This window comes from Giraffa tippelskirchi, chromosome 2 (assembly GCF_054371585.1).
Source record: "Giraffa tippelskirchi isolate mGirTip1 chromosome 2, T2T-mGirTip1v1.2.pri, whole genome shotgun sequence".
Taxonomy (NCBI): domain Eukaryota; kingdom Metazoa; phylum Chordata; class Mammalia; order Artiodactyla; family Giraffidae; genus Giraffa; species Giraffa tippelskirchi.
In genome coordinates, this window is record NC_137276.1 from 158,437,008 (window position 1) to 158,725,365 (window position 288,358).

The 288,358-nt window shown below is 37.7% G+C and overlaps 1 protein-coding gene and 1 long non-coding RNA gene across 4 annotated transcripts; both read left to right on the forward strand.

The window, feature by feature from the left end:
• Positions 1-24,882: 24,882 nt before the first annotated feature.
• IL1RAP (interleukin 1 receptor accessory protein) lies at positions 24,883-162,061 on the forward strand. Of its 3 annotated transcripts, XM_081537265.1 has the most exons (12): positions 24,883-25,019; positions 40,628-40,751; positions 77,307-77,371; positions 115,958-116,243; positions 120,574-120,760; positions 134,207-134,372; positions 136,236-136,307; positions 138,285-138,411; positions 140,806-140,954; positions 154,420-154,563; positions 155,885-156,028; positions 158,744-162,061. In XM_081537265.1, the coding sequence occupies exons 3-12, from the start codon at positions 77,308-77,310 to the stop codon at positions 159,109-159,111; spliced, it is 1,707 nt and encodes a 568-aa protein (XP_081393391.1). In that variant the 5' UTR covers positions 24,883-25,019; positions 40,628-40,751; position 77,307; the 3' UTR covers positions 159,112-162,061. The 3 variants fall into 3 exon arrangements, with proteins under 3 accessions (XP_081393391.1, XP_081393373.1, XP_081393382.1); XM_081537247.1 differs by lacking the exon at positions 40,628-40,751; XM_081537256.1 differs by lacking the exon at positions 24,883-25,019 and having other exon boundaries at positions 40,395-41,102.
• LOC145539424 (uncharacterized) lies at positions 68,141-72,741 on the forward strand. Its single transcript, XR_014077787.1, has 2 exons — positions 68,141-68,267; positions 70,587-72,741. It is a non-coding gene; the product is annotated as an uncharacterized LOC145539424 (long non-coding RNA).
• Positions 162,062-288,358: the final 126,297 nt, after the last annotated feature.

The following is a 288,358-nucleotide window of genomic DNA, read 5'->3' on the forward strand; positions in this document are numbered from 1 at the left end:
GTTGACCTTGATCATCTGGTTGATCAAGGTTTCTCTACTATACTCTTACCTTCCCCCCACAATTTCCATATTGTAATGTTTGGAAGGAAGTCATTATGCAGTCCTCAGTGAATCATTGTACACAGTACACAGTGAGTCCACACAGTCCAACTCCTTGAGGGCAGAGTATCTATGAAAATTATTTGGAATTTCTCTGCATGAGAGATTTGTTTCTTCTCCCTCATTTATTAATTTATTCAATCATTTATCAGTATAAATGTATACTGATTTTATTTTATATTTTCAGTTACAGTCCAGTACTCTTATTTTGTTGCTCAAGTTGCCCCATGTTTGGTCATTAGAAGTGCTTTCTGTTGCTCCTATACCCATTTGACCTAGTCCCATCAATTGTTTTCAGCACTTTCTTAATTTCTGGCATTATGAGATGGTCCAGGATTATCTTTATAGTTCCTGTTTCTGTCTTAGAATCAGTCATTTTTTTCAAGGAAAGAAGGTGAATCTTTGTCAATTTGGTTGTTTCTATATCCCCAGCACCCGGAACAGTAACTAGCACAGAGGAGTTGCTCCATATTTGTTGAGCAAATGAATGAGTGAATTGAAAGCAGGATTAAGGGATAGGGCAGTTATGGTCAGAATCCCCTCACCGTATCAGACTCTTACATCATCAAGTCTAGTGGAATCTAACACTTTGGCATAAAACCTTCTTTAGCAGAATTGCAGAACCTAGATTTGCTCTCTTCTCAAAATTTCTAAGGAAAATATTTTAAGAAAACAGTCATCCTGAGAAAAATGTCTGGAAGTATGCAATTTATTACTTTAAATTACTAAGCATTGCTTCCTTCCGTCAGAATTAAGTACCCGCCCCTCAATGGTGCCATCTTCTCATGCCCTAATTAGAGAACAGACTTTATCTTCCTTAATTGTCTTGTCTCACTTGCAGACATTCCCTGCACTGTGAACAGCTTGATGACAGGAACTGTGTCTTATTCTGTGCAGTGCATATAGTACCAAGCTGACACACAGGAAAGTGGTTAGAATGGATGTGTTGCACAAAGAGAGAATATGAGAATAAGTTAACCGTCATTGTTGAATAACAATTCAAATTACAAAGCAAGCATAATCAAAGTTTCTTTAGCAGTGGGACAATTGTTTACAAAAGGGAGTACTTCGGTTTTGAACACTTACAGGACAGGGGAACATTCAAAAGAATGTATCGACTCTTCGATAGGCTAAATAACTGTCTTTTCCCCCTTCTATCTCTGTCATTTCCCATAAATTCCAGTAATCAAGAATCTTTTTATGCATGCAGAATCACAGAACTCTTAGGATAACCCTCAGATATAGTATACCTTCCTCATTTTTAAGCTAAAGAAACTACAACCCAGAGAATGGAGAAATGATTTTTCCATGGTCACATAGGCTTGATATATGGATCTCAGTCTCCAAACCACCATGGTAGCCTTATCAAGAGGTCTCCATGGTAGCTTTAACAAGAGGTCTCCACCAACATTGTTATCTGCATACGAGTATCCTTCAGTTACTTACTACACTAGAAGATACACATCTGCTCAATAAAGCAACAGATAATGTAACTGAACTAATTCAAAGGTCTAATATTTTTACTCATTTAATGATCTCGAAGTGGGAAAAAAGAGTGCACATTTAAAATCCACAAAAGACAAAGTTATTATTTCCAAATATTAAAAACAGCTAAAATTTGGTCAAAATAGAAAAGGGGAAAGAAAGCAACATATATTGAGTACTTAGCATGTAAAAGTTGCCTCTACAGATTATTTGATTTGACGCTTCAAACAAGGTCAGTAATGTTATGAGATATTAAATAAATTACCTCCAGTCACACAGCTATTAAGAACAGAGCTGAAATTCACACCTGGGTTCTGTAAGTCCTGTGTCTGGATATGCCCTTTTTCTACATCATACTTCAGAACTCCAAGACTTGAACAATTCTGATTATAGAATTTTAATCAGAATGGGAATAATCTCATTATGTCTATGCTATATATCATATTAAAGTTGTATTGATTTAATTGATTATTTGTAGTGTTCACCATTCAATCTAATTTAGTTCAAACAATATTTACTAAGTGTGTTCTGTGTTTTGGGCACTATATACCGTGTTCAGGACAAATAAAAAGATGGATTCACCTGATCCTAAATAGGAAACACATGCTCATACTTAACTGCAATTGAAAAGACTATATTGAAATTCCTCAAACAGATGGACAAAGTACTAAATAAAGTGTTGCATATGTGTGTTTGTGTGTACACATACATATATAGCAAGGGTACTGCCTGGTGTGTGTGGGATGTGTGTGTGTGTCTTTGGGCATATATGCATATGAAAAATCAGCACCATAAATTTATACTTGCCCTATATACATATCATATATATGTAAGTAGGTGCAAAAATGCTACAGTTTAGTTTCAGTTGGTTCTTTATTTTACCTTCCTGGGGCTTAAAGTACAGTTTAAGGTGTTTATTTGCTAGTTTGTACATAACCCAGATAAAATTCACACCCACTTTATATGTATTTTTTTCATGGTGATGATAGTGGTGATGATGTAATCATGGCTCAACATTTAGAAACACAATAAAAACAGGAATAACAACATCAGAGGAAAAAATAGAAAAAAGTTCTGACTGGCAAAAAATTTTTAAGAAAAGAAACTACTTTACAAGGACTTGGGATTTTCTAATAAGTTCATTTTTTATTTCAGATTTGGCACATTGTATAGCATGCCATATTTGTCAAATTCCGAATTTATAACTCTCCTTTTCTATTCTCTAGTCTCAAATTAATTTTCTCTGTCATACCTCAAAGAAATTCAGGAAAAAAATGCTCTTATGCTGCTCCATTTGTCCTGGCATATATAAACGGTGAGTTTATAATAGTCATTTCATCCAGCTAATCTCTTCAGAACATTTGTTCTTTAGTCATTGTGAAATTCACATATAAGAACAGGTCACTTGCAGTCTGACCTTTAAAACTCTCAGTAATGGGCTGCACGTTTTGCCTGTCAGATGTTGTCTCTCCTCCATTGCCCTTTGCAAAAGATGGTCCTACGTCAGAAGTCATGAGCTTGAGTACAGACAACTGGGGAAATTCTCTTCTGTCTCCTTTGAAATTTTAGCTATATGAATGTCAAGACTTCCATAATCAGAAAATAAAACATAATATTTAAAACCAATTAATGAGCAGAACCCAAACTAAAGCCAGGATTGGAAATAGGAGTGGCAAGAAGAGATCTTTAATTTTCTATGGTGATTAATTCAAGAAGAACCAGCATAGGATATAAAGTGAGAATGTGAAATGTTAGGTTTTAACAGAATTGTTTAAAACCAAGGAATACACATGAAGGAGACTATTTTCCAGATGGAATCTACTGGAGGGATTTTTTTAAAAAGCTTCTCTGAACTCCTTTGTACTCTATAATTGTGTATAGCTCTCATCTCATCTTCCTTCTGTGATATCTATTTGTGTAGTCTTACCTCCTCTGAGGGGCTTCCCAAGTGGCTCAGGGGTAAAGAATCCATCTGCCAATGCAGGAGCTGCAGGAGACTCAAGTTCAATCCCTGGGTTGGGAAGATTCCCTGGAGGAGGAAATGGTAACCCACCGACTCCATATTCTGAGCAGGATAATCCCATGGACGAGGAGTCTGGCGGGCTATAGTCCATGGAGTCTCAAAAGAATCAGATATGGCTGAGTAGCTAAGCATGCATACACTCACATTCTCTGAGAATCCAAAGTTTTGTTTAAGGCAGAAAATGAGTCTGATTCAGAATATCCTTCTCCATAATGCCTTTCAAGGTGCTTTGTACATAGTAGGTGCATGGCAAACAATGACTGATAGGCTGCAGGCATGAGAAAAAAATGCAAGGATAATATTAAGACAATGTAGATTAAAAGTTGTGATTTCTGTACCCCTGAATTGTATCATCAATCAGTTCCAGAGAATCAGTTTTGCTCCCTATACCTTAGAATAAGACATGCCAATGAAATGAGAAATGGAATGATTCAATATTGGCTAATACATTTGGGCTTCTTATGTGATAAGACATTGTCTTGTTAAATCAGGAGGGCTGACTGGATGAAACCAAATCACCTGGCATCTGTGGTCATGTCAGGCAGCTGTCATCAAATGCCTGGGAAAGATGCTGGCAGTCTCCCTCTTGAGATGCCAACTTCATTTAATTAGTTTGCAGACTATGCGATTTTACCTACTAATTTTACACTGAAGTTCTTTTCAAAATCTCAGCTTTGAGTTTTTGATTTTCCAAGGTAAAGAACTCCAAAGGGTGATGATTATTGAATATGAATGGAGTATGGAAAGCATTTACTGAGTAGACCATATGAAACAATAATGATGATTACCATAATTTTAATAAAATTGTCTTCTTGTGTCTTTCTCATGGGAAAGTCAAACCACAATGCAATATAGATTGTCAGTACTAGAGTCTCAGAGTTAAGACTGAATCCTAGTGATGAAGAGACCAACTAGCCTTGTGTTCCATGGGCATAGACAAATAATAAAACCAGGACTTTAAGGCTGTTTGGGGGCTTGTGATTGAGTAAGACTGTACCAAAGAAGCATCATAAAGACAACACAGTGGCAGGCCTATATTCAGGTCCCTTTGCTGATATTTACTACATATTTAAAATCACATCAACCAATCTGAGCCCCTTGTTAAAACGGGAATAACAATTCCTGCTTCTTAACTTTCTTACATAATGGTTTTGTGGATCAGGTTACAGATGATCATTCCTTGTAAGGTATATAAAGTACACAAACATAAAGAATTATAATTATTACAATTCCACAGAAGGGTCTCTCCCTTTTCTTAAATTAAGTAGGAGGTGATTCTCCAACTACTCTCCATTTGGTAGCTTTGAATTCTCACAATATATCAGGAAAGCATTTTAAAAACATATCTCTTTTTGCAATGATGATTGAGCAAAAAGTGTTTATTGAATGTTTGTGTTAATCAATAAATATATATCAAGTACCTATCACGTGTAAGGAATTGTATTAGACTTTGGGGAGAATAAGAATTAGTGTCAGCTATGGTTCCCTTAGAATATATGTGGTCTCTAAGAAACAGGAGACAAGTTATTAATTCATCTTAAGTCAAGCAGTGGGGCAAGAACTCCCATTTTCTGTGCACCACAATGCACCAGAGACTGTAGTAGACACTTTAAAAGCATTACCACATTTAATCCTCACAGTTATTTACCTTTTGAGGTGCAGGGATTTCTAATCTGCATTTTTTTTATGTGTAAACACTGAGGCTTTATGACTTTATGTCAGATAACTTAAGAATCTGCTATCAATCAGTCAGAAAGTTGGAAATTCAACCCAAACTGGGGCCAGGGCAAATAATAGGAAACCTTGGCCAAGTATGGTAGGGCCTGACGGGAGTGTCTTCTCCTCTCTTGTTTACTATGGTTTCACCTGCATGTGATCACATTTTTGGAAAACTTACATCTCTCTAGCTCTCACACACTCTTTCTCTCTCCAGGAGTCTGTTCCACAATGAACTCTTTCAGTTCAGTTCAGTCACTCAGTCATGTCCAACCATTTGTGACCCCATGAATCGCAGCACGCCAGGCCTCCCTGTCCATCACCAACTCTCGGAGTTTACCCAAACTCATGTCCATTGAGTCGGTGATGCCATCCAGCCATCTCATCCTCTGTGGTCCCCTTTTCCTCCTGCTGCCAATCCTTCCAAGAACCAGGGTCTTTTCCAATGAGTCAGCTTTTCTCATGAGGTGGCCAAAGTATTGGAGTTTTAGCTTCAACATCAGTCCTTTCAATGAACATCCAGGACTCATCTTCTTTAGGATGGACTGGTTGGATCTCCTTGCAGTTCCAGGGATTCCCAAGAGTCTTCTGCAACACCACTCTTCAAAAGCACCAATTGTTTGGCGCTCAGATTTCTTCACCGTCCAACTCTCACATCCACTCATGATTACTGGAAAAACCATAGCCTTGACTAGACGGATCTTTGTTGGCAAAGTAATGTCTCTGCTTTTTAATATACTGTCTAGGTTGGTCATAACTTTCCTTACAAGGAGTAAGCATCTTTTAATTTCATGGCTGCAATCACCATCTGCAGTGAATTTGGAGCCCCCCAAAATAAAGTCTGACACTGTTTTCACTGTTTCCCCAACTATTTCCCATGAAGTGATGGGATCAGATGCCATGATCTTAGTTTTCTGAATGTTGAGCCTTAAGCCACTTTTAAACTCTCCTCTTTTACTTTCATCAAGAGGCTCTTTAGTTCCTCTTCACTTTCTGCCATAAGTGTGGTGTCATCTGTATATCTGAGGTTATTGATATTTCTCCCGGCAATCTTGATTCCAGCTTGTGCTTCCTCCAGCCCAGCGTTTCTCATGATGTGCTCTGCATATAAGTTAAATAAGCAGGGTGACAATATATACCCTTGACATACTCCTTTTCCTATTTGGAACCAGTCTGTTGTTCCATGTCCAGTTCTAACTGTTGCTTCCTGACCTGCATACAGGTTTCTCAAGAGACAGGTCAAGTGGTCTGGTATCCCCATCTCTTTCAGAATTTTTCACAGTTTATTGTGATCCACACAGTCAAAGGTTTTGGCATAGTCAATAAAGCAGAAATAGATGTTTTTCTGGAACTCTCTTGCTTTTTCAATGATCCAGCAAATGCTGGCAATTTGATCTCTGGTTCCTCTGCCTTTTCAAAAACCAGCTTGAACATCTAGAAGTTCATGGTTTACATATTGCTGAAGCCTGGCTTGGAGAATTTTGAGCATTACTTTGCTAGTGTGTGAGATGAGTGCAATTGTGCAGTAGTTTGAGCAATCGTTGTCTTTGCCTTTCTTTGAGAATGGAATGAAAACTGACCTTTTCCAGTCCAGTGGCCACTGATGAGTTTTCCAAATTTGCTGGCATATTGAGTGCAGCACTTTCACAGCATCATCTTTCAGGATTTGAAATAGCTCAACTGGAATTCCATCACCTCCACTAGCTTTGCTGGTAGTCATGCTTCCTAAGGCCCACTTGACTTCACATTCCAGGATGTCTGGCTCTTGGTGAGTGATCACAACACCGTGATTATCTGGGTCGTGAAGATCGTTTTTGTACAAATATTTTGTGTATTCTTGCCACCTCTTCTTATTATCTTCAGCTTATGTCAGGTCCATACCATTTCTGTCCTTTATTGTGCCCATCTTTGCATGAAATGTTCCCTTGGTATCTCTAATTTTCTTGAAGAGATCTCTTGTCTTTCCCATTCTGTTGTTTTCCTCTATTTCTTTGCATTGATTGCTGAGAAGGCCTCCTCAGACAGCCATCTTGCGATTTTTCATTTCTTTTCCATGGGGATGGTCTTGATCCCTGTCTCCTGTACAATATCACGAACCTCCATCCATAGTTCATCAGGCACTCTGTCTTTCAGATCTAGCCCCTTAAATCTACTTCTCACTTCCACTGTATAATCATAAGGGATTTGATTTAGGTCATACCTGAATGGTCTAGTGGTTTTCCCTACTTTCTTCAATTTACATCTGAATTTGGCAATAAGGAGTTCATGGTCTGAGCCACAGTCTGCTCCCGGTCTTGTTTTTGCTGACTGTATAGAGCTTCTTCATCTTTGGCTGCAAAGAATATAATCAATCTGATTTCGATGTTGACCATCTGGTGATGTCCATGTGTAGAGTCTTCTCTTGTGTTGTTGGAAGAGGGTGTTTGCTATGACCAGTGGGTTCTCTTGGCAAAATTCTATTAGCCTTTGCCCTGCTTTATTCTGTACTCCAAGGCCAAATTTGCCTGTTACTCCAGGTTTGTCTTACTTCCTACTTTTGCATTCCATTCCCCCATAATGAAAAGGACATCTTTTTTGGGAGTTAGTTCTAGAGGGTCTTATAGGTCTTCATAGAATCGTTCAACTTCAGCTTCTTCCATGTTACTGGTCGGGGCATAGGCTTGGGTTACCATGATATTGAATGGTATGCCTTGGAAACGAACAGAGATCATTGTGTCGTTTTTGAGATTGCATCCAAGTACTGCATTTCGAACTCTTTTGTTGACCATGATGGCTACTCCATTTCTTCTAAGGGATTCCTGCCCACAGTAGTAGATATAATGGTCATCTGAGTTACATTCACCCATTCCAGTCCAAATTAGTGCACTGATTCCTAGAATGTCAACGTTCACTCTTGTCATCTCCTGTTTGACCACTTCCAATTTGCCTTGATTCATGGACCTAACATTCCAGGTTCCTATGCAATATTGCTCTTTACAGCATTGGACCTTTCTTCTATCTCCAAGGCCAAAGCACGGCCAAGAGGAGCTACCCCACCTCTGCGGTCAGGGGCGGTGGCCGAGAGGAGCAACCCCATGTCCAAGGAGCAGCGGCTCCACGGGTGCAGGAGGGCCGAGAGGAGCTACTCCATGTTCAATATCAGGAGGGGCAGCCATGAGGAGATACCTCTCATCCATAGTAAGGAGCAGCGGCTGTGCTTTGCTGGAGCAGCTGTGAATATATACCCCAAGTCCAAGATAAGAGAAGTCCAAGTAAGACAGTAGGTGTTGCGAGAGGGCATCAGAGGGCAGACATACTGAAACCATAATCACAGAAAGCTAGCCAATCTGAGCACATGGACCACAGCCTTGTCTAACTCAGTGAAACCAAGCCATGCTGTGTGGGGCCACTCAAGACGGACAGATCATGGTGGAGAGGTCTGACAGAATGTGGTCCATTGGAGAAGGGAATGGCAAACCACTTCAGTATTTTTGCCTTGAGAACCCCATGAATAGTATGAAAAGGCAAAATGATAGGATATTGAAAGAGGAACTCCCCAGGTCGGTAGGTGCCCAACATGCTACTGGAGATCAGTAGAGAAATAACTCCAGAAAGAATGAAGGGATGGAGCCAAAGCAAAAACAATACCCAGTTGTGGATGTGAACTCTTTATTTAAAGGTTAATTATTTCATATGATGTCATTTATCTTCACAAAATATTTGATTATTACAAAGAGATGAGGCTTCTGACCTCATTTTTAAGGCAGGAAAATTATGGCATGTTAAACAGCATCTCAGAAACATCTGACATATTTTGTAAATATCTGACTTCAGTATCAGCTATCACAGATCATTTGGTGAAGAAAAGAACAAGTGTGCAGTTACTGAATGAATAAACACTTAAAGCTAGCATTGCCATCTCTAAATAGTATTTATTACAAAGAATGTATACCAAATCATATTTTTTTGCCACATTGTTGTTAGTCAGTCCCTAAGTCATATCCAACCCTTTGTGACCTCATGGACTGCAGCACACCAGGTTTTCCTGTCCATCCCTGTCCAGGAGTTTGCTCAAACTCATGTCCATTGAGTCAGTGATGCCATCCAACCGTCTCATCCTCTGCCACCCCCTTCTCCTCTTGCTCTCAGCATTAGGCATGAACAAATACAAAGAAAGATTACTAAACTCATACAACTATATATCTAAAGGAAAAAAATCTTTTAAGTAAAATAATATCCAAAATTAATCACAAGTTAGATATGCTAAAACCTAAAATGTTAAATACTATTCTCAATTTACTTGTATCTTTGGAATTTTCTGTAGTTCATGATTTAAATTTCAGGGGTTTGTTTGTTTTCTGTTTTTTGTTTTTATCCCAAACTGAATACTGTGTTTTGATTTTTCCTTCCAAAGGGGTTCATCTATGTCCAAATTACTTATATGTTTACTTCTTTCTGGGGAGAAAGAATATTTATTTTTAATTGTTTTCCATAAAGGAAAATATATTACACCCCTGCCGGGAGCCAGCTCACAAGATCCCACTCATAACAGAGTCATGAGGAAAAGGACTGATCGAGCAGAGCTACTCAGGCCTCAGGGATTCTCGGAAGGCTGCCTCAGCGCTCACCTTAAAGATGATATCTGTCTTTCTGATGTTTGCTATAATAAACCTCTTCTTATTTTTTGTGACTTGGGCAAAAAGCTTTTCCTGATTCTCTTCTAAAATAGATCTATCTGAAACCTCAATCGATAAGGCCCCTGAATGGTAGCACCCTAACAAAATTATCTAGGATATAGAGTATGCTAATCTAAATTCCTCTTGCTAGCATATTAGTTTGTTTAATAAATGTACCTGTGCCTTTGGAGCTAGTGTTCATGACTGCTCCTTAACAATAAACAATACTGAGAACCTCTACACAGAAAGCCCCAATGGGCACAGAGCCCTTCGTAGGAAAAAGGCTTATTAGAAAATATAAGAAATATTGCTTTATGAAACTGTTACTTAGTCTATATTTACTCACTATGTTTTTGCTCTTAATGTATTTAGCCTATATAATGAAAGCATAATAGTTAGAGATTTATATAAATAGAAGTTTAGCTTTAATACAAATAATAAGATGATTGTTAATTCAGCTGGTGATTTTGCTAAGCACTGACCTCAGCGCTACATTTTTTTCCGCTTGCTGTGCCATGACTTTATGGGACCACATTCTTCTCTGTTAGGCTCAAGGCATAAGATAGAGTACAGAAAACAGGTTTTACCTTGAAACTCTGAGTTTGTGAATTCTTTCTTTGTCATAATCTGCTGTGCCTGTTTTCTTTAAAAAATGTAACCCTGGTACTTTCTGTGCCTGATGCAAAAGTGTCCTGGCTGATCAACCCTTATCAATAAAAGAGTCACCAGATGTTAGCAGGCCTCCAGGCCAGAAGATGATGTAAACAACTTTAAACTTTTTGTAACTAAAAACACAAACAGTGTCCTGGTTCCGATAAGGGTCAAAAACTGCTGACCCATTGATTTGATTTGGCATGACTTTACACTTTACATCTGTCTCTATGTACAACTAAAAATACAAAAGCTGTCCTGAAAACAATAGTCAGAAGACACTTGGAAACACCGAGACTCGCTGTGTCTTCTCATTCATATCACCGACGCCGTCCATCCTGAGGGAACCTGGACCAGCTGGAGCAGGACTCCGGCACACCCCCTTTTTAGAGGAGTAGTACCAATTTTATTTCTTTCACAAATAACATTTTAGAATAATTTAAATAGACCATCATTAAGCTTAAATACAATTCTATCATCTTAAAACTTCCAATTCTTTTCATTTTTATATTAGACTGTATGCATGCTCTGTCATTAGGCTACAAGCCTATAAATATGAATTTTGAATTCTCTGTTTTAAAATTTAAATATCATGAGAATTTTTATACTGTGTGTAATTATAATGTCTAATGAATACCTAATACTCTATCACATGACAGTTTAAAATTGATTAAGCCATTTTCCTACTTTTTTTCTAACATAGCAAAGTTATCATTTTTTAAAATTTTGATAAGAATACATGCAGCATAAAATTTATCATCTTAAGCATTTTTAACTTCACAGTTTGGAAGTGTTAAGTATATTTGTATTCTTGTGCATCCAATCTCCAGAACTATCTCTTGCAGAATAGAAATTTTGTACCCATTAAACAATGACTACTCCTCCCCACATACCCCCAGCCTCAGCTAACTACCATTCTCCTTTTTGTCTCTATGAATTTGACTACCCTAGGTAACACATGTAAATGGAATTACAGTATTTGGTTTCTTGTGACTAGCTTATTTCACTTAGCATAATATCTTGAATGTTCATTCACATTGTATTATGTACCAGAATGTTCATAATGTTTAAGGGTGGATAATATTTCATTGTATGAATATACCACATTTATTTATCCATCTGTCAGTCAGTGAGCATGGGTCGCCTCTACATTTTGACTGTTGTAAATAATGCTGCTATGAACATGGGTGTACAAATATCTGTTCAAGATCCTGCTTTTGGTTATTTTGTGTATATAATGAGAAGTAGAATTAATGGATTATATGGAATTATATTTTTAATTTTTTTGAGGAATTATCATACCATTTTCCAAAGAGCCTGCACCATTTAAATTCTACCAACAGTGCACATTTCCCAAATTCTACATATCCTCACCCACACTTCATTTCTGAGGTTTGGGGGGCTTTTCTTTGTTCTTATAGTAGCCATCTTAATGGAAACAAGGTGGTATCTCGTAGTGGTTTTGATTGACATTTCTCTGATAATCAGTGATTCTTAGCATCTTGTCATGTGCTTATTGGCCTATATATCTTCTTTGCACAAATATCTATTCAAAGTTTTTGCCTATTTCTTAGTTGGACTATTTGTTTTTGTTCCTGAGTCATAGGAATTATTTATTTCTGAATGGTAACTTCAGGTTACCATTCAGTTTTACTATGAATACCTATGTAGATATATTTTTCTCTTTGATTAAACTATTTTTTAGGTAAATTTTCAGGATTAAAATTTTGTCTGGAAGAGTATAACATTTTCAGGATCTTGACTTTAATTGCCAAATTACTTCTTCAAAGAGTTGCACTTATTAAGCTTAGAATCATGGACATTCAGCACTCCACCAGCAATGCCAACATTTCTATAGCAAAATTAGCTTCTTTTTTCAATAGTAAGGGTAAAAATGTTCCTCATTGTCTACATTTGCATTTCTTTGATTTTTAGTAAAGTTGAATACTGTTCCATATTTTACATTCCCTTGTTAATTAATAGTTTGATCACATATTTGCTGATTTAACTATTGGAATTTGGATGTTTATCTCATGACTTTTCAAATATTCTTCAATATTGTCTCTAAATACATTTTTTATTTTTTTCATGCTTTAGTTTTCATTATTAAAAAGTTATGTGTATGCATAATAGTTAACTAAATCTGCGCTTTGAAATGTGATACTAGATTCTACTTCCTGCTTTATTTTTGATTGTGTATTTTCTATGATTCTTTCTTTAAAGCAAGATCAACCTGTACAAAATTTTTTCAAGGTATCTCACAACTGACAGGCTAGAGCTGTGGAATTTACACAATCTGAGGCTCTCCTGAGTGGTGACCAAAATGTCAGGCTATGCTATTATGTGGCCAGCTGAACATATTTGTGAAAGGAAATGCATCTTTTGGAAACATAGCACCAAGAAATAAAATGGCCTTCAGGGGCAATGAAAGTATCTTGGTGTCAATAGCAGCAATCAAAGCCATATCGGAAGCACTGTGGTCAAGAAAAGAAAATAAAGAGTCCTCGTCTGGGTGATGGGAGAAGGCTGAGAAATACTGTCCAACGAATTTTGCAGGAACAGTAAAATTAAGGCTCTGACCACAGAGGGTCTTTCAAGGGTCTAGGATGAGTTCAGTTCAGTTCAGTCGCTCAGTCGTGTCCGACTCTTTGTGACCCCATGAATCGCAGCACACCAGGCCTCCCTGTCCATCACCAACTCCCAGAGTTTACCCAAACCCATGTGCATCGAGTCGGTGATGCCATCCAACCATCTCATCCTCTGTTTTCCCCTTCTCCTCCTGCCCCCAATCCTTCCCAGCATTAGGGTCTTTTCCAATGAGTCAACACTTTGCATGAGGTGGCCAAAGTATTGGAGTTTCAGCTTCAACATCGGTCCTTTCAATGAACACCCAGGGCTCATCTCATTTAGGATGGACTGGTTGGATCTCCCTGCAGTCCAAGGGACTCTCAAGAGTCTTCTCCAACACCACAGTTCAAAAGCATCAATTCTGTGGTGCTCAGCTTTCTTCACCGTCCAACTCTCACACCCATACATGACCACTGGAAAAACCGTAGCCTTGACTAGACGGACCTTTGTCGGCAAAGTAATGTCTCTGCTTTTAAATATGCTATCTAGGTTGGTCATAACCTTCCTTCCAAGGAGTAAGCGTCTTTTAATTTCATGGCTGCAATCACCATCTGAAGTGATTTTGGAGCCCAAAAAAATAAAGTCTGACACTGTTTCCCCATCTATTTCCCATGAAGTGATGGGACCAGATGCCATGATCTTAGTTTTCTGAACGTTGAGCTTTAAGCCAACTTTTTCACTCTCCTCTTTCACTTTCATCAAGAGGCTCTTTAGTTCTTCACTTTCTGCCATAAGGGTGGTGTCATCTGCATATCTGAGGTTATTGATATTTCTCCCAGCAATTTTGATTCCAGCTTGTGCTTCCTCCAGCCCAGCATTTCTCATGATGTACTCTGCATACAAGTTAAATAAGCAGGGTGACAATATACAGCCTTGACATACTCCTTTTCCTATTTGGAACCAGTCTGTTGTTCCATGTCCAGTTCTAACTGTTGCTTACTTACCTGCATACAGGTTTCTCAAGAGACAGGTCAGAGGGTCTGGTATGCCCATCTCTTTCAGAATTTTCCACAGTTTATTGTGATCCACACAGTCAAAGGCTTTGGCATAGTCAATAAAGCAGAAATAGATGTTTTTCTGGAGCTCTCTTGCTTTTTCGATGATCCAGCAGATGTTGGCAATTTGATCTCTGGTTCCTCTGCCTTTTCTAAAACCAGCTTGAACATCTGGAAGTTCCTGGTTCACGTATTGCTGAAGCCTGGCTTGGAGAATTCTGAGCATTACTTTACTAGCGTGTGAGATGAGTGCAATTGTGCGGTAGTTTGAGCATTCTTTGGCATTGCCTTTCTTTGGGATTGGAATGAAAACTGACCTTTTTCAGCCCTGTGGCCATTGCTGAGTTTTCCAGATTTGCTGGCATATCGAGTGCAGCACTTTCACAGCATCATCTTTGAGGATTTGAAATAGCTCGACTGGAATTCCATCACCTAAGATGAGTAGCGATGTTAAATTTTGAGACCTTGGCCAAATTCCAACTTGGGTAATTGTATTCACTCAATTTTAAATTCCCTCTGCACTTTCTAATGCAATGTCCTTCTGGGCTTCCTGGTGCTAAACACTGTATGCTGCTGCTCTGCATGTATAAGTAACTGGTACCCTCCATCCTGGGGTAGGCCTTGAAGCCACCAGGGAAACAGTCATTAAACATATCATTCTAGTCTTTTACTTCTGAAGAATCACACTTCCAAACATTTAGGCTGTTATAGAAAAATCTAGAGGTCTTTAAGTGTGATGTTTTTGGCATGGGTATTCTCCCACAACCCTAGCAATCCATTTCAATAGATGGAGTCAGTCAAAAAGATTTTGAGACTTCAGATCTGACAATTTGAATTCCAGTTTAACTCCTCTGCTCTTATTACATGTTTGACCATAGGCAACTCACTCCCTAACTCATCAACTTTCCCAAGGTTGCAGAAAACAATGCCTGAACATGGCCAGGCCTGCCATGACTAGTCTCTAACTAACCTTTCCTATTGTAGCTCTTACTTCTAGAGACAGAGATTATAGATAGGGAAACTGGGCCATTTCTTTTCTCCTTTCTGTGCACGTCCATGTCACCAGGCCTCTGCCCTTGCTGTTTCTCTTGCCTAAATGCCCCCAACCTTCCTCTTTTCTTGACAAATCCTATCCATCTTTTGGCTTCCCAAGTAGTGCAGTGGTGAAGCATACACCTGCCAATGCAAGAGATGTAGGAGACTCGGGTTTGATCCCTGGGTCAGAAAGATCCTCTAGAGTAGGAAATGGCAACTCACTGCAGTATTCTTGCCTGGAAATTTCCATGGGCAAAAGAGCCTGGCAGGCTTCATCCATGGGGTTGCAGAGAGTCAGACATGACTGAGTGGCCACAAACACATACACACACACACACAGCCATCATTCAGGAAGAATTCAAATATTATCTAAGTACTGTATACTTACTGTGGAACCCAATATTGGGTTTCGCATTTACTAATTGTTTAAAATCTCTGAGCTGTTTTAACCTTTCTTTTCATATGATAACCTTTCTGAATAACAAAGCAGATCTCAAATAAGAAAACAATATTATAGTTTATTCCAGGTTAGTAAGCATACACAACCAAATAATCTCTTAATTTGTTCTTCTTTCCTATGGACTTTATGGTTAATCACTAGAAATGTGCAAATTTACCAAACATATTTTAAATTTAATTACTTCTTGTGATAAAAATTGTGGTGTCATTCTCTCAGATGAATACAATTTAAATCTAAGGTTTTTCAGTGTTGTTTCTTTTGGAGTCAGGTTAAGTGAACGTTTATTATTTTTTTTCAAATTAATATTTGAACTAATGTATAATCTTGGAAATGTAGCTCTTGAAGATAATCACTGAAGAATCATTATACCTAGTTGTTCTCTATATCAAATTTTAATTTTTAAAGTCCCTTCTGGAGTAAGGTGATTCATCTCACACAATGACCACAACCCACAGGCTAGCATAAGAACTGAGCATCTCTAATTATTTGCAAAAACATTCAGAAAATTATAAAACAAAAAAGCCCCAGGTGATTCACCTGCTTAGTGATAAGGGCTAATGACTGTTCTAGTACAATATTGCCAAGCCCATGACCATCTTAAAGGAAAGGAGTGAGACACTCAGAAAAAAGAAGGGACTGTGTCCAGATAACACATAAAATGAGAAGCCACATCTAGGCTGGAGCTCAGGCCACCCAGCATCAGTCAGATGCACGATTCTGCCTCTACTCTCTGACAGCTTCACTCTTCCTTATCTTTTTCAGGGTTTTCTGTATCCAGGCTAACTCTCTGACTAGATTTTACAGGTTACAATTATAGCAATACAACAGACCAGCATGTTAATCACTGCTCATTTTCAAAATTTGATGCAGTAGTCTCACTCTTGCTTCTTTCTGCTCTTTGGGATGCAGAGCCAGTCAGATTTGTCCCAGGTCCGACAATGCCTCTAGTGCTATTGCTTAATGGAGATAACCTCTGACTTGAAGGAAAAAACATGCTCCCCAAAGAGAAGCTATCATTCACTGATTAACTCATTCTCCAGGCAGGTAATGACTCTGTAGCACTTGAGCTCCCATGAAGAGTGTGTGCCTGAATAAAACTACAAAGGAAGTATTTTACCCCAACAGAAATGAAGATATTGACACCGTATTAAGTCAAACTCTATCACCTGTGGTAATGTCATTTTCTTGGTTGTGTTTACTTTGTAAAAATTGATCATGCTATACACATATGATTAGTGCAAATTTATGTATTCTTGTTACTCTTCCATAAAGTGTTTATCGTAAATAATGACAATACTAATAAAATAAGTAACTCCCTAGCCAGGCAGTTAGAACAGAGCAGAGAATGCGAAAAACTACAAGTTCTAGAGCCAAAGTAAAACACAGCTTTATATATTCCTAGCTCTGTGATATTGGGCAAATCTTGACCTCTCTGAGCCTCAGATTTTGCCATATCTCTTAAATAAGAAAAATACATGCCTGCCTTGTGGAGATGCTGTGATGATAATATAATATTTGTAAGAAGCACCAGGCTTAGAGAGTACCTGGCCCTCAGCAGATGTCAGTAATTCATTCATTTGTTCAAAAACTTTGTATGTCAAGAACCATTCTGGGATTTAAAAGCCAGTAAGTCATAGTTCTTGCTCTTTAATGAGTAATTTCAGTAATAGTTTACCCATTTTTATTCCCTTTTCCCACCTCTCAGGGGCCACATGCAAACACCTTCCTATGGGCTCATATGGAAGACTGTACTCTCTTTCCAAAGTCACATACCCCATCATGTTGTAGTTATTTTATTTGTATATAAACAATAGTTAGATGGATGGATGAATGAATGAATGCATTTCCTTTGTCCTGTAGTATCTTATTTCTTCCTTCCTTATTACCATACATCTTAATTTCACCTCTCCTTCCAATCCCTACTACCACACTGTTTTGTTCCTTGATCTGCTCCAAACAGAAGCAATGTTCCTTCCTCAATACTCCAATAATACTTTTATCTGAACTTTTTGGGAGATCTCAGTGTAGTATGGGAAAGTGTGACTTTGAGAATCTGTTAAACCTGGAGTTTGCTACAGGGTTCAGCCTTAACTGACTGTGTGTTCTTAGGTAAGTAAGCTTCTCTGGCTCTATTATCTCACCAGTAAAAGTAGGGAAAACTATGCCTACCTCTGAAGGTTGTTGTAAAGTTTGAAAATGATGCAGTTCAAAGGACATGCCACAGAACATTTGTTCATTGGAAAGGAGATATTATTTCAACCTTGTTTTGTATAACCTGTGTAGACATTGTGTCTTTTTCTATAATGAAAGATCGACATCAACCCTATTTCAGCACTGTTCACAGTGCTCGTAAAGAGCAAATGTTCAACACGTTTGAATAAATGAATGAATAAAGGATAAAACAAATTCCCCAATGCTGGTGGTTGAGAAAGCAACCCATACACAGTTCCCAAATCCCAGATAACTAGTTGAAAATCTCTCTCTGGAGATGGATAATATAACAAGTGCCTGCCTGCTAGGGGATCATTCAGGCTTCCTACTGCTGCACACACACACACACACGCACACACACACACACACACACACGCACAAGAGCTGAATGGCATAGCCCTTTCATATTACTGTGAGAACAGGCAATGTTAGCATGATTTTAACTGGCACCAACTGGCTGTTATTCACCAGATGGTGACCAATTTAGACTGAGTCTGCCCTAAAGAATATTGCAGAGTTTTGACTTATGGGATAATACAGGTGATGGTATCTATGTGAAGAGCCTGTCTTCCACTTTGATTAGATTTTTGGAGGCTGGAAGCTGGCAAATGTGCTGTTAACTACTTATAAGGCTAAGTTAGAACCATAAAGATAAGTTTCCTCTGTTTGCGTGCAAAGCTCTTGTCTTTAAATTTCCTGCTGTAGTGAAGTGTCAACATTGCATAATAACCATCCTCCAAGACTTTATTAAAATCCTGACCTTTGCTTTAAAGCTTCTGTTTGGAAGGAGAAAAGTAAGGAGAGAAAATTAGGTCTTTTCTAACAGTCTCCAGGAGCTTTAGGCCATAGGCCAAGAAGACTCAGGCTGTCTCTTGGAAAACATGTCTTTGCCTGTCACCCTGTCACTCACCTAGACTGGATCCCTTGGAGGTCCTGGGGGAGCACCACCATGAAGACAGCCTTCCAAGGGAGGAGAAGCCAGTCTTAGGAGAATCAATGGGGAGGTTGGGGTGCTGATTCTCTCACTAGGGCTATCCTGTGAGGGGAACAACAGACCTCTAAGAACTGCAGAACTCTTAGCACATAACAACTCTGTCCAAACCCCTGCACTGACTTGACCAGTCTCAAGCATGACTTCTAGCTGTGTGAGCTCCTGTAATGACTGCAGCTTCCCATTAAAATATCTGCCTGAGAAAACTCAAAGCTGCCAGGAAAATTCACTGTTTGTTCCATCCAACATCTGATGATGGATCTCTGACTTCTCTTTCTTAGAGCATTTACAGTGATTGACTATATGTCTGTTACAATTCAGATGTGTCTTTCTTGAGGACTTCAGAGCTACTTCTTTGAAATGTAGGCATCAGGAAGAATAGGGCCTCTGACCCCAGGTCTCTGTGGGAAGACCAAATCCTAACTTCAATAACTTCCAGTCACCAGTGACAGCTGACCTAATTGGATTTACATTGACCACTCCTCTGTAATTTTTCACTTCTCTGACTCTGTTGAGCCCCTACCCTTTCCCCACCTTCTTTCTCTCTTTACAATACCCAGATCTCCTCTGCACAAACTGGAATGGAGCTCAGGCCTTTCCCTTCCTGTCAGGAGTTCCTGAATCTAATCTATTTCCACTGGTTTAACTAATGTGAACTGTGTTTATCTTTGACATCTCCATACGGACGAACCCCCATTTACGGGGTTCACCTCTGTGCAAAGAGAGTTCTGGAGGGGATCCAGAGTTTACCTTTCACCTTTCTTTCACGGCTATAGTTAACATAGCCTGCTAGGTTGAAGATATGAATGAAGAAAGTTCCCCACTGTATAGCCCAATTTCTTCTTTCAAAATACTTGAGCTTCAATAGCTTGATATGTGTGTTTGGGCACATGAGCATGGACCTCTGATAAGACAGGGCTGAACAGTTAGGAATCGCCACCTTAATGACTTGGTTTCATCTACCATTTTTCCTATACTCAGTGAACCAAACTGAGGGAACAGAGGCAATAAGCAAGAAGAGAGAGAGATTACTTGTAAACACAGGGAACTCAGGGAGTGAGGAAAAGCATAATTGAGGCCTATAAGAGGGCTGTGGACAGCTAGAGAACACCTATAGGAATTGGATTTGGATGGAAGCAAACTGGGCAGAGAAGTATAAAGAAAAAAATTTGAGAACTTAAAAGGATATGGAAGGTGACATAATTACTTTTTTCCCTTTTCACATTTTTCTTTTTGGCTCTTCACCTTCCTTCCAAAAACTTAAAGTAAAATGTCTCTGTACAGTACTTTCTTTACCCTGCTCCCAGCCAAGAAAATTTATTTATTGTTTTTCTTCCTCTCTTCCAATTATTCTGGCCTGGCCCCACCCCCTACCAAAAAAAAAGAATCAAAATTGGGGGCAAGAAATTTGTGACTTCATATCTTTGGGTCTCAGCTTAGCAATGAGAGTTTTGAACTAGATATGTAGTTCAGCCATAGATTATTAAATGAGTACTGTATTAAAATACTATTTCTTTACTAGGGAAACATCATTTTATCCTCTTGGAGCTTACACTCTACTGAAATAAATAGTCAGCAAACAAACAAAGAGTGACATAATAAGATAGAGAATTTAAAATATATTTGATATGATTGTCAGAAAAGGCTTTGATGAGAAGGTAACAGTTGAGCAGCAATATAAATGAAGCTAGGGAGCAAGCCATGGGGAAGAGCATCCCAGGAACAGGGAAGAGCAAGTGCAAAGGCCCCATGATGGGACCATGTCACTGTGCTTGGGCAACAGTGAGAAGCACACGGTGAGAGATTTGAGGAAGTAACTCAGTGTCAAGTCATGTATGGCCTTGTCTGGAAAATTTTCTAATCATGATGACAAGCCATTAACTATTTGAGAGCAGAGTATGATATAGTATTACCAGTAAAAATAACAACTAATATTTGCATAGCACTTCATTTGCACTTCACATGTGCCAATCTCTGTTCCCAGTGTTTTACTCATGTTCTGTGCTTAGTCACTCAGTTGTGTCCAACTCTTTGTGATCCCATGGACAGTAGTCCACCAGGCTCCTCTGTCCATAGGGATTCTCCAGGCAAGAATACTGGAGTGGGTTGCCATGCCCTCCTCCAGGGGATCTTCCCAATCCAGGGATAGAACCCAGGTGTCCCACATTCCAGGCAGATTGTTTACCATCTGAGCCACCAGGGAAGCATTTTACTCTTATTAACTCATTTAACTTTGCAACCCTATATTGTAGATATTATTATCATCTTTATTATTTTACAGATAATGAAACTGAAGCAAAAAATGTTAACTAACATGAATGTTTTTTGTTAATATGTTATAGAATTTGAATTTGAACCCAGCAATCTGGCTCTGACCTCAACCACTAGCCTGTATTTATTCTGATTTCCATTTATAAAGATCACTCTGAAGTCTGAGGAAAGACTTTGGAGGGCAAGAGTTTAAGCAGGGGGGCCATTGAGGAGGAAAGGAATGACTTGGACTCTGGTGGTTGCGGTGAGGAGAGAAATAGTGGTCAGATTTAAGATGTATTTTGAGGACAGAGAAAACAGATTTGTTGATAGATTCTATATGAGCTCTAAAAGAAAGAGAGGGATCAATGATGAATCCAACTTTTTGGCTTAAGCAACTGGGAAAAAGTAGAGTTTTTTTACAAAGCTGGGCTTCCTTGGTGGCTCAGATGGTAAAGAATCCACCTGCAATGAAGGAGACCAAAGTTTAATCCCTGGGTCAGGAAGATCCCCTGCAGAAGGAAATGGCTACCCACTCCTGTATTCTTGCCTGGAGAATTCCATGAACAGAAGGGCCTGGTGGACTACAGTCTGTGGGGTCGCAAATAGTTGGACATGACTGAACAACTAACACTTTCAATTTTTTCACTTTTCTTAGAATTCTAGAAAAACTGGAGGAGGAGGCATACATAAAGAGCTTGTTTTGAACATGTGAAGTTTCAAATGTGTATGCCACATCTAAGAAGAGATAAGAAGGAGGCAATAGGGGAAACAGAGTTTGTGATTCCTATGGTATATTTAAATGTGAAAGTTTTTTATCACATAAATGCCTGAGATGAGATGTCCTAGGGAAGGACTATACGCATGCTAAAGACTGGATGAAAAACAAGGAATCAAGTAAAAAAGAGTTTGAAGGAGAAACAACTGTATCTGATGCTTCTAAACAGTTAAAGTAAGAAGGCCAAGAATTGACCATTGAAGTTGGCAAAGTGAAAGTCATTAGATACATTGCCTATGAAGTGTTAGGGACAAAAGTCAGATTGTACTAGGTTCAAGAGAAAAGCAAATTCTGAGGACCTCTTACAACTATTTGCAAAATAATTTAAAATAACTTGAAAAAAGAAGTAGAAGCAAGCAGCAGAGGGAAGAAGCAAATAATGATGCTTTCCCAATAGTCAGTCAATTTCAAAATATTTTTCTGAGCATTTCTAATGCACCCAACACTGTTAGGCACTGACATAAGTGAGTTTGCAAGCTCAATCATTCATCCACAGTTGTACACTGAATGCCTAGAATGTGAGGTTTTCAAACATTTTCTAATTGTACAGTAATATTTTGTCATTAAGCAAATTAAAAAAGGAAAATATTTTCATAATTCTGACACATGAACATTTTCCACAGTCCTTTCAATCACTGTCCATGTTTTCATACCTTTTACACAACCTTTTTAATGATGTCTTTTCCTTTGTAGACATAGTTTTAATCTGTTAATTGTGACAGCAAATACTTTATTGTGTGAGTATACAGCACTGGTTATTTAACCATTTTCATTCTCAGTCACTTGTTTGTCTTAAAATTGCAATATTAACATTGTGATGACTTGTCTATACGATAGCATCCTCATCAAACTAGGAATATCTCCTCAAAGTCCAAGAGTACATCTGGTTAAATTCTGAATCACCAACATGTGCCTGGCACAGAGTCAGGACTTCTAGAAAGCACATGAGACTATCTCGTGGGGTGGTTAAGAGCAAGAAGACAGCATCAGTTCTCTTTTTACAGTCTCATCTTGTAGGCTTGGGGCCTTGGGCAAGACATGACTTCTCCGTCAAGTCTTCATGTTGGAGACAATAAAAGTAACTTACAAATGATTGTGAAAATTAAATTAACTGATATATACAAAGTGCCTGCTACATTGTAAGCATATATTATAAAAGTGTTCAATGAGTGTATTATATCAGAAAAAATATTCGATGCCCTGAAATGTATTTCATAAGTGAATAATAAATCAAAGAACAGTTTTGCTAGTACTTCATAAAATAAACTTTTAAAATTTTAGATTGTTTCCTTTTTGGTACAATGTTATGAACAGGTACTGTGTGCCAGGTATCCAGAGACAAAGGCTTTCTCAGGATTGATTTCCATAAACGATAGCAATAAGTGAAACAACACGAACATGACTATAGCTGTAGTAATACTGTTATTTTACCTTAGGGAGTTCAACCATTTGAGGCAGCAGTGTCTGAATTTTGCATTGCTATTCATCTCCAGCTGGTACCTAGAGACTGGCACCTCCTAGTTCCACTTACTAATCCATGAGGACCTTTTTCCTTCATGTCTTTTTTCTCCTCCTCTTTAATTTCTTTCTTTGGATCTCAATTTCTTGGATAAATAAATAAACAAGATTCAATTAGGTAACTCTAAGAACAGAAAGAAAAGTGAAAGTGAAGTCACTCAGTTATGTCCGACTGTTTGCGACCCCATGGACTATAGCTCCTCCATACCAGGCTCCTCCATCCTTGGGATTTTCCAGGCAAGAATACTGGATTGGGTTGCCATTTCCTTCTCCAGGAGATCTTCTCGACCCAGGGATTGAACCCTGGGTCTCCCGCATTGTAGGCAGAAGCTTTACCGTCTGAGCCACCAGGGAAGTCCTAAGGACAGAAGGTAAGTCATAAATGTGGAACAGTAGAGCATGTGTGAAGAGACAAGTCAACTTGGCTTTTGTTGGGAGTCTCAGAAATGAGGAAAGGTGTTGAAGCGCCTTGCCAGCCAGGAAGGAATGGTGATGGACTAGCAATAGAGAACAACAGAAGGTTTTTGAACAAAGAAGTCGACGGTCATTGTAAAGCTCAGGATGACTACACAGACTACCATCTAGAGTGGGAGAAGTTGGCTGAGGGCTCTTTCAGAAATCTGGAGAAAAGGGAGTGAATGAAAAGGAGTGATTCTTTTGAGATCGCTTGATTCTATATCGATTATTTAATTCATTCACTAATTCAGTATACTTGTACTGAGTGCCAACTTTGCACCAGGCGCCTTGCTAGGCACACCAGTACACGCCAGTGGAAAATACAGATTTCATTTTGCTGTCATGAGCAATAGTTTGTTCCCATGACTGTTACTTGCAGCGGAGCAGGGGCTCCGGACTACCAAGGTCGAGTATGTTTCTTCCTGTAGCGCTCTGGCTTTGGCACACGATGGGGGCGCAAATTCTGCACAGATTCATGGCTTTGGTGCAGCAGAGAGTTAAATACACAGAGCCGGGAAGAGGCAGGGTGACAGCGTTCTCGACCATGAGACCAGGATCTTGCAATGAGCGCAAGTGTACGTCTCTGTGTGGAGCAGAGTCACATCTACCCGAAGCGCCTGGCGTCGTGCCAAGCTGCGGGACCCACGCTCTCCTTCTCTGCGCGCTCCAGTCTGCCCAGGGGTGGCCGGGCGCCAAAGGGCCTAGCGCAGCCTCGGGTTGGCGGGCCGCGCGCCCGTCGCCGCTCCTCCTCGCCGCGGGCGGGGCTGCCCTCGGTGCCGCCCCGCGGCCTCAGCTCTTGGAAGGCCAGAGCGCGGGTGGCTGGCGAGTCGAGGCGGCGGGTGGAGCCGGAGCCGCGCGGCGGCGGCCAATCGCGCAGCGGCAGGGGAGGAGCCCCAAAGGGGGAAAAAAGAAAGTGCGGCGGAAAGTAAGAGGCTCATTGCGGGAAGACTGGCCGGATCGGGGTCCCCGGGGCTGGGCTTTGGCCAAGCGCACCGAAAGATTCGGTGCTCGGCGATCCTGCACTCATTCCCGCCGCCTTCACCACGTCCGCTCTTCCTCCCAAGAAAGGTGAGTCTGGTGCGGTGATGAGGGCTTGTGGTATCACCGACCTGCTGAATCTCAGGGTGGACGGATTCTGACAGATCTCCTTCAAGCCCGTTTTACAGAAGGGAAAACGGAGGCTTAGAGCGAGGCAGCGGCTGGGATAGGTCGCACAGCTAGTTAGTTAGTGCTGTGGTCAGGACTCGAACCCACTGTCCCGAGTCCCACCCTTGCTTTGTAAACATTTAAGTAACGCAGTTACAGGAGGGCTGCGCGTCGCTGCACCCTTCTCCCAGCTCTGAGGGATCTACCCTGGTATACCCCCCGCCTTGATTTCTCCGGAGTGCTGCTGTGAACCATGAGGATAGATGGGGGCAGTGTATCCCAGCGTTGCCACTGGGTTTCACGTCGCTTCCAGCTTGGACCTGTGACAGCCTGGGTAAAGGCTGCTTACAGCTTTTCTCCCACTCTCCCGACCTGTTTTCTCAGAAAGGTGCCCCGCCGAGGGCGGTCTGTCAGACTCCTGGTGGGGTCAGTGGAGAGGTGAGGGACGTCCCAGCACCAGTCACCCTGTTTGGTACCCTGCTCTCTTCAGCCACAGGGGAAGCGGGGGCAGTGGTCCTGTGGGAAATACGTTGCTTCTCATATAGGATTAGCTGACCTCACAGAACCACTGCTAAGTCCTGGGAAGGAAGGAGGCAGCTGAGTTGAACAGAAAAATCACAAACATAAAAGCAAACTTCTGCCGTTTCCTTTAAGAGCCAGTCCCCAGCCTGTCTTGCCTCCACCCCCTGGTTGTGAAATCCCGAAACACTGCCCTGCTCCACGGATCTCAGGTTAGCTACCAGCTGAGGAGGAGGATTTACCTGGCTCTCTCTCCAGCTCTGCCGCGTTTTAACTGTGTGAACTTGGGCAAGTTATCCAGTCTTTTTGATATTCAGTTTTGTTTTGTTTTTTATTTTGTGTGTGTGTGTGTGTGTGTTTGGTCCAGCCGTAAAGTGGAGATTTTAATGGTCACAAAGAGTCCTTAGGTCACTGGGAGGATGAAACGGGGTAATTCAGACAGCATGGTTATCACAGTGCCTGACTTGGCACCTGGTCAATTTGACATTGATGGCAGCAATTGTAAATATTGTTTCATGTTAACCTCGGAGACAGTGGGTTTTTTAGGAAGCTGATTTTTCAGATAGAGTGACTTTTTTTTTTTTTTTAATCTGGATGTTGTGGTGTTTCCTTCTTTGAACAGCTCTTTTATAGTGTTTTCTGAATGCCCTCTACATGTGACTTTGATCATAGATGCTTGACTTGAAATACAAAATGTTTCTCAGTGATGCCAATTCCCTGCTAGTTTTTAGGTCAAACCTCAGTTCTGTGAAACTTTGATCTGAAGCTGCCTCTATTGGCAAAGAGGGTCTTGAATTTGATGAGAGGTAGAAAGACAAGAGGAGAAGTTACAAGTTTCATCTATGTTGCAGACTATTCTAAGCCTTTTATTCCTGCTGTCTCAAGTCAGACAAGCAGCTTTATACTTTTCAGCTAGTATAAGAAAACAAGAAGATTTACATGCATTTCTTTTGGATTATACAGTGATGCTCCTAAATTCAGTCCCTCTGGACACAAACATCTCATATAAACAGAAACATCCATATGTGCCCGCTCTCTCTAGTCATCCTTTATTATTGGCATTATTGATACTTTAAAATGAAGTAGTGTCCTTTATATACCCCCACCTGGAATGTAACAGTTGATTTTATTTTGATTTGACTTCATATAGTTATTTACTATTATCTCCTGGCTGTGCTATAAGTCCCTGAACTGAGCATCCAGTATTTATAGTTGGCTGCTTGCTTCACGGTCCATTGCATATGCCTGTAGTACTGAAGTATGCAGGGTGAGGGTGTGATACACCTGGAGGAGAGGAAAGAGTTTGGTGGTACCCCTTAGGTAGCTCCCACACCAGGAATTAGCAGAGGTTGGGAGTGCTTGCTTCCGTCAGCCTGTTCCGTGTGCATGCATTGTGATGAGCTGGCCGGGATACATCTGAATGCGTGCCTGAGAGACTGGGGACTTGTAGGGAAAAGGAAAATGTTCAAAATAAGGTCAGAACAAGGGGATGGGAGATTGAAAGCTGACTCCTTTTAGTTCTGGTTTTTCAAAGAAAGGTTATTCAGTTATACCTTTTCTCCTTATCTAGACTATTTGTTACATATATATATGTATATATATATATATGCCTTTACAATTCCCAGTGTATTCCATATGTATTATCTTCATTGCTACTTTCAATAGCCTTGAGAGAAGGACATAATGGGCATAGTAATAGTGGAAGAATAATATGATGATATGATAAAGTATGAAAAAAGCCGGTCTTCTGATCAAATTCAAATTCTATCTCTAATTCCTATGTAGCTGGGTAATACTAAGCAACTTATCTCACTGTTTAGAGTTTCTGTTTTACCCCATTCTAAAGTGAAAAAAAATGCTTACCCCAAGGATTCGTATGAAGAGTAAGTTAAGTTAAATGTGTGTAGTGAGTAGGTGCTCATTAAATGATATCTCTTCTTAGCTGATCTCAATTTATTGAGAAGAAAATTAAAAGAGAGTCAGAGAAAGGAGAAGTTGTCAAGGGTCAAGTGGTTAGTAAATCTCAGTCTTAGAAATACAGTTCACATCTTTTGACTTCTAGTGGAGGGCTTTTCCCATCACTTCCTGTCATCTCTCCAGTGATATCGTTAGCAATTTACTTCAGTTGTTAGGGTGACCTTACTTATTTGGTGATTTCAAGGTATCCATTTTGTTCTGAAGAGGAGAGTTCTTTGCTACGAGAACTACGCTCAGTAGAGTTTGGTGGGGCAGCTGTCAGGAGAAGAAGTTTCAGAGTGATGAATCTCTAGGGCAGCCTGTCTGCTCACATGTGTTTGATGTAGTACACCTTCAGTTCCTAGGCAGAAGGGCGCCATGAAGACATAAAGTGCAGAGTTATGTCATGGCTTTCTTCCTGTCCTGGGTGGTTTCTTCTTGCTGCCATCCTCGTGCTAATACTCAGGGTCTTAAGAAGATTGAGGGACAAATGCCATGAGTGACCACTGCATTTTTCTCTTCTTTTGTCCAGTTCCAAGGCTGGAAAGGGTGGAAGATAGTGAACAGTATGCAGAGGCAGCATTTATAGGAAAGACCACTGCTGGCTGGCAATGCTGATCACCGGTCTGGGGTTTCAGTCTTCCCAGTGGAAACTGATGGCTGCAGGCTTATGTAGGAAAATGAACAGATCTGTTTCTGGCCCAGACAGTGGGGCCATTTATCTGTTGAGACTCCCCACAGGCCTTCAAGTTTCTTTGCTTTGCAGCAAGCAGACCGGCTGGCAAATACATTTAGGGGAGAAACACTGTGCTTCTTGCTTTTGGCATCTGGAAGCATATGTTTGCTTTTGCCAAAAGGTAGGCAGTAAGCGTCATCTTACCTGGCACAGTTAGAAAAGCAGAAAGGAGTTGGAGAAAATCAGAGGAAGAAGCAGAAGAAAAAGCTAAAGGTTATCTCTGACATACACACAGTTTCATTTGTTGCTAAACTTTGTCTGGCTTTTGCTGGTGACACAGATGTAGGATCTGGTGAGTCACTATTGCCTTGCCTGTGAAATATTAAAGAGAGCCACCTACTGTGCTCTCTACCCATTTTGGAAATTGTTCTGTGGGAGAAATAGAAACCCCAAAGAACAGGAAGGTTACAGAACATTTAGTATCTGGTATTTGGGGGGATTAAATCAGGTTAGCTACTCATTTCCTTTTTTTTATTGAAAGTGAGCATGCATGGCTTACATTGACAAGGTTGTTAGGAGACCTCCTTCTGGTCTGCCCATGTTCTGACTAGCTCTAGCAACTGTGGCAGTGTGGAGTCTTAGCGTCTGGAGGGTTCCTGAGGCAAGTTATTATGCTGAGATGTGCCTCAGTCTCCTCAGCTAGAAAACAGGAACACTGACATCTACCTAGAAGCTTGAGTCTGTCTCAGCACCTCATTCATGAGAGGTATTTACTATACAGTAATTCTTTCTTCTGCCATCAGTTCTTTTAATTTATTAATTTGTTCATTGTGAAAATCAAAATTGAATGATTTTTGATTAAATCGTTTAGTGATCCGCTTTTAGTGATCCCCATATGGCTTGTACTAAGTGTTTTACCAGCATCATATCATTCAACCTTATAGTCATCCTGTGTATTTTTGAGACAACCGAGACTCAGAGAGGTTACATAGCAGGACATTGTCACGTAGCACAAAGCAGGCACCACTGCTGAGACCCATCTTTGCCTTTCACTTTAGAGCTAGGAAAGATCTGAAATTCTGCAGCCTCTGGACTAGAACTGAGGACCTGAATTGAGACCCAGGACCCACCCTGCCCCACCCTACTTCTGATTCTGGTATTATCTTGCCTGTGCTGGGGGAAGCCGCATTACCTTTGGGCGTAAAGTGTGAGAGAGCTGGTCTAGTGAATCTCTAAGTCTCTTCTGCTGCAATGCATTGTTATTTTTCTCTAAGATTCCTTTCAACTCTGAAATTCTATCACCACATCTCTTTGTAAAAGTCAAGGCTAAAGATTAAAAGGGGAATGAAGAGAAAATACCCTGATTGTTTTATGCCAAGAAACCTATTATCTGGTTAAACAGAGGAGGGCAAAGGAAATTAGCATTCATCAGTGCATGTACTTCTGTCATTTCATTTAAGCATAAAAATAACTCTCAGATCTATATTATTGTCTGCCTTTTACAGATGAAAGAACTGAGGCTCTGAGAGACTTAGAGAATTGCCCACAGTTATCCAATTAGTGAGGATTAGAACCTGTGTGCCTGAGCACACAGCTCTTTGGTCAACTCTCCAGTGTTTATTAGACACTATACCATAAGACCTGAGGACTCACATAGCTAGATTCATCAATGTCTCCTCCTGTATGCTCACACCACACCACCTTAAACTACTATCTCCTTTCCCCTACTTTTTTTTCCAAACCTGCTACTCAAATTTTTCTTGATTTTTCCAAGTTTTGGAGACCCTTTTAAATGCTTGTAACATATTCTATCTGTCTCTATGATAATTGTAAGTTTTTTTAAAAAAATTCTTTTTATTACTGTTGGCCAGTAATTTGTCCCTTAGTATTCTTGCACAAGTCCCTGATGAATTCCTAAACAGCTGAGGGCATGGTTTCTCCTGCCCCATACCTAGTACAGGGTCCTGTACTCAAAATGTGCAGAGTTTAATGAATGATGGATTCATGCTATGTTATGTACTGTAGCATTGGCTTTCTAGTTTTCTCATACTTTATCACATGTGTTCAGTCACTCAGTCATGTCCAACTCTTTGCGACCCCATGGACTGTAGTTTGCCAGGGTCCTCTGTCCATGGTATTTCCCAGGCAAGAATACTGGAGTGGGTTGCCATTTCCTCCTCCAGGGGTTCTGCCCAACCCAGCGATTGAACCTGCATCTCCCGGGTGTCCTTCATTGCAGGCAGATTCTTTACTGCTGAGCCACACCAGTGAAGCCCATACTTTGTCATATCATTCATTATTGCAAAGGCTGTCTCTACAAACTAATAAAGTAACTTTATTATTTTTTTTAATTTTGTGGTTACAAAATCACACAAAGGATGAGGAGTCACAAATTTTAATAAGGTTGAATATCACTGGCTCAATCATGGAAAAAAACGTTTTTATCCCAATAATACAGGGCATTTTGCAGCAAACACAGTGAACGATGACACTGAAGTTCATGCTTGCATATATTGACAGTAAGGCCAGTGTCAAGTGACATAAATGAATTACCTGCAAGAAAGTAGGAAGTTTCCAGGGAAGTGGGCTGCAGTGAACTTCGATCTTGATTTCTAAGAGCAGTGAAAAAATCCAGCTCTTACTTGATATAATTGGATGACCTTTTATGACTGGTTTATATGTAGGAGATGCCTGTGGTTTTTTCCTGTCCAGCATGTAAGCCCTTATGATTACACAGGCTTCTTCTTTTCCCAATCAATGCTAAAAGCAACAGAAAAGAGAATCAGTCATTTTATAAACTCTGATATCTGAAAATGTTCTTTTCATAGATAACACAGTTCCTTCTTTAAGCTAGTTATGGTTAAGTGCTATGGTGACCTAAAATTGTGGTTGTGTAAGATTGTGGGCTTTACCATCAGACTGTCTTCCCTGGGTTTGACCTTGAACAACTTATGTGGTCTGTCTCTACTTTATTCTCATCATCTGTGAAAGGGATAATAAACACATTTTATCCAACTTTTGGTGGGTGTCAGTCAGATGCTAAAACATTTGTTAAGATCCTGGTATGTAGGAATTTTAACCTTTATTAAATTAACAACTGCAATGATATTCACGTGCATTCCCAAATTTATACTGTATTAGAAACTAGAAGGCCTAAGTTGAAATTAACAGGTTTTGGTTTTTATAGAATTTTAAGCCCTCAAAATGCTTGTTATTATATACAATGCAGACAATTTTTTTTTTTCTTTCTTACAATAATCTGAGGCAACCAAAGTAAATGTTTTCAGCATCATTTAACCTTCTGAGTTTGAGAGGCTGAATATTTGCAGAGGTCACACAGCCAGTGAATAGTGGAGCTGGGACTTGGACTCTAGCTTTCTAACTCCACGTTTGTGTTTTTTCTCCCTTTGATCATTCAATCCACCAAACCTGGTACTGGTCAGTGGCTTTTCCTTCTCTGAGAGTCCTTTTTCTCATCTCTACAATGAGGAATTTGGATGAGGTGCTCTCCAAGGTATGGTGTTCTATGAGTCTGTGCCTGTAGAGTGATGACTTAGAGACACCATGGGAAGCTAAGAGTAGAACCATACTCTTAGTTCCATGGAGGCATCCACACACATGTCATGGCACGAGGAATGTCATAAAATCCAGATACCTGGCAGCCTTCTTGACCTCAATGAGAAACACAAGTGAGCACAGGACTAGGAGGCAGATCCATAAAGACACCTTCTGTGTCCTTACGGATGTGATTTTGCCACATTCTCACAACCTGCAACTGTTTTCCCCTTCTGGATCCATGTTTTGGGGTGGGAGGAGTAAACAGACCCTTGGATTAGGCATATTGACATTTACTGTTTGGTAAATGAAAAAAGAGATTTTATATATATATATATATATATATATATATATATAAAGGAAGGAAGCTCTGCAGCACCACTAATCACCATAGTAGTATGTGTTAGTTGCTCATTCGTATCTGACTCTTTGTGACTCCATGAACTAGTCTGCCAGACTCCTCTGTCCATGGGATTCTCCAGACAAGAATACTGGAGTGGGTAGCCATTCCCTTCTACAGAGGATCTTCCTGACCCAGGGCTCAAACCTGGGTCTCCTGCTTTGCAGGCAGATTCTTTACCATCTGAACGACAGGGAAGTCCCTGTTAACCACCATAATCTTCTACAAAGAAATAAAGGACTAAAATATGTAGCTTGAATTTGGATTGTCACATTATGAGTGCATATTTTCTGCTTTCTTCTTTTGAACTAATTTAGTGCCCATGGAAGAAGCTTGGCTGTCACTGAAATAGATATAGGAGTTCATTCAGCTTATAGAAATGATGGACACTTGTGAGTGTAATACATACTAAAGAGCACTTTTCTAGAAGATTATACTTCCGTTCTCCAATTCCAGTGTAAGACAATGGCAGGGTTGGGCTTTGAATGGATAAAGTGGGTAATGAAGAGCTGGCTGGCTTTGAAGTCAGAGTTGGATCTGAATCCTAAATACTGATTGTTTAGCCTGCCCAGACTTAGTTTTGTCATCTGTGAAATGGTAAAAAAAAAGTCTGTTCTAGCCATCTCCTGGTTAGACACACATCTATACTTGTATCTACATTTATATCTATATATTTGCTTATATTATAGAGGTTAAAGTAAGATTAAATATATTAAGTCCATGGCTCTTAATATCTGGATCCTGAAAGGCCTTCTTTATCTATTCCTCCCTCTTAACTCAGCACTACTGTTACTCCAAAACCTTTCCCCCATCTTTTTTAAAAGGCTCTATTGAATTTGCTACAATATTGTTTCTGTTTTGTGTTTTGGGAGACATGTGAGATTCTTAGCTCCCCTACCAGGGATCAAAGCTGCACCCCCTGGGCTGGAAAGTGAAGTCTTAACCAATGGATCACCAGGCAAGTCCCAGCCTCTCCCCTTTGATGAAACTCAGATAAAACCATGCTGAAGCTGAAGCTCCAATACTTTGGCCACCTGATGCAAGGAGCTCACTCGTTGGAAAATACCCTAATGCTGGGGAAGATTGAAGGTGGGAGGAGAAGGGGACAACAGAGGATGAGATGGTTGGATGGCATTACTGACTCAACGGACATGAGTTTGAGCAAACTCCAGGAGACAGTGAAGGACAGGAAAGCCTGGCGTGCTGCAATCCATGGGGTCACAAAGAGTCGGACACAACTGAGCAACTGAACAACAACTAAAACTACAACAGATAAAACCAGATAAAAAGTGGGAATATATCAAGTAGGTGCTTCAGCCGGTCTGAAAAAATCTTTCCCAGTTTGGCCATCAGTGGAGATGGTAAATGCCAGGAAGTAAATGTGATAATTTACTTTAAAACATTTAGAAAGTTTTCAGATGGAGGAGGAATTAGATCAGTGATAAATTGTGGAGCGTGGACCATCTACATCTGAATCATCTGGATAGTTTGTTAAAGTAGCAGGTAACTAGGACCTCTGTACTGAAGTCTGGGAATTGCTAGATTAAACTTTTCTATACTGAGAAGCAGTGTATTCTAAGAGTCCACAGTCATTTTACATAGGTTAAAATTCTGGCTCCATCTGTGTAATAGAGGACAAGTTATATAACTTCTCCATATAAAATGCGATAAACGAAGTAGATTACTCATTGGGTTGTTGTGAATACTGAATAAGTTAATACCTAAGAAGTACCCAGAAGACAGACCAGCATAAGTAACCACCCTTTATTTTTCTCAGTGTATAAGCCAGTCTTTAAGATACCTTGCAAGGCCTCCTATGATTTCCATTCTGTTTCCTCTCTGACTCAGGGTCCCAGATAACTACATGGCTAGCTCCTTCATCTCCTGAAGCCTTTGCTCAGTATCTGGTCAGTGAAGGATATTTTGACTGTTTTACTTTTTGTTTTTAAAATATTTATCTTATTTATTTATTTGGCTGCTCTGGGCCTTAGTTGCAACACTCGAACTCATAGTTGCGTCATGTGGGATCTAGTTCCCTGATCAGGGATTGAACCCAGGCCCCATGTATTGGGAATCCTACCCACTAGACCATCAGGGAAGCTCAATGACTTCTTTTATATCATTATAAAATTGCCCCTCACCCTGCTTCCTGTCCCCACTCCTGGCATTCCTGATCTTACTTACCCTGCTCAACTTTTTCTTTAGTCCATAATAGTTATCAGCTTATTGGCTTCCACATGCTGTTTAATATATTGTCTATTGGTTTAGTGATTAGTGTACTTCCACGAGAGTAAAATCCACAAGGGCAAGGACCTTTATTTTTCTTACTGCTGTATCCTGGGTACCTAGCAAATAGCATCTGCCTAAATGATGCAAATACCATCATGAGTAAATGATGAATTAATAAATGTATAGATTTTAGTATTATTTATCCCCATAGAGTAAAAAGAAATAGATGGAAATGGATAAGTAAATGAATTACAAACTCAGGTTCAATCCCTGGATCGAGAAGGACACTTGAAGAAGGAAATGGCAGCCCACTCCAGTATTCTTGCCTGAACAGCCCCTTGGACAGAGAAGTTATAGTCTATGTGGTCATAAAGAGTCGGCCATGACTGAGTGACTAAACAACAACAACAAAACAAATATAAAATAATGAAATAACCAATTCATTATATATACATATACTTATACACATATATGCCTATGTATGTGTACATGTATATTAGGATATCGACTATATATTTAGAATATTGAAATATAAATTTATATGTGTGCAATGTATGTGTGTATATATAAGTGTGTATATACATACATTTAGAAATTATCCAAAATTGCCTTGGAAAGCAGAGGTGATTGAGGTGATTCCTTGATGTTAGCATTACTATGAATAGTTTGAGAGAGATACCAAAGGAAAAATATAGATGTATATATATATATGTGTATACATGTGTGTATACACATAAACAGATAACAAGTAAACAGAAAAAATACAAATAATTTCAGGATAAGAAATAAGGGAAAATAGGGGTAGAGATGAAAATAATAACAACAACAACTATGTTGGAGGCTGTTGGGAAGGGGCAGTTTTGTTTTTTTTTTCAAATAATATTTGCGTTTATTTCAAAGTTCCATTGCGATTAGTACAAGCATACTGTGGCAACTAAAGAGAAAGAGCTTTGGTGAGAAATCAGATTTTTCAGAAAATTTAACCCCTCTGGAAGGTGTTTCTGAAGAAAACTCCCTGCTTAGAAACACAGGATTTATAAAAACATCTCCTCTGTGTGTGTGTGGGCTCCTCTTTATCCCTGTCTCTCAGTCCGGGTTTTATTTATTTATTTATTATTATTAATTTTTTAAAAATAAATTTATTTATTTTAGTTGAGGGCTAATTACTTTACAATATTGTAATAGTTTTTGCCATACAATGACACGAATCAGCCATGGGTTTACATGTGTTCCGGAAGGGGCAGTTTTAAGTAGAGTAGTCAGGGAGAAAGTGGAAACATCTCTGAGAAAGTGACGTTTGAGCTAGAAAAAAGACTGAGAAGGAGCCAGGATCATTCTGGTCATGGCTGAAGTGGCCGGGCCTGGTGAGAGGGAAAGAAGGGCTGGGAATGAGGTCCTAAGATAAGTAGGGACTAGATCAGAGTGGCCTTAAAAGCCGAGGTAAGGGGTTTGGATTGTATGCCAAATGCAGAAAGAAGTTACTGAAAGGGCTAAGGTAGAATGATGACCAGGTTTGACATATTTGGAACCTCAAACAGAGAATGAAGGAAAATGGAAGAATTTATTTCTAAGGTGAAGAAACAAATTGTTCTGATCTCATGTAGGTTCCTAGAACAAATGAGGATATAATTTAGTTTTACTGATGAGTCATTCACAGCCTTTCTTTTTCATTGTAATGTCCAGCAAAACCTCAAAAGAGTCAGGTTAAATAGGCAAAACCAGTTTCCTTTTCTTTTTCTCAAATGGTATCATTATTTTTTCCAAATACATTAAGTAATCAATGGATATGTATGCACTGTTGCTCAATTCAATTCAGCTGGAAATTTTACGGTTCTTGTGTAGGTGTTTTATGCAATCAGTCCCCCAAGACACTGGACCTAGAGCTCTTTCTTTATGAGATTTTAGATACCATTTTCTGAAATCTGCTCTCCTAAAGGGTGAGCATGTGAAAGGCAAATTTAATTCTACATGAGATCAATTTCTTCTTGCTGGTCTAAAAGTCTAAATGGCACATAACTCTTCTCTCAAAAGGTAGAACTTCTTCATGAAGTCTTTACTGACACATGCATAGGTAGGCTCATACATGCCTCCTGATAATGTAAACTTTGATAAGTTAATACTTATCAAAGCCTCAGAATAAGTTTGAGAGGTAGGTGCTGTTATAATCACCATTTTACAGAAAAGAAAACTGAGGCCAAGGTCACGGAGTTAGTCAGCTGTATAGTCAAGTTTGAGCTTGGGCAAGCTTAACCATTGTTCCATATTGCTTGCTCTTTGATTGTAAGAAGTGACCCTCAATATTTTATTTATCTCTGCTTGTCCCACTTCACGGTGCTTCCTCTGAAGGAATAGTTCAATAAATGTATTGAATCAGTGAACAAATGTGTGACCTTCTAAATTGTATTATTTTATTAGCATAGAGTAATAAACATGCCGGTTTTAGACTGCAAACCTGGGCAGGGTAATGTACTTAATCTCCCTGAAATATGGTAAAATGACTTCACATCTCTAACCTTGTTTCCTCATTTGTGTTATTGGCATAAGGATGTAGAACTTTTTTAGGATAAAATACATTTATAAAGTTTTAGAAAAGACAGAGGAACCAGAGATCAAATTGCCAACATCTGCTGGATCATCGAAAAAGCAAAAGAGTTCCAGAAAAACATCTATTTCTGCTTTATTGACTATGCCAAAGTCTTTGACTGTGTGGATCACAATAAACTGTGGAAAATTCTGAAAGAGATGGGCATACCAGACCACCTGACCTGCCTGTTGAGAAACCTGTATGCAGGTCAGGAAGCAACAGTTAGAACTGGACATGCAACAACAGACTGGTTCCAAATAGGAAAAGAAGTATGTCAAGGCTGTATATTGTCACCCTGCTTATTTAACTTATATGCAGAGTACATCATGAGAAATGCTGGGCTGGAGGAAACACAAGCTGGAATCAAGATTGCCAGGAGAAATATCAATAACCTCAGATATGCAGATGACACCACCCTTATGGCAGAAAGTGAAGAAGACCTAAAGAGCCTCTTGATGAAAGTGAAAGAGGATAGTGAAAAAGTTGGCTTAAAGCTCAACATTCAGAAAACTAAGATCATGGCATCTGGTCCCATCACTTCATGGGAAATAGATGGGAAAACAGTGGAAACAGTGTCAGACATTATTTTTGGGGGCTCCAAAATCACTGCAGATGGTGATTGCAACCATGAAATTAAAAGACACTTACTCCTTGGAAGGAAAGTTATGACCAACCTAGATAGCATATTTAAAAGCAGAGACATTACTTTGCCAACAAAGGTCCGTCTAGTCAAGGCTATGGTTTTTCCAGTGGTCATGTATGGATGTGAGAGTTGGATGGTGAAGAAAGCTGAGCGCAGAAGAATTGATGCTTTTGAACTGTGGTGTTGGAGAAGACTCTTGAGAGTCCCTTGGACTGCAAGAAGATCCAACCAGTCCATCCTAAAGGAGATCAGTCCTGGGTGTTCATTGGAAGGACTGATGTTGAAGCTGAAACTCCAATACTTTGGCCACCTCATGTGAAGAGTTGACTCATTTGAAAAGACCCTGATGCTGGGAAGGATTGGGGGCAGGAGGAGAAGGGGAAAACAGAGGATGAGATGGTTGGATGGCATCACCGACTCGATGGACATGGGTTTGGATAGACTCTGGGAGTTGGTGCTGGACAGGGAGGCCTGGTGTGCTGCGGTTCATGGGGTCTCAAAGAGTCGGACACGACTGAGCGACTGAACTGAACTGAACTAAACTAGCAGAGTACCTGCAACATAATTAGTACTTAGTCCACTTAAGCTGCTTTTATTATTTTTTGAACTAAAACAACCTCTCCAAACATGCTTACACATACCATTTAGTTTTTCAGTTACACTAGTTTTATTAAATTCCTTTAAAAATCAAAGCCCCAAATCCAATCAAATAATCAGTGTATAATTTTGTTCCAGGACCCATTCTGGTACCTTGCCCTCAGCAGGACACATCAGTAGGTAGAAGGCCCAGTCATGAGGAACAATATGGGGTAAAGGTGCTGTAGGTCTGCCTTGATTCTATCCTCCAAACATCCCTGCAGGCAGCACTTCTAATCCTGCCCGTCTCCAGCCAAACCTGGCTTGATGTAAAATTATTTTATCTTCTAGTGATGGTCCCAGAGTGTTCTAGGTGACTAAGGAAAAACAGCCAAAGACTCAAATTTTGCCCTAGATAACACTTAATGAGGCTAATTTATACAACTTGCCAGGCATTTAGGACCTCTTGCTAATCATTATCACTAATATTGATCCAATGCTTCTTGTGTGCCAGGAGCTGTGCTGAGTGGTTTATTTCCATGATCTCATTCAATCCTTTCTCAAACGCATGTGAGTTTTAAATTTTAGTTGTGAACTATGGGAAAAAATTTTAAAGTGCCGCACTTGCCTCCTTGTGTGTATTGGGGGCTGTGATGATAAAAACAAATATTTCTTACAAATGTTTTTTGCCACACTTTTCTTCCAAGGCAAACTGAGCAGGGTTGTAACACCTTTAGAGTCTCCTGGGACCTTCCCTGCAGTGAAGTGGTGTTTGGCAGAGAAATGAGGCAACAGTTGTGGGGAAAGGCGAGAAGCTTCATCCTGGTTGACAGTTTATTTCGCCCTGAAAGAAGCTGGCAACAATGAACTCCGTCCTATTTTGTTGGCTGCCTTTACTTGCTTCTTGGTAGGAAACCAATGTGGTACTGATTTATAATGACTTTGTTTTCTGCTGTCTTTATGAGATATTTAAAAAGGTGTGATTTTTATGGTCCCACTTCTCCCAAATTTGATGATTTCCATGGAGCAAAGGTACACAAACACTAGAGAACAGTACCTAAATCATAGTTGACACTCGTTACACATTTGTTGAATAAATGCATGACAAAATAAAAACAACAAATCCTTTTTTTCTGTGAATGAGTGCTACTATGGGATTTTTAAATGGTGTAATCTCAATAGATTTTACTTTTTGTTTGTTTGTTTTAAAAGTAATTTCAAAAGAAGATTATTCTCAAATATGTAACATTACTTAATATTGGTGATTCAGGACAGTTTATTGGATGGACTGTAATTCCTTTAGAATTTATTGAGGTGAGATCATTTACTTATATACTAAATGGCCTCAAACTGGTATCCTTTCAATTTGTGTAATCTGATTTTCATAAATTTTCTCTTTCATTGTCTGCTATTATTTCTTGTTTTTAGCATGTCTTACTCTACCAGTTATCTCTCTATGCTCTGTACAGTTAGCTCTTTCTGCTTTTCTATAGGCTAGGGAGCCAACTAATGAGTTTTACTAGAACCATGTATAAGGGAAGAATAAATAGTGCTGGGTTCAGACTGGAGAGGCTCTTCTTTAAGGGAAAGAATGGAAAGGTAAGGTGGCTTAGAAATAATCTCCATATAAGTGAGAGAATGCCATGCACAGTAGCATTAGTTTTTCCTTACCCATGTTATTAAAAAGGGATTGGTGGTATGGATAATTCATTTACTCTTTTGAATACTAAGCAGTTTTTGAGATCCTTCTGTAGTTAAAACCTTGATGAGATTTGGAGATTCATTTGCAACTACATAAGCACAACTTCAGAAGAATAAGAATTTATAGATCATTATGAAAGAAAGATGCACCAGAGGTTGTATTGATAATACAACTTGTATAATAGTTTAGCCTGAGAGTCTATAATGTAACTTTTAAAAGATATGTGGTAAAATATTTTGATGTTTTGAAGGAAGAAGCAGCTGTGTCACTCAGGAAGGGGTTTATGAGGAAGTGGTATTTGAAGTGAATCTTGAAGTGATGGACAGGCAGATTTTGGACACAGAGAGATTGGTGAGGAGGAATGAAGAATGACGAATGCATTAGGGACTGACCAAGGAAGCAGAAATGATATGGATGAATGGTATGGAATGTGGAATTTATCGTAAGAATTAGCCTCACAATGGTGGGAGAAGCGGGGCAAAGAAAGCTCCCAAAGATGATTGGGCGGTCACTAGGGAGCCTGAGAAGGAACAAGTAAAGAAATCCGTTGCCTCTGCCTGTGGTAGGCAGGCAGTCAGGAAGAAATGCTGTGAAATGGAAGAAAGCCACCTGGAGCCCATGGGACAAACTACACTGCCCCCCTTAACTGTCTTGCTGTGTATCTAACTATACTGTATGGGTGCCCTGCAGATGGACATGATACTCTTATCCATGGAGCTTTATAAATACCTGGCCTTGGGCAGGAAGAAATTGAAGGAGGGATCTGGCAGGAGCTGAGGGAGCAGTGGACCTATCTTCAGCGCCCACCTAGGAGGTGAGCCACCAAATCAGCAGTAACTTGCATGAGATGCAGTAGTACCCAGGTACCTAGACAGAGCTTCCCAAAGCAACTTCTGCTGCTTTGCTTCTCCCCTGCAAATCCCATGCACATTTCCTTTTGGCCAGCCCTAACTCACAACCATACAGAGAAGATGATTCTGGAAAACTTAATTCCAGTTGAACTAATCTGATGAAATTAAGAACCACAAATGATACTACAGATAAATGAAACAGGATGAAAACATAAAGCAATGGAGGGAATTGGACGCCTTACTGGTCAGAGCCCAGTTTGACCAGGAGATAGGTATATGCACATTGGCGTCACTGGAGATCAGGCTTAAAAAAGGTGAGTAGAGGCTATATTTTGAGGACTTTACATACTCAGTTGAGGAATTTGTGTTTAATCCTGTGAGGCAGGGAGAAGCACTGAATATTCTTGAGCAAGAGAGGGAAATAATCAGACCTGTGTTTTAGATTGGTCTGGCAATTAGTGTCAAAGCATTGGACGTTAGAAAGGGAATAGATGGGCAATGAATGAACATTCTCTTATAATAATCCAAGCGAGAAAATTTACAGTCCCAGAGCTCTCTTCTGTTCTCACCGAGAGAGGTGACTCAGAGTCATCATAAGAGGTTGTTCAGGACCATCCTGAGAATAAAAAGTCTTTGTGTACATTGCAAGCCAAGCCAGTTCGATCTATGGCTAATATTGTCAACTATAATGTCCTTGTGGCATACAAGATAACTGTCCTTTAAAACTCCCTAATGCTTCTGTTATGGTGTGTGAAGAGCAAGAGAACGTGTGTATATAGTTGGAAATGAAATTGGCTTATGCAACCACATCAGTATCATTTTGAGAGGAAGATTCTATAATTTATTTATTTTCACTTAGTAAAATAATGCTTTTTGGTTTTACTGAGTGGTAATAGGAGTGTTCCCATATGTCGGTCCAGTGCCTAACAATTTGCAAACCACTTACATGTCCATTATCTCATTTGATTTGACAACAACTCTGCAAGGTCAATTTGGTCTGAATTAGTGTAAGTGAGAAAACTGAAGCTCAGAGGTAGTGATGACCATCGAGTGACCTCTTAGCCCTTGATGATTCAAGAGCACTCACTGCAGTTCCATAGATTCAATGGACACCTTTCTGTCGCTCATCCTTTCATTTCACTCTGTGCACCGCTGCCTGCTAATCTTCTTGGGACACATCCCTGGTTTGACTGTGTCTCTGTTCTAAATCTGTCCATGGTTTTTGCACTTCATTGCCTTCAAGGTCTGTTTCCATCTGAAGAGCAGGCTCCTTATAACCCAGGTGTTACAGTTCCAGCTGTCTGACACCTCACCCTCCTGCAGGATTTTTACTGTCTTCCCCTCAAAGCACAGAACACCAAACATAGAGCGAAGAGGAAAGCCTCTTTTACAAAAATATACCTGAGCAGGTACCTTAACATCCTGAGGAGATGCATACAATCTGAATTAGGCCATTCCATAAATCTTCCCTAACAGTGGTTCCAAGCACATACTCCTGCATGTTTAACAATCATATCTCCTGGCTTTTTACTTGTCAAAACACAGCAGAACTCAGTCACTCATCTTGACATTTAAAACACACACTACACTCAGTACTGTATGACTGAGATTTCAACTGTGAACAGCAAGTGCATACAAAAGCTATAACCTCCCTTCAGTGCACCTCTGCGGTGTTCTGTTCTCCTCGAGGGGTCCCTATGGCATAGCAAGTTAGGGTGACAACTTCAGGTCCTATACTTCAGGTAATCTAGGGTTGTTGCTATTATTAATGCATGGCACAAGGGAGCAGGAGGACGTGTATAGAAATCAAGCTTTCTAGCTGCCAGTAAAAGGAATACTTGCAGGAGTTCTCTGAGAAAACTGAATCATAGAATCAGAGAGACTAAACCTCTGGCTTTGCAAATAGGCTTTGGAAAAGGATGTCCCTGGTTTAGAGTCGGTCAAACCTGTCTATACCTGGCTTTCCAAGTTCTAGTCCAGTGTACTTTCTGCTCTAATGTACTGCTTCTCCTGCTTTGGTTCTCCCACGTGAGCATTGCCCTCATTTCTCTCTACCCAACAGGTGAGTTTTCTGCTTCCTGAATTTGCTACAGTATATAGGGGAACATTTAGGAGAATTGAAAGCTAGACTCTTAGTAATGAGAAAAAATAATTGTAGCTAAGGAATTGGAATGTTTACTATGTGCTGGGTGCCTTATAAAATTATCTCATGTGATCCTCATACCTCTAATTCCATGAGATGTCTCACTGACCCCGCCCACAGATAAGAAAATTGAGACTCAGTCTGGCTAAGAAGCTTATACAGCCGTTGGGGATTGAAGGCCTGGTCTCTGGGATTCCAAAGCCCATGCTGAAGCTAGATGCTTTGTCCCACTGTGATGCAGTGTCCCCTCTATCCTGGGACCTCATCCCATTGCTTACGCACACATGAGCATCTTGTAAATGATGTTTAATTGCTACACTGATCAGTCTGACAATTTGCTAGATACCCAGCTTGGGTGAGCTAGTTCACTGGTCATTTCTGGCCTCTTATTGCTTTCCATTCTTCTTTTTCAATTTCTTTTCAAGTCCAGGTAGCATAGAAGGTGCCTTAATGAGTTGATGCCACTTCTTCCTGTTTTAATGGCATTTTCATTTCCTTAGTATGCTTTTCTCACTTTGAGGTTTGGAGAGGTGAGTAGGGGAATAAGAACTTTCCAAAAGCCCTAGTCTCCCACCTTTGGGAGCCCTGTGGAGACTTGAAAATGATGCTTTCAGATACTGGAACTACTGGGTTAAATGTCCAAAGGTTTCTATCGAAGAGAGAGGCACGTTCCTGACATGGCTCCAGAGACCTCAACCAGGACAGGTAGGCAGAAATTCCAGGGGATCAGAGTCTTGCTTGACATAACGAGATGCGTACACCATTCAGGTCACATGAAAAGTGAACTAGTGATAATGTCACCATCACTAGAGATATTTAACCACCACTCCCCACCCCCCACCCCCACATTCACTTGGCAAGGATATTACAGGGAGAATTGAATATCGGAAAAAGAAGTTTGAATTGAAATGACATTTGAGGGCCTTTCCGGCTTTGAGATTCTGTCTTGAATTCACTTAGAAACTTTATCTTGGGAATAAAGGTTTGTCCTTGTTATAATGAACACCATCTAGTGATATCGCCTCCCCTTCCCCCAACTGTGCTTCCCCCTGTCTGAACAACTACTCGATTTAAGAAGGGGACTCAGGCTGAGGAAGGATGTGGTTTCCTCCCGCTTGGCAGCACTTTGTGTCAGAATGGAAGCTTGTGTCTGTGCCTGGCACGGATCCGTGGGGCCCTCTTACCAGCCCAGTCGTGTCTATGACCAGAACACGTGGGAGGTGCACTTCCGTGTAGAAAAATCTCCCCCTGGCTGCCAGCTCTGGATTTTTGTTTTTCAATTACTAATGAATCCGGTCTTGCCTAGGGCAGACCTCTTGGAAGAACTGAGACACACCCTGAAACAAGTCTGAATCAGATCAGACAAGCTTCCCCTGCAAAAGAATCCCTCTGCAGTTGGCAGCATGTGACAAAGTGTCTTTGAGAGCCTTTTCTTCTTGCCATTTCAAAGGAGAGCCGCTTGCAGGCCAGGATGACAGGAGTGCAAGTCTCCTGCCCCCACCCTCATTTTCTTTTATTTAAATTTTTTTAATTGGCTTACTACTAATCTGAAAGTTGTGCTGTTCAGAATTGATAATTGATTTAATGTCAGAATTGAGACAGTACCTCTGTTCCTGAAAGGAGTGTTAGAATGATAGAAAGTGTCCGCTGCTGCTGCTGCTAAGTCGCTTCAGTCGTGTCCGACTCTGTGCGACCCCATAGACGGCAGCCCACCAGGCTCTCCCGTCCCTGGGATTCTCCAGGCAAGAACACTGGAGTGGGTTGCCATTTCCTTCTCCAATGCATGAAAGTGAAGTCGCTCAGTCGTGTCCAACTCTTAGGGACCCCATGGACTGCAGCCTCCCAGGCTCCTCCATCCATGGGATTTTCTAGGCAAGAGTACCAGAGTGGGGTGCCATTGCCTTCTCCGAGAAAATGTCCAGGAGTTGATTAACAGATTGGATTTGAAAGAATAAGAAGAGAGTTACCCAAACTGGCAGTGGGTCCTTCAGACGGGTACTGCGTGTAAGAATGGACAGCGCTTTTCAATTAAATGAGATGATCTTTCCCTTCAAGACTTAAAAGATTTTACCAATGTCCAACCCAGTTCAGCTTTTTTTTTCCTCAAAGAAATGCTATAGCTAAGTATGCTTGGAGCTTCCCTGGTGGCTCAGATGGTAAAGAATACACCTGCAAGGCAGGAAACCCAGGTTCAATCCCAGGTCAGGAGGATCCCCTGGAGAAGGGCATGGCTACCCACTCTAGTATTCTTGCCTGGAGAATTTCATGGACAGAGGAGCCTGGCGAGCTACAGTCCATTGTGTCACAGAGTCGGACACAGCTTAGATAGTAACACTGTTTTCAAGTATGCTTTGCTGAAATCTATTATAATTGGGTAACTCAAACTATGAAGTCATATCCCTTAAAGGGACGCTTCAGGAACTCACAGCTGTCTGGTCAGGCCAACCCCGCTGTCCATAAGAAATAAACACATTGAAAATGTCATAGCTGCAAGAGTGTCTTGGGACCTGGTCCAACACTGCCTGAGGGTAGCTTGGCCAAGATTCACGCATACACCATACATCTTTACAAAGTTGTGGGAAGAAAACACAACTTAAGCTCCCCTGGCAGCCGGCTCACGGCTCCTGGGCCCAAGTAGCTGTCGTCCTTTGACATAGGACCATTGCTTGATTAGAAATGACACTTTCCTGGAGTATAAATGGGATATTATTTTATGGGATGGTTATGTTTCTTAGTAATTTTTCAGAGTTGGAAGGCAGCATGGCTTCACCAGAGAAAAGCTTGAACTGGGAATCAAAAGCCATCTTTTCACATTTCACAAGTGAACTATTAACCTCAGGAAGGTCACCTCTCCTTTCTGGGCTTCTGCTTCCTGAATAGTATCCCAAATAAAATTATTTGACTTCCAAGGCCGTTTCTAACTTTCTAGAGGTCACCTTGATAAGAAGGTAGATAAGGAGGGGGGTAATTAAAAAAGAAACAAGAATAGAGTAAGGCTTAGGAAAATCTGTCCTCTATTTGAAATAGAGGAACTCTGTTGCAACAAGCATTTACTGCAAATACATGAAACTTCATCTGTACAGGTATTGGATAATACAGGGTATTCGGATTTCCCCTTTGCTAAGACCTGACTAGAAATATGAATCATAGCCACGGGAAAGCTTAGAAATCATCAAGTTTAAGTCATTCGTTTTACGCGTAAATAACCCCAAGGCCCTTATCCAGAGTTACAGGGAGACCTGAACTATTGCCTTTTTGGGCAATTTCCTTTCAAATGCATTGCCTATTCAGTTTATTTAGCAATGATGAGTCTTTAGAAAAAGAATCAGGCCAGATTCTCAAAGCTGATTTCTTCCAAACAATAGTTTGGCGACTGGAAGAACATGCTGACAAGGAGATTTGATTTATGTGTATGACTTATTTCTCCCATGATGAACATCTTGTACATAAGTTCCCTTTTGTGCAGCTCCCTTTCTGGCCGACATATAACACCTTTCTTTCTTAGGTTTAGAAGGTCTATTTTCCTTGGAAAACAACACCTTATAATTCATATTCAGTTCCCTACAAGGGCCATTCACCTTGACAATTCTGATTATAGTGTTTCTTGAGGTAGAACCTCAGCTCTCTGAAAAAACTCAGTTTTTTCTAGGATGTGGAGCATTATGAAAAGTTAAGTTTCAAGTCCTAATTACCAATTTTTTAATCATGAGATAGCCACAAACATGGGGTAAGATTCAATCTATCCTGGATTACTTTGGCCACCTGATGCAAAGAGTGACTCTTTGGGAAAGACCCTGATGCTGGGAAAGATTGAAGGTAAACGGAGAAGGGAATGGCAGAGGATGAGATGGTTAGATAGCATCACTGATTCAATGGACGTGTGTGTGTGTGTGCTTAGCCCCTCAGTCGTATCTGACTCTTTGTGACCCCATGGACAGTAGCCTGCAAGGCTCCTCTGTCCATAGGGATTCTCCAGACAAGAATACTGGAGTGGGTTTGAGCAAACTCTGGGAGATAGTGAAGGACAGGGAAGCCTGGCTTGCTGCAGTCCATGGCGTCGCAAGGAGTTGTACACAACTTAGCAACTGAACACACACACATTCTGGAATATAGATCTGATTATCTAACAACAAGCTGACCTTGGATCAGTCATGTTATCTTTGTATTTTTGTTTTTATGCCTGTCACTTGAGATGGTTGCCCCAAGGTCTTCCACAGGTCTTCTAGGATCAAAGATTTTATAACTTTTAATATTAATGGTATGTTTTTCTAAAGTGTATTCCATACGACACAGCTAGCTGTCTTATAGCAAGTATCCTGAGAAATTACACTTCTAATTAATAAGTCAAGGCCATCATTTGAGCATCAATTATTTTTTACCATGCATAATGATGTCCCTAGCACCTACTGAAATATTTAAGGCTCCAATACTATGTGGCCTCAGACTTCCATAACACTGTTTTTTATATTTCTTTTTGCTGTTTAGTTCTCTTGTTTGCATTATTTGTAATCCTCTGGTAACTTAATGGTAACATTTTGAAGGAAAACTGTATTTATTTATTTTGGCTGCACCTTCTGGCTTGCAGGATTTCAGTTCCCTAGCCACGGACTGAACATGCACTGCCTCAGCAGTGAAAGATCGGAGTTCTAACCACTGGACGGCCAGGGAATTCCTCCTTTGCTTTTAATACTTCAACTTTCCCACGGCCATTAACATGCCTACTTATAAAAAGATTTGCCTTCCATCCAAATTTGCTACTCTTCTGTGCTTTGACCTAAAGACTCAGGTAACCAAGTTGTTAAGAGTGAAGATAAGAGGAATGTACTATAAGCGAAGTTGACTGATTATTTTTTGGTTGATGCAGAACTGTTTCTGGTTGCTGTCTAGAGCACCGTTACTGGCTCTGGAGTGTTTCCTTGGTGGCTGACACTGTGTAGTAACTGAGTTACCAACTGTTGAGGTTGCAGAGAGTCAGACACAAGTGAGCGACTGAGTAAAAACACACATCCATTTATATATTTATGGGTGATATTTATGTGTTCCAGTATGTTCAGACTTATTTAAGGAGTTGACCTCTTACTAAATGAGATTCATAGTCTATCCCACAGAGCCATAATGACATATTCACAGATTTTACTGATTTGGACAGACACAGAAACAAATGCTGATAGAGGATTTATTAGACACCCTTACCTTAGGTACCTTTATCTTCTTTTTTTATTAGTAATAGTGTTGGGAGAGGAGGCAAGGAATTTGCCCATTAGGGTTAGGCAACTTGCTTGAATACCCTGCATCCTGTGGATTCCCTTGCCCCGAGTGACCATGCATTGACTCTGTGCTATGCCTTTCCATGTAGGCATCTGTGCAAACCCTACCCATTCTTCTAGCCCCATTTAGTTTCTTTTTACAGCACATTATATTATGAAATATTTCTGGAAATTGTCAGTTTTAAAAAAATAAGTACAGATTATTTGTGATTCCACTGAACCACTGCTTAATTTTATAGTTCTGAATGCCTGTCCCATAAGAAACTTGGGGCAGATCACATTTAGTTTTGGTTCTACACAAACTCATTTGACGAAAGGGCATTCAGCTGCTGATGGGCTATGATTTGCAGAAGGCAGTTACATTAAAAAATGATTTAGGTACTTAGTTATAAAAATATGGAATATGAATAACATTAGACCAGACCTAATTCTAGAATGTATCATTCTATGTGCTTTATTTTAACAGCACCAATTGCCTTATGGGTGATTAAATGTATGCACCCTATCCAAAAAATGGGCTTCCCGGGTGACTCAGTGGTAAAGAATCTGCCTACATGCAGGAGACCTGGGTTCAATCCCTGGGTCAGGAAGATCCCCTGGAGGAGGAAATGGCAACTTGCTCTAGTATTCTTGCCTGGAAAATTCTATGGACAGAGGAGCCTGGCAGGCTACCCTCCACGGGGTCTTGAAAGAGTCAGATACGATCTAGCGACTAAACAACAAAAAACACCCTAAAGGGGGTCAAATCCATATAAGAACTCCATCATTTTTCCCTGGCTTGTCATAAATGGCCCACTTCCCATAATTCCTTGTCTGCTCTCCTTCAGATTACCCTCTAGTCTTATAGATATCTTGTATTGTTCCAAATAACTCATGCACTTTTTGCTTTCAGAACTTTGCCCAGCTTATTTTCTCCTTTTACAATTCCTTCTCCTCTTTCCTTTTGTCCCTTCCTCTCCACTCTCCCACTCTCCTCTGTGTGATCTCTCTGGTCCTCACCACCTACAAAGACACATCTGTTCCCTCTGCCTCTCCACCTGTTTCAGTGCAGGGTCTTCTGTATGAAACTTCTCTAACCTATGAGCTAGAAGGAATCACATCTAACTTCAGGTTCACGTAGTTCTTTATTTACAATTACATTTTATGCCTTAGGCTGTTGCTTCTCAATATACATGTGGTTCGGGGAGCAGCAGCACCAGCAACTTCTGGGGGTGAACCAGAAAGAGAATCTGGGGTCCTACCTACCCTAAACTTGCTGATTCAGAGTCTCTATTTTACCAAGATCTGCAGATCATCTTTATACACATTACTATTTGAGAAATTGCATCTCCAAACATATATCTAGCTCTGCTTTTCACTTAATTGCTTTCAAGTCATAGATTCTGAAAGACTGAGTCTTGGGATCAGGGACTGTGTCTTCCTCCTCTTTCATCTGCAGGAAACGAGGGATGGCTTTGCATGCAGGAGTGCCCCTTCAGTGTGGGTTGTTGAATGAAAGCCTGTGATTTCAATGAGGAGGGTATGTGAGGGAAATATGTATGCAAATGCAGGGTATTTTCATGATTCTTGTCAGTGAGATATCTTTCAAACTGTCTCATTCTTGTCATTGCCACGGTTGGATTTTACAACCCTTGGTCCAAAGGGGCTTACCCCATTATCAAACCTGTTTCCTCCTTTCACTTCTTTCAAAACTGCCACAGTGACATCCTGTATTGGAGCTTTCAGAAGCTCATGGGAATTCACCGTTCAAGGAATTACTTTTAAGGCACAGAGAAACACTTTGTATCTGTATTTTATTAATAGAATTGTATCTGTACAACTGACATAATTGTGTATTTGTTTCAAGAATTGGAAGCCTGATCACAGGTTAGAGTAAGGTTCAGAATCAGATTTTGGTGTATCTGGTCTCAGGAAAATAATGTGTCAGTTGATTATACTTTTTGAAAATTTAGAAAAGGAGAAGCTTCATAATTTCAAAAGGGCTTTTTCCACCTCCTGTTATAGATTCTCTTCAGATTTTTCTCCCACCATCACCATCCTTCCCACTTTGCCTAGAGTTATTATTTTTCTTCTTGTCTGTCACTTCTGTCTTCTCTTCTAGTCACAATGGATTTGTTTTGTGGTTCTCTCATTCATTCTGCTCATTATTCCCATACTGAAAACTTCCGAATTATATAACTCTGATGAAGTCTCTGGTCCTTCATGAAAATTTAATTAATAAAATTATAATAAATATAAACATATAAAATAAATAAAAATATAAAAAATAAACCAAATAAAAATATTAATTATTTAGTAATAATTTTTTGTAATTTTGTAATAACAAAATTAAATGAAATACTATAGTAAAATAAGTACAAATAACATAATTATAACTAATATAAATATAAATAATATTACTGTAAATTAAATAAGATAAAGTAAAAATAAAATAAATTACTGAATAGTACATTTTTTTTGATTCATATAAGAACAAACCCAGTGAAAATTTGCCTTTTTTCTCCTGCTATTAAAAAAAATCTTGAATATGTCTGCCTGTTAAATCATTTTTTTATATTATTAAGATGAAATTGTTTGAATACTTCTTTTGACTTATAGTCATTAATTTATTTAGGGGATATTTTCTAGGTCTGTGCTCTCTATATGGCATTGTAATTAATGAAAAATGAATTATAAAAGAGAAAACAAAATTTTCTTTTCCTTCAAGTCTTTAAAGTGCTCATGATAAATAGAAATGAGAAGTGTTTAAGAATAACCATAATACAATGTACAATAAGATAGATATTAACAAATGTTTAACAAAATTGTCATAGAACTTTTATTTAGAGAAATCCAGAAGGTACTAGATGTGGATAAATGGCAGAAAGTTTTTTAGACCAATGAGGGACTAATTTCTATGAATTATGATTATTATTATTCACATTCATATTCTCATTCTTCCTCTTTCTCTCTTTTCTTTCTATCTCACTGTCTCCTTCCAACTCTCCCTTACTTCTTCCCTCCTTCCCAATGTCTCTTTTTGCCTTTCTTAACTTTTGTCTTTACAGTTTTTTGTCTTTGATGGACCAGTGTCTGTATGATATCTGTTATGAAGTTGAAAGCCTCAAAAATCACAGAATTCCTATTTTGGAAATCATTCCACAAGCCTTTTCACGAGCTGGTCTACAAGGAAATTCCTACTTGTCTTGGATGTATAATTAATCATTTATTTGTTTTCACAGATATGAATGTGTGTGTGTGTTAATCTGTGACCCCATAGACAGTAGCCTGTCAGGCTCCTCTGTCCATGGGATTCTCCAGGCAAGAATACTGGATTGGGTTGTCATTCCCTTCTCCAGGGGATCTTCCTGACCCAGGGATCAAACCCAGGTCTCTGGCATTGCAGGCTTCCCTGAGCCACCAGGGAAGCCCATAGATATGAATATTCTTTTGTTATTTTAAAATCTGCTTGCCTTTTCTTCCAGAAGTCCAATTGGCCCTTTCTTCAGGTTTTCCTGCCAGTTTGTAATAATAAAAATTAGTCTCTATTTTTTATGTCTGTGTTTTAGGGTTTCTTCCTTATTTTAGTGAAAATTATGCTATTGGTTTAGGAGATGTTGGGAGAATATAATTAAAAACAAAGTCTCTCAACTCAGAAATCCTCTCCACAAAGGTAAGAAAGAAAGAAAAAAAACACTCTTATAACTGAATCAGCATTAAAAATAGATGAATCTCATGCTATCCACTAAGAGATTGCAAAAACAGAAAGAAATCTCAAACATTTATATAATCAAGTGGCTTATTGTGTGTATGTTTTCAGGATAAACAATACCTTGTTCTCAAGTAAGAGGACTTCATAGTATCATTTGTTATGCATAGTTCATCCTGACATTAGTTGGTAATGGGACTGATTGTTAGTTAATTGGCTTTATTCAAAGAAAAACATTCTCATATCTTTAATTTTTAAATTATTATTTATTGTGGTAAGAAGACTTAACATAAGATCTATACCCTTGATGAAAATTTAAGTCTGCAATACATTACTGTTGACTATAGGTCAATAATATACAGCTGGTCTCTAGAACCGATGCATCTCTCTCTTACCTGAAACGATATGCCCATTGATTATGGACTCCCATTTCCCCATCCCCCAAGGCCATGGCTACTACCATTCCACTCTTTGGTTCTATGAATTTAACTATTTTAGATAACTCACATAAGCGGAGTCATACAGTATTTGTCTTTCTATGACTGGGTTATTTCACTTAGCATAATGTCCTCAAAGTTCATCCAAGTTATTGTCTATTGCAGAATCGTCTTCTTTTTTTAAGGCTGAATAGGATTCCATTGTTTGTATTTGTACAACAATTTTCTTTATCCATTCATCTTTGGATGGACATTTAGTTGTTGTTGTTGTTTTTTTTTTCCCCACATTGTGGCTATTGTGAATCCTGTTGCAGTGAGTATGAGAGTGAGCTGACTTCAATTTGTTTGGATCAATATCCAGAAGTGGGATTGCTGGGTCTGACAAGGATGGTTTTGCAACCCTAGTGCAGCTGACAAGGGATTAATCTCCAAATCTACAAACAGCTTTCTATAGTGTTAGTTGCTCAGTTGTGTCTGACTCTTTGCCACCCCATGGACTTTAGCCCACCAGGTTCCTCTGTCCATGGAATTCTCCAAGCAAGAATACTGGAGTGGGTGGCCATTCCCTTCTCCAGGGAATCTTCCTGACCCAGGGATCAGACTTAGGGATGGAACCCATGTCTCCTGCAGATTGAAGGCAGATTCTTTACTGTCTGAGCCATCAAGGAAGCTCCACGTACAGCTTATGTAGTACAATAAAATAAGGTTCCTTAAAAGACTAAAAAATAGAGCTACCATATGATTCAGCAGTCCCACTCTGGGGCATATGTTCTGAGAAAATCATGGTTCAGAGTACACATACATCTTAATGTTCATTGCAGCACTGTTTACCACAGCTAAGGCTTGGAAACAACCTAAATGTCAATCAGCAGTGGAATGGATAAAAAGAGAAATGCTACATATAAACCATGGAATATGGCTCATCCATTCAAAGGAATTAAATAAGGCCATTTGCAACAACATGGATGGGTCTGGAGATTATCATACCAAGTTAAGTAAGCCAGACAAAGACAAATATCGTATATCTCTTATATATAGAATCTAAATAAAATGATACAAATGAACTCATTTATAAAATAGAAACAGACTCACAGACTTAGAAAACAATCTTATGATTACCAAAGGGGAAAGGTGGGAGGGAAGGGATAAATTGGGAGTGTGAGATTGGCATATACACACTACTGTATTTAAAATAGATAATCAGAATGGATCAACTGTATAGCACAGGGCTGCTCAATACTCTGTAGTAACCTAAATGGGGAAAGAATTTGGAAAAAAATAGCTATATGTATCAACTGAATCACTTTGCTGTACACCTGAAACTAACACAACATTGTTAATCAAATATACCCCAATTTAAAATTAAACTTAATTAAAATTAAACCGTGAACTTCCAGCTGTTCAAAATGGTTTTAGAAAAGGCAGAGGAACCAGAGATCAAATTGCCAACATCCGCTGGATCATCAAAACAGCAAGAGAGTTCCAGAAAAACATCTATTTCTGCTTTATTGACTATGCCAAAGTCTTTGATTGTGTGGATCACAATAAACTGTGGAAAATTCTGAAAGAGATGGGCATACCAGACCACCTAACCTGCCTCTTGAGAAACTTGTATGCAGGTCAGGAAGCAACAGTTAGAACTGGACGTGAAACAACAGACTGGTTCCAAATAGGAAAAAGAGTACGTCAAGGCTGTATATTGTCCCCCTGCTTATTTAACTTATATGCAGAGTACATCATGAGAAACGCTGTGCTGGAGGAAGCACAGCTGGAATCAAGATTGCTGGGAGAAATAGCAAAAACGTCAGATATGCAGATGACACCACCCTTATGGCAGAAAGTGAAAAAGAACTAAAGAGCCTCTTGATGAAAGTGAAAGATGAGAGTGAAAAAGTTGGCTTAAAGCTCAACATTCAGAAAACTAAGATCATGGCATCTGGTCCCATCACTTCATGGGAAATAGATGGGGAAACAGTGGAAACAGTGGCTGACTTTATTTTTTAGGGGGCTCCAAAATCACTGCAGATGGTGATTGCAGCCATGAAATTAAAAGACACTTACTCCTTGGAAGGAAAGTTATGACCAACCTAGATAGCATATTAAAAAGCAGAGACATTACTTGGTCAGCAGAGGTCCATCTAGTCAAGGCTATGGTTTTTCCAGTAGTCATGTATGGATGTGAGAGTTGGACTATAAAGAAAGCTGAGTGCAGAAGAATTGATGCTTTTGAACTGTGGTGTTGGAGAAGAATCTTGAGAGTCCCTTGGACTGCAAGGAGATCCAACCAGTCCATCCTAAAGAAGATCAGTCCTGGGTCTTCATTGGAAGGACTGATGTTGAAGCTGAAACTCGAATACTTTGGCCACCTGACGTGAAGAGCTGACTCATTGGAAAAGACCCTGATGCTGGGAAAATTGAGGGCAGGAGGAGAAGGGGACGACAGAGGATGAGATGGTTGAATGGCATCACCAACTCAATGGACATGAGTTTGGGTGGACTCTGGGAGTTGGTGATGGACAGGGAGGCCTGGTGTGCTGCGGTTCATGGGGTTGCAAAGGGTCGGACACAACTGAGTGACTGAATTGAACTGAACTGATAAAATTAAAATTAATAAAGGAAATAAATCTCCTTCCTTATTCTCAGCAAGGAGAATAAACCTTCTTATCTTGAATTTGTATTTGTTCTTACAGAGGCTAGGACATTGTTAGTATGTTTAGTTAATTCAGTTTAGAATTAAAGTCATATTTTCTGAGTTTGTGATCAACTAGAGAGGTGAAGTTTGTCTTTACCCTTGTGTAACAAATTATATCATTTCACAATGGAATCTGATTTGAAAATTCATTAGCATTTTTAACTTTTAAATTTTTTTCTATTATGGTAAAATACACATAAAACTTAGAATTTACCATTTTAATCATTTTGAAAGCGTACATTTTGAAAGTGAAATGTTAACTACATTTACATTGTTGTGTAGTCATCACCACTATCCACCTCCAGAACTTTTTCATCTTCCTCAACATAGATTGTACCCTTTAAACACTGACTTCCTATTCCCTCCTCCTCTAGCCCCTGGCAACCACCATTATTAGCATTTTCACCTGTGTATTAAAAACTGCCTGTGAAATTTCAATAACCTGGCCCTGGGTGATAAGTGGAGTTCTGTTTGGCCTGGATTTGAAACACAAAGGTATTTCCTTGGGAAACTGACTAGAAAAACAACTTTAAAACCTTTGAATGTGGGGCCCTCATTTATACAAGTGATGCTACACTAATTACAAATACTCTAAGTCTGTGCAGTTCCCAGAAACATCTCATTTGTGCCACTCCATTACTTTCAAAGTAATAAAAATCACTTTCCCAATGAAAATATTTTTTGCTTGTAACTCAAGGATTTTGCTAATGTAGATTAGCATTTTTCACAACCTTTGCTCCAGTGAATCTTTATGTTTTCTAAGTTGATATTTTGGGTTATTTTGTGAAATATAGCAAACTAAATATTGACTACTTCCTTTGTCTCTTTTATTTGTAGCCTGCCATGGGCATTGGGTGGGGGGATGATGTTAAAGAACCAGAAGAGAGACTCTGCTGCAATCAGAGGTCCCTATTTAAAACCAAACTCTGGTATTTGATTGCTGTGAGATCTTGAGTAAGACACTTCACTTTTTTGCACCTAACTTATTCATCTGTAAAACAGAAATGTATATTCCTTTCTGAATAAGGGTTGCAAATGTCAAATAAAATAAGACTGGAAAGAAATGTTGTGTATACTGTTAAAGCATGGATTATTTCAGTGGTGTAAGGTACCTAGCATATATAAGGATTTGGAAGATATTTGTTGAATGAATGAAAGGTTACAATGTTCTCAAAGTTAAATTTCCTCCCTCTTAAAACTCCCTCCCATCTCCCACCCCACCATGTTGATGTATAGCAGAGACCAACACAATATTGTAAAGCAAATATCTTGCAATTAAAAAAAACAAGTTAAAATTTCTAGGTTTACCTTCTCTTCACATGTACTCTTGGCTCGGCTTTGAAGTGAAGTGAAGTGGTTCAGTCATGTCTGATTCTTTGCGACCCCATTGACTGTAGCCTACCAGGCTCTTCCATCCACGGGATTTTCCAGCCAAGAGTACTGGAGTGGGGTGCCACTGCCTTATCCAGAAGATCTTCCCCACCCAGGGATCAAACCCAGGTCTCCAGCAGTGTAGGCAGACACTTGACCGTCTGAGCCACCAGGGAAGTCTTGGCTTATTACTGCTCAACTCTGCTTTCTTCTGGTTCCTGATCATGAGACAAGCCTGGGACCTCGGACCTTTGGCTGCAATACTGCAATGCTTGCACTTGGGCACACATCTCCTCAAGCAACAAAGTACCAAGAAACTGTATGAGACTAAAGACAACTGTGTGCATGCACAGTTGGGGCAAATTTGGACCTAAAAGCTACAAAGAGACCAAAAAACCCAATAGCTGCTTCTGAGATGCCTAGAGCAATAGCAGAGTACTGCACATGTCCCACACAACACCGCCCAAGGGGTGGGCAAAACACATCAGTCACTCCCTCAGTCTGACCCCTGGACACATCTCTACCCTCACCCCATATAAGGAACAAGCTTACCCTTCTTGGGGAGCAAGCAAGCAAGGGAACCTATTGTTTGGTTTCACTCTCTCATGCTGCAGCAGGGGCCCCAACGAAGCCATGTCTGAATTTGTTGTCTGGCCTCTAGTCAATTTCTGTTGATTGGGGGAAGTTTAAGAACCCTGGTTGGTAAGAGTCACATCCTTCTCTCCTGACAGAAATCAGGGGAGTGATACAAAGGGGTCAAGGAAAGCTTGTTACATCCTTCTATCAGCTTGTCCTTTCTAAGTCTAGATACTACCTCAAAGCTTTTGAGGTATTAGAAATGGCAGGTAGAAACACATTCATCCACTGGAACACATACAGTTAGGAAGAAGGGAATTTTCTTCTTGCCCAGCACCAGCACACTCAAGGGGTTTCACCCTGGCCAAAAAATAATGAGCTGTAGTATCATTGAACCAGACACTGTAAATCCAAATTAAGCAGTATTCCAGGGTTAGTCCCAGGAGTTCCCTATATGGACACGTGGGCAGGAGCTCACTCTGGGTCTTTCTTAGTGTAAATTATGCACAAAATAAATGCAAGTGTGTGTCTTATAAGGCATAACCAGGTCTTACACTGCTGAGACAGATGACAGTCTCAGGGTATTCATGTAAACTATCTCTAGATTTTAGTAAGGAAACACCCCTCTAAAGATGACCTGGAGAAAGAAACGACTGTTGAGAGGCCAGAGGTGTGGAAAACAAATAAAAGAGTTTTAGTATTTTTCTGGACTAAGAAACAGCTTGTAAAATCACTGTGTTCAGACGGTGGCAATCATTCATTCTGCAGGATGGAGCCATTTTGTGTGCTAGGCTTCCTGTGAAGCCCTGTGAGACAGACATTCATCAGAGGTAGACCCTGTTCTCAAGAGAGAAGACATGTGTACCTAACTATAGTACAAGGCAAAGGATTGCATTACTGCAACCAGATGGGAAGGTTGTAAGGAGAAGGAATACATTCGGGGGGGGAGTTCCATTAAGGAAAGGTTTTTGGAAATAGATCTTGAAGGATGAGCATTGTTTGTACATGCGAAGGGCGGAAGGCAGGGCATTCCAGGCAGAATGGATGATTAAAAGGGAAGGGAGGAGTGGGGCTGATTTATATCCCTGTCCGTGTGGGTACCTGTGGCCGGAGTCTCGGTTGTATGAAGAGTGATGTAGAAAAGTATTTTGCTGCCAGATGCTAGAGGAACCAGAATGTCATATGAAGGACATCAGGAAAATAGAATTAAGATGTGTTGTGTGGGAAAATTGATTTGGTCCTTGTCATTAGTCAGCCTTTACAGGTGTCCTCATAGCACCCAAAACTTACCTAAGGCTTTTATATCCTTCTTGTTTGTGATGTGGTAAATATCTCTTCTTTTGACTTTGGAGAACAAGATTTCAGTCTGTTTTTTTTTTAAGCATTGGTGGATAGAAAGAATATTTACATGCAAAAAGGCACTGGTTTTTAGATCAGCCTAATGAATACACATTTTCTCATCTTTCTCTTGTTCAGAGTAGGGCAGCCCAATTAAAAATAATAGCACTTTTAATGTTTCTAGCATATTTTAATGTTGCAGAGGTGAAAGGGTTATATTCCTGGTCTCTTCATGTATGCTGACTCCTTTTATAATTGGAGAAATAAGAGCCTCCCCCCCGCCCCCTCTCCTCGTTTTCTGACACTTTCTCTATGGTATCTTATGTTCTGATTTGGCAACAGCATCAAAAATGCAGAATTGAAATCATAATCAACTCCAATTAGCTATACCGGCCAAGCATAGCATTATTGTACTTAAATCCACTAGCATGTCCTATGTCTCACTTTAGCTAGCTACTATGCTCCTGTTTCTGCATTCTTGCTTGCCACAGGGATGGCTTCCCAAATTAGAAAATTGATTTGAATTTCCCACTTTTTTTTCCAGTTAAGAATTCATGACCCTTACCTTACTAAGAGTTTTCTCTAACACACCTCCTGGGAGAATTAGCAGGAATTTCTCAAAACTTGTTCTATTACTGGGATGCCTTATACAGATGAAACCCCTGTTTTTCTGAAAGAACTTCAATCAGCATTTATAAACTGTGCCCAGAATCCTCCTGCTTATAGAGATATGAGATATTTAAAACAAGGATCCTAAAGTCAATTGAGTTTGAGGAGCACTGTTAATGATTCCTAAGTAATTTGATTTCACATTGTGCATTCTAAAGGCCCAGAGAAATCATGTAGAAAAAAGATAACTTTTTAACTTAATATTTCACCTAATATTAACAACCTCATGTTTCTCTAAAATGTGGGCACAATACCAAAAATGTTATTTCTTGAAATCACTTTGTAGAAGCCCAAGCTGGACAATGTGGATCAATATGTGGTCTTTAGAGGCTCCAAGTTAATCTGAGAAGAAAATATAAATATGTATCAAGAACCTTGAATTTAGTAGGTATATTAGGCCCATGTGTCGAATTTATTCTGTCTACCTACCAGGATTTATGTGAGGGTTTTTTTTTTTTTAATGATTTGGTGATCTTTTAAAACCCTGTGTCAACAGAGATGCTGCATCTGATATTATTTTCCTGAATCCAAAGAAACACCAAAGGGACTAAAATAATGAAACATTAATTTCAGCTGTAGAATGCCAATGTTGCTGACCCTGCCGGGTTATTGCAGAGCGAGATTAATTATGCAGATGTGCCCCCCTAGGCTTTGGAGTTGAAGTGCCCTGTTGTAATTCACTGCAAGATCATTCATGTCGCCAGCATATTGATATGATTATTATTCCACCAAGGTTTTATCCGCCCCTAGACAGTTACAGAACCACTTACCAGCATCTCTCATTGACTTCTTATTTAAAATTCCCAGGGCCACAGCAGGCATTCAGATCCTTTTGTTGGAGACAGTTACAGATCAATGGCATGAAGCAACATGGGATTTTCTTTAGGACATGAAGAATGCTGAGACTTTTTGCTAAGCGGACGGTAGACATTCAGACTATAGCAGAAAATGGTGCTTCTGTGGCCCCGTGTCTCTAACACACATTTTTAAAATAATGACAAGAGCAGAGAGGGAGCATGTAGTGGAAAGATCCTGAGATTTGGTATCATGGTATCTCAGTTTGAATACTGGGATCACATTTATTGGCTTCCCTAGTGGTTCAGATGGTAAAGTATCTGCCTGCAATGTGGAAGATCTGGGTTCAGTCCCTGGATGGGGAAGATGCCTGGAGAAGAGAATGGCTACCCACTCCAGTATTCTTGCCTGGAGAATTCTATGGACAAAAGAGCCTGGCAAGCTGTAGTCTGTGGGGTTGCACAAAGTCAGAAATGGCTGAGTGACTAACACTTTCACATTTATTATCTGTGGAACTTTGGAAAAATCACTACTTCTGTAGAATGGGATTGACATTACCTGCCATACTCTACACAGCCTTCAGAGGTTTAAATGAATATATATGTGGGGGAAAAAAAATACAAAAAACTTTTTGAATGGCAAAGTGTTTTAAGAATATTTTTTGTGCTGATGAGAAAGGCTTCCATTCTTCAACTGGCGGTGTCGGCATAATTGAACATGCGTTTTATGGCCCCAGTGCTTGGGTAATGTCCTATTAACTCCTATTATCACCAGTACTGCTACCTAGGGCAGAATGTGGTAACCATGCATTGATACAATTAGTGGCTCCAAGGAGTATATGGCCTTGAAATGATGTGCAGAATAAAATTCTTATTCTGAATCACTGTTCTCTAGTACATGGTTTTAGGGACTTAATAACTGCAAGATAATATTCATCTAATTAGAATCTTTCAACAAGTTTTCCTTCCTGTTCTATGCTTGGTGGTAAAAAGTAAGTCTTGTTTTAATTTTGCCCTAAATGCCCATCTTTCTATGCATGGTTGCATTTCAGAGTGTTACCTGTCTTCAGAATCCAGCTGTAAGGCCATCCAGTTCAACCACCCTCACCCAACTTACTCCCAACATTAAAGCACAAGGAATCAAGTAATACCTTCCTTAGAGCATGTTCTTTGGTGATTAATAATAGCATGGATATACACAGCTAAACTTTTGTACAGTTAAAGACATAATGGTGGTTTAGTCGCTAAGTCTTGTTCGATTCTTGTGACCCCATGGACTGTAGCCCGCCAGGCTCCTCTGTCCATAGGATTTTCCAGGCATTTCCTTCTCCAGGGGATCTTCCTGACCCAGGGATTGAACCCAGGTCTGCTTCACTGTAGGCAGATTCTTTACTGACTGAGCTGCTGTTATTCTCCCCATTTTACAGTTGAGAAAACTAAGGCACAGACAGATTAAGTAAGTAACTTGACCAATATTCCATGAGTACTAAGTGGCAGAGCCAAGGATTGGAACTTTTGACTAAACGTGTAAGCTTTTAACTACAACGTTAAATTAGCAAAGTGTATACTGGAGATCACTGCTAGGTTGTGATTTTCCTGATGTCTGAGATATATCATTAGTAAAATCTGTTTCATCCTTTAGCATTTAGTACAGAAGGTCCACATAGTGAATATTCAGGTACTGTTTATTAGCTTTGCATTGGAAAAGAACACCCCTAAAAGGCGCAGCTATGAAACGCCCCTCTTGTACTTGGTCAATATTTTTTTTAGTATATGTTCTGCCGCCCTGCTCTATTTTCTTGTCAAAGCATTTTAAAATCTCATGTTAAGTACTGCCCGAGCACCTCTCTGTGAAGACACATTTTTTTTTCCCCTAAGTAGCTGTATAGTGAAGATAAGGCATACTTGTTGAAATTAGGGTCACTTGAGTCTTTAGTGGTTTATAGATCTGTGCATAATAGCCCTATAAAATTCCAGCTTACTCTCATTCTGATGAAAGGGGGATTGCATGGTCTTACTTTATTTGCAATAAAGTCACCAAATGTCAAATGCACATATAAAGAATTACTGCCAGAACTCCCCTACCTTTTCCCTCCATCCAGAGTGATCTGGTTGACTGAGGTCACATCCCAGACTATGGGACTGGTGGGTACACATTACCATCTGTCAGGATGATCCTGGTGTCCAAAAATCAGTGAAAGAAGCCATAGAATTTTCTCAACAGGGACACAGACTCACACAGACCTCCTCAGTGTTAGTTCATAAGGGGATTCTCTTTAACACTTTAGATACAGAGAGAGAAGATTTTCTTCAGTGCTGTCTAGTTTTGGCTTTATGTGGGTTCCCAGGAAGACTTGGAACATTATCCTTGTGTTTCAGGGACAAGGTTGAGGATGGGGAAGGAGTGGATGCCTGGTGGGCTGTGTGCCTCAGTAGACAGAATGCTTGAAGCTAGAGGCTGTCCTGAAGCCCCTGTGCTTTGGCACAGTGTCAGTCTGGTACGTGGGGAGTCTTCTGTGAATGTTCTGCTTTAGCTTTTGATTTTAACTCTTCTTAACAAAGCCAGCTGTGGAAACTGAGGCAACAAGACAGCTTAGTGCATAGACAAAGTCACACAACTCATTCATGCCAAAGCAGGATTTGGGACTTATCCCACATGTATCTCTGTGTAAATGAGATTGAAGAGCCCCCGAGTGCTGCAGGGTCTGTTTTAGTAGCTGAAGCTACTGAAACGTCCAGGGCCCTGAACACAGGAGCAAGTGAAGATTCATTCTGATGTGTGATCTCTAGGAAGCCAATCTTTTTTTTTTCTCTAATGGGAGCAGGGGAGTGACACAGGGACAAGCTCTTGTGAAAGGACAACTAACTTGATGGGGGATCGCTTAGACCCATTCAAGTCTAATTACCGAAACGTGTTTCTTGATAGGAGTCACAGAACTCACAGTGACATCTATGTATACCCACTCCTGGAGGAGACTTCATTCTCTGCATGACCTTTAGCCTTACTGAAGAACTCAACATTCATGTGAATATGTGTGACAAATAAAAACATTGGCACTTCTTATTTGCATCATAATTCACCATTTATGGCTTCCCTGATAGCTCAGTTGGTGAAGAATCTGTCTGCAATGGAGGAGACCCTGGCTCAATTCTTGGGTCAGGAAGATCCCCTGGAGAAGAAATAGGTTATCCACTCCAGTATTCTTGGACTTCACTTATTTCTCAGCTTGTAAAGAATCTGCCTGCAATGCAGGAGACCTGGGTTCAATCCCTGGGTTGGGAAGATCCTCTGGAGAAGGGAAAGGCTACTCATTCCAGTATTCTAGTCTGGAGAATTCCAGAGGCCAAATAGTCCATGGGGTTGCAAAGAGACAGGATTGAGTGACTTTCACTTCACTCACCATTTATAAGACTTTTCATAAATATTATCTAGTTTGATCCTTATAAGAGCCTATGAAGTAAGTATTTGTTATGCTATTTTATTAAAAAGAATATCTGGGTCCACAGGGATTAAGTAAAGTATCCAAGGGAGCACAGTTAAAAAGTGACCAACAGCAAACTAGAGGTTGACTGTATCCTGGGGGATGGTCTTTCTACCACCTAGGAGTTGCCTTATGACTATGTATGTTCATTATGTAACAGCATTGAACTATTATATAGTGGGCACAAACTTGGAGTCCTAGCCCCAAAAGAGAGGTAAAAAGAGAAAAACCTAAATAAAACAGATTAGGATAAAAATTTCTCAGAGCTCTAAGGGAGATAGATATCTGAACTGAGTTTTCAGAGAAAGCATACGTAGTTTAATCTCAACCAGTGGCAAGAAAAGAGAGAACCCAGAAGGGCTACAGAGGTGAGGTGGAGCTTTAGAAAAGCTAGGATTCATTTCTTTCCCTGGTTTAGTTTCAAGTGGAGTTAGATGATTTTGAAACACAACTGCATCTTGTGGACTGAAGATTAATATGGGAGTTAAGACTGGGGCTCTCCTTCTTCTAATTAGAACTTTCACTATGTATTTCATTATTTTCAGTGGAGCCCTAAGAGTTTTAATGCATCATAAAGGAGCTCATGGTGAGATAACTTTGGTTAATGCTGGGTTAAAACAACTCAATCACAATATTTGCTTGGTAAATGACCTGAGCCTTTAAAATGTTAATGTATATTGTGAATCTCCAAGAAAGAGATACATGACATATTACTTTTTAAAATCATATGGTCACATGATCCTTTGGCAGAATGTTCACCTTGATAGTTTTCATCATGCATTTTGGTGTGCTTGTATTGTATTTGATCACTTACTTGTTCTTTTCTTTACTTTTCTGTTTATTCTGTGTTTAGAAGTCTGACTTTGCTCTCAAACTATGAGACCCATGATTATAAGAGCTGTGTGTTTATTTCTGTGTACTGCACAGTTCCTATTAAAGTGTATGAAATGGGAGTTCAATGAACACTTCTGGGTTTGAACAAAATTCAATCCTGTATACTCAGAAGCTGGAGCTTGCGGTCTTTATGGAGAAATCTATGAAAACTTGACTGCAGTTTTGTTCGCTGTGGCCTCTCTAACAGTGTGTAGATGAGGTCAGTCTCTAGATAGCCTCCCAGACAGGATCGTGATCTTCAGACCACCCCTTTGAATTAGAGAGGTTATTAGTGGTAATGAAATTTAAGGGGAGAAAAACCTCAGATGGTTAAGAAGTTTTTCTATACAGAGAAAATTAATGAATTTCCTAACCTGGAGGTGACTAGATCTTAGCCTATAAGGTGATGTGACTGTTTTTTGTCGGTGGTGGTTTAAATTTCACCTAATTCTGTACTTGAACTTCAAAAAACATCACCTTTCCCCAGTGAGCTGCTCCCTCCTCTAGACTTTTGCTTGCTATGAAATGCTTCTACTGCAGCCCTGTTCTTTAGACTCCAGCAGTTTATATGCCTCAGAACTTCAGGCTCCGCATAAGCACAGGGGACATTTTCGTTCTTTCTTCTCCTTCAGACTGTGTCCAGAGCTTGATAAATATTTGCCAAGTGAATTAGCACAAATGTTAGGTTCATCATAAATATTTCCCTCCTCTCTGTGGCTTTGGGGTTCCCTGAGATGTCTCTCTGTCATATTCTGTGTTGGATTTTAAGCTGCTTTGTTGATTTAAAAAGTTATATTGTTATCCTATGCCTTTCTCTAACCTCTTCCTGTTGTTATAAATTGCACCTTTAACTTCAATCAAGTGAAGATTTTTTTCCATATGCATAATATATTAACAGTAAAGTACAGAAATATTAAACGTACAAATTGCTGAATTTTTATAAATAAATGTACAAATTGCTGAATTTTTACAAATCCCATTCTCCAGAGAATCTTCCCAACCTAGGGATTGAACCCAGGTCTCCCACATTGCAGGAAGATTCTTTACCAGCTGAGCGACAAGGGAAGCTCAAGAGTACTGGAGTGGGTATCCTATCCCTTCTTTAGCGGATCTTCCCGACCCAGGAATTGAACTAGGGTCACCTGCATTGCAGGTGGATTCTTTACCAAGTAAGCTCTCAGGGAAGCCCTAACACTAAAGTACATAAATATTAAATGTGCAAATTGTTGAATTTTTACAAATGCATCATCATGTAACTGGGATTCCCTGGTGGCTCAGTGGTAAAGAATCCACCTGCCAATGCAAGAGACATGAGTTAAATCCTTGAGTCAGGAAGATCCCCTGGAGAAGGAAATGGCAACCCACTCCAGTATCCTTGCCTGAGAAATCCCTTGGATGAAGGAGACTGGCGGGCTACAGCCCATGGGGTCACAAAAGAGTTGGACATGACTTAGTTACTAAACAACAACAGCATCATGTAACCATCACCTGACTAAGGAATAAAATATTACCAGACCTTGGAAGCCTCACTGTTTCTCCTCCCTGTTAATATAGCCAAAGGCTATCCATTTGAATTAAGTCATTTGATTTTGATTTGAATTAAGTCATTTAATAGACATTTAGACTTTAAGATCTCCACTCCTTCAAATTCTTTAAAATCTAAACAAAACAAAAATCCCATCTTATCATAATAAAAACCAATGTTGGTACACTTTTATAACAGTATGAAGTAAAGTAAAGTGAAAATAACTCAGTCATGTCCAACTCTTTGCAATCCCATGGACCGTAGTCTGCCAGGCTCCTCTGTCTATGGAATTCTCCAGGCAAGAATACCAGAGTGGGTAGCCATTCCCTTCTCCAGGGATCTTCCTGACCCAGGGATCAAACCTGGGTCTCCTACATTGCAGGTGGACTCTTTACTGTCTGAGCCACCCCAGAAGCCCCTTATAATAGTATGCTGCTGCTACTGCTAAGTCGCTTCAGTCGTGTCCGACTCTGTGCGACCCCATAGACGGCAGCCCACCAGGCTCCGCCGTCCCTGGGATTCTCCAGGCAAGAATACTGGAGTGGGTTGCCATTTCCTTCTCCAGTGCATGAAAGGGAAAAGTGAAAGTGAAGTCGCTCAGTCGTCCGACTCTTAGCCACCCCACGGACTGCAGCCCACCAGGCTCCTCCATCCATGGGATTCTCCAGGCAAGAGTACTGGAGTGGGGTACCATTGCCTTCTCCTATAATAGTATAATACTTTGCAATTAAAGTTTTCCACTTGTCACATCATTTGATCCTCTACAGCTGCCCTATGAGATACCAAGGCAGAGGTTTTTACTTCATTTTGAAAATGAGAGATTTGAGGTCTAGAGAAGGTAACCATCTGAACTATGATTTTTTTCAAGTTCAAGTCTTTTGTGGAGTGAATCATTACAATCGTGGCTTATCTGTATATTACACAGGCCTGACTTGCAATCACAACTGTCTTTTCTGAAATATTTTGGAAACTAAACTTGCACCAGGTATGTGCAAAAAGTAGGACATGGCACATTTTGCCTAATGGTCAATGATCAACTTGAACCAAGCAATTCGGTCTGTTCATTGTAAAGGCTACTAAAGATAGCACATCTGTCTCCTGCTCCACAGTTTCTGAAGTATTTTTCATATATTGCCTCATTTAATAAGAGTTATAACTGGAATTTGCTGAGAGTTATTTATGTTCCTGGACAGTGCTAAGTACTCTACAAGAGTTATCAAGTACACTACTCCCAACAAACTACCTCCCAGGTAGGTATTGTTAATAGTTCTTTCACCTCATGTAAAATTCAAGCCTCAGTATCCATAAGTACAGAATAGCTATCAAATTGTTCACCTACTGGGGAGAAGGTACATTGGAATACTCTTCCTGCCCTAAGAAGTGTCCACAGATGTTAAATTAGTCGTTAAGACAATGACCAGGTTGTAACTTTAAGTGTTTGCTGTGAATAATTCCCTTGTCCCAGGCCATCCATGATCATACAGTGGAGCCTAGTACACCAAGTTCAGTGCACTTTCACCTTCTTCTGACTGAAAACCTAGTTCTCGTTCTCTTTTGTGAAGGGTGAGACTTAATGATGATATTTCTCCCCTCATCCCATGGAGCATGTTGCTATTCAAAATATTAAAGAACAAAAGGAAATCAACCTGCTCACCTTCTATTCCAAGCTTCTAACGCTGGCAGGTGGTACATTATGTTATATATGTCCTCTCAGAGTTCCAAACACTTTGAAGCTATTTAGTTAGAAAGAAGAAGGCAGTATCTAAGAGGAGTGTGCTCATGTTTTCTGAACTTTGACTCTGCTGTTGTATCGAGGTTACCAACACTGGCTTGATGTGCTGAAAGTTGGAACAGTTTCATTGATCTCTCCATGTGCCTCTACTGCTAGGCTTTTTTGGGAACATTTCATACTTAACGATAGGATTGTGATATTTTCAAAGTCACATTTGAAAATAGAAACCAAATTCGGGTTAAAAAAGCTTTCACTTATTTAAATTGTCTAAAGGGGTTCACGAATTATTCGTGAAGCTTTTTAAAAATAAAAATCTACACATAGATTTACACATATTTTGTCAAATTAATATGCAATAAAATTGGCTTTTTTGGAAGTACAACTCTATGAATTTTAACTCATGAAGAAACTCGTTTAATCATTGCCCCAATCAGGACATAGAAGTGTTCTGTGTCCCAAACAATACCCTTGTGCTGTCTGTAGCAGGGGCTACTGCCTCTAGTCCCTTATCTGTTCTATGTCACTTTATCACTTTTTATCACTTTTTGTCTTTTGGAAATGTCATTTAAATCTGGTTGGTGGATAACCTATTGAAACTGGCCTTTTTTTTTTTTTTTTTTTTCACGGAGCATAATGCCTTTGACACTCACCTGTTGTTATCAACAGCTTGTTGTTATGCACTGATGACAAGGAGTCCCTTTTGGGGTTGTACCAGAGTTTGTTTGGATTTTCCAGGTGTCTCAGTGGTAAAGAATCTGCCTGCTTGTACATGAGATACAGAAGATTCCTGGTTTGGGAAGATCCCCTGGAGGAGGAAATGGCAACCCACTCCAGTATTCTTGCCTGGAAGATCCCATGGACACAGGAGCCTGTGGGCTACAGGACACAAAGAGTCGGACACGTCTGAGTAACTGAGCAGACACACACACACACACAAACACACACAAGGATTTGTTTATCTGTTTCCCAGCAGAGGAACATTTGAGTTGTTTCTAGTTTATGGCAATTAATAATGGAGCCACTATAATCATTCATGTATAGGTTTTTGTCTGAACATAGGTTTCCATTTTTCTTGCATAAATAGCTAAGAGTAGGATTGCTAGGTTCTATGGTATATGTGTGTTTACCTGGCTTTCCTGATGGCTCAGATGGTAATCTGCCTGCAATGCCGGAAACCTGGGTTCAATCCCTGGGTTGGGAAAATCCCATGGAGGAGGACACGGCAACCCATTCCAGTATTCTTGCCTTGAGAATCCCCATGGACAGAGAACCCTGGCGGGGCTACTGTCTATGGGGTCGCAAAGAGCTGGACATGACTGAGTGACTAAGCACACACAACTGAATAAGAAACTGACAAGTTGTTTTCTTAAGAGGCTGTACCATTTTTTAGTCTCAGCAGTAGGAAGTTCCAGTTGTTCTGTATTCTCTTCAGCATTTAGTATAGTCAGTACTTCTTTTTTCTTTTTAAGATTAGTTGTTTTTATTTTCTGATGTGGACCATTTTTTAGAAGTCTTTATTGCATTTGTTACAACATTGCTTCTGTTTTATGCATTGTTTTTTTTGGCCACGAGGCATGTGGGATCTTAGCTCCCTCACCAGGGATCAGACCTGCACACTCTACGCTGGAAGGCAAAGTCTTAACCACTAGACTGCTAGGGAAGTTCCTATTGTCAGTATTTCTTTAGTTTTTCTGAAAGGTGTTTCGTGGTATCTCATTTTGTGGTTTTAATTTTCACTTCCTTATAGCTAATAATGTTGAATTTTGATAACGTGCCTCTTTAAGACTTTTGACATTTTAAAATTGGGTTGTTGGTAGTGTGATTCCTATAACTTTATTCTTCTTTGTCAAAATGGTTTCCTATATTTAAGATATTTCTCTTTCCATATAAATCAACTTGTATATATCTGTAAAGAGATCTTTCTAGAATTTTTGACTGGAATTTCATTAAGTCTGCCAAATAATTTGGGGGAGAATTGGCATCTTTTTTATGTGGAGTCTTACGATCCATGAGCATGGTATATCTCTTGTATTATTTTCTGTTACCAATGAAGTAAATACCAGAAACTTAGTGGCTTAAAGCAACATCCAAAATTAATTAATTAATCAAAAAATCATTTATTAACACCAGAGATTTTGTGAATCACAAGTGCAGATTAGTATGGTTTAGCTGGTTCTCTGCTTAGAGTCTTAAAAGGCTAAAATCAAAGGGATCAAGGTTGTCAGCAAGGTGGTGTTGCTGGGGCTGGTGTTGCTTTCTGGGGCTGTTTGGAAAGATGACACTTCAAAGTTGTTGACCAGATTCCACGCCCTGTGGCTGCAGGCCTGAGGTTTTTGTTTCCTTACTGGTTGTCAGCTGAAAGTGAAGAGGACCTTTAAAGGGTCTCTTGATGAAAGTGAAAGAAGAGAATGAAAATGCTGACTTAAAACTCAACATTCAAAAAACTAAGATCATGGCATCCAGTCCCATCACTTTATGGAAAATAGATGGGGAAACAATGGAAACAGTGAGAGACTTGATTTTCTTGGGCTCTAAAATCACTGCAGATGGTGACTGCAGCCATGAAATTAAAAGACGCTTGCTCCTTGGAAGAAAAGCTATGACAAACCTAGACACCATATTGAAAAGCACAGACATTACTTTGCTGACAAAGGTCTGTCTAGTCAAAGCTATGGTTTTTCCAGTAGTCATGTACTGATTTGAGAAAGTGAAAGTGAAGTTGCTCAATCATTTCTGACTCTTAGCGACCCCATGGACTGTAGCCTACCAGGCTCCTCTGTCCATGGGATTTTCCAGGCAAGAGTACTGGAGTGGGGTGCCATTGCCATTTGATTTGAGAGTTAGACTATAAAGAAAGCTAAGCACTGAAGATTTGATGCTTTTGAACTGTGGTGTTGGAGAAGACTCTTGAGAGTCCCTTCAATTGCAAGAGATCAAACCAGTCGGTCCTAAAGTAAATCAGTCCTGAATATTCATTGGAAAGACTGATGTTGAAGCTGAAACTCCAGTACTTTGGCCACCTGATGAGCAGAGCTGACTCTTTGAAAAGACTCTGATGCTGGGAAAGATTGAAGGCAGGAGAAGAAGGGGATGACAGAGAATGAGATGGTTGGATGGTATCACCAACTCGATGGACATTAGTTTGGGTAAACTCCAGGAGTTAGTGATGGACAGGGAGACCTGGCGTGCTGCAGTCTATGGGGTCACGAAGAGTCAGACATGACTGAGCAACTGAACTGAACTGAACTGAATGGTTAGATCAAGCCCATGTGAATAATTCAATATAATCTCTGTATTTTAAGCTCCATAATCTTAATTACATTTGTAAAGTTACTTTTGCCAAGTTAAGTAATATTACGGGTTCCAGAGATTAGGACATGAAGGCCATCTTGATAACCACATATTTAGTTTCTTTGGTTTCTTTATCAAAGTTTTGTAAACTTCAGCATCAGATTTTATATATGTTTGATTAAGCTTTTTAGCTGAACATTTTATTTTTTCTTTGAGTTATTGTAACCAGTATTAAAAAAAATCTTTATAATTGTTCAATGCTGGTTTAATTTTTGTGTGTTAGCTACACATTCTGTAATCTTGCTAACCATATTGAGTTCTATTTATAAATAGATTCCTTAGGACTTTCTATGTTGAAAATAATGCATCTGTGATTAGCCTTATTGCACAGGGTAAGACTTCTAGAATGATGTTGAATAGTATTAAGAATATCCTTTCCTTGCTCCTTAAAGCATTCAGTCTTTTAACATTAGATGTAATGTTAGCTGTAGGTTTTTTATTAGATGTTCTTTTGCTATTTGAGTAAGTTCCCTCCTATACTTAGTTTCCTGAGAATTTGTGTCGTGAATGGGTATTGAATTTTGTCAAGTACTGTTCCTGCATCAATTGATAGGATGATGTGGTTTTTCTTCTTTAAATCTATGAAAATATGAAACCAATCTTGAATTCCTGGGATAAACTCTGCTTGGTTGTAGAATATCTGTAAATTTGTTTTCTTGTGCTGTCTATGGTAGGTTTTGTAATGAGAGTAATATTGATGTCATTAAATGAATTGGGAACAGTTTTGTCCTCTTTAATTTTCTGGAAGAAATTGTGTAGAATTGATGTTATTAATTCTTTAAATGTTTGGTAGAATTCACCAGTGAAACCACCAATGCTTAAATATTTATTTTTTGGAAGATTTCTAACTACACATGCAATTTATTTTTAATAATTATAGGACCATTCAGATTGTCCATTTAATTTTGGGTGAACTTTGGTAACTTCTGGTTTTTGAGATGTTGGCCCATTTTATCTAAATTGTGGCATTTGCGTGCCTAGAGTTTTTAATATTGCCTTATTACAATTTCAGTGCTGTATAATCAGTAGTGAAATACCCTCTTTTATTCCTAATATTAGATATATGTTTTACTTTCCTTGTTGATTCTCCTGGCTAAAGGTTTAGCAATTTTATTTTTCTTTTCAAAGAACCAGCTTTTGGCTTTGTTATTTTTTCTATGCATATTATTATTTCTGGTCTAAAAATCTTTGAGCAAGAGAAGAAGGAGGCAACAAAGGAGGAGATGGTTGGATGGCATCACCAACTCAATGGACATGAGTTTGAGCAAATTTCAAAAGATAGCGAAGGACAGGGAAGCCTGGCATACTACAATCCATGGGGTCTCAAACAGTCGGACACAGCTTAGTGACTGAACAACAACAACAAAAATCTTTATCTCCATCCTTTATTATTTCCCTCATTTTGCTTGCTTGGTTTAGTTTTCTCTTCTTTTTGTAGGTTCTTAGGGTGAAATATTAGATTATTTTCTTAGGATCTTTATTCTTTTTTATTGTGAACTTTTAATACAGAAAATTATTCTCTAAGCCCTGATTTAACTGCATCCCATGAATTTTGGTGTGTTGGATTTTCACTTTTGTTCAGTTCAAAATATTTTCTAATTTCCCTCAAGACTTTCTCTTTGTCCCATGTATTATTTAGAAGTATATATTTTAATTCCTAAATCTTTGGAGATTTTTCATGTTATTTATTTATTTATATTTATAGTTTAATTCTATGGTTAGAGAATATACTTTGAATTCCTTTAAATTTGTTTAAGTTTGATTTATGGTGCATGATATTGTGGTGAATGCTTATGCATACTTGAAAAGAATGTGCTACTGCTTCCAATTTAGAGTCTTCAAAAAGTTGCTCCATGTACTCTCCCCAGGTTTATAGCTACATTCATTAAGAAAACAAAGTGGAATATGCTTACTTCATTATACCCAGATTCAGACCCTATTATGTTACTTTTCTGAAAGGTCTTGAAGCAAGACCTGTTCAAACATTATCAGTATATTAGAAAAAGGAAAAGAAAGATCTAGATGGAATTCAGGCTCAAGGAAGTAACTGGGCTGCAGGGCTGATCCTGCTTGTGGATGACCATCTAGGTTCTGTGACTTGGTGTTAATGTCCAAGTATTCAGTGGACAGATCAAAGCATAGAGTATCTATCAACCACAAATGAAGCAGATAAAACTTCATTTAGATGAGGTTTATACAGCTTAGAGTAAGATACTACAGGGAAAAAAATGCAGGCTCCTAGAACAGAGTGCTAATAAGAACCAAGTTGAAGGACCATGCCCCAACCAGGTTGCTGAGATTTGGAGAGTGGCTATGATCTGATTATGGAGCTGCATATGAAATTAAGGAATCTGATGCATGAATCTAGTCTGTAGTCTTGTGAAATACTGTTGTATAAAATAAAGACTGAGCAAATGATGATTCAGAGATAATCTGAATTATTATCTAGGGGTAGATAGCCTAGTTTCAGCCTATCTCCCGGTCAGTGAGAAAATCCAGCGATCAGAGCAAACTCAGAGGTAAGGAAATTTTGAAGCTTAATGTCCCTAGAGAAGGCAGACACTAGAAAGATTAATTTGCATGGATAGATATTAAAGTGAATATGTAATAGCAATCTTTATTATCATGTTGATTACATAGAACTAAGTACATATTTGAAACTTCTTGCTAGGTGATGTAGACATTATACTAGGAAACAATGGCACTGAATATGAGATAACTACTAATATCTAAGAAGGGAAGTGTGGAATGATCATATAGTAAACAAAATGCAGGGAAGGATGACTAGAAATTTATTGTATGTAGGTTCTAGTCATCTGAAGCAAAGACAGAAGCTATTAAACCCCATCACATAATATAAAGCTAGGTTGTACTTCAGACCATGAGAAACCCTGCATTATTAGATAGATTCCTTTTTTTTTTTTTTTTTTCTGGTTGTTTCTCCAGGTCTAAAAATACCCAGTCCCACTCTCCACGAGAAATGAGAATCAAAACCATATTACTGGACTTCCCTAGTGGTCCAATGGTTAAGATTCCAAGCTTCCACTGCAGAGGGTGCTGCAAGTTCGATCCCTGGTCTGGAAAGTTCTGCATGCTTCAGTGTAGCCAAAAAAAAAAAAAAAAAATGTATTCCTTGTAACAACAGTAAACTTCTGAGGCTGAATGCAAGTCTGTGTTAAATGGATCAGTCTTCTCAGAAATATTTCAGATCATTGGTACATTTAGTCTTTTAAAACCAGCCTGTACAATCATATTTTCTTTTCAGTCTGATTTATTCTGATTCATCACAGGACAGGACTGACCCTGGATTTGTATTTGCACACCTTAGATTAAGTTTACCTTGGTAACCTGACTCCTTGTTGCCTCCAGCATAATCCAGTTACTCCTGGAATTATCAATTTAGACTCTCAATCACACACTAATTAGAATGTCTTCAAAGTGTTGCCATAGGAACTCAGCAGCTTATAAACAGGCAAATTGTAAAAGTATAGAGGTGTGAGGCTTTTTTTTTTTTAATAGCCAAAAACAATTTGGGAGGTTAGAATCCTTTAGCATAGCTAAGTATCGGAACTGAGATTCCTTTGCCTTATATCAGGAATTAAATGTCTACTTGCTCTCTGTTGACAAGGACTATACAGAATTATTAATTACTTTTGTTAATGTCTTAGATGAGGACATAGGTGGGATGTTCATCAAGTTTATGGATAACACAAAACTAGGAGCATAACAATTATTGTGATGATCGACTCAGGAATCAAATTGATTTCAAGACAGAATTTAGTGGCAATCCATCCAATATGTGCCTGGAGGAATGACCTCCATACAGCATAACTCGATCACCATATCATTCCTCTGACCAGAAAATTTCAGTGATTCCCTCTTTGCTGTTTAAATTAAATCCAAAGTTCTTAGCCTACTGTTCAAGACTTTGCAATATTCTGATCCTAAAACTCTGTGCTTACCACCAAAATCTTTTATAGTTCTTTTCCTAATACCCTGTGCTTGAGTCAAACTGAATTATTTATAGATGATTTCCTATTTATGTTCCATGCTTTCCTCTGAGCATTATTCTCTTTTGAGTTTCTTTCCCCTACACTTTCCTTCTGCCTCAATTCTGAATTTCCAAACCACTTCTTTCAGTTTAAAGCTACCTCTTCTATTTAGTCTTCTTTGACTGCCTTAGTTGGAGTAATCTCTTTCTTTTGCTAATCTTCAATAACACTTATCAGCTCCTCTCTATTTTTATCACTTTACTTTGTATTGCAGCTAGTTCTTGTACACACTTTAAGTTTCTGTTAGACTCTGCTTAGTGCTCAAACTTCTGTCTGATAAATCTTTGAACATCCTGTAGTGCCTCTGCATGTCTTTTGTTTAAAGTTGATGATGCTGAAGTGGTTTGCATGTGGCTTACTTCCTGTACTGGGGATAAGTGCCTTTAGAGAAGGCCCTACATCTTGCTTGCTAGAGGTCTCCGCAATTATAGGCTAGTGACTTGTAAACAGAAAGTGTTCAATACATGTGTTATTGAATTAAAGAATGCCGAAAGGAAAACTCTCTAAGGTAACGGTATAAGAATTAGAAGGGAATGGTGGTGTTAAGAAAGAGATATTTAATTTCTGAGATAAAATGTTGTTTAAAATATAATAAATCCGCCTGTGATTTGTGTTGCTGTTGTTCAGTTGCCAAGTCATGTCTGACTCTTTGCAACCCCACAGACCTCATGCAAGTCCAGCATGCCAAGCTTCCCTGTCCCTCACCATATCCTGTAGTTTGCCCAAGTTCATGTCCAATGAATCGGTGATGCCATCCAACCATTTCATCCTCTGTCCTACCCTTTTCCTCCTGCCCTTGATCTTTCCCAGCATCAGGGTCTTTTCCAATCAGTTGGCTTTTCACATAAGGTGGCCAAAGTATTGAAGTTTCAGCTTCAACATCAGTCCTTCCAAAGAGTATTCAGGGTTGATTTCCTTCAAGACTGACTGGTTTGATCTCCGTGCTGTCCAAGGGACTCTCATGTACAATCATGCTAAGGAAGAAGCACAGTAGACACTTTTGGTGATGTGTGGCCAATAGAGGTGACAAGTGTATGAAACTTGCATCCTCCTTTAAAATGACCACACGCTCTGGATGGCTTGAACAATACTGGTTTTACCTTTTGTTTCAGTGTAGCATTCTAATAAATGTCCTATTTCAAATGCTGTTAGTAGGTCACCCTATTTATTAAATACTTCTTTGATTTTTAGACTACTGGGTTGCTGTGAAACTTGTGACATAGGCTAATATTTGGGATAATAGATGTAGTTTGTCAGGTGTGGATATAAATCTCATCTCTGTCACCTACTAGAAATATGATCTGGACAAGTTACCAAGACCTCTGTAATTACCTCCATATGACTGTTATGTTCAAAACAGAGAGTGGAGGTCTTCGATATGGAATTTCTCAGTAATATTTAGGTTTCAGTATTTATAACCCCACAGAGGTTTTATCAGGGGCCAGATATGTCTAGAGTAGTGGGGAAAGAAATAGTTCACAGAGTTGTTATACCTCCAGCCCTCCTGCATTAAAGATCACACAACCAAATAAAAGGGCATCGTTCTCGCTAGTGAACTGTTTCAGCTGGTTACCAACAGAAAGGCTGAAGATCAGAGAAACTGGAATCCAGCGTCATCATTTGTCTCTTGAGTAAGAAGAGTAGAGCAAGCACAGCAAGACATGAGGTTATACATTTCCCTTCACTATAAATTCACAGTATGGTGGACTGCAAACCAAGTCTGAATCTAGGATTTCTATACTTTCTGTTCCTCACTAAGAAGAAAAAGTGTCTAGATAATAAAACATTTCCAAGTGGAAATAAACCAAGACAATATGATGAAGGGTAAGAAGAACAAACTTATCTGCCAGAAATTCAACTCTGATGGAAAAAAAAAAAACTAAAAAAGTATTTTTAATTAGGCAGAGTTCAGTGATTGAGAGACAATTCTAGAGCCAGGCTGTTGTAATTTAATCATTACCCTACCACTTTCTGGGGCTTCTCAGGTGCCGCAAGCGGTAAAGAATCTGCCTGCTAATGCAGGAGACTCAAGAGACGAGGGTTTGACCCCTGGGTCTTCAGGAAGATCCCCTGGAGAAGTGAATGGCAACTCACTCCAGTATTCTTGCCTGGAAAATTCCATGGACAGAGGAGCCTGGCAGACTACAGTCCATGGGGTTGCAAAGAGTTGTATGTGACTGAGAATGCACAAACTAGATGCACCAGTTACCCTTTTCTAGCCAAAGGATCTTTTATGTTATTTACACTTGTCTCAGTTTTCTTATCTGTAATATGGAGATATAAAAAAAGCCTATCTTCCTGGTTGGTTCTGACAATATTAACATTGTAAAATTGTTATAATTTTATGGTTGTTATATTTTTTATAAATATAAAAAATGTGTTATTATAAATATAATTATATTTTTGTGTTAATATTGTAAAAGTCTTAAAACAGTTCCTAGTGAATAGTCAGCCTACATATGCACTAGTATTATTTAAGCACTTGAGGGTAATAAGTACTCTCCTTACCTTTGTATTTGTGTTGACAGGATGGGACTTCTGTGGTGTGTAATGAGTCTGTACTTCTATGGGATCCTGCAAAGCAATGCCTCAGGTAAGTGAATGCCTTTTAACCATCTATTAAGATGCAGATAACACGTAGGGTAATGCCGTATGTCCGAAAATGGGTTAAGAGAACATAATGTTGCTTATTTCCATTGACTTCTGTGGTAATATAAAATCTTATATTTGTCAGAATCATATAATTTTGATTGTGGCAAGAACTACTGAAACCTTTAGTCTTTATGGGACAAAGTACACTGGGAGGACTGGTTCGGTGTGTTTAATTATAGGAATTTTTCTTCATTGTCACATCTAAGGCAACTAGAATCGTATTTCTTCCCCTTACCTCAGGTCCTATGAGAAAAAAAAATGACAGTGATAGTAGATGACTTCTGAGTTCCAAACTTGAGCCAGTGGCAGAGAAAGCCTTCGTGGTAACAGCCCATTGATACCTTATAAAAACAAATAAATGAAGATAGAGTTTTGCTCTGATGACTCCTGCAGTGTAGGGAGACACAAGAGACACAGGTTCAGTCCTTCAGTTGGGAAGATCCTCTGGAGAAGGAACTGACAATCCACTTCAGTATTCTTGCCTGAAAAATCCCATGGACAGAGGAGCCTGGAGGCCTACAGTGCAAAGGGTCACAGAGAGTTGGACATGGCTGAGCAACTAAGCACGCAGAGAGCACACACATAGGAAAGAAAGAACCTATCATCAGGCTCATTCTTTCTTTGGATGTTGCTTCATAAGCATAATAAGATGCAGCCAAAATATTTATTGAGTTTAAATAACCACACTCAACTATCATGGACATGGATCGTATGACATCAGAGTTACAGGGGACTTGAAAGTCTGTCTTTGTGGGTCTCATCTCATCTGTAGAAGTACTGCTCAGAACTTTTTGATGGTACCTCTAACTAGAGATCATCTCATTTTGGCCCATTACGTCTTTAGACTGATCACATTATTAGAAAAATTTTAGTACATATAACTGAAGTTTGTCTTTTGTCACATCCATACATTTCTTTGGTTCAACTGCTTGATTTAAATGGAAAAGACCTCATGAGTCTCTAATTTTAATTCAAGGAACTGAGTTATCTTCATTTAAAAAAACCTTCCCAGGTATAATTTCCCTGAAGATCATGGATCATACTTTGAATATCATTGCTTTAATTCTTCTTCTATGTGAGAGGCCATCAGAGATGTTCAACAGGGGTCACCAAACCATGGCCATGTTCCCAGTATATACCTTCAACTGTTCTTCATGTGGCATGAATTTGAGCCTTCCTACCTTGATTATTTTTCCTGTGTGTGTTTTCGTTTTGCTACACCACTTAAGGCATTTTATTGGAAACCACAAACAGCACTAAAGGAGGGATATAACTTGGACAGAGCACAGCTCAAAGCCAAGAGAAGGAGAGATAACTTCTAACCTTGTTGGCCCTTAGAGGCTTTACAGAGGAGAGGATATATTACAAGCAGGACTGATATTCAACTGGGATGCACTAGTATAGAGTTCTACTGCCTGTTTAAACCAGCATCTACCCTGCCTAAGTGAGTGTCCCATTTGACTGGCCAGTTCTCTGATGTCCTGATTTTACATATACTGAGTATAACCCCAGATTGTAGTTTCTTATTTGGTTTAGTTCTGTCCTTGAATGGTATCTTCTTACAGAGGCCTTCCTTAACCATCTTAACTAAAATAGCCCTGCCAAGCAGTCCAGTCCTTTATCCTTCTTTAGCTTTCTTTATAACACTCATTATTTTTTGTCACTATATCAGTCGTTCTCATCCTTTTCTTCTCCTCCTCCGCTTTTTTCATTTTTGTTTTCCTTTCCAATCCCTATTTTCCTCTCCTTTCTTTCTTTCTCTCTCTCTCTCCCTCTGTTCCTTCCTATTTCTCTGCTTTTAAGCTCCCCAAGAACAGGGACTTGTCCATTTTGTCTGTTAACCCATGCACTTGGAGTAAAGATTGACACATAGATGCATAGTAGGAACTCAATGTTTACATATATACAGATAGATATATGATAGGTATAGGTGTATATATATATACAATGAATGAAAAACTGTCCCTTCACATTTTTTTTGGCCCAAGTTGGTCAACTATATAATTGGTCAATTATAAAGTTTATAATAGAACTTGTTTGTATTCATACTAGCAATTCATCAATGTGGTTTTATGTCCTCACCTTGAAGGGAAATAGAAAAATGACCTTGTTAACCTTGTTAGAGATCACTGAATTCTCAGGGGTTAGTGGCTCATTAGTGCTGGTGCCTCCCCGCTGGTCCTGGCAGAGCTGCTTTTCTGAATGACCTTTACTGTAATCCATCCAAGGAGCCCCCCCCACAACTCCCTCAGATGTAGATGGTGAGTGAGCTTTTTACCCAGGAACTGACTCATAATTCTGCCAGGGAAGCCGACTTCTTGAATAAAATACGTTCTCATACCAGCCCCATTGAGTCACCATGGGAGCAGGAAACATGTTGTAATGCCCTCGGCCCATCTGGCCCATATTCATTTGCCTTCCTTATGAAAAGGTATATTGTGTCTGTGTCAGTGATGCACTTCCTAGTTGGAAGGAGAGGAACAAAAAGTAAGTGTTATTGACAAAAATAAAAGGGGAACCGGCTCTGAGCTATGAGAGGGAAAAAGGGATCCGATGAACCAACCTCTCGTGCATCATGCCTTTTACAACAGTGTAGATGACAGCAGACTGGTTACTCTTTCATAAGGCCCTTCCTGTGCTTCAGGTACCCATGTTAACGGAACCACAGGATTGATGTGAACAAAGAAAGTTATCTTGAAAACCCTAAAGCCTGTACATGCCTGTGATATTTGTTTTATCTTGTTCCTCTGGACCCCTTCATGTGGACCCTTCTCTAAAGGAAAGTCCCAAATTTTGAAAAGGAATCACAACCACACAACAGCTTTATTTCTATGTGGTGCATTTCAAATACAATCAACTGGACTTTAAGGCACACAATTCTGACTAGAAAACATAGTCTTTCTATAGCAGTACTGTGATTTCCATCTTCACTGGGGAGTGTGGGGTCAACATTTCATTTCTGATGGTAATAAAAACAAATAATCAAAAAATCAGTATTTACTTTCTTTTAAGGAATTAAAGCTTGAATGATTTTAGTAGTGATAATATAATTATAATGTAACAGTTATAGAGGTGATAATAAAGCTCCCTTTGCTGAAATAAAATTTCATTTGAATTTTACATATTCTTTTTCATTTAGTTCTCACACCCAAAACACAGCAGTCAAGGTATTTTAACTCCCTTTTACGGGTCAGAAAATTAGAATCAAAATGGCTGAGAGAGCTATCCAAAGTCATACAGCTAATACTTAACAAAACTGTGACTGCAACTATTTCCTCGGTTCTTAAGATAGATATTATTTTTACTAAATACATTCCCCTTGGACTCTACTAGCATATAAATAATTAGAAAAATATATTTAGATCCCAGGGGTCATGAGTTTTGCTGATTGTTAAAGGACCACCCTGTAATAGATTGCTATGTTTTTTTTATTAATACATGAGAATTATTTTTACTCCCTCTTCCCCCTCATTTGAGATGTTTTCCACCTGAAAGGAAGAAAATCACTGCAATGTAAGCTCAAGACTCAATATTCCCATTCTTGCTCATCATACAATTAAATATTTCCAATACTATATGCAAAGAAGTTCTCCTTTGCAAGAATTCTAAAAGCAAACTGATTTGTCACACACTTCTCTTTTGGTGTGTTTCTTTGGCAGCATGTTAGAAACTTGAACTGTTAAAGCCACCTTTAGAGTAGAAATAAATATTCGGAAATTGTGATTCCAAGTCGGGGAGGTAGTTAGAATTGTACCATGTATAATCTGATGAATTTGAAAAATACTGCCAAACCAAATTTATTTGCTGCAGACCATATGAAAAATGATACCAATGAATTTTCTTCCCCAAATGCACGCACACACACACACATACACACACACATCTTTGAATACAGCTTTTTATTTCAGAGTCAACAAACTGTTGACAGTGTGCCAGGTGCAGGGCTAGATTTTTCACACATTATCATTAGCTTCACAGAAAACACTGTGATGGGGCTGAGGTGTAGAGATTCTTACAACCCTCTTATAGATTAGGAAATATAGAGCCGGAATGGGGAGTGAGTAGGGAGGAAAAGGTGAGAGGGGAGGGTGGGGTTGGCCTCAGTTAGCAGTACTCCTGATAGGGTTTCAAAAGCCATCTTGCCTCCAAATGCCGAGCTCTTTCTTTTATACCACATTGCCTAACCTTAGGGCTTTCTTATGCTAACAGAGGTAAGATTCTCTGATTTTTTTATCATTATTTTTAAGAAATTTGCTGAGAGTAGAAATAATAGTGTGACTTATTGGGAATGAATTACACCATGTAAAATAAATAAATAAGTAAAAGCATTGTGGCTTAGCAGGAATCAAGATATTGATTCAAGTTCTGACTGTTTCACTTAATGAGCTGTTTAATGACATTAAAGTCATTTAATCATGCTGTTTCTCTGTGTCCTTACATATAAACCAAAGCAACCAACTGATTAGCAACAGCAAACCTAACCATCCAGCCAACTAAACCAACTGACAATAGCAAAATCTCAACCAATTCTTCATTATTGCTTTTTTAAAAAAGAACATTGTGGGTCTTGCAATAAACCATGGACATATCCAGGATACATTGTTTCTATTATTTAATTATTTCTAATGAAAAATGTTTATCTTACAATGATTTCACTTTATTCTAAATATCATGTGTTTGACCATTTCATATTGTTAGAATCCAGGGTAAATAAAGAAAAGTTCTTATTGTAAGAATCTTACAGTCAAGTCTGAGAGAAAGAAGAGAAAATAAATACCAAACAAAATTGCATGAAAGAGCAGAGAAAGTTATTAATCCTGTAGGGCAGTATTGAAGATTTCTCAATCAAAGAGCAACTGTTCTTTTCTAGGAGAAAATACATTTCTTATTTGGGAACAGAATAGTTCAGTTTGGCTGAAGGGATAGTGTGAAGGTGTTTAGAAGCCAAGCTGTAAAGGTAGGTTGGGAACAGATTGTGGAGGACAGGAATCCCTGCAGGTGAAGGAAATATTTGTGTTTAATGTATTTTAGATACACTTGGGTACTTCTTTGTTGTTGTTTTCCTTCTACAAGGATCTATTGTGTTTTAGTGCCAAGCAATGGTTCCTTCAGTTTGGGGCAAAGATTCAATTTGTTGCCAGCTCCCATGGTCTCATATTATTTGAATGTGCTTTTTGAAAAACTCCTTACTTGAGTGTACTTGTGACATTCAGTCCTATCTCTGTTGCTCATGGCTGGTCATCCTGAACACATTTTGTTTCTATGCAATTTAGTCCAAACATTTAGAGAATGTGAGAAGAATACAGTTTCATTTTATTCTTAGACCTAAAGGTCATTGGAATTATAACATTCACCCTGATGTCCTTTAAATGTTTCTTCTTGGGAGCAGGTATCTTCACTCTTTTTTTTTTTTTTTAAATGCTTTGAAAGACTGATGTTTATGTTTAGTTACTTGTACTTCCCAAGTGTGGGTATTGAAAAGATATTAGGGTACCACAATTTATTGGTGTGATGCTGACTTTGCAGTTATAAATTCTCTAGAAAGGCTTCTTGTAATACAGTGATAATTCTATGTTTAGAAAAATGACCTGATTTTTCCTTCACATGTATGAGTTAAGAGAAGGCACTATTTTTGCAGGGAATACGTGAGTATATATGGTTCTCAGCGACAATGTCTGGCTTATAAGACTTTCTTCTGCCCTTTGAATCACCTTTGTTTTGCAGGACCATCCCACCCCTCACCCCGTAACATTTGTTTCTGCCATATTTAGATGAGCTTTAGAGAACCAAATCACCATCTGATTACCACTGACTCATTACTGGGCCAGTCCTCACCCATTTTATTTCACTATTTTTAAAAAAGCTTTTCTACTTAATAGATGAATTTCTTTAGAAAATAAAATATACTTGTATCCTCAATATTAAAAAAAAAACAAAACCCAAAGATTGCTTTATTCTAAAATCCACTGGGTATTGCAATTGCTCATTTATTTTTGAGGGACAGGGAGAAAATGGATAAATTTTATAAATAATATGAGAACCTCGGTCATAATTTCAAGTACCTGCCATACAAACCTATAAAAGCAATAGACAGAATTGCTTTCTTTTGTCTTTCTCTGTTTTAGAGGCAGTAGGAACAATGAAAATACAAGATGGTTGAGAAAATGAGAGAAAAGAGACAAAACAATCACACACTTGATAATCTAGACTTGGCTGAGTTCTGTTATTTTCATGAATTTCTTTTCTCCTTCTGCCATCAGAATCAAAACTCCTGGCATAACTTTACATTATTAGGAAATAAATACTCTTTCCTACAGTGTTTGTAAGATCTGTAATAATAATAATTTAAGGCTCTTTGCCATAATTTTTTTTTTTCAACTTCCAGCATACTTTCATATTTTTTGAAGTACCCCTTAAGCTAGGCAGGAGTATGCATTAAAAAAAAAATGTATTGGAGTATGGTTGATTTACAGTGTTGTATACAGCAAAGTGAGTCAGTTATACATATACATATATCCACTCTGTCTTAGATTCTTTTCCCATATAGGTCATTACTGTGCATTTTGATATATACTCCACTGTACTGATGTTTGCATTTTTCCCGTACCTTATATAACAGAACATTGTGGTCCCTTTAAAGTTTTGGCTTTCCATGCCAGGGAGAGGGATGAACTGAAGAGTATTTGCCAACTATGCTTCCTTCAAGGAACTTATGTAGATACGCAAAAGAAAAGAAATAGAAAGAGAAGTTATCCATCAGTCACTGGTAGCTTTTTCTATATAGATATAGCTCTTTATCAATATAATATTGTGAGTTTGATTTGATTCTTAGTTGAAATATAGATATCTATTAGTGTTAAGGCAAGCACAGATATACAAATTATTGTACTCAAGCAGTTCTCAACCATTGTTGACCATTATTTACTCTAGCTTTGTTTACCCTTTTTCACTTTGGGAAGACACCTCTAATCATTCATTGTGGACTAGTTTGCTGTTCAAACATTTTATACTTAATAGATTAAATTGATGCACCAGGGTTAATTCTGTCCTTCCCTAGATCTTTGGGACTTCAGATGGCCCCAGAACTCTTAATGAACTAATTTTTGCTTTTCACTTAGAAAGCCTTAATTTTATCCTAATATTTTCTAATTTGCTTTGGACTTTTTGATCTATCTAGTCTTCTGGGGAAAACTGAATTTCTCTTATACAGGATTTTTTGACATCCATGGCTTGCTTCTAAATGTCTTTTCAGTGTTTTTTTATTGTCCACTCAGGAAAACAAAGAGGAGTGGGGGTGAGGAGAGAAGAGGAAAGAAAAAGGAGAAACAAAGAAAGAGAAGAGATAGTGATAGAGACAGAGAAACATAGAGAAAGATACAAAGACAGAGCTATAGAGAGTCTTTCTATAGAGGAATGTTGCTGCATTTGATGCAATTCCAGTTATACACCTTTTCAGGTCATTAAAAAAAACATTTTTTAAAAAAATACCACACTTAGGTACTCTCCCTTTCTAACTGAACTTTACATTGGATGATATCATTTCAGAATAGCTCAGCTTCTGATGTTTATTTCTACATTCTCTTTCTTTTCTTCTTAGTATATTTAAATGATGAGATGAAATAGAAGCCTTAAATATTATAGGAGTTTCCTTGTATCTAGTGTTCTTCTAGCCAAGAGTGCCATCAGCATCTTCAAGATACTTGTATTGTGAAGGCAGAATACTGCAGAGATGGTGGAGGCATGGAACTGTGCATTGCCAGCATGGTAATGAAGGAAGAGGAGATGGCAGGCAAGGGTGTTCCCTTATGCACTCTGCATACATAAGGTCTAGGGCAGAAACGATCTGCTGTTTGCAATTGACACTGAGCTGTAAAATGTCTTTTCTATTAGCAGTGTATTGCTTGAGGCTCAGTAGAAACCCAGCTTGTATTTAGGACTAAGAGGAAGGTATTGCTTTGTTTGGAGGATGGTTGAAATAATGGAAATTGTGAATAAAGCAGTTAGTAAATGGAAGTGTTGGAGGAGTCCCTCCCAAGGCATGCACTATTCTTAGTGAGATACTAAGGGGGATTTCAGGAAGAAAGTGAAGGCAGGGTTTTTGTTTCTGGTTACTTATTAAAGAAAGCTCTTACCTATTTCACCTTCATTACTCTAAATATCCTACTATTAAAAATGTTCTTCCTCTCATCTACAATGCAATGATAATTTATGACTGCAAAAATAGCCATGAAGCATTATGTAATACTGAATTTTTTAATCACTAAAGGAAGATCTTGTTAAACTAAGCATGGTTTTAAATATCTTTTTTTCTAATTCTCTGTAAATTGGTGATAACTATATAGTGGAGTGTGTGTTTAATAAAAAAGAAGGAAGGTGAGGGAAATAACATTAATTGAATGAGGGAGTTGTGTATGTGTATGTATTAACACAAAATATTACATAAATTTCCAAATTACCTCATAAGATAGAGATAAATGTTTTCATCTGTCTTTACCAGTGAGGAACTCCAGATTCAGAAAAGTGAATTAAAAAAGTTCAGTTAACTTAAAAGCCCTGTTATTAGGGCTTCCCAGGTGGCTCAGTGGTGAAGAATCCGCCTGCCAACACAAGAGACTTGAGTTCATTCCTGGGTTGGGAAGATCCCCTGGAGAAGGAAATGGCAACCCACTCCAGTATTTTTGCTGGGAAATCCCAGGGACAGAGGAGCCTGGCAGACTACCATCCATGGGGTCACAGAGTCGGACACAGCTTAGCAACTAAACAACATAACTATTACTCAGTAGTAAAACTTGTCTACACCATTGACTTTAAAATGCACGCTGTTTGCTCAGTACCATGCTGCCACTGAATTCTTTATGATTAAAACTCTTCATTTTCTAAATATGCCAACCAAAACTGTCTGTCAATAATTGATACAGAACACACACATTTGAAAGGAAACATTCAGCCAATTAAAAAGACAGAGAACATAGGATGTGATTCTTTCATGGTGCAAATACTATGTCAAAATTGATTTGTTGCTTCCTGAAGCATGTACAGTGCATTATAATTACATATATTCAGATAACATATTTTTCCAAGGTCATGAAAAACTTCCTAAAGGAAAGTAGCTCTAAACAAGATCGCAGATGTGTGCAGGAACAGTGGTTCAGTGCGGATGTAGTGGGTTTGAGGGAAATGGGAAACTGTTAACTGTAGTATTCAAGGTTCAGTTCCGTTCAGTTCAGTCGCTCAGTTGTGTCCGACTCTTTGCGACCCTGTGAATCGCAGCAGGCCAGGCCTCCCTGTCCATCACCAACTCCCAGAGTTTACCCAAACTCATGTCCATTGAGTCAGTGATGCCATCCAACCATCTCATCCTCTGTCGTCCCCTTCTCCACCTGCCCTCAATCTTTCCCAGCATCAGGGTCTGTTCAAATGAGTCAGCTCTGCACATCAGGTGGCCAAAGTATTGAAGTTTCAGCTTCAGCATCAGTCCTTCCAATGAACACCCAAGACTGATCTCCTTTAGGATGGACTGGTTGGATGTCCTTGCAGTCCAAGGGACTCTCAAGAGTCTTCTCCAACACCACAGTTCAAAAGCGTCAATTCTTCGGTGCTCAGCTTTCTTTATAGTCCAACTCTCACATCCCTACATGACTACTGGGAAAACCATAATCTTGACTAGACGGACCTTTGCTGACAAAGTAATGTCTCTGCTTTTTAATATGCTGTCTAGGTGGGTCATAACTTTCCTTCTAAGGAGTAAGCATCTTTTAACTTCATGGCTGCAATCACCATCAGCAGTGATTTTGGAGCCCCCCAAAATAAAGTCAGCCTCTGTTTCCACTGTTTCCCCATCTATTTGCCATGAAGTGATGGGACTGGATGCTGTGATTTTAGTTTTCTGAATGTTGAGCTTTAAGCCAACTTTTTCACTCTCCTCTTTCACTTTCATCAAGAGGCTCTTTAGTTCTTCTTCACTTTCTGCCATAAGGGTGGTGTCATCTGCATATCTGAGGTTATTGATATTTCTCCTGGCAATCTTGATTCCAGCTTGTGCTTCTTTCAGCCCAGCATTTCTCATGATGTACTCTGCATATAAGTTAAATAAGCAGGGTGACAATATACAGCCTTGACGTACTCTTTTTCCTATTTGGAACCAGTCTGTTGTTCCATGTCCAGTTCTAACTGTTGCTTCCTGACCTGCATACAGGTTTCTCAAGAGGCAGGTCAGGTGGTCTGGTATGCCCATCTCTTTCAGAATTTTCCACAGTTTATTGTGATCCACACAGTCAAAGGCTTTGGCATAGTCAATAAAGCAGAGATAGATGTTTTTCTGGAACTCTCTTGCTTTTTTGATGATCCAGCGATCTGGACAATTTGATCACTGTTTCCTCTGCCTTTTTTAAAAACAACTTGAACATCTGGAAGTTCACAGTTCATGTATTGCTGCGACAGGATGATCTCTGTTCATTTCCAAGGCAAACCATTGAATATCACGGTATTCAAGGTTACTTTGGCATTATTCATTTGGCATCCCATGTGGCTAATTCAGAAATATTAATTGGAACTCACTGTCTTTTCCTTCTGGCCCAAGTACAGCAGGCTCTTTCCCTCCTCTTAAGTGTTTAGGGACTTGCTAAATGATGTTTACATGTGGCTCAGACATTTTTTAGATATATACCACCACAACCTAGCTCAGTTGTGTCTGACTCTTTGCAACTCCATGAACTATATAGGTCACCAAGCTCTTATGTCGATGAGATTTTCCAGGCAAAAATACTGGAGTGGCTTGCCATTTCCTACTCCAGAGCATCTTCCTGACCCAGATATTGAATCTGAGTCTCTTGTGTCTCCTGAACTGGCAGGCAAATTCTTTACCAACTACACCACCTGGGAAGCATTTTAGATGTATAATCTTAGAAAATAATTTTCAGTCTAAAAATGCCAGTTTTTGTTCCTGCTAGCCTTTAGTGGTGTTTGGGTATTAATTTTGAAATTTGGTGGTAGATTCACTCCGAGTTACATTTTATTCCTGGTGGGCCTGGAATATTTTATCTTTTTTTTTTTTTATTATAGAAACTGTTATTTTGTGTGTATATGAGTGAGTGAGTGAGTGTGTGTTGAAGGACAGAGGGAGCAAATGTACCCACTGAACTGAAAAGCATCTTGAGGCTGAAAATTACAGCAGGTAGCTCATTATAGTCAATGGATCATTTTCTTATAGGTAACTTACAGGGTGGGATCTGGATTGGGTAGACAAGTATTCAGAAGCATTTGCAGCTGCTCTCTGTGCCACCAAGGGGCCGTGGGGACAATTTTATAGTTAACCGAGGGTAGGAAGGTAGGTACTTGGAAATAGGGCATGCATCCTCAGTCAAAATTCATGAATGAGTAACTAGTCTTGTGGGTACTGGGGATATGTCAGCAAAGGCTTTCATAATTTTGTGGAAACTAACAGAACACAGAGGCCACTTGACCCTAGTAATTATTAAGCAGTATCTATTAACTACAAAGCCCTTGATGACAAAGAAGTGACGCACTGTGCAGTATGGTCCTGGGTAGGGTCGGTGAAGGACAGAGAAACTGTAAGGGCCAGGATGGTGTCAGTTATACTAACAGCCATATGTGCTCAGTCACCCAGTCATGTACTATTCTTTGTGACCCCATGGACTGTAGCCCACCAGTCTCCTCTGTCCATGTGATTTCCCAGGCAAGAATACTGGAGTAGGTTGTCATTGCCTTCTCCAAGGGATCTTCCTGACCCAGAGATCAAACCCACATCCCCTGCATTGCAGGTAGATTCTTTACCGGCTGAACCACCATTTTAAAGCGTGTCATACTTTTAATCACACAAGGATAAGTATTCCCCTCCCGTTTTGAAAATGTACCTCTGTGATGTGATGAAAACAAGTCAAAGATCTATATTATACCCACATCTAGTGGAAGTGGTCCTTCATGACTAGATGTGGGACCCAGCTCAGCAGATGTTTCCTGAGCACCTGTTAATGTTCCCTTTACCACAGGGGATGTAAAAAAAAAAATTAAGACACTTTGCATCCATTCATAGGATAGCAGTATGTGCTAGACACTCTGCTTGTCTGTATTTGTTGGTAAACAAAGCACAAATGATATCTGCCCTCATGAAGCTTAATTCTTGCGAAAGGTGAAGGACAGAAGAAAATAAATAAATAAATACATTTTTTAAAAGTTCTGTGAAGATAATCTATAGGACATTGTATTGATGGAAAGTAATAGGACAATACTGTCATTATCAGATGGTTGTGAAGATCTATTTGAGAAGATAGCTGGGAGAAGGCAGTGGATGGCATGTGTGAAGGCTTGAGCCACAAGGATCATAATGCCAGTGTTGCTGGAACTTCAAGGACTTGGGGGGGACTTTCAAATACACGATTCAGTATTATTAACTATAGTACTCCTGCTATGCATTATATCCCCATGACTCATTTTGTAACTGAAAGTTTGTAACCTGTTTCACCCACATTTCCATCTCTCACCTCTGGACATTACCAATCTGTTCTCTATATCTATGGACTCAGGTTTTTGTTTATTTTTTTAAATTCCACATATGAGACCATATGGTGTTTGTCTTTGACGTATATCACTTAACATAATGTCTCAAGGTCCATCCGTGTTGTCACAAATGGCAAGACTTCCTTTTTTTAACTGAATAATACTGTAGTAATACTACATCTTCTTTATCTATTTATCCATTGAAATTTGCTAAGTGAGTAAATCTTAAAAGTCTTCATCCCAAGGGGGGAAAAGTAGCTATGTATGGTAATGAATGTTAACTAGATTTACTGTGGTGAACATTTCACCATATATGCAAATATCAAATCATTATGCTATATGCCTGAAACTAACATAATGTTATATTATAACTCAATAAAAATATTTTTAAATCCAAAAAAATAAATAAAACAGAAAAGAACTCTGGAGGAAGAGGCCCGAGATGAGGAGGAAGAGATAGTCAGGGTCCAGGACCTAGTAGGGATGTTGTTGCAATTGTCTTCACTATCACAAAAGGTTATTGGAAGGACTTGAGCAGGTCCCTGACATTATCTATTTATTGAATGTTCATGCTAACCAGCACATCAGAAATAGATTAGAGAAGATTTCAGTTTCTCTCAGTATGGTGGACCACGTCTGCTAAACAACCCTTTTCCTGTAAAGCAGCTAGAAATTCTGCATTTAAAAATAAATGTCTTTTAAAATGAATTGCTGAGTTGGTAAGAAATTCTCCAAGGACAAAATTGAAGTGAAAACAGAAATCCAGAAAAGAAAGGAAGCCAGTCCTGCAGCTGGCGGATGCCCAAGGTAGCATCCAGAGTCAGCGGAAAAGATGTATTTAAATGCTAGGACATTTGGATAATTTCTATAAAAATAAAGTTAAAATTTTTACCTCATTCCTTACTTCCAAACAAATCTCAGTTGAAATAAATATTTAAATGTTAAAAAAATAAATTAAGCCCTAAAAGTACTAGAAGAAAATATATGCAAATGTTTTCACAAGTTTGAAATAAAAGCCTTTCTAGATATATCATCAAGGATAGGAGTCATTAAAGAAAATTTGATATGTTTGATTACATAAAGATTCACAACATTGGTGGAGCATCACAATATTATAAGTTAAGGGACAAATGAAAACTTGGGAAAATATAGGTATATGGCAATAGTTAGTGCCATCACAACACACAAAAGAAATCCATTCAATATAAAATATATTCTTCGAAAAAAATTTTAACTGGAAGTTCAGGCAGTTCAAAAAGATAGAAATAAGTTCATCCTAAAAAGAAGCTCAAATTCATGAGTAAGAAGATAGATACAAATTAAACCAACAATAAGATGTCACTTTCCAACCATTAGATTAGCAAGAGTTAAAGGGAACAGTCCTGTCTAGTGCTGGACAGGACATGGTGATCTCATGCCCAGGTATGGTGTTCTGGTACCCTGTGTGTAGGAGTGTACCTGGAATAGGTTCTATGAAGGACGCCTTGACTGTTTGTTTCAAAGACACAAAAGTGCCTCCCTTTGACCATTTAATGAACTTTGCACACATATATCCTGAGGAAATAATCAGAGAAATGCGTAAAGACGTATTCACAATTTCATTTTTCACACTTCTGTTCACATAGGTAATGGTGAAAAAAGCAATGTAATCATCCATTGATAGAGGATTCAAAAAAAAATGGAGAATATTGTTGAGTCTTTAAAAGTAATTTCATATTTGTTGACTATAGCCTGCCAGGCTCCTCTGTCCATGGAATTTTCCAGGCAAGAATACTGGAGTGGATTGCCATCTCCTTCTCCAGGGGTTCTTTCTTACCCAGGGATCGAACCTTGGTCTCCTGCGTTGCAGGTGGATTCTTTACCAACAGAGCCACCAGAGAAGTGATAAGGAAATGAGTTTATGATAGATATTTCTGTTTAAAAACAGGTACCATACAGCATAAAGTTTTCAAAGTCTGAAACCTTTCAAACAGTGGCAGTTGTTTGCTGACATTTAGATTGCAGGGCCTTTGAGAGCTATTTATTCAATTTTCAGGAATTATGTGAGCCAGCTATTAAACCATTGGTAGTTTGAAACTGGCTATGGTGAGAGTATTTACCCAAGGAGAAAAGAATAATTGCTACAAATCAGCCCCCCTCCCAACCCCATCACTGGTTTACCACACACTACTGTGTGCACGTGTGTGTAAGCACATGTGCGCACAGATACAGAAAACTTTTGGTAGAATGCACCCAAATCTTAATAATGATTATTGTATGAAAGCAAAAATATGTTTGAGTTTGCTTCTACCCTTTTAAAATAATTTTGTATAATCTGAGTATATTATAATCTACCTATATTTATAGTTATAAATAAGGAGTAAACATTTTTAGAAATAAAAAAGAATGAAGTCCAACATCTGTTTATACTATATGATGTTGTTCACCCACTATAATGATTAGTTGATATAATGATATTAATAACATGAACTGTATCTGGCACATTCTATAAGCCCAATCGGAGAAGGCAATGGCAACCCACTCCAGTACTCTTGCCTGTAAAATCCCATGCACAGAGAAGCCTTGTAGGCTGCAGTCCATGGGGTTGCTAGGAGTCGGACACGACTGAGCGACTTCACTTTCACTTTTCACTTTCATGCATTGGAGAAGGAAATGGCAACCCACTCCAGTGTTCTTGCCTGGAGAATCCCAGGGATGGGGGAGCCTGATGGGCTGCCGTCTATGGGGTCGCACAGAGTCGGACACGACTGAAGCGACTTAGCAGCATAAGCCCAATAGTGTGTATGTCTATTGTTAGAGAAATGAAGGAATGCTGACAGATGAAGGAAGAAATTTAAAAATATTTGTATTATGTGATCATCAGAAAAATAAAAATTATATTATTATTCTTATTTTGCAGATAAGGAAACAGAAACTTAGAGAGACTAGGTGACTTAACCATAGTCATAAAACAGTGAACAGTTGAACCAGGGAACCAGAACACAAACCCTTGTCTTTTACTCCCAACCTATTATTCTTTTTCCTGGTATATTCAGGGAATTCTAACCCTTTCACTACTGAGGATGTTGTTTATTTCATATTTTCTTTCTGAAGACTCCATGTGTTCAGAAAGCAGTATGTTTTTCGTGACTGGCTTAGAATAACGTTTTCACTTAATGTTTTCAAGGTACATCCACATTACAGCATGTTATGAGTATTTTGCTAACTTCTGTTGGTGAATAGTTGCCTTGTTTATCCATCCATCATCGATGGGCATTTGATTGTTTTCATTTCTTCTCTATTAGGGATAAAGCTATGTGAACATTTATGTACAAGTTTTGTGTGTACATGTTTTTTTCATTTCTCTTGGGTATATACATAGAAGTGAAATTGCTGGGTCATATGGGAACTCTGCAGTGCAGGAAACCCGGGTTCAGTTCCTGGGTTGGAAAGATCCCCTGGAGAAGGAAATGGCAACCCGTTTCAGTATTCTTGCCTGGGAGATCCCATGGACAAAGAAGCCTGGTGAGCTACAGTTCATGAGCTTGCAAAGAGTTGGACATAACTGAGTGACTTTCACCTTCACTTATTGGAACTCTATGTGTAAAGTTTTGAAAGACGCCAAATTACTTTTGAAAGTCACTGTTCTATTGTAAATGTCTTTTGAAGTATAGAGTAGCAGATAAATTTCAGGTTGTGTATGATAGATACCATAGCACTTTCTAGAATGGTTCCTTAAAGTAAAATACATTGCATCAAAAAAGAAATCACAGTGAATTCAGAGGTCTTCCCAGGACTCAACCCCGCTAATATGTGATCTAGGAGAGAAACATTTGAGCATTTTCTTTTTTATTAGTGTAGTAAACTTAAATCTTAGTGCTATGGGAGTTTGGGAAAAGTGCTGAATAACTCACAGTATGTAATGCAGAGAAAAAGTATCCTGGACTCAAGTCATATTTTGTCTCCATGTGACTCTCTGTCTTTATAAAATGAAGATGATCATATTGGCCCTACCTACCTTGCAGAGTTGTTCTAGAAATTCAGTGAGATGATACACTTCAAAGTTTTCCTGTAATTAGCAAAAGCAAGTATGTAAGCAGATACTCACTTGAATAAACTTGAAAACTGACACCATGCAGTTGGCATATGGGTAAACACTACCGGTTTTCTTTCATATATTATGAGAGTAGGACTGAGATTTTTGCACATGAAGGTGGGTGTTTACCCATGAGAATCCACATTTTCAAATGCAGTTAAACTCTTGTCAAGAAAGAATTTCATTTGCTCCAGATATTTGTTTATTTACAAATTTTCTAAAAATTAAAAAGCCTGTAGTTGCCCACTCTTCAAAACCAGTTGCTTGAAAACAAGCCTATGGTCCTATGATTCTCTGCCACTTACTTTGGCTTTGATGACTGTAAACTGTTTGCAATTTGTATTATTTTTCAATTGTATTTTTCAATATAGTGGCAAAAGCAAATGTATCCATTCATTAGCAGTGTTTTATTAAGACAATTTAATGAACCTGGCATTTGCTAAGCTTTAGGATACAGTGACGAACACATTTTCCAGTAGTCACGTATGGATATGAGAGTTGGACTATAAAGAAAGCTGAGCGCCGAAGAATTGATGCTTTTGAACTGTGGTATTGGAGAAGACTCTTGAGAGTCCCTTGGACTGCAAGGAGAGCCAGCCAGTCCATCCTAAAGGAGATCAGTCCTGGGTGTTCATTGGAAGGACTGATGTTGAAACTCCAATACTTTGGCCACCTGATGTGAAGAGCTGACTCATTTGAACAGACCCTGATGCTGGGAAAGATTCAGGGCAGGTGGAGAAAGGGCCGACAGAGGATAAGATGGTTGGATGGCATCACTGACTCAGTGGACATGAGTTTGGGTGAACTCTGGGAGTTGGTGATGGACAGGGAGGCCTGGCGTGCTGCGATTCATGGGGTCTCAAAGAGTTGGACATGACTGAGTGACTGAACTGAACTGAACTGAACTGGTGAACAAATAGGTCCTGATTTTATCTCAGTGCTATCTTACAGTCTCCTGTGTTTTATGTCTAAGTGTCTTGGGGTTTCTGTTATGCACCATGACCCATGTATGGCTTGTTACTGTGTTTGCTTTAAAAATGAAGAATAAAGAAAGAGATTGAATTTCAACTTTGAAATGTATAAATGGCAAAAAGCACAAAAAATGTAAAAGATTTGATACTATGGTTCAGCTCTGTTGCTACTTTCCTGGGTGACCTTGGGCAAATTCCTTAACCTTTCTAAATCTGTGTTTCATCATCTGTAAAACTGTTGGCTTGCTTCTGATTCCAGCTCTCTGGGATCCCATAATTGGAACCGTAAGGTTGAGGTCCAAGAGCCTCTGAACTGAGTTGCCTTTCTTACTCTGCACTTCTCATCAGTCTATCTCAGTTCTTTTATGCAGCTCTGTCCACTTCTCTTCATCTTAACTATCATTCTAGTCCAAAGCACACCATTTCATTCTTGGCCTTTTCTACAGTAGCTTTGTCACTGACTGTTGCTCCTCCACTCTGACTCCCTGCAGTCCATTCTTCACATGACAACCAGTACAATCTATTTATAAAATGGCAAATTAAATCCTGTATTTCCTCTGATGAAAATTTCCTCTGTATCTCCTCTCCTCTGATGAAAATCCTGGAAGTATTCCCCATTATTATTAATATAAAATTTCAGTTCCTTACATATTGCCCCTGTGTGTTCTCGTGTCTACCTGTTACCTATATCTTGTTGTATTCGCCTTTCTTGATCCTGGCAATGAAGCTTCCTGACATTCTTTCAGATGTGTTTCCTTTCTTCTTAAGGCATGACACACTCTCCTCTAAACTTCACCCCTCACACCTTCATTTTACAGCAGTCAGCTCAAAAGGCAGGTCTTCAGCACACAGCCTTCCCTTTCCTCCAAACATTCAGGCTCAGTTAAGATCCCTGTCATATACTTTTTCATATTACCCTGCATTTTTTTTCATGGTACCCATTCCTACAGCAACTAAATTATTAATTGTGTAATTACTTGCTTAAGTATCTAGTGATTTAGTTATTTAATATCTGTCACCTTTTCTGAAAGGAAATCTCCATGGGGACAGGCACAGTTTTATTTACCGTTGTATCTTTAGTGCTTAGCGGAAGACTGCACTTATTAGGTGCTCAGTAAATACTCAGTGAATGAATGAACAGATGTAGTAAATGCCTAACAGTTCATTCTTTACCTCAGCTATGAATTATTTTGTGTGGGAGAGCATGGCATGCATATTAAGAAGTTCTGAGGAGCTTTTTATCTTTATGCAGTTCTTGATCTCTGTTTTAACAGTGTGCTGACACTGTGCTGGGTGATAGGGATCTAAACCCTCAAAATTAGGTTCACAATCTAGCAGGGGATCTATTATAATCTTAAATGATGATTTTACGTTGGTTGATGTCCAGACCATAAGTGAGGTCCAGAGAAACTGCTATTGTGGTTTTGAAGTGAGAGAAATGACTTCAAAATGAGAGTAGCCAGTTGTATCTAGAGGAGTTGTGTCCAGGTTAGGTCTTTAGGATTCCTGTGATTTGACTACTTGGAGATGGATAAGAAAAGCCCCTACACAGTGGGTCCATCATCGAACTCTTGCCCTCTGCCAGACATTACAGATAGAGCCAGATCTCTAATCAAGAGGCTGGAATTATTTGGGTCAATTTTTACTTTAAACAACTCAACATTTTTTTTTAAAAAAACAAATTATTGAAATACAGTTGATTTGTATGTTGTGTTAGTTTCATGTGTATAGCAAAGTGATTCAGTTGTACATATGAAATATATCCACTCTTTTTATTAATAGATTCTATTCTTTTATAGGTAATCTTGACCTTTTAAAATTTATTTTTTAAAAGCAATAAATGCTGGAGAGGGTGTGGAGAAAAGGGAACCCTCTTACACTGTTGGTGGGAATGCAAACTAGTACAGCCACTATGGAGAACAGTGTGGAGATTCCTTAAAAAACTGGGAATAGAACTGCCATATGACCCAGCAATCCCACTGCTGGGCATATACACCGAGGAAACCAGAATTGAAAGAGACGCGTGTACCCCAATGTTCATCGCAGCACTGTTTACAATAGCCAGGACATGGAAGCAACCTAGATGTCCATCAGCAGATGAATGGATAAGGAAGCTGTGGTACATATACACAATGGAATATTACTCAGCCATTAAAAAAAATACATTTGAACCGGTTCTACTGAGATGGATGAAACTGGAGCCCATTATACAGAGTGAAGTAAGCCAGAAAGAAAAACAACAATACAGTATACTAATGCATATATATGGAATCTGAAAGATGGTAACGATAACCCTATATGCGGGACAGAATGAGAGACACAGATGCATGGAACAATTTTATGGACTCTGAGGGAGAAGGTGAGGGTGGGTCGTTCTGGGAGAATGGCATTGAGACATGTGTATTGTCATATGTGAAACAGAGCACCATTCCATGTTCGATGCATGTGACAAGGGCTCGGGGCCGGGGCAGTGGGATGATCCAGAGGGATGGGAGGGGGAGGGAGGTGGGTGGGGGGTTCGGGAAGGGGAACACATGTAAACCCATGGCTGATTCTTGTCAATGTATGGCAAAAACTATTACAATATTGTAAAGTAATTAGCCCCCAAGTAAAATAAATAAATTTATAAAAAAAAAAATAAAATAAAATAAAATAAAATAAAATTTATTTTTAATTCACTTCATTTACATAGTAAGATTCAGTTTTGGGTGTGTGAAATAAATGAATTTTGGCAACTACATACAGCCACGTGACAACCACCACAACAATTAAGACACAGAAAAGACCCATTACCCTCCAAAATTTCTCTCATGCCTTCCCCCACCCCAAGCCCCTAGACAATCATCGAGCTGTTTTCTGTTTCTATAATTCTGCCTTTTCCAGAATTTTATACAGGTGGAATCATATGAAACTGGGCTTCCTTCACTTAGCATAATGCATTTGAGATACGTTCACATTGTCAAGCATATCAGAAATTCATTCCTTATTGCTGAGATGTATTACATTGTAAAGATAATACAACAGTTTGTTTATTCATCAAGTTGAAGTTCATTTGGCTGCTTCAAGGTTTTGACAATGATGATTAAGTAGCTATAAACATCTGTGTATAGGTTTTTGTTTGAACATGAGTTTTCATTTATCTTTGGTAAATACCTAGAACTAATATTGCTAGATCATATTGTAAGTATATATTTAACTTAATATGAAAATGTCAAACTGTTTTCTAAAGTGGTTGTACTTCATTTTGCTTTTGCATCAGCAATGAATGGGAGTTCCAGCTTATCCTTGTTAACACTTGATATTTTCCATGTCATTTCCTTATTAACTCTTAGTATTCTTCCCTTTAAAAAAAAAATAGCCATTCTAATGGGTATGTAGTAGTATCCTTTGTGATTTTTAATTGACATTTATCTAATGATGAATGATTTGGGAAATTTTTTCATATGTTTTTTTGCCCTTTATATAGTTTCTTTGATAAAATATCTGTTGAAATCTTTTATCCCTTTTTAAATTGTTATCTCATTGAATTTTGAGAGTTCCTTACATATCTGTTTACATTCTTTATCAGATGTGTGTTTTTTTTTTAAATTTTTTCTCATCTGTAACTTGTATTTTTCTAACCTTGAATTTTTCCAGTTATCTTCAAGTCCTGTTGGCCTGTCATTGAATCTACCACTATTCTCTTTTTCACTCTGTATGTTTACAGAGCTTCTTGGCTTGTTCAGGCACAATGTGGGGTGTAAAGCTGAAAAGGTCAGTTGTGCTATGAAAAGGAAGTTTTGATAGTTGGAAAGAGAGTCCCTATATTCAGTGGTCTGTAACCCATGGGCTGATGTTCTGAGTACCATAGGGGATGTACAGACAGTGTGCTATACTACAGAGCAGTGCCATTCATTGAAGTTTCTATTTATTAAAATATTTTGAGCATAGACTCCATAAGAGAGAAGCAATATAGGTCTTTGATAATTAAGTTCCAGAAACTATAGTAAAGTGGCTGCTTCATGTATGATCAGTGATGATAATATTGGGGGTTGGGGTGGAAAAGGAACAGGCACTGGGCAATGTCTTTCTTATCTTGACAAATCATAGTTTGTCTTTCTCATCTTGTCAAATCATAGTTTGTCTTTCTCATCTTTATAAATCATAGTTCTCTAATCCAACAATTGTGGAGCAAGAGGACCACCTCAGAAGAGACTAGCTTCATTGTCCCCCGTCCCTGAGCCCAGGTTACTGTAATTGCCTCTTTTGTCATCACTTGTGGTTTGTGTAAGTAAACACAGAAATAACAAATGGATAACTTCCCTGGTGGCTCAGTGGTAAAGAATCTACTTGCAATGTAGGAGATGCAGGTTTGATCCCTAGATTGGGAAGATCCCCTGGAGAAGGGAATGGCAACCCACTCCAGTATTCTTGCATGGGAAGCCCCATGAACAAAGGAGCCTGGCAGGCTACAGGTTATGGAGTTGCAAAGAGTTGCACATGACTTATTGACTAAACAAAACAAAAGACATTCCATTCTTGACACACTTGGAGATGCACATGTGTGTGAGCCATGAAACAACCCCAGGGAGCAAACGTATTTCCCAATCCAGTCTTCATCTCTACCATAGTCGTCATTAATATGTGTCACTCCTGAGTCAGTTTCTTACCCTGTACAAACCTAGTCTCCCACCCTCATGCTTAACTAAATCATCCCACACCCTATAATCCAGTCCCAGCTGATTTATAGACTAGTCATGTCTCCCTCGCCTTCTCTGCCTTTACTTACAATGTTCCACCAGCCTGGACTCCTCCCTTTGTGTCTGTCAGTGCACATTTTATTCATTTTTCAGGCTTAAATCAGATGCTGTCTCTTCTGTGAAGGCTTCATTGAACTCTCCACCCTCCCCTACAGTCGGAATTAAGAGCTCCTTCTGCCCTCTAATGACATGGTGCATCTTTTTTCTTTTTAGCATTTACTTTATTTTGCTTTGCATTGAAATTAATTATTTGCCTGTCTACCTTCTTGAGATAGTGAGACCTTGGTGGGCAGATACTGTATCTTCCCTTTGTCTTTATCCTCCATCAGAGCTGATTAGAAACTATTGTGTGTGGTAGGTTCTCACTGAGGGTTTATTGATTGAAAGACATGGCATAACCCGCAGTTCCCTTTGCTTTGTGACCCAGACAGAAGAGGTGTCTGAGTGGCTGACAGTTGTAACTGGAGGTGACAGCATGATCCAATGTGTTCTAAGCAAATGCAGTTTGTATCCCTACTGGCTGTGATTATGCTTTACTGTCCAGCATAAGAAAAGGATGATTTGATTTTGAGTAATAAGCAACCCAGCTTTAACTGTGTACCTTAAATGCCTTTCATTGTTCTGCTTAAGGTGATTTTCTACCAGCATGAAATGTTCTCCTTCCCAGACAGCTGATGGAGGAGCTGAGTCATGGCTGACTATACTTAATAAGACAGAGGCAGTCAATGCCCGAGGGAGCTGCCTTCGAGGACGAGCTGACTCTTCTCACTCTCCTGCTTTTTAAAAGTGGGTGTTTGAGAGAAAGTTGAGCATGAAGGTAGCTTCGAAGTCTCCACTGGAAACAAGACTACATGATGACACTCTGATTCAGACAGGTGTGATCTGCCCACTGCTCTTGGCTGTGACATGTGCCTTCTGACACTGGAAACTGCTAATCACTGATTTTATTCTCCTCAGTAAAGAGACTCACTCAGTTTGGTCAGCTTTCTATTAACAAGTGCCCACCCACTCCCACCCATACCCCTGAAAAATGGACTTGATTTTACATTTTTAAGATTCAGGCTAGAAAACACTCTGGATAAACCCATCACATTCCAGAGATGGAAAGGGTTAGAGATCGTCTGGTTTTACATCTTTGTAGTATCCGTGAGAAAACAAAATCCAAGAGAAGAGAAGTTATTTGGCCACAGTCATGATTAAATTTTAGACTCTGGAATAAGGCAGATCTGGGGTAGAATTCTTCTCTCACTTATCTGCTATTGTTAAAAGATAAATTCAGGCATATTAAAAATTTTAAGAGTTTATTTGAGCAAAAATAAGTTCACACTGAGCAGTGCCAAGCTGGATGTGGTTAGGAGCACTTCACAGAGGGCAACTAGGGGCAAGACTTCTATAGAGAAGAGGTGGAAGCAAGACAAAGAATTTATTTGCTTGGCCATAGCTTAAGTGGTTGCATTAGTTGAAAAAGTTCAGTTGGCTCTTTGTGACTGATTGTCCTTAGATTTTGACTTTCTTTACCTCGAAGCATCCCAGGCTTAGGTTTTGTATTGCTTAGGTAGGCTTCGAAGACATTGCAACCACCTCAGTCTGATGGCCTCCTTTTTTAATTAATTTCACACCATGTAATCCTGCAAGTACTCTTTTACTCACTAAGGCTCTCATTCCTCACTTGTTAAATGGGGACAAGAATAAAATCATCTGAAAGAGTTGTTAGGAGAATTAAAAGAGATAATAAATGTAAAGCACTTAATACTTGGCATATAAAAAATATTCACTACTAGGTGGCCATAGTGTAATTATTATAGTAATGGTGTTGTCACTGGTAGCATTAGTGCAAGAAATCAGGTCTGCTGACCCTATATTGTTATTCCCTATAAAGAATACTATTAGCTGTTCCTCAGGAACTATATTTAATGGCAAGGAAGTTTAAAGATATCTGTCTGAAAATGAATTTGTATATTCAAAGAAAAGGCTCAACAGTTTACTATAGGACTTCCCTGGTGGCTCAGCGGTAAAAAATCTGCCTATAATGCAGGATACACGGGAGACCTGGGTTTGATCCCTGAGTCAGGAGATCCCACAGAAAGGCAATGCCAAATAATGTTCAAACTACCACACAATTGCACTCATCTCAGATGCTATCAAAATAATGCTCAAAATCCTCCAAGCCAGTCTTCAACAACACATGAACTGTGAACTTCCAGATGTTCAAGCTGGATTTAGAAAAGGCAGAGGAACCAGAGATCAAATTGCCAACATTCGTTGGTTCATCGAAAAAGCAAGAGAGTTCCAGAAAAATATCTACTTCTGCTTTATTGACTATGCCAAAGCCTTTGACTGTGTGGATCACAATAAACTGTGGAAAATTCTGAAAGAGATGGGAATACAAGACCACCTTACCTGCCTCCTGAGAAATCTGTATGCAGGTTAAGAACCAACAGTTAGAACTGGATATAGAACAACAGATTGGTTCCAAATCAGGAAAGGAGTATGTCAAAGCTGTATATTGTCACCCTGCTTATTTAACTTATATGCAGAGTACATCATGCAAAATGGCGGGCTGGATGAAGCACAAGATGGAATCAAGATTTCCAGGAGAAATATCAATGACCTCAGATATTCAGATGACACCACCCTTATGGTAGAAAGTGAAGAAGAACTAAAGAGCCTCTTAATGAAAGTGAAAGAGGAGAGTGAAAAAGTTGGCTTAAAGCTCAACATTTAGAAAACTAAGATCATGGAATCTGCTCCCATCACTTCATGGCAAATAGATGGGGAAACAATGGGAACAGTGAGAGACTTTATTTTGGGGGGCTCCAAAATCACTGCAGATGGTGACTGCAGCCATGAAATTAAAAGACGCTTGCTCCTTGAAAGAAAACCTATGACAAACCTAGACACCATATTGAAAAGCAGAGACATTACTTTACCAACAAAGATCCACCTAGTCAAAGCTATGGTTTTTCCAGTAGTCACGTATGGATGTGAGAGTTGGACTATAAAGAAAGCTGAGTGCCAGTGAATTGATGCTTTTGAACCGTGGTGTTGGAGAAGACTCTTGAGAGTCTCTTGGACAGCAAGGAGATCAAACCAGTCAATCCTAAAGGAAATCAATCCTGAATATTCATTGGAAGGACTGATGCTGAAGCTGAAACTCCAATACTTTGGCCACCTAACGTGAAGAGCTGACTCATTTGAAAGACCCTAATGCTGGGAAAGATTGAAGGTGGGAGGAGAAGGGGATGACAGAGGATGAGATAGATGGATGGCATCACTGATTCAATAGACATGAGTTTGAGTAAGCTCCAGGAGTTGGTGATGGACAGGGAAGCCTGGTGTGCTGCAGTTCATGGGGTCGCAAAGAGTTGGACACAACTAAGCAACTGAACTGAACCCTTTTTAAAATTCTTTTCCCGTAGGTCATTACAGAGTTTCTAATCCACCACCTCTGTTATCACTTTCTCCACAAGGCCAGGAGCCACAGCACTGAGAGGCGGAAATTACCCAGAGAAGAGTGTCCTGGTCTTAATAGTTTTGCCTTGGGATATATACCTTGAGAAGAAACACAAAACAGATATATACGATGACAGTTAAAGTTGTGTGCTCCTGAAAGCCTTCTTGGTATCACTGCAGACCCTTTTCCTGATCTAGTACCTATTTCTCTTGTTTTAATTTTTCTTCTTTATCATAATTATTTGCTTTGATTCAGCAGCAGAGCATTGGCATATAGCCCTTCATGAGTGTCAATGGAAAATGTGTGTACTGTGTGAAAGAGGGCTGATAATAGGGTTATTAGCTAAAAACTTCTGCATTTGATTTCTTCGGAGTGTTTGCTTTTGCTTCCTATATTAAGTTTATTCTTCTCTTTGCTTCTTATGTTTCAAGAGCTCTGGAGTTTATAAAAGTTGGTTTGTGTTTTCTGCTTTCTCTTTGGCAATGAATATATGAGACAAATATTCTAAACCGGACAGTGAGTCAAGAAGCTGAGCATAAATATAAGCATAAAAATTCAAACTTAGATATACCAGGAGTAAAGAAAAACAAAAACTGATGGAAGTGTGGTATAAATTATCTTTTGTAATTGGTTTTATAGGCAGAAGTCATGCATGACATGGGGCAGATAACTAGGAATCTGGAAGATTCCATCCAGCCTCTGCTCCTAACTCAGTCTTTTTTTCAGGCATTTCTTCACCCCTCTGGTCCCAGAGTCTAGTCAGTATAACATGTCCTGGAATGGGATGATTTGTAATCTTCCAGCTCCAATGCATAGTGGTTTTCTTAGAAGCACAGTGGGTTAGAAGTGTCTCAAACATTCGGAAACTTGGACCGTGATTTAGTCTTGGCATTTATCTTTCCAAGACCCTGTTCCTCCCTTTGGAAGCTGACACTGTTCTCTAGATGAGGAACCACTGGAAGCCCAGCCACTCAGAAACCTGTACCTTATGAATTCTTCCTGTACTCTCCTTCATCATTCACACCTAGACATTTCCCAGACCTTTAATGCTCAGCTTTGTTGCTTGCTTCACCTGATTTTCTCTCAATCTTTTGTTTTCTGCCTGTCACTACCAGCTTTCAAGAAAAATCTACATGCTTGACACATTATTAAAACTGAATGAGACTGCACTTGCATTTTATAGGTGATGCCTCTCTTAAATGCACTGGGAGGATTATAACCCATGTCTCTGCCTCTGGCAGGTGATGAAGATCTCAAACACTCTTTTACTCCAGGCAGTTTCCTGAGAATTTATGGGGAGATTGCTGGCAAAGCTCACAAGATGCTCTTTTTTTTTTCTTCAGCTTTATAGTTGTTTATAGAATGTGATTGCCGATCTTGAGGCATGGGAATCATATAGTTTTTAATTAACAATTGAAAGCCTCTGATGTACTCTGCACTGAGTACACCTCCCTGAACCTCCAACTGGGATGTAAGATGTGAGGAGGGAGAGTATAGAGACCAGTTGAGTATATGGAGGGCTTTGCATTTCCATCACAGGGGAAAGTGATCGCTTGGCTATCATTGCTAATTAGGAAGTAGGTTTATGCTTAACCTGCTTTCTACATTTTAAGACTCAATTCTTAATTTTGGATTTTCTGTCCTGACTCTGGTAAAATGCAATAAAAGCTTGAAAACAAATGCACGTAGTATTTTTCCCTGCTATCTTTCCAGTTTTTATTTCCCCCATCTGTGAAAATCAACATAATAATTTCAGCTAAAATTTATTAAGTTACTAGGCATCCATGCATGTGGTATTTTCATGTGTGATCTTTTTTTACCCCTGTCTGCAGTTCCATGAGGTAGGAACTTTTATTTGGTCCACGAGGTAGGAACTTTCATTAGCTTCATATTTTGTTTCATGTGTTATTACATATGAGGAAGCTGGGCCACGAAATCTTTCTTTCTAAGTGCCATATCTATGGGCAGTGCTGTCACTTGTTTTAATGTCAGCCTCAACGGTAAGACCCATATGTCACCTGTAAAATGAGAGGGAGAACTGGGTGGCTTTATCATGCAGAACACATGTAGAGTTTCCTCCTGTGGTCCACTATTACTCTTTTCTGTTTCAGTCTTCCTGGATTGGCTTTCTTGACCATTTCAACCTCTGTTTTCTAGGAGAATATGCTATTTAACTATTTCCATTTCTAATACCAACTGGGAATGTTTGCACAGATCTGTATTTCACCAGAATGATGGAGTAGAAAGAACATGACACTTGCCTTGAAAAAAAAAGTTTCTATGCTTCCCCATGAGCTCTGAGTCGTTCATCAAGTTAGCTCTCTGGGCTTAGCTACTTCATATGTAAAATGAGAGGGTTGTTCTAGATGTTTCAAAAACTCCCTTGTAGTCTAACACTCTCAAACACCATGTTAGAGGGGAGTCCCCATAGGTTAAATGTTAACAATATTTGTAAGGCTATATTTAGTTTGAAATTATCCATACTCTGTTTGGAATCAAGAAAGAGAGGAATATAATATTAAGAATAGTGAGGACTACTGAAGAGGTCTCTGTTGAACACAGTAAAAAGGATTGCCTGTTTAGTCTTAAAACCAGCCTTCTCTGACACATAGGAATATTTACTTTACTTGCACATGCCCCCATGGCTAGCATGTAGCAGAATAAGGATTCAAACTGGAATTGACAGGCTCCAGAGACTCCACAGGTAGCTCAGTGGTGAAGAATTCACATACCAATGCAGGAGATTCAGGAGATAGAGTTCGATCCTTGGGTGAGAAAGATCCCCAGGAGAAGGAAATGGCAACCCACTCCAGTATTCTTGCCTGGAGAATGCCATGGATGGAGGAGCCTGACGGGCTACAGTCCATGGGGTCACAGAGTCAGAAATGACTGAGAAAGCACCTGCAAAGGCTCTACAGGGAGAGCCATGTCAGGATATGAGATCTGTTTTGTCCCCCCCCCCCCCGTCATATTTAATTAGCCTATCTCTCAGGTATATCTTTTATCTTCTCTTAGCTTCATTCACCTCATCTGTGAAATGGGGGTATTACCAGATATCCTACTGGAATAGAAGGCTACAACCAAATCTAAGACCCATGTGTTTTGGGATTTTGTGATGATGTCCAAAATGCCTTTACTTCCAATACTGAAGGCCTACTTCTTGAATGGAAATTTGAAAGCAAAGACTTTGCTTTTTGCTACATTTTGTTTATATCACCTAGCACTCATAGGATCCAAGCAAATATTGAGTAATAATGAAAATAAAGAGAGCGAAGGCTGCTTATTTTATATGAATAGTAATTGGATATTTACATCTTAATCATGGATTAGGAAAAATTGCTTGGGGAAAAAACATAAAAACCAGCTAATGACTACTTAGAGTTTCCCTAGTGCACTGTGTCACACTTGACATAAGCCAGTTTATTTATTGTCACAACAGCCCTGCAAAGAAAATCATTCCCTTCAGCCACATGAGAATTCGCTCATTACAGTGATTTTTTTTTTAAAGAAAATAATGGAATCTTGGTAAAGAGGCAGCACACCCATAATCCATTCTTTAGCCTGCTCACCCCTGCTGCCACTTGGATGAGAGAAGCAGGTGGCTGTTAGATAATGCTATTCCATATTCCTCATTATACACAGCAGCAGGAAGGGCAGCTATGGGCCTTTCTTGGACATTAACTCATGATGATGAAGGGTCTCTTTGTTGGTCCTCCAAACAAGTTGGGGGATGACTTGATGGAGACCAAGAGTGAGCCTGGAGACCTTCAGCAGCTCCTCTAGACCTGAGAACTGTAAACATTTCTAGAGCACCAGGGTTTTTTCTCAAGTCCTCTGTCACAAGGAAAGCTTTGTAGAAAGTGACACTCATGTTCACAGACTGGGAGAGAAACAGCCACATGGCAATTATTGAATAAAAACCAAACTGTTCAGAGACCTAGAGTGCTGGTGCTATAACAATTATTAGACTTAGAAAGATCATAACTCTGTGATCCTTCAGATGGTTTTATTTTGTAACTGTAAGTATCACCTACTTTGGTATATGTTTTAGATCTAAATATCGCTGGTTTGGTTATTTTCAATCAATTGTGAGATTTCATTGTCCTCTTTCACCTCTTATTTTTATTTTCATGTTTGCCTGGTAATGACTTTCTCTACTTTTTTGTTGTTGTTTTAATTGTAAGGACTACCACTTGTAATTGATATAAAATGGCAGCCTTTAGGTCAGCGTAAAGACAAGTGCTCAGTGTGTCAAGGAAGAGTTACGTACTATCTGGAATAGTACTTTTTCTAGCAGCAAACTCTAACAACTGCAAAACTGAAGAAGTAGCTTGTGGATCTTCACCCTCCCCCAACCCACTTTCTGAATTTGGCATTCTTTTCTTATCTGGCAAATGTTATCCTCTTGGAGCTAGTTCTTTTTTTTTTTTTCAAATTACTCAATCAAGAAAACTCCCTTCTTTGGTGGGAGTAAGGTATGTCTAATTATCTGGTCCAGGAAAGCCATCTGCCAGTTATTAGCTGAGTATTATTGAATAGTACAAGCATCCTGAGATGTGTGATGGGTGTTCACAGCCTCTCCAGCTTTCCTCCGCCATCAGGAACTTGTCTTTCTCCTTGTGGTGGCTTAGTTGACAACTATTAAATTTCAGCAACATTTTATAGCTCTACTCTGAATAAAAAATAATCTAAGTTTTAATCATCTTTTTTTTTTCACTTAAATCATACTCTAGGAAATGTAGTTTGTAGATTTTGTTTTTTGAAAACTAGTGGTTTATAAGACACTGCTAACAAAAAATATCTAGATGGTTTAAATATTTTTTTTCCACTGAGGAACAAAGGGGAATATATTTTTAAATGTAAATGTTAATCGGAGTCATAGACTCACAGGGTGGATACAACCTCAGAAATAGTTCAACAACCTACTTATTATAAAAGATGAAATAGGACATTGTTATCAATTAGGATAATGATCAGCTGTGAATAAGAAGATTCAAAATAAATTAATACTTCCATAGAAATCACCTAGGGATCTTGCTAAACTGTAGATTCTGATATAGTGAGTGTAAGTGGGGCCTGGAAGTCTGCAATTCTGACAAATTCCCAAAGGGTGCTGATGAGATAGTGGTCATGGACCACACTTCTAGTAGCAAGGATATTAAAAGATACATATTTCTTATGTAAAATCTAGAGATAGAATATTCAGGTTTGATAAAGCAGCTTCATGCTTCATTCAAGGCCCCATCTCCTCTCACTTTTACCTTCCTCCATCTTTAGGGCGTCACCTTTATTCTTATGGTCAATAAGGTAGTTTCAGCTGTCACTTTCATGTTTCCACTAGCAAGATGGAAGAAGTAGGATGGTAGCAAAGCCCAGGAAACATCCGGTATGTCAGTGTTTCTCAAGGCAATTTTCTGAAATCTCCCACATGACGATCTCAAACATATTCCATTGGCCAGAACTTAGTCCCCTGACTCTGTCCAGGTGAGAGTAAAGCTGGAAAATGTAGCCTTTATTCTGAATGGCTGTATGCCCAAGTGGAAATTCCCAAACGCTAAAAAAAGAAGGGTGCAGGGGCATGGTAAATGAGACATGTTTAACAGTTTCTGCCACAGACCTGGAAAGAAGAATCATTTTCCACAGGTCGCATAGAGAATGGCAGTCTACATATGAATTGCAACTGGTACATGTATAGAACTTCATAGTTTCTATAGTACTTTATATCCCTGCCTCGCTCTGTTTTCTTAAGTACTCTGTACTATTACAATTTTTGTGTTTTGGCTGTGGAAACTGAGGTTCATTATAGTTGAATGACTTACCCTGCCTATCTTCTTTAAAATTTCATACTTCTGACTCTTTTCTCTCCCCCACTCTCTCATTCTTGATCCCTCTTATGAGATTCAGTGTTTTTCTTTGTTTCATTGGCTTATTACCTTCCGGTGTACTCTATGCTTTTCTTACTTAGCATGTTTATTGTTAGTCTCCCTATGTGAGAAGGTGTACTCTGTGAGACCTTTATTTCATTCACCAATGAATTCTAAGTACCTGCTTCAGTGCTTGGCTTAGGTGGTGCTAGTGGTAAAGAAGCTGCCTGCCAATGCAGGAGACATAAGAGATTCAGGTTCCATCCCTGGGTCAGGAAGATTCCCTGTAGGAGGAGGGCATAGCAGTCTACTCCAGCATTCTTACCTGGAGAATCCCATGGACAGAGGAGCCTGATGGGCTCACAAAGAGTCAGCATAACTGAAGTGACACGCACACGCAGGATGGATTGCTCAGTAGTTATTTTTAATTGAATTAATACAGTCAGTGGGTATTAAAGTCTGCTTCTGAATCATGTTTGTTAACCCCAATGTTAATGCTCTGGGCCACATGTCTCCTCTCTCAGGGCTCCTGCTAAGGGTTTTGTGTCTGACACTTCTCTGTCTTACCTCAGAGACTTGCCCACACTTAATTTGTTGATTTACTTCTTGTCTTCATGTCACTCATTCAGTGTTGCTTTCCAGCCTAACCAGCTTGCTCACACTTAAATTCTCTCTGGATCACAGTACCAGGGTAACATTTCCTGAGGAGCCAAGTATACTACTAGAAAAACAAAACTATTCAAAATTACCAAGATGGTTGTAAAACCAGCCTTCCATTAGACTGAGTCTCTGCCCTCAGACATAGGATTACTAGAACAGGCTGATAGGAATTTTTAAGGTGACTTTATCTACATCGCATTCCAAAATGGGATGTTAAAAGGGCCTGGTTCTCATCTAAACCCAATCTCAGGATTGTTATTTCTACCTGCACCATGTATATACTATACTATACTATACTATACTACACTATACTACACTATACCGTACTATACTATACTACACTACACTATATGATACTATACTACACTGCACTACACTACTATACTATACTACTGTAATGACTACAGTCCTGCTTAGAAGCCTGTTTTAACAGTTGTTTCATTCATTCTACCAAGTATTTTCTTTTAATTAATTTTGTGTCTATGTCTTTCTCTTTCCAAGATTATTAACCTCTTGCTGGACAAAGACCCACTCAGATTTATCATGCAGATCCAGCTAATATGTACTGAGCTCTTTACATATAGCTAGACTTCAGCTTTCCATACACCACTGTACAATAGGCATATGACACATGAATTTGAGGGGGAAGCATTTTGTCTAAGGTTGTAAGTAAGTGGCACAGGGCAAATAATTACGTATAGACATTAATTCCACATTAGTTCTTCCAATATTTAAAACTCCCCCCCCTTTTTTTTTCCTCCTGTACTTGAGCTTCTTGATTCCTTAAATTTACATGTCTCTTTACTGTAGCATCCAACACAGCAGGCTTCCAGTAAATAATTAATAAATACAAATATATGAGTAGCTTTTCTGTGGGAAATATCTTGCTTTGTATGTGTGAACATAGCTTTGGAACAAGCCTCCCAGAGCTATGTTCAGGCAGCTTTTATTTGTGCTACCACTCAGGCAAAAGTAAGTCAATTAATCTTTCTGTCTTCGTTTCCTGGCATGTAATGTGGGAATGGGCATGAAAGCCCAAGAGGGTTTTGTGAGATTAATTAGTTAAAATGTATACCCTGCTATATAAATGCTAATTGCTGTCAGGAGCGTGGGTTGGATTTTCCAGTGACTTGGCTTTGCACAGTCCCATTAGTTCTCTGTGCCACCAAGCCCCAGCCTTAAGAAATCCTTTGACTGAGGGAAATGATGACTTTATAGTCCTCCCATGTTGAGGGGCCAACTTAGAGAGGACTTCTACTATGGAGTACACTGGATGAGAAGGGACATTTTAAACAAAAAAGTAATTCTCTATGCCAGTAATTTGTTAAATTCCCTTTGCTGTTTTTAGAGGTACATCTATTTGCATAACAGCCATTTCCCCAGTATCTTCTTTGCCTGGTGCCTGCAGTGAATCGTATAATTAATTTGGTATTGCATGACACTCCAGCCTGTTGTCATAGATTTTATTTTTATTTGTTCATTGAATAATTTAAAAATCTCTGACAAAGTTCCCTCAGGTGGCTGGCTGTTAGTTAAAGAACTCACAGAACTAATTTCAAATGGGTAAATGCCCCAAAGAAAAAACTCAATAATAATATCATTTTTACTAATGCTTACAAATACTAATATGTGTATTTTTGGTCCCTATTGTAAAGGAATCTGACTCACTCTATAGATATACTCATTTGACCCATGAAATAGTCTGTAAGGGAGATACATTGCAGGTATAAGATGTCTTTTCCCCTTGACACTGTATTGCATTTAATTTGGTTGAAAAGATATTCAGTGAATAAACCAGAAATTTTTGTTAAGCTGTGTTTAAATTTTAGTATGTAAGGGCCTTTAACATCTACTGTTTTAAAAATAAGTCTGTTTGCTCTTGATTTATTATTATATTATGAAAGAAAAATTCTGGCTTCTTTTATTAGTCAATACTAGCTGCTATAACAAATTAATGTCCTACATCTCAGTGGCTTAATTAATAGAGATTTGGCTTAACTCTTTGCAAGTGAGAAGCTTTCAAAGAAGCTTTCCTAAGAAGCTATGCTTTGACTGATGGCAGGAATCCAGGCTCCTTCCATGTTGTCATGCTGCACTTTTCACAAATTTCTGGTCTTCAAGGACTCCATGGAAGGGAAAAATAAAGCACCAAAGATTGTGCTGGGAGTTTCAAGTTGTACAGTATTTCTGGTCCCTCACTGTCCAGAACCAAGTCATATGGTCCCAACCCAGTTGCCAAGGATGTGCAGGTTTCATACGGGCCAAGAAGAGAAAACAGAACTAATGAACGTTTACCCAGTCTGCTGCAGTCTGCCCCAGTGAACACCAAAATTCCATTTCATACTTTGTTCTAAATTTGTCTGCCTGAGTACATGCTTCTGGTTTTGATGTCTCTTTTTCCATTTCCCTTTCACAATTAGCATTCTCTTATCTTTACCAAAAAAAAAAATCCACCTATCACTTTTCATCTGTCTTGCTATTAATTATTTTTCAGGGTCATAAAGACTTCTTAGGGCTAGGACCTCCGCGGCAGTCCAGTGATTAAGACTTTGCCTTCCAATGCACTGGGTGTGGTTTGGGTCCCTGGTGTGGGGGCTAATATCCCACATGCCTTGCAGCCAATAATCCAAAACATAAAACAGAAGCAATATTGCAACAAGTTCAATAAAGACTTTTAAAATGGTCCACGTTAAAACAAAACAAAGCAAAAGTCCCTAGCCAAAATAACAATTTAAAAGAGGATACAGGATCAATTTAAATTATGTGAGATCTTAGTTCATCATGTGGGATCTTAGTTCTCTGACCAGGGATTGAACCTGCAACCCCTGCAATGGAAATAGGGAGTCTTAACCATTGGACCACCAGAGAAATCCCTAATTAGTATCTTTTGGTAACTATTATTATACTTTTCAATTGCCCTTCAGCATATCTGTTCACTGTGATAATCTAATCAGATGACCCATCAGTTACAGTTTTTTTTCTTTATTGGGGATCCCCATTTTTCTTCTATCTATACTGATTTACCAACAAACCCTAATGTATAGCTGCTTTCCTAGGATGTCCTGCATTGTTATCTAAGGAATCCCTTCCCCTCTCTCTTTAGTTGGATGCCCCTATTCCTTGATCTCATTTTTCCCTCTGTTGTTTTTTCTCTCATTTTTTTGGACACAAATTCTCCAGAAGCTTCTTGAAAAATAGTATAGGAAGAAAAATTACTGAATCTTTATGTGTCTGAAAATGTCACTTTCACATGATTTTTTGTTGGGTTTAAGATTCAAGGTTGGTAATACATTTCTGTAAGATGCATTGAGTCATTATCTTCTAGTTTCTAGTCTTGTTTTTAAGAGTTGCAAAGCCATTCTGATTCCTAGTCTTCCTAGTATGTGACTGTTTTCTTTTTTTCTCTTTCTTACTTGCCAGTAATTTATATAATCTTTTCTTTTTTCAGTTTTAAAAAATATTTTTGTGGTGCAAGTCTTTTTTCATCCACAGTGCTGGAGCAGTTGACAGCTCTTTTTAATTTAGAAGGTTATGTCCTTTAGTTCTGAGATTTGTTTTTGTTTTGAATTATTTAATTGAGAGTTTTCTCCTTTTTTTTTTTCTTTTGGAGATTCTATCATGGAGATGTTAAGACTCCTGGACTAGTCTTCTAACTTTCTTGTTTATCTTCTATTTATTTTTCTTTGTATTCTACTCTTTAGAAAATTCTCAATTTCAACTTCCAAATAAACCATTTATTAAAATTTACCTCTCTTCAATCATGTTTTCAATTTTAATGAGCTTTTTGTTTTTCTCTGAATATTCCTTTGTTGTATCATCTTGTTCTTGCTTGATGAATACAGGAGTTACCTTATCTCTCTGAGGATGTTAATGATAGTTTTGTTTTCAAAGATTTCTTTTACTTGAATAATTTTGGTTTTATCATTTTTTTTTTACAATGCTTCTTTGGGTGTTACTGTTAATAGTAGAGATTTTTCTCAGATGTCTCCTAGGGCTGTTTGTATTTAAGCAGTGATTAGGAAGGTGATTAGAAATTCTAAGTGTGTGTGTGGGGTTTGTTAATCTTGAGCTTTTTATGTTGAATGTTATGGCTGTACAAGTTGTTTAAAAAAATCCTCTCTTAGTAAGATTGTTAGATCTTTCCTCTGAAAGTTGTCAGGTTTCCTAGAGAAGGTTCATTCATTCTCTGGCCTGGAGTGTAAAGGTCTGGGTGCTCCAATCCTTGGAGCTCAGTGAGAAAGGTTACTGAGTGCTAGGAGGGTGGGGTTGAAACAAAAAATGTCACTTTTTGACATAGCCTTCATCCATTTCTCCTTATTTTACTATTTCATATACGTGCTTATTTTTAAGGTATGTGGTTGCATTTGCCAGGATAATACAGATTATTCATATTGGTAATAAGCAATCCTAATTCTCTGTGACTTAAAATAGTAAAGCTTTGCCGTATGCCATCTATATCAAGGGAAATAACCTAAAGGAGTCTCAATGTTTTCATATTTGCTAAGGCAGAAGAAAAGGAAGCATAGTGAAACATACTCTGGCTCTTAAAACACTCAACACAGGTGACACTTGATACATCATTTTGGCCAAAGTGAGTCACATGGCATCCTCTTATTTCAGAAGGACATAAAAGTATAATCTTAAAACATGCCTAGGGAGAGAACCCAGAAATACAGGGCATTAGGGTAGTAGTGATTACTTATCTTGATGCTGACAGTTTCTCCTCCTGATGTTTTTTGCATTCTACTTTGCAGATTGGTTTGTTCTCCAGCTTTCCTCTCCTCATTTAGGACTTTTCATTTATGGGACAAACTGGTCACCATTTTGTCCCTTATGGTATTGCTATTGTCTTTCTCTTATTATAGTTATTACTTGGGATAAGGTCTTGAAAAATAAGTTTTAGTGAAGTTTCATTAGGGATGAAATTAGATACATGTATTCAATCTGACTTACTTATCTGAAAAAAAAAAGAAAAAAAAACTGTAGTCAAAATTTTCTATAAACTAAATGACCTAATTCTATAGCTGTGCAGTGTGAATGAAAATATATTTAAAGAATGTTATGATATATGTTTAATTAAAATATTTAAATATCAATTTGTCTTAATGTTAACAACATTTTGGTCTTTCCAGTTCTTTTTTTGTATATTGGATTTTAAAAAGTGTTTCGAAATGAAGCATTACAGTTGTAAATAGTAGTAATTTGTTGAGTCTTAGAAAAGTCAGTTTGTTAAATTTCCCAGAGATCTATTATTTATTTAGAGATTTATTACTTACTTACAAAACATTTTGCAAGTCATAAATCTTCAAATTCTTTGCTTTTATCAACATTAGTCACTGTTAGTTGTTTTACTAGCTGTCTGTTACCCCCAAGATGTTGCCTAACAAATGATCACAAACCTCTTTTAATTTATTACTCATGTATTATTGCTCATGAGTCTGTAAGTTGTCTGGGCAGTTCTAGTAAGATAAGTTCAACTCAGTTGATGCAAGCTGGGCCTTCTCTTGCATCTTTGATCAGCTGTGGAAAGGTCTGACAGTTCTGCTTCTGTAGGGTGTAGCTACCAGCAGGGTGCCTAAGCTCTACCCTATGTATCTCCTTTTTACTAGAAAGCTTTCCTGTGTATTGTAGTCAGTCTGATATGTACAACAAGTATAAAGTATATTGAATTTTGAAGATTTATTACAAAAAAGAATGTAAGTATAAAATATTAATATTTGTGATGTTTTAGATGTATCAAGTTTAATAAAATATAAAAATTAATTTTACCTGCTTCTTTTTATTTCTTTAATATGGCAATCAAGACATCTAAAATTAAATATGTGGCAAGCATTTTAGTGCTATTGGACAGTGATGATCCAGCCCCTAATTGGGAGACCAGGGGAGAACTAGGAGGCTTCTCTTTTTAGTTACGATCTTATCCTTAGAATTGCCTTTGTCCCCAGAGGAGTGAAAGAGCACATGATTTCTTGTCCAGGTGAGATTCTCCCTCATACCTTGCTGGGTTCAAAGGATTGAACTATCAGATCACACTGTTATCCAAGAGATAGTCAAAAGATGATGAAGGAATGAGAGGAAGTCATCTCTTCACAACACAGTTGTCTATTATATGCATTTATTAGAAAGAGGCTAATTAATATGACCAGAGAAGAGGGTCCTGAAAAAGGTTGGGTGTATCCTAAGGAGAAGACATGTTCCTTGAAGGTGAGATGATTCAGCTGCCTTTTCTTTCTTTTTGATTATTCCAGAACGCTGCGATGACTGGGGGCTAGATACCATGAGGCAGATCCAAGTGTATGAAGATGAACCAGCTCGTATCAAGTGCCCACTCTTTGAACACTTCTTGAAATATAACTACAGCACAGCCCATTCAGCAGGCCTTACTCTCATCTGGTATTGGACAAGGCAGGACCGGGACCTGGAGGAGCCAATTAACTTTCGCCTCCCTGAGAACCGCATTAGTAAGGAGAAAGACGTGCTCTGGTTCCGGCCCACGCTTCTCAATGACACGGGAAACTATACCTGCATGCTAAGGTAGGCTGACCCTTGTGGTGTCTTTCCCTTTTTGCTTTTGTTACTGAACCCTCATCCAAATGATGTGAAGCTGGGGAGGAGAATAAGGAAGCATTTTTCCAAAAAGAGTTACTCTTCACCTCTTTGGCTTAGCTGAGATTAGCTGAAAGAGATGTGCAGAGAAAAAGGTTGAGCTTCTGAGAACATTCTCCATTGGTGGTTCCTTTTCAAACCAGACATACATCAGAGTTGTCTAGAGATAGAGGTTTATTCATATGTTCCTTTTCCCTGACACTGGAATCTACCTCCACTTCTGAATCACTTGGAGATGTATCTGTTTCCCTAGACAGTGAACAGGGCTGGCAGTAGAACCCATTCATGTTTGTTATTCTTGACAGTTTTTAAAGTGCCTAGTACAGAATAAGGGCTTTGTTGGTGGCTCAGCTGGTAAAGAATCCACCTGCAATGCGGGAGACCTGGGTTCGATCCCTGGGTTGGGAAGACCCCTGGAGAAGGGAACAGCTACCCACTCCAGTATTCTGGCCTGGAGAATTCCATGGACTGTATAGTCCATGGGGTCACAAAGAATTGGACACAACTGAGCAAAAGCCTCAGTGTGCCATATAGGTGAAAGAATATTTGAGACACATCAAATCTACTTGAAACAATGGTTTTCAAACTTTTCACCAAAATTTCCATATAAAGCAAATGAACACCAGATCTCTGGGAATCTAAGAATATAATCCAAAGCATTCTACCATTACTGCAAAATTTATTACAAACCCACTTTTTTTTCTTCTGATGGTTCATGTAGATTCTGCATTTTACTTCATAGTATACCAATTTTTCTTTTACAACAGATTAATATTGTTTTTGCTCTGAAAAAAATCTTGAAAAATCTGAGGTTCCTCTGAAAACTAACCATTTTAAGGCTTAGTTCTTTGACTCCCTGAGGTCCCCTTTTAGCTTTCAGGCTTTACTTTGTTTTTTAAACTCCCATCTAGGTTATGGATATCTTAAAACATTGTTTCCTACCATTTAATAAGTACATTGGTTTTTCTAGGGCTTCCATTACAAAATACTGCAGATTGGTGGCTTAAACAGTGGAAACATGATTTCTTATAGTTCTAAAGGCTAGAATTCCCAGATCAAGGTGCCATCATGGTTGTTTCATTCATATCTGCTTGGCTTGTAGAGGGACATCTTTTCTCCAGGTCTTAGCATTTCCCCCCCCCCCCATGTCTTCTGTGTCCCAGTCCTCTCTTCTTTTAAGAGCATCAGTTATATTGGATTAAGGTCTACCCATATCAACTTGATTTGACTTAATTTCAAGACCTATCTCCAAATACAGTCTCATTCTGAAGTAATCAACTTCAACATATGAATTTGGGGTGGAGAACACAACCTAGACCATAATAGTAGAGCTGGATGACATAACAATAACAGAAGAATAGGTAATCCCATACCTTTTGAATGCTCTTTGTCTCTCATGGCCATTAACTGTTCTCTGATGGAGAACCATAACTATATTTTGATAAATTTAGCCAATGTTGTGATTTAGTGAAAAAGCACTTCTTTATCACAAAAAAAACCCCACATATTAATCAATGTGACCTTGGAAGTCTCTTGTTACCTCTTAAGTCCATTGAGGCTTTCACCCCTTCTATTTCATTTTATTGGATTGAACTCTAGACTGGGGTTTAGACTTCCCAGGAGCTCATGTGTCCATTGTTTATGTTCTAACACAGATTTGGTATCTATACCCACAAAATGAAAAAGTTGGCCTAAATGTTCTTTGAGCCCCTTATTATCTTTGACAATTAACAATCTAGTAACATTCCATACATGGACCTCAGCAAATACCTGGGAACAGGTTGTCAGTAGCTTTCTGGTTGACCTTTGTCTCTGCTATGCATTCTAGTGTTTCAGGACCTCTATTTCTTTTTCCTTACCAACCTACTACTTCTCTAGAGCTCTCTCTCAAATGTTTTCAGCCTTCTTTTCATCATAGGAGCAGGGCTCATGATCCTCCAGGTCTGAGTATATCTTTACTGTTATTTTTCAGTTTCCAGATTGCCATCTCTTCAATTCACCTTCTGCCTGTCTTCTACATCTCTAAAGAAAATTTGAATTGAACTTATCTGGTGGGGGCATCAGAAGCCTCCCATAATCCTGTGGCGATTCTTAAACTGAGAATGACATTAAGCTGAACCATGTGAAATCATAGGCTTGATGTCATTAATACCATAAAGCTCAGGTTCATCTTCTAGGATTTTACTGCTTGTATTCTTGCTTCAATACCTCTATTAAGATAGCATTCATATTTGACTTATGAAGCTGGAAAAGTTAGTCTAACAATTGTTCATCATTTTATTTTTATAGGCAGAAAATGTATCTTATTAAGCTGAAGTTTACCTTCTGTAATGTCCACCTATGGAATACTTTTTCTTCTTGGAAGACCTTTTGTTATTTATAGACAAAGATCATGCTTACCACTCACCCTTTCCACCTTATTACCATTGTCATAAGTCATCTTTAAATGCTCTTTCCTCCCATCTTGGGAAGGGGAATAAATTCTCCCACACCTTATTTTGGATTTAGTCTTAGTTCATGAGTTACTGAGTATATAAGATGTTTTAAATATTGAGAGAAATCACAAAAGAGGGTGAACAATTAACAACCCATTTACATATCACCCTAAAAAATCACTTATTGTTATTATCTATGTTCTTTTCATTGTTTTCCTGTATGTAATACAATTTTATATCTATCCCATGTAGCTAACAAGTATTTATTCAGTGCCAACTGAAAATATAGGTATTGTGCTAGATGCAAGAAATAAAAGAAAACACATATGGCATGCCATGTGATAAATTCAACCAAGGAATTGTCCGACATGCTGAGAGGATGAAAGTCTTAATTTAAATATAGGGTGACATAAACCTCCAAATGAAAGGTAGGGTGATGGGTGAAGAAGAACCCTCCAGGCAGATGAAATGACTTATGTAAACATTAAAGACATAAATACAGTTCCCCAGCCATCTAAACACATTTTATGCATTTGTTAGTTTTTGCCTTCATGCTTGATTATATATATATATGTGTGTGTGTACAACAACTTTGGATGGTTGTACCATGGTTTTTTTACAGGCTTCCTTTTCATATGCATTTCTACTGAACAGCAAAGGATGGACATTTTTGATCATGTGCTCCCTTTATTCTCACTTTTCCTACTTCTGTCATGTGAAAAAATCTCCAGAAATAGGGTGACTAGGGCAAAGTTTAAGGCTTTTAAAAATACTTTTGGAAACATTTCTTTTCCAAAACTTGTTTATACCATTATCAACCATGAGTTAATATGCTGTTCTTACCTTTGCCTTTCCAGTACTAGTGTTATTAAGAGTGTTTTAAGGGCAAAATTAAACATTTTATATCCCAGGTGACTCAGTGATAAAGAATCCACCTGCCAATGCAGGAAACACAGGAGATGCAGGTTTGATCCCTGGGTCGGGAAAAATCCCCTGGAGGAGGGGGAGCAACCCACTCCTGTATTCTTGCCTAGAAAAATCCTGTGGACCAAGAAGCCTGGTGAGCTAGGATCCGTGGGATGACAAAGAGTTGGACACAACTGAGTGTGAAAGACTGAAGGCAGGAGGCAGGAGAAGGAGGGGACGACAGGGGACAAGATGGTTGGATGGCATCACCAACTCAATGGACATGAGTTTGAACAAGCTCTGGGAGATGGTGAAAGACAGGCAAGCCTGGAGTGCTCCAGTCCACGGGGATCACAAAGTGTCAGACACGACTGAGTGATGGAACAACAGGTATATATGTGTGTGCGTGTGTATATATATATATACATACATACATATATATATATAAATACACATGAAAGTGAAAGGCGCTCAGTCGTGTCTGACTCTTTGCAACCCCTTGGACTACACAGTTCATGGAATTCTCTGGCCTAGAATACTGGAGTAGGTAGCCTTTCCCTTCTCCAGGGGATCTTCCCAACCCAGGGATGGAACCCAGGTCTCCAGCACTTCAGGTGAATTCCTTCCCAGCTGAGCCAAAGGGAAGCCCATAAATACATATATACACACACATATGTGTATTTAGGAGTATATCTAAAAATGTAAGTATTTTAGTTTATCAGTAGTAGTTAATTGTGTCTGTCTTTATTTTGTTATGTCAATTGTTCTAGGAAATATCTCCATAACACATTTAATTGTTACATGAACTTAATATATAAAGTCTCAGTACATAGGAGTACTTCACTTCGCTCATTTCAATGTGTTTGCAGCATGAAAACAAATGAGACTGCCCATTCACTGCATACTTTTCTTTTCAGGAATACCACCTATTGCAGCAAAGTTGCATTTCCTCTGGAAGTGGTTCAAAAAGATAACTGCTTCAATTCTCCCATGAAACTTCCAGTGCATAAACTGTATTTAGAATATGGTGTTCAGAAGATCTCTTGTCCAAACATAGATGGATTTTTTCCTTCTAATATCAAACCAAACATCACTTGGTATATGGTAAGCAAACTAGAGGTCATTTATCCTCTCTAAAATAATAATGACTATTTGTTGAATTGAATTAATATAGAAACTGAGATTTTTCTCATCATGATTTCTTCCTTAATAACTTCACACAAATCTTTTACTGCTTCCTCACTTTGTACCATTTTAAAGGAAGTGGTGGAGACTTTACCTCAACTCACCATGTCTTAAATTATAATCTCTGGGCTACCAGAACTATCTTATTTCTATTAACTTCTTATGAAATACAATTTGAGAAATATTGCCAACTTCTACTCACTGCTGAGTGAAGTCAGAAGCTTCACCAGAAATTCGTCTGGTGAATTTCTACTCTTTAGTTAATCAGTACTGTATTTAATACTTGTATGTGTTTTCATGGTTGCCCTCCTTTGTGGGCACATTCAATCTGTGATCTGTTTGACATCTGAGACCTTAGGAAAATATTTAATCAAAAATGAAAGTATTGGGAGATGGCATTTGTGGCAGCAGCATAGTTTTCTTATCTCTTCAAATGTCTGCCTGAGCCAAATCCCCAAACTCCTGAACAACATTTAAAACAAAACACGATGACAAGTTATCCATAAGAATCACTTTCAGTAAAGCAAGTGATATAATCACTAATATGACCCATATAGCTTCAGTGTCTTATAGAGAAGGAAGCAAATGGAAATGGAAATAATATGGTATCTGGTAGGCTCTAGAACATGAGAATCCCAAAAAGGCCAGTGGATGAATTTGAGAATAGCAGTTGAAATTGGGAGGGGTTTTGCCCTCTATAGAGAGTAGATCTGAAAAGCCTATAGCTAGACATTCTGAAGGAATTGAAATAGTTCTTGTGCTTCAGAACTCTGTAAAACAACCACTCACACTGAGGAAAAACTGCTGGAAGTAAGATCAAAATAAGCAGGGTCAGGGCAATGGAGAGGATGGAAAGAGAACTGGCTGAGAATAGAAGAGCAGAACAGAGTCAGGAAATCTCAAGAGCATAGTTTTAAAGAAGGATCTCTGTGAAGTTGAAAACTTAAGCTGAATCCTAAAGCTCAGGAAAAGCTAGTTTTACATAATAATGAGCAACAAAAATAATCAGGAAACCTCTCTGGCAGTTCAGTGGTTAAGATTTTGCCTTCCAGAGCAAGAGGTGAAGGTTCCACCCCCGGTTGGGGAGCTAAGATCCCACATGGCTCATGTCCAAAAAATCAAAACATAAAACAGAAACAATATTGTAACAAATTCAATAAAGACTTTAAACATGGTCCACATTAAAAAAAGTCTTTTCAAAAAGAAGAATCAAGGTAAAATCCCATTCAAAGCTATAAGAAAAAAAGCAGAACAAGAAGCAGAATAACATTTCTATAGAAAAAATGAATGCGTGCAAGAAAGACATATTTGTAACTTGTTTCAAAAATTGGCAAAAAGACATTAAGAAGTGATGAAAGATGAGAAAGAATAACAAATAGAATAAAAAATTCCAGAAATTATATAACTCAATAAAAGCTTAGAAAAAAATAATTTCAAAAATATTGCTAAACTAAAAGGAACATAACAGAAAATGAACACAATAAACAATACCTGAAGATTAAAAAAGTGGAAGATAGAAAATTTTTGATCAAAAAATGATTAATAAAAATAGAAAGGTTAGAATGGATATACCAATATCATGTAAACTGTAAGATGATTGATATTATGAGATACAAAGAAGAATTTTTAGAATAATAAAAGGGTGAACTCATCCAGAAGGCATAAAAATAATAAAAATATATATATATGCTTGGTAACAGTGTTTCAAAATATATAAGGAAAAGGTGAAAAAATTAAAAGAAGAAACAGACAATTCTATAATCCTAGTTGAAAACTTAGTATCTGTCTCTGTTTAAGCCATTAATGAAATGACTTAGGAAGCCAAATTTAAGAGTTTTTCATTGGCCAAAGATGGAATAATTTGAACTTTAGTAAGGATATTAACAGGTTGCATCTCATGAATTGTTTAAAATCCATAAATTTATAGTGATATTTCAAAATATGGCTGTATTTGGATGTTAATAGGAAATAAAAGTATTATCTTGAAAACTGGTAAATAAACAGGAAAAATATAAAGATTTTATTCTGCTTTTTCTGTAAGAAATGTACACTGAGTAATGAAATAATGCAGGGAAGGGCTTCCCTGGTGGCTCAGACGGTAAAGCGTCTGCCAGCAATGCGGAGACCCGGGTTCGATCCCTGGGCTGGGAAGATCCCCTGGAGAAGGAAATGGCAACCCACTCCAGTAGTCTTGCCTGAAAATTCCATGGACAGAGGAGCCTTGCAGGCTACAGTCCATTGGGTCACAAAGAGTCGGACACGACTGAGCGACTTCACGTCATATTTTTATAAAAGTATATAATCACTTTGCAAACCCCAATGAATTACTAAATCTAAGCATTATACATCGAGTGCTACTATCATAAGAAGAGAAACAGCCATATTCCTTTTAATGAAAGAATACAGCATTACCTGTATTTGTGCCAAATGGGTTAAATATGAGTCTGATAAAACCTGTGGCTCCTGCTGCCATTTTTCAGGAAATACAGAGAACAGAGGAATATATTGATCTGCACCATGAGTTTGCAGTCAGCAAAATCTTAATAGTGAGAAGCTCTATAGGCCAAATGTTTTATGTTCGTCAACAGATAAATTGGAAAAAAAAAAAAGAAACATGGAGTGGGAATGAACAGATTAAAAGAAACAAAATACATTTAAAATGCTTTAGTAATTGAGACTATAGTATCTAAGGATACACATATGAATAATAAAATTGTAAATGAAAACAAGGAGTGATTTCACTATGAAAAAACAGATAGTTGCTATTTTGGGAGGTAGTAAAGAAGGTCCAGTTGACATGGAGCATGTGAACACTTTCAAAACTGACTGTCAATGTTCTATTGCTGGACCTGAGTGGTGATTATAAAAGTATTTGCTTTATACTAATTCATTAACTCATACATATGTTTTGAGTGTTTTTCATATATGCTTTATTCTGTAATCAAAGGAGACAGGAAAGAAAGTGGAGGTGGAGAGGACTGATTTAAGAGACATAACAACCAATTGCAATGTATGGACCTTAAGCGGATCATGGTGTATTCAAAAAAAGTTGTAAAACAAGTTAGGAGAAAGTCGGGGAAATATAAACACAGAGAGAATGTTGATGACATTGATGAATTACTATTACTTTTTAAATTACAGTAATGGTAATGTAGTTATGTTTGCAGAAGGGATCTTGTCATTTAGAGGTACACACAGAAATATTTATGAATTAAACTACATAATGTCTGTGATCTGTTTTGAAATAATATTGGGATGCAGTGAGTAGATATAGATGAAACAAGACATAGCTTGAACTGGTACTTTTGACATTAGATACAGGTAAAGGGATCATTGTATATTCTTTCTATGAGTGTACTTTACCATGGTTCAGTTCAGTCACTCAGTCATGTCTGACTCTTTGCGACCCCATGAATTGCAGCACACCAGGCCTCCCTGTCCATCACCAGCTCCTGGAGTCCACTCAAACCCATGTCCATTGAGTCAGTGATGCCATCCAACCATCTCATCCTCTGTCGTCCCCTTCTCCTCCTGCCCTCAATTTTTCCCAGCATCAGGATCTTTTCCAGTGAGTCAGCTCTTTGCATCAGGTGGCCAAAGTATTGGAGTTTCAGCTTCAAAATCAGTCCTACCAATGAACACCCAGGACTGATCTCCTTTAGGATGGACTGGTTGGATCTCATTGCAGTCCAAGGGACTCTCAAGAGTCTTCTCCAACACCACAGTTCAAAAGCATCAATTCTTCGGCGCTCAGCTTTCTTTACAATCTAACTTTCATATCCATACATGATCACTGGAAAAACCATAGCCTTTACTAGACGGACCTTTGTTGACAAAGTCATGTCTCTGCTTTTCAATATGCTGTCTAGGTCGGTCATAACTTTCCTTCCAAGGAGTAAACGTGTTTTAATTTCATGGCTGCAATCACCATCTGCAGTGATTTTGGAACCCAGAAAAATAAAGTCAGCCACTGTTTCCACTGTTAACCCATCTATTTGCCATGAAGTGATGGGATCAGATGCCGTGATCTTAGTTTTCTGAACGTTGAGCTTTAAGCCAACTTTTTCACTCTCCTCTTTCACTTTCATCAAGAGGCTCTTTAGGTCTTCTTCACTTTCTGCCATAACGGTGGTGTCATCTGCCTATCTGAGGTTATTGATATTTATTAAAAGAATTATATTAATAATTTTACATTAATAAGTATATCTTCCAGTTTAAAAGAATATATTCATCTATTTATCTGTGGTAAGATCTCTCATTTCTAATGAGACTCTATTCACTTTCTGTATATTTTGAATAATTTATTGTCTGAATAAATAATTTTACTTTCATGCATATTCTATTATTTTCTCCTATTTTTCCTCACTGAAACATCCCTCTGCCTGGAGCATCATCTTTTTCTCCTTTAGAACAGATGAAATTCTACACCTTCACAAAATGTTCCCTATTCTTTCCAGTTGAAATAATTTTCCCTCACATACCCTTATATAGCTATTTATTTGTGACTACTTCAGTGTTACTTTTAGCTTCCTTTATTGTTTTATAGTCATTTATTCATGCATATATTCAACACCTACTTGTTGAACATCAGCTGTATTCAATGCAGTATATATCGGCAGTCTGGGGAGGACATGGTAATGAATGTGATATACTCCCTCCTCAGCATAGTTTCAAAGGATTTCAGTTTAATTCAAGAAAGTTTATAAATAAGAATTCCTATTCTTATCGAAAAGTAGAATAATGAGTTCTATAAGAGTGTCAAAGAGAATTTATTATTGGTTTTAAAAAGAGAGGTTTACATATAGGCATTCTATGAGTTTGACTGTTTCTTGAGGGTAAAATTGTGCCATATCCATCTCTGTATCTCTGATAATTCCCAGATCTCTGGCTTTCCTGATTGGACAAGAGTCAGTGCTATTAATCAAGGTATGAAATAGCAGAGGAGGAACAGATTTGGGGGGCAAGTAATGAATTTAGATCCTGTCATATGAGTTGGACTTATCTGTGTGACATCTATATGGCAGTGGCTAATAGTGGCTACATGTGTATGGGTCTGAGCTTATTAAAAAAGAACTCAAAACTGGAGGCAGAGAACTGGATGTGTTTATGTGATAGTTGAAGCCTTTAAGTAGACAAAATAAAGTGAGAAAAGGGCTAAGTTACAAATCTGGAGGGAATGTTCATGGGGTGAATGAAACCTGAAAGCCTGGAAAGGAGACTAAGAAATAAAATCATGACCATGGCAGATGCCCAACAATGTGCAGGTGATTAAAGCAGATAACCAGTAACCAGCCATCCTTTCTATTCTCTGATTATGAAAAAGTCTTCTATTGATGTGTGTTACACTGCCTTTTATTTCTTTACATTTTGGTAATTGACCGACAGCTTTACTCCTAAGAGTGCTTCCATTCTGGAAATAAAATCAAGTTTCTTGGTAACTGCATTCTCCAATCACTGTGTAGCAATGCTGCTACTTTTTTTGTTTATTTTGCTTTCTACTTTCAATAGTCACTCCCTGCATCCACCAAGGTATCTTGGCCCTCCTACAATAGTCCTCTTTGTGGTTGCCAACTGAATTCCTTACCTTGACATTGTAGAAATCGTCTCTTTTAGCAATACAAATTAACTCTATAGTAGCTAAAAGACACATTCATCAATAACAGCAAATTTGCTTCCCTGTTAGTGGAAGGATGAAAGCTAATGAATTGAAAAAAGGAAACTAATGTTTCTTTCATTTTACTCAACATTCAAAAAACTAAGTTCATGGCATCCGGTACCATCATTTCATGGCAAATAGATTGGGAAACAACGGAAACAGTGAGGGACTTTATTTTCTTGGGTTTTAAAATCACTGCAGATTGTAACTGCAGCCATGAAATTAAAAGATTCTTGCTCCTCGGAAGAAAAGCTATGACAAATCTACACAGCATATTAAAAAGCAGAGACATTACTTTGCCAACAAAGGTCCATCTAGTCAAAGCTATGGTTTTTCCAGTAGTCATGTATGAATGTGAGAGTTGGATCATAAAGAAAGTTGAGCACTGAAGAATTGGTGCTTTTGAACTGTGGTGTTGGAGAAGACTCTTGAGAGTCCCTTGGACTGCAAGGAGATCAAGCCAGTCAATCCTAAAGGAAATCAGTCCTGAATATTCATTGGAAGGACTGATGCTGAAGTTGAAGCTCCAATACTTTGGCCACCTGATGTGAAGAAATGACTCATTGGAACACACGTTGATGCTGAGAAAGAAAGCAGGAGGAGAAGGGGACGACAGAAGATGAGATGGTTGGATGTCATCACCGACTCAACGGACATGAGTTTGAGCATGCTCCGGGAGCTGGTGTTGGACAGGGAAGCCTGGCATGCTGTAGTATGTGGGGTCGCAGAGTCAGACACGACTGAGTGAACTGAGCTGAACTGAACTGAATATTTCTTTCATTCCACTAGGGCAATACATTGTGCTATGTACTTTAAATATCATCACACATTATAGTCATCACAATACTTCAAGGTAGATATTATCCTTATGTAGATTAGGAAACAGATGTTTGGAGATACAAACAATAATCACTAACATTTATTGAGCACAGGAATTCTCAATGCTTTAATAATTTCACTCAGTTATCTCAACTCAAAGTAGACTATTTTTTCCATTTGATAGTCAAGAAAACTGAAGTGTGGAGTGGTTGAGTGATTTGTCCAAGATTGAACACTATGCAATCTGTATCAAGAGCCCAGACTTTTACATTATTTTATATAATCTACTCAAAGCAATCCAGCTGATAAGATGAGAATCTGGAATTGCAGACCAGTTCTGTGTGGTTCCAAAGCCTGTGCTCTCCAGAAAGGCCACAGAGAAGGTTGATCCAGTCTTTAGTTCTGGGACAAAGGGCACTTTGAAGGGGAGGACTATCTTTGAACACAGATTGGGTTGTAGACTGGACTGTGAGACATAAGGAAACCTATGAAAAGAGGACCCTGGGAAATCAGAAGGAGCTCAGCAGAACTGAGATTGGAGGGAAAAGAAAATCCAACATTTCTGTCTTGGAGTCTTAGGGAAATGGGGCAGGATTTTGCTTTCTTCCTCCACATGTCTTCCCTTCTCTCCTGCTGTCTTCTGCATGGCACGGTTTTCTTCATCCAGGGCCCAGATTTCACAGTTCTCTAATTCAACAGTCTTGTGAGTGAAATCGATGTTCAATAAATGTTGAGTAAGCCAGAATTTGTAACTAACCTGAAAAAGCAAACTGCAGTTTGTAAGTCTTTTATTGAATTTCAAATGGCCAGCTTCTGAAAGAACTTCTGAAACACAACATGTATATAAATTGGAGGCTGCCTGTTTATTCACAGAGCCTACCAGATATATAGTGGTCATGACACAGGTAAGTATGATCTTGCTGTTTTCACTATTATTGTTAAATATTTTGGACACATGAACTTTAAAATAAGACAAGTCATTTTGACATTCGTATTAATGGATGGTTACTCTTCCTCGTTGTTATAATTGTGTATTTGAATTTTTTTTTCCCCAAAGACACTTTATGAAAACAAAGTCAGTGTTCCCTTTCTTCCTGAAGATTGGAGAGACCACTTTTTTGAATGCTTTGGGTATTACATTTATAGCAGCTGCTGAAAAGCTTTCAATTGCTATTTAACAGTGTAGCTATCATTCTGGATATCAGTTTTCAAAAAAAGCTTGTTGTCCGCGTCCTTAGTATAATCATTAAAATTGGCATTTTATATCCACCTTTAATTTTCAGTATAAAATTCATCACAATTGGTTGGATATTGTTTAGAAACCTGTCAGGAAATAGGAAAATCTTTGGAAAGTGCCATCATTAAAGCACATTTCTGAAACACTGCCAGGGTTGGCCTTCTTGTTGGCATAGCCATATTATCAGGAAGTTAGTGCACGGTCTATGTAATAAATATTATTTTTAAAGTACTCATTTCAATTTGATCTGACAACTTAATTTGGTTGGTTCTTTATCTCTTTCCTCTCCCTACAGTCCCTATATCGTGATATTTAACCTTTGGTATAAAGGAAGTATGGTTTCCCAGGTGGCTCAGTGGTAAAGAATCCACCTGCCAATGCAGGAAATGCAGGAGACATGGGTTTGATCCCTGTGTTGGGAAGATTCTCTGGAAGAGGAAATGGCAACCCACTCCAGTATTCTTGCCTGGAAAATCCCATAGACAGAGGAGCCTGGTAGACTACAGTCTATGCAGTCACAGAGTTTGACACAATTTAGCATAGCACAGCACTTAGTCTATTATATAAAGAAAGTATGATCATATTTTCTTTCCAAATTATACATATTTAATTCCATGCAGAGGAACCTAGCAGGCTACAGTCCATGGTGTCTCAAAGGGTTGGGTGCAACTATATGACTGAGCACACACATACACACAATTCCATATATGCATATATGCACACAGCATTTTGCATATAGTTTCAGAGCTTCTGAGGACCTAAAGGTTCATCTTTCAAACTTAAACTCAGTTCAAATATCTGTGATTCCTTGAGGGTGAATTAGGCGGGATGAATCACCCACTGTATGTTTTGATGGCACTTAATTTATATCTCATCTTTGTTACTGTAATGATTGCATTCCTCTCTTTTGTATGAAGTAGTGTCTTCTCTCTTTTGCTTTCCCGTGATTATCAAACACATATCAAAAAATTGAGTCAATGTACTTTGTATTTAGGAATTGATTAAAAATTGAATGAATTAGTTTGGACTAGACGATATCACGGAAATAAGGGCCATTTCTGTTTTTACTAGCTACTGAATGCCTAACTTCTAACTCAAAGCCAGACACCTAGAGGGGATTTTGTCAATTTTTATTACACAAATGTTGTGTGACATAGTTCTGGTCACTGAAAATGACTGGTGCATAAAACTCTCGTGAGTCTTTTTAAACAACTGTGGTGTATTTTATAACAACTTAATTTGGGGAGCAAAAAATGTTAGTAGATATTTTTGACTCTTCTATCCTCGTATCTCAGCTTAACTCTTTTTATCCTTACTTCTACTTTCCCCACTCATTCTACAACTCACCCATCCCATATCTTTATTAGTCTGTATACTCACCATCTTATCATTTGCATTCCACGTGAGCCTGCAGCTCAGTGTATTGTGTCTTTGCTTCTCTGGTTCAGTTTATAATTTTGATCATGCAACACCAATATATTGAGCATTTACCATGTGTCCAGCATTGAGCAATTGCTGGCTGTGCAGATGAAGTACTAATCTGCCTGCTCCCCCACTTTACTCCCTAGAAGTAAATTTTCTGAGAAAGAGATAAAATAAATGAAAAGAGATGATTATGTTGAAGTTAGTTAAGTGCTAACATGGAGAGCAAAATGCTATAAGAGTAATGAAGGGATGTTGTTTGTACTTTTTTCTGTCCTTGGAGTGTACCTCTCCATGTCTCCCCTCTTCCTGAATAACTTAATAATCTACCCATCCTTTAAGATCCAGTTCAGATCTTCTTTTTCCATGGAGATTTTCTAAATGTTTTCTGTTTGGTCTTCTTCCTCCACTTCCCCACCCCAGTATGCCTTTCACAGTATTTGTTGCCGTCTTCCCCTAGACTGCATATCTCCATCTGTAGGTTAAGAACTGTGTCGTTTCCATTATTGTTCCTTAACGGAGTTCTTTAAAAACTGTAGGCTTATTGAATGGAAATATTTGTTCTTATTTAGTCATGCCATCTGCCCACCCACACCCCATACCTCATCACATGATTTATTTCCTCTCAAGGATCTCAAAGTCATTTCTTGTGCTTATCTTTACCTATATACTGCGGTAGGTTGCCAAGGCTACCATTATGTGGTTGAAGAGTTGCTCTCCTATTTAACTTCTCTCTTTCAAATTCAGAATGAGGAAATGATGGCGCAACTCAGTGAATGACTTGTCTTCTAGTCAGATGTCTGCTTCATAGTGGAATCCACATGTTGTTAACCTATTTCTTATATCTGGAGATGTATTTTTATTATTTTGGGATATCAAGATCTCTGTTCATTTTTTTTCCTGGATTCCAAGTGAATGATTTTGAAATCACCAAAAATATGAATGATTTTCAGGAATAATTCATTATGTTCAAAAATTCTCTTTATGTCTTAGGTCCATGAAGGGCCTCAAGAAGCAGATGCTTATAAAAAGCAGAGCTCATCAGATACTACAGGCTAAAGTTAATGGGTGTTTTTAGTTCAACAATGCCCTGAAGCTACCCCCACTACATACATAAAAACCTATAGTGTATATTTTATTCATTTCCTCTTCTAACATGTTATAGGTCTAATAGCTTTTTATTGTTTTTGTTGTTAATTTAATTTTGAATGATCAGATTTTTCTGAATAGTAGATTAGACTCCAAAGTTTTCCACTCCTTTGTATGGAATGTTCCTCAATTTGAAATATTTTTCCAATCAAATCAGCTCCAAGAAAACCTGTCCTACATTTTTATATTACCTTATGGAAAGAAGAGAAAAATCCCAGAGAACTTGACTTACAACACTGACACATAGAACCAATGATGGTCAGGCATGTTCAGCCCAAATTTCAAGTTCATCCTCAAGAGTTTGGAATAAGGTGAAGAGAAAGAGGATTCTAGCAAGAGATCAACACACACTTGTTTTGTAGCATTTTCCTTGCAATTGAGATGTATCAGATTCCATTTCTCTGTTATGAGAAGTCCATGAGGCCTGACTCTTGTTCTATTCAGTGCTGTACTCTCAGAACCTGAAAAAGTGCCTGGCATGCAGTTTATTGATTAATATTCAAGGGTGAATGAATGAACGGGAAGACTTTGAGTCTGAAGCATTTCTTTATAATTGTAGCACATACTATATCTCCTAAAGCAGTATGTTTTAAATAGTTTTTACATAAATGATATTTGGTGAGTTAAAAAAAAATTTTGTGTGTGTTTTTGTTTTACTGATTTGAAAAATATGAAATATTTTTAACCTTTTGACTGTCTTGGATTTTCTTTTATTAGAGTATAATTGCTTTACAATATTGTGTTATAGTTTCTTCTATTGACATATATATATATACTGCAATGTATAAAAAATATTTTGTAACATTTTTTTAAGGAGTGCTGTTGACAAATTTAGTATTAATAGCTAACTTCTCATACCAAAAACTATGTTTTTCAAGATTACCACTAATTGTAAGAATTAAGCTCATATAAGAACCACATCACACTATTAATACTGGAACTGGCCCAGGTGGGTCAGAACCACAGTGGTTGGGGAGATAGTGTCTGGTAGGATTAAGAGCAAGTCCCTCAAACATGTAGATCTTGGTTTAAATTCTAGCTCTGACATTGCCTGGCTCTATGATAATGTCAATCACTTAACCTTTATAGGCCTTTGTATTTTCACCTATAAAATGGGCATAAGAACATTCTAGACTTGCTAAGTTTGGAATAAGGATACAATGATGCAGTACACCTAAGCATAGTTCAGTTCAGTTCAGTCGCTCTGTCTTGTCTGACTCTTTGCGACCCCATGGACTCCAGCACGCCAGGCCTCCCTGTCCATTGCCAGCTCCCGGAGTTTACTCAGATTCATGTCCATTGAGTTGGTGATGCCATCCAACCATCTCATCCTCTATCATCCTCTTCTCTTCCTGCCTTCAATCTTTCCCAGCATCAGGGTCTTTTCAAATGAGTCAGTTCTTCACATCAGGTAGCCAAAGTATTGGAATTTCAGCTTCACCATCAGTCCTTCCAATGCACAGGTCTCGGTATAATTTTTTTCGGCCTCAACAAATGGATGAAGGTTAGTGTTCATTCTTCATTAAGAAGCGAGTGAAGGACCTTTACTCAGCTGTATAAAAAAATTGGGTTTTAGCTCTGTACTGTTATCTAGAATATCTCTTTATCTATCTCATTGTTTTCCACCTGTAAAATTAAAGCATATTTAATCTGATTTGTCTACTTCACATGGACTTAAAAAAAGCTAAGCTAACACATGAGAGAGGAAAATAGCTTTTAACTGTTTAACCAAAAGGTGCTAGAAAAATTAAATAGTTCTATAGATAGTATAAACTCAATTTAAACCAAATATGACATAAATTTATTATAAGAATACAGGGTTTTATCGCCTTATAGTTTGTGATAACTTTAGAGTGTTGAAATACTGTGCTGAGGTGACAATTGTCTAGAGGCACTGCTTATCAAAACAGGATAAATTGTGTTCATATTCAGAAAAACAACTGAGTATATGTCATCTTCCTTTTGATGATCATCACCATGAATCAAAGTTTAGTTCTGTTCTTAAAAGATGTTATTTCTTGTGACAGAGAATTACAAAATGTGCCACTTAGTGTAGCTGTCATATTTCAAAACATATGCTCCAGTAATTGAAGTAAGAAAACCTTGAGAATACAAGAATTAAAGTTAAATGTATGAACATAGGAAATTGAAAGTACAAGCTGGTAATAAACTCTGAGACTTTTAAAGATCTGGAGGACCTTAAGGATGCCCAGTTCTTTTTGTCATAAATAAAGTATTGATTTTTAAAAGAAGAACACAAATTTTTCTAAAAGTAAATGTTCAATGCATATTTTTGTCACATACAATGTATTGGTTGTTTTCTTTAAAGTAAAACAATACAGCCAGTTAGTGGGGCTGAGAGATCCAAAACAGGATTCTAGTTATGTTGAATGAGATATTTCAACATCAGAATTTTAAAAAGCAACTGAGTTATGTGAAAATATGAATTAGAGTACAAATAAACTCTTAACTTTTGCTAAGACTCATAAAATATATTTTACTTTTAAATTCTGGAGTCTATACTATTCACGTTAAGAAATGGGATAAGTAGAAGAAAAACAAAGAAGTTTGGAAATAACTGATCTAGTGATTCAACAGAATGATCAAGAATGCCAAAACAGGACATCTAAAGCAGAGCCTAGCTTGTCAGCATGACTGTACTCTGAGTTAACATAATCAGTGAAGAAATATTGAAAAATAATTGTTTTTTAAGTAGCAGTGTATGCATTTGCTTAATCTTCCTTAACCACTTTTTTCTTTTTTGAAACTTTGACCTTGCGTTACTATTAACTTGAAATTCCCGGAATTTGATACTAGGTCTTGAGACAGTAACCTTGTGCTTTTGAATTCATATTTCAGTTTAAGAATTTTAATGTTCCTTTTATAGAAAGGATAATGAAAATTACTGCACTCTTTCTTAGCAGAAACATCATCAAATATAGGACCAAAATAGTTTTGTAAAAAGTGTAGCCAGCATAGATATGTCTGTGTTCTGTGCAAACTTAGATGTACATATATGTGTTTGTATATCTTCTATGCATGTATCTTAATAGTTAACATATTTTCCTTTACTTCTTCTTAGGGCTGTCATAAAATACATAACTTTAATAATGTACTACCTGAAGGCATGAACTTGAGCTTTATCATAGCCATGGTTTCAAATAATGGAGATTACACATGTGTGGTCACATATCCAGAAAATGGACGTACCTTCACTCTCACCAGAACTCAGACTGTAAAGGTGGTAGGTAAGCATGATTTGTATTAAGTGCACACAGAAAAGTACAATAATTTTGTTCAGGCTCTTAATATTTTGTTATAAAGAAGTATGTAAATTCTGAAAGAAAAGTGGCTTAGCTTTTATGTTTACTGTGTTATTCCAAGGTCTCAGCAATTCCACATGCATAGCACGCATATAACAACCATTGTTCTACTGAATGGATATGTGGATGAATGAAGTAAAGACAGCTTGGGGAGTGAAAAGAGTGCCAGGCATATCTGTGCTCAAATTATACCATTGTCACTTATTAGCTGGTGGGCTGCCGTCTATGGGGTCGCACAGAGTCGGATACGACTGAAGCGACTTAGCAGCAGCAGCAGCAACAGCAGCAGCACTATGACTTACCTATACTCTGGGACTACGACGGCCTAACATTTGATAGAGCTCAGAATATTAGAAATAATATACACAATATGCTAGTGCTGTGTGTCTTAAGTCAGTTCCAGGGAAACAGTAGAAGCTCAATGACTAATGGTTAATATTGTTGTAAAAAAAAAAACAAAAACAGTTTTTTACTTGAATTAAGTAAACTATGAATTTTGGGGGTACTAAAACCTTTGTAGCTAGTGCTGAAGATATTTGTTAGCAGTGTTCAACCATTGCTTTGTGGATGAGAAACTAGAGAAGTGGAAAAGATAGTGTATAAACAGAATCAACAGGCTCCTATCAGACCTAGAAATCAAGATAACCAGTCTCAGGATAGATAACATTTAGAGGAGAGCCCTAAATATAATACTACTATGCTCACTGTAGGCTTCCCTGGTGGCTCAGCGGGTAAAGAATCCGCCTGCAATGCGGAAGACCTGGGATTGGTCCGTGGGTCTGGAAATTCTCCTGGAGGAGGGCATGGCAACCCACTCCAGTATTCTTGCCTGGAGAATCCCCATGGACAGAAGAGCCTGGTGGACTACAGTCCATGGGGTTGCAAAGAGTCAGACATGACTGAGCAACTAAGCACAGCATGCCCACTGTATCGCTAATAAAAATGACACCAGATCAAAGTGAGTTTTTTCATACCCTATATTTTAATAGATGGAACCACTGAGGCCCAACAACAGAAACTAACCCCCTTAGAGAAGCCCCCTGTGTTAGTGGAAGAAGTAATTCTAAATCCCAGGCTTCTGGCTCTTTTGTTTAGGACTTTCTGTACTAGTCTGACACCAAGTTCAGCATAATGTCTGAAAGGGCTTTAACACAGTGCAAATAAAATTCAAATCAAATAATTTTGTAATCACGCCCCCTCTTTCTGTGCTTACCTTTGAAATACTACTGAGCTGGGGACTAATACAGAAGAAAAACAAGACTGAATTTAATGTTATAAAAAGCAGCAGTCCTACAAATGAACATTCAACTGATAACAGGTAGACTTCCTTGATGACCTCACAATTGTGGTTTTGAACTTTCCATTTGCTCATTCATTAATGAATGGTTACTTATTTAACCAATTCCCAAGCTAGACACTCAGGGCATACTGAAGAGAAATATGTAGAAAAGAACAATTGAGGAAGACTTGAAATCGATTAATTGCTAAGTAATATGAGAAAGAAATCTACCTCATATAGGCTTTGGAAAGCAAAAACTCTGGATAAGATAGTTCTGTCTGAAACATGAAGGATACTTAATGTATTGTTTTCCCTTTGTTTGCTTGTTTTAAATGTAAGAAGTGTTGTAATTGATTGTACATGCAACTGTGGGCCCTTTCAAGAATGGACAAATTGTGCCAGGAAGTTGGGCAATCTTCACAGAAGAGCAGATTTTTGAAATAGGTTATGTGAAATTAAAGGTCCGTGATTTGACATCATCTCCCTTGGTTCCTTCCTCTCTACCACAGGCTCCCCAAAGGATGCAATGCCTCCCCACATCTATTCACCTGATGATCATGTGGTCTACGAGAAAGAACCGGGTAATTACAGCTGTGCCTCTGAATATCAGTTAGATTCTCTTAATTACAATGACTAAAATGTCACTTAAGTTAATGCAAGAGCATAGAGAGCTGTTGTAGAGAAACACATGAATTGAAACAGAAGTGTTATCAGAAACCAAATCAGCTCTGGGGATGAGCTCCTTCTTTGATCTCTTAGGCAGCTCAGGGATTCTCTGCTTCTCTCAGGGTAGATGTTCCCTTTTCCCTCTGTGAGCAGTTTTCCTCTCCTAATTAGTGACTTCTGTTTGATGCAAACTTTAGCCTGTGCAGGGTTCTGGTTTAACAAGACTTCAACATGAGCAAAACACTTCCTTAAACTTCTACCCCACTACAAAGGAGTGGGGAGTGGAACTGGAGGCAGAACTGGGAGTTCAACAGGTAACAGCTAATAAAACTAACACCTCTTGATTTGTACACTATCAAATGTTTACACTGGCTATCTTAGTCTCCTTTTAGTTTTCATATTTTTCATTCTATACAAAAATTATTTGAAACTGACCAGTTAAGGCATAATATGTTATTCTTCTGACACAAAGCCTCTCAAGTTAACTTGAAAACCATAGAAAAATTTAACATCCTCTATAGTGTATCCTTCCCAATATACTCAATTCCAACCAAATGACAGATATAAAAGAAAATTTGTTTAAAATGTACTAAAGATAATAGAAGCAGTGTTCAACCCAGGTGGAGAACAATAACCCCCTCAAATTAAGATACGGTTTCAAATAGTGATCTGCCTTGTGAAAAAAACAAGACCACACTGAGGGAGTCTGCCAATCCTGGATTGACCAGATTTTCTAAACTCAGTAGTGGTTTTATATATTAATATGAGCATTCTTTCTGGCATCAGGGTAAACCCATATTAATCAGCTAAATGCCTTTCCTCTGTCTGTCATATTATGGTTACAAAAGCATGCCTGAATCCATGGTCACTTTATCTTTCTGCATATTGTTATAGGCAACTGTCTAGAGAATGGCATAAGAACCTTGCATTGGAAGAGAGGCTAGAGTATGACCACTCAGTGAGACAAACCTGAGTTCAAATTGGGATGACAATATAATTTATCATCTCAATCTGGACACCTTTTGAGAATGAAAGCAGTAAATATTAATAACTAACTAGGAAAGCAAGCATAAAACAGAACTGTTCTGGGCAAACAAAAACAGAAGGTCAGTCTGGGTGAAATCCTAGTCTGCCACTTATTTGCAATTTGACCTTGGGATAGCATTTAAGCTTCAATTTTTACATCTGTAAAACATAAATTTAAAAAACAATTCATAATGTCTTGTTAAAATTAAATGTATCTATTGATAAGTAGCCAAAACATTTAGCACAGGGAATCATTCAAAGTCCTCCGTGAGTCAGCTGCTATTGTTACGATTATTATTACCATGTTTTGCCTAGAGATTCCCCCTGTCTTCATCATGTTCCATCTCAGAAAGGTAGCATAGCATTTCTATTTGTAAGTTGTCTTTACACTCATTGAATGAACCATGATAACTTGAATATTTCAAGATGCAGCCTGCCTGGTCCTCTCAGCGATGGTGTTGCTCCATCTTCTCTGGGCCAAGGACCAAATATCTGGATAACCATTCCTCAATCTCTCATTGTTGGTGAGGGAAATAACAAAGGAGAAGAGTAGTCCATGGAGGTTTAGGGCTAAAAAAGAAATGTTATCAGAGCCTTTTTGAACAAATACTGTCATTTTAGGACATATGTCATCTCTATTAAAAGATGGGCATTCTAATAATTTTATATAAAAAGCTGCTGTCCTTTTCCTGGTTTGTTTGTTTTGCAATGAAGTATAGTACATTATCTTATGGTAGTCCACTTGAAAATTAGTCAGAAGTAAGCTTGCAGGCACATAGAACTTTTATAACTTTTGATTAATCACAAAATGCAACCAATATAGCCATGTGATGGTTACAAACTGATCAGTTAACCTGTCTTTTTAGGAGAAGAGCTCCTCATTCCCTGTAAAGTCTATTTTAGTTACCTGAAGGACTCTCGCAATGAGATTTGGTGGACCATTGATGGAAAAAAGCCAGAGGACACCACTATTGACGTATCTGTTAATGAAAGGTATCACTGACACTGACAAGGGGGTGACTAACCCTTGTTCCTCAACCTAATGCCTTCTGGTTTATGCTAATTAATGAAAATTCTAATTTTTGCCGGTCAGTAACAAAAATCAGCCTAATTTGCAACTCTTTAGTGGCTATATCCCAAAACAGGATTCTCAGACTTGCAAACCAAGCTCCGGATACTACCTGATGATTATATCTTTATGATGCCCACTTGAAAGTAGTTGGAATGAGTATCCTGTATGAATGAAAAGGCCAGGATTTAGAGTTGTAGAGAGATGAAAGCCTGCCAGCATGGCCCTATTCTGTTTCTCAAGTCTGGAGTCTGGGCCTATGTTTTTGTGCCTCAGATAGTTGTGTTAGTTCCTTATCTCACAGTAAGCATATATTTCCTATCTCCTTCCTCTCCTTTCTAAATTTTCATAGCATATATATCGCGTTTATAAGTGATAATTTTTAGTATTGACTAAAAACATTAATGTTCTTTAAATTTTATTTTTTAAGTGGATGAGTTGGTAATATAACTCACTTTTAAAATAACGAGCTGGGTCATGACATAAATAGACATGACATTTTTTGAAGTGGCTTGATTTGGCAAGGAAGACTGCAACAATAAATAAAAATGAGCAGCTAACTGCATAACAAAGTAGTTCTGAAAACTTATACCTTATTATCTATGTGCTGATAGGTCTTAGGTTACTTGTACTTCAAGAAGTTAAAAGATATTTATTCCCTAGTAGTAAACTCAGACTTTATACAGAAATTATAAAGTATCATTGGGTAATATGCAAGATACTTAGTTCCTAACTGAGTGGATTTTATAGGTATAACAATGATACAACAGAGATGTCAGTACAATGTGATAAATGCAGTGAAAGGGAAGTATTGGATATTAGGAAAGATTTAGTTGGAAGTTCCAGTCAGCTTTAGGGAGTTAGGTAATACTTCTCAGATGATACATGGCCTAAATAAAGATTTGAAGGATAAGTAGAAATAAACTGGAAAAAGAAATAAAAGTATGTTCCTGGTAAAAAGAACATCATGCACAAAGGTGTAGAGTTTCAAGAAACAGAACATATTTAATGATACAGAGGGAGTTTCCTGAAATTGGAGCAGTTTTTGCTGAAGGAATTGATGAAAGATGTGACTGAATGCACAGAAGGCGAGTTATTGACCATTTCAGGAATTCTGAACATTGCTCTTCCAACCCTCATAAAAACAAGGAATGAATAATAATGACAATCATACTGTTCCTCCTTGCTGCTATTGAAACACAAGTCTCTGTTCATAGTTGAGCAGTGCAGTTCAACTTAAGTTAACTCCATCACAGCCCTTAACCAAGTTTTCATGACTGACAGTAAACCTCATAAGAACCTGGATGTCAGTCAACTATAAGAGAGAGAATTTTTATTTTTTTTTCCTTTTGAGCACAGTAGTTCGGAGAGATCTTCAGTCTTGATCTTAGACCCAAAGCACTTGATCTCTGACTTGCAGAGAATTGGATATACTGATTTTCACAAAGTTTAGTAGCTCTGAGAACTTTCTTTAGGATATAACCAAGAGGTTTCAGCATTTTGACCAAAATGTTCTATCTGTGTGCAAAATCCAAGTTTTGGGAATCCATGAAATGCATCAACTATTACTGTGAGATAATAATAATAGCTTATATGAATATTTATTAAGCATTGTTCTAATGATTCCCAGGTGGCACTAGTGCAGGAGATATAAGAGACATGGGTTCAATCCCTGGGTCGGGAAGATCCCTGCCTGGAGAATCCCATAGACAGAGGAGCCTGGCGGGCTAAAGTCCATAGGGCTGCAAAGAGTCAGACATGACTGAAGTGACTTAGAATGCATGCATGCATTGTTTTACTACTTATGAATTAACATACTCAATCCTCAGAATTCTTGAGTAAGTTAATACATGCAATGCACTATGTAGGTATTGTCAGTTTCCTCTTTTTCAAAAGAGGAACTAAGACATGGAAAGATTACTTACTATGCCCAAAGTACGTAACCAATAAGTGCAAAATCTCGATCAAAATTCAAAGGAGTCAGGCCTCAGAAGCCTCTCACTGAATCAGTGCTGCACCCCGCCTCATATATTTGAGGAAAGGAGACCCTTCGCTTTGGAGAGAGACCTGTAGTATGATGCTAATGCTGGATGTTGAATCTAGATATTGGAATTGTGTGTAGTATAGATGCTAAAGAATGATAGTAGAATCCAGAGGCTAGTCTCCTTTTGTATCTTCAGAATCATGAGCAACACAGCTTATTGACATTCTGTCTGTCCTCACCTGGGAGATCTATGATTGTCTACTTGTCTGATTTACATACAGCCTTTGGCCCTTGAATCTCACTAATGCTTTGATATTCTTTCTCCTACTCCTAGTGTAAATCTGAAAGTAACAGAAGACGAGACAAGAACTCAGCTTTTGAGCATCAAGAAAGTTACTGCTGAGGATCTCAAGCGCAACTATGTCTGTCATGCCAGAAATGCCAAAGGGGAGGTTGACAGACCAGCCATTGTGAAACAGAAAGGTAATGGATGCACTCAGCAGATGAATGTGTGAAGTCCAAATGCAACCCTTCAGTGAATAAAGAAAAAGGAGAAATTGACAACAAGAGCTCTATCACTTAGCACACTCTGACACGTAGTGATGAATTAAACTTGAATGAAAAAGCTTACGAGTTTCCATTTATATAATGATACTGAAAATATGATGTCTTATGGTTTTAGTATTTAATGCCCATATGTGACTTAAAAATTTCATATGATTATGATAATGAGGCACAGTGTCATATCTACAAAGAAAAATGAAAACTAAAGAATATTTCCTGTTCTCAGAGATATAATAAAACTGGTAGAACCACATATCACTGGTGAATTGTAAAGACCGTTTTAGAAATCACTGATGGCAGAGTTCAGAAGTCGTAAATACTGGTCATACCATATGACTTAATACTTTTGGAATTTTTCTTGAACAAGTAACTTAACAGAAAGAGAATTATGTCCCTATCGATATTCTTAGAAGCATTATCTATCATAATGAAACATTATAAATAGCAGTCATCTAAATGCATGCAAGTAGTTAAGTAAGATATAAAATAAGTAAGATATAAAATATTCTCAAAAATATAATTTAAAAATGATAATTTTAAATACTCTGTACCAATATTTCAAGCAGGTTTTTAATACACCACTAGCCACAAATGCTAAAATGAAAATTAATAAAACTATTACTTAAAGTGATGTGAAATGATTTCTATGTTGCTATTACTCTATTTTCCTACAACAAATAAAAATTATAAAGCTTTCTTGTGTGAGCTGTTGCTCCTGAAACATATTGTGTCTAAGATTTTCTTCGGGTCTCTCACCTATCAAAGAACCCTAGATAATGAATCCTTTCATGAATGTTTTTCAATAATCTAGATAATAACAAGGATGATTCATCACACATGAAGTCAACCCATTCAGAATCATTTTGGACCTATGTCAGAGTCAGAGCCTTTAATATATACACAAAAAAATTAAAAATGTTAATTTAAAACTACTGCATTTTGCAATAGGATTTAAACCTCTTTTAAAACTGATTTAAAAAAAAAAACAACAGACTTCACTTTAGCATTTTATTACAACTTAGGAAGTAAAGAGCAAAAGCCTGAAATATATGCCTCTTAAGGAGACTTAGTGGATTGGTTCTGAATAGTTAATTGCTTCTGGTCCTCAGAAGGCAGTGTAAAAAGAGAAGACTGAACTGCATATTATAAGACAGTGTTTCCCAAAGTAAGTTCCTAAGAATACTATTAAGCCTCTTCATAGTACTGCAATTCATTATTTGTCCTCTAGACACAGACAGCCTATGTTGGAATACTGTCCAATTTTGTGACCTTGGAAAAGTCACTTAACCGCTCTGAGCTTCAGTTTCTATTTAAAGTAGGCAAAATATTAATAATAGCACTCCCTCACAAAGTTGTTTTAAAGTACTCAGCATGGTTACTGGCATATAAACATATATAAAGATTAAATGCTCAATGAATGTTAGATCTTATTATTACTTGCACAAGATTTTTGTAGGTATTATTTGACAAAGGCTTTTATACTCAAGTATAATTAAGGTCTGTGATAAGCAAAATCGATCAAGTTACTTTAGTTCAGAGCCTCATGTTTCTTTCATATGTTAATACTTGATATGAATATCAAATTGGAATGTAGCAGAGTTGAAATGTAATAGGTAGAATTGATTCAAATTGACTTGATTCCAGATTCTTTAGGTATGGAAAAGTCATACCTAAAAAATGTGGGTTTCATCTTCTAAGGCATGTGTTTTGGGAAACAATTACGGAAGAAAACATAAATTAATAACTTAGTGTCAGATGGACAGAATCAAAACAATCAATTGAAATCATGTTGAATCTAGGAGTGATATGGAAGTCTGCCCACCAGAGCTGCTTTGAGTAACTCTTCTTTCACAGAAGGCTGTGTTCCCCATGGCTTTAGGAATATGAGTGACTAGTGCGTCCACTAGACCAGATGATCTCTGCTGAAATTGTGTTAGTATTACATGTAACATAGTTGGTTCTCTGTGCACTTAGTAGTACCAGAAGAGCTGTATGTTTGCTTATGTGGATTCTATTCTCGGCTGTCTAATGCTGAGATTCATAGGTGATATCTGTGTTCATGTTCATATACTATATGTAGGGGTCCTTCCCTGAATTCCTTGACAAAGAAGTCCATTTAATAGTTTCTTCTATTATAGTTGGTACTTTTTTAAATCCTATATTAACAATGTTTCATTTATGAGAACTTTTATACTTAGGCTTATGACCCATGTCTTTTTTTTCCCCATAGAGAAACCACATTGAAAGATCTCTCTTTTTCTTTTTCTTATTGGATTGATTTTACAGCTTGGCCAAAAAAAGGACTCTCTTAATGTTAGTCTATTTCTGAATTCCCTATTATGTTCTATTAATCTGTTTGTCTGTCTTTAATCCAATACTACTTAGTCTTGACCAACAGCTTTAAAGCAAGTCATGAAATCATATGCTCATATACTTTATGTCCTTTCCTTTATATTTTCTTTTCCAAGATGGAGTCAGAGACCATATATTTTTTCATGTAGATTTTACTATCAGCTTGTCTATTTCTACATTAAAGGCTCCTGCAATTTGATTGGAATTGCAAATTAATTTATAAATCGATTCAATAGGAATTGAAATTTTAGCAATATTGAGCTTTTAAATTCATTAACATGATATCTCAATGTGTTTAGAACTAACTGAATATTCTCAGCAATGCTTGTCTTTCTTTTTTGGTTTCAAGTGTTTCACACATATCTTTAAATTTATCTCTATTATGTTGTTGATGCTATTATATATAATATTTAAAATTTTTCATTTTCAAATTGCACATTTGTAAAAAAAAAATAATGAAATTAATTTTTGTGGCCCTTTGACGTTTCCAAATTCACTAATTAAATAGGGTTTATGTTTGTTTGTTTGTTTGTTTGTTTGGTGTCTTAGCATTTTCTGTACACTTGATCATGGTGTGCATCTTAAGTCACTTCAGTCATGTCTGACTCTTTGCAACTCCGTGGACTGTAGCCTGCCAGGCTTCTCTGTCCCTGGGATTCTCCAGGCAAGAATACTGGAGTGGGCCTCCATGCCCTGCTCCAGGGGCTCTTCATGACCCAGGGATGGAACCCATGTCTCTTATGTATCCTGTATTGGCAGGAAGGTTCTTTACACTAGTGCCAGCTGGAAAGCCCACAAATAAACAGACTTTTACTGCTTTACTAGCATGTGAGATGAATGCAATTATGTGGTAGTTTGAGCATTCTTTGGCATTGCCTTTCTCTGGGATTGGAATGAAAACTGACCTTTTCCAGTCCTGTGGCCACTGCTGAGTTTTCCAAATTTGCTGGCATATCGAGTGCAGCACTTTTACAGCATCACTTTTGAGGATTTGAAATAGCTCAACTGGAATTCCATCACCTTCACTAGCTTTGTTCGTAGTGATGCTTTCTAAGGCCCACTTGACTTCACATTCCAGGATGTCTGGCTCTAGGTGAGTGATTACACCATCGTGATTATCTGGGTCATGAAGATCTTTTTTGTACAGTTCTTCTGTGTATTCTTGCCATGTCTTCTTAATATCTTCTGCTTCTGTTAGGTCCATACCATTTCTGTCCTTTTTTGAGCCTATCTTTGCATGAAATGTTCCTTTGGTATCTCTAATTTTCTTGAAGAGATCTCTACTCTTTCCCAATCTGTTGTTTTCCTCTATTTCTTTGCACTGATCACTGAGGAAGGCTTTCTTATCTCTCCTTGCTATTCTTTGGAACTCTGCATTCAGATGCAGAGTAATGCTAGTAAAGTAATGCTCAAAATTCTCCAAGCCAGGCTTCAGCAATACGTGAACTGTGAACTTCCAGATGCTCAAGCTGGTTTTAGAAAAGGCAGAGGATCCAGAGATCAAATTGCCAATATCCGCTGGATCATCGAAAAAGCAAGAGAGTTCCAGAAAAACATCTATTTCTGCTTTATTGACTATGCCAAAGCCTTTGACTGTGTGGATCACAATAAACTGGAAAATTCTGAAAGAGATGGGAATACCAGACCATCTGACCTGTCTCTTGAGAAACATGCATGCAGGTCAGGAAGCAACAGTTAGAACTGGACATGGAACAACAGACTGGTTCCAAATAGGAAAAGGAGTACGTCAAGGCTGTATATTGTCACCCTGCTTATTTAACTTTTATGCAGAGTACATCATGAGAAACGCTGGGCTGGAAGAAACACAAGCTGGAATCAAGATTGCCGGGAGAAATATCAATAACCTTAGATATGCGGATGACACCACCCTTATGGCAGAGAGTGAAGAAGAACTAAAGAGCCTCTTGATGAAGGTGAAGGAGGAGAGTGAAAAAGTTGGCTTAAAGCTCAACTTTCAGAAAACTAAGATCATGGCATCTGGTCCCATCACTCCATGGGAAATAGATGGGGAAACACTGGAAACAGTGTCAGACTTTATTTTTTGGGGCTCCAGAATCACTGCTGATGGTGACTGCAGCCATGAAATTAAAAGACGCTTACTCCTTGGAAGGAAGGTTATGGCCAACCTAGATAGCATATTTAAAAGCAGAGACATTACTTTGCCAACAAAAGTCCGTCTAGTCAAGGCTATGGTTTTTCCAGTGGTCATGTATGGATGTGAGAGTTGGACGGTGAAGAAAGCTGAGCGCCGAAGAATTGATGCTTTTGAACTGTGGTGTTGGAGAAGACTCTTGAGAGTCCCTTGGACTGCAAGGAGATCCAATCAATCCATCCTAAAACAGATCAATCCTGGGTGTTCATTGGAAGGTCTGATGTTGAAGCTGAAACTCCAATACTTTGGCCACCTGATGCGAAGTGTTGACTCATTGGAAAAGACCCTAATGCTGGGTAGGATTGGGGGCGGGAGGAGAAGGGGACGACAGAGGACAAGATGGTTGGATGGCATCACCGACTCGATGAACATGGGTTTGGGTAGACTCCGGGAGTTTGTGATGAACAGAGAGGCCTGGCGTGCTGCAATTCATGGGGTCACAAAGAGTCAGACACGACTGAGCGACTGAACTGAACTGAACTTCCTGCTTTTCCAAACTTCCTACTTTTGGTTTCTTTTTCCTGACTGTTTCACTCTTTTGGACCTCCAGTAGCACGATCAGCAAAAATTGAGAACAGCCATGTTTGCATTGCTTCCTATCTTAGATGGCAAACATTCAATTTTCATAATATGTATGATGCTACTTGTAAGTTTTTGTAGACCACATTCATCTACATGAAGTATTAAGCTTATATTTTTGGTTTGCTGAGAGTTTTGTTTTATTTTGTTTTTATAATGATGGTATCTTGAAATTTTTCAGACTCTTATCCATTGAGATGATCATATTATTTTTCTCTTTTATTCTATTAATATTATACGTTACATTGACTGATTTCAAAATGTTGATTCAACCTTTCATTTCTGAGGTAAACCCCAACATCATCAGGATTTATTACCCTTTTTATATAGCTGTATTTGATTTGCTAATATCTTAGAAGATTTCTATGTTAGGGAATTTGCTCATATATTTGTTCATGAGAGATATTGGTCTGAGATTTTCTTTCCTTGCAATGACATGATTAGTAACAATGTCATGCTGGTCTTATAATATGAATTGGGTGATGACCCCTCCTTTGCTATTATCTGAAAGCTTATGTATAAAATTGATATTATGTCTTATTTGAATATTTAAAAGGGTTACCCATGAAACTGTCTGGGCTTGGCATTTTCTTTATGGGAAAGCTTTTAATTATGAATTCAGTTTCTTTAGTAGCTATTTGGATATTCTGTTTCTTCCTGTGTCAGTTTGGGGAATTTGTCTCCTCAAACAATTTTTCATGCTTTATCTACGTTGTCACACTTTTGGCATAAAAAGTTTTTACATCATTTTGTTATTTTCTTCATGCATGCAGGATTTATAGTGATTCTCCCTCCATCATTCCTGATAGTAGTGATTTATATTTTCATCCAATTTGTTTATCAATCAAGAAAGAGGTTTTCCAGTTTTACTGATTTTTTTCAATGAACAAAAGTGTTTTCATTTATTTTCTCTATTTTGTATTTTATTCATTTTACTCTGTATTTTTCTTTTTGCTTGTTTTGCATTTAATATGTTCTTCTTTTCTATCATCTGAAGTTGAAAGCTACATCACTGATTTTTAAATAATTCTCTTTTTCCTGTATAAGCATTGAGCTATAAACTTCCCTCATTAGACCACTCTAGCTTAAACAAGCAAATGATGAAATGTTGACATTTCATTACCATTCAATTCAAATTATTTTCTAATTTTTCTATAATTGTTTTTTGACCCATGATTTATTTAGAAATTTGTTACTTAATTTATACATGTTTGGGAATTTTCCAGATGACATTTTTTGTCATGTTATGTATTAAAATGTAATTGAATTTTAGAAATGACTGTTTCTACTCTTTATCTTGATAATTTTTGATATTTCATATTGTCATTCAAGTCTAGGTAATTTAAAAATTCAGCAATGAATATTAAACGGCAGGGAAGGGGTACCTGTGACTTAGAACTACTTGAGAAGATTGTAGAGTGAAATGGAAGGAACATGGGATTTGGTGCTAGACAGGCTTCAGCTCAGTTTGTGGTTCTGGTGCAAACTGTATAAATGAACTGGTTCAAACTTTCCATTTGTCATTCTTTCAATTTCAAGTCCCAGAATGTCTGTGAGACTGAAGGGAGCAAGTTATAAGTACTTAACATGGTGCAGCACAGTTGATTCTAAGTTATAATTTAATTCTGTTATGGCCAGAAAATATATACTATGCATCATTTCATTTCTTTTGCGTTTATTGGTGTTTATTTAAAAGTCATAGCAGATTATCTATCTTGGTAAATGTTTCACATGCACTTAAAAAGGGTGTATATTCTGCAATTTTGATGTTCTATAAATGTCAGCTAAGTCAATTGATGTCAGTGATGTTCAAGTCTTCAATATATTTATTGATTTTTTTTTAAATCTGCTAAACTTTCATCTTCTGAGAGAGCAGTGTTGACATTTTTATATAGAATTATGTATTTTTCTAATTCTCTCTTCAGTTCTGCCGTGTACTTCACATATTTTAGAATTATGTTTTTAGATACATACACTCTTAGGACTATTATGTCTTTTTGATGAATTGACTCTTTTAAATTATGGCATGTCTTTTTTTGGTTAGTATTCTGTTGATATTAACTTAGCCACTCCAGATTTCCTGTAGTTAGTATTTGGATAGTATATCTTTTTTTCATTCTTCTGTTTTATCTATCAATTTCTTCATATTTAATGTACATCTCTTATAGATAACATATTATTGGCTTTTGATTTTTAATGTAACATGATAATTTCTGTCTTTTCATTTATATTTTTAATCTATTTATCTTTAATGTAATTATTAGCAGTATTGGCTTCAAGTCTACCATCTTCGTACTTATTATCCAGGAATTGCACCTATTCTTTGCTTTTTTCCTCCTTTCCTGCCTTCTTGTGTATTAATTTGATAATTTCTTGGTATTCTATTTTATCACCTCTTTTGGCCTACTGACTTTACTTCCATGTTATTTTTAAATTTTTTTTCTATATTATTTACAATATTTATCTTGAACTTATCACAATTTACCTTGAATTAATCACTTCACATATTTTATAAGAACCTTAAAATGGAAAAGTTCCATTTTTTTCTCTCCTGTCTTTGTTTTATTGTTACAATGCATTTCAATTTGCATTTAAATGCCACAATACATTGCTATTATTTTTGCTTTAAATGAGTATTCTTTAAATACATTAAGAACTGAGAAAAATTATTTTTATATTTATTTGCATATTTTCCATTTCTGGCACTATTCATTCTTGGTAACACTTTAGCTGGAAAACCATTTAATATTTCTAGTGGCATGCATCTGCTGGTGACAAGTTCTCTCAGCTTTATTTTAATCTGAAGGTTTATTTCATCTTAATTTTTATATTTTGATACTTTATTGACAGTTTTCAAATACATGGAAAATTTGAATTATACAGTGAACAATTATATAACCTATATAGATTCTATCATTTTGCTATCTTTGCTTTATCATATATCTACCCATCGATCCATTCTGCTATGAATACATTAACATATCTTATTTTTTATACCTTTAAAGTAGTTACAGACATGAGTAAAAGTTATCACCTAAGCATTTAAGCATCTTGTATTATCCAAATTTTAATATTTCTTTATAGTTCTCTTAGTTTTTTTTTTTTAGGGAAAGTTTGTGTATAGTGACAAATTACAAATCACAGGTATGTGAACTTTGATAATATTTAAGAAATATGTATATATTTATGGAATAACTTAAAATCAAATATAGACTATTATCATCACCATAGACAGTAACCTCCCACTCCTTCCCCTTATCAATCAATCCTGCTACTCCTGCCTTCTCCACCACTGTCAAAGCAACTGTTCTGATTTTCCTTATCAGAATGTACTATTTTTTTCCCTCTTCTATCACTTTATATACCTAGACCTATACAGAATGCACTCTTTTATAATGGTTCTTTCACTCAGAAAATAATCTTAATAGTCATGCTCTTGTATCAGTCGTTAGTTGCTTTTGTTTGCCAAGTAATGTTTTTTCATTTTGTTTTGTTTTTAAAGAATTTATTGCAGCTTGTTTATTCTTTCTCTGGGTGGAGGACATTTGGGTTGTTCACCGTTTTGAAGAACTTCTGTTAACATTCTTATACAAGCCTCTTTAGGACTTTCATTTTTACTTCTCTGATGTGAGTACCTATGAATTTTAGAAATGACTGGTTCCACTCTTTATCTTGATAATGGGTAGAATTATCAGCTTAGTTTTATCAGAAACTCTCAGAGCTTTCTTCCCAAGTGGTAGTATCATTCTCCCCTCGCACAGAAACAACGTATTCACATCTTTGTCATTTAGTGTTGTTACTCTTAGTTTTGAGCTTCCCTGGTAGCTCAGCGGTAGAGAATCCACTTGCCAATGAAGGAGTCATGGGTTCAATCCTGGGTCTGGAGGAGCCCCAGGAAAAGGAAATGACAACCCACTGCAGTATTCTTGCCTGGGAAATCCCGTGGAAAGAGGGGCCTGTCGGGCTACAGTCCATGGGGTCACAGAGTCAAACACGATTTAGTGACTAAAACAACAGCAAACAACAATCTTAGTTTTATCCATTTTGGTGAGTGTGTGGTGGTACCTCATTTTGCATTTTTTTGTTTCACTGATGGCTAAGATACTGAGCACCTTTTCATATGCTTGTTAGTCATTGGTCTTCTTTTGTGTTATGAGTGTTCAGATACCTTGTCCATTTTATAAGTAGGTTGTTTGTATTTTCATTATCAAATCTGAGCAATTCTCTTTTCTACCCTAGATACCAGTTCCTCATTGGATATTTTGCAAATACTTTCTCCCACTCTGTGTCTTGCCGGTTCCTTTCTTCGGTGGTACATTTTAGTGATGAGGTGTAATTTATTAATGTTTTCTTTAATGGTTATTGTTTTCTTTGTTCTAAGAAATCTTTGCATACCCCTAAATCATCATAATATTTTAGATGTTATGGAGAGAAGGCTGCCCCTGTCACTTCTCTAAGACCAGAAGCTGATTTTCAAAGTGCACAAGTTTGAACTAAAATAGCCAAACAAATAGGTCTGAAGGTTTATTCAGTCATAAATCTCTGATTTACTATCAGGTGACACTAGTGGTAAAGAACCTGACTACCAATGCAGGAGATATAAGAGACTTCAGTTCAATTCCTGGGTTGGGAAGATCCCCTGGAGAAGGACATGGCAATCCACTCCAGTATTCTTGCCTGGAGAATCCCATGGACAGAGGAGCCTGGTGGTCTACAGCCCATAGGGTCGCAAAGAGTTGGACGCAACTGAAGGGACTTAGCTCATGCACACGCATGCACACATTCTCTTTGTTATTCAGGCAAGTGACCATTATTGTAGTACCAAAAATTGTCAAGTAGTCCCAACAATTTAGCAAAGAATAGAAAAATACTTTGGCCACCTGATGCGAAGAGCTGACTCATTTGAAAAGACTCTGATGCTGGGAAAGATTGAGGGCAGGAAGAGAAGGGGACGACAGAGGATGAGATGGTTGGATGGCATCACCAACTCAATGGGCATGAGTTTGGGTGGGCTCCAGGAGTTGCTGTTGGACAGGGAGGCCTGGTGTGCTGCAGCTCATGGGGTCGCAAAGAGTCGAACACAACTGAGCGACTGAACTGAACTGAGACAAATATTCTGTGGTGGGGAATACTTTGAAATTCAAGCAGCTGGTATTTGGTTGGGAGATTCAATGGAAAACAAGGCCGCTACTATGATAATGAAGATGAAGGAGATTAATTTAAGTTTTCAAGGAAAAACAAGATTGTAGACTGATAGCTTGAAACAAGGAAAAAGACTAGAGCTCTTGTTCTGGCTTAACCAAGGGTAGTTAACTGGAAATGTGGGCTCTGGAAAAAGGATAGAGGGAATTCTGATTCAGAAAGAAACAGCAGAGCAAGTCACTAAATTTGTCTACATCCTGTTTAGATTATCAGTGAGAACAAAGGTAGAAGTAGTTTAGGAGTCCAGTTTGGTCAGTTATATCACCCCTTTTGACAGGAAACCCTTTGGTCTGGGATTGCATCAGAGTAAAATCTTTATGCCTAAACATCAGAGACTTGAGATGGGGCAGATGGAAAATGTGGGCTAAGGGTCAGCCTTTCAAACAAACCAGCAAAGCTATATTTGAAAGCTTTTTAGAGCACTTCTAAATGTGACTCAAACCATTTAGAAAAGCAGGCTTGTGGATTATTTATCTTGAGTTCAATTAGTTAAATAGCATTAGGAACTTCTTGAAATCATCAAGGTGGCCCAGCAAAATGCAGTCTGTAAATATGACACATGTAATTGAATGACACAAAATTAAAAAGCTCTAGTAGAAATAAAACAGGCAGTAGTAAAATGAATGTGGCAGAGGGAAAGCCATGAGTGTAATTGATATCTTGATCACTAAACAACGTAACTATTGATATTTTTAAAGAAAAATCCATTTCAGGTAAGTGGATCCACTGACCTTTTTTCATGTTTTCTTATTGTGAAATGTCCATATAGAGGGAGCCAAAATAGCTGAGCAAATAATGAGGATGACAGTGGGAATTAGCCCAGTGTGTCGTTAACATAACATGTACTCAGAAATACCAAGGACACAGCAGTTTTCATGCCAGCTACTCAAACTGATCTTAATAAATTCTCATCAACTGCACTGGCATAGCTTTATGGCATTTATTATCTTATTTTAAAGCACTGTTGTTCATGGGCTGAGTACAAGCCTGTGTGCTTGCATGCTCAGTCACTTAGTTGTATCTGACCCTTTGCAACCCCATGGACTGTAGCCCGCCAGGCTCCTCTGTCCATGGAATTATCCAGGCAAGAATACTGGAGTGGGTTGCCATTTTCTACTTCTGGGAATCTTCCAGACCCAGGGATCAATTGAACCCAAGTCTCCTGCATTTGACAGGAAGATTCTTTACTACTGTGCCACCTGGAAATCATGAGTATTAGAGTACATGGTAATTCCGTACAGCTGACTCCCAGGCTATATCTGTAGCAGTATTAGTACCTTGAGTTTAGGATAATGAATGTAAAACTCAATGATTTTTCCTTTTAATTAGAGAATTTCAGATTTTGCTCTAGGCTACTCACCATTTTCCCCTTAGAATAGCTACCTGTTTTAAAAGGGATTTTTCACTGGTATGATCAATAATTGAACTTCATGGTAGTGTTATGCAAAGATCTCTGAACTTTGAAGTCAAGAAGGCTTGATAACAGTTCCAGATTGAAGAACATTTTTCTGTGCCTTGTCCCGGCAAACACTTAATACCCACAATGTTCAGGTGTTTAAAAAGGCTTTTTCTCACCTCTACCTGATATACCTCTACTGTCCCAACTCCTCCCCTCAGCTACCTCCATCATATTACCCTGGTTTATTTCCTTCATAGCATGGATCACTCTCTAACAGTAACTGTCTTATTTATTTCCTTATTTACTTCCCTGCATTAAAATCTTAGCCCTAAGAAGACAGAGACCCTTCCTGTTTTATCTGCCTTTATACCTTCAACAGCTTCTAGCAAATGGTAGATGCCAATAAGTAATTGTCAAATCAACTAATATATAATTTAAGCCACTTCTGCTTCAGATCCAGAAATATTTTGTTGAATCTCAAACTCTTAAGTTTCACTAGTAAAGCTAATTAAGCAGCCACATGAAGTTACAAATACATAGTATAGTACTAGACTTATTTTTGAGCTTCCCTGATAGCTCCATTGGTAAAGAAGCCTCCTGCAATGCAGGAGACCCAGGTTTGATTCCTGGGTCAGGAAGATCTGCTGGAGAAGGGATAGGCTACCCACTCCTGTTTTCTTGGGCTTTTCTTGTGGTTCAGCTGGTAAAGAATCTGCCTGCAATGTGGGAGACCTGGATTTGATCCCTGAGTCGGGAAGATCCCCTGCAAAAGGGAAAGGGTACCCACTCCAGTAAAGAGTTGGACACGTCTGACTGATTTTCACTTTCAGACTTATTTTAAATATCACATAGTACTAGACTTATTGTAAATAACACTACTTAGAAGTCTGTAGTGTTATATCCAGAAATGTTCATTCAGTTCCCAGAGCTCTCAAGATAGGATGGATGAAGAAGACATAGTCTCTACCTAGATGACTATAACAATGTACACTTCAATGGTGAGTGAGAAAGAGTGGAGAAGCAGGCTTGTAGAATGTATATCCTAGAACTGTACACCTGAGAGATACTTTCAGAGCCAAGCATACTCAGCATTAGGTGGATACCCTCATTTTCTGTTCAATGATAATAAAATTGTTGAGACCTATTGCCAAATATAAAGAAAAAGGAATTAAATTTCTTCCATATGGCACTGGACAAGAGGATGAAACTAAGACTGATATAAACACATTAAAATTTTTGCTCAGTTAGCTGCTCCAACAATTAAAATTCTACCAATGTCATCAGCTGGCCTAGTAAGAGCTGGACATAGGATGGAGTTACACTTTCCAAAAAATTTTTGAGAAGATTTAGTTGTCAGTTTGTGAGTCAGATTGGATGACATTTTAAATTGGTCCCAATAAGATCTGTTTTAATTTGTATTATCATCGAAGTGTATTCAAATCATATAATTGTTAAAAGCACCTTCTATGCCAGTTTCTGGAAACAAAAAGATAAATAGGGCACAATCTGGTATTAGAACAGAGTGCTTAACCTCCACCATGTGATCTCTGCTTGTTCACACATATAGGTCAGTTTCATGACTCAGCTGCTTGGTTTAACCAGCTATTTGCAGAATGATGGGTCACCATGACTATCATGCACAAATCAATTTGTTTCTTTGTTGGTCTCTCCAATAATAGCTCCAAGGTACACAGTGGAACTGGCGTGTGGTTTTGGAGCCACAGTCCTCCTGGTGGTGATTCTCATTGTTATTTACCATGTTTACTGGCTGGAGATGGTCTTATTTTACCGGGCTCATTTTGGAACAGATGAAACCATTTTAGGTGAGTAATGAAAATTTCGTGTGTATCTCCTGACTGCCATCTTGAGAAAACATATTGGCTTGATCAAACCTGGATTAATTGGAAGGTATAATCAGACTAACTTTGGTTTCAGCCCTTACTATTGAAAATCTTTCTAATGCATATTATTCTGCTTTATTGGGTCAATATATGATTCAGTCTAGATTGTCACTATTCAAATAGAAATACAATATGAACCACATATGTAATTTAATATTTTTCTAGTGGTCACATAAGGAAAAAGAAAAGAAAAAGTGAAAATAATTTTAATAATTATGTTATCTAACATATTCAAAAGACTATCATTTCAGGTTGTAATTTAATATTATGTTAATAGAGATATTTTAGTCTTATTTTTGGTACTAAAAAGTCTTCAAAGTTCAGCATGTATTGTATTTTACACTTGCAACATACCTCCATTCAGACCAAATGCATTTCAAGTGCTTAATAGCTACTTGTGGCTTGTGGTTATTGTACTAGACAGTGCATGTCCACACTTTGTGCTCACAGGTTATCTGTGTACCAGAAGAATCACATGGGAGCTTATTAAAAGGAGCATCTAAAAACTAGCTCCTATTATGAATCAGCATCTACATTTCAACAGCATCCCAAAATGATTCGTGTACACATTATAGTTTAAGAAACACTGTTTTAGCACCTCTCTGCCAGGTGACAAGAATGAAACATTTAATTACCAATTCTAACACCCATCCCATAAAGAGTCTCATTGAGTGGCTTGTAGAAGAGACAGGCATCTGTATTTTTAACAAGAGATAATTTTTATAATTAGGCAACCGGGAGAAAAATTGGTTTATCAAATCTAAGCATATTTTAATTGTAGGTATTTTCAGGTATACATGATTTAGACATTTCTCAAGGTTTTGCTCAATTTATTATTCTTATATATTAGTGAGTGACATATGAGGGCAGGAATTAGAAGCATTCTGCATGGTATTTTTGCCAACATCTATGACTGAGTAACTATTTGCTTCCTGATTCCATCAATTCATAGTTGAACGAGCCACACCTCATTCATTCTCCACTACAAAATCTGAACTCAGTGAGATGAGAGTAGAAGACACATCAGATAAAATTTGCAATTACACCTTAAAATAGTCATTTTGCCTGGAGACCTGTCACAGGTGGGGAATCACACTGAAATCTGTCAGCTAATTCACATGTGTAAAAAATGAAAATGTCTAATATCCAAAAGTTTGATTTAAGAAAAAATGCAGTACTATTGAGAAACTTTCCTAATTTATATTGGATCTGTGTTTTGTGTCTTTTATTAAATTTTTGCTAGATGGAAAGGAATATGATATTTATGTATCCTATGCAAGGAATGCCGAAGAAGAAGAGTTTGTATTACTGACCCTCCGTGGAGTCTTGGAGAATGAATTTGGATACAAGCTGTGCATCTTTGACCGAGACAGTCTTCCTGGGGGAAGTAGGTATTTCAGATGAGTACAGGTGATGGTACATCGAAAGGCAGAGGAGATCTGTAGCTTCAGGTCACATATAAGAGTCATGGCACAGTTATATGTTGACATCTTTAGGCATTTAAACACCCAATTCTTTTTGTAATAGATAGAGACTCTCTAGGAATAAATCTGGTCTTCCCAGATGTCTCAGTGTTAAAGAATCAGCCTGCCAAGGCAGAAAACACAGATGTGGGTTCTATCCCTGGCTTGGAAAGATCCCATAGGGAAGGAAATGCCAATCCACTCCAGTATTCTTACCTGAGAAGTCCCATGGACAAAGGAGCTTGGCAGGGTACAGTCCATGGGTCACAAAGAGTCGGACATGACTTAGCAACTAAACAACAACAGGAATAATTCTACATTGTAAGATGTAGATTATTCAAGTGCAGTTTATGGTTTTAAAATATTTCCCCAGCAAGCTTTAAAAACAACGTCAGAAAAGTGTAGATGCAGAGTGCATTGGAGCTCTGCTGAGAGCCACAGCTTTAAACATTTTGTTCACTCACGTTTAGATCTTCAGAAAGTTTAACTAATTTGCACTAATTTGCCTAGAATTTTTTCATAAAGAGTGCATTTAAAACATTTTTATACAAATGAGATTTACTCGATTTTACAAAAAGTGAGGTGAGAAGAGAGTGCATGGAATCCTACATTATATTACTTACTGAAAGTAATTAGAATATTTTCCTTCCTTTTTTTCATTCTTGTTTTCTAGCAAACCAATGCTACGCAAATCCCCTCTTTCCTTGTGTCTATTTCTTCCTTTGTATCAAATTACACATTTAAAATGAGTTTAACATTTTACAAAGGTCAGTATATTCGAATAGGTATAAAAAATTGAAATGCTGGATGATTTAAAATAAAATGTACCTCTAATTTTCAGATGCAGACAGTAACACATAAAGTGATGCTACATTTGAGTCTCTTGTATAAATGCATAATAGCACTTGTAAACCCACTGTTAAACTCTGTACTGTTAAAATGCATTAATATATCTAATCTTTACAACAAGCTAATTTATTTTCTTCCCCTAAATCCTGTTTACATTAATCACTTAGCATATTTTTTAGTTATATTGATAATTTGAGAGAGAGAATAGATATTAACGTTTATTGCTATTTTGAATTAGCTGGATCACTTACTTTATGTCCAAAATTGTCATCCAAAAGTCCATCATGCTTCTGTTCTGTAGGAGATATCTCTTTCAGCATAATTTTGCCAGAAAATGCTGACTTGACTATATAGATAAAGGACAAATTCCACTCATTTTGAAGCTTAAAATCTTAAATAATTTATTCTTTTAATTATTCATTCATAAGTCATTCAACTGATATTTACTACTATTTAAACAGTTATGTGAAGATATATAGTATAACAACAATGTAAGACTCTGGCAGGGATCGATAGTTCTTTGAAGAATTCAAGTTCTATATAATTACTCTTGCATTTTGCTTTTGATGACTGATCTTTGTGATCTTTTGCATTCTCCCTGCTGCTTTTACTCAGTCTTCTTTGCCTCTGGGTCTCTATTCCTGCTTACACACAGTCAACCAGCAACAGTGCTTGGAGTAGACAATTACTTATTCCTGGATTCTCCTCTAGGCTGTACATGCTATTTTAATTTCAACTCTATCCCCATTGCCTCTGTACCTGTGAAGATTAAAGGGCAAAATGACTGCTCAGGGGAGTGGGGAGTATGGTAAACCTTGAGATGGCTTTCCACAACACTGGTGCATTCCCTGGAGTTGCCTTCTATCTAAACTCCAGGAAAAGGATTATTCAGTCCTTGATAAGCAACCTCGAGGAGATGGATTATTCCCAAGAATTTAGTGACAGGAACTAATCAGAACCCTTGACAACAGAATAAAATTATACAGCATTTCCATTTTTCCCTGCTGCTTCTTCTTTTTCGACCTGAAGAAATCATTTGCTTGCCAGTGAAGGCGCACGCATCAGCTAGCAGCTGCTGAAACACATGGCTTCATAGTAATGATAGGAGTTTAAGGAGAAAGATTCAGGGACTAATTTAGGCTCCAGAGCAGAGCAGAATAGAAAGCTGAGATGAGATTGTGATTCCAGTCAAAATACTACTTAATTGGCTAGATTTTCTTAAGTTCCTATTCCAATGATATAGAATAGTCTGTGACTGGGAGGTGCCTGACAGCAGACAGGGACTACCATAAAATGAAATGGTTTACTCTTGCTGTTCTGTGTTAGTGAAAAATGAATTTTTATGATTTAGCACTATATTGTATATTTTTTAATACTCAGTGGCAGTAGAGAATTAATACATGGGTATCTTTGGGGAGAAAGGGCTCAAGACCTGATTTTGCTGGGCCAAAATATGCCACACAGTTTGAAGAGATTGATTTCAGTGCTACCCACTCATTCTTCATGTCCCAAATGATACTTCTGAAGACCAAGGTCATAGGAATACATTTTGGCCTTTGCCTGTTTGGAATTCCTTCAGGATTGGAATATGTGCATTCAGTCTCTGGTCTCCCTGAAGAGAGTGACATTTTCTGAACAGAGCAATTGGGCCCAAGGATTAAGTGTTGTTGATCAAAGTTTCATCCCAATTCTCAAACTATTATGCCAATTTCTTTTCACTTGCTCCTCAAGCCCCATTCTTTGAGGGAGTTCTTGGCCATCACTAATCCCCATGGTGTTTTCTTTCCCAGTTGTCACAGACGAGACCTTGAGCTTCATTCAGAAAAGCAGACGCCTCCTGGTTGTCCTAAGCCCCAACTACGTGCTCCAGGGAACCCAAGCCCTCTTGGAGCTCAAGGCTGGCCTAGAAAACATGGCCTCTCGAGGCAACATCAACGTCATTTTAGTGCAGTACAAAGCTGTGAAGGAAATGAAGGTGAAAGAGTTGAAGAGGGCTAAGACGGTGCTCACGGTCATTAAATGGAAAGGGGAAAAATCCAAGTATCCACAAGGCAGGTTCTGGAAGCAGCTGCAGGTGGCCATGCCAGTGAAGAAAAGTCCCAGGTGGTCTAGAAGTGGTGAGCAGGGTCTCACTTATTCATCCTTGAAAAATGTATGAAAGAGCCAGTGAATGATGGATGAAAAGATCCAGCAATACTCCAGGAAGGAAGGATTCCCCTGCTTTATTCCCAGTGTGTTGTTCATGGCCAGAAACAAATTCTATGGAAGCCTCCCCATAGAGATAAATTCAGGGTTACTGTACAAGAACTGTTCTGCTTCCTCAGGCAATACCAAGGCTTAGAATGATTGTGCCACCACCTGTCGCCGGTGCCTGAGGTCACTCCATTTTTTGCAAGACCTGGTGATGCAAAATTCCCCTTCTGCATCCTCCATTCTTGTTCCTACTCATCTCTATTCACTCACTCTCACTCTCTCTGTCTCTTTTTTTTTTGAATAATCTTAATATTATGGGGCAGCCTTTGTTATTGATTTAAAGACCCCTTAAAGATGAGTCATCTGTTAACAGGGTCATTAAGAGTTTCAAGTATAGTTTTCTTTTCTTTTTATTCATCCCTTAAAAGATAATCAGGGCCTAAATTTATCTTCACTAAGGATAATAAACTCTTTTGCTCATCCTACTATAACTGACACCCTCACAGCAACACCGACACCACTTATGATGCTTAAAGCAGGGTAACTGTAAATGTTCCTTATGATTGGCTTAAAGGGCTTTCCCGCATTGTCTCCTGCCATCTTCCCCCACAACCCCATGCACTCTATCTCAGGTAGTTGGCATCATATTTGTTAGCTTGAAAACTATGTAATAATATTTTATTACAGTAAACTCCCAATTATCTGTAGGTTGACCCATATCCATCACTCCATCTCCCTACCTCCTGCATTTTGGGTCAGTCATTGAGAGCATGCAGGTGGCTCCACACTTGATTCATTGGAGAGGAAGCTTCTCTTATTGGTGCTAATATTGAGTAAAAGAAGAACAAAAAGCTTTCAAGGGCATTTTCTGTCTTATAAGAAAAGCACAGAACAGGGTGTTTGTCAATTTGTCTTTTAATCTTAGCTTTGCTAATGTGAATATTAGGAAAATAATTTCTCTTTACTTGTTTCTGTCTCCCCATTGTAAAGCGTTAAAGTTAGACTTCGGGACTTTGAGAGTGCTTTTAGCATTAATACTCTAAAAGTATTAACTGGACCCTGAGTAGTTTTCATATTTTATTCACTGGTAAGTTAATAACACTCACTTCAAACAAGTTAGACAGAAAAGTCACTGTCAACTAAACATGTTTTAGTTTGTGTAAGTAAAACTTTACTGTTCTTAAGACTTGGAAAGTGAAAACTAAGTCCAGGGTTTACAGAGTGGTGAATATCTATGTTACATATAGATTTTTAAGAATATATATGTATGTACACACAAAATTATATATATATATATTGCATATATACACATGAGCTACATATACACATACATCAATACATGAATTGTATACACACACACACACACACACTACACACACATATATGTATATATATATATCCACATATGACTTTAAATAGCCATTGGCACAATATTACAAATTACTGGAACTCTTATCCAGTTTTTAAATTATGTTTTTTTACTGTAATATTTTTATGTCACTGTTTTCTGCACATTAATAATATTTGTGAATTTACAGCTCATATAGTAGTTGTTGTTAACTCCTGCCTTCCCTAAATTAGTAACAATAACTTACTACTGCCACAGATGATCTGGGTGCAGTGGGTTCTATTTTGCACAGAGCTTCCATGGTCACTGCTAAGCAGTAGCCAGCCCCCTGGCATTAATTGACCATCTACTATATTAGCACACATACTTAGAAATTATGTTAATCTTAGTGCTCAACTCTTGGAGAGATAAATCTCTATTTGACTTTTAAGTAATAAAGGAAAGGAAAATAAAAATACCTATAAACGAACCTGGGTATCCTATGAAACATGGTAATTCATAATTTAAGGAAATTCTTATAATAGTAGTATGAATGTTGATTAGCTATTCTAAAATTATCTCCTACATTTGTGTCCTTCTGAGTTACTAAAGTCTATTTAACAAATCATTTTTCTATGGAGGAGTTATTATTTTAAATAAAACAAAAGCTTCATGAATCATTGACTATAAAACTATGGTATGGTGGTCATCTTGGATCTAATGTTTTTAGCCTTGTTAATGCTTTTCTTTATTACAAAGCACAATTACTCCTTCCATTAATCCTTTCATCACAAGACCAGAGGAGAACTGACCCCAGATAAGATTTGAACTTCAATTCAAAAATGAGCTTTAGGTAGATGAGGGACAGCCCCATTATCAAGGGGCATTCTCTTGCCAATGCAGCATCTTTTTGCACTTTTGGATTTGATATTTATGCTAATGATGTTTGGTACCCCTAGAAACTTCTAGATACTTTTTGTTCTATCTATGTGACTGTGTTTGCTACTGAATGTTTCCAAATGCTAAAAATCTAAGGCAACTCCAATCGAAATGATATCTTACCCTAAGATAATTTTGTTTCAAGAGTTCTTTTTTGTTTGTTTGTTTTATGATCCAGAAGATGCCCAGTACAGAATATTTGAGAGAGAAGGAGAAGCATACATTGGAGAGCAAGGAAAAATCACTCTCTAATATTAAAAACAAAAGTATCCAATGTTAAAAAGAAAAATCTCAAAGGTTTTAGATATATGGTATAAAGACCTTCTGCACCCAACTAAACAAACAAACAAACAAACAAACAAAAAACCATGATATATAGAGTGTCCAACTACACAATCATATAAAATAATTTAATTTTTTCTGCATTGTGGTTTAGATGATTCCCTAGTATTCTAATAAACAAGTATTCCATTGTATTGGGGAACAAAAGTTTCACTCCACTTGTTAATTATCTATTTTCTTTCCATAGGTTTTTCATATTTTAAGACTATCTTTTTTATTTTATTCATAAATGTTTGTATTTTCCATTTTCCATTTGATTTGTAAATTTGTTTATTTTAAAAATAAACCATCTATTTTCACCTTTGAATTTTATTTTGTGCATGTGTTTTATGTATCTTTCATGTTTGGGCATAAGAAATGAGAATAAAAAGAATGATACACTTAGAAAAAGAAATATTTTAAGGGACGTTAGTTTTCTCTTTTTGAGAAAAATCGGAAAAAAATATGGGACTTCAACTCAACATTTTCTTTACCTCCGAGCAAAAGAATTACTTAAGTAAACTGGATTAATCTAATATACCAGACATCTGTATGTGTTTGTGTGCGTGTGCACATGTGAATGAGTGTGAAGAGAAAGAGTCAAAAGAGAGAGAATGAGATAGAGAAAAAGATGAGGAATAGAGACAAAGAGAGAATAGAGAAAGGCAGAAAGAGAGAGGAGAGAGTTTTAAAATAGGGACACAAACCTATTTCTTTTTTTCAACTTGAAACTTGGACAGTTAACAGTAATAGCTTACCTTTTATAGGTTTTCAACTCAAAAGCAGTTGCCGTAAAAAGATCAACAATGCCTTGCCTTTAGTTAACAGGTGATCATTTGAATCAAATATGCATTTCTATTTCAAACAAATCAGTGATAAATATTTGAAAAGACATTTTCTTTTGAGTTAATATTAAGTCTGTAGTAACAGAGGAGCTTTCTTGCTTTTTAAAATAAATTTTATTTATTCCAAGAATATTTATTGGGTCTCTATAATGTAACTGGTTTGCTTAGTAAAAATTTTTCTCCAAAAAATTTCCCTGTATCAAACCAGTCTCCAAAGAGTAGACTTAGGATCAATGCATAGAAGTTACAAAAAAGCAATCCTTACTCATTTAAGAAACAACTTTAAAGCAGAGTTGGAACATAATGTGTATCACTATCTTTGGAGATATAAGCACCCAGGTGATGCAGTGGTAAGGAATCCTCCTGCCAATGCAAGAGATGAAGGTTCAATCCCTGGGTCAGGAAGATCGCCTAGAGAAGGAAATGACAACCTACTCCAGCCTATTCTTGCCTGGAAAAATCCCATGGGTGGAGAAGCCTGGTAGGCTACAGTCCATGGGGTCGCAAAGAGTCGGACATGACTGAGCGACTTCACTTTCACTTTCACTTTCAAACGTTGAATAATAATAATTTAATCAAGGTAATTAATTCAAAAGCATACCATGCAGTAGACATTGACCTATAGGTATTGATAAATTGTCGAGCAACCCTACAAATTTGCTTTCATTATATGCATTTTATAGATGGATGAATTCAAACTTTAAAGATACTAAAATAAATGATTATACTATTAAGATAAACGGAGAAACCAGTATTTGAATTCAGATTCATCTTTCAAATTAGATGCCCTTATTTTTTAAAATCTGTACTTAAAGTTTTAAGAGAAAGAGAGAGAGGTTTAATACACTCTCATATACCAGTAATCTAGCTAAAGAACAAAATTACAGTCCTAGTTTTCTTTCTACTCCCAAGTTAATAACAAGGATATTGTAACTTTTATAGACAGGATTATTCTAGAGTAGTGAAGAGTTCTAGATCAGAAACTGTCACTTCAAACCCAATTTATTACCACACAAAAAAATCTGGCCTTATCAATCTATAGCCACACCTCAGGTTTTCTTTTTTTTTTTGATCCAAACAGAATAAACGACCTAATTTAAGATGCCCTCTCCAAATATTATTCTTCATTAAAAAAATAATAATTAACATCCTCAAATTTGAAATTTAACAGTATGGAAGATATTAAAATAAGCCATAAAGGAGGCAGTTTCCTTCAAGGTACTATAAGAAGACACCAAGGTATAGACCAACTCTTATCTGAAAACCATCTTCCAATCTATTCCTCAGTGTCTGGAATTCCACTATTCATATTTATTTATTTTATTTTTTTGCATTACCCTCTCTAAAAGGCAAATCCTCCACTTTCAAGTAGATTACCAAAATTGAAAACAAAACAAAAAAGCCATAGGCTTTAAAGACAAATTTTTTAGAGGGTCTAAGACAATGTTTTATTTTCAACAATGGTACCCACTTTGGACAGAACAAACATTTTCCTAAAGTGACTATTTAGAAATGAACCACCCATACCCACAGTTACACACCTCCTCCCTACACTCGTACAATTTGAGTGCACAAGTTTCTTTTGTTGAAAAGCTATCCATGTTATCTTAGGGTTATTTCATATTCATCATGATACAGGAGAAACAGTAGACTTCCTAAACTCACATCCTCGGTTTTATGAAAGGTAGAAACATAAGATTCTGAATAAGATAGGAAAGAAAAAAGGAGTTGCCAAGACACACAGATACACACACACACAGGCACACACACACACACACACACACAAATACAGATACACACACTCAAACAAGCTTTGAAGACAAGTGATTGAAGCAAAAAGATAAAATTGAAGCAAAAAGTCACTAAAATACTTTGTGCTCTTGATAAAGCCAGTCACAAGTTCTTAAACACTGAGCACATCTCTTTTGGTTTTCCTTCAAATTCATGTTAAATTCAACAGTCGGAAAGAAATAACATGGTAGAGAGCAAAGCTCCTTCTTTCCCTGTCGAATTCATGATCCAATTCACTGCAAACTTTCAGCTTGTCTTCACAGACTGAGAAGTTTCTCCCTCAGTGCTTCACTCCTGGCCTGAAAAGCATAGGTGCTCAATCTCATGGTCTGTTCACAGCATGTATTTCCAGAGTTGTCAACAGCTGCAGCTTACAAGTTTGGAATTTCCCTCAGAAAATCTGTTTAAGCTCCTAAATCTCACAATGAGTTTAGCACTGCATTTATCTCAAGAAGTTTCCATTAGGTTTTGCCCAAATTCACTGCAATAACTATTAGAATTGAATGCTTGGTGAGAAGTCTCAACTAATTGGCTGATTTTTACCAGTTATTGTTGTCATTGTTGTTGCCTCTTTAATTGTTGTTCAGACCAATTCTTGACATACAGAGAAAAAGAAAGGGAATTTTGGTTGACATCACAGTCAATACTATGAACTGTCTGATATGTCCCAAAATTTTAAGTATCAAGAGCTATAACTGTGTGGATCTTAGGAGCTAGTAATGCCCTGTAGATCTTTGCTGATAAGACTGTGTCTGGAGCATTATGTTCAGTCCTGTTCATGATACTACTCTTAGGTGACATATATTTATAAACTGAATGTTATTAAGAAAAAAAATCAATAAAAATAGGGAAGAGACTTGATACCAATTCTAGATAGTGTATGGAGAAGGCAATGGCACCGCACTCCAGTACTCTTGCCTGGAAACTCCCATGGACGGAGGAGCCTGGTAGGCTACAGTCCATGGGGTCGCGAAGAGTAGGACATGACTGAGCAACTTCACTTTCACTTTTCACTCTCATGCACTGGAGAAGGAAATGGCAACCCACTCCAGTGTTCTTGCCTGGAGAATCCCAGGGACAGAGGAGCCTGGTGGACTGCTGTCTATAGGGTCGCACAGGATCGGACATGACTGAAGTGACTTAGTAGCAGCAGCAGCAGCATATGGAGAATAAGACATAAAATTCATAAAGTTATTTAATCTAGAGATGAGGAAAAAATACAACGAGATCACAATAATTGTGAAATACTTCGAGTATTTTAAAATGTCAAAGACCACTAACGTGGAAGGAAACAACTTTTCAAAACAAGAAATTACTTACAAGTAGAGCTGAAATTAGCTGCTTTTAGAGGTGGTTACTTCCTCGTCCTTGAAGGTAGCAGACACTGCAACCATAAGAGCAGTGTAGATGAGATTCCTTACCCGGGTAGATTATTTAACACTTTGATCTTATGTTCTCAAGTGTTCATTGCCTGTCCTCCCTGGGATTGTCACCGATGAACTGAAGCTTGTATGTTTTCACTAGGCATTGTCCTATCTTTCATTTTCCTATAGATACAGTGGAAGCAGTTTTTGACTTCATTCAAAGGAGCCGGAGGATGATTGTTGTGCTGAGCCCAGATTACGTGACAGAAAAGAGCATCAGCATGCTAGAGTTCAAACTGGGTGTCATGTGCCAGAACTCCATTGCCACCAAGCTCATTGTGGTTGAGTATCGTCCCCTTGAGCAGCCACACCCAAGCATCCTACAGCTGAAGGAGTCTGTGTCTTTTGTGAGCTGGAAGGGAGAAAAGTCCAAACATTCTGGCTCTAAATTCTGGAAGGCCTTGAGACTGGCTCTTCCACTGAGAAGTCTGAGTGCCAGCTCTGGCTGGAATGAGAGCTGCTCTTCTCAGTCTGACATCAGTCTGGACCATGTTCAAAGGAGGAAAAGTCGTTTGAAAGAGCCCCCAGAACTCCAGAGCTCAGGGAGAGCTGCAGGTGCTTCTCCAGGCCCAGACACGATGTCCAAGCACAGAGGGAAGCCCTCTGCAGCCTGCCGGTGCTGTGTCACCTACTGTGAAGGAGAGAGTCAGCTTAGGAGCAAGAGCCGGGCAGAGATCCATACCCAGCCCCAGTGGGAGACACACCTCTGTAAGCCTGTTCCCCAAGAGTCAGAAACTCAATGGATACAAAATGGCACCAGATTGGAACCCCCTGCTCCCCAGATTTCAGCCCTTGCTCTTCACCATTTCACGGATTTATCCAATAACAATGACTTTTATATCCTATAATTACTGTGTGGTGGGTGGTGGCTGATATTTCTACCAGCCCATTATGTGTCATGAACCTAAGGGAATAATTGACATTTTTATCATCTAATGGACTATCAGGTTGTGTCCCCTTTATTGATTTTTAAAAACTATTTATTTCTAGGAGACAAAAGACCCGAAGGACCTGAATCCAGATTTATTGCCTCTAATGGCCTCAGAAGAGCACACTCTTCTTGGGCCCTAGAAGGTCAGTACGTGCAAGTTGCCTAAAGCCTGATCCTCTCTCTCACCCCATGGTTTTAAACAGAGCAAAGAATGTCAGTGTTTCCTTTGAGTTTGTTGACCAACCTCATACTATAAGTCAGTCAGGTGTACTTGGGCTATGACACTAAACAGGGTATGTGCATCTTGAGGGAGCATTATGGAAAGAAGTCAGTTTCAGTTTTGGTGGAAACTGTAGGAATAAGCTCAGTGGGAAACCTACAGAACATTTTCCCAGGAAGAACCAAGTATTCCCACACAGGGATACATAGTGTTCTGTCTCACTGTAAACTAGTGTTCTCTAAACTGCCTAAAGTTGTTAGCATCAATAAAGTTATATTTTTATGTGATTTCATTTGTACTAACAAATTTTTACCTCTCTCTTTCCCTTCTACTTTTTTATGGCTTTTACATTTATATCTGAACAATATTCTCTTTAAGGAAATTGAGATTTGGTTTGGGTACTAGGAAAGCTGAGATGTATCTTTAGTTTCTTTCTAGGAATGATCTAGGAAAGGGGCAAAAGAGAGTGAGAAAATGTCTCAAAGGAAATGAAGAGCTATACAAAAATATCATTATAATTTTAGAAATGACAGTTGAAAAATTCAGTATGGTTAGGGATTAGGGTAGAGTTTGGTCCATCAATCCCTTTTTCTCATTTGGAATTATGAGGATAGTCATTCAAGTGCCTACAAGGATCAAAAAGTAAGAAAAAGGAGAAAAGAGGGCCATGTATAAGTATAATACAATGCTCTTCATCTAGTACTCCTGTGTATATGGACACAGATAGAGATAAATATCTCTTTAAACATTTTGATACAATCATAAAAGGCACATAGCATTTGATTTCCAAGTCAAGGAGAAAATAGAGATAATTAAGCCTGGAGGGGAAGTATATATTTCTTTAAAAAGGAGCATCCTTCACTCTGTTTCATTTGATTCCTATCAATGATTAAGCCCCAGTGTTGAAAGAGTGTCATTTTTTAAATGAAACTGAAAATCCAGATTTTTAAGTAATCTGTCAATTATGAAATGACTTTTTAAAAAAATGAAACAACCTAAACACATGAGCACATATTCACCCAAAGGGCCACTAATTTGTAATTTCAGAGCTAAAGTATTCACTCAAAAAGCATATGTCGGATGGGTATCCAAATAACCCTGGTGATGTTGAGACTGGAGAACACAGACTAGCCTTAAGGAAATAATGGAAAATATTTATTCCCTCCCCAAATTGAAGACATTCAGACACTCAGAACAGGGCTCAACTGACCCAACACTCCATTAAGGAGAAAAAGCTTCCATCTAGTGTCTTCTAGTGTCTAGTGTCTTACATCTAGTCTGTAAAGGGTCCCTGCATGGTGGTTTTACTGTAAGAAAATTAGAAGCACAATCTACTGCTCGTGAACAGGAGCAAAGTAAAAGGAGGCAAAGGTGGTACCAGACATTAGCACTCACTTCAGCACATAAACCTGACTCCTCATGAGCTATGGCCCAGTGGGGTCAGCCTTTCTTGGTTATTAATAATGAATGAGAGCTGGAGAAAAAAAAACAGAGTTTTTATTCCCCTCCTCCCCTTGGAAAGAAATACAGAACTCTCTGCTGAAACAAGAAGCGATTAGATCCTTTTCATGCAGAAATAAGACGAGGGAATAGGGCCCTCCAGAGTAAATGGGACTCAACACGAAACTTGTAATTAGCAAAGGATAGGCGACCCTACCTGAACACTCCACAGTAAATGACAGTGTGCAACTCATGTTCTACATTGCAGGCCTTCTTAAAGAGATTAATCCATTCTTGATGTATGTTCAGAAATCTGCACTTGGAAGACAGATAGTAGTTTCTCTCTAAATCTGTTAAATAGTGGCTAATGTAAGTTGCTCCAAATCCCAAGTAGGGAGAGAATGCACTTATCCATAGTCAGTCTTATTCCTTATTAGCAGTGTTTCAAACCATAAAATATGTTTGGGAAAACTGATAGATTACTTTTGTCATTTATAAATTATTTCCTAAGTGAAGAAAATAAATGAAAAGACTATGGCAGAGGCATGGAAAATTAAACATGAACTCTTGTTATGAATGTGTAGCTGGATAATTGTGGTATTCTCAAAAGCTCAATTTTGGTCAGTATCAGTTTCCATTGACAATATAAGTACAAAGTAACCAATAAAATGTCATAATTTTTGGCATATAGCCAAAACCAAAAAGATGGTCAAACAGATTATAGACCATACTTGTACTGTATGGAGAAAAGCAAGGAGGTTATATCATTATTTCCTGACCCAAGATGGTATAATTGAATGTAGTGTTCAGTACAATATATTTCACTGGGATGAATAAGGAGAAAAATATTTCCTCATGGGTCATGAGGATTCATAACTCAATTGATATGGCTGTAGGTTAAATGGATATCACTTACACAGGAATATTGCCTTTTTAGGAATAAATTTCAAGTTAAGAAGAGATAAATATGAGACCTTCTTCTCTCTTGTGTTTTACCATGGGCTCTAAGGGTCTCCATCTCCTTCAAGCTAAAACGGAGATAATATTATTAAACTTGTTGGACTTTGTGAGTATTAAATTGTATAACTCATGTAGGTTCATATCACAGTGACTGGCACATTGTAAGTGCTCAATAATTGTTGGCCGATTTTATATTCATAGTGAAATCACTCTTGTGGTTGCATAAACTTCCATTTGCATAATTATTTATGGCTTACAAATTTATTTTATTACATCATTTTTTAACACAAAAGCAATACAGAGCAGAAACATATTATCCAGATTAAGTGACTTTCCTAATGACACTCAGTCAATTAGTAAGGGTTGGGCTTCTAATCTGGGCTTCTGTCACCTGACCCAGTGCCGATTGTAGAACTACTCTTGTAAGACTCAAGTGGAAGTATTCCTATTACAAAGCCACTTAATTAGAACTATTTAATTTGAACTGTTATACATTCCAATCAAAAAGGCAGTTAATGTTAACCCACACACAGCAAATTAAATGTCATATCAAGTATGTGATGTGACAACTGACCTTGTCATAGTATGGTTTTATATAATTTCACTTTAAAATATTATAACATTTTAGTATAAAAAGTAGAATCATTTTGTCTTCTAGAATCTATGATCATATTATAATTTTCTCCCAAATAGATAATTTGTATTTTTCTTTATGGAAAATAAAAATATGTTCACTCTTCATCTTGAAAATCAAATATAATATTTTAGAAACTATCAATTACACCATGGGTTACACTTACTTCTTCTTATAACTAGTAAAAACTCTAGTAATAATATATTTACTTCCTGTGTGAAGATCTGAGGTGGTTGGTAAACCAATGTTCCTGAACTAATGTTTTTGAGAAAGTCATGAATAATAAATTGAACTAATCATAAAGATGTGTACAGAAGGACAAACAATCCCTATGGCACTTGTTTCAAACCTTGTTGTCTCTAAAAATTGTTGGGGGGGCATCTTATAGCTGAAGATCTCAGATGAAGCCCCTACTCCAGAGAGACTGATTTATTAAGTACTGGACATTGTCCAGACTCTTGATAATTCAAATAAGCTATTCCATGCATCAAACAAACAACTACCTATGATAATTCTTCCAAAGCCCATCATATTTTCATACTATTCAGGCTATAAGAGGAGACAGCCTTTATTAGAGTCTACTCTAAAGCTTCTTAAAGTGTATTCCTAGATACATCCACATGAGAGCCAATTTTGGTTTCATATTAAAATGCATATTTCTTGATCCTATGCAATATGAGGATCTCTTGCGTGGAGCAGATTTGCACTCTGAATAAACTTCCCAGGTCATTCTGATTTACAAAAAAAGCTTAAGAAACAATTATTTTTATCTCTCTTTAACTACTCTTTTACCCTTGTAGGCTCTGATTTTCTCCAGCCAAGGAAGACTACGAATCATGCTTTTAACAAGGTGTTTACAGGCAATAGATGAAAACACAGGGCAAGTTTAACCCTTGGAGTTGCCTCACCACAAGGAGATATTTGAATAGATGAGTAGCTAATAGAGTGTATTTCTAATATATGAAACATCAAACACTGACATTTGGAATCTGATAGGACTGCTGTAGCTTATAATATATAATTATCAGAATCATATAAGCAATGCTGTGCTAACAAATAACCTCAACATTTTGGTATAATAAGACATTTCTTGTATATGCTACTTGTCCAGGCATAAAGGCTTACTTTCTTAAGCATTGCCACCTGAAATGTGTGGCACCCTGTTACTCTATACTCTAATTATTATACTTAGTACTCACAATTCATTGGCCAGAACTAGCTACACATACTGATCTAGTCATAGAGAGGCTGGAAAATGCAGTCCTCCTGTGTTCCTGGAAAGAAGAATGAAATAGTGCTTGAAAAACACGTAAAATTATCTGTATCTAAGAATGAGATACTGAGATTGCCTGAAGAGCCAAGAGACCTACAAACTGAGATATGTCACATACTTTGGTAATGAAGGAATAGAAGGACTTTGCTGCCAACACCCTACCTCAGGTTGCCAACCTGTCAAGTCAGATTGCTGTGGGAAAAAAAAAAACAACAGTCTACAGAAAAGTGTAGACCTTGCATTTAAATGTTCCCCCAAAGAAAAATCATTGAAGAAATGGACAATAAATATAGCTTCTGGTTAAGGGGAAGCATTCTTAAAAATTGAAAAATTTTAAGTTTCTGTATTTGGTTAATTTCCATTCAGTTAGTTCTCTAAGAATGTGATGCTCAAACTATCTGCCAATGAGCCATTTCATTTTTGAATATTCAGGAACCCTCAGAAGAATTAAAGACATTTAGAACACAGCAGAGCATGTAACATGGTCATTAGAAAGCATCACTTATCCATTTATCTGAAAAGCTAAATAGGGAATTCAAACTGAACATGTTAAAGCTCAGAAGAAGGAAGAGACTAATGCTAATGTGTGCTTTATGAAGTCTGCTATTATCTAGGCATCTGCTCTATGATTTGAATTCTCTGTACCAAAATCTGAATGTTTATTTGACTCTTCTAATATTGTGAAATAGCACTTTATCATGAGAAAAAATTTCTTTTTGAGGTGGTAAAGATCGGTGCTTAAGGAATTTTTTTCCTACATTGAAACGTAGTTGGTTTTAGGCTTCCTGGGTGTCTCCCTGGTGAAGCATCTGCAGTCAGGAGCCATGGGTTCGATTCCTGGGTTAGGAAGATCTCTTGGAAAAGGAAATAGCAACCCACTCCAGTATTCTTGCCTGGGAAATCCCATGGACAGAGGGGTCTGGTGGACTACAGTCCATGTAATCACAAGACTCAGACATGAATCAGCAACTAAACCACCACCACCATACTTGGTTTACAATGTTGTGTTAATTTCTGCTGTACGCTGAAGTGATTGTTATACATGTATGGGTGTGTATATACATTCACATATATATAAATAATTTGGTTATATGTTATAATATTAAACAAAGAAGAGGTTTTATGCCCTAGTGAGGTGAGGACACTATTGATGCATTCCAAATCTTCAGAGAATAATTTACAAGTTTTTTATTTTGGACAATTAAAAACACTTGAAAATATTTAAATGGAAAGAATGCTCTTTGAAACGGGTGCGTGGGAAGGAAGCAAAAAGATTCCAAATAAACTGAACTCAGATCATGAGCTATTTTTTCCTACTCCAGGTAATGAGACCATTAACACTCTATTGCCGTATTGAAAAAAAAACAAAAAACTCTATACAATCTTAGATGTATTTTTCATTTAAGACACAAAGGTACACATAACAACTTATCGCTTTTCTATTGTCTAAAACTGTGTCATATGCTTGCAATTAATTTGTAATTTAGGCTTCCCTAGTAGCTCAGTCAGTAAAGAATCTACCTGCAATGCAGGAGACATAAGTTTGAATCCCCATGTCAGGATGATCCCCTGGAGAGGGAAATGGCAACCCACTCCAGTATTCTTGCCTGGGAAATCCCACGGACAAAGGAGCCTAGTGGGCTACAGTCCATGGGATCACAAGAGTCAGGATATAACTGAAGCAACTGAGCACCAAGCACAATTTGTAATTTGGTGTCGTATTTTAAAACATACCTTGGACAATGGTTCTTAGCCAGAATTGAACATCTTTTTAAAAACTGAGGTTACTCTAGACTGATACATCTACCAAAATGATTTATACATACACACATACATATATATATAATCTTCTAAAGGATGACTGCCTCAAGTTGTCCATACAATATTTGCAAATATGTCAGTGAAAAATCAATAGGGACATATTACAAATTTGGAGTAAAGAGGTTAAAAAATCCTAATACACTAGACAATTTTTTCCCTCAAAATGCAAACTTAAAACTCATTCCCACATACTAAAATTGGGTCTTTTATTTTTATATCTTAATATGAAATTATATAATATATGAGGAAAACCAATGCAGATGATAACATTATAAAAATCACCAATGTAAGTACTGAAGTGCATAGTCAAAGAAGGCCAGAATATGTGATCTGTCACCTAGAACAGGAAGGTGTTGAAGGTGTAGTAACCTGGCTATAAGCAAAACATTGTGATGACTTTTAAGAAGTGTAAGGAGAAAAAAAAAAGAATAAATGAACCCATTCATTTTTTCACAAACCCCAGTAATAAAAAAGGGAAGGATGATATATAAAACTCCCCAAATATCATACCTGAAAGCTAAAATGTGGAGTGGATGTCAGGTATTAAGGAATAAAGTTGAATGGTTACTTCCATCATATGGGCTCTTGATATAGTGGGAAAATGCTAGATAGGAGTCAGAAGACCTGAATTGGAGTAACAATTCTTCTATAAACTGTGTGATTTTCAAGCAGACACTTTTGCTCTCATGTTTTAAATTTTCTCATATATAAGAGTAATATAATATCTACCTCATTGGATTGTTGTAAAGGGAAAATTATATAATAAATGTGAAGCTATAAAATGTGGAAACTATTTACTTGGGCTTTGCAGATGGTTTTAGTGGTAAAGAACCCCTCTACCAATGCAGGAGAAGTAAGGGATGCGGGTTCAAGCCCTGGGTTGGGAAGATTCCGTGGAGGAGGGCACGGCAACCCATTCCAGTATTCTTGCCTGGAAAATTCCATGAACAGAGGAGCCTTGGTGGGCTATAGTCCATAGGGTTGCGTAGAGTCAGACATGGCTGAAGCGATTAAGCACAGCACATGTACTTAATAGTGGGATGAAGATGACAATGATATTATAGAAGAAAGTCGAGGAAATGAAGAGGTTCAAATGAAGTCCCTTAGTCTACTAAATACTGGGGTACTTCCCACAGTACATACAGTAATTGTAATCTTTCATGCCTAAAAGTTAGAGAATAGACAATACAATTTCCTATGACTTTAAACACTGAAGATTACAAAAAAACAAAAAAAGAAACAGTTTCTGAAAAAGTAAGAAGTAGAAAAATAGCTCTATTTGTTTTGCTTTGCCATATAATGAATTCCCCATAGCAGCTTGAAACAACACCTATTGATTACATCACATTTTCTGTGGATTAGGAATTTGGGAGAGGCTTAGCTGGGTGGTTGCTGCTCAGAGTTACTCCTAAGGTTACTGTCAGAGTGTGTCCAGGGCTGTGGTCATCTGCAGGCTTCACTGAGGATACAGGATCCACTTCCAAGTGCAGGCACATGGGTTTTGTAGGAAGCCTCAGTCCCTTGCCATATGGACCTCCCTGTAGAGTCTTAGGGTTCCTTAGTATCCATATGACACATCAGCTGGCTTACACCAGAAGAAGAGATTCCAGAGAGAGAGAGGCTGAGAAAGAGAGGCTCAGTATCATCTATGACCCAGTCTCCAAAGTGAGGTATCATTACCTCTGCAATAGTCTATACGTTAGAAATGAGTCCCAACATCCAGCCCAAACTCAAGAAGAGGGGAATTTAGCTCTTGAAGGCAAGATCAAAGAATCTGTCAACATATTTTAGAGCCAGTCCTGTAACACAGAAAAAAATTTCAGTTGAATACATTGAAGTTCAGAAAAGGAAAGTGATTGGTCATTAGCCTTCCTAACTTCATCCCTAACCCAATAAGCTAACCCGCTGGCATCAAAACTCAAACGAGAGCTGACTAACTTGTTCTGGCTAGCACATTTCTTCCATCTAGTGAAAGACTGTAGACTGGAGAAGAATGATATCATCTGTAGCCCTGGTATCTCAATCTTTCTGGCTCTGTCTCTCGATCTCTCTCTTCTTTCTCTCTTTTCCTTTCCCTCCCTCTTTCTGTTCTACTTCACAAAGAAGCAAGCAGACTCTAAAACTGCAGATGGATGAAGTAAGTGGAGCTGGTTAACCATATTCTTGATCTGGAGTTGAGTCCTGAAATAGAACTTTTATTCTGGGCTTGCCTCTAAAGAGATTGAAAGTGACAGTTTATTTCAAAAAGCGGCTGCTGCAAGAGGAAGGATGAGTAGGTAATTGCTCTCTTTGAAGTAACCCAGGTTCTAGTCTTAGCTCTGAACTGAAATGATTATATATTAATAATCACATCATTGGTCCCCTGTATCTCAGACTTCTAAGCCTCCCAACCCCATAAATGGACGGAGTTAAACTTGACATTTTATAGGAGGCTATACTTTTATGCTTCTTTGGTTTACTTTGTTGTTCTTTAGTTGTGCCTGACTCTTTGCAACCCCATAGAGTGCAGCCCACCAGACTCCTCTGTCAATGGAATTTCCCAGGCAAGAATACTAGAGTAGGTTGCCATTTCCTTCTCCTGAGGATCTTCCCTACTTAGGGGTCAAACCTGCATCTCCTGCATTGCAGGTGAATTCTTTACCATGGAGTCACTGGGAAGCCCTTGGTTTATTCAGTAATGCTTAAATAACCCCCTCCTCTCTCACATACATATACACTAGCATCCGAGTCTAGTTATAGTTGGAAGAATATTTGAAAGGTACAAGTTTTCTTCTCAAGGAATCGTGAACAGTGCTTTGTCTGTTTAGACCTAGTTCCTGTAACATGTGTTCCTCACTTGTAAAGCTAAACAGCTTACTTCTTTCTGTTCTCCTCCCTTATCTGTTTTCCATCACTTCCTGGTGCCAGTAGCTTTGAGAAGATACATTAAGTTTTTATGCAGCCTCCTCATAGTTCAACTCTGATGCCTCCAATTTCTCTAAACCAATTTTAATGTCAGATTCCAAGGTCACCACTTTGTAAATTATATTGAAAAAAAAAAAGTTACCTTCTTGCTTCTTAACAGCTTCATTGCTCTTGTCTTTTACCCAAACATTCCAAGTGACCTTTTTATTGTGATATATGTTCATATATTTCACCATGCCAAAAAACAAATGGAGATTGCTTCTGAAACTACACAGTATATAAACAGTAACATCTATGGAGTTAGAAGATCTGAGTTCTAATTCATACTATAATTCTTTTACTATGAGACCCTGAGCAAAGCACCAACTGTGTCATAGTTTCCCCATCAATACAATTCAAGCATCATGATGTGCCTTTCTAACTCAGATATTCTAGAAGCTGGTATAATAATGAAGCAAGACTTTTCTCTTTGTTTCAAGGTATAATCCATGATTCCTTCTGAGCTGTAACCCAAAGTCAGATGTCTAAGGAATTGATTCATCATAAGTACATTAAATGATAGTTGAGTTGCCCAAGGTGAAAACAGATCTCAGAGATCTCTCCTCCCCACTCAACCTGAGTCAATTGTTCATCAACTCTTGTTCATCTATTTCCCAAAAATCTTGCAAAATTTTTCTCTTTTCCCCAGGAATTCCAAGAATTTGAGCTACATACACACCAAGCACTCTTTTCTGAACATGGCATAGATTTTCATGTCCTATATACCTTTGCTAATGTTACTTCTGTTGGAATGCCTCCTCTTTTCCTCCCCCGTGTAAGAGAGTTCTGGCAATGTTTTAACTTCAGCTCAAATGTTTTTAAACTTATGAAATTTCCCAGATAGAGTTGGATATTCCTGCTCTGTGACTGTATTGTTCATAAGACTTCTGTTATTGAATTATACTTTATTGTATTTCTCTTTCACCTACTATCCTCTAAGTGTCTGTGTACAGAAACTATCTATTGAATCCCTAATTTAATTTAACAAGAAAATGAGAACATAACATTTTTTCCATTGATGTTTTGTTAAATAAATTAATTAGTTATGACCAGTATCATTGAGTACAAAGTAACAGAGCCATGCCTCTTTCTTACTTCCATCTCCACTCCATTACAGATGCAGTGTTCTATGAAAGATAGCATTTTAGGATTTTGTTCATCACTGTATAAGATGAATTTCAATATTGGAATCCTGGGGGTCCCAACACCACATCCAACTTCATTAAATTTTGCCCTTGTCATTGTTTGACGACAGATGACCCATGACCTAGCATGGGTGGGAAGAGGCCCAGCTGCACTATGCCTGTCCTGGTTGCCACCCTACATTAAGGACTCCTGTCCCTGTTTCACACTATCTGCAATCACAGCTGATGCTGGAATCAGCATCGTGCTCATCAGCAGCTGTTCTATTTGTGATCTTGCTATTAAATAAGTCCAAAATGACAGGACACTAAGCTGTGATAAATAATCACTACCTACAGTGTACTATCAATCATTTTTCGCTAATGAATTCAAGAAGAAAAAAATTAAACCTGCTTATTGTTTTAAAATTCAGGTGATATTGTAAAAAAATTAATAAAATACTATTTGATTCAGGGTTAATTGGTAATTAAGAGATCAGTTCTTCCAAGTACCTTGCATAATGTATTTGTTTACTCTAGGGGTCAATAAACTCTTAATACAATACATCTTACAGCCCTCCTTTCCGTGTTTATCACCTCTATTGTGGTTCAGGACTCATCACTTCTTATAATCACTTTCTAGTTTCTTTCAATGACTCTAGTTCCTCCTATCTAAACTCTTGTGGATACCACCACCAAATTAGTCTTTCTAGGATATAACTTAGACCATGACATGTCAAGTCCCAAAAAATCTGCGTCTCATTTTCCACAAAATAAAACTTATTTTGGTTTGCTTGCTCTGCATTTGGGATACTCCATTCTCTACCCTGAGCTTATCTTCAACAACTTACATTTTTCTCCTTTTGTATATGTAGTCAACACTCCAGTCCAACTGAGAGACAATGTTTCTTGAATATTTTTCCATCAGTGTGACTTTGTTCAGATTGTTAATTCCTGGGAAGAGCCTTCTACTCATCTCCCATGTCTACTCTCGAGGTTACAGTTCAAATACCATTTTTCTGATACCATTAGCAGAAAATATTTTCTTTCCTATCAAATCTCTCATTGTATTATTCCCATTTTTTTTTCATTAATTCAGTCATTCAATAATATTGAGGATCTACTCTGTGCCCAGCACTTTTGTAAAAACTCAAAACACATCAGTGCACAAAATAGATTAAACTTCTTTCTCTCTGTTAGGCTTACATGCTAGTGGTAGGAAACAGGAAAAAAGTAGTGTTAATAAGTAATTAAGATACAGAGTAAGTTCTATGGATTAAGATAAATCAGACACATGGGACAAGAATTATTGGGAGGGAATTTTTCATTTTAAATAGTGTTCCTAGAAAGGCCCCACGGAGAAGGTGGCTTTTGAGTGGAGACATAAGAGAGGTGGAAAAGTGAACGGACTTACTAGCAAGTATAAAGGCCATGTTTTATTATTGTTCAGTCACTAAGACATTCCACCTCTTTGCAACACCATGGTCTTCAGCATGCCAGACTTCACTGTCTTTCACTGTCTCCTGAAGTTTGCTCAAACTCATGTGCATTAAGTCAGTGATGCCATCCAACCATCTCATCCTCTGTTACCCTCTTTTCCTCCTGCACTCAATCTTTCCCAGCATCAGGGTATTTTTAAAAAAGACAGATGTGGTACTTACACACAATAGAATATTACTCAGCTATTAAAAAGAACACATTTGAATCAGTTCAAATGAGGTGGATGAAACTGGAGCCTATTATACAGAGTGAAGTAAGTCAGAAAGAAAAACACCAATACAGTATATTAATGCATATACATGGAATTTAGAAAGATGGTAATGATGACCCTATATGTGAGACAGCAAAAGAGACATGGAGATACACAACAGACTTTGGGACTCTGTGAGAGAAGGCGAGGGTGGGATGATTTGAGAAAATAGCATTGAAACATGTATATTACCATACGTGAAATAGATCACCAGTCCAAGTTTGATGCCTGAGACAGGGCACTCAAAGCTGCTGCAGTGGGAGAAGCTTGAGGGATGGGATGGGGAGGGAGTTGGGAGGAGGGTTCAGGATGGGGGACACATGTACACCCATAGCTGATTCATATCGATGTATGGCAAAAACCACTACAATATTGTAAAGTAATTAGCCTTCAGTTAAAATAAATAAATTAATTTTTAAAAGTGGGCTCTTTGCATCAGCTGACCAAAGTATTGGAGCTTCAGTTTCAGCATCAATCTTTCCAATGAGTATTCAGGCTTGAATGGTTTGATCTCCTTTCAGTCCTTTGAACTCTCAAAAGTGTTCTCCAGCACCACAATTTGCAAGAATCAATTTGAAATTTGAAAGCACTCAGCTTTCTTTATGGTTGAACTCTCATATCTATACATGACTACTGGAAAAACCATAGCTTTGACTATATAGACCTTTGTTAGTAACATGATGTCCCTGTTTTTTAATACACTGTCTAGGTTTGTCACAACTTTTCTTCCAAAGAGCAAGTATCTTAATTTCATGGCTACAGTCACTATCTGCAGTGATTTTGGAGCCCAAGAAAATAAAAATCTGTCTCTGTTTCACATTTTCCCCTCCTATTTGCTGTGAAGTAATAGGACTGGATGTCATTACCTTAGTTTTTTGAATTTTGAGTTTTAAATCAGCTTTTTCACTCTCGTCTTGCACCGCCATCAAAAGGTTTTTTTAGTTTGTCTTCACTTTCTGCCATTAGAGTAGTATCATCTGCATATCTGAGACCGTTGACATTTTTCCTGGCATAAAATGTCAAAAAACAACAACAACAACAAAAAAAGAACAAGTACTGTGGTTTGCACATGGAGTATAAGGAGTACCTGGGAGAACAAGGAATGAAGTCAGGGGCACTACAGTAATTTGACAATAATGTGTGTCTTTGTAGATCATTGTAAGTTCCTATCAGTTTACTCCAAGTAGAACAGCAAAAGCTTTATCCATAGTCCCAACAGGAAACAGATGACATATATGAATTGAGAAAAATAAATATACTTTAATAAATTTTAAATTTACAAATGTATGCAAAAGGTTAAATAAGCTTAATACGAGTACTACCACAGTACTAGCAACAATGAGCAGCATTACTTCCCTAGGCTTAAGTTGGCAAAGAGAAAGAGTAATTATAAGACACCAGGAGTGTCTGTGGGGAGTGGGCTTCTACACTGCAGCGGTGGTTTTCAGTAGGGGGAAACAGCCAACATTTGTTGACCACACAGAAACAGGAGAAATACCTAGACCTCACTCTCCTCTTCCCACAAATTTCTAGTTAGTTCCTCTCATTGCTGGATCCAACCAGAATCTAAAGATCAAAGAATCTTGTAGATGAAATCTAATAAGTTCAGCCTGCTGTGAGCATAAACAGGATCTAGGGAACACACAAAGATATTCAGATCTGGAATCATTGGAGGGTTCTGAATAGAGGAGTGCCATGATATGTTTTACATCTTATCAGGATATTTTATTTTGTGAAGGATAAATGATAGGAGAACAAGAATGGCAATACACTAAGTGAGAGATAATGAGGATTGGGTCAGTATATTAGCAAGGAGGCAATGAGAAGTGGTTGCAAGCTTTGCAATTTGAAAGTTAAGCTGACAGAATTTTCTGACCTATCAGAGAGGGATATTAAACTATGAATGGAGCTAAATTTAAATTCATAGTTTTGGCCTGAGCAACTGAAAAATAGAGTGGCAGCTTTGACAGAGGGGGAAGACTAGAAATTCAGTTTGTTTTAAATTCAAAATGCTTCAGACTTCAAAGTGATGTGCTGAGAACTTGCCATTCAAGACAAAAGACTAAACAGGATGTATTCATTGCTGTTGTTCAGTCTCTAGGTCGTGTCTAATTCTTTGCGACCCCATGAACTGTAGCACACCAGGCTTCCCTACCTTCATTATCTCCCAGGGGTGCTCAAACTCATGTCCATTGAGTTGGTGATGCCATCCAACCATCACATTCTCTACTGTCCCCTTCTCCTTCTGCCCTCAATTGTTTCCAGCATCAGGGTCTTTTTCAATGAATGGTCTCTTCCAAACAAGTGGCCAAAGTATTGGAACTTTAACTTCAGCATCAGTCCTTCCAATAAATATTCAATGTTGATTTCCTTTCGGATTGACTGGTTTGATCTCCTTACTGTCCAAGAGACTCTCAAAAGTCTTCTCCAACACCACAGTTCAAAAGCCTCAATTATTTAGCACTCAGCCTTCTTTATGGTCCAGGTTTCATATCTGTATATCATTAATGGAAAACTGTAGCTTTGACTATATGGACCTTTGTCAGCAAAATGATGTCTCTACTTTTTAATATGCTGTCTAGGTTTGTCATAGCTTCCCTTCCAAGGAGCAAGCGTCTTTTAATTTCATGGCTGCAGTCAGTATCTGCAGTGATTTTGGAACCCAAGAAAATAAAATCTGCCATTGTTTCCATTTTTTCCCCTATCTATTTGCCATGATCTTTGCTTTTTGAATGTTGATTTTTAAGCCAGTTTTTTCACTCTCCTCTGTCACATTCATCAAGAGGCTCTTTAGTTCCTCTTTGCTTTTCTGCCATGCATATTGGGGTATTCATATTGAAATGCAGTGGTCTAGAAGCAGCACAAAGAGCAAGGAGGATACAATTTACTGCCAGCCCAGTTGTATAAGCGGTATGGGAAGAAAATAGCCATTACCTGCGAAGGCTAGAGAAGAAACAGTGTCTTTGAGGCAAACCAGCTTCTGTTAGAGTAAGAAGAGGTCATTTACTGAGAAGAGATAAAGGCTACCAGAAATTCTGCCAATTACTGACCATGACTTCCAGAGGCCTTGGTGAAAGTGATGTAGTGCTTGAAGAAAGGAAAGGAGTTAGATCAGAAATGGGGAAGACCAGAACATGTATGGATTATAATACAGAAGATGAAAGTCATCTTGGAGCTTTAGTGCCATGTGTCACCTATGATTAACTTAGTCTGATGGATTCCAGCAGATAAATGGAATGGAGGTGGGATCAGGTTGTTTGTGGGGTGGGAGTGGGGAGGGGAGTATAAAAAAACCTATGAAGAGGCAAGTTTAGCAAACTTGAGATAACCAGAGAGTGTTTAGTGGGCATAACAGATACAAACAGAACCAGAACATAAAGAGGTTTGTCCCAGTACTCTCAGGGCAAAAAGGTGATGAGAAGGATTCAAAGTTCTTGTCAGGAACCTGAACAACTCTGGGGCACTCTCTCTCTCTCTCTTTTTTTTTTGTAAATTAATTTATTTTAATTAGAGGCTAATTACTTTACAGTATTGTGGTGGTTTTTGCCATACATTCACATGAATCAGCCATGGGTGTACATGTGTCCCCATTCTGAACCCGCCTCCCACCTCCCTCCCTATCCCATCCCTCAGGGTTGTCCCAGTGGGGCTCTCTCTTGACCTGTGTTAATGTTACTATGAGAGATAAGAACTAGGCCCTTTACTTCCTGTCTTGTATGTAATGATTTGTTACATATTCAGCAGTGCCCTAGTAACATTTCCTAACATTTCTTAGTAACAGTTCACTTGAAAGCATGATTACTGTCATTTGCCTAGTTTCTCCATAATCTCCAAGCTGTCACACAGGATAGGCACTTTATAAGCCACTGTCAAGTAATAGTCAATCCACCCTCAGTTACTATTGAGCATTAACTTTTCGATTTCAACTTAACATTGTTCTTTTTAAATTTTTATTGGAGTATTTGCAATGTTGTGTTAGTTTCAGGTGTACAACAAAGTGCATAAGTTACATATATACATATATCCACTGTTGTTTAGATTATTTTCTCATACAGGTCATGACAGAGTACTAAGTAGAGTTCCCTGTGCTATACAGTAAGGTCTTTATTAGTTATCTTTTTTTATGTATAGTAGTGTAACTATGTCAATCCTAGTCTCTCAATTTATCCCTCCTTTCTATCCACCCCTGGGAACCATAGATTGTTTTCTACATCTGTGAATCTACTTCTGCTTTATAAATACATTTATTTGTATTACTTTTTAAGATTCCACATATAAGCGATTTCATGATACTTGTCCTCTGTCTGACTTCACTCAGTATGACAATCTCTGGGTTCATTCATGTTGCTGTAAATGGCAATATTTTATTCTTTTTATGGCTGAGTAACATTCCATTGTATACATCAAGCTGACTTTGTATAGCATAATTTTTTAAAATTTTTTGTCTTTAGGATGCCTAGTGTCTCACATGCCCTGTCCCTCTCAGAAGTGACACGGCGTGGAGGTGGTTAGTACTAGTATGACATTTAGCCATAACAGCAACCTATTCTCATTTCTTCAGACTACCACATTCTTTAATTATCCCTATGTCTTTCTGACCCCTTTGCCTCCAATGACCAGTACTCTATCTCCTACAACTATTTGTTCACCTCACAGAATTTTCTTCATTCTTTATTTCAACACAAATATCCCATTGTTGCCAAATGCACAATGAAGAAAAAAATGTTTTACATCTCAAAATCCATTCTCCCATTTCACAGTAATAAAATTCTGATTTTTTTAGGGTATTCAACTCTTTCCTTTTCTCAATCCTTGTTTTATAGCTAGGAATAGATTCAGAAGAGGGTATATGACTTAAACCCACTCAATGAGTCATATTTCCTTGACCTCCATAGTGAGTTTACAAAAGCCACATGGTCCAAAACAGTCCAAAGAAATTAAAATGGGCTTACCATTAGAATTTTCAGAAAGAAATATAATCTTTTGATGGGGTTCCTGAGAGAAAAGGAGCTTCTATGACCAACCTTCCTTTCTTTGTGAGAAGACATTACCTGGATAAAACCAACAAAGGAGCCAAGAGATAGAGAGAGAATGACTCTTGAAGTTCTATTTTGAGTCCCTGGATTCAGGAATATCTAAAGTTTTTTTTTTTTTTAATCCCTGGATTTTTCAATCATGGGAACCAATAAATTTTCTTTTATTTTTCTTAAGGTAAATAAAAGAACCATGACTAATGCCATGATTTAACATGATGTTTAGTCAGAAGTCCTATGTCCAATAATCAAAGCTCAAGCTCCCAATAATTATAAAGCCTTCTAGGATCCAGAACAGAAACTGCGACTGTCTTAGACAGTGGGGAGGAAAGACCTTGTCTAGGACTTCTCTGCAGCTCTAACCCTTTACTTACGATTCCCACTCTACGAATAATAGCAGTGAGGCCATTAATGTAGAGATAATTAAGGGGAAATTTTTCTTCCTTGTGAAAGCCACCTAAAGTCTACAATTACAGGTTCATTCAATTATGACAGTGCCCATATGCAATATGAGTCACATAGTCTGAGACAAAACCTGCCCTTGAGGGAAACAAAGAAAAGTTTAAAATCAAAGTATTTCAAAGAAGTCTGCTTCCCATTGCATTTTGTCCACCTGCTTACTCTTAGGAACAGTTTTTAACATATTTTATTCAGGAGTTTCAATTTTTTTATTCAGAGCTATAAATCAGTTAACTAATCAATTATTGTTAATTCAGCAACAATCAGAACAAAGCAGAGAAAGATTACACATAAAAGGCACAGAGAGAACTTCTCCAAATGCATTTCATAGTTACTTTCCAATTTTAAAGAACAGATCAAAGACATATCATGTTAACTATTTTTGTGAAACATATCATCTTTTGAAGAACTAAAAGAGATAAAATTTAAAAAAAATCACAATGTTTTTCCTCGGGAGCATAACAGAATCATAGTCAATGTCATGTGCATAACACACTACAGTGTTGTGTGGCACGTTCCCCATCTGGAAGATCCTAGGCTGCATACATGCATCCAAAGTTATTCAGAGAATTACATTAATTGCATGAAACAGACCATAGTGATTGGCCATAGAACTTAATTATCCGCAGATAGTGACCTTCTCTTGAACACATTTGTGATGGTTTACACTGATAAAACTGTACCCAAAAGAGTCACGACTATGCATTTTAGTCATGCTTATGAACAGTGCTTTCCTTTAAAAGAGTAAAGTATCTTCTTCCAACAATATAGACCTTTTCAATCTCTCTAACTTTAAAATTTGCTCTAAGGATTGTACTGGAAAACAGCAGGGTACTTGCTGGAGAGAGGAGATGAAGGGCAGTGGGGTCTACCTACCCTCACTGACCTACACTGTGCCATTCCTAAGACAATAAGAAGCTTGTGTAATTATCCCCATTCCAAAAGTTATATAACCAAGATTCAGAAAAAGTAACTTACTCAAGATCCAACAACCATCAAATGGCAGAACTAGTACTTGAAAATCAAAGAAATCCTGTTTTCTTCGCAAAGCGGGCTGTCTCCTCACATTTCAATCAATGTTATTCTTATGGTTATTTCTTTATTTTTGACACCAATGACATATTATTTTAATGAAATACAATCAAGAATGGCTTGATGATTAATAAGCTTTATTATTTTGTCATTACAGATCACAGACTATAATAAGACTACATAAACGGCCTTGTGAATCCAAATGCAACTTTCTGTTATATTATGACAATAGCGGTAGCAATAAATCACATTTATATAACATTTCAGTTTCAAAATATTTCCACATACTCTGCCTCCTTATGATCCTGCTCTTGTACAACCTGTGAGGTAGGCAGACTCAATTTTATTCTTACTATTTTAAAGTTGAGGAACAGAGAAGTTCTTGCTCAAATCAAAAGACCACAGAGCCTATATGAAAACATAGTCCATTCATTCATTGATGTACTCACTCTATCATATCTATTGCATACTCACTCATATCTGTCATATTTATTACTTATCTATTATGTGGGGCTTCCCTGGTGGCTCAGATGGTAAAGAATCCACCTGCAATGCAGAAGACCTGGGTTTGATCTCTGGGGAAGGAAGATCCCCTGGAGGAGGGCATGGCAAGCCACTCCAGTATTCTTGCCTGGAGAATCTCCATGGACAGAGGAGCCTGGCAGGCTACAGTCCATGTGGTGGCAAAGAGTCAGACACGACTGAGTGACTAAGCCCATCTATTATGTGAGACTCATTTCTTAAGTGATATCCGATCTACTACTCATTTCACATTGAATAGTAGATTGTAGTAGAGTTTTACATTACAGACTATACAAACTATGTTATAATAATACCTACCAGGTCTATTACTTTTCCAAGTCCCAACCTAGCACATCTACTAAAAGAAGCTGATTTGGGTTGTTCTTTGAGTCAGCTCAGTAACACAGATTGGCCCCAAAGCAGCGAATCCCTAAATTGTTTGCTAGCATATGATGTGGTCCAGCATAAACTATCTGCTTTCAAGGGCAATGGCTATAGTTAGAAACTCAAAAAGAAGCAGGCTGAGGGAATAGAGGAGCCAGACTGCTGGGTTAAAGGACAGACTTAGTAAAGCAGAAGCTCTTGGTCTTATTTTGAACACATAGTAATGCTGGCTAATGTATTTTAAATAATTAAAAGCAGGCTATAAAGCAAGAAAGGAACATATCCAGATGCCAGAAATAAAAACTAATAATGGCATTAATAATAATCCCAAAACCATAGCTATTAGCAAGAGTTGAACCACGTTGCCTCTGGGAGAATAAGGTTATGTGCATTAGTGACTTAAATTTTTAATGCAACATGCAAAAATGAAAATATGCTCAACATCGCTCATTATTAGAGAAATGCAAATCAAAACTACAATGAGGTATCACCTCACACCAGTCAGAATGTCTGTCATTAAAAAAATCTAAAAACAATAAATGCTGGAGAGGATGTGGAGGAAAGGGAACACTTTTGCACTGTTGGTGGGAATGTAAATTGATGCAATCACTATGGAGAACAGTATGGAGATTCCATAAAAAACTAGGAGTAGAACTACCATATGACCTGGCAATCCCACTAATGGGCATATACCCAGAGAATACTATAATTGAAAGAGACACATGTACTCCAATGTTGATTGCAACATTTTTTACAATAGCTAGGACATAGAAGCAACCTAGATGTCCGTCGACAGATGAATGGATATGGAAACTATGGTGCAAATATACAACGGACTGTTAGCTTTAAAAAAGAACACATTTAAGTCAGTACTAATGAGGTGGATGAACCTAGAGCCTATTGTACAGGGTGGAGTAAGAAAGAGAAAGACAAGTATTGTATATTAACGCATGTGTATGGAATCTAGAAATGCCGGAGTCCAGCTCCAGCAGGTCCAGGGGTTCCCTCAGGATGGACGGTGTCGGCGATGTGAATGAGAAGACACAGCGAGTCTTGGTGTTTCCAAGTGTCTTCCAACTTTATTATTTTTAAGACAGCTTTTATATTTTTGTGGTACATAGAAACAAATGTAAAGTATAGAGTCATACCAATTCAGCTTAAGGGACATACCAACTTGGCTCAAGGAACATACCAACTTAGCTTAATGGGTATATCTTAATGGGCCTATCAAGTTAGCTCAATGGGCTAGCAGTTTCGACCCTCATCGAAGTCATTTGCATGTCTTTAGTTACAAAAAGCCTCATTTTGTTTACATCATCTTCTGGCCTGGTGGCCTGCTAACACCTTGTGACTCTCCATTGATAAAGGTTGATCAATCAGAACACTTTTGTATCAGGCACAGCAGGAAAGAATTCATCAATAGAAAGTTTCAAGGTAAAACCTGTTTTCGGTAATTTACTCTACGCCTTGAGCTTAACAGAAAAGAATGTGGTCCCAAAAAGTCATAGAACAACAAGCTGAAGGTCAGCTCTAAGTAAGAATCATCAGTTAAATCAACAGTTGTCTTATTATTTGTATTAAAGCTAAACTTTTATTTATATAAAGTTTTAACTATTATGCTTTCATTATATAGGCTAAATACGTTAAGAGTAAAAACATAGTGAGTAAATATAGACTAAGTAACAGTTTCATAAAGCAATATTTCCTATATTTCCTAACAAGCCTTTTTTCTTGCGAAGGGTTTTGTGCCCGTAGGGGCTTTCTGTGCAGAGGCTCTCAATGCTGTTTTATTATTAAGGAGCAGTTATGCACATTAGCTCCAAAGGCACAGGTACATTTATTAAACAAACCAATATGTTAGCAAAAGGAATTTAGATCAGCATACTCTATATCCCAGATAATTTTATTTAGGGTGCTACCGTTCAGGGGCCTTGTTGATATGAGGTTTCAGAATGATCTTTTTTAGAAGGGAATCAGGAAAGGCCTTTTACCTAAGTCATAGAAAATAAGAAGAGGTTTATTATAGTAAACATCAGAAAGACAGATATCTTTAAGGTGAGCACTGAGGCAGCCTTCCGAGAATCCCTGAGGCCTGAGAAGCCTTGCTCAAATCAGTCCTCTTTCTCATGACCCTGTCATGAGTGGGGATCTCGTGAGCTGGCTCCCGGCATAGAAAGATGGCACTGATCAACCTATTTGAAGGGCAAAAGTAGAGACACAGACATAGTGAATAGACTTATGGACACAGTGTGGGAGGGAGAAATTGGGATGAATTGAGAGAATAGCATGGAAACCTATACATTACCCTATGTAAAATAGATAGCCAGTGGAAATTTGCGGTATGACACAGGGAGCTCAACCTGGTGGTCTGTGACAGCCTGGAGGGGTGGGATGGGGTGGGAGATGGGAGGGAGGTTCCAGAGGGATGGAACATGTGTATGCCTGTGACTGATTCATGTTGATGTATGGCAGAAACCAGCACAATATGGTAAAGCAATTATGTTACAATAAAAATAAGTAAAAAATAAAATGATCAAGACTTCAATTCTCACATATAGTGAAGACTGTATCTGAGCTCTTAGTATAAACAAGAAGCAAAGTAATTGTTGCTTTGTATATGTGTAGCTTTTTGAAATCTCTGAAATCACTTCTCACTGAGTAATGGCTCTTGAGTTCATAGGCAAAAGACCTATGACCCATAAGAGATTGAGATCTTAGTCCTATACTTGTGTGCAACCCAATTATATACCTCCTGAGCTATTTGGAAGAACTCCAGGTAGAACTGATATAAAAGTTGACCCGCCTGCCCGTGAAGCCTAAGAGAGGCAACTACAAAACTGTCCCATAGGGGAACATCCAGTGCTTAGGATTTCCACAAGACTGCCTAGGAAGTTTACCACTGAAAATGTTGTTACATACATGAAAGTAGAAAGCAGACAAGACTCACACATAGGAAAAAATACATGTTTGGAATCACAGAAAAGACAAAAAAAAGTAGAAAGAAATTTAGAATAAGCATATTTATGTGTTTTAAGTGCTCAGAAAACCTATAAAAAGAAAAAAGAACAAGATAATGATATAAAAACGAGTACTTATGATCAGTCAATCCCAAAGGAAATCAATCCTGAATATCCATTGGAAGGACTGATACTGAAGTTGAAACTCCAATACTTCAGCCAGTTAATGCAAAGAGCCTCTCATTGGAAAAGACCCTGATGTTGGGAAAGATTGAGGGCAAAAGAAGAAGAAAGCAACAGAAGATGAGATAATAGATAGCATCACCAACTCCATGGACATGACTCTGAGCAAACTCCCGGAGGTAGTGAAGGACAAGGAAGACTGGCATGCAGCAGTCCATGGGTTGCAATTGGATATGACTGAGCAATTGAACAATATAACTGCCAGTGAACTTCTTATCACCAAAAATGAGGCTAGCTGACTTTTGGAATAATATTATCAAAGCACTGAAGGAAAAAGTGAACTGTCATCCAGCTAAACTATAATTCAAATTTCTGGATGAAATAAAGACACTACCAAAAAAAAAAGCTAAGTGAAAACATTGTCCATGGAATTTGTAAATAGAAGTATACTTAATTAGGAAAAAAGTAAACCCAGAAATAAACAGTAATATGCAAACAGCAAATATGAACAAAGAATTAAATATATTAATATAGAAGCACAGTATTAAATGTAAATTTTTAAATAACAATTTTTGCATGTGTAAAAAATGAGGTGGAATTAAAACAGTAAGCATTGGAGAAGAATAATAAAGTTTGTTAAAGTGAACATATCTTTTCCTTGTTCAGAAAAAAGACACATTAAACAATATTTTAGGTATATTAAAATGTAGTATACGTCACTAAAATGATATAAGTATTTAACTTTAAAATAGTATATTGATAAATATTGATAGTCCAGATAAAAAGTCCATAAAAACTGATAATTCTATCAGTTCAATAGAAGGCAGGAGGGAGGGAGAAAAAAGCATGATCTAGAGATAAGACATAGTCAGACTGTACCCTGCCAGGCTCCTCTGCTCACGGAATTCTCCAGGCAAAAATACTGGAGTTGACAGCCATTTCCTTCTCCAGGTGATCTTCCAAACCCAGGGCTTGAACCCAGACCTCCTACATTGCAAGCAGATTCCTTACTGTTTGAGCCACCAGGGAAGCCCCTACACAAGGGAAATCTTCCCTGGTGGCTCAGACTATAAAGAAACTGTCTGCAATGCAGGAGACCTGGGTTTGATTCCTGTGTCGGGAAGATCCCCTGGAGAAGGAAATGGCAACCTACTTCAATATTCTTTCCTGGAGAATTCCATGAACAGAGAAGCCTGGTGGGCTACAGCCCATACGGATGCAAAGAGTAGGACATGACTGAGTGACTAACACACACAGAGATAAAATAACTGCGGTGGTAAAAAACAAGTTCAAATACATTAGTAATTAATATAACATAATCTCTCCAAAAAGTTAAAATGAAGAAAATGTATATAGATTATGAATATATGCATTTATATGTAAATAAGTAAAAACAATAGAATGGTACACTTTAAATTCATATTAATGGTTAGCTAATGGAGAGGAGGAAGAAAAATGGGATTGAGAATGCTTGAAAATGTGTTCAGTTTTGTCTGTAATGTTTTGCTAGGAAAAAAAGAGGCTGAAACAAATATGACAATGCTAGCAGTTGTTAAGTCTGAGTGGTGAATACTTGAGTATTTTTAATCATATTAGCGCTTTAATTTTTTTAATGTCTCCAACTTAAATTCATATTAACAGTAGATCCATAAAGTAAAGGTTATGAACCCCTGCTCCTACTAGATGTTAGTAAGTAACTCCATATCTAGAGTTTCTGAGCAACAACTATTCCAAGTTCATCTGAGAACTTTTGTCATATACTAATACGTAAGCCTAAAATAAACTCACTTTACTTAAAGGAGCTAAAGAGAGTCTCCATTGGTTTTAATTTGAAAAACTTAAAAATATGCATACACCCTAATAGTTGCTTTGAAAAAAGATCAGTATTGTCACAAATTTGATTAGATTTCATCTGATTTGATTCAAGCCTGCAATGTAGGAGACCTGGGTTCGATCCCTGGGTTGGGAAGATCCCCTGGAGAAGGGTATGGCAACCCACTCCAGTATTCTTGCCTGGAGAATCCCCATGGACAGAGGAGACTAGCGGGTTACAGTCCATGGGGTTGCAAAGGGTCAGACATGACTGAGTGACTAAGCACAGCAATGTATTTCGACATTCACTCAAGCAAGGACTAAACGAGACATGATGAATATGAAGATGTGTAAAGCATGAAACTTATCTTCAAGAAGCACACAGAGTAACAGATACAAGGAAGAATAAAAGCGAAAAAGGTGCATGAAGAAAGAGTTTTTCCCAACTGGATGTGATAAGAGAGGTATACTTAGAGGCAAGGATATCAGAGTAGTCATTTAAAGAATAAACTGAGGTTTTTCCAGACATCCCTCTCACTCCTCCTAGCATGTGAGGATACAGCAAGAAGACAGCTGGCCATTTATGAACCGTGAAGTGGGTTGTGACCCTCAGCAAACACCAAATCAGCAAGTGCCTTGGTCTTGGACTTTCCAGCCTCCAGAATCATTAAAAATAAATTTCTGTTTTTTTTAAGAAGCCATTCAGTATATTGTACTTTGTTGTAGCAGCCTAAACTAAGGCAACAAGGGTAAAGAAACAATAATGTGGCAATTTGGGAATTTGAATACAAGATGTACTAATATGGTAGTTTATTTTAATAAATAATTACTTCAGTGTTGCGATAATTATTAATTTTAGATGTAATAAGATATTACTTTTAAGTGATACCATGCACTGATTTTATTTAGAAAATCATAATAAATATTTCACAGTGAAAAAAATAATAAACTGGGTTTTTATAAAGTATCTCTGTTTGGCTCAAGATATCTCTGAGACTGGTTTATCTACAATCAAAATATTCCAAAGGAAAAATCTAAAATATCATTTTAAAGACCATAAATTTGATATTCTTCCAATGAGGTCCTAGAAAACGTTTAATTCTTCGTCAGTATTAGGTTTGCTGCAGCAGATGACTCAGACACTTCCAAATTCCTTAGAATCTGCTAATAAGAACTAATTTTCTAATTTACTTACAAGATTAAGTTTATTTTATTTATTTAATTTATAAATTGAATATTTATTTTTCACTGTTTTGAGTAGCATGTGTCAGACTAAAAATAGTAATTTGCTTAAAATTGGAAGTTTAGAGTAAGACCCAGTGAGATAGGACAAATGGTTGAATAGAATAAGCAAGTGGGTAGATGCATAGATTTTTACTATCTCTTCACTTTGCTATCCTAAGTCTTTGCTTTTCAATCTGAGACTGGAGTCCTCATTATTGATATACAGCTACAGAAATTTCCAACATTGCCTCAAGTCACATTAACATCCAAGGATTCTGTCTCTCCTTCTTAATAGGTGAATACATATTTGGGATTACTGTCTTCCTAACTGGTGTTTTTATCATTAAAAAATATCCTTCTATCTCCAATAATACTTTATATTGTAAAGTCTGCTTTGATATTAATATAGCCATGCCAACTTTCTCACATTTAATGTTGCATGATGTATCTTTTTTATCTTATTATTGTCAACAATCTGTGCTCTATATTTAAAGTGTGTTTCTTGTGAACAGCATATGGTTGGGTCTTTTTTAAATTCAGTTTTTTTAATCTTTGCCTTTTAATTGAAGTGTTTAGTTCATTTTCATTTAATGTAATTATAGACATGATTTGAGCTTTCCATTTATCTGATTTATTCTTTGTTCCTTTAGTCTTTCTCTTCTATCTTTTTGTGGGGATGGGTATGAACATTCTTTTTCATCCTCTGAATTGTTTTTTTAGCTATATAATTTTGTATTTTTAAAAGCTGTTGCTCTAGAGATTACAATAAATTTCTTTAAGTATTTGCAGTTTATCTTCAAATAATATATAATATTACATTATGTAATCTTAATATAATTACATCTTGCCTTTTCCTAGCATTTATGCTCCAAATTGTCTTACACTTAGCTTCCACGAACAGTATACATCAGGCTTCTCAGGTGGCTCAGGGGTAAAGAATCTGCCTGCCAATGCAGGAGACATGGATTCAATCCCTGGGTCTGGAAGATGACCTGATGAAGGAAATGGCAACCCATTCCAGTATTCTTGCCTGGAAAATCCCATGGACAGAGGAGCCTGGTGGGCTATAGTCCATAGGGTTGTAGAAAGTTGGACAAGACTGAGCACACAAGCACAGTGTACATTATAATATACAATTATTTTATATAGTTAATAGTACAGTTGACCTTTGAACAACACAGATTGACTTGCACGGGTCTGCTTACAGGCAGATTTTCTTCAGTAAATACTACAGTACCACACAATCCACAGGAACATCATATACAGGAAGGAGGGAAGTCTGTGGGACTTCGTCTGTGGATTTGGGAAATTGAGGTCAGTCCTGGAATCAATCCCCCACTGGTAACAAGAGACAAACTGTACTTTAAATTTAAAACTGCATGTGAAAATAAGATACTTTTTAAAAAGTATTTTTGTATTTACCCAGATATGTATCTATTCTGTGTTCTTTATTTCTTCCTGTTCATCCAGAGTTCCATCTGGTAACTTCTTTTCAGCCTGAATAATTTCAGTTAGCATTTTGGAAAGTTTTTAATAGTGTAGGTCAGCTGGAAACAAATTCTCTGATTTTTGTCTCTGAAAAATGTATCTTGAGGGATATTTTTACTGAATATGGAATTCAAGATAGCCAGTTTTGTTTTGTTCATCTTTAATACCATAAAGTCTTCTAGTGAGAAGTCAGCAGTCATTTGTACTGCTGTTATTCTACATGAAATATACATTGTATGTATAAAAAATAATTTAAAAATCTTGTATGTGTTAAAAACAAATTCATTTTGATATAATTTCCATAAATTTAAAATTTACACATTATGTGTATGTATTAACATTTTACATATGTGAATAATATATATATATATATATACACACACACACACATATATATATATATCCCAGGTGGCACTAGTGGTAAAGAACCAGCTTACCAATGCAGGAGATGTAAGAGATGTGGGTGCAATCCCTGGTTTGAGAAGATCCCCTGGAGAAGGGCATGGCCACCCACTCCAGTATTCTTGCCTGGAGAATCCCATGGACAGAGGAGCTTGGCAGGCTCTGGTCTATGGGTTTGCAAACAGTTGGACATGACTGAAGAGGCAGCACGCTTGCATGTGTGTATATATATAAACACAACTCTAGTCAAGACATAAAATATTTCCATCATTCTAGAAAGTTTCTTTGTGCCCCCTTCAATCAATTCTCATTTTCTTCTCTGCCTCCTCTGCCAGAGGCAACCTTTTTTTATTATTATGAGTTTTCCCTTCTCTAAAACTTTATATGAATAATCATACAGATAGATTTTTGTGTCTGTCTTTGTTCAATCAGTATAATATCTTTGAGGCTAACCCACACGGTGGCATACATCTATGGTTTGTTCTTTTTCAGTTATTAAATAATACTATGTTGTGATAGTATACCACAATTAAAAAAAAATCATTGTATACTTCATGAATTTTAAGTTGTTTCCAGTTTGCAATTTTTAAGAATAAATATTCTGTGAATATTCTGCACAAGCCTCTTGAACAAAATATACCCTCATTTCTATTGCATAAATAAATACATGGTTACAGGATAGGTACATATTGAAATTATATAAGAAACTGCTAAACCTTTTCCAAATGTGATTGTGGTATTTTATATCCCCACAAGAAATGTATGTGTGAGAATTCTTACTGTTTCATATACAATATTTGGTCTTGTCAGGCTTGCTAATTTTAGCCATTCTAGCAGGTGGGCAGTGGTACTACACTATGAATTTAATTTGTGTTTTCTTAACATGTAATGATATCAAAATTTTTTTCATATGCTTGTTGGCATTGACATTTGCATATGTCTTTAAGGTTTTTGCCTCCTTCACTCCATTGTATTGTTAAATCTTCTTAGTATTGAGTTATAGGAGTTCTTGATATAGTCTAGATATATATTAGATAAAAACTCATCATATATATGCATGGATACATTTATATATATGCTGCTGCTGCTGCTAAGTCGCTTCAGTCGTGTCCGACTCTGCGCGACCCCATAGATGGCAGCCCACCAGGCTCCCCCGTCCCTGCGATTCTCCAGGCAAGAACACTGGAGTGGGTTGCCATTTCCTTCTCCAATGCGTGAAAGTGAAAAGTGAAAGTGAAGTCGCTCAGTCGTGTCCGACTCTTCGCAACCCCATGAACTGCAGCCTACCAGGCTCCTCCATCCATGGGATTTTCCAGGCAAGAGTACTGGAGTGGGGTGCCATCGTCTTCTCCATATATGTATATATACATACATATACTGGAGAAGGAAATGGCAACCCACTCCAATATTCTTGCCTAAAGAATCATGTGGACAGAGGAGCCTGATGGGCTGCTGTCCATAGGGTTGCACAGGGTAGGACATAACTGAAGCGACTTAGCATGCATGCATGCATTGGAGAAGGAAATGTCAACCCACTCCAGTATTCTTGCCTGGAGAATCCCAGGGACAGAGGATCCTGGTGGGCTGCCGTCTATGGGGTTGCACAGAGTCGGACACGACTGAAGTGACTTAGCAACAGCAGCAGCAGCATACATATACATGCATTTAGATTTTCTGCAAGTATGTGTATTACCCATTAATTTTAATGTAATCTTCTTATAAGCAGAAAGTTTAATTTAAGTCTAATTTATATTTTTTTTCATGTAACTGTGAATCTATTGAATTTCAATCATGTAACTGTGAATCTATTTCTTTGCTTAGCTTTCTGTTCCATTGACCAGTTTGTCTATTTTTATGTTAATGCCACACTGCCTTGATTATTGTAGGTTTGTAGTAAATCTTGACATCTGGTTGTATAAGTTCTTTAATTTTGGTCTTTTTTTAAGAGTTAGGTTTGCTATTCTAAGTCCTCTGTATTTTCATAAAAATTTCAGAATCACCTTGTCAATATCAATTTATAAAGTCTATTGCTATGATGACTGAGACTATATGAATATATAAGCCAATTTAGTGAAAATTGACATCCAGACAAAATCCTGTCTTCTCATCCATGTTTGTAGTGTATCTTTATTTAGCTATTTTGAAATTTTGTGCATTAACCTTGTATTCTGCAAACTTGTTATAAATGTTAATTTCAGGAGTTTTTTGTCAGTTCCTTCAGATTTTCTACATAGAAAATAATGTCATCTGCAAACAAAGTTTTATGTCTCTTCTCAATGTGTATACTTATTATTTCCTTTTCTTGCCTTATTGCTAGTATTTTTCCTAGACTGCTGGTTTTGTCCTCTCAACACTTTAAATATTTCACTTTAGTTCTTGGTAACATGATTTCTGAGAAGTCAGAAGTAATTTTATTTTTGTTTCTCTCTAGGCTCTCCAGTTTTTTTCAAGTTTTTATTTTTGACTTTCAATAATTTGAAAATAGCATGCTAATATGTGATTTATCAAGCCTAGTATTCTGCAGTCTTCTTGGTTTCATAGTTGACATAGATGTGGAAATTCTCAGTCATCATTTTTTCAAATATTTCTCCTGTTTCTACTCTTTATATTCTTGTTATGCATGTCTTATGCTTTTCAGATTTGTTCCACAGTCATTGAATGTTCTCCTTTGTTTCTTCAATCTCTCTAACTCAGAGTCTTTCCTCAGCTATGTCCAATCTACTAATAGGCCCATCTTCATTTTAGCTACAGTGTTTTGGTTTGTTTTTATTTTTTTAGACTATAGCATTTCTTCTTGGTTATTTCTTTGAATTTCCATCTCTGCATACATTTTAGATGTGTTCTTACATGCTGTGTAATTTGTTCTTAGAGCTTTTAGCATTTTAATTATAGTTGTTTTAAATTTCCCTCATAATTCAGTTGGTAAAGAATCCACCTGCAATGTAGGAGACCCTGGTTCAATTCCTGGGTCGGGAACATCCACTGGGGAAGGGATATGCTATCCACTCCAGTATTCTTGGGCTTCCTTTGTGGCAGCTAAAGAATATACCTGCAGTGCAGGAGACCTGGGTTTGATCCCTGGGTTGGGAAGATCCCCTGGAGAACGGAAAGGCTACCCACTCCAGTATTCTGGCCTGGAGAATTCCATGGACTGTGTAGTCCATGGGATCCCAAATAGTTGGACATGACTAAGCAACTTTCACTTTCACTTTAAATTTCCAGTCTGATAATTCCAATACCTCTACCATGTCTGATTCTGATACTGGCTTTTTGTCTTCAAATTGTGTCTTTTGTTTTTGGTATTTCTTATCATTTTTCTTAATAGTTTGACATGATGCACTATGTAAACAGAACTACTATAAATAGGCTTTTAGTAATTACTAATGTGGTATTGGCGTGTGTTGGGGTTGTGGGGTTCTGTGGGAGTGTTCTATAATCTTAACTTTCAGAGTTTAGTTAGTCTATATTTCTGGACTTTGAACTTCACACACGTTTATCAGTTTTCTTCTCTCCCTTAGACGGGACAGGATGGCTCGAGTGGGCTCTAGTTAAGTATTTTCCTTGCCCAGGTCAGTTAGACTCTAAAATTGCCCTAGCAGATTACTCTGGTTTACTAATTCCCTCTGAGAGCAGGTCTTGTTGAGAAGAACAGATTGCTCTGTCATATTTCAAAATGGTTTCTCTCCCCTACCTCAGCAAGGGCCCCAGGGGATTTTTCTTCTGTATTTTCTATGATTACATCGTTGAGATCCTGCAGATAAATCTCACAATGTTATATTGTCCCCTACATTCCCACCACCAGGACTATACCCTGGAGTTTTTGGCTCCCAGTGTTCTCTGCACTGAGACAACTCAAGAGTTGTCAGAGCTCCAGAAATTTGTCAATTACAGTCATGTTTTCCCACTCTGAAGTTGGCTCTTAGAGTGGCTTCCATTGATGAGTTTTTTTGGTATGCTATGACTCTCTGTGTACACCCATCACTCTCTCCAGTCTTTGGGGGCAGTGGTTTGTCCTGTGTCTTCTTTCTTATTATGGATCAAAAGAGAGTTTTTGATTTTTTCAATCTGTTCAGCTTTTCACCTATTGTTAGAATGGAATGGTAAACTTGTAACCTCTTTTTATGTGGAAGTTGTATGCTAAGTTTTTGTGAAGATATTTAAATATGCATTTTAGATAAATTTATATTTTGTTTTAAATTCCTTTGGAAGGATAGGTACTTTGCATTTACAAGATATTTACTTTCTTAAGTGCTTGGGGAAAATGCCACTGAAAAGTTCACTGTTTCCATCCACTTTTTTCAATCAATCTTAATTCTATCTTCTCTCCTCCCAGCTTCTACAGATATCTCCCTTCATGAAGATATCTTGATTTTTAAGCTAATCAAGACTTAAACCCAGAGAAGGTAAAATTATTTGCTCAAAAGTTAATTTTACATTTTTTTCAGCTCAAAATCAGCTGTGTTGCATGTCTGAATTGAAGGGCTTTTAAATTATTATTAAATTATTTAATATTTGAAGAAATAGTTCATAACTGTCTATGTACATCTGTTCTCCACGGGCTAAATGTCCCATGAGGTTTAGTGATCTTAATTTTCCATGGGGATAAGAGAGAGACTTTTCAATGTGACAACCTGAAGAAGATGAACGTTCCACTTCCTCTTATTATTGATAGTTCAAGGGGACTATCAATATTTGTAATTTGATTTAGTCAACTATAATGTGGAATAATCACCTCTTCAACCAGGAAGATGCCTTAGTAGGATGATAAGGGAGAATATTAATAGCAACTAATATTTATCTTGCTCTTGAGAGTTATTAAAGTGCTTTCACAAACACTGTCTTAGTGATTTTCACAGCATCTCTGTAGGGAGTAGGTACTGTAGTCTTTACTATTAGTCTCATTCTACCCATGAAGAATTTGAGGCTCTGAGCAATGAAGGGATATGGTTTAGACCAAGCAGGAAGTAAAGGAGGAAGATTAAGACACAAGTCTTCTCAAAATTTATACCTCCCCTGTAATCACATATTGCCTCTCTGTGGATCCCACAGAGAGAAGCTAAGGATCTCTAGGCTGAGAATAGTTACAGTAGCAGCAAATTTAAACTATACAGAGATTTAATTTCATAGAGCCTTTCCTCTTAGCAGATCTCTTTTGTTAGCTACACTCACCTAATGAGACTTTATCATTGTGATGATGATGATTGTCTAGTCTGAGACTTCCCTAATTTAGTTCAGTTACTTGCCGAGCCAGATACCTCTAACAGGAAGGGATGACACTGCTTTATATATCCTTTGGACTATTCAGTTAACAATTACCTCCTTCTCACCTTTCTCCTTCTTCTGAAGCTTCATTTGTAAACCTATCTTTTTTTCTCTTTAATGTAAGGGTGGGAGCAACCTTAAAACTAAAATAAATGGCAGAGCCAGATTAGAAACTTATTTGGGGGAACTGTATCAGATGTAATTTCAATGTGGATTTTCCTAAAATTAGTCTAAGAAAAAAACATTTTATTGGTAATGCCATAATGGACTTCAGTTTACCAAAAGTAAAAAAAAAAAAAAAACTTTAAAATAAGGGTTGACTTTGGTAGGGCTCCAAAGCTCTCTGTCTCCAGGTGAGATGGAAACATTTTTCAGTTACTCTTTGTGGAAATTGACTAATAACACTGCCCATGTGTCATTGTTTGGGTTCCTCAGGAAAGTGAGACATATTAAAAGGATTTTATCTATTCCTTTATCAGGGAGAAGGACCCTATGTAATAAGGGACAATGGACAAGAAGGAGGGAGGATAGAAAGGAAAGATGGAACGGTGATACAAGGGTATATTATTAAGTGGTTCACCACTAAGTGTGACTGGTCAACCCCTAGGTATCATACTCTGAGAAGCCATTTGTAGTTTTGATGTGTAGTTTTACTTATCAGAATAGCCGCTTCATGGAGAAAAAGAAAGAAAAGCTTTCTTCTCATTAAGTAACTCTTTTCCTATTGAACAAGTATTTTCCAAAATTGTCAAACTTCCCACGCCTCTGGTTTGCACACATGTGGGCTTAAGGGGATTACCACAACTTCTCTTTTCCAACATGATAGAAAAACTCCAAGATGGGAGGCAAGAAAAGTACAGTGTGGTTATGAGACAAGATACTGTTAAATTTCCCAATTGTGAAGCTATGCAGCTATGCATAGCTATGCAGCTATGACCATAGCAGGAGAGGGGTGAGGTTGGTAGGATATGAAATGGACAATAAATAAAATCTGATGGAAACCACCTTGTACATTTCTCTGGTCTCCATACTGCAATCTGGAGTTTTCAGTTTTGTGAGAACAGCTTCCTTTTTCTTTTTTTCCAATCTGTCACTAAGTCTCATTCTAGATGTTGGCCACATAGTGCCACTTAGATGTTAAGATTTAAGGCAAGTTAGCTATTGAAATATACTCCAGTCCTTGCTGCAGTAGTGAGGCTGTGTTTGATGTTTGTCATCATTTTCTTTTCCTCCATCTATTCATTATAATGTTTCCTCATCTTCAGCCAGTATTTAGGCTGTTCTGAGTTGCTAATCCCAGAGGTCTAATCTCTCAGTTGTTTTCCTAGGCTGTAGTTTCTGCTGTTGTCCAATAGCTACCATTACTGGATAGGAAAGCAATAAGGCAGTTCCAAACATACTCTTCCCTGCCAACACTGTTGTTGTTCAGTTGCTCAGTTGTGTCCTACTCTTTGCGACCCCGTGGACTGCGGCACGCCTGGTTTCACTGTCCTTCACCATCTCTTGGAGCCTGCTCAATCTCATGTCCATTGAGTCGGTGATGCCATCCAGCCATCTTGTTCTCTGTCATCCCCTTCTCTTCCTGCCTTCAATCTTTCCCAGCATCAGGGTCATTTCTAATGAGTCGGCTCTTCGCACCAGGTGGCCAAAGTATTGGAGTTTCAGCTTCAGCATCAGTCCTTCCAGTGAATATTCAGGACTGATTTCCTTTAGGATTGAAAGCATTAGCTAGCAGAAAACAGCACTTCAGATAATCTGAGCTGATTGCACCCTTATTACATCAATTATTTACTTTGCCTTTTGATCTATGGACATAAGCAGATGAAAGAAATCAGGTAGTAGGTTCAGGTTCAAGTTCACGATAAAACTTACTGTGACTCTAGGTAAAAGTGTTTTCTTTTGGGGCAACTGGGAACTCTAACTGGGTGATGCCTAACAGTACAGTGATGAGCAGGACCAATTATGCAACTGAGACACAGAAAGAAATGGTGAGAGTTGAGGATCTTATTTCCTTCCCTTGATTCCAAGATATACATATATCTTGATTCTCAGAACACAATACATCAAATTCTCCTCTGAAAGGAAAAAAAAAAGACTACATTCTTTTAACTTCCAATTGTATGTACTTTTGTAGTTTCTTACCTTGTATTTTGCAGTGGAAATCCAAATAAACCCAGCTTGTTTGTTTGTTTGTTTTACAATAGGGAAAGAAGCATGATATAAGTCTAGTGTGTGTGTGTGTGTGTGACGTTCACTCACCTATTTTTCTGTTTATCTAAGTGTTTTGCCAAGGGAAGTATAATATATCCCCTATTCTCTAAATGTTGGATATCCGGTTCTTCCTACCATCATATTCCAACCTAAAATGTCCTGTACTTATGCTTTAGTTTTCTTTCCATATCCACACCTCCATAGCACGCAGACGAGATGTCACAGTCTAAACTTACAACCCACCCTTGCTATTTAAGGAATTCCCCACACACATCTGTGCATTTAGCTTAAGACTAGTTGCAGGGTTTTTTGTTGGTGTGTGCTGTGTGGGTTCCCCAACTGGAGTCCTAATTTTCAACACCTACGGCTTGCTCAGCTCATTCTAATGCTAGGGTGGTTTCCTTCTGTGAATAAATGTCAGTGAGGTGCTCTAGGCAAAGCTATTGCCCTCATGAGCCTATGAAGTTACTTCAGGAATAGACTCCCTATTTCTATATGCAAGTGAACATTTAGAGCAGGTATATTAGCTGAGCCAGTTTTAGGAGATTAAAAGAAATGACTTTTTTTTTTAAAGCTGAAGGCAGAAGGACATTCATTGCCATACATTTTAATGCTTCATTCAAACCAATTATATACAAACATTTGCTGAGTGTCTACTATATGTCAGGCACTGATATTTCATATTCTACATGTATTCATGAGGTTTACCATGAACCAAAAGCCATGTTAAGAATAAGCTGAAAATATACAAATAAAAGTGAACAAATAAACTAGTAAGGATGATAAAACAAGTCAAATAATCACAATAACTTAAAATAGAGTAAGGAGTGGTGATTTTAGCAAAATGGTGGAGGGAGTGATTACCAACTTTCATCCTTTCACACACACAAAAATCAATTAGATAGCTAAACACATGAAAATAGTCTTGGGAACACACAAGAGTCTCAATATGAACATCCAACAACACAGTAGGGCAGAAAATAGAATAACCACATAGAAGGGATCACTGGGGAGACTAGCAGAGTTAAGCCATGTGAAGACAGCTGTAGAGGGGGCCACAGGGGAGTGGAAGCTATCAGTATCAGCTCTACAGTGGGTGCCCTCGTGACCCCCTGCTCTATAAAAAACCCCAGCAGTTTCTTCCATAGAGGACCTCAACAGCTGCTCTGACAGCTAAGGACTCCCTACAGCCTTCTCCATGGAAGACTCAGTAGAGTTTGTTGGCACAGACTTTAGTGACTTGCTCCATGGAGAAGAGTGGCAGCTTTAACCACTGGACCAAAATGGAAGCAGTGACAGATTTTATTTTCTTGGGCTCCAAAATCACTGTAGACAGTGACGCATTTCAGTTCAGTTCAGTCGCTCAGTTGTGTCCGACTCTTTGCAACCCCATGAATCACAGCAAGCCAGGCCTCTCTGTCCATCATCAACTCCCAGAGTCTACCCAAACCCATGTCCATCGAGTTGGTGATGCCATCAAGCCATCTCATCCTCTGTCATCCCCTTCTCCTCCTGCCCTCAATCTTACCCAGCATCACGGTGTTTTCCAATGAGTCAGCTTTTCGCATCAGGTGGCCAAAGTATTGGAGTTTCAGCTTCAACATCTGTCCTTCCAATGAACACCCAGAACTGATCTCCTTTAGGGTGGACTGGTTGGATCTTCTTGCAGTCCAAGGGACTCCCAAGAGTCTTCTCCAACACCACAGTTCAAAAGTATAAATTCTTTGGCGCTCAGCTTTCTTCACTGTCCAATGCTCACAACCATACATAACTACTGGAAAAACCATAGCCTTGACTAGATGGACCTTTGTTGGCAAAGTAATGTCTCTGCTTTTCAATATGCTGTCTAGGTTAGTCATAACTTTCCTTCCAAGGAGTAAGCGTCTTTTAATTTCATGGCTGCAATCACCATCAGCAGTGATTTTGGAGCCCCCAAAAATAAAGTCAGCCACTGTTTCCACTGTTTTCCCATCTATTTCCTATGAAGTGATGGGATCCGATGCCATGATCTTCGTTTTCTGAATGTTGAGTTTTAACCCAACTTTTTCACTCTCCTCTTTCACTTTCAACAAGAGGCTCTTTAGTTCTTCTTTGCTTTCTGCCATAAGGGTGGTGTCACCTGCACATCTGAGGTTATTGATATTTCTCCCAGCAATCTTGATTCCAGCTTGTGTTTCTTCCAGCCCAGCGCTTCTCACGATGTACTCTGCATATAAGTTAAATAAGCAGGGTGACAATATACAGCCTTGACATACTTCTTTTCCTATTTGGAACCAGTCTGTTGTTGCATGTCCAGTTCTAACTGTTGCTTCCTGACCTGCATACAGGTTTCTCAAGAGGCAGGTCAGGTGGTCCGGTATGCCCATCTCTTTCAGAATTTTCCACAGTTTATTGTGATCCACACAGTCAAAGGCTTTGGCATAGTCAATAAAGCAGAAATAGATGTTTTTCTGGAAATCTCTTGCTTTTTCGATGATTCAGCGGATGTTGGCAATTTGATCTCTGGTTCCTCTGCCTTTTCTAAAACCAGCTTGAACATCTGGTAGTTCACGGTTAACGTATTGTTGAAGCCTGGCTTGGAGAATTTTGAGCATTACTTTACCAGCGTGTGAGATGAGTGCAATTGTGCAGTAGTTTGAGCATTCTTTGGGATTGCCTTTCTTTGGGATTGGAATGAAAACTGAACTTTTCCAGTCCTGTGGCCACTGCTGAGTTTTCCATATTTGCTGGCATACTGAGTTCAGCACTTTCACAGCATCATCTTTCAGAATTTGAAATAGCTCAACTGGAATTCCATCATCTCCACTAGCTTTGTTTGTAGTTATGCTTTCTAAGGCCCACTTAACTTCACATTCCAGGCTATCTCGTCTAGGTGAGTGATCACACCATCGTGATTATCTGGGTTGTGAAGATCTTTTTTTTACAGTTCTTCTACAGCCATGAAATTAAAATATGCTTTCTCCTTGGAAGGAGACCTATGACAAACTAAGACAGCATATTAAAAAGCAGAGACATTTCTTTGTTGACGAAGATCCGTATAGTCAAAATTATGCTTTTTCCAGTAGTCATGTATAGATGTGAGAGTTGGACCATAAAGAAGGCTGAGGGCTGAAGAATTGATGCTTTCAAACTGTGTTGCTGGAGAAGACTTTTGAGAGTCCCTTGGACAGCAAGGAGACCAAACCAGTTAATCCTAAAGGAAATAAACCCTGATATTCATTGGAAGGACTGACTAATCGTGAAGCTGAAGCTTCAATACTTTGGCCACATGATACAAAGAAGGGACTCATTGGAAAAGACCCTGATGTTGGGAAAGATTGTAGGCAAAAGGAGAATGGGGTGGCAGAGGATGAGATGGTTAGATAGCATCATAGACTCAATGGATGTGAGTTTGAACAAACTGTGGGAGGACAGAGGAGCCTGGCATGCTGCAGTCCATGAGGTTGCAGAGAGTCTGATAATACTTAGTGACAGAAGAACATCACTGCCTAAAACACCCTGAGAAAGGGATAATGCTACAACCCCCAAGAAGAAGTCACTGTTGCCCACCATGGTGTTGAGTTGCTCTCAACCCCAAACCCAACACATCCTGGACTCCATGCACACTCACATTCCAGATCCTGGCTCCAGAACCACAGTTGCTCTCACACACCTGTGCTCCAGACCCTGACTTCAACCTTGGACACTGGGGCCATCACTATATCAGAAGTTCCCATGTCTCAGCACCTGGAGCTGTGGTAGCTCCACACATGCCCACTCTTCATGCCTTGCACCCAGTGACTGGAGCCATGGCTGCGGAAGGAGTGCCTGTCTCCCAGACCCTAGAGCTGCTGTGGATCTGTTCACACTCATATTCTACACCTCAACTTCATGTGACCACTCCATAAGTGTTTGCACCTCTCACACCACTACCAATGCTAAGATGAAGGCACCTTGGGTGGGCTCTAGTGCCACCAACGTACTAGACCCTCGAGGCACAGTCTTTTCATTCATGCCTATACTCCAGACTTCAATTCCATGACCACTTTACCGATTCTGACGCATCAGACACTGGTGCCAATGCAAATGTGAGAATACTCACAAACCATCCTAGTGCCAAGAGGAGTCCCTTTGGCCATGACTACTCTATGTGGAATAAAAGAGACCAGGAGGACCTCAGAAGCCTTCATTCTTACACTATATGCAAACTTGATTGCAAAATGAACCATACAAAATGGATTAAATACTTATTAAGTGTAAGACCTGAAACCATAAGACTACTGGTATAAAACATAAGGAATAAGCTTGATATTTATCTTGGCAGTAATTTTTTTTTTTTTTGGATATTACATTCAAAGTACAAGGAAATCCTTTATGAAAATATAATAATCTAAATACAATAAATTAAAAAAACAAAAAGAAATTCACCTTAGTTGAGTTAGAGAAACTTACCAGTCAGTCAATCCTCTCTCCACTATCCTAACTTCTCTGTATCAACCAAAAAAATATTCATAACATAAAAGTTGAGAGTTTTATCTGGCAAAAAATTTTAAGACTTTGAGCTCAGGAGGCAGCATCTCAAGTAATGCTGAAAGAACTGCTCCAAGGAGGTAAGGAGGGGAGCCAAGCTATATAGGAGTTTTACAACAAGGAGTGTGTAGTCTGAACATCAAAAGATTATGATTAATTAAAGAAAACTACATATTTTGAGTTAAGGAATTTAGCTCTGCTCTAGGTATGGGGAGATGCAAAAGTCTAGGCTCACTGAAATCATTCCTTTGATATGCACTTTAGCTATACAGGGCCAGGATCCTATATTTTCATATCCTGAGTTTCCTCAGGGTTCACCATGGGGAGTGTCTGCAGTCTGATGGCTGCTAGATGGCAGGTATTTTTTTTCTTCCTGAGTTCCCTCAGGGCTCACCTGAGAAGTGGCTGCAACTGCTCATGACTGGGACATCTTTTGTTTACTGATATGGCAGGCAATATTATATTTCTCATCTGAGTAAGCTCTTTGAAGCCATAATCTCATAATCTGTTTTGAAATCACAGCAATGTGATTTCTAAATCACTTCAATTTTTGGTATTCATGAGTCCAAGATTGGCTTCTATCTGGTCAGGCTTATAGTGTATATCATAACCCATCGAGTGTCAAATTTCCCAGTCCCCTGGGATCCTTTTTGTGTAATGGTCTACTTATGCTCCCTGTTCTCCAGTTTTCTCTACTGAAATCCTGCATATGGCCTGCTTCAATTTTCTTAAGTAGAAATTATAGGAAGAAATAAGCCTCAGATTGTTCCCAGGACTTGGGCCTAGACTTTTCCTCTGGTCCTGGATACTAGGCTGGGCTAAAAAGCCCTTCCAGCTTTTCCTCTGGGGAACCAGTCTCAGTCATTAACTAGAATGGTCACTTGAATGGCTGGACTGGTCCTAGCTCTCGGGCAGGGAAACTTTAGACTAAAATCTTTGACAAAGAAGTTACCTCTCTTAGTCATGCTTTTTGTTTGCTTTATCTTAACAAGAAAGAAAGCCTTAACTTAATTTTTGACATACATATTATATATGTGTATGCCAAACTGTAGCATTCTCAAGTGGTAGGAGTGCTACAGTGATGCCAAGCAAACTGAAACATCAGTGTTTGGGGCAGAGATAGGTTTACTGCAAGGCCATGCAAAGAGAGGAGGTGGCTCATACTCTAAAAAGCCCCTGGAGATTCCCAAAGGGTTTTGGCAAAGCACTTTTAAAAGTCAGGTGATCTCCAAAATACACAGGCAGCTCATGCAGCTCAATACCAGAAAAATAAATGACCAAATCAAAAAATGGGCCAAAGAGCTAAACCGACATTTCTTTAAAGAAGACATACAGATGGCTGACAAGCACATGAAAAGATGTTCAACATCACTCATTATCAGAGAAATGCAAATTAAAACCACAATGAAATACCATCACATGCCAGTCAGAATGGCTGCTATCAAAAAGTCTATAAACAATATATATAATAAATGCTCGAGAAGGTGTGGAGAAAAGGGAACCCTCTTACACTGTTGGTGGGAATGCAGACTAGTACAGCCACTATGGAGAACAGTGTGGAGATTTCTTAAAAAAACTGAAAATGGAACCGACATACAACCCATCAATCCCACTGCTGGGCATACACATTGAGGAAACCAGAATTGAAAGAGACACATGTACCCCAATGTTCACCGCAGCACTGTTTACAATAGCGAGGACATGGAAGCAACCTAGATGTTCATTGGCAGACGAATGGATAAGAAAGTTGTGGTACATATACACAATGGAATATTAGTCAGCTATTAAAAAGAGTGCCTTTGAATCAGTTCAAACGAGGTGGATGAAACTGGAGCCTACTGTACAGAGTGAAGTAAATCAGTAAGAAAAACACCAGTACAGTATATTAATGCATATATATGGAATTTAGAAAGATGGTAATGATGACCCTATATGCAAGACAGCAAAAGAGGCACAGATGTGAAATAGATGACCAGTCCAAGTTCATGCCCTGATGCATGAAACAGGGCACTCAAAGCCTGTGCACTGGGACAACCCAGAGGGATGGGATGGGGTGGGAGGGGGGTTCAAGATGGAGGACACATGTACACCCACGGCTGGTTCATGTCAATGTGTGGCAAAACCCACTACAATATTGTAAAGTAATTAGCCTCCAATTAAAATAAATAAATAAATAAATAAAAACCAAGTGAGAGAAGTGGCTCTCAGAATCAGATCAGGCACGTTTCTAGCACACAATTCTCTGATGGGCAGATGATGAAGGAGCAGGGTGATGTCACAAGGGTTAACTTTATCAGTCCTTTGGCTCCAGGATACCTAGGGCTAAGTTCTTATAAAGTAATTAACATCTTCCATTTGGTGAGGGATTTTCACATATGCAAAACAATTTAGGAAACTTGCTTCACATACCATTATCTAAGTACTTCAGAGAGGAGGTAAAGCAGAGGATGGGTGAAGGCCCTACGGGGTCCTTCTTGGTTACAAGAGGATTTGGGGAATATTGAGGAATCCCTCAAATCTGGTGGGTTGCCATATTTACTGAGATGAATTTACTAAAATTATCAAAGAAAATAGCCAAAATGAAGAATTCAGAACAGGAAAATCACATCATACTCATCCTCTATCTCTTTTTTGATAAAGATTGTGTGGACAACGTCTCTAAAAAGTTTTATCTAGCGCCACCTGGTGGTGGATACTGAAACATATGACCACCCAGTAGCTGTTAAGTAACTTTTTTTTTTTTTTTCTCTCCACATTAACTGTGGACCTCCTTGGAGAAGGAAATGGCAACCCACTCCAGTACTCGTGCCTGGAGAATTCCATGGACAGAGGAGCCTGGAGGGCTACAGTCCATGAGATCGCAAAGAGTCAGGCACGACTGTGTGACTATGTTCAGTTTAGTGGACCTCCTTAGGACTTCCTAGGTGGCTTAGTAGTAAAGAATTTGCCTGTCAATGCATGACGCTAGTGGTAAACAACCCGCCTGCCAAGGCAGGAGACGTAAGAGACGTGGATTCCATCTCTGGGTTAGGAAGATCCCCTGGAGGAGGAAATGGCAAACCACTCCAGTATTCTTACCTGGGACATTCTCATGGACAGAGAAGCCTGGCAGGCTACAGTCCATGCGTTTGCAAAGAGTCAGACATGACTGAGCACGCACACACACACACACACACACACACACACACACACACACACACACACACGAGGACCTCCTTGCATGTACTAAACAAAACACATTTCTGAAATAGAATTGTAGTCCTTTTCCAATTGGATACTCCTAGCAAAATAGCAGATAATGTAGGTGCTCAGTGTAAAAGTAAAATCTATTACAACAAAAATTTTCAAGAATAATTTTCAGGTCATTCTTGCTGTAAAAACAAAACAAAAAAATTGATGCATTAACAGCAGTTATCACTACAGAAATAATTAAAAAACATAAATGTGATTCACTAACTAGTATTCATTTTTCATGAGACAAATTTTGAGAAATACCTTATATGAATTTTTTTTTCTATAAGTAAAGATGACGACATACAAATTTTTAAAAGGAATAACTTGATAATATTTGTTTATAATTGATAAATCAGGCTGCAGTGTGGACAATGAGGGATGGAAGTAAGGAGGTGTAGGAGATAGGATGGCAGGAGGGATCTGTGACCGATGTATTATAGGTAAAAGATTATAAGAAAACAACTTGAACTAGGGCTGAAGCAGTAAAGACGGTGAGAACTCAGTTTCTAGTGACATTTCTAAATTAGAATGGACGAGGTTTGATCACTGAGTTAACTGTAACTGACAAAGAGTGGGAATAGTTGAATTTGCTAGCTTTCAGGTCCTTGGATTCAAGGAATTTTCCATTAAATTTCAAACTAGCCACTACCTTCCTGAAGTTGCACATTTCTTCCTTGAAATCATCTTGGAATTCATATCTTACCTGGGTCAGAAAGAAAGAAGGTAAGCTGTATAGATGAGTCTGCCTGATGATTTACCCTGAGAAACAGGACATTTAGAGTGACTAAAACTACATTTTAGGACAAGTCATTGAGAGAGTCATCTCCCAGGCAGGTTGATAAGAAGTCTAGGGGTCCCCACAGAGAGAGGGGGCTGGAATTCTCAAGGAGGAGAAAAGGACAAACTTTTTTTTTCTTTTTTCCTCTGCATTCCTTAGTCTTATTCAATTACACAACTCAGTTTAAACTCTGTACTAGGGATTATACAACAACAATGTATCCAGCTGGACCACAGTTTCTCCTTCCTGAAAACCTTCTGAATAATCCTGATATCTTAGAATGTATATTATGGGAGTGGAGGATCTTTCTATTGTCAAATGCTAATCCTGTTACCCTAAAATGTAAATTATGGGAGTGGGTCTGGTGAGGTCTTTACAACCTCCAGACATTCTTTTGATTCAGTGTAATAATTAATTAGAGAATATATAATTCCATTGCTAACACTAGCAAGGGGGTACTCTTTCTGCCCCCCTCTGACGCCTATGTCAGAAACTTTCTCTATCCCTTTTATACTTTAATAAACTCTATCGCACAAAAGCTCTGAGTGATCAAGCCTCGTCTCTGGCCCCGGATTGAATTCTTCTCCTCCAGAGGCCAAGAATCCTGGCCGTCTTTTCGTGGTCCAGCAACAACCTTTCACTATAAAACCAAGGCTGGTACCTGGTGTGAAAAAAGATGAGCAGCCAAATCTACTCTACTTCACTCACTTAATATAGCATCGATATCATTCATCACATAATAGTTTGTATAGCATCTTCTGTACCAGACATTATGTCAGACACTTCAGAGTTAAGTAAAAATAAGAGGAAATCTTTGCTATCAGTCATTTTATTCATACTATCTGGTGTTGAAACAATCAACTAAGAAGGTGATTCTAAGACAGCGTGATAAATGCAATTTTTACAAAATGGAAGAAAGAGGTTACGCATGGTGTCATGATAGGACAAAGAAAGAGGCAAAGCATAGACTTGGAAAGTTGCCTCCCCACAAATGGTTATATCTAAAGTAAAATTTTGAGAACAAGTAAGCAACTCTGATGGAATAATAAATGAGGACTCTTCTAGGCAACAGAGGAAGGAGCCAGTGAAAAGGCCTAGAATGTTATAAGTAGTTTAGTATGCCTGAAACATTAAAAAAAAAGAACGAAAGAAGAAAAAGTCAATTTGGAGAAAGGAGCATGGTAAGAGAAAATTTTTCAGAAATAACCAGAGGCTAGATCATGCCCAATATGCATTTATTCAAAGTTCATAAAAGAGAAAGTTTATTCTTCCACTCTTAATTCTTAATCTTACTGTTAAGGGTTAAGACATGGGTCTCAGCATTTAAATAATAACCTTATGTTGTCACTGGCTTATGTGGGTCAATTTTCACCTTTTGGTGTTTCCTCAAACCAAAAGCCTCAACAATTTGTCCCTTATAGAAGAAAACATTTTGCTACAACAGGATTATCCTATGCTTCAGCCATATATAAGGCCCCATTATGCATTGCAGGTCCAGCCAGAAAAGAGCATCAGAGCACAATATTTTCTTTTTGAGATGTGACTAATCCACAATTTTCTCAATTCCAACTAGAATTTTTTTTCTGTAAATTAGTTTTAAATGTTTTTCCAAACCAGGGACTGACTTTCAAAATTCAGCTTCCCACCTTAAGCTTGCCTGGGAAGGTTCTGAAAAGTCTTCTATCAGACCTAAAAGAAGAGATGGATTACAATATCATATCTAGGCTGGGGTGCAAGCAACAGAGAAAGCTTGGACTAGGTCACCAGCAATCACAAGAAATAATGACACTAATCGCAAAGAGTCAGACACAACTGAATGACTGAATTGACTGTCTGAATGATATTATACAAAGGGACTGGAAAGATGAGATTATTTACATCTCTCTAAGGAAAGGTAGCCTAGGGGAATAATGTATCTATATCTCCTATCTTTTTTGAGATAATTTACCTGAGGGATGAGAAACATGAAAAAGTTTGCAGAGATCCACTTCCTCAGCCAGGAAAAGGTTTGCTAGCCATGATGAAAATTTAGGGGGTATCATGTTGGAACAACAGACTGGTTCCAAATTGGGAAAGGAGTGCGCCAAGGCTCTATATAGTCACCCTGCTTCTTTAACTCATATGCAGAGCACATCATGTGAAATGCCGGGCTGGATGAAGCACAAGCTGGAATCAAGATTGCTGGGAGAAATATCAATAACCTCAGATACGCAGATGACACCACCCTTATGGCAGAAAGCGAAGAAGAGCTAAAGAGCCTCTTGATGAAAATGAAAGAGGAGAGTGAAAAAGTTGGCTTAAAACTCAACATTCAGAAAACTAAGATCATGGCATCCAGTTCCATCACTTCATGGCAAATAAATGGGGAAACAATGGAAACAGTGGCAGATTTTATTTTGGGGGGCTCCAAAATCACTGCAGATGGTGACACAGCCATGAAATTAAAAGACATTTGCTCCTTGGAAGAAAAACTATAACCATCCTAGACAGAATATTAAAAAGCAGAGACATTACTTTGCTGACAAAGGTCTGTCTAGTCAAAGCTATGGTTTTTCCAGGAGTCATGAATGGATGTGAGAGTTGGGCTATAAAGAAAGCTGAGCACTGAAGGATAGATGCTTTTGAACATCTATGGAGAAGACTCCTTACAGTCCCTTGGACTTCAAGGAGATGGACTACAGCTAGTCCATCCTAAAGGAAATCAGTCCTGAATATTCACTGGAAGGAATGATGCTGAAGCTGAAACTCAAATACTTTGGCACTGATTCATTGGAAAAGACCCTGATGCTGGGAAAGATTGAAGGCAGGAGGAGAAGGGGACAACAGAGGATGAGATGGTTGGATGGCCTCACTGACTTGATGGACATGAGTTTGAGTAGGCTCCAGGAGTTAGTGATGGACAGGGAGGCCTGGCATGCTGTGGTCCATGGGGTCGTGAGGAATCGGACATGACTGAATGACTGAGTTGAACTGAACTGATGTCAAGTGGTATGAATCTGTAAGTATGTATTTACAGGAATTAGGTACTTGAAATACAGATTCTTGACTATGCTAAGAAGTCCAAAGTAAGCTAACATGTTCAGACTATTTTCAGATTGCATTGAGGAAACATCACAATGGTTTAAGTGGAAAAATAGCATGATCATATTTATATTGTATAAATATCAGTCAAGCTTCCACGTATAGAACAATGTGGAAAAGCATATCAAAGGGAAGAAGTTCTGTTAGAAATGTGTGTAATCATTGAGACATGAGATGGTGACTGAGCTAGCCTGGTAAGACTGTGTATGTTGAGGTGTGACTGGACTCAAGAGATGTTAAGGATGTAGAAGCAAAAAAACTTGGAAATAGATCAGAGATATCCATGGTGATGGACAACAGTTTAGAGAAGATTTCCTTACCTCAAAACCCATTGGGAACACATGTTACTGCTTGCCTGAGGATTTTTTCCTTGACTATGGAAACATACTGGTTCTACACTCAAAAGGAAACTGGATGTATCAGAGTTTTGCCCCAGAAACAATGACAATTGCCCCCAACCCATGATATATGAGGAACTGACATATGAATACTCCAGCTTCCTCTCCCTCAGAAATAGACCTATAAATTCTGTTCTACTAGAGTTGTAGCATTTCTGGGAGAGATTTAGCTTCAGTTAACTGTAATGGTAAGTGGCTTTATAATGCACTTTTCTTTGACAGCCTTCCATTTCATTTTTTTATTTCCCCACGTCTCTGTGTTTCCTAGGATCATTTGAATATTTGCCTCACTGTTTTGAGGAAAACAAAGGGCAGCTTTCGTGGAAAGTGATTTATGTTGGGATGGGAATGAAGAGTACAAATTTTGGAAAAGGTGAATCTAAGATACTCTGCTTCAATTATATTTCAGTTTAATCTAGCTCTTAGGACCTTCCTGGGGCTATACCGGACTTCCCTGATAGCTCGGTTGGGATTATAACATAAGCCTGCATGTAGAATCTATTCCTGAGGCTTTGGTTTAAGGCCTGGTCATCTTTTCTTCACGGATTGCTCCTTATAGAAAAGTAATGTGTTCTCTCATTTAATGCTAGACCACCTGGCTCTGAATTATGCCACCCTTTCTGGATGACATTTAATCATATTGTATATATTGAATTGAAGAATATTTTTCTTTAGTGAATGGAAGTTAAACTAGATGCATTGTGGTGATCATTTTGCAATGTATACATATGTTGAATTATTATGTTGTACACCTGAAAGTAATATGTTATGTGTCAATTATGTCTCAAAAAAAAATACGGGAACATATATAGCATATATAGGATTATTTCATTATTGTTTTTATATAAAAATATGGTCATGTTATATATGCATCTCTTTTTCTTGCATATTTTACTTAATTCTTTACATCAAGTAGCTCTAATTCACCTTTTTAATGGTTGTGTAATATTCCACAACACAGATACAGTCATGATTTATTTACCTCTTGCCTTATTCAGGAACATTCACTTTGCTTTTCAGTTTTGTCTTGCTTTGTTTAAACACTGTGACTTATGTTACAATAAGTATTATTGTAGATACCCCCAATATTTTTGATATCTCTTTTAGTTTTTTATTTTATTTACATAGGATAAAATATGTTGCAATATACTGAATTGTGTATCCCATAATCTTTCCATTTAAAAAAAAATATTTTTTTCATAATGTTCTTTCTAAATGACATGGATTCTATCTTTTACTTTGATCAAGTTCCTTAACTTTATTTCCATTTTCTCAAATATAAAAGGAGATTGATATTAATACTTGTTTCCTCATAAGATTGTTGTAGAGATTAAACATGCAAATATACCTGCATTTTGTGTGTATATATATATTTAGTTTGACAATATACATATATAAAGTCTGACAATATACGTGCATTCTTTGAGTATTGTTATACATTTTCTCTTATTCCTTCCTGTCTTTTAAATTCAACTGAACTTTTTTGTTGCTCTCTTTATATTCTTTCTTGCTTTTAGGTCCACTCCTCCCTCTTGCCACAGACTTCTTTCCCCGGGGTAGACAGAGCTTCACAGGCTCATCCTCATCCTTCCTCATAAAGAATAGTCAAACAGACCATCTATTGAGATTCCCACCAGATCAATTGACAATTGATTCCATTTGGTCTCTAGACAACATATTTTAGGAAAAGAATGTGGTGAATACTGCGTTTGCATTTATTTTCCAGGCATAAAAATTTCTTCAAATAATCTTTCTCTTTGTTCTAGAATCCATCCAAGCTTAAAATAGCATTTGCACTGTCTGCCTTCGCTTGCCTGATATGCCATAAATTCTAAGCATATATATCTGTGTCAAGATCACATAGAAATATTAAATAAGATACAGATTTATGTGTTTAGAAATAACGTCAAGAAAGAAAGAATGTTTAGAAAGAATATCAAGAAAAATAAGTTGCCAGAAGAACCAAATTAAAAAGCGTAAAAGAAAATAAAATTACTTGTACAAGCTAATGCCCTGGCAATGGTTTCTTGGTACCAGTTAGCTCTTCTTATTCTTACGGTTCATTGGTAAGTAGGGACATTATTTTCAGGGCTCTTTTTCCACAGTGACCACTGGAGGGCATTGCCAGTCAGCACTGAGGGCAGTAAACAGCACCCCTTACCTTGGGGAAACTTAAGGAACCAAGGTGAGATGTGGCAATAAGGTCAGATAGCACCAGGGCAAACTAAGCTATGACTAAGTACCTCAAGGCAAAACTTTGCTGGAATTGAGACTGAAGTTTAAAAAAGAGCAGTTAAAATACAGTGGGTGTTCACCCTATATTTTCTTCTTGGTGGGCTCATTATTAATACTGATACTGTAATTGACTATGGTATTATGGCTGCATATGATGTATTGTCATATCATCAGTATGTTACCTAAAAGGTTGATATAGATTGAATTTCTGAAAATTAAAACTTAGTTTAATAGTGATAGGTGATTTCACAAATAGAAGAGGGCATAAGCAAGTCTTTCCAAAATGGGAACTGTTTCTTTAGGAAAGCAAGATGTTATTTTTAATATTTGAACACACCAGTGAATTCCTTACTGTGTTGATTTAAAGACTGACACTTTGTTACATTACCTGAAACTTGATTCTGTAGAATGACATACTGCCTAATTAGACCACTGGCAAAGCATAAATTTGAGTTCCAGATCTCCAAGCTATCATTTAGCACATATAGATTCTGCTCTCGGGCCCCTGGTGCTTCCTCTGAGCACCTTGAAGCTGTGCCTCTGTAAAAGTCTGCACCCTGCTAGTTTTCCATTCTCCCTGCTCATTATATACATGGAAGGGCATCAAGGGGATATTCTAACCTCATGTTTCCGGAAAATGTTTTCACTTGACTTTCAGCACTGTGCTCTCCTGGGGTTGTCTCTGATATCCGACCTCTTCAGTTTCTTTTACTTTTCTCTTCACTCTGATGTAAGAATACAGAATGCCCCAGGGGACAGACATGGATTTTCTTCTGTGTCTGCCTCATTTCCTTGGTGATCTCTAGATTCATGGCTTTTAAAAGCCACCTGTAGGCTAGCTATTAATTGCTAAATTTATATCTTCTGACTCAGTCTCTCCCATATACCCAAATTCTTACATCCAAATACCTGCTTGACAGATCCCCTGGAGTGTCTAATAGATAACTCGGACCTAACACGTTCAAAACTAAGTTGCTGATCTTTCCTCCAAAATGTAGTTTTCCTATCTCAGTTTAAAGCAACTTATGCTTCCTCAGGTGAAAAAGACAAGACTCACTCTGCCCCCTCACTCACATCTTACATCAAATCTGTAATTTATATTTATAAAGAGATTTATATCTTACAAAATATCTTCAAGGATGATTATTTCTTTTGGTTCTCATCCTACTGAAAACTGATAAGTTTTCCACTAGCTCACTGGAAAATGAGAGGAATAAGAACAATGAATTAATTTTTTACAGACCTAAGTTTTTCATTCAAAGGATAGTTCTTTAACCTTAGATATATTCTTTACAATATTTGATTGATGATGTCCTTTATTTCATAACAATGGTCATAATATTCATAAATGTCTTAAGCAGGTAAAATAAAAAGTTAATTCCTTTTTGAAAAGTATTACGATCTACAATGTGGAAAACCTGGGAATCACTGATCTACACTCTTGTATCTCAGAAAAGAAAACTTGAGCTTGGGTGTTCATTAACACATTTTTCCTCTAGTCCATACTTGGACTTTAGAGACTGCTTATTTTTATATTTATTTAAAGCAAATGAGGAAGTCTAAGGTGGGAAGAACTAAAAGGACACCTTCTGTATGTGTTTCATGTATGATGCTCTTTTCTGGTTCATTGTTTATATACAGACAATGAAATTATAGTAATTTGGGAAGTGTAAGAAAACTCATATTACTTTGTTAAAACCAACTTGGTGTACACGACTAGAAAATTCAAAGTCAGTGATGGTCTTACCCAGAAACGTTATCTCTAATTCCTATAAAAATGCTGTTGAATATATGAATTCATTTATGTTTCCCTCCCAAATCCTACTGAACTGATGTAACAGGTATAAAAATAGATCCATAGTACTGAGTAACTGGAGAAAAGTAACACCAGCTGACCAGAAAAGTGGAGAATTTCTGGAAGATGAACAATAGATTCATTCACTTTTTCAACAACTATTTGTTGAGGACTTAAATGTTAGGCACTCTTCTAGGTGATGGGAATGTTTCAAGGAACAAGATGTTAAACATCTCAGTTCTTAAAGAACTTATACTATTAAAAGGGCTATCAGGCATTTAAATATATATATATATATACACACACATATACATATATAATAGATTGTGATAAATGCAACATAAATAATTAAGATAAGTAATGTGATGAAAAGAATTACTAAGTAGTTGCTCCAATTTGGATACTTATGAAAGGGCTCTTTGAAAAGCTGATGTTATAAGGTTTTGTCAGATGGTATCAGTTCAGTTCAGTTCAGTCACTCAGTCGTGTCCGACTCTTTGCGATCCCATGAACCGCAGCATGCCAGGCCTCCCTGTCCATCACCAACTCCCGGAGTCCACCCAAACCCATGTCCATCGAGTTGGTGATGCCATCCAGCCATCTCATCCTCTGTCGTCCCCTCCTCCTCCTGCCCTCAATCCCTCCCAGCATCAGGTTCTTTTCCAATGAGTCAGCTCTTCGCATCAGGTGGCCAAAGTACTGGAGTTTCAGCTTCAACATCAGTCCTTCCAATGAACACCCAGGACTGATCAAGGTTTTGTAAACCAAGGAGGAGTTTGAATTTTATTCTAAATAAGACAAAAAGTCAATTGGAGAATTGTAGACAAATGAGTAGCATAATGTACTATATGCTTTTAAGATTGCTCTGATTAATTTTTGGAAAATGGGCTGTAGAAAGTGATGTATTGAATTGGATGATTGTGGCTGTAATTATAGAAAACCTAATTTATAGTGGATACAAAAATTCTAAAATATATTAATTCAAAATGAAAAATCCACACATAGGACATTTCAGGATTGTTTATTCATCTAAAGCAATGACATCAAGAACTAGAGCCTTTTTAATTTTTCACTCAGACATCATTGATTCATTAGCTTTATTTCCATGGCTTCTCCTGTCATAGTTACAAGGTATTATTAGTTGTAGTGGTTCCAGACTTTAAGTAAAGATGTGTCAATGCTCAGAGAAATAAGCCTCCCAGTAAACCTTCTTTCAGATCTGCTTTACATTCATGGCAATAAAGATATGCAGTGGAGTGAAAAAATCTTCATCTGCTCCCAATATCTGTTAACTAAGATTTCAAATATGCACATCAAAAAAATCAAGTAACTAGACTCCAAGGTCTTAATTTAGGAATCAGAAGAGAGCTAAGTATAATTAATATACTTAAAGAAATTTTTGAGGATACTCATTCATGAAAATGAACAGACTGTTTTGAAAAAAAAAATCAATTTCAAAAATAAAACAGGATTGCAGAAACAAAAAATAGATAGGCTAAAATAGAATTGAAAACTGAATATCTAAGCAAGAAGAGAGAGCCAACAAAAAGTGCGCATGTTTTTTTCCACTCCCTGGAGTATTTATAGAATTTCAATAATTCAGAACAGTAAATAATAATGTAGATCAGATTTGTTGACCACAGTTTTATAATAGTAAAAATTAAATATAAAAAAAGACAACCAAAGAACAAAAGTTTGGTTAAACAAGAGTTGAAAACTAAAATTACAAGTACAAGTAACTAATTATATAACTGCTATACTTGTCCTCTCTCTGAAACTTATTGCCTAATTACTGAACATACAATAGAACCACATAGGAAAATATGTAGGAAGAGGTCAAAACAGTATTTAGAGGAAATTATTTTGCTATAAATAGATTAATTCGGAAATAAAAATGATTTTAAAAATCAACTATGCTTTCAACTTGAGAAGAAAGAGGAAAAAGACACACTTAAAGAGAGTCAAATTCTTCATTTTGAACTTGATTTTGGGGAAATAGCAAAAGTTAACTAAGTAGGAGCACAGATTCTTATGCAACAATACTTAATTATCAATCTAACTAAAGTGGCAATAAAAGATTTCAAAGGCAAATACAGAGATTACATAACTGTGAACAAAAAAGCTTTTTTAATGTTGAGATGATTCAGTTTTCTAATCAAAGACAACATAGAGCACAGGGAATTATTTTGATAAAATACAAAATCCTTGCCTCTAGGAAGATTAATTAAAAGGTGAAGAAAATCCTTTTGTAATCTCTTATCAGGTGCTGACCAATAGTTCAAGAAAACGTGCCTTTCAACAGATGAAAGAATATTAAGTTTTAGTATTACCAAAGTACACAATTGATATTAAAGTTTACAAAAAAAAAACAACCCACAAAAAACCTGTAACAAATACATCCAATTTTAGCCAATTAAAATTACACATGGTAAGATTACACAAGGTAAGATTTTCACTCTCTTCCCAACTCTCTATATCTATTTGCATGTATTTAATTTAATTGTTCTTAACAATTTTGTTTAGATCGCTTATGAAAATTTTATGAGACTTTAAATAGCTAGCCATCATCTTAAATTATTTTTCTTGCCAACAAATTTTGTATTAGAGACAATATGATTTATTTGACTAGTAAACCCAGGCAGAATAAAAAAAAATATGCTTGCATTAAATTTAATGCTGATAACACTGAAGACATATCTATTTTAATTAAGCCAACAAACTTAAACTAGTTTTTATTTACTGAAGATTAATCCAAATCACATGATCTTCAAAAGTATTTGCATTAATTTCTATATTTTGGAGTTTTAGGAATACTTAATTCACATAAGAACTTAAGTCAATTAAATGAACTCTTTTACAAATTGATTTTGGCAATACCATTTAAAAGTATAAGCATATCATGTATACATAGCAAACACCCTAGACATACATAAACATATAAAACAGACAGAGAGATATATTTTTATTCCAAAATTTTAGCCACGTATCATGTACAAGAATAAAAAACATCCACCAGTTTATAAACAATAATTGAATCCAAATTGCGTTGTTTAACTGCTCACACAGCTAAAGTTTTTCACTATTATTTTTACAGGCTTTTAAGATTTGTATTCATCCTTGATGAATATATGAAGAGTGTAAGCTAGATTCTGGCTCAAGGGAGCTTCTGTAGCATTCTGTATATTTAAAAACCTGTCCCCTGTTTTATCCATGACATGATAAGATTTAAAACCTCAAGAAACAGAAAGAAAGCTAAGTTTTTCCTTTAGGAGTTTTAGAGTATATTTAGTATATTTCTTTATTATGAGATATAGGGTATTTTATCCATGACATGATAAGATTTAAAACCTCAAGAAACAGAAAGAAAGCTAAGTTTTTCCTTTAGGAGTTTTAGAGTATATTTAGTATATTTCTTTATTATGAGATATAGGGTATTTTATCCATGACATGATAAGATTTAAAACCTCAAGAAACAGAAAGAAAGCTAAGTTTTTCCTTTAGGAGTTTTAGAGTGTATATTTCTTTATTATCAGATATAGGGTAATTGTTACTTAAAATTTTTCCTCTGAATTAGGTTTTGGATAGCATGGCCTCTTTGCCCTCTTCACTGTCAACCACAACATCTTCCTTATTGCTTTCATCACCTATCCAGAGTTTCATTTTTTGATGTCTCAATCACGCTTTATCACAAGCACTTAGACTTTTGTTTAATCTGCAACAAAACATTTAGATGTTCAAGCTGGATTTAGAAAAGGCAGAGGAACCAGAGATCAAACTGACAACATCTAGTGGATCATAGAAAAAGCAAGAGAATTCCAGAAAAAAACATCTATTTCTGCTTCATTGACTATGCTAAAACTTTTGACTGTGTGGATCACAACAAATTGTGGGAAATTCAAGAGATGGGAATACCAGACCACCTGACCTGCCTCCTGAGAAACCTGTGTGCAGGACAAGAACAAACTGTGAGAACCAGACATGGAAAAACAGACTGGTTTAAATTTGGGAAAGGAGTACATCAAGGCTCTATGTTGTCACCCTGCTTATTTAACTTATATGCAGAGTACAACATGAACAAAGTGCCAGGCTGAAAGAAGGACAAGTTGGAATCAAGATTTCCAGGAGAAACATCAATAACCTCAGATATGCAGATGATACAACACTTAAGGCAGAAAGTGAAGAGGAACTAAAGAGCTTCTTCATGAAGGTGAGAGAGGAGGGTTAAAAAGCTGGCTTAAAGCTCAACATTCAAAAAACTAAAATCGCGGGGCGGGGCTAAGATGGCGGAGGAATAGGACGGGGAGACCACTCTCTCCTCCACAAATTTATCGAAAGAACATCTGAACGCTGACCAAACTTCACAAAACTACTTCTGAAGGCTGGCTGAGGACGTCAGGCTTTCACAAAAACTGCGCATTATCTTCAAAAGAGGTAGGAGAAATTATAAAAGATAAAAAGAGAGACAAAAGAGTTAGGGACGGAGACCCGTCCCGGGGAGGGAGTCGTAAAAGAGGAGGAATTTCCAAGCACCAGGAAACCCTCTCACCGGCGGGTGTGGGGGAGGATTTTTTATCTCGGAGGGCAACGTAACTGGGAGGAAAAAATAAATAAAATCCACAGATTACGTGCCTAAAGCAACTCCCAGCAAAGAACCCCAGACGCTTCGCATCATCCGCCACCAGCAAGTGGGGGCTGAACGGAGAGGAGTGGGCGGCACTGCCTAGGGTAAGGACCGGGCCCGAGTGCCCCGAGGGCAATCTGAGGGAGCTAACGTGAGATAGTAACCTAAACTGTGGGACAGCCAGAGAGAGAGAACTATCCCGCGAAAAGCCCAACTCTAAGGCACTGCCGGCCCGCTCACAGAACAAAGGACTGAGCGATACCAGAGGAGAGCTAGCCGGCTGCGGACCGCCCCATCCCCCGCCGGACACAGCGGGAAGGCGGGGCCCGCCAGAGCCGGAAAGGGGCAAACTCGGCTCCAGAGAGGGCACCCCCTACCAAACTGCAAACAGGCTCCCAGTTTCTAAGCAAAGACTGCCTGAGATCCCGGAGGGTCGACAGCCGCCGGGAGGGTCGCAGCCAGAGACCAGCTGCCCAGAACCGACACAAAGCACACCGGAGCCGGGCGAGCCCGTAAACCGAGGCGGGGACCAGGGAGGTGATAAGCCGCACCGCCCCAACAGGGGACAGCGCCCTCGCCAAACTCCTGGCCGCCTGGGCAGCTCCGACCGGGAACGGCACAAGCCGCGGGCGAAACCGAGTCTGCGCCTTTGTGGAGTAACCGGGAGCCTGAACCTGAGCGGCTTAGACCTGGGAAGTGCACGCAGCTCAGGGCCCGCTCCCCGGCCGAGTAACGTGAAGCCTGAGCAGGGTAGACGGGGAAAGCACACACGCCGTGAGCGGGGGCAAACCCAGTGCGGCCGAGACACTGCGAGCTTACCACACACACGCCAGATTTGCAGTGTTCTGAAAAAGAATTTAGAATAAGGATAATAAAAATGATCCAAAATCTTGAAAGCAAAATGGAGTTACAGATAAATAGCCTGGAGACAAAGATTGAGAAGATGCAAGAAATGTTTATCAAGGACTTAGAAGAAATAAAAAGGAATCAATATAGAATGAATAATGAAATAAAGGAGATAAAAGACACTCTGGAGGGAACCAACAGTAGAATAACGGAGGCAGAAGATAGGATAAGTGAGGTAGAAGATAGAATGATGGAAATAAACGAAGCAGAGAGGAAAAAAGAAAAAAGAATCAAAAGAAATGAGGAAAACCTCCGGGACCTCTGGGACAATATGAAACGCCCCAACATTCGAATCATAGGAGTCCCAGAAGAAGAAGATAAAAGGAAAGGCCATGAAAAAATACTCGAGGAGATAATAGTTGAGAATTTCCCTAAATTGAGGAAAGAAATAGTCACAGAAGTCCAAGAAACCCAGAGAGTTCCAAACAGGATAAACCCAAGGCGAAACACCCCAAGACACATATTAATCAAATTAACAAAGATCAAACACAAAGAACAAATATTAAAAGCAGCAAGGGAAAAACAACAAATAACACACAAGGGGATCCCCATAAGGATAACAGCTGATCTTTCAATAGAAACCCTTCAGGCTAGAAGGGAATGGCAGGACATACTTAAAGTAATGAAAGAGAATAATCTACAACCCAGATTACTGTACCCAGCAAGGATCTCATTCAGATATGAAGGAGAATTCAAAAGCTTTACAGACAAGCAAGAGCTGAGGGAATTCAGCACCACCAAACCAGCTCTCCAGCAAATGCTAAAGGATCTTCTCTAAACAGGAAACACAGAAAGGATGTTTCAACACGAACTCAAAACAACAAAGTAAATGGCAACGGGATCATACTTATCAATAATTACCTTAAATGTAAATGGGTTGAATGCCCCAACCAAAAGGCAAAGGGTTGCTGAATGGATACAAAAACAAGACCCCTATATATGCTGTCTACAAGAGACCCACCTCAAAACTAGGGACACACACAGGCTGAAAGTGAAAGGATGGAAAAACATATTCCATGCAAACGGAGACCAAAAGAAAGCAGGAGTCGCAATACTCATTTCAGATAAAATAGACTTTAAAATAAAGGATGTGAAAAGGGACAAAGAAGGACACTACATAAAGATCAAAGGATCAATTCAAGAAGAAGACGTAACAATCATAAATATATATGCACCCAACATAGGAGCACCACAATATATAAGGCAAATACTAACAAGTATGAAAGGGGAAATTAACAATAACACAATAATAGTGGGAGACTTTAATACTCCACTCACGCATATGGATAGATCAACTAAACAGAAAATTAACAAGGAAACACAAACTTTAAATGATACAATAGACAAATTAGATTTAATTGATATTTACAGGAGTTTCCACCCCAAAACAATCAATTTTACCTTTTTCTCAAGTGCACATGGAACTTTCTCCAGGATAGATCACATCCTGGGCCATAAATCTAGCCTTGGTAAATTCAAAAAAATTGAAATCATCCCAGCCATCTTCTCTGACCACAATGCAGTAAGATTAGACCTCAATTACAGGAAAAAAACTATTAAAAGTTCCAACATATGGAGGCTAAACAACACGCTTCTGAATAACCAACAAATCACAGAAGAAATCAAAAAAGAAATAAAATTATGCATGGAAACGAATGAAAATGAAAACACAACAACCCAAAACCTATGGGACACTGTAAAAGCAATACTAAGGGGAAGGTTCATAGCAATACAGGCGTACCTCAAGAAACAAGAAAAAAATCAAATAAATCAACTAACTCTACACCTAAAGCAACTAGAGAAGGAAGAAATGAAAAACCCCAGGGTCAGTAGAAGGAAAGAAATCTTAAAAATTAGGGCAGAAATAAATGCAAAAGAAACAAAAGAGACCATAGCAAAAATCAACAAAACTAAAAGCTGGTTTTTCGAGAAGATAAACAAAATTGATAAGCCATTAGCCAGACTCATCAAGAAACAAAGGGAGAAGAATCAGATCAACAAAATTAGAAATGAAAATGGAGAGATCACAACAGACTCCACAGAAATACAAAGGATCATAAGAGACTACTACCAACAGCTATATGCCAATAAAATGGACAACTTGGAAGAAATGGACAAATTCTTAGAAAAGTATAACTTTCCAAAACTGAACCAGGAAGAAATAGAAGATCTTAACAGACCCATCACAAGCACGGAAATCGAAACTGTAATCAGAAATCTTCCAGCAAACAAAAGCCCAGGACCAGACGGCTTCACAGCGGAATTCTACCAAAAATTTAGAGAAGAGCTAACTCCTATCCTACTCAAACTCTTCCAGAAAATTGCAGAAGATGGTAAACTTCCAAACTCATTCTATGAGGCCACCATCACCCTAATTCCAAAACCAGACAAAGATGTCACAAAAAAGGAAAACTACAGGCCAATATCACTGATGAACATAGATGCAAAAATCCTTAATAAAATTCTAGCAAACAGAATCCAACATCATATTAAAAAGATCATACATCATGACCAAGTGGGCTTTATCCCAGGAATGCAAGGTTTCTTTAACATCCGCAAATCAATCAATGTAATACACCACATTAACAAATTGAAAGAAAAAAACCATATGGTTATCTCAATAGATGCAGAAAAAGCCTTTGACAAAATTCAGCATCCATTTATGATTAAAACCCTCCAGAAAGCAGGAATAGAAGGAACATATCTCAACATAATAAAAGCTATATATGACAAACCCACAGCAAACATTATCCTCAATGGTGAAAAATTGAAAGCATTTCCCCTAAAGTCAGGAACAAGGCAAGGATGCCCACTTTCACCACTACTATTCAACATAGTTTTGGAAGTTTTGGCCACAGCAATCAGAGCTGAAAAAGAAATAAAAGGAATACAGATAGGAAAAGAAGAAGTAAAACTCTCACTGTTTGCAGATGACATGATCCTCTACATAGAAAACCCTAAAGACTCTACTAGAAAATTACTAGAGTTGATCAATGAATATAGTAAAGTTGCAGGATATAAAATTAACACACAGAAATCCCTTGCATTCCTATACTCCAATAATGAGAAAACAGAAAGAGAAATTAAGGAAACAATACCATTCACCATTGCATCAAAAAGAATAAAATACTTAGGAATATATCTACCTAAAGAAACAAAAGACTTATATATAGAAAACTATAAAACACTGATGAAAGAAATCAAAGAGGACACAAGCAGATGGAGAAATATACCGTGTTCATGGATTGGAAGAATTAATATAGTGAAAATGAGTATTCTACCCAAAGCAATCTACAGATTCAATGCAATCCCTATCAAGCTACCAATGGTATTTTTCACAGAACTAGAACAAATCATCTCACAATTTGTATGGAAATATAAGAAACCTCGAATAGCCAAAGCAATCTTGAGGAAGAAGAATGGAACTGGAGGAATCAACCTGCCTGACTTCAGGCTCTACTACAAAGCCACAGTCATCAAGACAGTATGGTACTGGCACAAAGATAGAAATATAGATCAATGGAACAAAATAGAAAGCCCAGAGATAAACCCACGCACATATGGACACCTTATCTTCGACAAAGGAGGCAAGAATATACAATGGAGAAAAGACAATCTCTTTAACAAGTGGTGCTGGGAAAACTGGTCAACCACTTGTAAAAGAATGAAACTAGAACACTTCCTAACACCGTACACAAAAATAAACTCAAAATGGATTAAAGATCTAAACGTAAGACCAGAAACAATAAAACTCCTAGAGGAAAACACAGGCAAAACACTCTCTGACATAAATCACAGCAGGATCCTCCATGACCCACCTCCCAGAATATTGGAAATAAAAGCAAAAATAAACAAATGGGACCTAATTAAAATTAAAAGCTTTTGCACAACAAAGGAAACTATAAACAAGGTGAAAAGACAGCCTTCAGAATGGGAGAAAATAATAGCAAATGAAGCAACAGACAAACAATTAATCTCAAAAATATACAAGCAACTTCTGCAGCTGAATTCCCGAAAAATAAACGACCCAATCAAAAAATGGGCCAAAGAACTAAACAGACATTTCTCCAAAGAAGACATACAGATGGCTAACAAACACATGAAAAGATGCTCAACATCACTCATTATTAGAGAAATGCAAATCAAAACCACAATGAGGTATCATTTCACACCAGTCAGAATGGCTGCTATCCAAAAGTCTACAAGCAATAAATGCTGGAGAGGGTGTGGAGAAAAGGGAAGCCTCTTACACTGTTGGTGGGAATGCAAACTAGTACAGCCACTATGGAGAACAGTGTGGAGATTCCTTAAAAAACTGGGAATAGAACTGCCATATGACCCAGCAATCTCACTGCTGGGCATATACACCGAGGAAACCAGAATTGAAAGAGACGCGTGTACCCCAATGTTCATCGCAGCACTGTTTACAATAGCCAGGACATGGAAGCAACCTAGATGTCCATCAGCAGATGAATGGATAAGGAATCTGTGGTACATATACACAATGGAATATTACTCAGCCATTAAAAAAAATACATTTGAATCGGTTCTACTGAGATGGATGAAACTGGAGCCCATTATACAGAGTGAAGTAAGCCAGAAAGAAAAACAACAATACAGTATACTAATGCATATATGTGGAATTTGAAAGATGGTAACGATAACCCTATATGCGAGACAGAATAAGAGACACAGATGCATGGAACAATTTTATGGACTCTGAGGGAGGAGGGTGGGACGTTCTCGGAGAATGGCATTGAGACATGTGTATTGTCATATGTGAAACAGAGCACCATTCCATGTTCGATGCATGTGACAAGGGCTCAGGGCCGGGGCAATGGGATGATCCAGAAGGATGGGATGGGGAGGGAGGTGGGTGGGGGGTCCGGGAAGGGGAACACATGTAAACCCATGGCTGATTCATGTCAATGTATGGCAAAAACTATTACAATATTGTAAAGTAATTAGCCCCCAACTAAAATAAATAAATTTATAAAAAAAAAACAAAAAAAACTAAAATCATGGCATCTAGTCTCATCACTTCATGGCAAGTAGATGGGGAAACAATGGAAACAGTGACAGGCTTTATTTTCTTGGGCTCCAAAATCACTACAGACAGTGACTGCAGCCATGAAATTAAAAGATACTTGCTCCTTGGAAGAAAAGCTATGACCAACCTGGACAGCATACTAAAAAGCAGAGACGCTGCTTTGCCAACAAAGGTCCATCTAGTCAAAGCTATTGTCTGTCCAATAGTCTTGTACGGATGTGAGAATTGAATCATAAAGAAGGCAGAGCGCCAAAAAATTGATGCTTTTGAACTGCGGTGTTGAAGAAGACTCTTGAGAGTCTCTTAAACTGCAAGGAGATCAAACCAGTCAATCCTAAAGAAAATCAATCCTGAATATTTATTGGAAGGACTGATACTGAACCTGAAACTCCATTATTTTGGCCACCTGATGCAAAGAACTGACTTATTGAAAAAGACCCTGATGCTGAGACAGATTGAAGGCAGGAGGAAAAGGGGACAACAGAGGATGAGATAATTGGATGTCCCCACTGACTCAATGGACATGAGTTTGAGCTGCTGCTGCTGCTGCTAAGTCGCTTCAGTCATGTCCGACCCTGTGCGACCCCATAGATGGCAGCCTACCAGGCTCTGCCATCCCTGGGATTCTCCAGGCAAGAATACTGGAGTGGGTTGTCATTTCCTTCTCCAGTACACGAGTGGGAAAAGTGAAAGTGAAGTCACTCAGTCATGTCTGACTCTTAGCGACCCCACGGACTGTAGCCTACCAGGCTCCTCCATCCATGGGATTTTCCAGGTAAGAGTACTGGAGTGGGGTGCCATTGCCTTCTCTGTGAGTTTGAGCAGGCCCTGGGAATTGGTGAAGGACAGGAAGCCTGGCATGCTGCAGTCCATGGGGTCACAGTTGTTTGATTTCAGGCTTAGAAGCTCCCTGGGTGAAATTTAAAGTGGACCCCCCTTACATAAAGGGCAAAGAGAGACTGGAGAAGGAAGCAGATAACTCCAGACTGGTAGGAACTTACATTTGAGGTTTGTCTTGGGCAGTCACAAGACAAGTAAATCTTCACACTTGGCTACCAGAATCTTAAGTCTTAACAGGGTTGAGTCACATATACCATCCAAATAGTCTCAAGATACATAACTCTCAGGTTATATCCTTCAAATAGCTTTGGCTAAGGGAATGGTGGGCAGAGACATTGGAAAGGCGAGAGAGTGGGTGAGAAGCCTTGGATTGTCCAGGTTCAGTTTTCATGACCTGTGGTCATGTCCTCTAGATGACTCCTTCAACAGTAATGAAAATGTACATCAGAGTGAGGTAAAATAGAAGTACATCATCAACAAATGATTTTGAGCAGGAGGAAATAAATATCTACACAGACTAAACTGTGAATTCATTTATGAAAAGTGTATGTTGGACACATCAAGCAAGCATGGCTCATATCTTGTATGAAAATTAAAAGATAATGACTAGCAAGCTTCACATGTCTATTTTTCAGGACCATAAGGTCAAGACCATCTCAAGATACTCAAGTACAGCTTACTTTTTAAAGTTTATTAGTTCAACAACTTAAATTTCATAGTACCTTTACACAACTCTTATTATTTATAAAACGCTGTTATTCTCTTTGGACCTGGAATTAGTTCCTAATAATAGAAGTTGAAGTGCAACTAAATAGCATTCAAAATTTAAAAAATAACCATTCTGAAAGTCTATTACTGCCAAGTGGTAGGAGGACTTCATTGGGAGGTGAGAATTTTCCTGTCCTTCAAAGTATTCATTATTAGAAGATTGCTTATAAGGGATGCTGAAGAGGAAAGTTAGTTTTTAGATGGGATGGGGATTGGTGTGACCAGATGTGCTATAAATTTCCTTCCCACCTTTAACATTCTAAGATTTGTGTTTCTCGTGTACAGCATCTACTGTAGACATATTATATCAAATGATCCTTCTATTAATTGAACTTCTAAATAACTCAAAATTTAGAAAACAGCTCATCTGGTATACTTTCTAGTCATTTCTAAGCCTTTCAAAGATCCTACAGTTTTATTGAAAAGTAAATAAGTAATGCATACCTTTATTTAAATATGGTTGTTCCATGAGCTCTGGACTTTTGAGCAATGAATGGTATAGCTCATTTTGAATCTGGAGCTTCTTCTTAGAAGCTCTGCTCAGGTTTTGGTAATGAAGTCAGCATCATCCTGCACTTGTCTTCCTCACTTCATCCCTAATGTTCTTAAGGATACTAATCCTTTTACGATTGACAGCAAGCTCAGTATAATAATATCCACTATAATAATCTCATTAACGTAATGACCCTGTATGATTCTTTATGCAATAATTGCTTACATTATTTAATGCTTCTTCTCTATCAAGACTATTCTCAGTGCTTTACATGTGTCTATTTATATAATCTTCAAATTGCCCCATGATGTTGATGTTAATTCTATCCATATTTTAAGGATAGTGAAACTGGACCACAGTGTGGACAAGAGCTCTGATTTAAAATCAGCATGCTTGGAATCTAATCTCTTGCTCTTGGCCTTTCATCTTTAAGATATCTTGTTTCTTTTGAAATTTCTACATAAAATAATGTGTCACACACTAAAAAAAAAGTTTTTCTTTTTAAACAAAAGTAATGAATGAGAGGCAGTGAGATGGAGTGGAAAGAATATTACCCTCAGAGTCAAGACATTGGATTTCTGGTCTTGATATGAGTCTATTTAACTTTGGGTGAATGATTTAATGGCTGTTCCTCATCTGTAAAATCCAAATTGATTTAATACCTTTATTTATCTCATTCCAGACTTTTCACAAGTCATCCTTACATACATGATCTATCTGAGCATTACAGAAATTCTATCAGACACTTGAGGCTCAGGATAGCTGTGATCCCCCATTTCAGTCTCACTCACTCTGTTGCACAGGTGATAAAGATCTTTGAACAGCAAAGCCAGTGTCTTTTTCTACTATACCTTGTTGGTTTATCTCATGTACATAAAAGTGTTTTTCTAATCGATAAAATGATATGCCAACGTTAACTCTTTTTATTAACCTGGCATGCAAAGATGAATTGGTAATGCTTTCAGCCAAAGAAGATAGCAAAAAAGGGATACATTCGGAATTGATTTGAAGAAGCCAAACTACTTTATGTAAAAACCACATGCATTCTTAATTTACTTTGTTTAAATCCTGGAACAAATGCTAAACTGATGGAAGAATTCTCTGCTTCTCTGTGCTTCGGTGAATTCCTTATTTTGTAACACGAAATAATAAATGTTTGAACAGCTGCAATTATAAAGTTAAAGAGCCATATAACATAGACACACACACACACATTTTTTTTTCCTTCAGGGCTGTTGACTGAAACTGTGCCACAGAAAAGTAATCCATGAGTGATATAAATATATTTTCATTCATTTTGTTGAATCCTTTGCATGGTATAACTCTCTGTGGGAGGTTTACCTCAAGAAAGGAAAGAAAAGAAAAAAATGTGAACAAACCAGCTTTCTTGATTTATTGTCTTGGAAAAGTTTCTGAGATATTGTTCTCCTTTAGGTACAAGTGAAATGCTTTTGCAACCATCAGGGACTAATGGGAGGGAGTTAGGGTGAGGGATCAGCCATGGCCTTGGCCCCTGAACAAATCTTTAGTCTCTATTTTATCTTTGTATACTTAAGAAGCATGAATAGAAGTATTTGTCATTTCTTATTTAATTTCCTATTTAAGCACTTGTGCTCTAAATATATACCATTATGTAGGTGAGCCTGCGTGTCTGCTAAATCCATCTGCAGTCACTGTAAATACTTTCATTGGTTATATATTTGAAATTGGAGAAATCAATACTCGTGGTGTTCTGGGAAGTCACGTGAAAACTCACAATATGGCTTAACTTCCCTGTTGCTTGCTAGAAATAGATGAGTGGACTTGAACCTGCTCCTGCTGTTTATTGAGCTATGCATACATCATATGATATTGTACTGAATGGACTCTGAGAAACCTAGAATATCAGATTTGGAGGAGGCTTTAGAGTGCATCATCACATTTCATAAATCAGGGAAAGAGAACCACTACAGGTATAATGTGAATAAAGGATTTATTACAAGAATTAGAATATGGGAGGAACTGAAGAAGTGGAGTTGGAAGATCTGAGAAAAGGTCATTGACCAGTCCACCTTTATCACTAATGTGAGTGAACAAATAGAAGCTTTCAAGGGAATGCAGGATAATAGCCTGTTCAGCCTGTGAATGTGGACCACAAAGAGCAAAGCAGGAGGGGGTTTGAATGGCAATAGCTGCTTCTCAGGGAGCTCTGCTTCTGTGTAGCTATCACCTTTGTGATTCTGTAGCCAAGTCCCTGCTGGTGGGCCTGGCAGTCGGGAAGGTGAACTGTAAACAAAGTAGAAGGAAAGGCACATAAGCTGAGGTCTACCAGACAACATGCATCTGCTCAACACCAGGCCAGACTAGGACAGTCTCCCAAAAGTAATGGCCTGATTTCATCTGATCTCCCAAATCTCAGGCAAGTTGCTCTTTTAGCAATTCTAGTCTAAAATCATAACAAAGAAAGGGATTCTGGGAAATTTAGTCCCCAGCCTTAGTCAAGTTGCTCAGTTGTGTCCAACTCTTTGCGATCCCATGGACTGCAGCATACCAGGCTTCCCTGTCCATCACTTGAAGCTTGCTCAAACTCATGTGCATCAAGTCGTGATGACATCCTCTGTTGTCCCCTTCTCCTCCTATCTTCAATCTTTCCCAGCATCAGGGGCTTTCCCAATGAGTCAGTTCTTCGCACTGGGTAGCCAAAGTATTGGAGTTTCAGCTTCAACATCAGTCCTTCCAATAAATATTCAGGACTGATTTCCTTTAGGATGGACTGGTTGGATCTCCTTGCGGTCCAAGGGACTCTCAAGAGTCTTCTCCAATACCACAGATCAAAAGCATCATTTCCTTGGCACTCAGCTTTCTTTATAGTCCAACTCTCACATCCATACGCGACTCCTAGAAAATCGATAGCTTTGACTAGATGGACCTTTGTTGGCAAAGTAATGTCTCTGCTTTTTAATGTGCTGGTCATAATTTTTCTTCCAAGGAGAAAGCATCTGTTAATTCCATGGCTGCAGTCACCATCTGCAGTGATTTTGGAGCCCCTCAAAATAAAGTCTCTCACTGTTTCCATTGTTTCCCCATCTATTTGCCATGAAGTGATGCCATGATCTTAGTTTTCTGAATGTTGAGTTTCAAGCCAACTTTTTCACTCTCCTCTTTCACTTTCATCAAGAGGCTTTTTATTTCTTCTTTGCTTTCTGCCATAAGGGTGGTGTCATCTGCATATCTGAGGTTATTGATATTTCTCCCAGCAATCTTGATCCCAGCTTGTGCTTCATCCAGCTTGGCATTTCACATGATATACTCTGCATATAAGTTAAACAAGCAGGGAGACAATATACAATCTTGACATACTCCTTTCCCTATTTGGAACCAGTCTGTTTTTCCATGTCCAGTTCTAACTGTTGCTTCTTGACCTGCATACAGATTTCTCAGGAGGAAGGTGAGGTGGTCTGCTATTCCCATATGTTTAAGAATTTTCCACAGTTTGTTGTGATCGTAGTCAAGTTGACAAAGCACAAACCAGCAGTGTCCAATGTTTTCATGTTGTAGGAAAGAAATCTGCTGCCTTGAGGGAATTGACCCTATCAAGCTTGATGAATTAGGTAGTGACAGAATCAGAACTTGATTCAAGTTCTCTTGATTTTTGGAGCAGTTGTTTTTTCCCCTACTATGTCTTTTGTCTACTTTATAGCTGCTTACAAACAGTGTCACATTTTATTTTGGGGGGCTCCAAAATCACTGCTGATGGTGATTGCAGCCATGAAATTAAAAAGACGCTTACTCCTTGGAAGGAAGGTTATGGCCAACCTAGACAGCATATTTAAAAGCAGAGACATTACTTTGCCAACAAAGGTCCGTCTAGTCAAGTCTATGGTTTTTCCAGTAGTCATGTATGGATGTGAGAGTTGGATGGTGAAGAAAGCTGAGCACCGCAGAACTGATGCTTTTGAACTGTGGTGTTGGAGAAGACTCTTGAGAGTCCCTTGGACTGCAAGGAGATCCAACCAGTCCATCCTAAAGGAGATCAGTCCTGAATATTTATTGGAAGGACTGATGTTGAAGCTGAAACTCCAATACTTTGGCCACCTCATGCGAAGAGTTGACTCATTGGAAAAGATCCTAATGCTGGGAAGGATTGGGGGCAGGAGGAGAAGGGGACGACAGAGGATGAGATGGTTGGATGGCATCACTGACTCGATGGACATGGGTTTGGGTAAACTCTGGGAGTTGGTGATAGACAGGGAGGCCTGGCGTCCTGCGATTCATGGGGTCACAAAGAGTCGGACATGACTGAGCGACTCAACTGAACTGAACTGATGTGCTACTTGAACATAATTATTTGAATATGGACTAAAATGTTTATAAAGGTCATTCATCAGATATTTTTATGAAAATGAATATATAACTTATTTATGGACCACAATAGAATTCTAGGTTTTAATTATTAACATTTCAAAGACTTTTGAATTTGCTAGTGTTTCTTGGTGGTAGAGAGAGGGCATTTTAGGCACATGTACTACATAATCAAGTCATTATATGACTATTCAAAAAATTGTTCATCCAAACTGTGTTTCAAAATAATAACTATTACCAAGGAATGAAAGAGCTACATAAAATCATAACAACTGTATTTGTGATTTATTGAGAGTTTACTATATATGTCACTATGCTAAACACATCACACCTCATATCTTTTTGTAAATGAATTTTCCTAATTTTAAAATTATTTTTAATAAATATGAAGTCTTATACATATAAAATTGATTAGGAAGCACAGGTAACTCTGTAAGAAAAGCCATATTGTCATAAGAACAAGAATCATATCTAAACATAATTTAGTTGGAATTTGGATTATAGCTTGGTTTTCAGAGTCCTTTTGAGATTAAAAAAATTTCTTTAGGGGGATTTGGTGGTAAAGGCAGTGAATGAGCCTTGGGAAATATAAACAGTTACACAGTTCGGCATTTGTTCGGTCTGAAAAATAATACAGATACTGGATGTGGTTGGGGGTGGTGGTCGTAAGACAACTTGATTATTTTTTTTCCCCATAGAATTCTAAGCTCACCATAGCCAACTCCAGTTCTCAGAAAGTTCAGTACAGTGGGGTGAATTGACAGTTGACAACAGAGACAGGAAATGTATGTGGGAACTTCATCAACAGAGACAGGAAATGAAAATGGGAACTTCATCAGCACATGAGCCTGAACCAGGCTCACCAGAGCAGAAAGTAGCTTTGTGCTGACAGCCATTAGTGTGCCAGTTTCATGGCTTAGATTTGGACTGGTTACTCTTTGTGTCTCCTGCACAGTTGTCATCCTGGGATTGTCCTTACCTGTCTCCTGCATTGGATCACTTGAATCCTGTATTGAAGTAGAAGACAAAAATAGAAGCTTTCTGAGAATGGTTCATGAAAATGTTTTGCAAACTAATATATCTTCAGATTAAATTTTCAATTCAATTAATTTTCCATTTAGCTAACAAAATTTTGTGAACTAAAATATTTTTATCTCATCTTCAGGTTTAATTTTCAGTTTAGTCAAAATTCGTGTGAACTAGAATATTTTTATCTCATCTTCAGATTTAATTTTCAATTCAGGCTAAAATTTTAGATTTCATATTATTGAACTAGGACTTTTGAAGGCATTGATAATTTTTTCTTGCTGCCAGTATTGTTTGTTGAGAAGTCCTGTCATTCTGAATACCAATCATAGGCACAATATATAGTTATATTTTTCTCCTCTCTAGAAGCTTGTAAGATCTTTATTTTTCTATCATGAGTTCTTATATTTTTGAATTTGGATTTACGTTCTTTCATCCCTGGCTGTTGCCTGTTCATATTAAAAATAGGGACCCTAAAGTGGACTGGACTCTCTGAAATCTTGTGTGGATCTTATTATCTGTGAGTCTGCCAGGACTTTTGGCATGTTATCAGTTTTTTTCCTTGTGCTGGTCAAATTGGAAAAAAAAAAAAGACACTTTAATATTGTCATTCTCTGTTTAATTTTAGTGCATTAAAACATCTTTTTGGTGCATTTTAAGTCTTTTGGGGGATGTGATCAAATTTTTTTTTTCTAATTGGAGTGCCTTCATTACCTTGCAGAAAACTAAGATGGGCTTATGTGAGTGTAGAATGTTCATCTTATTCTCATGGAAGTGAGGTTTACGTGGTTATATGAGTTATCCATGTTCTCATAAATATTGAGTGAATAAGTCAAGATTTGAACACAAAGAAAGCTTATTTCATTCATACTGACTAGAAACTTGTAGCTCAGAAAATAGTTTCTTTGATACTTTATGAAAATCTCTCAATTCCCTATATACATGGATGAAGAAAATATGTGTTAGAAATATTATTACTTAAATACATAGCTTTAATGAGACATTTCAAATCCTTTAACAAGAGAAGTGCATTCTAAGTCTATTCTGTCTCTAAACTAAAATTCAGGTTTGTGCATTTCTTTCCAACTCCTTGCTATCTTCATACCCTACAAACACTCATGTACTCTTTGGTTGACACAGCTTAAGCTTTCTACCTGATGACCTCCCATCCTTCTTGTCTACTTTTTAAATGTCATACATATAGAACCTAGAAGAATATTTTTTAATGTATTACGTCCTTTCCTGCTTACATGTTGTAAAGATTTTCCGTAACAACAAAAAGGTAGAATATGAATCCTTAACATGGTCCGCTAGGCGGGCATAGCATGATTTCCACCTGCTTTTCCAACCTTTGCTTTCATTTTACTCATTATGCTTCAGCCATAAGGGTTTTCTTTCTTTCTTTCTTTCTTTTAAAATAAATTTATTTATTTTAGTTGGGGTAATTACTTTACAATATTGTAGTGGTCCTTGCCATATATTGACACGAATCAGCCATGGGTCTACATGTGCTCCCCATCCTGAACCCCCCTCCCACCTCCCTCCCCATCCCATCCCTCTGGGTCACCCCACTGCCCCAGCCCTGAGCATCCGTCTCATGCATCGAACCTGGAATGGTGTTCTGCTTCACATATGATAATATACATGTTTCAATACTATTCTCTCAGAACGTCCCACCCTCATCTTCTCCCTCAGAGTCCATAAGACTGTTCTATGCATCTGTGTCTCTTATTCTGTCTCGCATATAGGGTTATTGTTACCATCTTTCAAATTCCATATATATGCACTAGTATACTGTATTGGTGTTTTTCTTTCTGGCTTACTTCACTCTGTATAATGGGCTCCAGTTTCAACAGAACTGATTTAAATATATTCTTTTTAATGGCTGAGTAATATTCCATTGTGTATATGTACCACAGCTTCCTTATCCATTTGTCTGCTGATGGACATCTAGGTTGCTTCCATGTCCTGGCTATTGTAAACAGTGCTGCGATGAACACTGGGGTACACGCGTCTCTTTCAATTCTGGTTTCCTTGGTGTGTATTCCCAGCAGTGGGATTGCTGGGTCATATGGCAGTTCTATTCCCAGTTTTTTAAGGAATCTCCACACTGTTCTCCATAGTGGCTGTACTAGTTTGCATTTCCACCAACAGTGTAAGAGGGTTCCCTTCTCTCCACACCCTCTCCAACATTTATTGCTTGTAGACTTTTGGATAGCAGCCATTCTGACTGGTGTGAAATGGTACCTCACTGTGGTTTTGATTTGCATTTCTCTAATAATGAATGATGTTGAGCACCTTTTCATGTGTTTGTTAGCCATCTGTATGTCTTCTTTGGAGAAATGTCTGTTATTTCAAACCATTGAAAGTTTCAAGATAGTTTCTACTTTAGGTATTTTATTACCCTATTCTCTCTGCCTAGAATATTCTTCCGATTAACATCAATTGTGGCTTCCTCAGAATCATCCTTCAGTACTCAGCTTGAATCATTTCTTCAAGAAGTCTGGTAAAGTCTATACCCACCATGTCAGGTAATCCCTTTACACTTCTTATAATGTTTTAGATTTCCTACATGTAATATGTTAGGTAAATAGAAAAATAACCTGTAGAATGAAAATTCATTCCTTTCATTGTGTGTATTGTATTTAATGCCCGCCACAACATTTAGAAGCATATTATCAGATGAGAGGGCTTCCTTGATAGCTCAGTTGGTAAAGAATCCACCTGCAATGCAGGAGACCCCGGTTCAATTCTTGGATTGGGAAGATCCCCTGGAGAAGGGAAAGGCTACCCACTCCAGTATTCTGGCCTGGAGAATTCCATGGACTGTATAGTCCATGGGGTCACAAAGAATCAGACATGACTGAGTAACTTTCACTTTCACTGTCAGATGAGAATGTGTTCTTACAAATTCACAAAATGAGATTTTAAGAACCCAGTTGATATGAGACAATGAAGTGAATTGAAACAGTATCAGGATTCCTGGGCTCTGCACCAAGCTGATGAGTCACCTTGGTCATGTCAGATAGAAAAAGAATGAGTGTTAGCTATTTCTGAGGTACACGGATTGAACTGGAACAATTTGTATAGGTCTTTCTTGCTTAATTTTCTATGGCCCACAATTCTAAAATTTAGGTTTGCATTGATTTTTAAACATTGGCAGAAATCACCATAATTTTTTTCAGAAATTTAAAGTAAAACTTAAAACATATATTTTTTTATTTTTACTTATGATAAGATGAAATTCCTTGAGTGGGCTCAGATTTTATTTCATATTTTTTTTTGTTTTGCTTTCAATCCAACAATGAAATTAAAAACTGTTTCCTGAGTAAATACCAGTTACTGTGAGAGAAGCAGTGGTCTAAAATTACCATAGGAAGTGAAGAACAGAAAAAGAAAATATGGTCATTAAATGTCCACTGTATGATCAAGTAGTGGTTACTGTGAAGGACTTGAAAATGAAACATCCCCCAAACTGAGAAGAATATGTACTTTCTAAGCATGCGATTGCCAGTAACTGTGTGTAGGGACAGAGTCCAAGATGGGCCACAAACTAATATTAAATTAATGACTGGAAGGAAAACTATTGATTATCCTATTGTCTTATCTGTGATATGGACACTTCAATCTGAATGAAGACACTGGTGAAGAATATCTAGGTTTTACCTTACAGTGATTGACAGTTTTATGGCAGTGTTTGTTCATTATAATCTATTAAAGACTTCTTCCTTCTTACAAAACCACCATAGGAAGCTGTGCTTAAAGGAAATCACTAATGGATCTAGATGCATCACACTTGAACTATGACTCCAGAGAGTTCTTTGAAAAACTGTAAAAACAGCAAAACTGATTTTAGTATTTCATAAAACCAAAAATATCTAGATGCTGACTACTAGTGATAGTTACTAATTATAGCATTTGTTGAAACCTCATTATTGAAACTAGTACTAAGCAAATTTATAAGGACTTAAGACCTGCCTCTTGAGAAACCTGTATGCAGGTCAGGAAGCATCAGTTAGAACTGGACATGGAACAACAGACTGGTTCCAAATAGGAGAAAGAGTACGTCAAGGCTGTATATTGTCACCCTGCTTATTTAACTTATATGCAGAGTACATCATGAGAAACGCTGGGGTGGAGGAAGCACAAGCTGGAATCAAGATTGCCAGGAGAAATATCAGTAACCTCAGATATGCAGATGACACCACCCTTATGGCAGAAAGTGAAGAAGAACTAAAGAACCTCTTGATGAAAGTGAAAGAGGAGAGTGAAAAAGTTGGCTTAAAACTCAACATTCAGAAAACTAAGATCATGGCATCTGGTCCCATCACTTCATTGGAAATAGATGGGGAAACAGTGGAAACAGTGGTTGACTTTATTTTTCTGGGCTCCAAAATCACTGCAGATGATGACTGCGGCCATGAAATTAAAAGATGCATACTCCTTGGAAGGAAAGTTATGACAAACCTAGACAGCATATTAAAAAGCACAGACATTACTTTGCCAACAAAGATCCATCTGGTCAAAGCTATGGGTTTTCCAGGGGTCATGTATGGATGTGAGAGTTGGACTATAAAGAAAGCCGAGCACCGAAGAATTGATACTTTTGATCTGTGGGGTTGGAGAAGACTCTTGAGAGTCCCTTGGACTGCAAGGAGATCCAGCCAGTCCATCCTAAAGGAGATCAGTCCTGGGTGTTCATTGGAAGGACTGATGTTGAAGCTGAAACTCCAATACTTTGGCCACCTCATGCAAAGAGCTGACTCATTGGAAAAGACCCTGATGCTGGGAAAGATTGGGGGCAGGAAGAGAAGGGGACAGCAGAAGATGAGATGATTGGATGGCATCAGTGACTCGATGGACATGGGTTTGGGTGGACTCCAGGAGTTGGTGATGGAAGGGAAGCCCTCGCGTGCTGCAGTTTGTGGATCGGCAAAGAGTCGGACACGACTGAGACACTGAACTGAACTGAAGAAAGTCATGCCACATGGATAACAATAAGCAATTGGTCTTGTTCTGCAGATGTTTTCATTTACAAAAGCTTGTTTAAAGGACAAGCTGCTGGAAAACATAAGGAGTTGTTATGTCATTAACCTCAAAGGTTAACGTGTATATCGTAAGTATTCCTTAAACACTTTTATTGATAATAATTCCTTACAAGCATTTTAGTGTTTTCAAAAGGCTTTCACATACACTATTAACTATAAGACATTAAACAATGCAAAAAATATCTCAACTATATTTTTTCATAGCATGATGCTTGAGATATATAAATATGCTGTAAAGATGTTTTGAAAAAAATTGATTCACACAAAAAAATATATGACACATAGGCAAGAACTGTAATGTAATTTAAAATATCTAAAAACAGCTTCAGTGAATGTACATTACCTATTTGATGCAAAGAATTCAAGATCTAAATCTTCTGATGTTTTGGCCTTTAGTGAAATATAGATGAACTGTTGAGGAGGAGAAAGGAAGAGAAATAGTCAATAAAAATCTGTAGGCATGAAACTTTTCAAAGAACTCATACCTTTATTTGAATACTCTTATGATATGTTATGAGAATGGATAGATGACATATATGTTTCACATGGATAGAGAACAGCCTCAAATTAGGATTTGTTGTTCATTTCTTAGCTCTTACAGTCTGTACACTATATATAATTAAGCTTTTTAATTGTTTTTTGTCTACAATGACCACCTCCACTAACTACTGTATTCACCTTATGGATTTTTCTTTGTCTTTTAGTGCTTAAGAAAGAGGTATTCGCATCTTTCCTCAGTCCTTTTACGTCTTAAATGAAGAGAAATTGGACTTGTCTTAAAAGATAAATGGGTGTGTATGCTAGTTGTAGAATTGGATGAAAAGTGTTTCAAATGGAAGAAACCATCTGAGCAAAATCTTTAGGCAAGAGATTGCTGAAGATATATTGGAGGAATGAGTTGGTTAACACATGAAAGGCATGGAATGGGAAGTTTCTGGGTCTGGGCTCAATGACATAGTACTTTAGGCTAACAGAGTACTTTTTCCATGAGCAATAGGAAGCTACTGAAGATTATTCAGCAGGGAGGAGATAGCATGGGTCAGTAAAATGGTTCGGTTTTGTTTTTCAACAATCAGGAAGGCATAGCCAAATCTTTGCTTTAGCATGAACATTTTGATAATGGTGAAAGAAAAATTGTGGGTGTGTGTTGGAAGAGAGAACTAGAGTACAAAGTGGGGAGAATTTTCACCAGCTCAGAGAGACTATTTCAATAGTTCAGTTAAAATGGAAAGCATATCTACCACTGACTAGGTATATGATACAAGACAAATTACTCTCCTTTCTAAGCCTCATTTTCTTCATCGGTGTCCTATAGGATTGCTGCTCGGATTAAAAGGGAGATGGTATATACAATTAAAAGCATCATGTCCAGTATATAATAGCTGCTGCTGCCGCCAAGCAGTGTCAGTCGTGTCCGACTCTGTGCAACCCCATAGACGGCAGCCCACCAGGCACCCCCGTCCCTGGGATTCTCCAGGCAAGAACACTGGAGTGAGTTGCCATTTCCTTCTCCGATGCATGAAAGTGAAAAGTGAAAGTGAAGTCGCTCAGTTGTGTCTGACTCTTAGCGATCCCATGGACTGCAGCCTACCAGGCTCCTCCGTCCATGGGATTTTCCAGGCAAGAGTACTGGAATGGGCCTCCAGCACATTCTCCGAGCTGCTGCTGCACGTTAGGTCAGTTAAGATACATAATTTTCATGAATATGTCTCAGTGAAGTATTTTGGTCTTTTCTTAAAGAAATATTTTTCCATAGCTGAGACATCCTGTTGGACTAAGGTAAAACTACTCCCCAACAAGGTCTTTCCTTAGACTGTCCTCTTGGCCTCCCTCAGCAAAGAAGTCCTTTTGCTAAAGGGGCCTATGGCAAGGAGATCGTGTTGTCACTTGGAACTTCTGCTTTTTTGCATCGTCAGCCAGAAAGACAACAAACCCATGAAAGAACACCCAGTCATGCTTGAGAAGCCAAGTATGAGCTCTGGTGTTTGCTCTCCTCTCAGAGTGAGTCAAGCATGCTATTTCACTTACCTTAGAGTATTTGTAGACACTTGGTCTTCATTTATTGTCTTGCATTTCTCTAACCCAAGCTGTATAAGATGGAATGCTAGGTCTAGTCTCTATTATTTGCTGCTTTTTTCCCACCTTAAATGGTTGAGGCTTTCTTCTGATAGAGTTCTGTCATATTTCAATGACTGGAAAGGGTAAGACTGGAACAGTTATGTCTCAGGAACAAAGTATGCACAGACTTTGACAATCAAGGAGGCTCTATTCTATCTCTGGAATTCATTTTGTCTCACTTGTACCCAAGGCCAATGATAATGTATGAAAGAGAATGTACAATAGGTGCACATGGAATTGAAGGCAGTAGTTGTTTATGTTGTCATAACTTATTCACAAAAAACTAAGCAGCTGAGTACTTATTATGGTCAGTACTATATTAAAAAATAGAACACCAAGATGAACAACATTATTTAATCCAAAATATTTGCTGAACATTAACTCTGTACCCGGTCTTTTGTGAGAATTCATACATGACTATGTAAATAATTCCTTCCCTCAAAATATTCCATATAGAAAAATTCCATAAGGATCTTTCTAAATAGCAATAACTAAACTCACTAAATAGCAATAACTAAGTAATCCTTTAGATCTTTATTTATGATATGTTATGGTTAAAAGCAGCTTCATATCTTCTTTATTTCACTTTTTCTAAGAAGATTCATTTCATCTGAAATATGCATTTTCACATTATTGTTTTGCTCCTCTTTTGTGACACTCTTGTCTCTTATACTTCTGGAAAGAACATCTTTGCTTTCCTTTCTGAAGGTATTCAATATGGTGGTTTCTCCTCAACCCTACACAGATGAATACTGCTTGATATTAGGTTTGGTGGTCTTTATCACTCAGGCATTGTTGATCCCTGAGTTTCCTTAAATGGAGAAAATAAGGAGGAAAGAGAACACTAAAGAATCTCAGTATGCTACTGACTTATGAATTACAAAAATAATTTCTTTGATCTCGGGTCTATTTATCACCCTGTCATGAGATACAGCTCTGACTATGTTTGCATACATCTTGGCGGTTGGAAGAATGTTGTTTGGGAAAGCTAATGCATTTCTTTTAGTAATGTTTAGTCACCTGAGTCCCTTTGTTATAAGACACAGTAGGCATTCCTGAGCTATTTACGCCAAATTTCCATCACAGGTGTTAAGGAGTTATAGGTTAGGAGGCAGGGAGAAAACACTGATATCTCCATGGTCAATTTTCAAGGTTATGTTGAAATAATCATTTGAACTACTTAGTACCAGCTATATTACCAAGAGATGCCAAGAAAGGGCACACAATTCCTCTTTTAATGTGTCATCTTGGGATGTCATGGGGATCCCTGACTGTGGTTCAGAGTGGCTGTTTGAGATTAATATTTTGGTGCCTTAACTTCCCACAGTCACCTGAGGGAAAGAATGTAAGTTTCCATTCTGCTTGTGACGTTTATTACAATTCTGAGATTGAATTATTCAATTCTTCCACCTGAAGATTTGATGTTGGAATGTGCGCAGCTTCCTAAGAAAAACCCTATAAGTGTTCCTGCAGAGATATCACCATTTGATTCCTTCATTTAAGAAGCTTGTCTCCTTTTGGCTTCTACCATGAAATGGAAAGGGAATTAGATGCTTTAGTCAGTAACTGAACTCATGTGCATAATCACTCAGTTGTGTCTGTTTCTTTGAGACCTCTTGGATTATAGATCTCCAGATTCCTCTATCCATAGAATTTTGCAGGCAAGAATACTGGAGTGGGTTGCTGTTTCCTGTTCTAGGGGATCTTCTTGACCCAAGGATTGAACTCAAGTTTCTTATGTCTCCTGTATTGGCGTGCAGATTCTTTACCACGGCACCACGTGGGAAACCCTAATTAAATTCATAGTCTCAGTTAAATTAATCCAAACAATTAGTAGGTTTTTTTTTTCAACCAAACAGAGCATGTTAAATGAAACTCAACATTTTGGTCAAATTCTTTTTTTTTTTTTAAACTATGCAGATAAATGTTCCATCTGTTAAGCTGTTACTAGTCAGTGAACTGGTATGAATTTATTACCTGGGAAAGCCACATGTAATATTTGCACATATATAAGCTTCTAGTTAACCGAGGTTTGACTCTTTGCAACTCCATGGACTGTATGTAGCACACCCGGCTTCCTTATTCTTCACTATCTGCCAGAGTTTGCTCAAAATCATATCCATTGAGTTGATGATACCATTCAACCATCTCATCCTCTGTTTTCTTTTCTCCTCCTGCCCTCAATCTATTCCAGCAACAGGGCCTTTTTTAATGAGTCGACTCTTTGCATCAGGTGTGCAAAGTATTGGAGCTTCAGCTTCAGCATCAGTCCTTCCAATGAATATTCAGGGTTTATTTCCTTTAGGATTGACTGGTATGATCTCCTTGCAGTCCAAGGGACTCTCAAGGGTCTTCTCCAACACCATAATTTGAAAGCATCAATTCTTCAGAGCTCAGCTTTCTTTGTAGACCAACTTTCACCTCTGTACATGACTACTGGAAAAACCATAGCTTTGACTAGATGGATCTTGGTTGGCAAAGTAATGTCTCTGCTTTTTAATATTCTGTCTAGGTTTGTCATAACTTTCTTCCAGGGAGCAAGTGCCTTTTTAATTTCATGGCTGCAGACATCATCCACAGTGATTTTGGAGCCCAAGAAAATAAAGTCTGTCACTGTTTCCATTTTTTTCCCCCATCTATTTGCCATGAAGTCTTGGGACCGAATGGAATGGTCTTTTTTTTTTTTTAACCATATAAAAAGAAAATCCATTAGAACATGTTAAACCTATGGTTTATGTTTCTTTGTCTGACTTCACCAGATAGCCATAGTGGCTATCTGGTTCCAAGTGTATCCACTCCAGTGAACTGGCAAAAATCCTTTCAGAACAAATATACTGCTTCCTTCTTGTTCTGCTACATGTATGCACAAATGTGATACCGTTAGATGAAATGCCCAGATTAGTAATACCTGGTTCCTTCCATCAAGCTGACTTTTAGTAGTTTCAGCCTAAGACAAGCAGCACCTAGAAGAGCCTTCAGCTTTCATATCAGAAAGTAGCCCATAAGACTGTATTTTGTCTTTGCCTCCTGTCCCATTTTGTTTCTGTATAAATCAAGTCTACTGCTAATGGCTGATGAGAAAAAGGTAATAGTCATCAAATGACTGCTCCTAGGAATACCTTTTACTAGCATCAAAAGGGAAATGGAGCATTCCCTGCGGATTTATCCAAACAGCATTTCCTGTGAAACAAGTTGATACATTTTCTCCCTGCTGGATTACTTCCTTACTTATTTCCACTGCAAAGTAGTGGTATCAGCAAACTTTCCTTGTTGAGGTTGTCACCCAGGACAGTCTTTTTTTTTTTTTTTCTCTTTATTTTCTTTTTTTTTTTCTTTATCAAAAAGAGAGGCAACATATGTGAGGACAATGTTTTGAGATTGCTAAGTCGCTTCAGTCGTGTCCGACTCTGTGCGACCCCATAGACGGCAGCCCACCAGGCTCCGCCGTCCCTAGGATTCTCCAGGCAAGAATATTGGAGTGGGTTGCCATTTCCTTCTCCAGTGCATGAAAGGGAAAAGTGAAAGTGAAGTTGCTCAGTCATGTCCGACTCTTAGCGACCCCATGGACTGTAGTCTACCAGGCTCCTCTGTCCATGGGATTTTCCAGGCAAGAGTATTGGAATGGGGTGCCATTGTCTTCTCCCGTTTTGAGACTAATGTAAACTTATTTTGTGTACTGAGAATTGACAATTACCAGAAGGAATTCTGATGACCATAGCACAGATTTAATTACAGAAAGAGAACCATGAGCTCATTGACTTGCATGTTATTTGATGGAACACTCAAATACGTCAGGCAATCAATCATATTTTAAACTGTCATATTTTAGTAAAATCAATGTGTCATACAATGACAATAATAATAATAGATAAAATATGTGATCCCACTACATGCTGTCACTGTACTATGTGCCCTACCTACATAATTTCCTTTAATCACAAATCAATATTATGAGGCAAAGTATTATTGATCTGTTTTACACATGAGGAAGGTGGGAGTCAAATAAATTAGTAATAATAACAATAAATAACTATCCAATGCTTATTATTTGCCAGGCCCTGGTTTTAAGAACACAATCATATTAATTCATTTAATCTGCAGTAAAATCCATTGAGTAGATATTACTGTTAGTCTCAATTTTTAGGTGAGGAAATAGAGGCAAAGAGGTGAGTAAATTGTTCTACCTCAGTGAATAAGAGGTGGACCTGGGACTGAAATATTGCTGTTGGGTTTCCCAAATCATGCTGTTACCACTGTGATGCACTGACTCAGCTTCTCTACACACTTAATTACTCAGTAATTTATAACAGTGTTGGGCCTTTATTTCAATCTCTTTGTTCTTAATCGCTGTTTCACTCTACTGCCTCTCATTCACTAAATACACAATCAGTGAGCTATGTGCAAAACTTTGTGGCTATGTTGCACGTGCATGTGATAGCAGAGTATAGAAAGAGAATCTCTGCCCTTGAAAATTTTACTTTTTGGTAGTGAAGCTGCTGCTGCTGCTGCTAAGTCGCTTCAGTCATGTCTGACTCTGTGCGACCCCATAGATGGCAGCCCACCAGGCTTCCCCTTCCGTGGGATTCTCCAGGTAAGAACACTGGAGTGGGTTGCCATTTCCTTCTCCAATGCATGAAAGTGAAAAGTGAAGTCGCTCAGTCATGTCCGACTCTTAGCGATCCCATGGACTGTAGCCTACCAGGCTCTTCCATCCATGGGATTTTCCAGGCAAGAGTACTGGAGTGGGGTGCCATTGCCTTCTCCAATTAAGAGGCTTACTAACCTCATTAATACCCATAATAACCTCTCCAAGGATCTTTCTGGAATCATTAGAGATCTCTTCATTATTTCCCTTGTAACTTCAACTACTGAGTGAGCCAAGAGGTCTCCCATTCAATACATTCGAACTCAAAGGAGTTTCTTTCTGGAAAGAACAGATTAGTAAGAGGTAAGCTGTTACTAAGGGCTTCCCAGGTGGTACACTGGTAAAGAATCTGCTGCCAGTGCAGTACACATAGATTAGATCTGTGGGTTGCGAAGATCCCCTGCAGAAGGAAATGGCAACCCATTCCAGTGTTCTTGCCTGGAGAATCCCATAGACAGAGAAGCCTGGTGGAATACAGTCCATGTGGTCTCAAAGAGTCGGACATGGCTGAGGACATAAGAAATTGTTCTTAAAGGTGTTCCCCCTTACTAAGGAGAGGCGTATCAGGACTTCCTTGGTGGTCCAGTGATTAGATCCCTGGGTTGGGAAGATCCCTTGGAGGAAGGCATGGCAACCCGTTCCAGTATTCTTGCCTGGAGAATCCCCATGGACAGAGAAACCTGGCGGGTTACAGTCCTTGGGGTCACAAAGAGTCGGACACGACAATGTGCCCTCATGTGTGCGTGTGCACACACACACACAGAGGTTACAGTGCAAAGGATGCAGATTCAATCCCTGGTTGGAGAACAAGATCCCACATGCTGCAGAGCAACTAAGTCTACACATCACAACTAGTGAGTCCAGGCACTACAACAAAAAATATTACATGATGCAAGGAAGACCCAACACAGCCAAATAAATAAATAAACATTTAAAAAGAAGAAGAGACAAATGGCCAAACCAATAGCTGGACAATGAAAAGAAGAAACCTCCTGTGGAAAGTAATACCAGCTTTCAAGTGTCAGCTTCTTGTTTTTCAAGGTGAGAAAATCATGATGTGACATGAGGGTATTAATGACGATGAGTCCATACCATAATTCAAGTATTTTATGGTTCCCAAATATTCTCTGTAAGAGATGTAGTATACTGAAGGAATTTTTTTTTTTCTGGAAACACAAAATAATATTGAGAGAAAAGCAGAAAATAGATTTTGGAAAGAATAATACCTAAAAGTTTTGCTAAGTTTATGACTAATAAGACCTTAAGTGTCATAGAAAATGAGACTAAACCGGAAGTAAGATCCTGAGTTCAAATCCATACTTAAATTTTAATATTCATTCTTATAGGCAAAATATTAAAAATAATGGAGTGGGTTGCCATTTCCTTCTCCAGGGGATCTTCCCAGCTCAAGGACTGAACCAGAGTCTCCTACATTGACAGGTGGATTCTCTACCACTGAGCCACCAGGGAAGCCCATTGCTATAACTAATGGACTTTATTTTTACTAAAGAAAGTAGCATGTTCTCACAGTCTTTCTCCCTTTGGTTAACAGCAATCTCTTCCCTTTCTAACCTCCTACAGGTTATACCATTCATCTGGACCATCATATACTATTATATACTGGGTTCTATATTATGTCATTTTATTCAACTTTACTGTATGCTATTTAAAGATGAGGCCTGTGAATTCCACCTTTTTACCACCCCTGTTCCTTGCCAAAAGTGGGTGTAATTGTTGAAGGATTGAGATTAGGGCTCCTTTTGAAAGGTATTCTTTTAAAATTAATGCTTTCCCGTCATATCAGCAGAATCCAAACTTATTATTTACTGACTGATTATAATGACTGCATTAAACTAGAGAACTTTAACCTCACACAAACAGTTGCAACTAATTATAGAAATGTAAATATAATGATGGATACAGTTACTGAAACTATTGTCCACTAGCACAAGCTTATTATTTGCAAAATCACAAGTAGTCCTTTCTTTAAAGATCTCATTTTTGAGCTCTGGCATTTTCAGTAGGTGGTGTATTTATACTAGTATCATATGGTGAATAACTGGTATTTTTTGAAAGGCTTCTCACAAAAGTAAAGGTGGAAACTAGATTCATATGACCAAAAAGAATTGTCGTCCCAATACTGTTTCTCCTGGCAAGATTCACTTTCTCATTTCAGCCTGAAGTGAACAAGAGTATTATCAATTTAACTCTTGGAGTTCAGGGGGCTATGGGATCAGTATAATATAGAGTCTCAGTTGTATACTAGGTCAGTGGGCAAGAGGATAACGCTACAGAGCAGGACAGTAGAAAGAGTACTATACTGAGTCTGAAGAGCTAAACCTGATTAGAAGTCCTGGCACTGTTGACAGCTTTCTGTGTGACCTTCAGTTAAGAATAGCTGTTTAACATCCTCTTCCAACCAGAGCATATTGTGATTTTTCAAGAAATATGTTTTGCATTCTTATTTCTTACTTCAGTCTTAAATCTGCTATTTTTCTTTCATCCTGGGACATTATATTGCTACCTAAGAGTTTCTTGCCCTGAAATGAAAATATCCAGTTCAAAAAAAAAACAAGTTGAAATAGGCTTTTGTGTTGTAAAGAGTTACAGAGTATCAAGAGACATATAGTGACCATGTAATAAATGGTCTTGGGTGTTAGACAGTTAACTAGGTGAAAGTCGGTCTATTCGTTTGATGCTCTTTATCCACTTTTTCATCATACACTTTTATTTGCCTTGGGCTTCCCTGGTGGTTCAGACGGTAAAGAATCTGCTGGCAATGCATGAGACCTGGGTTCTCTCTCTGGTTTGGGAAGATCCCCTGGAGAATGAATGGCTACCTACTCCAGTATTCTTGCCTGGAGAATTCCATGAACAGAGGAACCTGGTGGGCTACAGTCCATGCGGTCGCAGAGTCGGACATGACTGAGCGACCGACATTTTCACCTGGATAAGTTCCTCTTATTTAATGCACTCAAGGGTAGGAAGGGCTAGGAGACGGGAGGAAAATTCAAGAAGGAGGGGACATGTGTGTACCTATGGCCAATTCACTTTGATGTATGGCAGAAACCAACACAATATTGTAAAGCAATTATCCTCCAGTTAAAAATACATACTTTTTTTAAAAAGTGATAAAACTCACATGTAAAAATATACGTCTGTACTTTATATTTTTGTTAATTTGTACAAATTTTACTCTAGTTGAAATTCTCTAGTTTTTTAAAGAAAAAAAAAATGCCCTCAAGTTAGAAATTTAACATCCTATTTCTGCCTCCACTGCTTGATACTCTGTTATACAGGACAATTCACATCTTCAGCCATCTTTTAGCCATCTTTTAGCGATCTTTTGCCATCTTTAGCCTTAGTTCCCCATGTGTCAAATAAGAATAGTAATATCTACCTAATCAAATTTTCATGAATGTTAAGTGAACATTTATCTAAAATATACATTACTAAGATTTTTTCAAATTCAAGGGATAATGATGATAATGACACTTTACAGAGAATAAACTAAACAATCAAGAACGATACAGAAATTCCTTCAAGTGTTTGTCCTTAAAAAGCTGATTGTACAGTGTTCTAAGTAAAATACCATCAGGTTTGAAATGAAGTAGCTTTAAAATTTTATGGAATTTTTAACTTGAAACTTTGACCAAGATTTGCCTTAACAAAAAGGAATCATTTACCTGAATATAACCTATTTACTTTGTAAAAAATTAATACTACTGCTATGACTGCTACTATGAGCATTACAATGACAGTAATAATAATTCTGATAATGTTGACATGATATTTCAACAGCAATCACCCTCCAAAATTTTTTGAACCTTACACACTCATTTTGTTTCTAAGAGTGTGGTTTATTACCTAGTAAGAATTATTATATGGATGTTGTAAAATTGAGTAGAATGGTTATTATTTCCATGCAGAGGAAATCAAGAGTGACTCAAAACAAACATATACCTATTGGGTTGAGAGCTGTTAGAAAGAAATTTGGGTATATTTAAGGAGAGAGTTCGCTTTCTTGTTCAGACTGAAACTGCTTTAGCTTCAAAAGGAGAACCTAGCCCAGTGAAAACAAAGCCCCTAACAGAAATTTACTTCAGGAGTCTAAATTGCTTTACTGTATTTTTCAACACATGCTCAAAAATCTCATTATTTCAAGAATTAGAGTTGAGTCGTAGAACTCCAGAGCTAGTATTTTCACAGCCCAACTTATTCAAATCAGAATGTTTCTGAATCCTGTGCAGCCCAAGGGAGCATGTGTCCATTGCTTGCCTGGACACTCCAGTAATCACACCACCACAACCTAGCGATCTGGCAGCTTGTCTTCATGAGCAGCCATCACAACTGAAATGTGGGACTTATTTCAAGACTTTTGAGAAGTAAATAATGCAAAAATGACTAGAGATATTGAAGATATTAATTAAGGAATGAATTCCAACTTTCTTCTGACAGATAGTGTGGAGGGCAGCAGCTGATATCTGGCTAGTCCAGGGTTTGTGGTTACAGTCAGAGAGGGCTTTGACAGCATTAAGCAGCACTGACAGGCACACATGCTGGGGTTTGTGGTGTGTGGCTATTCGATTCAAAAAAATAGGGGCAGAACAAACTTTACCGGCAGTTTAAAGATACAAAAGAAGAAAAGTCCAGCTAATGACTAGTCAGCAAAAATATCAGAGGGTATTGCATTTAAAAAAAATGAATTACTCTGGTTTCATCAAGTTCTTTGGAGTATTTTTCCTATGAGCTAATCCAATCTTATTAATATAAAAATTACAGATACCATGATGAGGTAGGGAGCTTGCCTTTAAAAGAGAAACTGTAAGTATATGTTCGCTAAAGTCAATGAGAGAAGAAAAATAAAGTTAATGAGAGACAGAATCAGAACTTAAGGAGACACTTCTGCTTAAAACATCTACTTCTGCTTCATTGACTACGCTAAAGCCTTTGACTATGTGGGTCACAAAAAGCTATGGAAAATTCTTAAAGAGATGGGAATACTAGACCACCTGACCTGCCTCCTGAGAAATTTGTATGCAGGTCAAGAAGTAACAGTTATAACTGGACATGGAACAATGGACTGGTTTAAAATTGGGAAAGGAGTACATCAAGGCTGTATATTGTCACACTGCTTATTTAACTTATATAGATAAATAACTTATATTTATAACTATATATAGCTATGTAATTTATTTAACTTATATGCAAAATGTCAGACTGAATGAAGCACAAGCTGGAATCAAGTTTGCTGGGAGAAATATCAATAACCTCAGATATGCAGATGACACCACTCTTATGGAAGAAAACAAAGAGGAACTAAAGAACCTCTTGATGAAGGTGAAAGAAGAGAGTGAAAAAGCTGGCTTAAAACTCAACATTCAAAAAACTAAGATCATGGCATCAGTAACATTACTTTATGGCTAATAGTTGGGGAAACAATGGAAACAATGAGAGGCTTTATTTTCTTGGGCTCCAAAAGCACTGCACGGTGACTGCAGCCATGAAGGATGCTTGCTCCTTGGAAGAAAAACTATGACCAACCTAGACAGCATATTAAAAAGAGGAGACATTACTTTGCCAACAAAGGTGTATATAGTCAAAGCTATGGTTTTTCCGGTAGTCATGTATGGATGTGGAAATCAGATCATAAAGATAGCTGAGCGCTGAAAAATGGATGCTTTTGAACTGTGGTGTTGGAGAAGCCTCTTGAGAGTCCCTTGGACTGCAAGGAGATCCAACCAGTTCATCCTAAAGGAAATCAGTCCTGAATATTCATTGGAAGGACTGATGATGAAGCTGAAGCTCCAATATTTTGGCCACCTGGTGCGAAGAGCAGACTCGTTAAAAAAGACCCTAATGTTGGCAAAGATTGAAGGCAGGAGGCGAAGGGGAAAACAGAGGATGAGATGATTGGATGACATCACCGACTCAATGGACATAAGTTTGAGCAAGCTCTGGGAGATGGTGAAGTACAGGAAAGCCTGGTGTGCTGCATTCCGTGGGGTCAGAAAGAGTCAAAATAACGGAGCAACTGAACAACAACAAAAGGAGACAAACCCTGGGTAAGATCTGGTAGGTAGCTAGAGACAGTGAATCTTGTTTTTGTGTTTCATTTGTTTAAACGGAATGTGATTTTGTCTCATTCACCAAGTTATTACATTGGGCCTTGGTTTACAAGTTATATGAGGATTACCTGTGAAACAAAAAAATAGTGAGGGGGAAGTCCCTGCCCCTAAAAACTCTGACTCATAAATGGAGATAAGGTCCCAGAGGTGTACCTGGCTAAACCAACTCTCATTTCACAGAAGATTTATCCATATAAAAATACATTTCTTCTGAATTGCTGCTAAGTCGCTTCAGTCGTGTCCAACTCTGTGTGACCCCATAGATGACAGCCCACCAGGCTCCCCCGTCCCTGGGATTCTCCAGGCAAGAACACTGGAGTGGGTTGCCATTTCCTTCTCCAATGCATGAAAGTGAAAAGTGAAAGTGAAGTTGCTCAGTTGTGTCCGACTCTTCACAATCCCATGGACTGCAGCCTACCAGGCTCCTCTGTCCATTATTTTTACTCAAATTCTTTCAAAACTGAATTTGTTTTCACTCACCTTGTCTCTCTATTAGGCTATAAGAATATGAAATGTTAACAAGTACTTTTACTGAAGTTTTGTGTACAAAAACTTCTCTGTTAATGTATTTACTATCAATTCTAGTCAATAAACATTTTCTGAATGTCAACTAGGGATCAAGACACTGCTAGGTTCACAAATTCAAAGATGAATAACACCCAGCTCCTGATCTCAAGGAGCTACGTCCCTACTGCAGAGACATAGACCCAGTATAGGAGCAGACAGAAGTAATGTCTTTATTCTTTGTCACTACCTAGTGCTAGCTAGTACTTTATTACTGATCTCATAATTCTCACTGAACTCTTTTTTATGTCCCTGAGTCCATGTCCATCTCTCTAAGGAGACTGAAAGTTTCCAAAGGATAGAGGAATATCTGCAACCTTATAGATGGAGGTTGGCATAAAACAGGAATAAATAAAATAAAACTGATAAAAGAAAACAGGTGATGTTAACAGTACAGATTTGACTTTTCAGAATCATCAGTCAAGTTGTCTCAAGTCTTGAATGATGTTGTCTAATCCACTGGTTTTCCAAACTAAAAAATGCAAGATAACTTTTTTGCTCTTCTCAGGCTCTATATTCAAATCCAAAGATATTTGTTGCAAAGAGTGTAGAACCTGACATTATATTTTAGGAATTCTGATTTTATCTAGTCTTACTTTCATTGATTTACTTGAAAAAAAAATCATAATTTCTCACCCGTGCTTCTGCCAAAGAACAGTATATTGAATTTAAGATACTTTCCCCCTTATTATCCTTTGTTTCTTTTAACTATCTTCCTAAAAAACAGATTTGATCTCCATTTACCATGCTTACAAACCTCTTTGACACTCTGTTACTTACAAGATAAAATCCAAACATCCAAGCAAATGAACCTTTCTTCTTTTTCTGCTGCTGCTGCTGCTAAGTCGCTTCAGTCCTGTCCGACTCTGTGCAACCCCATAGACGGCAGCTCACCAGGCTCTCCCATCCCTGGGATTCTCCAGGCAAGAACATTGGAGTGGGTTGTCATTTCCTTTTCCAATGCATGAAAGTGAAAAGTGAAAGTGAAGTCGCTCAGTCATGTCCGACTCTTAGCGACCCCATGGACTGTAGCCTACCAGGCTCCTCCATCCATGGGATTTTCCAGGCAGGAGTACTGGAGTGGGTTGCCATTGCCTTCTCCTTCTTCTTTTTGCCTCAACTTATATCTCCAAGCCCATCTGCGGCAACTCTCCACATCCTCTCTCAAATCATCCGGCTCTTTAAGCAACCTGTATCTTCCCACAGACTATTGTTTCTCTGGGGATGTCCTTCCTCATTTTTATATCTGCTTAAGTTCCAATGCAAACCAATTCTTTGTATCACATTTGTGAAACTTCCCTGAATTAACCCCTCTATAATTTTAGAGTATGACTCAAAGTCCAGTTCTTGCACACTGAGTCCAATATTTCTGAATCTATCAGTAACTTAAAGTAACTACAAATGCAGGAATTTTCTTCTAAAACACAGATAACTTTAGAAGAGCTAGCACATTAACAATATCCCTGGAATTTACTTAATATTTCATAGCTTGCATTTGTTCAACCTGAAACCAAGAAGACAAATATTTCTACTCAAGTAATATTCAAATAAGAGCTAGTTTCTGATTTTTTTCTGGAGTTAAATGTTTTTTCTAGATCCTTTAAATTCATCAGATCTAAAAACCTGTGTACTAGTTATTTCTCTCCCCCTCCCCTCTCTCTTTATATGCGTGCATACTAAGTCACTTCAGTCACGTCCTACTCTTTGCGACCCCATGTACTATAGCCTGCCAGGCTCCTCTGTCCATTGGATTCCCCAGGCAAGAATACTGGAATGGGTTTTCATGCCCTCCTTCAGGGGATCTTTCCAACCCAGGGATCAAACCTGCATCTTTTATGTATCCTGCATTGGCAGTCAGGTTCTTTACCACTAGCGCCACCTGGGAAGCATATAGATGATCAAACCAAACTTGAGTCAGCTTGTCCTTGAGAAGTAAAACCAGTCTAGAATGCAGTGACAACAGGTTGTGATAAGGGAAAGTACAGCATTTATTGCAGAGCATCCAACATGGGGCCAAGCAAGAATGAGCAGCTCTTGCTCAAAAGACTTGATTGACCTAAAGGTTTTCAGGGAAGGATTTTTGAAAGCAAAATAAGGGACAAGGTCAAAGGGTGTGTAATCAGCTCATGGGCATCCTACTGATTGGTTTGTGGTGAGGTAACAAGGTGCTGTTTCAGAGTAAAATCACCAGTCTTCTAGTTCCAACCAGTCTGGAGTCTAGAGTCTACCTAATGATAGTCAGAATGCAATTAACTTCATCCAGCTGGTGGGGCAGGGGTTTTAGTGACTGCAAAACAACTCTAGGACATTGCTCGGAATACTACAGAATACAATCTCAGAATACTACCTTGAGGAGGAACTAAAGGTCCTTAACTTTGTTTTGGGATTCCCTGGTGGCTCAGACTGTATGGCTAACAGCTATTATTTGTCTTGCTTGAATTTTCCTTTGTTTCCACATTTTCTCACTTTGCTGATTAAATCCCTCATTGGAACTTAGGGAAGACCTAGGAGGCTTAAGCTTTTCTACAAACAAGGAGTAAGGGACTTTTTGGAGGAGGGTTGTCCCACAAAGTCTTGAAGATACACATATATTTGTATATGTATATGTGTGTATATATAAATGTATTTGTCAATTGCTTATATTTTCCATTTTCTCTTTAGCTCTCTTTCTCTGAGACAAATTTCTCTGATGCCTCAGTTTCCCCATCTATAATATGAATGTGTCAGCCAGAAAAGCCTTATCCACCTTGATAATATAACCAAGCAGGATCCCACAGGGCCTTCCTGGGACAGGCCTTCTCCATATTCTCTGCTTTAGTGCTTCTCTGAACTGCCTCAAAAATAGTATTTGATGCACAAATATTTCCTGAGCTGTTTTGCATATGTAAAAAAAAAAAAACCTCTCCAACAAACAGAAGATGTTAACTGCTTGAGGACCTTGAACACATAGCTCCAGGCCTTTGAGCCTAAGGACTGAGAGTGTTTACCCCTGTGATACAAGCCCACCACCTGGCTTTTTAAAAGTGCTTTGTCTAAACCCTTCTGGGAGTTCAGGTTTTTAGGGCACAAGCTACTCTTCTCCTTGCATGGACTTGCAGTAAACCTTTCTCTGCTCCAAACACTGACTTTTCAATTTATTTGGCTTCACTGTGCATCAGGCATATGAACTTATGTTAACAATATTTCCAATTTTCAGATTGGTTTTCTAGACTGTCATTTAAATATAATCAACCTATTTTTTATCATTAGAATCAAGTAATTTGTCACCCCATTCATTCTTTTTAAATTTTATAGTCTTTTGTTCAATTAATTTCCTAATAGTCACTGCTAGGACTATGATTTTGCAAATAGTTACTATTTTAAGATTTTAAAATTGAAACTCAATGCAATACAGAACCTCAAACTATACTACTTATTAATAAATTCAGTTTCTTTTAACTCCAGATTCTTAAAAGTGGCTTATGGACAAGTGATGTATTCCTAAACCTCTCAGTTTCACTTCTAACGTAAGTCTAGTTGAGATTCATCTTTGCACAATTCACTACTAGGTCATCTTCAAAAATTTTCAAGCCTATATACTCAAACCAGGTCAGCATCTTAATTCTCTCTCTGAGAAGTATAAAAGGATCAAATGAACAACAAAGTTAGATAACGCTGTCAGAACTAGAAATAACCTTAAAGTTGATCTCCAACTCTTTTATCGGACAGGTACAGGAGGAATTTGGGGCCCCATGAGGAGAAATATATGATTAGAGTTATGCAAGAAATTTGTATCAAAATCAGAATTGATTCCAGGTCTCCCAATTCCTATCCTAGACCTCTTTCAACAATATTATGCTGCCTTTCTACTGTCAGTTTATGAAAACATCTCTTCTGATAAGTACTCAGAAAAGTTCTTTATTTAACATTAAAGGAAATGGTGTGAGGCAACCATGTTACTACTTTCCATCCTCCTGACCTTTAGTTTTATGCTAAGTGATTTCCTGGAAGTGAATCCTACCACATCAAATACATTTTTTTTTTCAAAAGTCATTAACTTGTTCTAACTTCTGAATTCATCACGACTCACAACTATAAGATCCTCTTGAGGAATTGCTAAATGTCTCAGACATTTCAGAGATGTTCTGGGTCAAATTACCGTTTAGAAAGAGGACACTTAAATTAGAGGTGAATAAAACAGTTGAAAATCAACTGATTTACTCCCTGAAGGAAGCAGGAATGTCTCAATTATATGCAGTATCAGGTCAGGCTTCTCTGGAGATTTTATAGTGATGTATGCTTCAGTGTCCCTGAAAAGTCAAGCCTTTCTGAATGACCTAATTTGGTTATAAAAATAATGCCATAAAGGGCAATATTCACCTTACTATAGATTAAAGCACATGCTTTTTAAAATTCACTAGTGAATTATTTGACTCACTTAGAAAGCAGATTACTTAACTATTATTGGGCCTTGATTCTTCTTTTTCATTTCCCTGGTTCAAACTCTGTTGACCTTTGAGCTCACAAAATCTTTTCCAATGGAAGGTTTTTATTCTTGTTCAGGAAATCTTATGGCACGTAATCCCTTTCTTGTGCTACTCAGGTTTTGTTTTGCGTGATAACAAATTATATTAGTTTATTTCCTCCCTTATTACTTCTTAAGCAATTCTATTGCAAAAACTGGTTCATTCTCTTTCCTTAGAACCCCTCATACGTCCCGGAGTATAGTAGAATGCCTGAATCTCACTGAACAAAGCTGATACACACTTTCGTTTTGCTCATTGTGCCACTCAGAAGTGCTTGAGGGCTTTCTTGGTGGCTCAGTGGTAAAGAATCTGCCTGCCTATGCAGGAGACACAGGTTCGATCTCTGATCCGGGAAAACTCCATATGCCATGGAGCAACTAAGCATGTGCGCTGCAGTCATTGAGTCTGTGCTCTACAGCCTGGGAACCACAACTACCGAGTCCACACACCCTAGATCCCATGCTCTGCAACAAGAGAAACAATCTTAAAAAGAAGCAATGCATCACAACTAGAGAGTAGCCCTTGCTTGCCACAGTTAGAGAAAAGCCCATACAGCAATGAAGACCCAGCACAGTCAAAGATAAATAATAAAATAAATAAATAAATAAATTTAGAAAAGAGAAAGAAATGCTTGAAAATGCGTGAGTTAAGTGTAAAAATAATAAATGTTTTCTTAAAATCTTTTCCAAGAGATTAAAAACTGCTCTACTTGTAATCAAAGAAATAGAAGTTATCAGTTTCCAGTTAGAGGCTAAGAAAATCAGCTGATTTTGTATGTGAAGCAAATAAAATTCACAAACCATTTAAACCACCCAGCCGAAAGACAAACAAGAGTGGGCTGTTAGGTATTTACATTAGACTTTACAAGCATTTTCTTTCTTTTTTTTTTTTTTAACATGAAGAAGTAGCGTTAACTCAGTTTCCAAAAAGTGATAATTTACCAGCAAACAGTCTGGTTTGTCCACGTGGAAACAGGCTTGGCAGTACTTAGAAGGGGGACCAAACAGAATTATACAAATTACCCAAGTGTCAACCCCAACCTATTTATTTGATTAAATCAATCTCATGGCACTTTCCACTTCCTTAACAAATAAAGGCACAAAAACTGAGTTAGGTCAATCACCCTTCTTGGTTTTTGTCTTAGGGGATTATTTTGTTCACAAGCAAAAGAATGTAAAGTTAGCTTTTCTAACTTGTATTCAAACATTTAACAATGTGAAGAAAATCCAACACATCAGCAGAAGCTCTTAACTTTAAAATGAACCTTGAAGGAATTTAAATAAGGGCTGTGTCCTCAAATGATATCCTACATTACAGGTGAGGTATTACATCTGCCAAAAAAGAAAAAAAAAAAAAACACTTACTGAACTAAAAACTGAAGCAAGGCAGTCATGGGAATGATGATCTACTATATTTTTTTAAGATCATGAATTTTGTGTGTGGGATTAGAAGAACATCAGAATGAAGAAAAAACTATACAGTGAGTTCCATGCTATCATAGACTTACCATTGAAGGAAATTCAAAATATCACTGTTTAATATCTTATCTGTTTCAAAAATGCCCTTCCAGGTGGTATGGTCTTCTCCAAGGGCAGGGGCTAGCTGACTGCCATCTAGGATAGCCTATGTTATCATTAACTTAATTTATTAAAATACTTTGTCCAAATCTATTGCCTTGAGATTTCTATCCATGGTGCAATTGTATTTCTTATGACAGCACATATATCTATTCTGTCTATATGAAAAACTTTCCAATATAATTAATTTATAACTTCTCATTTACATAGGCTAAATCCTGTTACTTTCCAATTAATTCTCTGTGTGATGCCAAGGACTCTTCACTATTATCGTTTCCTTTTCTACATGCTAAAGCATATCTACATTTATAAGATTTAGATTTACATAGAAAGTAAAATACATTTTTTCACGCTTTATTTCCTGGTTTGCTTCATTCATTGATGTTTCTTATAAAATATTTATTAATGTAGACCACATGTACAAAATGAACAATACAAAGTTTTCTTCTAGTGATTAACCCAGTGAAAATATTCATATTTTGTATAAATCAGTGACAATTTATTGAATATAAATGAATAAGTCTAATAATTATTAAGATTTCAATTTTCCGAAATTAATTAGTAGAATTAACATAATTTCACTACTAAACCTTACCATTTTTTTTTCTTGGAACTCTACAATGAGACAATAGATATTATCTGGAAACATAAACAGGTAAGGATGTCAAAGAATATTTAAAAAGTAAAAATGGACATAGTTTAAATATTTCTCTAAATTAAAAAATATTGTACTCAATAAAATATATGTACAAAATAGATAATAGTCAATAAAATAGACTGCAAATAACATATTTTGAAGACATCCTCAAATCAATAAGGAACTTGGGGGTTATTAAATAATATATCTAGAATAAATGTTTCAAAATTTAGAAAAAAATAACTTCCCAAGATACACCAAAATTATATAAATTTAAAGAGTTAGATACATAAGAAGAAATGCAGGTTGTTTTCTGAAATTATATTTTATAATTTTTGAAGTCATAAATAAATTACAAAAAGTACTTGAAATTTCCTCTTTACCAAGTCCAATTAGCATTGTGGAGCAATATAGTGGACTAGTATAATATTACACAGAATTTTAAGATAACCAGAGTACCTGCCAACTACTGGAATAAAGATCGAAAAAATAACATATCTCAGGGTCAAAACAATAAATGTGTATTGCTCTCTATCTCATTCAAAACAAACTCTTTTCCTTTGCCAATGAGGATTGATAATAATACGTTCTGCAGTTCAATAGCTGGGTACTAAGTGTTAGAGACTATCTCTCCTGGCAATGTGATGGGAAAGCTTCAGGAGCTTTCACCTGGTATTTCTTACCATGATATCATTTGCTCCACACTCAAGATAATCAATATGAGGGTTCAACTAGCTTCCAAATATATGCATGCCAATTATGTTCTGGGGATCACGGATACAACCTGAGGATGTGTCCAAGGACCTGTCCTACATATAGTAAGATGGATTTGGACCATAATTCCATTTATCACCTGCCTTCCATAAGTCCTCAGCCTAAAATGGCAAATACAAAGCATTTGAGAGCTCATGTTTTAGATCCAATGACAGTTCAGATTTCATAATTACCCTACAAACATAGGCTGATTGGTTATGTAACTCAGGGTTGCACACCTCTATTATCCAGCAAAACTTAAGGTCAGAACTTTATTTAAAAAGATCCCAAGTTGATAGTGTACCCAGTTATCTGGCCAAAGAAAACAAAATTCTCTTTGGAAGAATGCAGAATCAATGTGGTCCTCAAAATTTTCCATAGGTATTTCTCAGAACAAGAGTTTGCAATTCTAAGGTGTTCCCTTCTCTCCAATTTTATTGGAAGAGCTTGAGAAAGATCGGTGTTAATTCTTTTTTAAATCTTTAGTAAAATTCACAAGTAGGATGTTTATGATTAACAAGTGGGAGGTTTATGATTACTGCTTCAACATCATTACTTGCTATTATTCTATTCAGATTTTCTGTTTCTTCATGGTTCAGTCTTATTAAATTCTATGTTTCTAGGAATTCATCTATTTCATCTAGGTTATCCAAATTTTGTGGGTATATTTTTTCATATTAGTATGAACCTTTGAATTTCTTAAGTTTTAATGTTTCATTCACAATCTTGTTTATTTGAGTCTTCCCATTTTCTTTCATTTTTTTGATTAAGCTAGCTAAAGAGTTGTCAATATACTTCCCCTTTTCAAAAAACTAACACTTATATTAGCTAATATTTTCGATTGTTTTTCTAGTTTCTATTTTATCTTGAAATACTAAAAATTCATTTTTAAAAGTAAAAACAATATATGTTGAAGCCTTAGGCTCAAGTTGAGCATCAACCACCGCAAAAGTTAAAACCTATTTGAACTCTGCAGACCCAGTTAGATTTTACATGGAAATGACCCTGTTTCACTTTAAAGCTAATATATATGCAGTGATTCCAATATCATTATCAACACAAGGAATCTGAGTTTCCATCTTGCATTCAGACTGAAGTCACCAGCAGGGTAAACCCAGAGTAAACAAAAACAGTTTTCTAGGTGTGCCTCATATAATATTAGACTTAAGCAAAATGTGTGTGTGTATGGGCATGCACTCATGCTCAGTTCTCTCTGATTCTTTGTAACCCCATGGACTTCAGCCAGCCAGGGTCCTCTGTCCATAGAATTTTCCAGGCAAGAACACTAGAGTGGGAAGATGCCTGGGTATTAATTTCAACTCATCTTTAGATAGGTTATCTTCCTTGTCAAGGCCACAGTTTATTCTGATGTAGAATAAGTGGGTTAAAATGAAATTTAGGTATTGAAAATATGACCTGTAGGACAAATATAGTTTGCCTATCCCATGGTAGTGAATCACCTGATATTTTTAGCACACCTTAGAAGTCTTAATTTGCTGTTATAGCTCACCTAATATGGGAGTTTGAACTGATTAAGCATTTAAACCCTAAACTACTGCTTCTGGAAAATGAGAGAAAAGAGAAAGAACTGCAAAAACTTTCCCCAGGAACTATCATCTCTGCAATGAGAGACATGTTTTCATCTCTGCTTGCCCTGCCTGATGAAACTTATCCCATAAAAAGAGGTTTTAAATATCACTTTTGTTTCACAGTAAAAGTAGTATGTCAATTTTGCACTGAAGAGGCAGACAAGCAGATTAGAGAAATAAAGAGCCACTCATCCTAAATAATTCCAATAGAATGACATTATATATTAGTTAAAGCATTTTACCATTTGTAATTTGGACATTAAATTGTACAAGTGAGTGAAAATACTTCATCAGGTGTAATAATAAAACAATCTTAGGCAGATTTTTAAAATTACTCTCCCTGTCATATCTCAAAAACTCAAAAAATATGAAATAGTTTTTAATAATTTTTAGCTAAAGTGAAAAGGGTGACTCATTTTGGACATTTACATTGCATCTTACATTTTAAGGTCTTAGAAAATTCAATTTCATGGGTATTACTTTGTCCCTTAAAATTCAGATATTTCTTAGGGTCAAAGAAGTCAAATAGTTAAGGAACAACTTGCTTCTTGGACTTACATTTTGATCTTTCTTGTTTGGATTGCAAGCAAGGACTCGGATTACTTTTGAACCAGCTCATACAAACTTCACAATCTCCTGCTCTGGCATATCTAAGGAAAGTGGTTTTATTAGGTATAAAAAGCTACTCATCCAACTAATCATATAAGACTTATTTCTGAAAATGTGTTTGGGGATGTTGAGTGTGAAGTTTAAAAGATTTTAGCTCCTTTCAGAATCTCAAGATCAAAGAATATTTTATAACTTTTGTTCTCCTTAGAGATGTAGCATTTAAGAGTTTCAAGAAGAAAAACTTATTTTTTTCTCATACCTTTAAAGCACAGTTTGGAAAATATACACTTTAAAATTTTTTATTTGGAAATAATCTCAACTTACAAAGAGTTAAGAGTTACAAAATAAAAATAGTACAAAGAACATATATATATAAATTTAACTCCAGTTCATCTGTTGTTAACATTTTGTCCCATTTGCTTAATGATTCTCCTTCGCTCTCTGTCTCCTCCACACTCCCCTCCCATTCTCCTCTCTTCTGTCTCCTTTCTCCTGAAATAAGGGTTTTATTTTCCTGTTCAAGCTGACTGTATTTATTACTGTGGAAATAATAAAAGGAAGTGGGGGCATTTTTGATGAAAACAAAAATATGATCTTGCAAAGCAAAAGTCTCAGACGTCTTTGCAGGAACTCCAGGGAATACAGGCATCTTTTTTTATGACAAAAAACTGCCTCTACCAGTACAGAATATACAGGAGAATCCTGAGGTTAGAAGTGTGAAGCTCATTCAATCAAATGTCCCCACCAAGGCCTCAAGTCTCATTCTTTTTCCATTAGCACCATGTCTTTTACATGAGACCTAGAAAGGTTATAGAATTAGTTGTAATTGTGCTACTTTTATCATTAAAAGTTGAGCCTCTGCCTTGTATTTGCCAGAGATGTCCTTACGGAGGTTTCTTTTTTTTTTTTTCGAAACTACCGGAGTCTATTACTTTATTTTTTAAGCTTTGGAAGTTGTAAATAAAAGCCAGTCAAATGACAATCTTTAGAATTACCGTTGCCCCTACCATGATATTTGAATATCAACCTTTTAAAACTGTTCCAGAAGCTGAAGCTGAAGCTTCTGCCTACACCTTATTTTAATCTAAGTATCTTTGGTAAGACTCTTACTGAATATAAGGCTGTGACATGCAAGAGTTATGGTCATCCCATTTACCACTAGCAATGAAGTCCTTACTGCTTACTGGTGAGTATTCTAGTTTTAGAATCAAAGATAATAATTACATCCTGCTTCTCAGATATCATGCAGCAAGAAGAGAGAGAAATTAACTATTAAAAGTGTAGAGAAAAAAAACATGAACTTAGAATTCTGTACCCTGCAAAACTATACTTTAGAAGTGAAGGAGAAATTCAGGTTTTCTCAAACAAATAAAAATTGAGGGAATTTCTTGCTTTGCAAAAAAAAAAAAAATGTTAAAAGAAGTTCTTTAGAGATAAGGAAAATAATATTGGTGAGAAACTCAGATCAACATAAAGAAAAGAGGAAAATCAAAAAAGAAAAAATGAAAGTAAAATCAAAGCTTTGATTAGTTTTATTTTTAATTGATCAAAGAGAAGAGTGTATTCAAAACAATAAAAGGAAGAGTGTATTCAATGATTATAGCTTATGTGTAACTGAAATTAATGAGAGCAATGATACAGGGGATGGTAGTAAAGAATGATAATTATTTGCTATATTTGTACTTGCACTACATGTGAAGTGATATATTGTTATTTGAAAGTGGACTTATTTGTTTTAAATGTATACTGCAAACTCAAGGGCAATCACTAAAGAAAGTAAACAAATTATAACTGATATGCTAAGAAAGGAAATAAAATGGAAAACTATTAAGTGCTCAATCTAAAGAGAGAATCAATGAAATAAAAAGCTGATTCTTTGAAAAGATTGATAAAATGAATAAGCCTAATTATAGAATGAAAATGTATAAATAATGTTTTTGTGAAATTTTTCTTACAAAACACTCAAAATACTTCTACTTAAATATTTACATTTCTTCACTATTGCAAGAAAATCCAGGAAACATTTGGTTTGTCCAAAAAAATAAATCATTAATCTTTTTACTACCACTTATGCTGTTGAAAAGAGATAACTAATATTCATGATGAATTATACAAAAGTACTAGCTGACAGATTTCTGGAATTCATATCTTTTCCATTTAGATGTCTAGCACCAAACTGTCTTGACATCCTCATAAAGATTTGAGGAAAAGTGGCCTAAGAATTTGTTTAACTGAAAGTATGATGGGATTTATCTCAGTAGTTGAGTAAGTGGGCAATTCTGCAAATGCTTTGCCATGCAGCAAAGATATTCATATATCCAACTAAATAAAAACTGTTGAATTTAAGTTAACATCCATTTTCTTTTCCATCTTTCCCCTACAAGACATCACATACATTTTGCTGAACATTCAAAATTGAAAATATCTCACCTTTGGAAAGAAAATTTCTGCTTGAAGTTCTTACTTTATAAATCTTTCAAAAAAGCTTGTTTTCAAAAATACTTAAACAGATCTGCAGATGGCAGAGATTTCACATTTTCGTAGATGACACATGGTTTTTTCAGTAGGAAACTCTTATGATGATATAGCTCATTTTACATGTAGCATTATGAACTTATTCTTTAAAACTTATGTGTGAGAAATGCCACATTTACATTTTTTCCCTAGGTTAAATTAACCCTAGCTCTGAGACCTTATCACCCATGCTAGTAGAGTATCTAGTGTCACTCATGATGGTGTATATCAGGCTTAATTGGTGTCAGGACAGTGGAAACATGCATGGTCTTTTTGCTATTGTGATCACATGGTTAGCTCTTCTCCCTCAGCTATAAAAGTTCACTTTTGAATGTCAGGACTATAGCCTTTCTTTTGCTCAAAGGCTGTGCTCATGCTCAGCAGCACTGCTATTGTTACTTACAAAGAGTGGTACCAAAAGCCATCCTGCACATGCAATGGCCTGACCTCTTACAGGAGTCCAGCCAAATCTCTGTATGGCATAGATTGCAAGTTGCCATCATCTCTAAATTCTCTGCCACTTCCATAATTCTTCAAAGAGAATCCAACTCCCCTTCCAGGTCTGGCTGTATTTCTGTCACTGACCAAATACTTGTCTCTTTCCTTTCTTCGCCTTCAATGAAACTTCAGCTTGATTTCTTCCTCAGAGACCTGGATAGGGTCGTTCTTCAACAATGAACACATCACATCACATCACATACATAGCTACTAATATCATGTACACCCCAGCAGTGAAAGTGCCAAGTACTAGCCATTGGATCAACTAAGGAATTCTCTATCCCATTATTGAAAGGGAAGAAACCTTTTGCCATCTTCTCAGATGATGAGTTGCTAGTGTATAAAATACTTCAGGTAAAAGAAGGATAAAAACATCAAGGAAACATGAAGATAAAAACATGGATTATAAGACCTAAGGAAAACAAAAATGAAAGTTGCTTATTAAAAGGGTAAAATGTACTGCAAAATGGCATTATTTTTCCAATTCATCACTATGATTTAGAGGGCTACATTTTATAGTCAAAAGATTACATGAAAAAGTTTGAATTAAAGAATTATTCATCCCATGATTTTAACTTTAAAAAAAATTAACTTCAAGAAACTTGAGCTGAATCAATCCAGCATATTTGAGCCGTACAATTTGGTTTTGTTCACTTGCAGTTTCCATCTGGGATCGAAATATACGCTGCCAAAGAAAGCCTAGGAAGGTGGCTTATATGGGCTTCCCATCTGGGATCTCTGATACCAGGCCAGCAGTCTCCTGGGAGACCTTACATTGGGTCACAGCCAGATTCAGGGCTGTTATTTTGAGTGTTTAATGCTAGCATGAAACCAAAAGACAATTAAATGAGGTGTGGAACAGGACAGGGCCTTCTCCAGTGGGTGAGCAATAGTGAATAAGAGTACATCTTTTGGGATCAGCCATTCGATGCTGGAGTTAGCTATTTATCATGTGTTTGACCTTTGGCCAATTACTTAACTCCTTTAAACTTTAAGTTCATCATATGCAGTTATAAACAAAGCATTATCACAATAATGTGTGTTAGTAGCTCAGTTGTGTCTGACTCTTTGCAACCCCGTGGACTGTTGCCAATCTTCTGTCTACGGAATTCTCCAGACAAATATACTGGAGTGGGTAGCCTTTCCCTTCTCTAGGGGATCTTTCTGACCCAGGGATCAAACCTGGGTCTCCTGCATTACAGGCAGATTCTTTACCATCTGAACCACCAGGGAATACTTATTACCTAATAGAGCTCAATAAATAATATATTTGCTAATTAACTCTAATTATTAATGCCAATGGATTGAATATTCAAGTTTGTCATTTTTTTGTCATTTCTAAGGAATTGTCTAAACAATGCTATAGAAATAACACAAATGAAAAGTGAAAATAAAGAAATCACCGAAAATTTCATTCACCATTTTAAGTCAGGCACAAGTTCTTATTTTTTAAAAATTATTAATATCAATATGTATGCTAACAATATTTATATAGTGAAATCATACTATAATACAGCTTCAAAAGTCAATAAAATGTCAGTTCCCTGTAAACAGGGAACATATTCAGTGAAATATACCTTTTGTGTAATACATATTATTAAGTTGAATAAGAATTTTAAGAGTAGTCTCTGTAGCCAGCATATTTAATGAGTGGACTATAATTTACCTAACTAAATTCATTATAGCCATAACTATAGTTTCCAGTCTTCAAAAAAGTGTCCTAATTTATGACTGTTACATAGGTCATTAAACATCTGTTAATTTTTAGTGCTAGTTTTCTCTTTAAATAGTCTCTCAACTTGAATAAATTATTTTGGTTAACTTTTTATTTTATAAATAATGCTGTGAAGGACATCTTTTCATATGTAGTTTTTACTCTTCTGGCATTATTCCTCTGGGAGAAATTGACAAGATTAGGATTTAGTCAAGTGGAGATATTACAAAATAAACTGTAAACCCTTCCATTTTGTGTGATTCTTTTAATAAAGAAAATGATAATCTGTTCATTTTCTTATAATTTCTGTTTAATTAAGTTCTTTCATCAAAGTTCAGATGAAATTAGTCAAATTGTCACTGTGATTTCTCTGCAAATGGATTTTAGGATCTATCAAAAACAACCAAGGCAAAAATGTCTATTCTCTATAAAACTTTATTTCACAAGTAGCTTCCAAACTATGGTTTGATTGATCAATGTATGCATGAGCTAAAGTAAGTATTAATTTTTCCACATTTCCTTATTTTTATGAATTAAGTTAAAATATCCTATAAACTCCCAACTCAAGAATGTCAAAAAGTTGATTATCAATGTTTAAAAGACTCCTATCCTTCTTTGGCACCTACATGGTCCTAACTAATAGGTACATATGGAGAAGTCTTAATAGTCTGGCTATTTCCATCACTATCATTGTTTTCTTTGGTTTCTCAGGAATTGTGTTGTGAACTATAACTTTCATGGTTAATGTCTTCCTGGAACACAGGGAGCCTCAACTTTCCACTACAGCTGGAGTTCTTTGAGTATAGCTTCTAAAGGAAACTGCATGGCTATTTTCTCTTTGGTTGTCAGGGAGACCACACCTAGTCAGTTTCCAGGGTTACTCTATGTTTTAGTCACTGTGACTGTTATAACAAATCGCCATAACCTCGGTATATTAAACAACAAACATTTATTTCTCACGGTTCTGGAGGCTGAGAAGTACAAGACCAAGACTTCTGACTGGCAGACCCAGTGTCTGGTAAAAGTCTGCTTCTTGGTTTGCAGATGGATGTATCCTCATATGGCAGAGAGCAGAGAGAGAGAGAGGGAGCAAATGCTTCAATCTCTCCTTACAAGGACACTATTCCTATTTATGAGGTCTCCACCTTAATGACCAATTACATCGCAAAGACATCACCTCCTAATGACATTGTCGGTTAGGATCTCAACAGATGAATTTGGGGAGCAGAGACACAAACTTTCTGTCCATACGTTCTCCTCTTGTCTAGTTCCCAGGGCTTCCTTGTGAATAATTCTACCTAATTCCCTCAAGGGCATTAGTCTTCCAGAACACCATCAATGTATTTTGAGAGTATCTTCCAGAGCAGCTTCAACTCCATTTGAAGTACATAAAGCACACAATGCTATTAATTACTCTTAATGGGGAAGATAGGCTAGAACCAAATATCTCCAAAGCCTAGTTGCCATCTGGAGGGTGAAGGATGGAATAAATGAGAGATGCTTTATTTTTTGTTGTTGAGATAATATTAGTTTGATAATAATATTAGTGATAATAATGCCTTTAAATTATATCAATTGAATCTCTTTTTTTTTTTGCTTTTTTCTTTACATAGCATAATTTACTTGCCAGCTATAAGAAGCTCTGTTAGGTGCTATGAGGAATCAGATACTTATGTGGGATGGTGGATGGGACCAAGATAAAACTTTATGAAGTGGTCTTAAGAGAATCACTTTCTCTTAAGTAGCTTAGAATCTAGTCTAGGGCTTGAAAGCAGGCACTATGGGTTCAGATCCCAGCTCTGTCACTTACTGTCTGTGGTCAAATCAGTTGATCTCTCCATACCTTAGTTCTCTCATCTGTAAAATGGTTAACAATGCCCTTTTGGGATTGTTATGAAGATTGTATGTTAATATGTATTATAATATTGTTAATATAATGATAAAAGGAACTTAGAAGAATATATGATGCATAATAAATTTTAACTATAATATGGTGTGAAAAGCACAAACAATATATAAAAGGAAAATGAAAGAGAAATTAGATTCTCCTGGGAGGATCAGCAATGTCCTCACACAGGAGATAACTAAATTGATCTTTGAATAATGGGTAGAAATCAAAACAGGTAGAGGTAAGAAGATCATTCCACATGAGAAAAGTATAAGTACGTCGAGGTTTGTTTGTTTGTTTGTTTGTTTGTTTTTAATTCTTCAGCCTCATATACGAGGCAAATAGGATGCAAGAGAAGGTTTTCAAGTGATGCAGCATAATATTATGCTGAAAGTATGAGTTGAAACAATAAAAAAATCTTATACACCAAGTTAAAATACTATGATTTTATCCTCTTAGGTAATAAGACATTGTCAGAGCTTTGCTGAGCAGGTAACAAATACAGTCTTGCAGTTTTTATGGAAACTATGATAGCAATGCTATGCCTGGTTCAGAAGAGAAAGAGACTGAAGACTGGTAGATTTCTGAAAGTGTTTGTGAGTGATGATGGAGCAGGGAGAGTTAAAGATAATGGTGGCTTTCTGGCTGTGTGACTGAAAGAATATTTATCCTATTAACTAAGCTAAGAAAAATACTGTACACATTGAGAATAATAAGTAAGGAAAGTCTAGCCTTTAGGGCTGTCAATCCTGTATGTTTCTACCAGTCTAAATTTGGCATGCAGATGGTACCATTATTATTATTGTTGCTTAACATTTACTGAGTGTCAACAGCAAGCTAAGCCTGGTGTGGAACATTGGAAGGCATGCATATCTCCACATTTCCACTCCCACCTCCATCTGGTCCCTTTGCTTTGTTATTGTCATATTTTCTCGACACTTACAAGCTGGTCACTGGTTTGTTATTCACTTAATAATTATCAATTATGAGATGGCATTCATTTATCAATCAGTAAGTCAGAAGAAATGGGTACATGATATGACCTAATATTTTGTTTAAATAAGGGTTGTCATACCTGTATTAAATATTTAGCTTTGCAATTTTGTGAAAAAGTTTGCATTTATTACTCATTTAGATCTTAAGAAAATATAGAAAGCCACTGTTTTGTTTCAAAATATTTAAAATCACAGAAAGATGAATAGAATATTACAGATTAATATTATTAATAATATTATCACTGCTTCAGAAACACACATATACATTTTTTAAATAAAGAGAAAGATCATATATTATCAGATAAATTCAAAATCGCTTTCTTGTTCTCTGCCCAGTACTAACTACCTCTCTCTGTGCAGCTCCCAGAAGTAATCATCATGAAAAACCTAATATATCTTTTATCTTTCCAGCCAATATTATTGTACTTTTATTACCTATATGTGCATCTTTATAGAACTTTTAGTATAGTTTTGTGTATCCTAAATTTTCAATTGAATTATTTTAGTCTGTGTGTTTAAATCTAAAAATTGTTCAGTCAACATTTTATTCATGATCTTTACAATTAAGCTTAGCTGCTGCCTAGTATTAAGTCTCTCAATTCAGAGATAAATTATAAATTATTTAGCCATTTTCCTGCTTGTAATATTTTGATTGGTTTTGATTTTTGCTATTGTAAATATTATTTCAACAAAAATGTTTGTATGTGTACCACGTGGCACATACACAAGGATTTTTTCTAGCTATTAAAATTCAAATTACTAGGCCTTTGGATATTAATGCATATTCACATTTTCAACTTTAGTCAGTATCAGAAAATTTACTCTGTAATATAATTGCACTCTTTCACACTTCTAGCAGCAATGTATGAGACTTTCGGTTTTCCACAGCATACACCATGATCTGGTATTGTTATCTTCTTTTCATTTTGCTAATCTTATGGTTGTAAAATGGAACACCATTACTGTAATATGTATTTCCCTGATTGCTAGTGAGAGTTAATTTCTTTTTAAATCCTTATGGGGCTTCCCTGGTGGCTCAGATGTAAAGAATCTACCTGCAATGTGGGAGACTTGAGTTCGATCCCTGGGTTGGGAGGATCCCCTGTAGGAGGGCATGGCAACCCACTCCAGTATTCTTGCCTGGAGAATCCCCATGGACAGAGGAGCCTGGTGGGCTACAGTCCATGGGGCCGCAAAGAGTCAGACATGACTGAGCAACTAAGCACATAAACACAGTATATCCTCAAGAGCCATTCAATTTTCCTTGTTAGTGAACTGCCTTTTCATGTATTTTGCTTACCTTCTCATTGAGTTATATTCCTATTAATTTTTAACTGCTTAATTGAAATTTGATTGATATATAATAAAATGCGTATATTTAAAGCATGCAAGTTCATAAGTTTTGGTGTAAATATATTATATATCCACAGAACTATCAGCATAGTCAAGGTAATTATTGGTAGAAGCTTTTAACATATTCTTAGCAATAAATTTGTTTGTTAAATATTTTGTAATATATACCACCACTTATCGGGCTTCCTTTATGGCTCAGCTGGTAAAGAATCTGCCTGCAATGATGGAGACCTGGGTTTGGTCCCTGAGTTGGGAAGATCCCCTGGAGAAGGGAAAGGCTATCCACTCCAGTATTCTGGCCTAGAAAATTCCATGGACTAGATAGTCCATGGGATCGCAAAGAATCAGAGACTACCGAGCGACTTTCACTTTCAGTTTTCACTACCATAATCTAGCTCATCATTCATCTTACTAGGTCATCATTAGTCATAATAATTTAAAAACCTAATCTAGTTGTTTACTCCTTAAGTTTTTAATGGATTTTGCTAATTTTGTATATCAAACTAATACTTTTTAAATCTAAGAGTCCAAAGTTATCTTACTGTTTTCCTCTAATAGTTTTAAAATAATTTTTCTCATTTTAAAATAATTAATTCATGTGGATTTACATTTTATGGGTAAAAAGGAAGAAATTTAATCTTTTCTATACAGATAGTTGTTCCAGTACACCACTTACTGAATTCCCTCTTCATTCCTCATTGATGGGTAACATCATTTCTATCATATATTAACAATTTTTTTGCATAAAAAAATTTGTTTTGGAGAAGTCTAAACTCCAAACATTGTGTTATTTCTCTATTCCTATGTCGATAGCAGGGAGATATGATTGTTAATACCTTAAAATAAACTATCATATCAGGAAGGTTTCTCTCCACTTACTGTTCTTCCATATCTTACTGCCTGTTTTTATTCCTCAGTCTCCCAGTTTCATTACCTCTCTCTCTCTCCCTGTCTTTTTCCTACCTATATCTCTATCTATCTCTTTTTTTCTTATGATCTCAATAAGAATTGTATTAAATTAATAAATTAATTTAGAAGGATTGACATTTTAATATTAGAATTTTTCACTTGAGAATATTGTTTTCTATTTATTCAATCTATTTTTAGAGTCTTCAATTTTCTTTCACATATCCCAAAATGATTTATGATCTTTATGTTATCGTAAATGACTTATCTTATACTATTACATTGTTATTTGGATGTTGCTGAAATATTTAAATTATATTTATTTTTGTGAGTTGACTCAGTTCAGTTCAGTCGCTCAGTCAAGTCTGACTCTTTGCGACCTCATGAATTGCAGTACGCCAGGCCTCTCTGTCCATCACCAACTCCCAGAGTCTACCCAAACCCATGTCCATCGAGTCAGTGATGCCATCCAACCATCTCATCCTCTGTCGTCCCCTTCTCCTCCTGCCCCCAATCCTACCCAGCATTAGGGTCTTTTCCAATGAGTCAACTCTTCGCATGAGGTGGCCAAAGTATTGCAGTTTCAGCTTCAACATCAGTCCTTCCAATGAACACCCAGGATTGATCTCCTTTAGGATGGACTGGTTGGATCTCCTTGCAGTCCAAGGGACTCTCAAGAGTCTTCTCCAGATTGATTGATAAATCAGATTGATTATATTCTTTGCAGCCAAAAATGGAGAAGCTCTATGCAGTCAGTAAAAATAAGACCAGGAGCAGACTGTGGCTCAGATCATGAACTGCTTATTGCCAAATTCAGACTTAAATTGAAGAAAGTAGGGAAAACCACTAGTCCATTCAGGTATGACCTAAATAAAATCCCTTATGAGTATACAGTATAAATGACAAATAGATTTAAGGGACTAGATCTGATAGACAGAGTGCCTGATGAACTATGGACAGAGGTTCGTGACATTGTACAAGAGACAGGGATCAAGATAATCCCCATGGAAAAGAAATGCAAAAAAGCAAAATGGCTGTCTGAGGACACCTTACAGATACTGGAAAGAGAAGAGAAGTGAAAAGCAAAGGAGAAAAGGAAACATATTCCCATCTGAATGCAGAGTTCCAAAGAATAGCAAGGAGAGATAAGAAAGCCTTCCTCAGCGATCAATGCAAAGAAATAGAGGAAAACAACAGATTGGGAAAGACTAGAGATCTCTTCAAGAAAATTAGAGATAACAAAGGAAAATTTCATGCAAAGATAGGCTCGATAAAGGACAGAAATGGGAAGGACCTAACAGAAGCAAAATATTTTAAGAAGAGGTGGCAAGAATACACAGAAGAACCGTACAAAAAAGACCTTCATGACCCAGATAATCACGATGGTGTGATCACTCACCTAGAGCCAGACATCCTGGAATGTGAGGTCAAGTGGACCTTAGAAAGCATCACTATGAACAAAGTTAGTGGAGGTGATGGAATTCCAGTTGAGCTATTTCAAATCCTAAAAGATGATGCTGTGAAAGTGCTGTACTCGATATGGCAGCAAATTTGGAAAACTCAGCAGTGGCCACAGGACTGGAAAAGGTCAGTTTCATCCCAATCCCAAAGAAAGGCAATGCCAAAGAATGCTCAAACTACTGCACGATTGCACTCATCTCACATGCTAGTAAAGTAATGCTCAAAATTCTCCAAGCCAGGCTTCAGCAATACGTGAACCGTGAACTTCCAGATGTTCAAGCTGGTTTCAGAAAAGGCAAAAACATCTATTTCTACTTTATTGACTATGTCAAAGCCTTTGACAGTGTGGATCACAAGAAACTGGAAAATTCTGAAAGAGACGGGAATACCAGACCATCTGACTTTTCTCTTGAGAAACCTGTATGCAGGTCAGGAAGCAACAGTTAGAACTGGACATGGAACAACAGACTGGTTCCAAATAGGAAAAGGGGTACGTCAAGGCTGTATATTGTCACCCTGCTTATTTAACTTATATGCAGAGTACATCACGAGAAACGCTGGGCTGGAAGAAACACAAGCTGGAATCAAGATTGCCGGGAGAAATATCAATAACCTCAGATATGCGGATGACACCACCGGCAAAAAGTGAAGAAGAACTAAAGAGCCTCTTGTTGAAAGTGAAAGAGGAGAGTGAAAAGGTTGGCTTAAAGCTCAACGTTCAGAAAACTAAGATCATGGCATCTGGTCCCATCACTTCATGGGAAATAGATGGGGAAACAGTGGAAACAGTGTCAGACTTTATTTTTTGGGGCTCCAAAATCACTGCTGATGGTGATTGCAACCATGAAATTAAAAGACGCTTACTCCTTGGAAGGAAGGTTATGGCCAACCTAGATAGCATATTTGAAAGCAGAGACATTACTTTGCCAACAAAAGTCCGTCTAGTCAAGGCTATGGTTTTTCCAGTGGTCATGTATGGATGTGAGAGTTGGACAGTAAGTTGACTAGATAACATGAAAATCCTATTATATTTTCTGTGCCTTATCTCCATATTCTCATTATTCTAAGTAAATGGATGTGAGAGTTGGATGGTGAAGAAAGCTGAGCGCCAAAGAATTGATGCTTTCGAACTGTGGTGTTGGAGAAGACTCTTGAGAGTCCCTTGGACTGCAAGGAGATCCAATCAATCCATCCTAAAAGAAATCAATCCTGGGTGTTCATTGGAAGGTCTGATGTTGAAGCTAAAACTCCAATACTTTGGCCACCTCATGCGAAGGGTTGACTCATTGGAAAAGACCCTAATGCTGGGTAGGATTGGGGGCGGTAGGAGAAGGGGACGACAGAGGATGAGATGGTTGGATGGCATCACCGACTCAGTGGACATGGGTTTGGGTAGACTCCGGGAGTTGGTGATGGACAGAGAGGCCTGGCGTGCTGCAATTCATGGGGTCGCAAAGAGTCAGACACGACTGAGCGACTGAACTGAACTGAAGTAAATGATATTAACTTTTTATTTTCTAATATCTCTTTTCCTTTTCTTATCTTGTTTCATGAGTGTGAAATGGTAAGATAATCACTGTTATTGACAATAGCAAGCAACTAATTCTTTCATTAATTAAAATGCAACTACAGTTTCATCATAGAACATTATGTTTATGATTGACTGTCAGTAGTAATTTCATTAATCACTTTAAGGAAATTTCCTGTATTCTTACTTTGCAAAAACATTCTTGGTATTTTAAATTATCAACAAATTTTTAATTTTACTGAGTAGCTTTTTATTTATTAAGCTAATCTGAATGTTTCTCAAATTTAATGTGCTAAAATACATAGGTAAATATATCAGTTTCATTTGACTATAATTTCTCTCTTACAGTAAGTCCCATTGATTGATGATATAGTCCATACACACACACACAAACACACACGCACACTATTGAATTAAAGTTGCTTAACTTCTTTAACATGTTTAGATTTTATGTTCATATGTAAAAATGTTCTATAATTTTTAAGTGTCATAGTTTTACTAGTCTCATAAAATTAGTTGCACAAGGTCCCCCTTTTCGATTCTCTGCAATATTTAGTGTAAGAAATATTATGCAACTTTATTTTATTAATTTATGCTTTTGTCTTCTTCATTCTATGTACTTATGTTTATTCTATGGTTCTTTTTCTGCCTTCTTGATTCAAATTTTAGCTCATTTATTTTCAATTTTTCTTCTTTCTTATCACAGACTCTGTTTTGTTTGCTAGCAAGCATTCAAGAGTTTTAAAAATAATTTATTTGAAGCCTGATAAATATACAGTTGTAAACTCCATGTATACTTGAAAAGAATTTATATTTTCTTTCTAGCATTCATATAATATATGTACAAAATTAGATAAAATATATACAAATTATATAAACACTAACTAATAAAATAGCTTGAATATGTACATATTTATATATAATTGTCTTATACATATTTTTATATCAGCCAAGGCAGTTCAGAGTAGTCACTTAAACAAATAATACTGAAACTACGAGACATTTTTCTACAAAAGATCTTTCAATGTCACTTTGCACCATAAAATATTAAGCTGATATGAATGATAAACATAAACATCAAACTTAAACATATAAAACTGATAGAAGAACATTCTTGTGATCTTGAGTCAAAAAACAATTTTAAAGCTACAACACAAAAATGATGACTGTAATTTTTTCAAAAAATTGATAAAATTGGACATCCTTAAAATAAAAATCTTGCATTTCAAAAGACATTTTAGAAAAATAACAGAATAACTTCAGACTATAAGACAATACGCACAAAATATTTCTGATGAGAGACTTGTATTCTGAATATATAAAGATGTATTATAACTTAATAGAAAAATAGTTCAAAATGTACAGAAACTTAATCAAAGATGATACACAGGTAGCAGTAAAAACATGAAAATCTGCTCACTACTATTAGTCATCAAGGACATGTAAATTTAAATCACAATGAAATATTATTATACCTTTATAAGAATGCCTAAATTAGAACAGAGTACCAGGTACTTGCAAGAATGTGGAGCAACTGGAATATTTATATATTGTTAGTGAGAATTCAAATTAGTATAGACATGTGAGAAATCGGTTTTCTCCAACCTAGACAATGATTTGACTCAGAAATCTCACTCCTGTGTGATTACTCAAGAGAAATAAAATACATGTTCACAAAAAAATACAAAAAAGCAAAAAGAACTGTATGGGAAAGTTTATTGCAGTATTGATAGTTGCCAAAAACTAGAAACAATGCAGATGTCCATCAACTGTTAAATGGATAAACAAACTGTGGAACAGCATGCAATGCAATTCTATTCAACAATAAATGGAAGGATTTATTGATGCATGCAACACATGAGTAGCTAGCAAATACATGATGCTAAGTGAGAGAATCCAAATTCAAAAAGTCACAAACTGTATTATTCCATTAATAAGATGTTCTGGCAAAGCCAAAATGGTAAGTACAAAAACAAAAAAGAACAGTGGTAACCAGGGATTAGATGTGGAGATGTGGGGACAGTAGATTGACAAAGGAACATTTGAGCATTTTGGGGGGTGATGTAAACGGTGACTCTCTTTACTGTGCTAGTGGTTACACAACCACATGCATTTGTTAAAAATCATAGAATTGTACTTGGAAAAAAGAAAAATTTATTGCACATGAATATTTCCACAACAGATTTCCCAGCCTGGGGATCTGGCAAAGGGCCTGAGAACCCCCAGGGAATTTGACTTTGAAGGCCAGTGGGACTTGATTACAGAATTTACACAAGACTGAGGAAACAAACTCTTGGAAGGCAGAAACAAAACCTTGTGCACACCAGGAACCAGGGGAAAGGAGCAGTGACCCCACAAGAGTCTGACACAGATGTGCCTGTGAGTGCCCAGGAGTCTCTGGTGGAGGTGTGGGTCGACAGCGGCCTGTTGCAGGGTCAGGGGCGCTGAATATCACAGTGCTTGCACAAGACCTTTTGAAAGAGGTCGCCATTATCTTCATTATCCCCACCATAGTTTGGTCTCAGGTCAAACAACAGGGAGGGAACACAGCCCTGCCCATCAACAGAAAGTTGGATTAAAGATTTACTGAGCATGGCCCCACCCATCAGAACAAGACCCAGTTTCCCACAATGTCAGTCTCTCCCACCAAGAAACCTCCATAAACCTCTTATCTTTATCCATCATAGGACAGACAGACTGAAAACCACAATCACAGAAAACTAATCAAATTGACCACATGGACCACAGCCTTGTCTAACTCAAGGAAGCTATGAGCCATGCCATGTGGGGCCACCAAAGATGGAAGGGTCATGGTGGAGAGCTCTGACAAAACGTGGCCCACTGGAGAAGGGAACGGGAAACCACTTCAGTGTTCTTGCCTTGAGAACCCCACAAACAGTATGAAAAGGCAAAAAGATATGACATTGAAAGATGACCTCCCCAGGTCGGTAGGTGCCCAATATGCTACTGGAGAAGAGTGGAGAAATAACTCCAGAAAGAATGACGAAACAAAGCCAAAGAGAAAACAGTGCCCAGTTGTGGATGTCACTGGTGAGGGAAGTAAAATCTGATGCTTTAAAGAACAATATTGCATAGGAACCAGGAACAATATGTTCATGAATCAAGGTAAATTGGAAGTGGTCAAACAGATGGCAAGAGTGAACATAGAATTTTAGAAATCAGTGGACTAAAATGGACTGCAACAGATTTATTTAATTCAGATAACCAGTATATCTATTATAGTGAACAAGAATCCCTTAGAAGAAATGAAGTAGCCCTCACAGTCAACAAAAGAGTCCAAACTGCAGTACTTGGATACAATCTCAAAAACGACAGAATGATCTTGATTCATTTCCAAGGCAAACCATTTAATATCACAGCAATCCAAGTCTAGGCCCCAACCGCTAATGCTGAAGAAGCTGAAGGTGAATGGTTCTATGAAGACCGCAAGACCTTCTAGAACTAACACCCAAAGAAGATGTCCTTTTCATCATTGGGGACTGGAATGCAAAAGTAAGAAGTCAAGGGGTAGTTGGAATAACAGGCAAATTTGGCCTTGGAGGACAAAATGAAGCAGGGAAAAGGCTAACAGAGTTTTGCCAAGAGAATACACTGGTCATAGCAAACAGCCTCTTTCAACAAAATAAAAGACAACTCCACATATGGACATCACCAGATGGTCAGTACTGAAGTCAGATTGATTATATTCTTTGCAGCCAAAGATGGAGAAGCTCTATACAGTCAGCAAAAACAAGACCAGGAGCTGACTGTGGCTCAGATCATGAATTCCTTATTGCAAAATTCAGATTTAAATTGAAGAAAGTAGAGAAAAGCACTAGACCATTCAGGTATGACCTAAATTAAATTGCTTATGATTATACAGTGGAAGTGACAAATAGATTCAAGGGACTAGGTATGGTAGACAGAGTGCCTGAAGAACTATGGACAGAGGTTTGTGACATTGTACAGGAGGCAGTGATCAAGACCATCCCTAAGGAAAAAAATATGCAAAAAGGCAAAATGGTTGTCTGAGGAGGCCTTACAAACAGCTGAGAAAAGAAGAGAAGCTAAAGGCAAAGGAGAAAAGGAAAGATATACTCATCTGAATGCAGAGTTCCATAGAATAGCAAGGAGAGATAAGAAAGCCTTCTTCAGTGATCAATGCAAAGAAATAGAGGAAAACAATACAATGGGAAAGACTAGAGATCTCTTCAAGAAAATCAGAGATATCAAGGGAACATTTCATGCAAAGATGGGCACAATAAAGGGCATAAATGGTATAGACCTAACAGAAGCAGAAGATATTGAGAAGAGGTGGCAAGAATACAGAATACACAGAAGAACTAAACAAAAAAGGTCTTCATGACCCAGATAACCACGATGATATGATTGCTCATCTAGAGCCAGACATCCTGGAATGTGAAGTCAAGTGGACCTTAGGAAGCATCACTACAAACAAAGCTAGTGGCGATGATGGAATTCCAGTTGAGCTATTTCCAGTCCTAAAACATGATGTTGTAAAAGTGCTGCACTCAATATGCCAGCAAATTTGAAAATTCATCTCTGGCAACAGGACTGGAAAAGGTCAGTTTTCCTTCCAATCCTGAAGAAAGGCAATGCCAAAGAATGTTCAAACTATGACATAATTGCACTCATCTCACATGCTAGCAAAGTAATGCTCAAAATTCTCCAAGTCAGGCTTCAACAGTATGTGAACCATGAACTTCCAGATGTTCAAGCTGGATTTATAAAAGGCAGAGGAACCAGAGGTCAAATTGCCAACATTCACTGGATTATCAAAAAAGCAAGAGAGTTCCAGAAAAACATCCATTTCTGCTTTATTGACTATGCCAAAGTCTTTGACTGTGTTCAGTTCAGTTCAGTTGCTCACTTGTGTCTGACTCTTTGCGAGCCTATGAACTGCAGCAAGCCAGGCCTCCCTGTCCATCACCAACTCCTGGAGTTCACCGAAATCCATGTCCATTAAGTCGGTGATGCCATCCAATCATCTCATCCTCTGTAGTTCCCTTCTCTTCCTTCCCTCGATCTTTCCCAGCATCAGGGTCTTTTCCAATGAGTCAGCTCTTCGCATGAGGTGGCCAAAGTATTGGAGTTTCAGCTTCAACATCAGTCCTTCCAATGAACACCCAGGACTGATCTCCTTTAGGATAGACTGGTTGGATCTCCTTGCAGTCCAAGGGACTCTCAAGAGTCTTCTCCAACACCACAGATCAAAAGCATCATTTCTTTGGTGCTCAGCTTTCTTTATAGTCGAACTCTCTCATCCATACATGACCACTGGGAAAACCATAGCCTTGACTAGATGGACCTTTGTTGGCAAAGTAATGTCTCTGCTTTTTAATATGCTGTCTAAGTGGGTCATAACTTTCCTTCCAAGGAGTAAGCGTCTTTTAATTTCATGGCTGCAATCATCATCTGCAGTGATTTTGGAGCCCAGAAAAATAAAGTCTGACAATATTTGCACTGTTTCCCCATCTGTTTCCCTTGAAGTGATGGGACCGGATGCCATGATCTTAGTTTTCTGAATGTTGAGCTTTAAACCAACTTTTTCACTCTCCTCTTTCACTTTCATCAAGAGGTTCTTCAGTTCTTCTTCACTTTCTGCCATAAGGGTGGTGTCATCTGCATATCTGAGGTTATTGACATTTCTCCCCGCAATCTTGATTCCAGCTTGTGCTTCCTCCACCCCAGTGTTTCTCATGATGTGCTCTGCATATAAGTTAAATAAGCTGGGTGACAATATACAGCCTTAACATACTCCTTTTCCTATTTGGAACCAGTCTGTTGTTCCATGTCCAGTTCTAACTGTTACTTCCTGTCCTGCATACAGACTTCTCAAGAGGCAGGTCACGTGGTCTGGTATTTCCATGTCTTTCAGAATTTTCCACGGTTTCTTCTGATCCACACAGTCAAAGGCTTTGGCATAGTCAATAAAGTAGAAATAGATGTTTTTCTGGAACTCTCTTGCTTTTTCGATGATCCAGCAGATGTTGGCAGTTTGATCTCTGGTTCCTCTGCCTTTTCTAAAGCCAGCTTGAACATCTGGAAGTTCACGGTTCACATATTGCTTAGCCTGGCTTGGAGAATTTTAAGCATTACTTTACTAGCGTGTGAGATGAGTTCAATTGTGAGGTAGTTTGAGCATTCTTTGGCATTGCCTTTCTTTAGAATTGGAATGAAAACTGACCTTTTCCAGTCCTGTGGCCACTGCTGAGTTTTCCAAATTTGCTGGCATATCGAGTGCAGCACTTTCACAGCATCACCTTTGAGGATTTGAAATAGCTCAACTGGAATTCCATCACCTCCACTAGCTTTGTTCGTAGTGATGCTTTCTAAGGCCCACTTGACTTCACATTCCAGGATGTCTGGCTCGTGGTGAATGATCACACCATCATGACTATCTGGGTCGTGGAGATCTTTTTTGTACAGTTCTTCTGTGTATTCTTGCCACTTCTTCTTAAAATCTTTTGCTTCTGTTAGGTCCTTACCATTTTCTGCCCTTTATTGAACTCATCTTTGCATAAAATATTCCTTTGGTGTCTCTAAATTTTCTTGAAGAGATCTCTAGTCTTTCCCATTGTATTGTTTTCCTCTATTTCTTTGCATTGATCACTGAAGAAGGCTTTCTTATCTCTCCTTGCTATTCTTTGGAAGTCTGCATTCAAATGGGTATATCTTTCCTTTTCTCCTTTGCTTTTCGCTTCTTGTCTTTTCACAGCTATTTGTAAGGCCTCCTCAGACAGCCATTTTGCTTTTTTGCGTTTCTTTTTCTTGGGGATGGTCTTGATTCCTGTCTTCTGTATAATGTCACAAACCTCTGTCACAACAAACTGTGGGCAATTCTTAAAGAGATGGGCATGCCAGACCACTTTACCTGCCTCCTGAGAAAACTGCATGCAGGTCAAGAAGCAACAGTTAGAACTGGACGTGGACCAACAGACCAGTTCCAAATAGGGAAATGAGTATATCAGGACTCTATATTGTCACCCTGTTGATTTAACTTATATGCAGAGTACATCATGCAAAATGCCAGGCTGGATGAAGCAGAAGCTGAGATCAAGATTGCTGGGAGAAGTATTAGTAACTTCAGATATGCAGATGAGACCACCCTCGTGGCAGAAAGCAGAGAACTGAAGAGCCTCTTGATAAAAGTGAAAGAGGAGAGTGAAAAAGTTGGCTTAAAACTCAACATTCAGAAAACTAAGATAATGGCATCTGGTCCCCTCACTTCAAGGCTAATAGACGGGGAAACCATGGAAACAGTGAAAGACTTTATTTTGGGGGCCTCCAAAATCACTGCTAATGGTGATTGCAGCCATGAAATTAAAAGACGCTTACTCCTTGGAAGAAAAGCTATGACCAACCTAGACAGCATAAACATTACATTGCCAACAAAGGTCTGCCTAGTGAAAGCTATGGTTTTTCCAGTAGTCATGTATAGATATGAGAATTGGAGTAAAAAGAAAGCTGAGCGCTGAAGAATTGATGCTTTTGAACTGAGGTGTTGGAGAAGACTCTTGAGAGTCCCTTGGACTGCAAGGAGATTCAACCAGTCATTCCTCCAGGAAATCAGTCCTAAATATTTATTGGAAGGACTGATGCTGAAGCTGAAACTCCAATACTTTGGCCACCTGATGTGAACTGATTCTTTGGAAAAGACCTTGATGCTGGTAAAGATTGAAGACAGGAAAGGGATGAAAGGGATGACAGAGGATAAGATGGTTGGATGGCACACCAACTTGATGGACATGAGTTTGAGCAAGCTCTGGGAGTTGGTGATGGACAGGGAAGTCTGGCGTACTGCAATCCATGGGGTTGCAAAGGGTCAGGCACAACTGAGCGACTGAACCAAACTGCACTGAAATTATAGCCTAATAAGCCTGACTCCTGCACTGAAATTATAGCCTAATAAGCCTGACTCCTGACTTAATTTTTAAATTTCTTTTTGTATGGAGGTGTGATACATATTTGTCACACCTTTTTCTTAAATGCTTTACATTTTTTATAGTATTTAAGATGGTATATTTTTTTAATTCAGTATTGCTGCTGCTGCTGCTAAGTCGCTTTAGTCTTGTCTGACTCTGTGCGACCCCAGAGACAGCAGCCCACCAGGCTCTGCCGTTCCTGGGATTCTCCAGGCAAGAACACTGGAGTGGGTTGCCATTTCCTTCTCCAATGCATGAAAGTGAAAAGTGAAAGTGAAGTTGCTCAGTCATGTCTGACTCTTCGCTACCCCATGGATTGCAGCCTACCAGGCTCCTCTGTCCATGGAATTTTCCAGGCAAAAGTGCTGGAGTGGGTTGCAATTGGCTTCTCTGATTGCACCATTTATTAAATCATAAAGTTATGGTTAATTTTTATGATATCTATTAATATCCAAGAAACATACTGAGCTGTTACATTATTCTATTGTATTTTTAAATGTTTTTGGATCTTTCTCTACACAGTTATCTCATTAGTGGATTATAAATATTTTGTTTATTCCTAAAAACTAAACAGAGAAGAAAGTAAATTTCATAGAGGATATGTCATTCACTTAAGTCCACATAGCTTGAAAGTGCCAGAATTATAACTCCAAAACTGTTCTTTCAAATGAAAATCCCAGAACATTCTTTAATTCTTCATGTTTTACTTTTATTATTTATTTACTTTCATTACTTCATTTCAGGTATTTTTGTGTTGGGTGTGTATTGTTTGTGGCTTTCCAGGTGGCACTAGTGGTAAAGAACCCACCTGCCAATGCAAGAGATTAAAGAGAGCTGGATCCTTGAGTTGGGAAGATTTCCCAGTGGAGGGTATGGCAACCCACTCCAGTATTCTTGCCTGAAGAGTCCTATAGACAGAAAAGTCTGGAGGGTTATTGTCTACAGAGTCACAAAGAGACAGACATGATTGAAGCAACTTAGCATGCATGTACATGTATTGTTTGGAAATCTCATTTCTGCTTGCCCAGTACCTATTAGCCATTTTCTATTAATAAATTCTGAATTTCCATAAAGAAAATACCCAGTGCTGCACTCCATCTGTGGCTTTGGGTGGAGTTGAGTGTGCATATCTCAGAGAAGCACATATGCTTCTACAATAAAGGGCTCAGGGATCAACACATGACTCACTTCAGGCTTATCATTCAAATTTATCAGCAAGTATTAGAAGGAGAAACACTCTTCGCCACTAGGTTTTCAGTGCCATACGATATGTGTGAGCTTGTCAGAGGCTGCTCAATGCGGAGAATCTCATTGAAGATGAGGCGGTAACACAAGACAGCTGAATTGAAGGAGAGAGACAGACTTCTGATGGCATCTTTGATTCAGTTTTCCTGATAGATAAATTTGTCCCTGGAGTTTTCAGTTATGTGAAACAATAAATTAACTTTTTTTTTTCTTTTTGCTTGAACAGATTTCCGTATGAGAGTATCCTCTGATTTACTGAGGCATCAAATAAAACACTCACCTAGGAACTGAGAGGTCTTTCATGTAAGGCATAGATAGCATCAAGGGCCTCACAGACTTATAAAGAAGAGAAAGAATGCACATAAATTTATAAATTTATTATGATAATAAATTTTCTACATTGCCTCAATGTCTGATTACCTCACTTTTGAGACCATTTGTAAAAATAAATTGTATTAGATAAATGTGGACCATTCTTTCATTCTAGCCAAGAAGCAAAAATATACTTCCAATTCTACCAAATACAGGGAGAAAAAATTGGAGTAAATCCTTATCTGACTAAAGAGATACAGTCCTAAAAAACTCAGATTCAGATTTTATTTAATGGCAATAGCATATTTTTGGACTTAGATCTAGATTCTCTAAACATTTTGAATGTTAAGGATCAGAAGAAGAAGATATGATTCTAAACATTTAAAAGTAAACAGCTTTAACATCTGTGGGAAAAAGCACAATATTTTCTAACTAAAGCAGTAAATAAAACCAAGAATCTTCTCAGAATTCACAAACTTCTCTCATTTCTGTTAATCATTCTATTGCCAAATAAAAAGCTGAAAAAAGTCAATCTATGCATTGAAAATATTATTATGTAACAGTTTTTAAAATGCCATAAGTTATAAATCAGCCAAAATCTATGGGCTACTTAATCCCAAATGATGTTTAACACTTTCAACTCAGCAAAAGGTTAATTGAGTAATTTTTAGGCCATACCAATGTAAATGGGGGAAGAAATTTAATGACTTTGAGGGAGTTAAATTGTGAAAATTTATGGCTGTAAATACAGATAAAATGCCAATCTCTGTATATAAATAAAGCATATAAATTGACTAAGATCAAGTATGTCCTTGACATATTGTTTTACAGAATTGCATTAGAACTATAGAATAATTCAAAGACAATTGGCATCTTCATAATGTCAAGTGTTATGATCCATGAACATGAATTCATAAATCATGAATCCATTATGTTCTCTGACTTCTTTCATCAATGTTTTGCGATTTTGAGGATATACATGCTTTAAATGTTTTATTACATTTATGCATAAGAATTTTATTTTGAGTGAACAATTGTAAATTTTAGTTTTAAAAAATGTGGATTTTCATGTGCGTTTTATTATATGAAAATGTAATTGATTTTCATGTGCCACTCATGAATCCTGCAACCATACTGAAGTCGCTGAATAGTTCTAAGAATCTCTTTGTAGATTCCTTGAGATTTGCAAATATAGAAAATCGTATCATATGGAAAAAGGAACAATTTGTTTCTTTCATTTTTTTCTAACTTCATTCCACTTATTAGAAGTTCTAGTTTAATATAAGTAGTGAGTGCAGACATTTTCATCTTTATTCTAATCTTAGATGGAAAATCTTTGGACTTTCACTCTTTTTTTAAATTAATTTGGTTTTATTGAAGTATAGTTGATTTACAATGTTTCATTGCTTTCAGATGAAAAACAAAGTGATTCAGTTATACATAAATATATGTGTGTGTGTGTGTGTGTGTGTGTGCGTGCGTGTGTGTGTGTGTGTGTATGTGTTTAGTCCTGGACTTCTGCTTGTTAGAAGTTTTTAAATTACTGAATCAATTGCAGTCTTGATAATTGATCTGTTCATATTTTCTATTCTTTCTAGTTCACTCTTAAGAGATTATATCTTTTTAAGTATTTGACCATTTCTTCTAGCTTCCCCATTTCATTGGTATATAGTTGTTCATAATGCTTCCCTGGTGGCTCAGTGGTAAAGAATCCCCCTGAAATGTAGAAGAGGTGGGTTTGATCCCTGGGTTGGAAAGATATCCTGGAGAAGGAAATGGTAACCCACTCTAGTATTCTTGCCTGGGAAATCCCATGGAGAGAGGGTACTGGTGATCTACAATCCATGAGGTCACGAAAGAGTTGGATGCGACTAAGTCACTAAACAACAACAAGT

Bases quoted from the DNA above. Each gene is read 5' to 3' on its own strand.
- IL1RAP (XM_081537265.1), top strand. From the start codon at position 77,308: ATGGGACTTCTGTGGTGTGTAATGAGTCTGTACTTCTATGGGATCCTG. The intron at 154,564-155,884 runs GTGAGTAATGAA...AATTTTTGCTAG, and splicing joins AACAGATGAAACCATTTTAG to ATGGAAAGGAATATGATATT. The intron at 156,029-158,743 runs GTAGGTATTTCA...TTTCTTTCCCAG, and splicing joins AGACAGTCTTCCTGGGGGAA to TTGTCACAGACGAGACCTTG.